This window comes from Diospyros lotus, chromosome 1, assembly GCF_014633365.1.
Source record: "Diospyros lotus cultivar Yz01 chromosome 1, ASM1463336v1, whole genome shotgun sequence".
Taxonomy (NCBI): domain Eukaryota; kingdom Viridiplantae; phylum Streptophyta; class Magnoliopsida; order Ericales; family Ebenaceae; genus Diospyros; species Diospyros lotus.
In genome coordinates this window covers 16,911,933-17,200,290 of record NC_068338.1, presented here as the reverse complement: position 1 = coordinate 17,200,290, position 288,358 = coordinate 16,911,933, and the positions used below count along the sequence as shown (strand labels likewise).

At 36.9% G+C, this 288,358-nt stretch overlaps 4 protein-coding genes, 1 non-coding gene and 2 pseudogenes across 9 annotated transcripts; 3 read left to right on the top strand and 4 right to left on the bottom strand.

Moving 5' to 3' along the window:
- Positions 1–4,744: 4,744 nt before the first annotated feature.
- LOC127796398 (G-type lectin S-receptor-like serine/threonine-protein kinase LECRK3) lies at positions 4,745–7,238 on the bottom strand. The gene has a single exon (XM_052328529.1). It carries the CDS (start codon positions 7,221–7,223, stop codon positions 4,863–4,865), a length of 2,361 nt encoding a protein of 786 aa, XP_052184489.1. The 5' UTR covers positions 7,224–7,238; the 3' UTR covers positions 4,745–4,862.
- A 6,418-nt stretch (positions 7,239–13,656) lies between these two features.
- LOC127808255 (indole-3-acetaldehyde oxidase-like) lies at positions 13,657–60,310 on the bottom strand (annotated as a pseudogene).
- A 36,519-nt stretch (positions 60,311–96,829) lies between these two features.
- On the top strand, positions 96,830–96,910 carry TRNAL-AAG (transfer RNA leucine (anticodon AAG)). The gene has a single exon. It is a non-coding gene; the product is annotated as a tRNA-Leu (tRNA).
- An 83-nt stretch (positions 96,911–96,993) lies between these two features.
- LOC127788129 (uncharacterized) lies at positions 96,994–108,873 on the top strand. The gene is made up of 8 exons (XM_052316242.1): positions 96,994–97,244; positions 97,330–97,399; positions 97,506–97,611; positions 98,697–98,795; positions 98,883–99,017; positions 99,098–100,349; positions 107,633–107,978; positions 108,386–108,873. Exons 1-6 carry the CDS (start codon positions 97,100–97,102, stop codon positions 100,325–100,327), a joined length of 1,785 nt encoding a protein of 594 aa, XP_052172202.1. The 5' UTR covers positions 96,994–97,099; the 3' UTR covers positions 100,328–100,349; positions 107,633–107,978; positions 108,386–108,873.
- A 17,497-nt stretch (positions 108,874–126,370) lies between these two features.
- LOC127805992 (uncharacterized) lies at positions 126,371–127,418 on the top strand (annotated as a pseudogene).
- An 805-nt stretch (positions 127,419–128,223) lies between these two features.
- On the bottom strand, positions 128,224–129,578 carry LOC127805949 (uncharacterized). The gene is made up of 2 exons (XM_052342841.1): positions 129,266–129,578; positions 128,224–129,218 (listed from the first exon to the last, which is right to left on the bottom strand). The coding sequence occupies exons 1-2, from the start codon at positions 129,576–129,578 to the stop codon at positions 128,224–128,226; spliced, it is 1,308 nt and encodes a 435-aa protein (XP_052198801.1).
- A 4,267-nt stretch (positions 129,579–133,845) lies between these two features.
- On the bottom strand, positions 133,846–242,081 carry LOC127810284 (structural maintenance of chromosomes protein 3). 5 transcript variants are annotated; one of them, XM_052349671.1, is made up of 32 exons: positions 241,919–242,081; positions 241,206–241,316; positions 240,647–240,728; positions 240,447–240,522; positions 229,904–229,945; positions 224,372–224,410; positions 224,182–224,249; positions 223,943–224,014; positions 215,305–215,384; positions 215,111–215,189; positions 214,742–214,859; positions 214,491–214,666; positions 211,476–211,721; positions 211,256–211,377; positions 204,012–204,156; positions 190,245–190,417; positions 190,052–190,151; positions 186,474–186,610; positions 186,134–186,335; positions 172,801–172,888; positions 172,564–172,713; positions 161,194–161,345; positions 160,917–161,108; positions 160,621–160,804; positions 160,452–160,522; positions 160,222–160,373; positions 158,966–159,134; positions 158,718–158,864; positions 143,253–143,348; positions 142,540–142,714; positions 134,408–134,599; positions 133,846–134,099 (listed from the first exon to the last, which is right to left on the bottom strand). In XM_052349671.1, the coding sequence occupies exons 3-31, from the start codon at positions 240,659–240,661 to the stop codon at positions 134,409–134,411; spliced, it is 3,657 nt and encodes a 1,218-aa protein (XP_052205631.1). In that variant the 5' UTR covers positions 240,662–240,728; positions 241,206–241,316; positions 241,919–242,081; the 3' UTR covers positions 133,846–134,099; position 134,408. The 5 variants fall into 5 exon arrangements, with proteins under 5 accessions (XP_052205631.1, XP_052205637.1, XP_052205645.1 ...); XM_052349677.1 differs by lacking the exon at positions 241,919–242,081 and adding an exon at positions 241,447–241,465; XM_052349685.1 differs by lacking the exon at positions 229,904–229,945.
- Positions 242,082–288,358: the final 46,277 nt, after the last annotated feature.

Here is a 288,358-nt window from a genome sequence, read left to right as displayed (position 1 = left end):
GTTGTCCATTCTTTCTTATGGTTGATCTATGAGCACGAATGCAAGTAAATGCATACTGACACCAATTAAATGAATTCACAAAAAATATATGATGGAAAAAAAATAGTTATTAAATCTATAATACTCCTCAAATGGTGAATCAAGATTTATCCTTAAATAGCATATCTCAAAATTATTTCTGTGTTATAATTTATATCTTGAATGTGGTAAATGTTATGAAGTAAGATATGTTGAATTATTTGATGATGGTAAAATATCCGGTATGGGTAAATGGTGTTGAAAGTACGAATATTAAGGAAACGAGAATTTAAATGCATGTGGTTGGCAAAAACATACATGATGTGTACATGTGCATGTTTTATATATATATATATATAACTTACGCACCTATTATTTTGAGCGGAGAGAAAGAATACCCTAGAGCACCTAGCGTGGCACGAGGTGGTCATAGCCCAGCAGGTTGGCTCCATATTTATTTGTGAGATTCTATTGAAATGATGCACTTTTGCACGTGTTGATTGATAGCTTGAGAGCCTGCGAGATTTGATACTGATATTGAAATTTATGCACATTTGGTGTCATGATGTATTTAAATTTGAATTGATAAATTCATAAATTATGAATCTTATACATAACTGTGGAGTCCTTGATTATTCTTCTTGGTGTCATCATGTTCTTGAATCCTATACATTGTTCATTGTTTCTCGAACTTGTTGAGCCTTATGGCTCACTTGATCTTCTTTATCATTCCAGGTAAATGAAGCGTTGTTATTAGGGGCAAATCTAGTAGGATTAAGGCCCAGGTATAGTGGTGTACGGAGACGCGTCCTAACTTGAAGATCCTTAGTAGTATTTTGGAGAGGCTTGTAATGAAATGAGTTTTATTTTATTAATTCACACTAGAGCCTCTATTTATTTTGTATGGCCTTCGAGTCTAGACTTATGAGGTATTGGAAATGTAATTGAACCTTAATTTAGTTTCCACTGTTAGTAATGAAATGAGTTGTTTGTTTTAATATGGTTTGTTCTATATCATCACTGTGACGACATCCTTTTGAATATCCTATGCTAGAGGGAATATTCAGAAGTGGGCCTTACAGAAACGGCTTAAAAGAGAAGTTAGAAGGTTCTCGTGGCAAAGTAGAGTTAAAAGGATAGCCTTTTTTGCATCTGTTTATCATATTTAGGCTATTCGAAATCGAGTTGTATTTGAAAATTTGAAGCCCTGTGTTGAGACCATTATTTATAGGATAAAAACATTGTATACAGAGCTATGTTTACTTTGTATCCTTATGTTTTAGTCCAGTATGAATTTCTCGCTTTGGGTCAATAGCTTTGTAACATCCCGTATCGAGCAATAAGAATGACCGGAACAACTTACTCTGATGGACCTACGCGAACTTCCGAAGAAGGTCACCCATCCTTGGATTACCCCAAGTCAAGCACGCTTAACTTGGGAGTTCTTTGCCAACATTCAGCCCAAAAGGTTTCCAGCTGGTGTTGTTTCCTTATTTACTTATTCTCGATATATACTACACTTCTCTAGGCTCTTGGGGTATTATATTCTCCCCCCCTTGAGCACATGACGTGCTCGTCATTCGACCTTACAACTGATCTCAGACCTTCTCCCCTTTGGAGGTTGCCATCCTAGAAGCCTGCCAGGAGCCACTCCTTGATCAGGCCTCGCACCCCGGAGCCACTCCCCGCCCTCATTGGACCGTCTTCTCCAAGGGTCGGCTCTGATACCACCTATAACATCCCGTATCAAGCGATAAGAATGACCAGAACAACTTACCCTGATAGACCTACGTGAACTTTCCAAAAGGGTCACTCATCCTTGGATTACCCCAAGTCAAGCACGCTTAACTTGGGAGTTCTTTGCCAACATTCAGCCCAAAAGGTATCCAGCTGGTGTTGTTTCCTTCCTTACTTATGCTTGATATATACTACATTTCTTTAGGCTCTTGGAGTATTACAAGCTTTGTTATCTTTTGCTTGTCTCGAGTATGCCTGGTGATTTTCTGTACATTTTGATCAATATACATATTTACATTTCAGTAAAAAAGAAAAATAGGGGCGGGCAGCCTTGCTGCGGCCTCTTTTTGGCCGCAAAGCCCACTCGAAAACAAAGTCTCTCGCGGGCCCCAATGATTAGCGCGCCAGCACCTATCCTCGATGACCCCACGGGGCCCGAAGACCCGCGTAGTCCTAAAGTCTTCCACCTGACCAGAAGACCTTGTTGCACGCCCAACGCACATGTCCTATTACTCCTATGCTCGCCTCAACCATGCCCCAGCGCACTTACTACCATTCCACGCGTGCCCCAGCACTGCCAGCCACACCCACGCATAGTCAAAGCGTACCCTCTTGCCGCACACCCTTCGATCAATGTGCCTGCATGCCTCCTCATGCCATATTGCGTGCCTTGCCATACCCTGCACCGTGCCACGAGCTCTTCCTTCACAAGTACCTATGAATGACCCTCTCGGGCATCCGCATAAGCTCTTGGTCAAGTCTTTGGTGACTTTCCAAGTTACCTAAATACCCCTAAGATCTCACCCCTTGTTGGCTCATGGCAATAAGGTCAGCTGACAAAGGCTCTCATTCCTCCCATGATCCTTCCTGTGTGGGTTTCTCACCTAGGTCCTCCATGCATGCCAAACCCTAGGACCACTAAGTGTAGAAGAAAAGTCATGTGCTCCTTGCATCCAATTGTCACTTGCTGACCATGTGTCCCAATCATGATTGACCTTTACAAATACCTATTGCCCCTTGGGCAACACATTTAAACCAAACAATCTCTCTCCTTACCTTTCTATATCACTTACTTAAAGAGTTCACTTACATAGTTCACTCATATTGCTCACCCGTGCACCTCCTCACAGTGCACCCACAGACCTTATCTGTGTCATAGACTCGAGTACACTACATCACACTACATCTCTATTTCTTCGGGACCTACACTAACTTAGGTACACTACAAAAAAATTAAATCAACATTTGTGGCGATTTTTCAAAATCGCCACAAAATTCATTAAAAATTTGAATTTTACTTAAGAAAATAATTTAAAGTTAAATTAATAAAAAATATAAAATCTTAAAAAGAAATTTAAAATTTTATTTAAAAAATATAAAGAAATTTAATAAAATTTTAATATATACAATTTTAATAATTTTAAAATATATATATAAAATCTTCTTCTTATTTTTTAATCAATTATTTTATTTAATTTAACTCAATTAATTTATTTTTAATTTATTCCTTTATTTTTTTAAAAATAATCAATTAATTAATATTGTTTTAATTTGTATTAAAAATAAAAATATAATTCTGAAAAATAGTGGTTGGATTAGTATATAATTTATATACGCGGATATATAACAAGGAAGCTTCGTCGATCAGATGATTTTGCGTGTGCACACGTGTAGGGGAGGTCCTGACTTCAAAATTAGGGGAGATCTCGAATTTAATTTCCAGCATCGTCACGTGGCACGTAGGGGCCAGGCATGCGCACGAGCCTGCGTGAGGGCGCGGGTGGCTAGGTGAGCGGCCTGGACGCCCACGTTTGCGCAGGGGCTTGAAATTAAAATTTATTTATTTTTTAATTTTTGGGGCAATTCTAAAATAGCCGTTAAATATTTTAAAAACCATCGTTAAATCACTTATTTTGTGGTGGTTACTCCAGCGATTGCTAAAAATCGTCGCTAAATGTTTCGCGATGCCTAATTTAGAGGCGATTTTCAAAATCGCAGCTAAATGCTGATTTTTTTGTAGTAGTATAGGAGGACCCGCGTGGAAGAAATACTCCCGTGCCTTTTGATTGTTTTCTATCTTGTAGACTCTTTTGAAGATTAATATGTGGACTCTACAAGCACCTTCCGGAGCCCTATCCGAGGCATCCCTGTCTCTCCGATGCTCATCCTTCCTACTCCTCTAGTGTCCCATCTTTCTACTCTCCCAAACAACAAGTTGAGTCCCCGACTGTCGATCTTTTTTGGTGCTTACTTCATCTTCCTTATCACTTGGCCCTATCGACTATTTGTTGAGGTTTTTGAACAAATAAATTTAATTATTATATCCTTGCAATAACAAGTCTATTTATTGAATTTTAATAAATTATGCTTCGGTCCTATTTGGTAAAATTATCACTAAACTTCCTTTTAGGTCTAATTTCAATCAATGTATTAAAATTGATCAATTATGTATTTTAACTAATTTCGAGTTTGAATAACTTTTAATCCACTCAACATTTTCCATTGAACTTGGGCTCCACGACTTCATCTTAACCTCATCTACAAAGTCTAATATTGTGTTTGACCCAATTTAATTTAGTTTGTTGGAATTTTGTGCTGAAAGATGGTGTTCCTTAACTTGGTAAAAATAGTCTATTTATGCAATTTTAATAAATTACAGTTAGGTTCTATTTAGTAAAATTATCACTGAACCTCCTTTTAGCTCTAATTTCAATCAATTTAAAAATATTTATTAATATCCAAAAATTCTTAAAATTTTCAAATATTACATTTGTACTCAAAGGTGTTCCTCTGTCAAGGATTTCACCCAAACTATTACTCATCAAGCCCATATGAACTTGTGTGACATGTCATTTTAATCGCGTGACAATCCTTTATTAATCCACAACTTTCCCCCACATCACACATTTTACTTGATGAGTCCAGGTATTTCAATACCATTCTCATCCTAATCTCAAAACAATTAATTCATGAACAAATACAATCTACCTTAAATCTTGTAAACAATCATTGACCAATTTATTTCCTCAATTACGACAAGGAACATTACAATTAATAAGGGTCAAAAAACAACAACTTAGATAATATGGTGGTAATTGGAGTTCATATTAGATTGTACTCAAAAAGGAAGTAGGACTTGGAGGTGTAGGGATGTCCACAGTCCCTTCAAGCATTAACACAACTTTCTTCATTGAAGGACGCAGTGACGGTTCATCCTGTATGCACCAAAGCCCTACTTTGACTATTCTCTCCAGTTTTCTCTTGTCAATCTCTTCATCACCAATCAGTTTTCTCAACTCCCCGGCCTCAAAACAATCGTACACCCATTCCTCAAGCACCGCCTCTTCCTCCGGGAGGCTCCAATCTAAGCAACTTCGACAACATATGATCTCTAACAACACAACTCCGAAGCTATAGACATCTGCTTTGACTGTCACGGGGAGTTTTCGGTGCCACTCTGGTGCCACATACCCCTTTGTCCCTCTTATCCCGGTAAAGGTTTTAGTTTGGTCTGGCTTCAAAAGCTTTGCCAATCCAAAGTCGCTGATTCTAGCGATCATGTTCTCGTCCATGAGTATGTTATGAGGCTTTATGTCACAATGGATTATTTGTGTCTCGCACTCTTCGTGGAGGTAGAGGATGCCTCTGGCAATGTCAAGAGCAATCCCAATCCTTTCGTCCCAATTTAGCTGGGTTCTAGCTGTGAAGAGAAGATTTGCAAGTGATCCATTGATCATATAGTCATACACAAGAAGCCTATTTGCTCCTTCAATGCAATAACCAATCAGACGAACAAGGTTCCGGTGATGAGTTCTTCCAATCACCTTGACCTCCGTATGAAATTCTCGTTCACTCTCCGTTAGCATTTTCTCTAGTTTCTTCACAGCCACAACCTTTTGGGTGTACGGAATGATCCCTTTGAAAACCGTTGCTGAAGATCCTCTACCAAGCTCATGCTTGAATCCATTCGTAATCTGCTCCATTTCAGAGAAAGTAAAAGCCCGTAGACACACATCTTCACCCAATTCATAATTCGCTTTCTCAGAGATCATTCTATATGCCCAAATGCGGTTTCTGTAAACAACAACTCCAGAAATTATAACCACCACCAAGGCAAGCCCAACAAGCGAAACACCAGTGATTAGAATGCCCACCCTCGTCTCTTTCTTGTTTTCATTCTTACGATCTTTACTGGGGATCATTGGTTGATCAGATATGCCCACCTTGACGTAAGTAGCAGTGTAGCTATCTCCCAACGATCTTCTCCCGTACTTCAAAGGAAGTCTTAGCTTTCTGCACTTGCCGTTGTCAAACACGGTGGCTTCGCAGTTACAGTCCTTAAGGCAGGCTTCTTTACACTCTTCCTTTGTCACTGACGATAGCTCCAAGTAGGAAACATCGTCTTCTCCCCACCTGACATTCTCCACAATCTTCATATCATTCTCAGTGCTCCAATGCTCGTCTTTGCAGCTTTGCGCAATAAAATTCCTCACACACCCAGAAGTGCCATTGCGCGGGTCAACAAAATCGAATCCTGGAAGGCAACTACAGGTGGCTATGTCGTCATCTAGGACACAAAATCCATTTAGACCGCAGACACCCTTCGGAGCACACTTATCAGTTGTAGACTGCGCCAGAACTGACCAGTTACCGTTCCCCTCCAAGCTGTGTGAATACACTCTGAAGATGCCATCTGAATCAAGTCTCATCATGAAAATCGTATCTTCCCTCGAAGGTTCTCCTTTGGTTATGTTTCTTAGGACGATACTTGAGTTGAACAAATAGAGGCGGCCACTATTGTCGAGATTCAGAGTGACCTGATCCCCTGTTCCATATGTCCCCGATGCCCAGTATGCGAATGGGGCCGTGTCTGGAGTATTAACTGGGTACTGGACAAGATGGCCGTCACTTTGCATCTTGAGCCTGAAAATCCCCGACGCGTGATCAGTTTCCGAAGCGGCGGAGACCAGTTCTTGGTTTGCTGACAGGGTCTGACCGGGTAGAATTGTGTCAGTTGGGTGCCCAAAACTCTGCCAGACTATCTCCATATCGGAGTTATAGAGCACAAAATTGCCGGTGTCGAGTATGGAAGCCGAAGCAATGTTCTGCCAAGCGTCATCAATGGGGATGCTCTGCCCTTGCGGGGACTGCAGTATGAGCCCGCCATCAGCAGTGAGCTGAAGGGTGAGATTGGTGGTAGCCGGTAGCGGATTATCCCTGTTTGCAGTCCACACCACCGTCTTGTCCGGAATTCCGGCCACAAAGACTCCGACAGCATAGCCGCCGTTGCCTTGGGGGTAGAATCCGAAGGCATAGAGACCTGAGGAGGATAGCCACGAGGAGGAGCTGCCGGTGGGCGTGAGAGAAGAGCCTCTTGTTATATTGCCAGCTCCTCCTCCTCTTGTTTGAGCGGCTGCTACGTTCCATATCGCAGAGACAATGAGAAAGATGAAGGTGGGCGCAGCCATGGAAGTTTTTGCAAGCTTTTCGAGAGGAATAAATAGAAACATCTCACACCCCAAGAATTGACCGTCAACTCATGGCCAAGTCTCTGGCTGTTTGCCAACAATTTCTCAGAAAATTCTCTCTCCCTCCCCCTCTCTCTCTCTTTGTCTCCACACAAAAATCAGCGCTGTCTCTGTGCTGTCCCTATAGAAATTTCTTTCTAAAATGTAGAATAAAGAGTAAAAATAGAACAAGAATTTAGAGATTGTAATTAAGAATGCTTACTTAAAGAGAAATTTTCTTCTATTTAAAATAATTTAAAAATAATTATTTGTTTAGAATTAGATATCTTTGTTAAATAGTGCCTAAGAATAATTATAATAAATAAATTTAATTAAAGAAATTAATTTATTCCTAACATTGCCATCATAAGATTTAGGAGAAAGTATATATAAAAATTTTAATCTTATTAAGTGGTTTAAGTCTAAATAAAATTAATTTGTCCTCGAATCTATACAGAAGACCACTCTCCGCCCTCTTCTTTTATTGAGCCGAGGCTAAACAGAATACAAAAGCTAGATGTTATCTAGTTAATGGGACCATTGATGTCAGGTGCTACAAATATTGCATTGATGGTATTAAGTTTGAATAATAATAATATTATTATAAACACAATTGATCTCTTTTTTTTTTTTTTTTGCTCGTTAAGTAAAAACATATTTTACGTAACCATTTAAAAAAAAAAATGATTTCTACATTAATTAAGGGAATTAATCAATTGAGAAGTGACATTTGGACATGCTACCACTTCTTATCATTGAATTTGATTTATTGTGGGTTAAAACTTTTGTGTCTAGAAAAGTGACTTAAGAAGGCTAAAGAGTGAAGGAGGAAATTTTCTTTAACAAAGTAGTCCTTGGGAGATTCTCTTGGAGGCCTGCCTATCTCAAGTAGCCTTCTAGAGGCTCTCTTGTGGGTCTTTCCTGGATACAACCCAAGAGACCCTCCCAAAGTCTAAGGTGTGAATCATAATACTAGACAGAGAATGCATTAAATAATCTTTGAAATTTTTGCATGTAAATCCATAAACCCTTGCTTCTACCGTTTAATAGTCTCAATCTCTATAAATAAATAATAATCTTTTTAATTGAGATATATAAATATTTTTACACAAACTACTTGAATATTTTTCTATTTTTTGAATGAGTCTAACTTAATTATTAAAGCGCTCGTGTAAATAACACCATGCCCCCCTAAGTGTCTTTTGTTTTATAAGTCTCCCGAACAGTATTAAATACTCAAGATAAACACTCTCTCGTAATTATAAGTTTATTATCGTATATTAACAACACTACAAATTTTAGGTAGAATATGATGCTTTAATTAATATAAGAATTTGCAAAGATAATTTAGTTACATAAGGGTTTATATAGGAAAATTAAATTCCAATGTAATCTTTTTGCAAAGAAATTCAAAAACAATATGATTGTAGAAATTTTCTAACTACAAATTAAAGCCTTGACCCAAGAGTATTGATTGTAGAAATATAAGTCATGGAGTAGGAAGACCGCCTACCTTTGATACTTTTCCGTACATGATGGTGCATTTGGTCTTATTAATCAGTAAAGTCCTTCAATGATTTATTTTAAATTTTTATTATTTTTAATATATTTATTAAATTTATTTAATGATCTTTTAAAAAAGATATCACGTGATTTCTTATTTGACATTTTTCATATATGCTTATATTTTTTCTCTCAAGATAAATATATCTTGGACCTTACAGATAAGAAAAAATAAAACATATGTCCTTTAATGCATTCTAACAAATTTAACAAACGATTTGGTAAAAATTTTAGAATATTTTTAAATTTTATTTTAATCATATTTCATATCTTGATTTAGAAAATATTCGAATTTTATCTTGATACAAGTTTATCTTATTCATTTTAACAAATATTACCTTAAAACATAGAGAATTACAGATAACTATTCGTGATAAAGAAAAATCTTTTCAAATTTAGCTTAGATTACATAAAGTCTTCTTAAATGATTTGAGAAAAATCTTCTCAAATATAGCCTAGCTTAATTAATAACAATGACTGAGACCAAATTGCAGCGGAGGGAGGAACTCTCCTTCAAGGTAAACATTACCAATAAGAACTATTCCATTCACTTTTCTATTGTTTTATGACTAATTTAGAATGGGTTTTGTGGCAAATCTCGAAGCTGTTATTATGATTCCTTTTTTGCCAAATCTATTTATTTGGTTTCTAGGTTGCCAATAATCTAATTAATTATCATGTTTCTTAATAAATATATTGGTGATCAATTTCATGTATGATCTATTATTTAATACTCAGACTTAAGGATCGAATGAGTTCAATAAGCAACAAAACATACATGAAAGAACACACCATGTTGCCCACTGGGGCATAACCCAGTGATTAAGGGCGAGCACGAGTTACTTTCAAAGAGGTTTTGGACTATAGACTGCTATATAACTAGCTGTAGGTCCCGTATTCGAATATTGGTCTTGGATTCCGTGATTTAACCCCTTGTAAAAATCTTGAGGCTAAATTGCAGGGACTCCCGAAATAAGAGATTTCACATTTTGCTCCCAAAGAACACACCATGCTTAGAAAGTTGCATACCTTGTGTGGTTGTCATGTACGTTACCTTTTGCAACTAAAGATGGATAACTAGTAAGGTTGGCAAATAGCTATGTCGTGATGATGAGGCCAACCTCTTTGCGATAAAGATAACTTAATCTTGATGGGTTGTGGGGGTTTTGACATGTTGCCCACGTATGTTACTTGACGTGAACATGTAAGGGGGGTGTATGGCGTACACCGCCCCTCCTCTGAGTTTGTCCGTGTTGGGCAAATATGATTAAGGCAACATAACATTTTATTGAGCTGCGATAGATTCTTACTTATCACTATTCCGCTTGTGATTGTACTTACATGGAATTGTTAATAGTATATAATCTTTTATTACTTATAATTTCTTTTATCTTTGAATGCAAATTTCTCCTAAATATGTTATCATTAAATATTTGTGGGTAAATATCATATATTATAAATAATTTGTTATTAGTGTGGGTAATTTTTTTATAAGTTCTTATCAGTTTAATTTTGTGTTTACTTCATTTTCTATTAAAAAAGCAAAAAGTAAATGTTACTTCTACTTGAAATATTTAAAGATAAAAATGATATTGCCTAAAGACATTGTTTATTTTATTATATAAATAAATATATAAAAATATTTTATATTGACCAAAATATCATCCCAACAAAACAAAAACAAAATAAAAATGGCTGGCCAATTGGTAAAGATAGGATTGTTGAAGAGGCCATAGCTTGTTTGTCCTTAAAGATTGGATTGATAAAGGGATTGACCAATTGACAAAGATAAGTTTTAGTGTCACCTTGACCCTCCTTGATGCAAGAGAAAATCACACAAGTATTATAATACTTGTTGCCTAAGGGGCAAGGTTTCGTTCTTCCCTCAATCTCTAGGAGATGAGGCATTGCTTTGGTAAAAACATTAAGATCGTGATAATTAGTATCAGAGTAGTGCTCTATGGTAGTATGAAAATGTGCTTAAGGCAATCTTAGACAAGCAACTATTAATCAAGCATTGCTAGTGGATACGCAAAAGCATATAGAAGTCATGGGACGCGTTGGAAATTGGAAGCACTTCTCGTTGAGCCCTTCAAGATGGAATAGGCAAAGGTTGCCCTACATAAACCAGCCAGGGAGCTTGGCTAGGCAATAAAGATGGTCGAGGTCACATGCAACAAGGATGTAGTGAGTTTAAGCGAGAGAAGTATGTGTGTAAGTACATGTGATTGTCATAATGTCTAATTGCAAGTTATAATATTCATTACTCAAAGAACAATGTTGGCTCCACCCCCCTCTCCCAGGCCCTTAAGAGGTGGGACACCATAGGGGAGCAAAACGCTAAGGTTGTGATAGTGAGGAATATAATTCATCTATTTTTCTATATATTTTCTATTATGACAATTTTGAAACAAAAAAGTAATAACATTTTTCAAAAGAAATAAACTTTATTTAATTTCTATTTTTATATAAAATTTCTTTAAAAGTCAACAAGGTTATTTCTTTATTGCATCTTAAAATTGAAGAATCTAAAAGATAATTTTAGCTAATTAGAATGAAAAATATTCCCTAGAAAAAAAAAGAAAAGTCTTCCATCAAGTTTATTTAATTATGAAGCTAAAAGAATTAGTTTCAAAATTGTGTATGAAAAAAAGATAACTGAGGAAATAAAAAGAAAAAAGCTAACAAAAGTAAAGGAGAAATAATGAACACCCTTATCTAGTTCGACTCTTACTTCTCTCTCTTTTTCAAATCCCTTTCTTTATATCAACCCGTCCCTACCATTTTTTATAACTCTTCTCTTATCATGTATTCTTTGTAACTAATCAATTGATTTTTTGCCTTTAATTCACAATTTTACCAATCACACCAATTGGTCTGATCTCGCTCTTATTAGGTTATTGTGATTTGATTCTTTTTTTCTTTTTAATAAATTTGAATGACTTTTATGTTGTTTATTACTTTAAGGTTAAGTTGACAGATAGGGTGAGCTCGAGCTTAATACCCTGCCCCCAATCACATAAATATTGCAATTCCAAGCATCATAATTCATACTAACAAATTTAATTTCTTAAGAAAGATTGAAAATCTTATAGCAAAATCTCATTTTAACTAAGCTTTATAGTTTGCTAAATGAATCTTATGTCACCATTATGTTCCACTATCAATTATTAATGTTATAACACTCATGTTTCTTGTTTATTTTTCTAAATAAAGAGGAACTCAAACTCCACTCGTGAATTTTTATTCACAATGAGTCTCAAGGCAAATGAAAGATGAGAAATTATATTACGTAATTGATAAATAATGTAAAACTCATCGAGTCAAACAAAACTAAAACTTATACAATTCACTTTTTCTCAGTGAAATTATCCAAATATTAGACACAATATTTGACCTTGACATCTCAAGTCTCCACCTAGAGAATGGCTCCTATTGAGTTGCCACTTTAGGTTGTAGAACTTCTTGAATCATCACTATTAATTACATTTATAAACAATAAAAATTCACCAAAATAACTCATAATTATATAAATATGAATGGCATATCATTCTACTACAACAAATTTTATTTTTAGAGACATTTTTCTATTCAATGTGTTAAAAATATTTTAAAGGCACTAAAAATTTAGATTGGATGCATGTTCAAAAATTGCTTTTATATATTACTTGTCTCTATAATATAATTATTATTTTTTTAGAGGCATTAAATTTTTTTTTTTTTGCTCTAAAACTTTACATCAGATGCATGCTAGAAATTTATTTCATTATCTGCCTTTAAAATATAAGACTGTGTTCTCTTTATTTTTTAATTTTTAGTTTTGAATTTATTTTTAATTTTATATTTTAATAATTTATTTTTTAAAAATTAAAAACGTGTTCTCTTTGTCATTTTAAAAAATTATTTCTCAAAACAGAAAATTAAAAAAAGTGTTCTTTTTGAAATTTTGAAAATATTTTTTTAATAATATTTTATTTAATAAATTTGATTATTCAGTAAATTAAAAATATTTAATGTTAATATATTATTAAAAATATATATATTTTAAAGTTAATGAATTTTATAATTTTTCTTATTATAATAATAAAATATAAATAAATAAATAAATGTGTTTTGAGTTTAAGATTTATTTTTTATGAAAACACTCAAAATAATTTTTTATTATTTTAAATTTTTTTTATAATTTTTTTTTCAAAAATATATTTTTAAAAACAGTAAAGAGAATACGTTTTTATTATTTTAAAAAATTAAAAATAACTTAAAAATAGTAAAAAAAACGCAAGCTAATTATTTGAGACACTTAATTATTTTTTCCTTTATAACAAATTCTTTAGAGAGAATTTTCTCCAATCACATTTTCAATTTGCCTTAAAAATGGGCATTTAAAAGCATAAATTAACCTAATGTAATAACCTAGAGGTAGGTGTTAATGTTGGCGATCTCAAGATCATAATTTTAAGTCTCAAAATCCCAACACTCTCCCATTAAAGTGACATAATCTTAAGATTTATATTTTACTGTTACTAGACCAGTATGCCCTATTGCCTCGTAAGGCATTTAGAGCAAAAAATACTCTTTAGAGGCAAAATTTAAATGGTTCAAAAAATAAAATTTTTAAGTAATATTTGTTAATCAAGATATAAACGGAAAAAAGTAAAATATAAAAAACATTATGGACAAAAGTATTTTTCATTATACTTGTTAAATTTATCTAAAAAGAGTCATGTGATTTCTTATCTTGAATTTTTCAGATAAATTTATCTCCTCCCCTTTGAATAAGTTATCTTGAACTTTACAGATAAATTATTTTGATACAACCTTATCTTACTCATTTTAACAAACGTTACCTTAACATAAAGTTCACAATTCACCAACTACAAGCCTATAACTAATGTAACGAAAGACATATACACATTAAAACGAAACTAATACAATAAATGCAAGCAGAAGAAGAAAGGTTCCCTGCTTACAACATATGTATATATATATCTCAAAGGAAAATAATTAATAGCAATTAGTGTATGGGAAGTTAATTTTTGGAGGTAGCTGAGAGCAAGTTTTTCAAGAAGCATTCCACATTGTCCAGTCCACAAAGTTGCTTCACAACTGGCATGGTAGCTGGGACCTCTAGCTGGAATATTGTGGAATAATGAGAGCTATCTAAACCTTTCCAAGAAGCAAGCTGTTCTCTTGCTTCTTTAATGGCTGCCCTGGTCGCACAGTGAACTGAAGTTGCAAGAAGCAAAGGCGGCTCCCCGGAAGCTGCAAATAGCAAAACAAATACATACATACATACATACATACATATATATATATATATATAGAGAGAGAGAGAGAGGGAGAGGGAGAGATGTAAGAATTATCTTGTGGTCCACATGATAATTAAGGAATATTTTATCAGATATGTTTAAATTTAGTTTAAAAGATATATACAACTCTTGATAAACTTTGATAAGAGGCTACATCTATAATTGTAAATAGGGGTTTGGTCCTCTCAATGCCACACACAGAGCAAAACAAATTACAGTTCTATTTTTCATCCATCATCAAAGTTGGGGTTAGAAGATAGAAATCAAATCCGGCTATTTTCTTCATCAACTGACAGTCTCTTTTATGGCTTTAAGTTCCAATGGATCAAGGTACACTTTCTTTGTGAAATACATGAAGTTTCTAAGATTTATGGGCATAATGTTTTATTCTTTGTTGTTATCTTTACAAGCAATATGATAGCTTACAAGATATCCAATGCCACATGAAAAAGGTTAAGTAATAGTTAGGTGGGTTCGGAGCTGTTACAATATGACTGTATTAGAGCTGTATTGTGAACCACAGGGGCTGCCTTCATTGAATGCATGGTATTTAACATTAAATGTGTGAAATGAATAACATTTGCAGCGTGTCATGTCTTGCTAGAATGTACTCTCATGCATTGCATTTTAACATTCTATACCATGCAAGGGATGGGGAATGCATTTGACCAGACGATAAATAAGAGAGGAATATATGCACAATGCAAGTATGTATTTTGGAGCATGCTGTGTATATTACCTAAATGTGGATGTACCAACTTAATCATAAGACATGAAATATGATGAGATTATGTCTAGTGAATGCTTTACTTTATTCTCTCGTGTAGACTTAGTAAAAGGGTTGAAAGCATGAATATGCAAAGCAGGCAAGGGGAACTATCGCCTAAAGGGCGACTATAGGTAAAATCATCGATCAATTGTTAACTAGTCAATCGACTATAAGAAAACAAAAACTAAGGGAGATTAGTTGTTAAGGAATGATAGAAGATTGATGATTGATTGTCTAGAGCTAAAAGTTTGAATAATAAGAATCGACTGATCACATCAATTGAATAATAAGAACCGACCGATCGCATTGATTAATGGCCATGAGGAATTAAAATGAGGAAAACCGCACTTGCAAAGTGGAGGTCCCACACCAAAAAGATAGAGGGTAAGTCCTTCTAACCAAAAATACAACACAACACGTCACAAGCCAAGGGAGGAAAAAAAAAAAAAAACTTGGCATACCCTATGATGGAGATGTGAGATAAGTACCAAAATGTACAAAACATGAGCATAACTAAGACAGTTATGTTAAGAAAGATTTGTGACCATATAAGAAAAGACAAAATAAGAAATAAGATAATACATAATATGGTTCGAATGTCACATGTTGAAGATAAACTATGGGAGACACAATTAATACGGCTCAAACATGTAAGAAAATGACCAATAAAGGCACTTGTGAGACAAATAAATGAAATAAAGGAATTTTGTAGCAAAAGAAGTAGAGAATGAGTATAGAAAACCTAGTGCAAAACCTTACAAAGGATATAGATATGAATAAAGATAATTGACGGTCTAAAATTCATGCAACTGACTTCACCTAATGAGACTAAGGCATGCGATTACTGTTGTTATAGTAGGTTTGTTGATATCCTATATAAATATTTCATAATGTTTTCTGAAGTGGCCTTGGATTGACTATTGAATTGATAAAAAGAAATGAGATTTGTCTTATGTTTGAGAATCATTCAATGTTTGGGGTTTAAGATTTATTCTTAACATCATATTAATGACTTAAACCATCTAATATCATATTCTAGAATAAACTAAATTGAAGCTCTGACAAAGCCTATAGCTATACCCTGCATCATTCTACTCCACTTAATAATCTCATCAATGGTGGCCAACTTGCCCCAACGCTCCCATTTAAATCTTCTAAGATTGGTGATCTTGTTCTCATTTATCATTGTATAAAGTTGTTCCAAAAATAAAATGGAAATTAATATGCAATTGAATTGCAAAGCTTCTTGTCCATGCCTTCTCAGACTTAACCTTGGAGAAAAATACTACCATCTCAAGAAATACGTTGGCCTAAGTGATAATAAATTTCTAGAATACCAAACCTAAAAAGTAATCTAGTTGAATTTAATTTTAAGTAAAAACTAATGAGTTTCAGAATTGCAATTCTTTTCTAAAGGTCATTATAAATGAGTAACCACAAGCCTTTTTAGCGATAATTTGGACAATAATTCATTTTTTAGTAAATTAATACCAACTGAAATGAGTTAAGAAGCAGAGGGTGGGGGTGGGGGTGGGGGTCAGTTCAATTAACTGAAAAAAGAAAAGGTCTACTTCCAATCTGATGTCCATTTTGTGACTAATCTCATATGCGACTTAAAATTAATATGTCAAGTTGGGAGTTATTTGACGTATTTTCTAAATCCATCTTCTCCCTCGTTCGAATAAAAGCCCTACCCATGGTTGTTACCTTTACATCAGTACCTCTGATACCATCTTCTACCTGTTTTCCTCCTTATCCTTATTCCCATCCTCTCTCCTCTCTTCAAACCCTAGCCTTGTTGCGATTTGCGGTTCCTGAATCCTATGTTTGGATAGGGGGTATGGAGAGGGAAGGGAGACCTTTTCCTTTCTTTGGATGGAAAAGGGGAACGAGATCATTGCAAAAAGGGGAGCTCCTCTCCTTCCTGATTTGGTCGAGTTCATTGCAAAAAGGGGAACGAGAGCTTCCAACTTCCCTTCTTTGAGAGCCAAAGGCATCAGAAGGACCCTCGGGAGCGCCTTTGAGGGTAGGAGGGTCTAACATAGGTACATCCGATGTTAGGGCCAAAGATTCAAGGTGGGGAAGCTTGGACGAAGTACCTGTTTCAGACCTCTTTATTTTAAGGTGTCTTCGTGACGAGTTAGGAGCTGGTGGAGGAAGGAGGCTAGGATCTTGCACGCTGGATGGAGGCCTTGGTAACTAGCTAGGAGCTACTGGCGGATGAGCCTATAGGTCTTGCTCACTAGGCAGGCATGAACTCCTACCATGTCGCTTGAGTGTTTATTCCCTGAATAGATTCATGTCTGCAAAACAAGAGATTAAAGTACAAGTCAGCCACTGATATTGGTAAATATAAAGCAATCTCTACGATACTGAGGTTCTACCCTCAAAGGAAGAACGCTCAGGAAAGACCATAGTCCTTAAAAAATTCCCCTCTTCCTCTTCCTCTTCCTCCTCCTCGGGGCCCTCGTCCTCTTCCTCGCTACCCTCTTCCTCCTCAACTCGACAAGTGTCCTCGGGTATAGCTAATGGTGACACAAAAGCGAGATTGGAGGGCCCGGGCATGTCCTCGAGCCGAATGCCCCACCCTGCAACTACGATATTTTTTGGGGTAAGTAGGTCGAGCAAGGTACACATGTCAAGAGCACATAATCTTTCAATTACTCGGCGATAAACAGCCTAGGAAATCCTGACGTCATCAAGCTTCTCTGACCAGATGCCCGGCTCGTTATCCCAACACCAATGAAGCAATGCTTTCCAATTGGGAGAAGGCTCGATCACAATCCATTAGAACTCGAAATCCACCTTATTTTGAATTTTTTTGAAGAAGGGGGGTAGACTTACAATTCTTTGAAGTGTAAAGAAGACTCCCCTTCATTCGACCCTTCTCAACCTATAAATGCAGCCGAACAATTCGACAAAAGGAGGTACATGGATCATATGGCAAAGAATAGTAAAGCCAATCAACTGAACCTAACCATTAGGATGAAGCTACGCTGGAATGATACAATGATAATCCAGCCATTCCGTGTCAAAACTAAATAAGGGAAAACGAAGACCCACTCTTAGAGAAGCCAAAGTAGACCCCAAAACCATGTCCCCCTACCAGGGTAGTACTTGTCTCCTTAGGCGTAGGGATCCTAATATGGTGGTCAATGGGAATTTGGAAATGGGACTAGATCCCGGCTAGTTCCCTCTCCTTCACCGAAGATCACCGTCCAAGGGATATGTATACACTGGGAGCAAGAGGCGGGGGGGGGGATAGCCTTCTTAAAATGGCCCATGACAAACGCTCAAATCTCAAAACAAAAAGAAATAATGTAAAGGTAAGGCTAATGAAGAGACCCATGGATGAGGGTCACACAAAGGTGAGGCTGGCGAAAAGACCCATGGATGAGGGTCACAAAAAGGAGAAGCTGACAAAGAGACCCATGGATGAGGGTCACGCAACAGTGAGACCAACGAATACACCCATGGATGAGGGTCACCCGGGGTGAAATCGCTAGCAACAATTATGGACGAGAGTCACTCGAGGGTGAATATACCTAAGAGTCCCTATGGATGAAGGTCTCTCGGGGGGCGACACAAGACCATGGATGAGGAGTTATACCATGCGAAAATCTAGAGTGCCGAGGTACTTTGAGAGGAGTTATACCATGCAAAAATCTAGAGTGCCGAGGTACTTTGAGAGGATTCTTACGGGAGAGTGGTTGGCGCAATGGTCAAATGAAGGGCCAAGGCTTCCTTTTTATAGTGGCCCCTAGGAGACATTGTGTAAAAGATAACTACGAGAGACGTGAAGACGGAGGAGATAGATATAGAAAAATTCTCTCAAAATGAAAATGGCCTCTTGAAAGTAGAGTAACAACGTGAGAGAAATACTCTTCCTCTCGAGACACCCGATAGAAAGAGTAGAGAGCAATTGTTATGCCTGACAAAATATCAAAGGAATGTGGAGAAGAATCAGAAAATAGTCAAGAGGGAGAAGTGCCATGTGGCGGCCCGAGGATGCGCTGCATGGCAAGCCAGCCATGGGTGATTAGGTCGAGTCACCCGGGGGGCTGCCACCCTCGAGTGGGGGTCACTCAGGAGTGGCAGAAGGCTACACCCCCAAGTGCCACTCGGCAAGCCCAAGGAGCAATCCCCTCGGCACGCCTAATAGCGCGCACATGGCAGCCTCGCAGCCCCCTTCCCCATGTAGGCTGCCACCCCCCCCCCCCCCCCCCGCCCCCGCCCCCCCAAAGCCTCATCCCCCGAGTGGTGTCACTCGGGGGTAAGGCACCCTTGAGTGACCGCCACCCAGGGTGCCACGCATTAGCTCCCGCGGCGTACCCGTGCACACATCCCAACGTGCCTGCACGCCTGCGACCTCTCGTGCACAACCTTGTGCGCCCGCACGCCTACGACCCTAAATGCACACACATGTCCACCAACACTCGCCTTCACCCCCACCCACACACACCTCTGAGTAAGGTTGACCCGAAGTATCATAATCACATCTGAGTGCCTACATGTCTGCACTCCCACGCCACCACCTTCGAGAGAATCAATCAAAAACTACCCCCGCGAGACTCGGTTAAAGCCCCTCCAAGATTCTTGCCAAGTAGATCGGGCCACTTGACACATGGTTGCCACTCCCATCGCTATAAATAAGGGGTCTCTTCCCTTCATTTGGTAGGCAATCTCTCACTCTTGTACTTACCTTTTGCCTTCAAGCATTTCACTTCTACGAGGGTCTGACTTAAGCATCAGAGGGTCCACGCGGGGATTCTCACCTACGTCTCTAACCGATTTTCTTTCCAACAGATTATCCATCGCCCGAAGGAGTTATCCATCTCCCGAGTGAGTCATCTATCGCTCGAGTACGCTGCACGTGAGTCATCCATCGCTCGGATACGTCGCACATGAGTAATCCATCACTCGGATAAGCCATACATGAGTCATCAATCGGTAGTTTCCCATCTAAAAAAATTATTGTTGTAACCATGCAACAACAGTGGTATTAGGTCCAGGTTTCTTGGTTCATTTGACTCATAATGAGTTATTGAGTTTTGTTAGAGAAGTGTAGGAAGAATCTCGAATTAGTGGAATACAAAATTAGTGGGAATAATATCACAGTATTTTAGGAAGTTTTATGTTATTATCTTGCCTGTTGTATTCTCTTATAGCTTAGGAATCATTTCCATTTTACAGCATCCTAGATTAGGAAATTAATCATGTATATATATCCTAGAGAATAATGAGATTTGTGTGAGAGCTATTCACCCCAAAACTTGTCTCGTTTCAAGTTTATTACTGAGAAGGCCTATTGTATTGGATTTTCCAATAATTCCAGCACTTCCTAATGAGAGAATAGTGCCTGTAACAATGAAATATGCATACACCTGACAGGTCCACCATGGCTTCTGTTCTGGCTGCATCTTGACGCCTCATGCTCAACCTCTCATTGCCCCTCCCGGGTCTTACAACGAGGCTCCAGAACGATCCGTATGTATGACTACTAATGGAGAAAAGGACACGGACATACCTCAATTTTATACTATAGTTAGTTATATTGTCAATTTGAAGCAATAGGAAATGGATATGCAGACCTTGCTTGGTCAGATTCAAGCTCTAATAGAGGAATTTAAGGAACTCAAGCCAATTACCACCACTATTGTTGAACAACAAACTCAGTGGGATAAGTTTTTTGTGGTCCATACCTTATCAGCTCTTCACCAAATCTTGAGCCTATTCATTGATAGATTTTAACCAGTGAGACTACTCCCTCTATGGATGATATCTTCTCTTGGTTGTTGCAAGTGTCCTCCTCTTTTAATGGTGTCCTCCTCTTTTATTGCCCTTATAGAGTCTATTTCCACTAACCAATCTTCCTTAGCTTCTCAAACTAGTGATAAAGGAAGTCAAGGAGGTAATCGTGGTGGAAGGGGTTGTGGCAATCGCTTACATTGCAATTATTGTAATCACATTGGCCACACCCGCAATTGCTACTACTCATTTCATGGGAAACCTTCCTCCATTGCTAATGTTGTTGAAATTGGCTCTACTAATGGATTTGATTCTACTACTGGCTTATCTAGCGGGCAATCATCTTGAACTATTTCACTTTTTGGTGTTGATTAAAAGGAGTTCTTACATTTTCAAGCATCCAAATAGTCTTCATCTTTATTGTATGTTACCCCTATTGCTCGCACTGGTAATTCCATTGCTTGTACTTCTTAATCTGCCTATCTTGGTCCTCGGATTTTAGATTCTAGTGATTCTGATCATATTTCTAGCAATCTCTTTCCTTTTACTACTACTAACTATAATGGGTCTCTTCCTACTATTACTTATGTCGATGGTTCCCAATCACCATCCAAAGGTCTTGGACATGCACAACCTTTCCCTTGTTACCCCAGCCCTCTATTCTTTTCATTTAATCTCCATTAGTCAGCTTACGCGCACTCTTAATTGTTCTCACGTTTGTTGCTAGCTATGTTCTTGTGAAAGACCAAACTATGGAACAAAAAATTGGTACAGAACGTGAGTTACTCTTCTTTCAACTCCATCATTCGCTCTTGCCACAACCATAGATTCTTCTAATCTTATTCATGGTCACTTGGGATATGCTACTCTCTCTATGCTTCAAAAGATGGTCCTTAGTCTTTTTGGTTTACATTCTTCGAATTGTGAGTTGTGTTAGTTAAGTAAACATACTTGTACTTCTTTTTCTTAGAATCATGTAAATAACAAACCTGAGTCTCCTTATCACTTTACCCATTCTAATGTATGGGGTCTGAGTTGTGTCGGTTTCACTTTAGGTTTCGGTATTTTGTAACTCTTATTGATATTCTCGTTATACTTGGCTTTTTAATGAAAGATTGTTCTGAATTGTTTTCCATCTTTTAGTGTTTTGTGGTGAGATTTGTACCCAATTTGGAGTGCCTTTTCATATGTTGCATGGTGATACGCCAGTGAACATTTTTCTATTACTTTCACTTTTTATGTCTTCCAAGGATATTTTGCATTAGTCTTGTTCTCATACCCAACAACAAAATGGGATTGTTAAATGTAAAAATCACTATTTGAAGTGATGTTGTTCACTTCCTGTTATTTGATTAAACGTATACCTTCCTTCACGCTTCGCAATGCAATTCCTCATTCTATTTTGTTTCCTAATGGCCCTATCTATTCTCTTCCTCCTCATATCTTTGGGTGTACTTGTTTTTTATAGGATCTTACTCATGGACATGATAAGCTTTTTGCTTCATCTCTTAAATGCGTGTTCTCGGGGTACTCCCAACTTCAAAAAGGGTAATGATTTTATTCTCATGATTTACATTGTTGCCTTACTTCTATTGATGTCACTTTCTTTGAAATCACCCCGTTCTTCTCTTCCATCAGCTCTAACTCATCCTCTATTTCTAAGGTATTCCCTATTTTGTTTTGATGTCCTTTTGCCTCCAAATTCTATTGGCTCCTCTGTAGTTACTTGGCTCCACCATTTCAAACTTATTATTGTCATCCTCATTCCCACCTTAAGGATGCACTTGCCCAAGAAGTTATTATTGATTCACCTCCCGTATCATTGACTTCATCTGCTTTGGTTCCACCTGCTTCTACTCCACCCATGGTTGTTCACAAAGGTATTCATTCTGCACATAATCCTCAAACCATTTACAATTTTTTGCCTTATCATTCCTTATCTGTTTCATATTATGCCTTTGTTTCCCCTAATTTCTTTTATGTCTCCTCCTAAGACCACTAATGAGGCTCTTTCTCATCCGAAATGGCTACAAACTATGATTAATGAAATGTCTACTTTGGATTCTTCCAATACTTAGAACCTTATCTAGTTTCCCCCTACTAAGTTGATTGTTTGGCGTCATTTGGTGTATATTGTTAAGGTAGGTCCTGATAGCTAAGTTGATTGGTTGAAAGCTAGCTTGGTCGCCAAAAGTTTACTCAAATTTTTGGCTTGGATTATAGTGATACATTCTCTCCTGTTGCTATGATTTTTTTATATCTAATTGTTTCTCTACTGCCTCTACTCAACATTGGCCTCTTCATCATCTAGACATTAAGAATGTTTTTCTCCATGGTAATTTGCAAAAGTAGATTTATATGGAGCAACCTCATGGCTTTGTTGCTCAAGGGGAGTATGGCTTAATATTTCAATTACATAGGTCACTCTATGTTTTGAAACAGTCTCCATGTGCTTGGTTTGGATAGTTTAGTGCAATTATACAACAATGATCTTAAGCGAGGTAGATCATGTTTGTTTTCTATTTTCATATTTCATCCATCTCTGCATATATTTGATTATCTATGTGGATGACATAATCATCACTAAGGATGACTAAAAAGGTATTGTCCAACTAAAACAACATTTGTTTTGTCACTTTCAAAAGAAGGTGTTAAGTTTTGCAGAGGAAATATGTTTTAGACATCCTTGAAGAAACAATAATGTTGGGTTCCAAACCTGTTGATAATCCTATGGATCCAAATGTCAAACTTCTACCAAGATAAGGGGAGTTATTACCTGGTAGATAATGGAGACTTGTTGGAAAATTGAACTACCTCATAATCACTTAACCTAATATCTCCTTCGCAATAAGTGTTGTCAATCAGTTCGTAGATTTACCATGTAATAGTCATTGGGATTTTGTGATCCAAATTCTCAAATATATAATATATTCTAATAGGGGACATGCTCAAATTATGAGTTATACAAATGTAGATTGGGCAGGTTCTTCCTCAGACAAATGCTCAACTTTTGGATATTGTATTCTTATTGGTGGGATTCTAGTCTCTTAAAAAAGTAAGAAGTAAAGTGTAGTGGCAAGATCAAGTGCAGAAGTTAAACATCGAGCAAGGGCTTTGGGTACCTATGAACTTATACAACTACAGCAACTTCTTAAGGAGTTGAGATTCAGAGAAGTTCTTATGAAAATCATTTGTGATAACCAAGCTGCTTTATGCGTTGTTTCTACTCTAGTCTTTTGGAGAGAACCAAACATATAGAGATTGATTGTTACTTTCTTAGACAAAAATTTCTTGCAGGAGATATAGCTATTGAGTTTGTTAACTCAAATGGTCAGTTAATTGATATATTTACCAAATCCCTTACAGGTTCTAGAGTGAGTTATATTAGTAACATGTGCATGTGACATATATGCTCTAACTTAAGGGGGATTGTTGGAATATAATGTACAGTATAAGGGCATTATGTTAATATGTGTGCACTACCATTCTTGTATTCTTTGACCTAGTATGTATATACATCATTCTCAAGAATGTACAGTTAGATTGACTAACGCCTAGTCTAAAGTTGTCCAAAATGAAAGCACATCATCTAGGGAGACATTAGTATCAATATTTGACAAGAAATTGAAAGAACTTCAAAAAGATACCTTTAGAAGAAAGAACACATTTTTGGTGATGTCCACTGCTTAATACCTCAATGTTGAACCGTTTCGGTATTGTGTCAATAGTTGGGATTTTGTATGTCCATGTGTCATTTGCAACAACCAATCCATCAGAATTTGTGGCATATTCTTCAAGCATAAAAAACCCAATCCCTTGTACAAATGCTCCCTCAATCTATTAGAAGCCATTACACAACTCAATCTATTAGAAGCCACTACACAAAAATTTAAAATTTTCACTTTGCTAATAATGTGATACTAATGCAATAAAGAAAATGCTTAAACCTACAATTAGGAGGAAAAAGAGATAGAGCATTTCTGTATCTTCACATGCAAAACTACCAGTAAAACCCTTTTGGCAACTAATATATAATCAGACTGAATATATGAACTTTTAGATTGGTTAAAAAGTTTTAAGATCACTATCAAAAAAACTGAAAAGTTTCAAGACTGGTTTTGTGTTCAAAATATTATGAGTTAGAGCAACCTGTCCCAAATCCACAGCAGGGTTCAAGCTCCGTCCACAGTCATAAATTATATCTGATTGCAGTATTGTGGTTTCCCCAGTCAAGAGGTCTACTTCTACCTGCAAAACAACAATATCATTTATAATATTCACATTAATATGGTAATATGGCAGGAAGCACAATTTCTACAACAGTAACACATAATGGTGATATATTCAACAAACAAGGAAGCAGCTTCACCTGTCGCTAGAAAGGGGTGGGGTAGGGGGAGCATATAGAAGAGAAAACAGAAGACAAATTCTTTGAACAAAACTTAAGGTAAGAGAAATCCATGTGAGAGATAAACTTAGCTTACCTCACTCACTGCAGCACCATAATTCAAGTATTGCATACAAGTGAAGTCAGCCACATAGTAAGAACTTGCTGACAAATTCACAGATTGCATATATGCCTACACTTAGAAGATCATAAAAAGTTAAGACGGAAAAAAATTTAAATTTATGTATTAAGTGAGGGTGTATATAGCAATGGCAGTTACTTAGGTTTAATTATTATTCTCAATTAACAAACCAGAATCCAGTCAAGAAATTGAGTAAGACATCAAAGTGAAGAATATGGGGAGCTTCTTTAAATCAACGTGGAAAAAATATTTTTCTTGATCATCAATTAAAATTGTTAAGGAATCAACTCTAATACCACTTATTGGGAAAACACTAAATGCAGAAAATAAATTCTGTTCATGCCCACGCAGGATAAAAATAAGAGACAGATTTAACATGGTTCGACAATATGCTTACTGAAACCCACAGGTGAAAGAAAAATAAAGTTCATTACGTGAACACTGGGGTAAAAAAGAGATGGACTCTCACACAACTGCATAAGCCATTACATGCAAACTTACTCCTCTCTAAACAACACCCTAAACTGATGTGCTCCACCACAATCTAATGATCAGATATGTGGCTCTATAAATAGAGCAAAAGGGCAAGTTCTAAATCCAGAACTCACTGAGTTTTGGATTTGGTATACAAACCGTATTGTTATCTATCATACTTTGGGTTGGATTATCTAAATTTGAATTCAAGACAATCACAACAAAATTCTAGTCCAACAAATTAAGTGTGTTACCAAAGTGAAGAAGAAATTGTATCGACTCTCTCACATCAGAAATCTCATAACCTTACAAATATAAAGCCAAAAAATAAAAAACAAATGAAGTTAACCTACCTCCTCCCGCAGTAGATTAGTATCATATCTAATTTTTAGTTGTCTATTTCCCTTCAATCATGATTTCTGCAGATGAAATTAAGTGGATCATAAAATTTTCCCTTTAAACAAAAATCAGCAAGGATGTCTACGTGAGTCCTCTAGACATACAAACATCAATATTTTATTTTTATATGCTAGGTAAACTCACATCCAAGAAGTACGTTGCATGCTATTTACAAACAGATATTGTCATAGTGGATGAGACATAAGAAGGCATAAATAATAAACTTAAATTGTGGAGAAACACCTTAGAATCTAGACGTTTTAAATGGAGTTGGTTGAAAACTGAGCATGTGGATTGTACGTTTAGTAACAATGGATGTGTGGATGATGTTATTAAAAAACTTAGAGATCCAAACAAAAAAAGATCAATTTTAGTATCTTGGACAAGTTGTTCAGAAAAAAGGGGAGATTATATATGGAGAATGTTACTATAGAATCAAGGCATGATGGTTAATCTGGAGAATTTCAGTAAACAATAATCTTGTATTGATTACTATTCAATTGCTGGTGGAATATTTCCTTACAACCATGCTATGATCCTACTGTGATCTTTCCTTCATGTGCTAGTAAATAATATAAAAATAGGATTATATAATCCTATTGTAATCTTTCCTTATAACATTGCTTTAATTTGATGAAGTATATAGTTGTTCCTTTCATCCAACTACAACCTTTCTCTACTATTTTCTCCTCTTTTTTCTTTCTTCAACTCTATGGTCATCATTAGTAATTTGTGATCCACATAATTGATGAGCACCCCTTATTCCTATTTGTCTATCAGTCTATGTCTTTGACAAAGATAATGTTTCTGCAATCATAGTTTACTCACTTCACATTTTAACAAGACTCTAACAACCCTCATCAATGACAAAGAGCAATACTAAACCTATGCCCTTTATTGCATTGTCTAACATGAACAGAGAGAGTGGCATCAGCCTCAAAAGAAGCAAGCTCGATTTGGATAGAAGCACGCCAACCATAAGAACCCCAAAAATTTTCACAATAGTTTCTGATATTTGAAGAAGCTTTCATTCAGATATCATGGTTTGGTGAGATATTCAGCTAGTTAGCATACATACTACTGCCCATACCGAAATAAATGTAATGCAATAGAGCTAACAATGACTTCTTCTACTCTAGTCTAACTCTAATGTGAAGAAGAGAACAAACAGTCCAAAAAGAACTTCAAAGTGGGTATATATACCTGGTCAATCAGGGTCTCCCATTTTACAACACCCATTTGCTCCTGCAACTTGTTTTTGAGGGGCATCAATCTTTCAACCAATGTATTGCAACAAAGTCTAACTGCTTCACAGCTTGATTCTGAGGTAGTGCTTCCAGCAGTCAAACCCCCTTGTATCAAGCTCAAGGAATCTGATTGTATGACCCTTACTTTATACAAGAGATCTTGAGTCCCATCACATTTTACTGAACTGAGAGAAAATGCCGTCATCTGTTTGACCTTTGTCCAAAGACCCTGACCCAGCTCAATCCCTCCAACTTCTACAACAACAGACCCATCTAAAAGAACACTTACTTTCCCCGGGGTTGGTCTTAGTGAAACACCATGCACAATAGGAACTCGAGAAATACCTTTTTTGCGCCATCTATTATACCTGTTGAACTGTTGTACTGTTTCAATTCTTTGGGCAAGGCATGATGACCTTGCTAGTTTATCCCAAATGGAAGGCAAAGTATACTCTAATGGTTCACCTACACTACCCTTATAGAATAGTTTCAGGCTATAAAATGTGTGGAGATTTCTCTTTCTCACAGAATCCACATCCATTGAAAGGATAGATGCCACATGCTCTATTACAGTTTCAGCAATAAAAGATCCCTGTAACTCACCAGGGGCTCGCATTGCTGTTTTAGATGTATGGTTTGTCTTGCATAACTTTATGTCAAAAGACAGAGCTCCCCAATCATATGTTTTTAGTGCATTAAGAATGTTGAGAGGCATTATTGGGCTAATATCTGCACAGATTCCAGCGTTGAGTAATATATCAAGGTGTAAAGCTGTGATCTTCCCATCAGATTTAAACCCAACACTGTATGTTATTTTCATGGGGTGCCTTCCTCCTGCCATTACCATATCTGTCTTCCGATTCATATATATTCGGACAGGGCGGCCTAACTTGTGTGCTGCAAGTGCACATGCTGCAGCAACCTGAAGTACCAATTGTAAAACTCTTGCATCAAGTCTCTAAAAGCAGGATAGAAACAGATTATTGTTCCAAAGTTGTTGGACAAAGCATATTCAGATCAAGAGAGTTGACCTACCTTCTGTGGGAGGGTGAGGGGAAATAAACCACTTCAGATCAAGAATCTCAAAACTATGTTTTCATTACTATGAGAAATCTAAAGTTCAATACCTTGAACGTTTTATTCCAACCAAATATGTCGCACTAACAGAGGAACACATATCAAAAATCACTGTTTCTACAATACATACTGTTACATTTATAAACTTAACCTAAAACTTTTAAGGAAAAATGTTGGGATAAAACAGTGAAAAGTACATAGGTCAAAAAACAATGGTAACCTTTATTTAATGTTAATATGATAATTATAAGTAGAGCACATTATGTTAAAGTAGCATTTGTTAAAATGAGAAAAATAAGGGAGTATCAAGATAAGGCCAGAATACTTTCCGGACCAAGATATGGAATGGTAAAGATAAGGCTGGGAAGCATTCCAAAATTTTTATCAAACTATTTGTTAAATTTTTTAGAATGCACTAAAAAACACGAGTTATTTTTTTCTTATCTGTAAGAACCAACATATGTTTATCTTGAGGGGGAGGGAAGATAAGCATATCTGGAAAAATCAAGATAAGATAATCACGTAACTTCTTTTCTAAGGGTCAACAGATAAGTTTAACAAGCACGTTGGAAAGGACAAACATCTGGAATGCTTCCTATATCTGACATTTTCCACCCATATCTTGATTAACAAACACTACCTAAACAAGAGTTGAGTGAATGTAGCCTTTAACAATTACTTGATTATTTGAAAACAAGTCAAGTTAAATAAGTTTAACATAATAAAACAGGTCCTTCACCCTTAGACATGAAATAGAATATAATGGCCTTATAAAAAATATGGTCATGGATAGAGATGGATGAGGTCTAGAATTCATGTAGCTGAGCCCATCTAGTGGGAACAAGGCTTGTGGTGGTTGTACTGTACGGTAAGTCCTTAAATCTTTTTGTTCAAAAAAGTAAATATTGAAAGTTGATTGTCAAAAAGATGAGGAAAATAGAAGACAATCAACGACTAAAATCTGTAAAAAGCTACAAAGGAAGTTGCAAGATTCCAGCTTCTGTTTTTGTATGAAAAAGCTTTCAGACTCAATCTAATTCTAGTTTCTCAATTTGTGTTTCCCATTTCTAAGAAATCATGGAAAGTACAACATCAGAAAGGAAGAAAGACGGAAAAGGAAGAGAAAAAAAAACATTAATTTCGTCTTTCTTTTTCTTTTTGATTAAGATATCTTCTTCATCTTCCAGCTCAAACAATTACTGGATTATATAATGCATATTCAAAAGATTGTTTCCATGTAAAGGAATTAAAGACCTAGACCTCCTATCATTTCTCCTTACTAAAAACAATTAATAATAATAATTTAATAAACAATGCATCATCCAAAAATCATGCATAATCTTAAATAGTAAGAATGCCAAGTCAAAATGTAACGACCCATTGTTGAACTTGGGTATGATTTTGCATGCCTTGGTGCTAATTTGATCTTGTTATGATTAATGGTTAGAGTATGGTTGTGTTGGATAATGATTAAGTGTGTAATCTAAGTGATTAAGCTAGATTTTGGTGTTGTGTCCGAATGTATGTGAGAATTGTAGTTTAGATATCCGAATATAGGCTAGGGTATTCGAATGAGGGCCTAGGCATTCGGATGTGTGAGTTTTGGGCCTTATTCGGATGGAATATGAAGTATTTGGATGTGCCTCATGGCTGTTGTGTCTTACATTCGGATGGAATATGAAGTATTTGGATGTGCCTCATGGCTGTTGTGTCTTACATTCGGATGGCTTATGAGATATCTGGATGTGCCTTTGGCTTTGAGTCTTGTATCCGGATGGCTAGAGGCATATTCGGATGTCCTCTTTGAGTTTTTGTGAGTGACATCCGGATGTGGGGGGGGAGACATTCGAATGTAGCTTGTGGCATTCGGATATGAGCAAAGGCATTCGGATGTCCCATGTTTCAGGAATTCGATTTCTCCTTGAAGCCCGATTTCGATCTTAATGCAGCCTGAATCTCTCAAAACATGAAAGTTGTAAATCTTTTTCTTATCATTCTATAGCATCTTGAATCATCTCAATTGGAGCTCAGACGAGAGAGTTATGCCCAGATTACGAAACGATGTCAAAACTGTCTAGATTTCCATTTTTCATTCAATGCCTCTCATATTCGGATATATGTCTTACTATCTGGATATCCTTCATAATTCTTTGTCTCTAGCATCCGAATGGCCCCTTCTATATCCAGGTATTACTCACATAAGTTGGCTTAATTTTTGTTTCTTGCATCCAGATGTCTTTTGCCATATTCGGATAGCTCTCACAATCACCAAGCCATTACATCCAGATGTCTTCTCATTGTATCTGGATGTCTTCCACTGTCACCAATTCCAATGCCATTTTCTCAACCCAAACCTCGATTTTTCAAGAGACATGTCGGGGAGCTTTTCCTCCCAGCTTACCACGCATTTTTCCCCCAATTTCCTTTGCTCCTTATATATATATATATATATATATCGAGTGTTGAGAGAAGAGAGAATTATTTACAGAGAGGTGTTCGACCAAGAGACCAAGCAGGGGAAAGAAGAAGAAGAAGAAGCAGAAGATTGGAGCCAAGCTTCTAGGGTTCGATTTCAGGCAAGTTTTATCCCCCTCTCTTGCAAGTTCCTTCTCTTTTCTACTTGATGCAAGCATCGACTCCCTTCGTATTTCCATAGTGTTCAACTGGTGAGAGAGATCTACTCCTTTCTCGTTTGGTTTATTTCCAAAGATCTGCATTTTTTTCATTTGGTTTATTTCCTTATTATGATGTTGAATTACTGGAGGTTGTAGTTGGAGTTTTCAAATAAGCTTGTTATTTGAGGATTTATTTGTTAATTGAGGATTTCTTCAGGGATTTCCTCACTGTGAATTACAGATGACTTTATTCAAGGATTATAGGTTGTTTCTTGCTAAGTTGTCTCCATCTTGGTTAGATCCTTACCAGATGGTGGGTCTCTTTTTGTGAGCTTTGAAGGGCTCGATTTCCCTTCTGTTTATTGTCGAAATGAAGCTAGGATGTTGTGGGTAAGTTCTAGTTGGATATTGCAGTAGCATGTGGTCTCTGTAATTTATTTACAGTATTTTGTCAGTTCAAATGCATGTCGGGGCTTGGGATATGTATTTGGGGGTTCCATATGACTTGTGTGCTTAGCCACGGGCATGCTAAATGGTTTTAATATCTAGGTTAGCTAGTCATGAGCATTGCATCGAATGTGACTTCCTATATGGGCGAGAAAGGCTTGATGCATGGTTTTATGGGGGCTATGTATCACATTTATACTCATTATTCCACTACATTATATTTGTGCATTGCATGGTCCTTGGCGCCAGTTCTAGTATTACAGTTGTACAGTGTCGAGTAATTCGAACTGAGTTTATATACACGAATGTTCTAGCGTGTCGAGACAGGTGTTAGTCACTCCCACTCGAGCGAGCTTCGACTCGAGTTTATGTTCACGGACGTTCTAGCATGCTGAGACAAGAGTTGGTCGCTCCTACCCGAGAGAGCTTTGGCTCGAGTTACAGGTACATCTTGTCTTCAAGGCAGCAGTAGGTTTGTGATATGGACTTGGGTGCCAGTGCATTTTATTTAGGCCCCAAGATCCGGTATGTGCATCTCTTTCTTATGTTATCGGTACCTAGTATTTTTCATATGATTAGTGGCCATGCTTTGCATGAGTTTTGCACTTGAGTACGAGTTATTCTTAACCTCCTTATTCTTGTCAGTTTTTCCTTCTTATATACTTGCTAAGTCTTGTGACTTACTCTTGCTTCCCTTCATTCCAGGTAAAGGCAAAGGCAAAGTTGGGGGTGAGTCTAGTGGTGTCGAACCCACCTAAGTAGATGGTGTACAGGGCAATCCTGGTTGATCCTACCATGGGGACAGAGTTGTATGACAGGGTTGTTGTTTCTTTTGAGTTTTTGGGTTAGCCTATATATATATATATAAACCCTCTAGCCCTATGGGCAGTTGTGTGCTGAGATGCATGCCTAGATTGTGGTTTATGCTTATGTTGTCAGATTCATGATCAGGTATATGTGAACCAAGTATGCATGCATGGCAGGTCTGTCATCCCCTCGGGTTCTTTTTCCTTCGGGGCACATGCTCGGACTCATCGACTTGGCTAGGGTATCTGAGTGGGGGTCCCAAACAAAAGATAGGAAAAAGCAACAAAAAAAAATTGGAAACCTAGGACAGGAAAGGTCTTGAGAACAAATGGTTTCTTTTCATTTGAAAACCAACTTCAAATTGCGATGCAATTTTATTCTTACATGCATAGATTTGGCAGCCTTTCCACCAAAACCTCCACCAACTCTTCTTGTAACCACACGGACATTATGTTCAGGAACACCAAGGCAACTTGCAATTGTAGAGTGGACAAACTCCGGGCACTGAGTAGAACTGTAAACCAGCATGCAATTGTCTTCATCTGGGATAGCAAGTGCAGATTGTGTTTCCATATAGAAATGGTATTGAGACTCAAGTTTGATCTGTGTACCACAAATAAGAAAGTAATTTGATATAAGCACACATTGTGAGAGCTTTTGAATCACTCCAGAAAGTGTCTGAAACATCATAACAACATCAAGTGAACTTGTGAACGAATCACTCCAAAAAACTATCCTGCTAGAAGGAAAAAGATCCAACAAAAAAAAAATTAAAAAAAAAAGAGACAGCTAGCTATTAGTACCTCAGCGGATAGAATCTTTTGATCAGCTTCTTTCATTCCTTTTGAGAAGTCACCAACTTGTGCTGGATAAAGGAAAGGAGGGACCTCAATGAAACTTGACCTCTCAAAAGCCTCTTCAACAGTCAAAATAGGCGGTTCCAAATTTTCAGTATCATAATCAACCCAGGAACTATCTGCTGCCATATCTGCAAGCTTTTGTGTATCTGCAACCTATTGAAACCACTTGATTACTTCATAAAATAGAAAAGAGAAAAATCAGATAATAGAATGATTGAATATATTTTCTTATATACCTATATTTTAATTAACTCTGCCTGTGGATTCTTACAAACTAGTCCCTAGATCGGAGAAAGGAGTATGGTTGCATTAAGCAGTCAGTGTAAAACTTGTTGAATCAACAACACAAATTATGGACAAATAAAATATTGTTGGGGCGTAAATTTTTATGGTGACGCATTGCACCGCTCATGTGTAGTGAAAAATGAGCTAAAGCTACTACATCAACACTTGGATGGAGCTTTAAATTTTGAGGGTTCTCACATTTTCATAGACAAATTCAAGGAAAGAAATTAGTCCAAAATCATAAATTAAGAATTAAATCATGGAATATTGAGACTTTGACTAAATTAAATTAGGAGAAAAATTAATATTATGTGTCTCCAAAAGACAAGACAGGTTGTTGACCAAATTAAATTAGGAGAAAATGTTGACAGACTTTGATATGTATTTTGGAATTTAATGAAGAATTGGGCACATAATGGAGTGAGGATTATTATGGATAAGACTTTAAAGGATGAGGTAGTGGGTGTAAAGAGAATATGAGATAGGATTACTATTGGTAAAGCTGTGTTAAGAGAAGAACCTATGAATATTGTTAGTACATATGTACCACAAGTTGGGTTGAGGAGATAAAGACAAAATTTTGAGAAGATTTAGAGATGTTATACCAAAAAATAGAGGGAAAAAATTATACAAAATGAAACCCAAGAATCAGATGGCAGGGGAGTAAAAGCAAACTACTTCCAAAAGAAATGTGTGGTAGAAGAGATTGGACCCTAGAAGAAGCAAACCACATGTATAAACTGAAAGGGAACTATCATTCAAAATATGACAACCATGGTTCTAGAAGAGTCAAAGGAGAAAGCCCCAAATCAAAAAAAAAGTTTTGGTGATGGAATGAAGAAGAGGCACACTAGAAATTAAAACGAAGAGAGATGGATACAAGATTGTAATAAATACTGTTAGAATTTGAGCAAGAAACACATAATCATCTTATTCCAAGGATAAGTCTTAAAAGCCTCCGATCCTGCGGACCTACCAAAGGCGCTTCAAGAGTCAAGGGCAAGATGGTAACACAACTGGGTTGTGTAACAGCCAGCATGTGCACCAAGGGTAGAATTGGAACTTGGCTGGTTTGTGTAACAAACCAACATGTGCATAACTAGATGCGGTTATGGAGGGAGAATAACAACCTATGAATAGGAAATAGAAGAGAGAGGGAGGGGGAAAAAAATTAAGTAGATGCTACAGGAGAGTTATGGGCCTCTCAAATGCCCATTCTTTTACTTTCTTTTCCTTGTTTACCTTTGTTTCTTGCAATCGGGAGTTGACATACCAGTAGCGAATTCTTTAACTAATCAGAATTATATCTGTTTTCTTGAGATCCTATCAACTTTGGTATCAAAGCATCACCAATCCTAATGGTGAACCTGACTGACCGAGTAGGTGAATTGGAATGGAGGATGGAAGGCATGCAACGGGGTGTTAATGCCATAAGGGGGGAGGTTCAATCGGTGGAGAAGAATGTAGTGAGCTTGCTGGAACAGTTCGCTTGGATGAGAACGAGGTGGGAAGAGCAAGAAAGGGAGAGAAAGAACAAGGAGAAGTTGGGAAGACAGCCTCCGAAATTCATTCAGGATTCTAAGGCGCCGATGGAAATAGGGGTGCAACGAGTGGAAGCAGGGGGTTCCGAGGGGGGTTGGCGGCCAGAGATTCGAGGGCGATGGTTGGAGATGCCCCTTTTTGAAGGCAAAGATCCTGACAGTTGGATATTCCGAGCCGATAGATACTTTGTAGTGAATAGGCTGACTGACGAAGAGAAGATGGACACAGTAGCGTTGTGTTTGGAGGGTGTTGCGCTTTTGTGGTTTCAATGGGAGGAGAAGCGGCGAAGGGTTGGGAATTGGGAGGACTTCAAGTTCTTATTAAGGAGCTGTTTCCAACCCACCCAAGAAGGCTCTATCGAACAGTGATTTCTAGCCCTCCAGCAGAAAGGAACTGTCAAGGAGTACCACCAATGCTTCGAGGCATTAGCATCACCCCTTGAAAACCTACCAGAAACCATGCTAGAGGGGCATTTCATCAATGGATTGCAACCTGATATCAAGGCCGAGTTAAGGGTGTTGAGGCCAAGGGGTTTAGAGCAGATGATGGACTTAGCTCAACATATAGAGGAGCGAAATCAGGTGGTTCGAGGAGGTGCGGGTGGATCAAGGTCGAACAAGGGACAGACCATGCTAAACCTAGCTTTGACTTACCGAGGGGGAATTCTTCCACCCTCATAACAGTTCCAAAAACAAACGACGGTCAGTTCTCCTAATCCCTATCGACCACAGGCCATTAGGAGAGGGAGTAACCCACCCTTCAAGCGGCTAAGCGAGGCTAAGTGGAAGGCAAAAAGGGATAAGTGCATATGCTTTAGGTGCGAAGAGAAGTATACTATAGGCCATAAATGCAGAAACAAGGAGCTGCAAGTGATGATGATATACGATGAAAAGGTAGATGGGGGAGAAACATTGGAAGAGATCGCAAGAGAGTCGGGGCAATGGGGGCAGGTCATTGAGCTCTCCATGAATTCGGTAATTGGATTAACCACACCACAAACTATGAAGCTCAAAGGAGACATAGAGGGGCAGCCGGTAGTGGTACTCATCGACGAAGGAGCCACCCACAATTTCATTGCAACAGATTTGGTGCAGCAGTTGGGTCTACATAGGACAGAAACAGTCGGGTATGGGGTGATCATGGGGACCGGAGTGGCAGTACAAGGGGCAGGAATTTTCAAAGGGGTGAAGCCTACCCTCCAAAATTTGCAAATTGTGGAAGATTTCCTGCCCTTGGAGTTGGGTAGCTCTAATGTAATCCTTGGGATGAAGTAGCTAGCGGTAGTGGGGAAGATGAGTGTGGATTGGAAGGCCTTAACTATGAAGTTTCAAGTTGGGGGATTGGCCGTGACCTTGCAAGGAGACCCCAGTTTGAGCAAAAGCTTGGTATCCTTGAAAGCTATGATGAAGGTCTTTAAGGAGAATGGAGAAGGAATGTTGCTAGAACTAGGAATGCTAGCAACAAAATTCAATGAATGTCAGGTAGAAGTTCCGTTGTTCTTAAAAGAGGTATTGGCTAAGTTTGAGGGGGTGTTCACAACACCGGAGGGGCTTCCCCCTTCTAGAAAAAAAGATCATGCAATCAATCTACTTCCAAGCACTGTATCAATCAGTGTGTGGCCCTATTGTTACCCTTACCTACAAAAAAATCAGATCGAGAAAATAGTACGAGAAATGTTAGCCGCCAAGATTATACAACTGAGTTCTAGCCCTTTTTCTAGTCCGATTTTGCTTGTCATGAAGAAGGATGGGGGTGGCATTTTTGCGTGGACTATAGGGTTTTGAACAAGGTGACAGTGCCCAACAAGTTTCCAATTCCGGTGATCGAGGAGCTGCTGGATGAGCTTCATGGGGCCACGGTTTTTTCCAAACTCGATCTTAAGTCTGGCTATCATCAGATTCGAGTCAAGGCTGAGGATGTTCCGAAGACTGCCTTCAGGACGCATGAAGGCCATTATGAGTTTCTCGTTATGCCATTCGGATCAACAAATGCGCCAGCCACATTTTAGTCATTGATGAATGACATTTTCAGGGAGCAATTGAGGCGTTTTGTGTCAGTATTTTTTTATGATATACTGGTTTTTAGCAGGGATTTTGAACAACATACACAACATTTATGTTGTGTTCTGAGAGTGCTGGCAAATAACCAGTTGTTTGCGAATAGGAAGAAGTGCTTGTTTGGACAGCTAGAAATTGAATATTTGGGCCACATCATATCACAGCAAGGGGTTTCAGCTGATTGTAGCAAGGTACAAGCTATGTTAGATTGGCTCATTCCTACCACGTTGAAGGAATTGCGAGGTTTTCTCGGGCTCATGGGGTATTATAAGCGATTTGTTAAGGACTATGGCAAGTTGGCATGGCCTCTCATGGAGTGACTACGAAAAAACAATTTTTTCTAGGATGAGACAGCCGAGCAAGCTTTCCAACGGCTCAAGGCTGCAATGGTGTCGCTACCCGTTTTAGCTTTGTCGGATTTGGCAAGCCATTTGCGGTTGAAACGGATGCATCGGGACAAGGTATGGGGGCAGTTTTAATGCAAGATCATAGACCTATTGCTTATTTCAGTCATGCTTTTAATCAATTAGGGAGAAGGAAATCGGTTTATGAACGAGAATTGATGGCCATTGTGTTTGCGATGCAAAAATGAAGACATTACTTGTTAGGAAGGAAGTTTGTGGTTCAAACTAATTAGAAGAGTCTCAAATTTCTAATGGAGCAAAGGTTGGTGAGTCCAAAATATCATAAATGGATGGTGAAATTAATGGGATTTCAGTTTGAGATACAATATCGCCCCGGATTGGAAAATAAGGCAACAAATGGCCTGTCCCGCATCAGCCACTCTCCTATTAGCCTTAACAGTTCCTAAGGTGCTCCAGCTTGATCAATTGGCTCGTGAAGTAAAAAACGATGAGAGGCTGCAAAGGGTTGTCAGGGATCTCCAACTTGATCCTTCCTCCAGACCCAATTTCCAATTGGTAGACAGCCACCTCCTTTACAAGGGTCAGTTGTACCTACCAAGGTGCTCTACTACTACATGAGGGACACGATGGAAGTGTGGGAGGACACTCGGGATTTTTGAAAACTTACAAGAGGATTGCAACTAATGTTCATTGGCCAGGAATGAAGTGTGGCATCCACCAGTATGTGAGTAATTGTGTTGTTTGCCAGCAAAACAAATTTCTAGCCCTAAAGCTAGGAGGGCTCTTGCAACCCCTTCCTATCCCAAATCAAATTTGGGATGACATTGCTATGGACTTCATTGAGGGCTTACCAAGGTCAGGCAAAATGGACTCTATTTTGGTGGTGGTGAATAGACTTAGTAAGTATAGACATTTTATTGGACTTAAGTATCCTTTTACAGCAGGAGAGGTGGTAGGGGTTTTTATCAAAGAAGTTGTGAGGCTTGATGGTCTACCACGATCCATCGTATCAGATAGGGACAAGATTTTCATAAACAGATTTTGGGAGGAATTGTTTCGCCTCTAAGGCACCAAGCTCCACCATAGCACAGCTTACCACCCACAAACGGATGGCCAAACGGAGGTGCTTAATAGGACCTTGGAAGCATACCTATGCTGTTTTGCTTCCTCCAAACCTAAAGCTTGGTACATGTGGTTGTCTTGGGTTGAACTATGGTATAACACTTCATACCACACAATTTCGAGAATAACCCCATTCCAAGCAGTGTATAGGTGAGAACCACCCGCAATATTGCGGGCTGAAAGGGGATCCACTCCTGTTTCGGTGGTTGAGCAACAATTGATCGAAAGAGATCACATTTTGGAGGAACTTAAGGCACAACTATTAAGAGCCCAGGCAGTAATGAAGAAGGAGGCAAATATGAAAAGAAGAGAGATGAAGTACAAGGTAGGGGACTTAGTCTACTTGAAACTAAGGCCTTATCGCAGAAAAACATTGGTTGCCCGTTCAAATGAGAAATTGGCTCCTAGATTCTATGGTCCATTTGTAATTGAAAAGGAGATAAGGCCTGTAGCCTACAAGTTAACGCTACCATCACATTGCAACATTCATCCCGTCTTCCATGTGTCCCAACTACGTGAAGCCAAGGGGGCATTGAAAGCCACTATGGAGATTCCCAGTCAACTAAGAGTAGAATTGGAGATGTTGGTCGAGCCAGAGGCAATGTTGGGAGTCCGACCAGGAACAAGAAGTAATTTACGTGGATTGAATGTTCTAATTCAATGGAAGGGGTTACCGCCATTGGAAGCTACTTGGGAGCCCTATAGCCTAATTCAACAGCAATTTCTCACTTTCCACCTTGAGGACAAGGTGAAAGTTGGGGAGGGGAGTAATGATAGGCCTCCGGTGCTGCGGACCTACCAAAGGCACTTCAAGAGTCAAGGGCAAGATGGTAACACAACTGGGTTGCGTAATAGCCAGCATGTGCACCAAGGGTAGAATTGGAACTTTGTTGGTTTATGTAACAAACCAGCATGTGCATAACCAGATGCGGTTATGGAGGGAGAATAACAACCTATAAATAGGGAATCGAAAAGAGAGGGAGGGAAAAAAAAATTGAGTAGATGCTACAGGAGAGTTATGGGCCTCTCGAATGCCCATTCTTTTACTTTCTTTTCCTTGTTTACCTTTGTTTCTTGTAATCGGGAGTTGACATACCAGTAGCGAATTCTTTAACTAATCGGAATTCTATCTGTTTTCTTGAGATCCTATCAAAGTCTCAATATATACCGTTTTTGGAGAGTCAACAAACACTTCCCTAAAAATAGGACACTAACTTAACCACCTAATCTGAAACTTTTAAAATTAGAGATAAGAGGATAGAGATAAGAGAATAAGTCTATAATGGATCAGCTTTGACTGCAACCTCCTATTTAAAGATAATGTAAATAAAATAATGTATGTGTATTCTACTAAAAGTGTATAATACAAGAGAATATATATATACAAATATTTTAAGCTAATTATACTAATACCCTTTACTTATCTTATTTAACACTCTCCCTCAAGCTGGAGCATATATATTGATCATGCCCAGCTTGGCACAAATTTAATTCACACAAGAACCTCTAAGTGACTTGGTGAGCAAATCAACCAACTAATCGTTAGAACCCACATATATTGTAACTACATCCCTAGAGAGCACACTTTCTCTAACAAAGTGACAATCAATTTCAATATGCTTAGTTCTCTCATGAAACACAGGATTAGAAGCAAATGCATTATAACCTGATTGTCACAAATCAATTGCATAGACTTAACCTGCGTAACGCCTAACTCCTCAATTAATTGTTTTAGCCACATTAGTTCACATGTTGTTACGACCATTGCCATATATTCAGCTTTTGCACTGGACTTGGTAACATTCTTACTTTTCCAAGAGACCAGGTTTCCACCCACAAATACATAGTATCCAAATGTGGATCAACTATTACTAGGTGATCCTACCCAATCAACATTCGTACATCCCACAATTTGACTATGTCCATGATTCTGATACAATACACCCTGATCGGGGGCTGCCTTAATATACTAAAGAATACGAATAACTGCATCCGAGTGACTGTTACAAGGTGAATCCAAGAACTGATTTACCACACTCACAGCAAATCATATATTAGGACGTGTGACTATGAGGTAATTAAGTTTACCAACTAGTCGAGGTAGCACCTAGGGTTAGAAAAAGGCTCCCCCTGTCCCGATAACAATCTGATATTCAGATCCATAAAGGTATTTGTTGGCTTACATCCAAGCAACCATGTCTCCTCTAGCATATCCAAGACATACTTTCTTTCAAAAATATAGATGTTTTGCTTTAACCAAGCTACCTCAATACCCAAAAAGTATTTCAAGGAACTTAGATTCTTAGTCTGAAACTATTTGTGAAGATGTGCCTTTAATTCAATGATACCAATATCATCATCCCTTGTAAGTATTATATCATCAACATATACCACTAGAAGAATGTGGCGACCAAACTGAGAGTGATAAAAAATAGAACGATCAGCTTCACTACGAGTAAACCCGAACTCAAGAATAGCTGGATTGAATCAACCAACCCAAGCTCGAGGATATATACAATGGCTATACAATGGCACTTCTCCTTGGATATATATATATATATATATTCTAAGTACCTTGGATGTGATCAATGAGCTCAGTTATTACTAGGGCAAGGGTGGGCTTAAAGAAATTCCTTGATTTAATCCAATTATAGGTGGAAAAGGCTCAGTACTCCTCCATATATTTTGACACATGTTTTTATCCTTATTTATTTATTTCTATAACTTTTCATTAGATGACTTAGCAAGTATATCACTTCCATTGTGGACCTACCAAGCATGAAACCAAATTGGTTTTTGAATCTTTGGATTTCTCTTCTTAATCTTTGCTCAATCACAGCTCATTCGCTTGAATTTTCTGCAATTTTCCCAACTTTGAACATCTTTTTTTTTCTTGTAAATAGGCACTAAAATGCTCTTTCTCTATTTGTTTGACATCCCTTTGATTTAAAGATCATGTCAAATAATTTCGTTAATCAAATAATTCCTTCTTCTCCTATGCATTTCCTTTAATATCCAAGAATTTAAGGGATTTTGAATATTGAAAAAATTAAGGTCAAATTTATTGGAATTAGACTTGAAAAGGGGGTTTAGCGATAATTCAAAAACTTATGGGCCTTCGGAGGAATCTAGGAAAGGCAAAATGTAAATTCATGAAAGGATGGGCCTAAGTGTAATTTATGGAAAAAAAAATAAATAGGTCAAATATCACTAAGTTCAGATGCTAACTTTGGGCACAAAATTTGAGCAAACTGAATCAAATTAGGTCGAGCCCCATATGGGGCTTCGTAGACAGCATAAAAACAAACTTGTATGACCCAATGTTATTGGAAATTGACAAACAAATTAAAAGTTATTCGAGCCCTTATTGAAAAACATGACGGATTGATGGGTAGTCAATTTTGGACATATGTAAACTCTGATAGGGGTTGGACTGATATTAACGAAAGGTGGGCATCGAAGTAAACATAACCGAGAACACAACGGTGACTTCGAATTTCAATATTAACAGTCAAATCAAAAATAATTTGGGCTTGACAAATTACGAGACTTGATAAACAATTTAGGAAGACAACATTGGACTCAAATTTTGGGCAAATGAGTATGAAACGGGGTGAACCGCTTGATAGGCCTTACAGACGGCATATAGAAGGGAAAAATGGTAGGGTTTTCTTATGGCAGCAATTTAAATTGCAAAACAAGGACCAAATTGAAAAGAAGAACTAACCTCAAATCTCGTATTAATGTTGATGATTCCCGTGAGTCTCCTCTTCCTCCTTTACTTTGCTACTTTCCTTCCTTCTTTGAAACCACCAAGAACCTCTCTCAGCTCTCGCTCAAACTGCTCTTGGATTTGTGAGAATTTGACTTGTTAAGGCATATTTATAGCTCTTTGAGTTATCAGATTCCTCATCAGATTTGGATTGAATCCTTTTAAATTAATCTCACTCCATCTTGAATTCTAATTCCATTCTCTGGTTATCCTCATTGAATTTTCCCTTCTTCTTTATTTATCAAGAAATACTAAGTTTATCTATAATCAACTTCTAGGTTTAATCATAATCTTGTACAGATACAATATCCTACTTTATCTAAATCTCTAATTGATCTTAACTAATTATCCTAATCTTAAATTTCATTCATCTTTATCTATTTCTTTAATTCCTAAAATTTTGGGTGTTACACTATCTTTCCTTCATCACCACCTTATTTACTAATGCTGGTTGGTTTTTGTCTTCTATTTTGTCTTCTACACAATTTCACCGGGCTAAAATTCCTTGTTTTTCTTTCTCTTTCTTTAGCTAGTATATATATATATATATATATCTTAGTCCATATGTTGTATCAAGTTATTAGTATAAATTTTTATAAGCTTTTGACTTTGTTTCAGCTATTGCCCATTTTGATTAATTTTTGCCAAAAAATCTGGCTACAACATCTTCCTTTTGGTCATCCATCTTTAGTGTTCTTAGATTAATATTTCCTTTATTGTTCAAAGGATTAGTTGAGAGGATTTTCATTGTGATATATGTGAACTTGCAAAGCATAAAAGAGCATCCCTTCCAGTTAACATGAAAAAGAATTCTTCTCCATTTGCTTTTATTCATGTTAACTAGAATTTTTTTGTATCAGATGATGTTACATTTGTTGAATAAGATCATTACTTTGCTCAGCCTTCTCTTAAGAGAAAGTGTAGTATCCCGCATTGAGCGATAAGAAGGATCGAAACAACTTATCCTGATAGGCCTACGCGAACTTTCAAGGAGGTCACTCATCCTTGAGCTTCCCTAACTCAAGCACGCTTAACCTAGGAGTTCTTTGCCTACATTCAGCCCAAAAGGTATCCAGCTAGTGTTGTTTCTTTCCTTACTTATCATCGATATATACTATCCTTCTTTAGGTTCTTGGGTATTACAGGAAGACTCCATTATCCAAAGATAAGGACACAAATTTCTTTCTTCTTAAGTTTCCAGTCTTTTCAATTCCCTCTGTTCCACTCTCTCAACCCAAGTCTAGTAGTTCAACTGATCAATCCCAAATAGAAGAACTAATGTAGGAAAAACTTGCTCAAGAGCCTACCGCATCCACTGCAAGTATACTCAAGAAGAAAGTACCAATTGCTCTTCTTGCACCTATCAACTATCAAACTCTACTCCTAGTCTTGACATTGGTCATAGTGAGGTAATTACTCCTCTTATCTCTCTAAATGAGAATCAGAATGAACATGTTGTTGAACCATCTAATTCAAGTGGTAGTGATGTTCCTATTGCGAATGTAAAGGAACTCGAGCATACATGAAGCACCCTTTGCACTTATTTATGTCTTACAAGAATTTGTCCCATAGCCATAAAGCCCTACTTACCAACATAAATTCCATTTCAATACCAAAAACTGTATCTAAGGCATTAAGTGATGAGAATTGGAAAAATGCTATAAAGGTGGAGATGCAGGCACTTGAAAAAAACAAAACATGGGACTTGGTGAGCTTGCCTAAAGGAAAAAAACTAGTGGGACGTAGATAGGCATTTATAGTTAAATATAAACCAGATTGGTCATTGGAAAGATATAAAGCAAGGTTAGTTGCTAAGGGCTATACTCAAACTTATGGTGTATAATATCTTGAAACTTTTGCTCCAATTGCAAAAATGAACACTATAAGAGTATTGTTGTTATTAGCAGCTAATCTTGATTGGAAATTGCAGCAACTTACATGGTGACCTAGAGGAAGAGATCTATATGGAGATTCCACTTGAGTTATGTGTAGGAGAGGGTGTTATATCTAGATTGAAGAAGACATTATATGGCTTGAAGCAATGTCCAACAGCATGGTTTGGAAGATTTACCAAAGCTATGCTCAGTTTGGGATACAAACAAAGTTAAGGTGGTCATACTCCATTTATAAGACACTCTATTTTAGAAAAAATAACTATTTTGTTAGTCTATGTGGATGACATCATAATGACAGGGGACGACTTGGAAGGGATGGAAAGTCTAAAGAAATGTTTAATAAAGGAGTTTGAGATTAAGGAGTTAGGCAAGCTAAAGTATTTTTTAGGTATTGAAGTGGCACATTCTCAGCAAGGGATTTTCATATCTCAACAAAAATACATCTTATATCTACTAACAGATACAAGTAAGCTAGGGTGCAGACCTGTTGAAACTCCTATTGAACCCAATCATCGGCTTGGTGATAACCTAGAAATTGCAGTAACAAATAAGAGCCTCTACCAAAGGTTTGTTGGGAGACTTATCTATTTATCATAAACCAGGCCAGACATAGCATTTGTTGTTGGTGTTGTCAGCCAATTTATGCATAATCCTAAAGAGGTACATCTGAAAGTAGTTCAAAAATTCTACAATACTTAAAGGGTACACCAGACAGGGGAATCTTGTTCAAAAGGGGACAAGAGCTAACTCTTGAAGCTTATACTAATTTTGACCATCTTGGGTCAATAATTGATAGAAGGTTAACATCTGGATACTGCACATTCTTAGGAGGAAATATTGTGACTTGGAGGAGTAAGAAGCAAAGTGTTGTAATACGGTCCAATGCAAAGGCTGAATTTAGGTCAATGACTCTCAGAATTTGCGAGTTATTGTGGTTAGAAATAATTTTAAAAGACTTGAAAGTCAGGTGGAAGGCTCCGACAAAGCTCTACTGTAATAATAAGTCAACCGTTAATATTGCACACAATCGAGTGCAACATGACCGCTCCAAACATGTAGAAGTTGATAGACATTTTATAAAAGAAGAAATTGTTAGTGGTCTAATTTTCACTCCGTTTGTGACTATATGAAACCAACTTGCAGATTTACTCATAAAAGGACTTCCTAGTGCTGTTTTTCAGAAGATAACTAACAAACTAGGAATGGAAGATATCCATTCACTAGCTTGAGGGGGAGTGATGAAAGATAAGCAATTTATCTTATTCTATCCGATCTTCTTATCTTATCTGTTAAATAAGATAAGTAAGGGGTATAGTGTAATTAGCTTAAAATACTTGTATATATATATGTATATATTCTCTTGTATTATACACATTTTTTTATTTACATGGTATTAGAGCAAGGTTACAAACCCTAACCCTAGATCTAGCCACTACTACTTACGCACGCCATTATCGCCGGTCACTTAGTCGACAACCACCGTCAACCCTGCCCTCATCACCAATTGCCATTGACGCCATTGCCGCCGACCACCATTGCAGCTCTTGCTTCGTGTTGCAATCATCTCTGGTGCCTTTGGTTCTTACGCGGCTATCACCGACCGCCACGACCATCGTAAACTGCCCCCAGCCAACGCTATTTGCGTGACCAACAGCTCTCGCATCCCTTCACCGGTTGCCTACGCTATTTGCCTCTGCTTCTCGTCTGGGCCAACCATTGTCGACCCATCTTACTCCGACTTCACCTCCGTTGCCTTTGCTAGTCATCGGCGACCATCGCCTTTCCTTTCCTCGCCATCGTTGCTTCCAGCCCTTCTAGCGTTTCCCTTCAAGTTTCTACCATTAACAGTCATTCCAAGCACCCAGATCTAGTTTGACCCACTTGACCCAGATTCGCTTGCTCCAAATTTGACCTACTCCAGATTCGATCAGCCAGAACAGCAGGCTGTTCTTTCTGTATCATGTCTTCATCTACAACACACTCTTTATCCACAAGTCTCTCCACCACGTCCACACTTGTAACCATTCCCCATTTTTTGGGCACACCAATTATTACCACGAAGAAGTTGAATGGACAAAATTATTTCGCATGGTCATCTGCAATTGAAATTTGGTTTCTTGGACATGGCCTTGAGGATCATTTATTGAAAACCATTTCAACTATTCCTAAGGGAGATCAACCTCTTTGGCGAAAGGTGGATGCACAGTTACTAAGTTTGTTGTGGCAGACTATTGAGCTAACCTTGATGCCTATATTTCAACCTCTTCGTGAGTGTAATGCTCTGTGGACTCGAGCTCGTGAGCTGTATATGAATGACATCACTCATATTTATGATGTGATTGGTGCTTTGTTCAATCTACGACAGACTGATTTAGATATAACCACATATTTGGGTAAGCTCCAAGCTTCCATTACTGATTTTAACAAGTTGATGCCCTTTGATACAGATATTAAGAAACAACAGCAGCAGCGTGATCAAATGTTTATTGTCATAAGTCTTCAGGGGATTTAACCGGAACTTGAATCACTTAAGACACAGATTCTCGGCAGTGCCTCTCTACCTTCTTTGACGGAGGTATTTGCCAGGTTACTTAGAGCTTCTTCTATTACTACTGATCATAGCACGTCTACACCTAGAGATCACTCAACCCTTGTTACTACCCAGCCTGATGGTGGTCATAGTGGTGGTAGGTGTCCACGGCCCCAGTGCTCCTATTGTAATCGTCTTGGTCACACTCGAGAGACTTGCTATCGCTTACATGGTCGCCCACCTCAAGCAGCCAATATTGCTAACATAGGTGTTGGTGCTTTAGAGGGTCAGGCATCTATTGTACCCAATGATTCCTCATCAGTGACTATCTCCGAGGGGGAATATGCTCAGTTCCTGATAGCGCAACAAGCCACTTCACCTGTCACATCCCTTGCTCACATTGGTAACCTTACTGCTTGCTTTACTAAGTCCTTATCTTCTCTTGGCCCATGGATCTTTGACTCCAATGCCATTAATCACATGTTTGGTAATCGTTCTCTCCTATCTCATATTCAAACTTTAAAGTCAAACCTCATGTTATATTGGCTGATTGCTCTCATGCCTCAGTCATGGGTATCGGCACCGTATCACCCCTTCCTACATTACCATTGTCATCTGTTTTACATTTACCACAGTGTTCCTTTAATTTATTTTCTATTAGTTAACTCACTCGTAGTCTTAATTTTTCTATAACCTTTTTATCTAATTTTGTTCTTATTTGGGATTGGAGGACTAGACAGACGATTGGCACGGGGTTTGAGTCTCATAGCCTCTACTATATGTCTTCCCCTGCTTCATCAGTGGCATGCACGATGACTACTTCCCCATTACAGGTCCATGGTCAATTGGGGCACCCATCTCTACCCAATCTCAAGAAGATAGTTCCTAGTCTCTCCAGTATTTCTTCCTTAGAGTGTGAGTCTTGTCAACTTAGGAAACATAGTTGTAGTTCTTTTCCGAGTAGAGTCAATGAGCATGTTAGTTCTCCTTTTTTAGTGGTCCATTCGGATGTATGGGGTCCTAGTAGTGTTAGTTCAAAAGAAGGTTTTTGTTATTTTGTAACATTTATTGATGATTTTTCACGAACTACATGGCTATATTTAATGAAAACGCATTCAAAATTGTTTTTTGTCTCCACTACATTTTGTGTTGAAATTAGAACTCAGTTTAATGTGCCTATTCGTGTTCTCCATAGTGATAATGCTCTTGAATATTTGTCCTCGCCATTTAAATCCTATATGGCATCCAATAGGATTCTTCACTAAACTTCGTGTCCTAGAACCCCACAACAAAATGGAGTGGTTGAACAAAAGAATCGTCATTTAATTGAGATCGCCCGCACGCTACTTCTGCATATGCATGTTCCGATTCAATACTGGGATGATGTTGTCTTAACTACATGTTACTTAATTAATCGAATGCCATCTTCTGTCCTTAATGACCAGATTCCTCATTCTGTTCTTTTTCCTCAAGTTGACTTATATTCTCTTCCTCCTCATATCTTTGGGCGTACTTGTTTTGTTCACCATCTTACACCAGGTCGTGATAAGCTATCCGCTTGTTCCATCAAATGTGTTTTTCTGGGTTATTCATGCCTTCAGAAGGGGTATCGTTGCTACTCTCCTCAATTAGCTCGCTATTTTGTTTCAGCGGATGTTACCTTCTTTGAGTTTTCTCCTTATTTTCCCTATTCGCTTGAGGTCTCCGAGTCCGTGTCTACTGGCTTACCTTTGCCTATTTCTTTTCTTGACCTTTCATCTTCTCCTTCTCCACCACCCTCTGCCTCTTGCCTTGAGCATCCCAATCTTTAGGTCTATCAGCGGCATCCTTGACCTATGGCCCAACCAGTAGAGCCTATCGTCGCTCATCTGAGGGAGCCATCCACTGACTCATCCTCTGTGACCATTAGTTCCTCCTCCTCTGGTCTGTTACCCTCCATTTCTAATCTTGACTTACCTATTGCTCTTCGTAAAGGTACTCATCATTACACCACTCTCCATCCTATTTCACATTTTGTTAGTTATAATTCTTTGTCTCCTGGATATTCTTCTTTTGTTTCTTCTTTATCTTCTATTTCTCTTCCTAAATCTGTTACCGAAGCTCTTTCCCATTTGGGATGGTGGGCTGTTATGGTTGAAGAAATGTCTGCCTTACATTCCACTGGGACTTGGGACTTGGGACTTGGTACCTTTTCCCAAGGGTATGTCTACTGTTAGTTGTTGCTAGGTTTACACTGTTAAAGTTGGTCCTGACGACTAAATTGATAGCCCTAAGGCTCGCCTTGTTGCCAAAGGATACGCTCAGGTTTTTTGCCTTGATTATGGCATACATTTTCTCCTATTGCTAAGATCTCCTTTGTTCGCCTTTTTCTTATCCCTTGTTGCCATGTTTCACTGGCCTCTTCATCAACTGGACATAAAAAATGCCTTCCTTCATGGCAATTTACAAGAATAAGTGTATATGAAGTAACCTCTTGGCTTTGTTGCTTAGGAGGAGTCTGGGCTAGTGTGTCACGTTCGAAAATCCTTATACGACTTAAAACAGTCTCCTCGAGCTTGGTTTGATTGATTCAGTTCAACTGTTCTTGAGTTTTGGTTAACTCGTAGTGAAGTTGATCATTTTTTTTTTATCGTTCTTAGTCTGGCCGCCACATTCTTCTAATGGTATATGTTGATGATATAATACTTACAGGGGATGATGATGTTGGTATCACTGAATTGAAGGCACATCTTCACCAACAGTTTCAGACTAAGGATCTGGATTCCTTGAAATACTTTTTGGGTATTGAGGTAGCTTGGTCAATGCAAGGCATCTATATTTCTCAAAGAAAGTATGCCTTGGATATGCTAGAGGAGACAGGGTTGCTTGGATGTAAGCCAACAGATACCCTTATGGATCCGAATATCAAACTGTTACCGAGATAGGGGGAGCCACTTTCTAACCCTGAGCACTACCATCGACTAGTTAGTGAACTTAACTACCTCACACTCACATATCCTGATATTTGATTTGCTGTGAGTGTGGTAAGTCAGTTCTTGGATTCACCTTGTAACAGTCACTGGGATGCAGTGATTCATATTCTTTAGTATATTAAGGCAACCCCCGGTCGGGGTGTATTGTATCAGAATTATGGACATAGTCAGATTGTGGGATATATGAATGCTGATTGGGCAGAATCACCTAGTTATAGGTGATCCACATCTGGATATTATGTATTTGTGGGTGGAAACCTGGTCTCTTAGAAAAGTAAGAAACAAATTGTTGTCGCCAAGTCTAGTACAGAAGCTGAATATAGGGTAATAGTCGTAACAACATGTGAACTAATGTGGCTAAAACAATTAATTGAGGAGTTAGGCATTACGCAGGTCAAGTCTATGCAATTAATTTGTGACAATCAAGCTATAATGCATATTGCTTCTAATCCTATGTTTCATGAGAGAACTAAGCATATTGAAATTAATTGTCACTTTATTAGAGAAAATGTGCTCTCTAGGGATGTAGTTACAACATATGTGGGTTCCAACAATCAGTTGGCTGATTTGCTCACCAAGTCACTTAGAGGTTCTAGTGTGAATTACATTTATACCAAGCTAGGCATAATCAATATATATGCTCCAGCTTGAAGGAGAATGTTAAATAAGATAAGTAAGTGGTATTAGTATAATTAGCTTAAAATACTTGTATATATATTCTCTTGTATTATACACTTTTGGTAGAATACACATTATTTTATTTATAGCATCTAATGAAAAGTTATAGAGATAAATAAATGGGGAGCAGAAACACGTGTCAAGAAATATGGAAGAGATACTGAGACTTTTCCACCTATAATTGGATTGCATCAAGGAATTTCTTTAAGCCCACCCTTACTTGCCGTAATAACTAAGCTCATTGATCACATCCAAGGTACTTAGAATATATATATATATATCCAAGGAAAGGTGCCATTGTATATGTTATTTGTAGATGGCATAGTGTTAGTGGATGAGACAAAAGACATCATAATGGAGGAACATTTAGAATCTAATGGTGTTAAGAAGGTTAAAATTAAACTAAATATATGGAATATGAGTTAAATAAAAGTATAAGTGTGGATAATATTATGGTAAAACCATAAAAATTGATGATAAAGTCATACCGAGAAAAGATGAATTCAGATATTTTGAAGCAATCATCCAAAAGATAGAGAGATTAATGCATATGTTACCCAATAAAATTAAAGTAGGATGGTTAAAAAATGCATTTCGCATTTTAAGTGTTAGTAAAATTTTGATTAAACCTAAAAGAAAAAATTTATTAAACATCTATAAAATCAGCCTTGTTTCTGGTATATAATGCTGGGTAGTGAAGAAATCGATTCTAAGGCTGGAATCGAGTGCTTAATTAACCATAACAAAGGGGAATAAATATACAAGTCTTCTACCTGAAGTTGGAATCTACTCTATGTACAATATATCTGATAAATTTAAATATAAACTAGCTATCTCTAGATAAACTAAATCAGCTTTGTTATCTTATCTCCTAAATACTTAGTATTCTTATCTATGCATCAATCGGTCTTCAAATCTTCTTATCTTATCTTTAATCTCGGTCTATCAACTTTAATTCTCCATTATCTCCACATTCCCCCTCAAGCTATGCTGAATATGTTGTTCAGGCCAAGCTTGCAACTCAATTCGTCAAATATTCTTCTTGGCAAGGCTTTAGTGAGAATATCTGCCACTTGGTCGATAGTAGGAGTATAGTTTAGCTTGAAAACTCTTTCTTCCAATTTTTCTTTGATAAAATGTCTGTTAATCTCCACATGTTTCGTCCGGTTGTGATGAACTGGATTTTTAACAATACTGATGGCCGATTGGTTATCACATAACATCTATACTGGCTCGGTCATATTTACTTGTAATTCTTGTAGTAGTCTTCTCAACCATATTCCTTCACAAAATCCATGTGCCAAAGCTCTAAATTCAGCCTCCACACTACTTCTGGAAACAACTGATTGCTTCTTGCTGCACCAAGTAACTACATTTCCCCATACAAATAAGCAATACCCAGAAGTTGATCTTCTGTCCAGGATTGATCCAACCCAATCTGCGTCACTGTAGACTTTGATTCCTCGGTTTTCTGTTTTTCTGAACATTAATCCCTTGTCAGGAGTTAATTTCAAATACCTTAGGATCTGATAAACTGCTTCCAAGTGCTTTTCTTTGGAGTCATTCATAAATTAGCTTACAATGCTTACAGAGAAACCAATATCAAGTCTAGTGTGAGATAAGTATATGAGCTTCCCCACTAGTCTTTGGTATCTCCCTTTGTCAACTGGAGTACTTTCTTTGCCAACATCAAGCTTTGTCATAGATTCCATAGGAGTCTTTGCTGGTTTGCAAGTTAACATTCCTATTTCATCAAAGAGATCCAGAATAAACTTCATTTGGGAGACTGAAATTCCTTCTTTGGATCTTGCCATTTCCATGCCTAAAAAATATCTTAGACCCCCAAGATCTTTGATCTCAAATTCCCTTGCAAGTATCTTTTTGAGGCTTTGGATTTCAATAATATCATCCCCTGTAACAATGATATCATCAACATATACAATAAGAATGGATATTTTACCTTTTGAGGAGTGCTTGATAAATAGAGTGTGGTCGATTTGGCATTGGTTATATCGATGCTTCTTGACTGCCCTTATAAATCTCTCAAACCAGGCTCTTGGGGATTGTTGCCCATATAATGATCTCTTTAGCTTGCATACCTTGTTTCTTGTTTGGTCAGTCTCAAATCCATGAGGGATTTCCATGTAAACTTCCTCTTCTAGATTTTCATTTAGAAAGGCATTTTTCACATCTAACTAATATAAAGGCCAGTCCAAATTTACTGCCAAGGACAATAGGACCCTGATAGTATTTAGCTTTGCCACTGGGGCAAATGTCTCTTGGTAATCAATACCATAGGATTGGGTGAAGCCTTTTGCAACTAACCGGGCCTTGAATCTGTCAATCTTTCCATCCTCCCTGTATTTTACTGTAAAGACTTATTTGCAGCCCACTGGGCTTTTTCCAAGAGGCAAATCAGTGATATCCCATGTCTCATTTTTCTCCAAAGTCCTGATTTCCTCAAGAACAGCCTCTTTAACATTGTTAGGAACCTGCACTTTGTTCAAATTAGAAACAAATCCACTGAATTTTGGTGAGAGCCCTGTGTAAGAGATATAGTTTTGTATGGGATGTTGTGTACATGATCTTACACCCTTTCTCAAGGCAATAGGCCAATGTAAATCCTCATCATCAATAGGCACAATATCAGTATTCTCACCAATCATTTTCTTTCCTTCTTCTACCGGAAGAATCAGTTCAGCCTCTTGGACAGTCCCAGAACATGTTAGGGCCTCATTCTCCTTAGAACGGGGTTGTCTTCTAGAGTAAACTTGAAGTTCGGTGATAGAGTTAGGAGGTTCCTTGGTAGGAGGGGCAGAATGGTCGTTAGAGCAGAGAAGGTTGAGAGGTAGGTTCAGGGAGCTGCTCACATTGCTGGCTATCAGTAGAAACTTCCCAAAACTGATATTCTGAAGAGGAATTTTGAGTATTCTCCCCCTGAATATTAGTTTTGGGGTAATAGGGCTGATGTTCAAAAAATGTGACATCCATGGAAATAAAGAATTTTTGAAGCAAGGGAGAGTAGCATTTATAGCCTTTTTGATGAGGAGAGTAGCCAAGGAAAATGCACTTGAGTGACTAAGGCTCAAGCTTGCTTCTTAGATGGTTATGTATATGAACAAATGCACAACAACCAAAAATTTTGAGAGGAACATGGGATAGAATCCGAGAGTGAGGAAAGAGATTGAGTAGAATTTGGCTAGGTGCTTGATATTTTTAGGATGCGTGAGAGCATTCTATTGATTAGATAGACAGCCTCACCCCAAAATTTGGAAGGGACATTAGTAGAGAACAATAACGATCTTGCTACTTCTAATAGGTGTCGATTCTTTCGTTTAGCAACCCCATTTTGTTGAGGGGTATCAACACATGAGCTTTGATGTATAGTGCCTTGTTGAGATAGGTAATGACCAAGAATAGTATTGAAGTATTCTTTGCCATTATCTGTTCTCAAAATCTGAATTTTGGTATGAAATTGCCTTTGCACCATTGAATGAAAGGTTTGGAAAATGGAACCAGCTTTGGATTTGTCTTTCATAAGGAATACCCATGTAAGCTGAGTATGATCATCAATAAAGGATATGAACCAACGTACCCCAGTAATGTTTCTAACCCTAGAAGGCCCCCACACATCACCATGAATCAGGGAGAAAGGTGAAGATGGAGTATAGGGTTGGCTAGGATAAGTGCTTCGTAAATGTTTAGAGAATTGGCAGATTTCATATTGTAGAATATGGGAATCTTTATTCTCAAATAAGGCGGGAAACAATTTACGAAGATAAACAAAATTAGGATGGCCTAATCTAGAGTGCCATAACATGATAGCACTATTATTGTTGGACTGAGATAAACAAACTGATGGTTTAAAAAAGGAATAATTGCTGGACTGAACAAGTTTACTCCTGGAATGAGGAGTTCCTTTAAGTGTGTAGAGGCCGGAACATGTTTTAGCACTGCCAATCGTTTTCCCCGAACTCCGGTCCTGAAATTTACATGAATTTTATGAGAATTTAACCACATAATCACAGTCAATAGCTAATTTGCTTACTGATATCAAATTCCAATCTAGACTTGGCACTAAAAGAACTGATTTTAATATCAGATTTCCAAAAATTTCCACTGAACCTATTCCAGCAACCTTTGGCTGTGAACCATCTGCTATCCTCACCATCCAATCTTGCTTGCAAGGTTGAAAATTAGTTAGTATATCAATTTCTCCAGTCATATGATCCGAAGCCCCTGAATCAACAAGCCATACAGCAGGAAATTCACTTTTTGCAGTCAAAACATGTAGAGATTTACCTTTAAGAGCTATAGAACCGGATGCCAAGTTAGAGGCCTGAGAGATTTGGGTTTTCCCAAACATATTTTGGAGCCATTCCATCTGTTCTTTACTGAACAGATTTGGTGATAAGGCTGCTACGGTTTCCTCTGTTGAAGCTAGTGCCCCTCTACTCCTTTTTTCATAGGCTGGCTTCCAGTCAGGAGGCTTTCCATGAATTTCCCAGCAAGTGTCCTTAGCGTGTCCATTCTTCCGGCAATGCTCACACCATGACCGGTTCTTCTTTTGTTTAAATTGAACTTGCTGGTTGATGCAGGTGACCAGAGCTGATTGTTCCAGAGTTGGACTTGTTGATTTGAGCATGACTTTCATATGGCTCTCCTCCCTTAGGACTTCAGCAAAAGCCTCTCTAAGGTTTGGTAGGGGCTTTGTTCCAAGGATCCTTCCACGTACTCCATCTAGGTTCTTGTTTAGACCTATAAGAAATTTGTACGGCCTCTTCTTTTCTACAATCTGTTTGTATGTGGATGCATCCTTTGTACACTTCCATTGAATAGTATCACACTTATCCAATTGAAGCCAATATTTGTTTAGAGAGTTAAAATAATGAGTAACATGGGAATCACCCTGCCTAAGGTCATCTAACATGTTCTCAATTTCAAATAACTCTGAGGTGTTTTCAGCGTGTGAGTAGACTTCCTTAGCCGCCTCCCAAATCTCTTGTGCGGAATTATAAAGCAGAAAATTCTCACCGATTTCGTTGGTCATTGAGTTGATGAGCCAAGACATCACCATGTTATTTTATGTCTTCCAAAGCCTGTAACCTGGCTCTTCTTCTCTCGATTTGGTTGTAGCGCCGGTTAGGTAGTCATCTTTTCCCTTGCCACAGATAAACATCAATATTGATTGTGACCACTGAAGGTAGTTCTGACCATTGAGCTTGTGCCCCATGATTGTGAACATGCTGTTATTATCAGTGGTTACAGCATTGGTATTTGAATAGGGGATGATCTCTGTGGACTTGCCTACATCGGTGGACTTGCTGCCAACACCAGCCATCTTGATAGGAGATTCTGGTGTCTACTGGTCAAAGAAAGAGATTGGTGGCTAGTAGTTTGGTCGCTAAGGGTTCAGCAGTGCCGAGAACCTGACAGCGTCGTTATAGGGTGTGATAACAGGAGGAAAATAACTCCTACTCTGATACCATGAAGAAATCGATTCTGAGGCTGGAATCGAGTGCTTAATTAACCATAACAAAGGGGAATAAATATACAAGTCTTCTACCTGAAGTTGGAGTCTACTCTATGTACAACATATCTAATAACTTTAAATATAAACTAGCTATCTCTAGATAAACTAAATTAGCTTTGTTATCTTATCTCCTAAATACTTGGTATTCTTATCTATGCATCAATCGGTCTTCAAATCTTTTTATCTTATCTTTAATCTTGGTTTATCAACTTTAATTCTCCATTATCTCCACAGGTAGTATAAATCACCAACATGTGTAAATTATAAGTTAATGGAGATGAGAATATTAAGATAGATGTGTGTCCATACAAGAAAGATAAAATTATAAATGAGGTTATTCATAACAAGGTTGGAATGGCTTCTATCGAAGAAAAGATGCGTCATATACGATTGAGATGATTATGTGAGAAGAAGACCAATAAAGGCCCTCGTAAGGAAAGCAAATGTAATGGATGTTGGAAATCAGGAAATTCAAAATGCAGCCTCACTTATAATCTGTATTTTCTGTATGGCTTACACAAAATGACAAGTACAAAGCTTCATATAGATACCTAACAAAATCCATTGAACTAATCTTCACAGTAAATGAACTAAATGAAGATGCATGAATTGCTAAATACCATGGACCTTCCAAATACATGAATTGAAGAATGCATGAACTACAAAAATACTTGTATCGTAATTAATGTGGAAGCATAAATCTTAATCAAGTTTCTTTCTTAACAATGAAGCAAGTATCTAGCGAGAGGAAGACCAAGAAAAACTTGGAGGGAGACACCAAGGCATGGTATGAGTTATAAAGGCCTTATAGAAAATAAGCCCATGTATACAATGACTAGTGAACTAGAATTAATGTTGCCCACCCCCCCATAGTTGGATAAAACCTTGATAAGTATATATGGTATTTACCTCCATTTTAGTATATAAACTTATGGAAATAGCTTGCCCAAATACATTTTCATGTAAGAAACAACTGAAGCATGTAATTACCACAAATGCAAGGGCTTGGCCAGCACACTTTGTAACATCATCAGCAAATAAAGGTTCAGTACCAAACCTGGTCTTAGAACCTATATTTTTCCCACCTTTTGGGATATCTCTGAAAGAAATAACCCTTGCTCCATCTTTTAGGTACTTTGATTTAATTTCAACTCTCTTTACCCATGCCAAAGGCTTTGTGCTATAGATGAATGCACCATGAAGGCAATTTGTTGGTGAAGGAATATCATCGACATAGACAGCTTCACCTATACATTTAACCAATAAAATTAACAGTAGGATCAAATGTTGTTTTGTTCAAAGGTTTATGAACTGATCAACTAGTAATGGAAGCCAATAAACATAGCAAATCTAACCAAACACACACACAAAGAAAAAGGTAAAGACATAAAAGATTGAAAAGCTATATCAGTAATAAATATTAAGACTTCATATAAGTCTTATAATCAGGAAAAAACAGACAATGAGAAATGGAAAGGAAGGAGGAAACATATAATGATCTTGATTATGATAGATTCATTAAACTGCCTGTTGTGTGGCACACCTACAATATAAGAGTAAATTAATGGAGAGAAGTTAATTTTAAAAACACATTTCAACTAAGAGGTGCTAACAGTTAATGTCATCAGATATGTTAGCTACCACAAATGTCACCAACTGCAGGTGCTAATTGGAATTTGCAAGTAAGTGTCGCAATATAATTTTGACCAGCAAAAACAAAAAAATTTGGAAGCCATTTTGACATTGAAAGGAAAATGCCAAAACAACATAACTAACCAGATGCTTGCATGGCAGAACCAACTTTTGTAATTGGTTCACCCACTGGATGGTATTTTTGGTTCAATTCCACCACCTGTTTTGCAGATAAGGGAAATACTGGATTTTTTATATGATCAAACAACTCCTGATTATTTCTTATATTGGAAGCCCTTTGTAAGAAAGTATCATCACATCCATCAACCAGGCCATCAGAAAATTCATCACAAGCATCAATGAACGGACAAAGGAACTTGAAGAGAAAACTAGCAGCCAGGCTTGACCTGTAAGCAGCACTCGGAGTACCAACTTCAGGCACAACTGTGGCTCCAAGCAATTTAATAGCTCATAAAGAACACCAACATTCAATAGCTTTCCAGCTAAGAATTCCTCAACCTTTGTTGCCCTTATTGCATGTTTACTTTCATAAGCACCAAAAGCCAATTGAATAGAGTCTATAATAACTCCACTAGAAGTTCTACAAGGAGTAACTTCAGCCAAGAAAGCAGCATTTAAATAGGGCAATGCATTCCCCAGGGGTCGTGGTGCAGCACGATAGGTTTCAAATAGTAACTTTGCATCATTTTTTGAGGAAGCATCTCTAGTTGGTTCCCAACAAGGAATATATACGCTCCTAAGCACACTAGTGGAATCTAAAGGAGGTCTTCTCAGAAACTCTTCCAGTGTGACCCTTTCATGTTTGAGATATGTCATTATATTCACTTCTGACCCCGCAGCAAGAAGTATCGTAGCAATATCTGATGGAAAATGATTTCGTTGTGCCATCACCAAATTTCCCCCAACACTAGCAGAGTTACGAATGAACCCGGACGCAATCCTCTCCATATGATCACCAATTTTTTGGAACACCACCTCCCCATGTGAAGGAAACTCAATTTTGTTTTCTTCCTTCAATGCTAATATAGCCTTAGAGATTGTCACAGTTGCTCCAATTTCAATCCCTGTCTGATCCCTTCTAATCATTGAGAGATCAGGGATATACCTCAAGTTAATGTATTTGTCATAGTGGTCTATTTCCTTGTAATAACCAGAGCCTGTGTTACCAACAACTAGCTTGACCCGTGCACCACTTTCAGCTAGATTAGATTTCAACATACTTGTAAGTTCCTTAACACTTGTAGGACTATACCAAGAATCTTTTCTAGAAATAAAGGGCATTGAAGACTTAATTTCATTTTTCAAGAACTCAGGAAATGTACATATCTGATCTCTAGGGTTATAAAATGGTAACTTGGCTGCTTTGACTTCTTTACTATCTCCCTTCTTCCAAAATGAATTGAATCCCAAATCTTCCATGTCAACATCAGCTGCAAAGCTTTTGCAGGCATCAGCAATTGGTCGATACCCAGTACATCGACAGAGATTTCCTGCAATGGCCTTTTCAGCCTCTGAAACTGTCAGCTTGGAGAATCCTGGGGGAGGCTCTGCCCGTCGTGTTTTCTCAGCATTCGTAAGAGCCGAGAAGAGTGAAATGCACATTCCAGGTGTACAAAAGCCACATTGAGAAGCATGGAACCCAGCAAACCTTTGATGGATCGGGTGAAGCCCATTCTTAGTATTGCCAAGACCTTCAGAGGTAGTAATTGAACACCTATCTATACTGTAGAGAAGTGTAAGACACGAACTTACTGTAAAATTTTCAACTTCGTCACTCACAGGGTTATACTTTGACAGTAGAACAACACAAGCACCACAACCACCTGCGACAATCAAAGTTTGAAGAAAGAGAATCAGCAAAATGGATACGCAGGAAGCTTCTAGTGTTGAAGTCAAACCTACAAACCCTTTTAAACACTGAACAACTGAGAGAAAATAGAATAACCAGAAGAATTACTTTCACCTGCTCTTGGTTAATTGCCACAAAATTGAAAAGAGGGTAAGAGTAAATTTTAAGCATCCAAACAAATACACCCTGCCGTTTTTGATTGTCCAAAGTATCAAATCCAGCTAAACTCTGTACTGAATTGTTACGTTTTTGACACTTTTCTAAATGAATCATTACGTTTGGAACGAACTTACACAAACAGGGGTAAGTTTTCCATTTCTTTTTCCAGAAATCAAACGCAAAAGAGAACTAAGCAAATAAGTAAAGCATCACGTATGCTTCCATGCATAGACCAAAACTCCGTAAATTACATTACATTCCAAAACAGGAAAGAAAAAGCAAATTAATCCATATATATAACCCTCTAAATTCCCCCTTAATGCAAACAGCCAAAGCAGAAGAAAGAAAACCAGGCTCCATTTTCCAACTCGCATAATAGAAAGAAAGAAAAACCCATCAATCCATTCGACCAAAAATCAATGAAAAGAGAAAAATCCAAATTCCAATCCATCAATAATCCCCAGCAATACACACACACACACACACACACACACTACATATATATATATATATATATATATAGAGAGAGAGAGAGAGAGAGACCTTCTCCACAGCCGAGCTTGACACTCTTGAAGCGAGTTTGGGAACGCAAGAATTGAACCAATGTAGTAGAAGGGTCGATGGTGGAGAGCTCGAATCTCTCTCCATTTACTGAAAATACCAGAGTTGCCATATCCAAAACAAGAAAGCCTCAACAGAAGAAGAAACCAAAGCAATGAGAATGTCATAGGAATCTTAAAAAGACAGGCACTATATGTCTTATTTGGTGTGGTGGGGTCTTCATCATTGTCTGCTACCACATGCATTTTCAAGTTCTTTCGACTTAGATTCTTGAGCAATCGGGTGATGATTTCTCACAACCCACGACAGATAATGACTGAAAATATAATAAGAACCACACGAATGGAATCTAAATTAAGTAAACGAAGTGAGATGTTGGATCCCTCACAAAAGAATTTAAACAGTTTGATTATCTTCTCCCTCGGGATTATGATCTTGAAACAACACGTGATCAATCTGTGCAAAGAGTGTGGTGTGTGGTGACCATCTCGGAAAATGAAAAGTTTATATATAGTTAGTTGACTAAATTATCAATAAACTTTATATTAAAATACAAAAATGTGAACTTTAATTTATAATTAAAAATTCACTAAATTTCATTATTATTGTCAATTATGGATAAAAAAGATTAATGAAATACAGACATTTTTATATTTTAGTACAAGATTCACTGAATTTTTTAAATTTTTGTGTAAAATTTAATGATCATTTGTATTATTTATCTATCCATGTTATTAGTCACATCAACATCCCGTTAATCTCTTTTAATAACAATTAACGATAGTTATGAAATTGTATATTAAATTTATATTTAGTAAATTTTTAATTATAAATTAAAATTCAATAACATTTTTGTACCTTAGTGTAAAATTCAAAGACCATTTATGTTATTCAATTATATTTAACTACTTAACTAACTATTTAAAGTGGTAAAATCAATGATAAAAAAAAAGTTAAAAATATATCCTTTTTAATATTAAAGTATAATAAGTCGTTCATCTAATATTTATGATTTTTTTTATAAAAAAAAAAACTTAAGTAATCTCACAGTACAAGAAGTTAAAGAAAATATTTTACTATATTATTACTGTTATTTACAAACCTTTAGTACTTATTTTAACAATCTTAACCTTTTTTTTCAAATATATTGTAAAAAGTAAAAAAAAAAATAATGTGCTCGAAATTGACAAACATGGCACATGTCCATGTTTCCCAAGCTAGGCCTCGATCACTATGTGTTAGACTCAACTTCATTGCTTACAGGGCCAAGCTCAATCTTATGCAACGTTCGCCACTCAAGTCAAGCTCGTCTCAAAAAATTGGTTGGGCCAAGCTCGTCCTTGAGACCCTTGGGCTAGCCTTAGCCTCTAGCCTTGTACCGTTGACAACCTAGCCAAAGTCCAACAATTAGATAATCCTACTAAGAATTTATGAAAGTGATAGTGATTAAAGACTCGCCTTAATTATAAGGATTTTTTTTTTCACAATAAACCTGAAATAAAATCAATCTTAGCTATGTTTCCATCCTATAATTAAGACATAAGTCAAATTTTAACGCCCTATTTTTTCAAATACACAATGATATCAAATATAAACTAACATCACTTACGGGCATTATAGAAACCCTTGCCAACGGAAGTACTGAATCAAACCTAAAAATTTAATCAAAGCTAAAAAAATGAGTTTCCACTCACTTTTCTTTACAAGTACAAAAAACATATATGACTTTCAACAAACTCCAAAAGACACACACATCACTATGATACAACTGCAACACGTGCCCAAACAATAAACCTTTATCATGGCAGGTTCCCCAAATAATGTTCAAAATGTATCAATCGAGATATGTCCATAATGGTTTTGACGTACATCTTTTAAACATAAGTGTTACGACCATCATTAACGCAAGAACGACTATAAAGCACCCACACACACTTCTTACAACCTTGAGTACCCTAATGATCTAGTCATGAAGTTTCAAGAATTACACCTTGGTCCCAAACTTTTCAAGTAATTGCACTAAGACCCCTTACAACTTGGTCCCGGGGGATATTTTTTAATTGCATTTTAGCCCCTGAAGAAAGAATAAATTACACTAATACCCCAAGATTTTAGGTAAATTATACTTTTATCCGAACTTCAATATTTACGATTTTGCCCTTGGTTCAGAAACTGAACTTTTGTCTCAAAACTTCTATAATTCCTTAAAATGACCTATTTCCTCAAATATTAGAACCTAATAATCTCATGTATTACATCATATTTGATTTTTAAAATCTGAGATCAAAGTTGATATTCTCTACTAAAACATTAAAGAGTGGTAGTAATCACCAGCAATAAGATATTTTTTTTCAAATTTAGCCAAGATCTATTGTAACGCCCCGCTTTTCCAAGCGTTAAATAACTTAGGAATTTCGATAATATTTTTTTTTCAATATAAATCATTTCCCGACAATCTCGTTTTACCTTCCAACATACTAAACAGGAATCAATGAGCCAAGACAGGTAATCATCTAAAATCGAAACCTGATATGATACAGAATCGTAATCCACTTTAATCATAAAATAAGAATTCATACCATTACATTTTTAAATACTTAATTACATGGAGACTCATCATCAAGAGATAACAACTAAGTACCTCAATCGATACAATCTAAAGATACCTCAAAAATACATTAAACCATAACAATTATACATGATCATCAATATAATAATATATCCTGACTCATCATGAGGAAGTAAATACAGGGACAACTCGCCAAACTCATTGGCCACGTCATCACGTGCCGTTACGTCTCAATCATCTCCCTGCCATATCTGCAAGTCCTAACTAGAACGTGGAATGTTCCAGGGGCATAACCCATTAGAAGATAAAACTTCTAGTGAGGGTTTAAAAACATGATACGTGAATGCAAGATGCAAATATATGAACAAACATTTGTTCTAGTGTAACTTCTCAGACCCAGCCCGGCACGGAACCCTAGGCAAAATCCCAAACCTCTGCAAGATAAGCCTAACGTTGTTCCATCAATTGCCCTTGGGGAATTACGGCTACACTTTGAGGGTGACATCCTATTCCCATGCACAAATATTTATATGACAATAATATCGTGTCATGCAATTATCACGACTTTCCATGCAATATGACAAAATGAATATTGCATTCATGAGTAGCATACATATATAACAATCATATCATGAATATAAATTCTTGTGAGAAAATCACTCACATAATCATGTTTAGGATAAAATTACTCACCTTTGCCTAAAAGGTCAAGACACCTCGAAAAGCATGCACCGCCTCGATATGCGTGCCCGACCTCAATTTTCGTGCCAACTCTCAAAAGTTGCACCGATCACGTCATCTCAATCACCTCAATCATGGAAAACATATTTAATCATTAAATATCTCAATATTCCCCTTTTCTCCTATTTTTCTTTATTTTCTTTCATTTTTTCTTCTAAAAATTCTAATAAATACCATCGAGACTATTTTCTCAAATCTAATTCCACAAAAATTCATAATAGACTATCAACTTCAAGGGAAAAATACTGAACTTACCCGGATGTTGTATTTTCACGCAAAACGAGACTCTTTGGTGCAAAAACTAAGGCATCGGGAACCCGAACTTCAAAACTTTTTGCACAGACCCCCGTAAAATAATTTTCCAAATTTTCTAAAATTTTTTGCACATTTTTCCAAGCACACACACGCCCTCACGCACTGGCGCTTGGGCTGCTTATGTTGAGCAGTGCGTGTGGCCCACGAGCCGGTCATCTTCTCCGGCGCCGGCCATCACCGGCGATGAAATCGACCATACAGCCTTGAAGCCCTATTCAAATCGATCCATATGGCATGCTTTGATGCTCGAAAGGAGACTTAGAGGTGCTCCGACCGGCCGTTTACAGGCTCGGCCTTGCCGCTTGCTTTGATTTTTCGATCAGGCCTTGAAAACCCATCAAACGGCCACCAAAATGCTTAAAAATTTCCAGAAATCATCTACTCCTCATGGGCAACAAAAGCCCCTTATTTTGGTTGCTTAATTCGTTCAAAAACGACCTCGATTTGAAGCCAATTTCCTCATCAGATTCGGCCATTGCGAAACCCCTATTTATAGTCGTTTCCGAGCCTTCAAAAGCTGGAGCTCGATCTACCCAAGTCCCACAAAGCCTCTACCTCCCTCAAATAGCCCCAAAACCCACCGAAAACACTTCATTTTTGCCGTTTTAGTGGCCAAACTTTCGGCCACTTTTGGCCAAAAGTTGGCCCGATTTTGACACCATTTTGGCCACTTCTTGGCTAAAAGACTTGTCTTGGCCTTGCCCCGAGGCCCCCCAGCCACTTCCTCGTGTCTCCCATGGCTGATTTCGGCGATTGGAAGGTTGGTCGGCCATGGATGCTTTGGAGGTTTTCTTGAAATTGCACTTTGGCCCCTCAACTTTGGTTTTCTCACTTTGACCCACTTTCACATAGCCCCTCAACTTTACATAATTTCATTTAAGTTCTTCAAGTTCTAAAACATCAATTTGACCCCCGAAGTTTCCAATAAATTATCGTTTTGACCTCCCTCTGGTAATTTCAGAAAACTACACTTAGGCCCGAATCTCCGTTTTGGCCTTAAACCCTTTCGTTTCTTCCTGAAACCACTAAAGGGTTGTTCCTTATGAAAAACCGAACCCCCTCAAGCTTTCGTTGACTTCCCGAAAATCGTCTATAACAATTCCATATTGTAGCCTAATTGGTAGCTGCATTTTAGCTATACCAAAAATCGTTCTCGATCCGATTTCCTTCGGTACCATAAATCCTATCTCGGGGTGCTTGTTAATGCCACATCATTTTCCTTTGGCATCTCGGCTCCAGGACACTCCTGGCAGTTGATTCGGTCATCTATACAGCAATAAATTTTCGTTATACCCTTCATTTATCCTTAAATTCCATTTTTGCCCCCAAGATAATTTACCTTTGAGTCCTTTAGAATTTCTAGGGTATTACATCTATTATTAATTGATGTCAATCATCGAGATCTAATCCTAAGGAAGGATTTGCTTGAAACATATCGCATTTAATGAATTTTAATGACTATAAATTTCAAATTTAGACAGATATTACTCAAGTACAAATCTGTATTTAATCGACTAAGATTGATTTTTACTCAATTATATAAGTTTTGTAATCGACTATTTATATAGCTCACTCGAGTATAAACTACATTTTACACTATTAAATTTTTGACACAGAAAATTTCAATGTATACTCAATTGTAAAGCTTTATTTACTCAAGTACTGTGGCACCCCGAGATGCCACCGTAACCCATGGTTACAACCATAGCCACTGATTGAATTTAAAGGTCGGTTATACCTCTACAGGTTTGGGCACCTTGAGTGGGATCCAACTTTCATTACCTTCGCTCGCTAAGAACTTGAGTCCCAAAATAAAAAATAAAAAAAAATTGCGGAGGGTACCTGAATCTCGATCGGGCAACACTCTTGAAATTTCAAAGCTGTTTCAGAGGCATGATAAGATCATAGGAGCAAAGTTACATAAAACCAATTATTTTCCAACAAATAGTCAAAATCCCAACATTATGCTTAGTACTCGCTCACATCACTCAACTTATTATAAACCAACAATACAACCGTATAACCCATATTTCAAACGACAAAATAAACAATTATACAAAATCTCAACCAATGGTAATTAGGCTGCTAGGAAAAAGATATCGTCTTGGCCTAACATGGCCTTTATTTGCGTCCAATGGTGATGCATCCACCACCACCGCCTTTCCTTTACTAAGTCTTGGGCTATCTATAAGATTAGCTATTGGGGGTAAGTCCTAAGACTCAATAAAGGAAACATGTAAATGTCAACTCATAGTTCATGACAAACATAGAAAAATATGAAATGAATCATACATGTAAGCCCATCTACCTCATCCATCCCGAACTCTTGGTGGCTTCATATGATTTTTTCCTAGACCCTAATACAAGCTCTATTTTGTCTCCAAAATCCATAACCTTATGCCTAGGCACTCCCATGACATCATATGCAAGTTATGATAATGCAATTTGCACAACAAATATATTAACCTTTACCAAACTCATTTTTGGCTTATTATAATCTCCTTAGATGATCCTTAAATCTCTCACAGCAACAAAATTTTTTTCTCCAAAAATGCTGTCACAAATCCTTGAAAAAATTTTAAGAAAACCTTCACCAATAATGCTCTAATTCTTCAATGCTTCAAGCTCTCTCACCTCCAACTTTTCTAATTTTTTAGTCTTCTTTCTCTTTTTATACTCACATCTTTCTTCTTTTTCTTAATTTTCTCATTAAAACATGAGTCAAGCCATACCCTACCTCCATAATTTCCTCTTCCATGTTTTACACTCTAATTTCCTCCTCCATGTTTTCCTCTCCATGTTTTATACCACCCATGCCCACTCAAAATTTTAAGTTTCACACTCAAGGAAAAATATAGAGTAATCCCTCAAAATATCAAGAATTATAATTTAGGGATTTTTGTAATATATAAGCTTAATTTGATTAGACTTTTGGGCTAGGCCTATTTGGTCAATTTGGGCCTAATTCTTTATGAAATAGGCAGATCTAATAACTCTTAAAAAAGCCCCTTAATTCATCTACAAATCAGCCAATTTGGAGAAAATTGAATGAAAAATTTGTAAGTAATGCTGGTTTTTTTAACAATTTTGACCTTCTGTTACTCCAACAATCATAACTTTCTGTAGAAAATTCGGATTTATGCATCGTTTGAAGCGTAAAATAGTAAGGATATAGAGCTTTCACATATATATTTTTTTATAATTTTTAGAAATTTCAATTGGTCCATTTTTTTATTTTTAATCGGACCTTTGAGCAGCGAAAATTCATAATTTTTACTCTTATCTCACTTTTCCTTAAAATCCTGTTAACATGATAAATTACATAAAATTAATATAAAAAATATATAAAATCATGATAATTAAGCATAACATTAAGTAAGAATAATATAGAAAATATGTAGGAAATATTAGCACATCAATCAACACACACCCCTTACCTATTCTCGAGGCATCCGTAAACAACTCATACTCTCTAGAACTTATAGGTATAGCCAATATTGGAGCTGTAAGGCCCACTTCCAAATATTTCTGCTTAGCATAAGTTATTCGAAAGAATGTCATTACAAAGATGATATAGAACAAAACTGAACTCAAATAACAACTCATTTCATTTATAGCAGTGAAAATTTAAATAAGATTTAATTACATTTTCAAAATCTCATGACTCTAAGCTCAATGGCCATACAAAATAATAAGAGGCTCAAATTTCAATAATATAACAAATTCTCATCCCTATAATCCTCTCCAAATCACTAACTAGGATCTTTGAAGTTAGGACGCGTCTCCGTACACCATTATCCCTTGGTTACAGTCCTACTGGACTCGCCCTCAATAACAATCTTTCATTTATCTGAAATGACAAAGAAGATCAAGTGAGCCACAAGGCTTAGGAAGTTCGAGAAACAATGAACAATATATAGGATCCAACAACACGATGACACCAAGAAGAATAATCAATGACTCCACAATTATATACGAGATTCATAATTCATGAATTTATCAATTTAACTTAATTTATCATGTCACCATGAATCACTATGTAAATATACATAAAATTCCAACATCATTATCATTTCTCACAGGCTCACAAGCCATCGATCAATACATGCAAGAGTGCATCATTTCATTATCAATATCAATTTTCCCGGCTCACAAGCCATAAATCGATGCATGCAAAAGTGCATAAGTTCCATAAAACCTCACAATAAATATGGAGCCAACCTGTCGGGCTATGACCACCTCATTTCCCGCCAGGTGCTCTAGGGTACGCTTTCCTTCTGCACAAAATAATAGGTGCCCAAAGATAAATAATACAAAGTATCATAACATGCACATGTTAAACGTGTACGGAACATATCATGCATTCATTTCCACATATATATAGATATCACGAAATTTCATCTCACAAATTTTTGCCATACTTATACAAATAATTTCTGCCCATCCCACAATACTGGGTAGCTTTTCACTCACATCAAGTATGCACACGCTACAGTAATTTATTCAATAATTCATTAAATCAATTACTAAGATTTACAATTTGCTCGGTGTGTAACAAGTATTCACATATATATATAATATATATTTATACAAATACTTTGAGTTATTAAAATTTAGGACATCACTGGCCATATAAGATATTTTCTATTATAATTATATATATATATGAATATGTGGGTAAGGATAAGGTGCAAAGCAGGGCATTCAAATGGGCTTTGAATATATCTAAATGGCTTTGAATATATATATAAATGGGCCTTGAATATTTATATAAGTGCACTTCAATAGTTTATATGGGTTTGCTTTGAACATCTAGTGGCTTGGACATGTGTATATATATATATATATATATGGGTTTGATTAGAGCATCCAGTGGCTTGGATGTGAATGTGATTACATATATATATATTTTATTTACTTGAGTGCTTCAATTAATTATATGTATATATATAGGGCTTCCAAATGTGAACTGGGTGTGTGCGTATATATGTATATATATATAAATAAATATAATTAAAGACAAACAAGAAAAAGGCTTCTGTATAAAAAATTCCCCTTTACAATGAGAGGAAATTATTCTATTTTTGAACATAATATAAGCTGATATCATATTTTCTCTTGGGTTTTAATGCCCTCACTTTCTCTCTTTACCAGTGCGCATATATATATATATATATATAGACAAGTGGGTTGGACAGAGACAAAGAGAAATGAAGCTTCCAGTGAGAAACTACACTGCCATGCATGGAAGTATATACATATGTGTTTATATAAGTGGTTGGGTTGGCTAGAACAAGAGGAACAACCTAGCGGTGGTGTGCGCATATTTATATAGGTGTATATATATATAGGTAGCTAAAATCGGTACAAGGCATTCGAATGGGGCTGTGCGTGTATGTATATATATGTATATGTATATATATTAGTGGTTCGAATAGGGTATGGGGGTATTCGGCTGAAACAGAGAGGGAGAGGGAGAGTTTTTCCCAACTTCTCTGCTACGAATATATACAATGTATATATGTATATATAAATAAGTGGGTGGCCGAATAGAAGCAAGGCATTGGAATGGTGAATGTAACAAAGTGTGTACGTATATATATATATATATATAAATGGGTCAAGTGGCTAACTGAAACAAGAGGCATCCTAATAGAGGTATGCGTGTATGGATATAAGTGGGTCACTCGGCTGGGCCATGAATGGAGGCTGCTCGTATATGTATATATATAGATATACAAGTGGGTCACTCAGCTGGGCAACAATGGTTGTTCGCATATATGTATATATGTATATAGGTGCATTTTGTTCAGAACAGGACAAGATGGAGCTGGGCCATGCTCATATCTACTATATACATATATATATATATATATATAACATTTACTTACCTCATGGAAGAACAGACTCCTGTAAGAAATAAAAGTAGGCCATTCTAGAAATAAACTTAGGAGTAAATCAAACCCCATTTCGATACATCAAGGGACAACAAGATGCTTAGGAGAAATTTCAAAAGAAAACAATGATGCTATAACAAGAGGAAGAAGAAGAAGAATTTACTCATAGAGGCAGGGAAATGGATATATCTATATATATATATATATGTGTGTGTACATTTACAGTCGTCCAAGCAACGAACAATCGCTCAAGATGAGATAAAATATACAGAGATTATAGAATGTGAATGAGAAGGCAAAAAGAACTTGCTTGAGGTTGACTAAGCCTTCTCCTTGTTGAGCTTCAATGGCAGAGAAAGATATACAGATGAGATAATACCACAAGGAGGAGAAGAGAAAGTATAAATGGAACACAAGGAGGTGAGGAAAAATGAGCAATCGAACAGTAGGGAGGCAAAAAGGGATTAGGCACTTGCACTGAAATGGAAACATACACAGTATGTGTAAGAAAAGGGTGGCTGCGGCACCAGGTCTGCACACTAGCCTTACTCAATTGCCCCTACCTTTTTTTTCTGATAACAGACCAGTTTTTTAGGGCATTTTTGGTATTTGACACATATCCTTATTTTAAATTTTTCTTTTTCTTATTCATATAAAAATTTAAATTCCTTTACCATTGGGCCCAAGCCCAACCCAACAACTATATAGCCCACCTGATAAACCCATGGACTCATTAACTAATTAACTGAAGCCCATTTCATTATTTCCAGTTCTATTAAAAATTATACCCATATACTTATATTCTCGATTACATGAACCACAAAATAAAATTATATGAATCTAAAATTATTGCTATGCCATCAAAGAGATTTACCATCAAGTATTAAAATACTTAGATCCATATTTAAAATGCCATTAAATTAACGTTAAGTATTAAAACATCTAGGCTCACTTTAGGGTCGTTACAGGAGCAGACGTTAATTGGCATTTAAGTTCTTGAAAACTTCTTTCACAAAGGTCATTCTAAACAAACTTGACCCCTTTCTGAGTTAGTTGAGTCAAAAGGAGCAGCGATGCTTGAAAATTCTTCAACAAACTTACGATAATACTCTACAAACCCGAGGAAATTCCTTATCTGGGGAGTCACGTAGCTTCTTTCGAAAGTTAGATAGAGCCATGGTGAATGATGGTTGGTTGTCTTGCTATCCTGATAGTAAGGTTTCTTCCAAACTTTTGGTATTTCTGACCATAGTCCGATGGTGGTTAACTTCCAATAGTGCGATGAGTGGTGGGGGCCATTTTTGGTTTCTTAACCACCTTGTGGATCACCCTTTGTTCTTAGACAAAGTGGTTGCGAGTTGGGATATGTGGGTTAATAGGTTTCCTATGTTCTAATTGGTGAGTAAGCTCAAGGCGGTGAGGAATGCTATGAAGCTAAAATGGGTCCATACTTATTGTGTTAAAGATAGATGTTTTTGGTTGCTTCCAATGTTGTATGCATGCCCTTGGTATTAGAGAAAGTTGCTTTCTCTTCGATGTTTGGTTAGATCCTATTTTGGTTGGCGAATTGGGAATGGTCGGAATGTATTCCTTTGGCATCATCAGTGGCATTCCCTTTGAGTGCTCATAGATAGTTTTTCTCACCAATTGTCCCATCAATTAGGCATTTTTAGTTTGGCTAGAGTTTCAGATATTATCTCAAATGGTTCATGGGTTTGGCCTGAGATGGGCCCATTCCCGTCTTTAGACCTTATTCAGGACCATATGCCTACCCTTCTTAGGATCGAGCGGCGTGATGAGCTTTGTTGGCTCCATGTCTCGAATGGGGTTTTCTCTATCTGTTTTGCCTATTAAGGTCTTTTGGTGCAACGACCCCGCATTCCATGGCATCGTCTAGTTTGGTCCCAATATGGTATTCCAACCCATATGTTCATTTTTTAGTTGGCGGTTTAGGAAAGTTTGTTTACTCTTAATCGTATTGTCTTGTACTTGTCTTTTCCAAATAGATGTTTCCTTTGCAGGGTGAAGGCAGAGAAGCCCAACCACTTGTTTTTCGATTGCCCTTTTTCTTGTCAAGTGTTGCAACACTTCTGTAGATCGAAAAAATTTGGTTGGCCCTAGCGTTATTGGAAGACTAGTGTGTCTTGGGCGGTGGCTAGATGGAGAGGGAAGAGTTCTTGGCAGGTGGCTAACCGACTGACTCTTCATGTATTAGTGTATTTTATTTCGAAATAGCACAAAAACAAATACTTCCGTGATCAAGAGAGGTATGCGTCACAATTGGTGCATCAACTTCAGTGTGATGTATGGGCTCATCTAGCTACTATTCTCTTCCAACCATCTCTTCAGAGTAGTGCTTTAGGTCATTTCTAGTGACTCCTAGCTAACCAGTCCTCTATTTTCCATTGATTAGTCCAGGTCTATTGTGGGTTGCTCGTGGCCGATTTTTCCTTTGTCTTTTGAGCTTTTTTGATGATTGCTTTATGTCATTTTTGGCGTTTCTCGATGACCCTTTGGTTTCTTGCTCTGCTTTGTCGACTCCTGGAGTTGGTGTTATTCTCCTTATAGTCTTCTTTTGGGTCTTGTTGGTTCTCCAGTCTGTTTCGTTGCCTATGAATGCCTTTTGATTAGTGTTTTTATTTTGTATATATTTTCTATTGGGCTAAATCATAAGGCATTTGTATTTGGGTGCTTGTGTTTTTTTTTTTTTTTTTTTGATGATTTTCTTTTGGTCTGAGGTATGCCTTGACTTTCAGTTATAAACGCTTTGGTGTGGTTTATTTATATATTTTCTTATTTATGAAAAAAAAATGTGCTACGAAATTCTTAAAAGGTCAATGTTTTAAAACCACTCTAGTGATTATATAAACAACAAAATTTAATAGGAACTTAATTTGGAAAGACTTTCATATTTATCGTGACATTATGTATTAATATTTTATATTATGTATACAAGATATTAATATAAAATATTTAAATATATATATATAAATAACATAAAGGACCCTAAGACTTAGTTAGGCATATATATATATATATAACCACATCTCAGTGGTTGTTTCATCATCAGCAACAGTAGGAGCAACGGCAAAGCCATTGAAGTGGCTTTGACGGATCCATCCTTTCATGCTTAGTCATACCAGGGTTCTTCTATAGGGATAGACAACTTCATTAAAGGGTTTATAGAAGCTAGATCTCTCGATATTTTGACTGTCAAAATATCGCGAGATTTTGGTTAGGTTAGAAGCGCATTTGCACATATCCCACTGAAACAAATAGAAAGAGAAAAATTCTTGAGAGCCAGAGAGAGCTTACTGACGACAATCGAGATTGAGCCGAGACGTTTTCTTTGTTGATCAAGACCTTCCTTCGGCGAGAGACCTTCATTCGGCCCTCGATCGAGACCGACCATCGTCATCGAGATCGACCTTCGCAATCGAGATCGATCTTTCGCGATCAAGACCTTTCTTCGGTCTCATCGTCGTTCTTCCTCATCGATCTCAGAGCAAGGTAAGCTAGACTTCCTTTTTTTCATATTTTAATCCTCCAGTTGGTTTCTTCCTTCTCGTGTTGCTTAACTATTCCAATGACCATCTTTGCCCCAATGTTAACTTACTGTTATAATTTCTACACTTGCTTGTTAGTGGTATAGAGTGTAAGTAAAGAAAGAAATGTTTAGTTTGTCAAGGGTTGTACTCGATACTACTTAAACTAACTAGAGGCTTCTATTCTGTTGGCTCTAACGCTTATATGATTGAATGTGGAATTGCCTTGTTTTGGATTCTTCTCACAGTACTAAAATTTTTCAATCTTGCCTGTTTTAGGACCTTTGGTTCTGAAGAAGATTTATTCTAGAACCAAGATGATTTGTAATGGATATATATTCTTTCAAGTTGAAGGACCAATATGATTTGTTGTTGATTTTATTTAGATCTAAAAGGTCTGCTTGCAAAAAAGAGGAAAAAACACTGTAAGAATTTTGGTAATCATTATTTGGTTCTTAAGTACCTTTAGCATCATGTGCAATTGTTACTATTTATCCTATAATTCCCAAGAGCTTGAGAAACTTTAGGTTTTTGAGACTTGATGTTTGTGCGTTAAAATTATTGTCTTCAAGCTTACCTGGTCAAGTCTTTGTTGCTTGTTAGTTCGTTCATGAACTTATCATGAGTTGCATCAATTATTCCTTTGAGGTTGAGAGGAGAAGAAAATAAAAACCAATTTTGTTTGTGGTTTAGTTCTTGCTAGAATGGATAAGGAATAATTTCATTCATTTGATTGTATTAGTCTTTAATCTTTACAATTATAGTTGTGTTTTTATAATTTGCCCTTGATTATATCAATGATTTAGCATTATTACAATAGAATATGGCTTAATATAACTAATTCTGATTATTAGTTAAACAACCAGTCCCAAGATTATTGAAGTAGTTGAAAGAATTAAAATTATTCCAGCTTGAACTGCCACTGGGGAAATTCTGTATTGTTTTGTAAATTATTGGAATAGTTTTTAAACCCAATTCCAACTTGACAAATCCCAAGTAGAAAAGATCATGCATTAATAGTATTGAAGTTTGACATGGTCTGATAACTATAGATATATATATATATAGACTTTAATAGACTTCAAACTAAATAATTAATGTCGTAAGTTTTAAAATTTGGTTTCATGATGTAAGTTTTTGAATTAGGGAAATTAAATTCTTAATTTAAAATTCAATAGGCTGGTGAATTTTTTTCTTAGTTCAATTTTTGTATGTTGTAGAAGAGAATGTAGTAGTTTCTGACAATGAGATTGAGATTGAAGTAGGGGCTGATAATGAATACACATCAAAGGCCAGTGAGATCGTGTCTACGGTAGGGATGAAGTTTAAGGACCACAACGAGATTTATGAATTTTACAAAACATATGCTTATACTATGGGTTTCCCTGTCAGAAAAGGAATTCAAAAAAGGGTGATGATGGGTCGTTGAAATATGTGACATTTGCTTGTAGTCGAGAAGATTAGAGAAGTTGTGAAACAAGTAGCTCTTTGAAGCCTACACCAACCATTAAAACAGGGTGTTTAGCTAGGCTTACAGCTGCAACAAATGTGACAGGAATATGGTGTGTTACTAGAGTAATTTTGGAGCATAATCAGAAAACAAGTCCTTCAAAATCTAGGTTGTATCGATGTAATTGACAATTGAGTGAACAAGTGAAACGAAAGCTTGAAGTAAACGACCTACCTGGTATTCCAATGCACAAAAGTCACAACTCAGTTATCATTGAAACAGGTGGATATGAGAATCTATCATTTGTTGAACAGGACTGTAGAAACTATATTGATAGGGTTAGGTGATTAAGACTTGGGGAGGGAGATGCAGTTGCTATACAAGCTACTTTTAAAAAATGCAATCACAATGTCTTGGTTTTTACTTTAGTCTGGATTTGGATGATGAGTCCGACTGAAGAATGTGTTTTGGGCCGATAATAGGTATCGGCAGACATATAAGGAATTCAGTGATATTGTCACATTCGATACCACATACTTGACGAATAAGTATGACATGCCGTGTGCCCTTTTTGCTGGTGTGAATCATCACCGATAGTCGATGTTTTTTGGATGTGGTTTAGTATCCAATGAGGATATCGAGACATGTTAGATCATATGTGCCCACGAGTATATCTTTATGTGTTTTTTTTCGACATTCGAAATAAGTATTGATGTGTATTAATTTATTTTTGAGCAATTGTTCGATGATCGTAAAGATGTTATAAATCGAGTACTTAAGTTGTTAAGTACAGAAAGATTCTATTTATAATGTGATCTAAATTTGTTATCCACGACTAGTGAATAAATTGCAAACACTTTATTCTGATAAGGTTATTTTAATTTTACTGAAAGTTTATCTTTGGCTTTCGCAGTAAAATTAAGAGTATATTTTAGATATATTGGACTGAACCAAGTTGAATTTAATTTGCGACAATGACCACGTGAAATTAAATTCTTTTTTAACATATTGTACACGAGACCTTAATCCTGAGTAAATAATGGACTTTGATTATTAACTTGAACTTCTTTGAAGTATTAATGAGTGCGATTAAAATTATTAATCAATACCTCGATACTTTGGGAATTAAAGTGAAGTAACGAGGAACATATATTTACAATACGGAATCTGTCACCTGTATAAGGTACGATCATTAACTCAAGGGATTTTTCGATAGACAATTAAATCTGAGCTCAGTAATTTGATGGTTCTAGTCAAATTATTATTGTGATATGATCACGATCAATTGTCGGATCGAAATGGGACTTGTGGAATTATAAATATTTTGAAAGAGCTCTCTGGTCATTTTAGCTCAATTTCAAATATTCCAAATGATTGACGGGGCTCATGTGTAGGATCATTTTGTTAGAGGATAAAATTATTGTTATTACTTCAATAATTTTCATTGACTTGAGAGTGCAATTTCGTTCTTTTAGTGGAATAGAAAAAAATTAATAAATTAATTTTGACTAGTCAAGAGTTGACTGGGTCAAAATTAAATTATTGGAGCTTAAGTCAATTGAGTCTGATCAGGTCCTTCTAGTGGCTTCAAAATAAGAATTGGATTTAAATTATAAAGTTATAATTTAAAAGGGATTACACTGAAATTATCAGATATTTTTGGATAAATTGCTTGATCATTGGCAATACCATAAATGACTGCAATGTATCTAGACAAATATCATGACTAAATACGTTCCAATCTGCTAAGATTGGAAGATATGTATTAGGTGGTTGATATGAGTGATTTTGGGGTAGGAAAAAGGAAGTCTTCCTTTTTCTTCCTAAATTCATATATTTGATTTGTCCAACTTATTTTGGAAAATATGATTTTCGAAAATTGGTATTTACTACCTTCTTATATCTTGTGCCCACACACAAAATGGAGAGTAGTGATAATAAGAAAAGTGTAGAGATTCTCTTGGAATTCTTGAAGAACACTGGAGAAGACTTGGAGGTCTAAAGGAGTTCTCAAAGGAAGGAATCTTGATCATGGAATTGATAGAATTGAACTGATATGGCACACACCAAGAGGGGGGTGAATTGGTATAATTAAAAAAACATTCTTTTGAGAAGTAAAAATATTTTGGTATGGTAAACAAAATGAAATCTTATCAATGAATAAGCAAAGTCAATAGAGCAGGGATGCAAACATAAAAGAGAAAAGATGAAGAGCAGTGAAGACAAGATTTATAGTGGTTCAGCCTTCCAAGCTTAGTCCACTACCTTAACTATCCACTAAAGATTTTAAAACAATTTCACTATCAAACCCCCTACTCAATATGAGCAGGTCCTCTAGTCCTTGACTAGGCAGAGTTACAACCTCCCAATTTAATGGGCCCTCTAGCTACTGCTCGGGAAAAATACAGAAGATGAAGTAAAGATTCTAAGAGTACAACTTTTAGTTACAAGCTCTCTCTCTAAATGAATGATCGAGGCTTAAAAGAATAGAACAGTAAGATATCAAAGCCTCTTAAATGAAAATACAGAGAGAAAAAGTTAAAAGCTCGATGTAACAGTGAAGGCACAATCCTTCAAGATATTCAATGTGTTTCGGCAGCCTTCAATGCATCTTCAACCACCTATTTATAGTTGATGGTGGATATGTTCAAAATTTGGACCGTTGTGGGTGGTTGGGCGAGCATTTAATATGCCAAAAACTAGCCGTTATAAGTTTTTGTGAAACACATAGTCGACAGAGAAAATAGGTTAGTCGACTATTTTATCAAATAAAACCAAACATAGTCGACAGACACAAAGTGATAGTCGACTATTTCTAACACAAAAATCCCATAGTCGACAGATACATATGCACAGTCGACTATTATAAAAATGTGAAGAGAATTTTGAATTTTATGAACAAAAATAGTCGACAGATGAAAAGCCATAGTCGACTATCCTTATATGATAGTCGACAGATTCAAAAATAGTCGACAGATCCCTTAAATAGTCGACAGATCAAATCAGCATAGTCGACTATTCTTATGCATAGTCGACTATCCTTATAACATAGTCGACTATTTTGAGGCATCGTCAACAGCATTAAACCACATAGTCGACTATCCTTTTGAAAACATTGAAAACTTAATAAATCCTCATTTTGATCTTTTGAAAGCAAGTTGAGATTATCAAAAGATATATATTTTTAAATGAACCACACTCAACTATACTTAAAAATTTCTTCCATAGGATTTTATACCTTGCTCAAAATTCACATATTAAAAAGTTATTTTCTCATTCATATAATCCATATATTAGAGATTGATTTTCATATAGTCATTATCAAAACCATTTTATTACTAAGAGTAAAATATCAATCTCCCCCTTTTTGATGATGACAAAACAATTATGAAAATCAATGCACTCATTTTATCTCCCCCTTTTTGTCAATATCAAATAAAATGAAGACTCCCCCTTTTTGAAACACACTGAGACTCCCCCTTAAACCAAGCTGCACATAGTTAATTCAACTAAACCATTCAGCCGGATTGAAACATACAGTAATAAGAGTAAAATGTCAATATTAAAACATTCATTCATAAAGTGATGTTTGAGTTCAACAGACCATATAGCAAAAACAACTGGAAAAGCTGCCAAACTAAGCATATATAAGGCAAAAGTAAAGTGGAATGTATGATGAGGGCATCATCTAAACATCTGGAGAGATGGATGAAGGAGAAGACTGGGCTGATGAAGGAGAGGCAACTGATGGAATGGATGGAGATGCAGCAGGTGGAGGAAACTGAGAGGATAGCATTTGAATAAGTTGCCCCATCTGAGACGATAGATCTTCTTACTGCTGATGAAGACTCTGTAGATCTATCCTGACTTCTTCTCTGAATTCTTGCAGACTGGCTTCAACTCTAGATATATCTAATTTGAGATCTGCCATACCTTGAACCACTAGGTCTTCATGAGATGAAGATGGTCCTTCTGATCTTCTCTTCTTTCTAGGAGTTTCAGGTTTGTCAGCTTTAACCCATTCACCATCTTTATTTGCATAGCCAATTCTAATGGGTGTCTTGTCATTTATGTATTGAGAGAGACTGAGATATACTTTTCTAGCACTGTCCATGTTCCCAACCAGACTATCCAGTAAAACACTGACTGTCATACCATAGGGAAGTGACCTAGTTTTGGTGGAAAAGGAGTCTATCATCAGATTTATCATTAGTAAACACAGATTTGGCCTTCTCTTAGCCTTAATGCATTGGAGTAGCCATAAGTCAAGTCTTGTAACAAGAGAGAAACTTACATTTCTAGGGTAGATCATCTGACAACAAATAAGATGAAGAATCCGAGTGTTTAAGTCCATACTTGATGTGTCAGTGATTTTAGTTATAAGAGAGTCATCTCCTATGACTTCTTTACTGGCCTACACAAAATCTTGAGTCCAAGAGGCATACTCCTCTCCATCTAAAGGAATTCTAAACTGCTCGTGGATTAACATCAAGGTGATTTCCATATGAGATTCTCCAATGTTAGTCTTAAACTTTTTATCCGACTTTTTCTGTGATAGGTATTGTCAGCATTGGAATAAAAAGCCCTAATCGCATCTTCATAAATGCATCTATGAATTGTTAAAAATTCCCACCAACTAAAGTCCTTAAACGTTTGAATGTATGGAAAACCAATGGTTTCTAGAAATGATAAATCCAAATAACGACCGTCAAGGACTTCTCGGGACTCAAAATGAATGGAATACCTTTCTTGTTGTTCCTCAAAATTAAAAGGCTGAAGTTGAGGCCTCGGTTGAGATGGAGGATGGCTTGAAGAACCCGATACCTTCTCTTTTCCTTTTCTTTTTCCCTTGTCCGAGTTCTTGGTACGCGCCATTGAGGAGAAAAATCAACTTGAGATAGAGAGAGCAAGAGAGGTCTCGGAATATGACCGAGAAAACGATTATCGGATATAGCCAAGTAGAAGCGGTTGATTTTTAGAGCTTTGGCACTTAAAGAGAAAGAGATAAACGATCGGAAATGCCAAGAAGAGAAGGAGGTCGACACTTACAAAGAGATAAGGAGAGAGCAAATCGGCCACAATGAAGAACTTAGGGTTTTAAGAAACCCGATTAGTCACCCGATCTTTAAATAGACAGTCCCCAATAGTCGACAGACTTGAAGAGCATAGTCGACTATATAAAAGAAAATAGGAGGAATAATCGACAGACGCAATGTTGCTGTCGACTATGTTTGACACAGAAGAAGGACATAATCGACTAAAGGCTTAGAAGTGGTCGACAGATAGATGATGTTGTTGACTATCCTTGTAAATACTTAACTCTTTAGTCAACAAAAGATATGAATTATGTCGACTATACTTGTAAAAAAATTGATTATCATAGATGTGCCCAATTATCACTTATAAATTTTGGCCCGAAAGCATTCTGTCAATAAATTATTTCATTTATTTGACAGATTGAAAGTTTGGCCTTATCAAATATATACATAAATAAGATTCAAAAATGCAAATATCACATATATACTCAAGTTATAATTAACCCCAGTTCACTCCTAAAATATTCAAACTTTTCTCTATCAAGGGGTTTTGTAAAGATGTCTGCTACTTGATGATTTGTATCTATGAATTCAAGACTTCTCCTTTTTGAACATGGTCTCTAATGAAGTGATGTTTTACTTCTATATGTTTAGTTCTTGCATGAAACACTGGATTTTTTGTTAAAGCTATAGCACTAGTATTATCACATTTTATTGGGATGTTTTGAAGTCTTATGCCATAGTCTTCTACTTGGTATTTCATCCACAATATTTGAGCACAACAATTTACAGCTGCTACATACTCAGCCTCAGTAGATGATAGAGCCACTATATTTTGCTTTCTACTTGACCAAGATACCAAACAATTTCCTAAGAATTGACATGAACCACTTGTACTTTTTCTATCTATTTTACATCCATCATAATCTGCATCAGTGTATGCTATTAAATCAAAAATATTTGATTTTTCATAAAATATTTCTAGATTTGCAGTTCCTTTTAGGTATCTCAAGGTTCTTTTAACTGCTTTCAAGTGAGATTCTTTGGGATTGGATTGGAACCTAGCACATAAGCACACATTAAACATAATATCAGGTCTATTGGCTGTTAGATATAATAAAGAGCCAATCATGCTTCTATAAAGCTTGTTGTCTACAGCCTTGCCTAATTCATCTTTATCTAGGCTTTGAGAACTACTCATAGGTGTAGCCATAGGTTTACAATCTTGAACATCAAATCTTTTGAGAAGATCTCTTATGTATTTTTGTTGAGAAATATATATACCTTCTTCTTCTTTTTTTATTTGCAATCCTAGAAAGTACTTAAGTTCACTCATCATACTCATCTCAAATTCTCCTTGCATAAGATTTGCAAATTGATCACATAGAGATTTATTTGTAGATCCAAAAATGATATCATCTACATATATTTGAACTAATAAGATGTCTTTATCATGGCTTCTTATAAATAAGGTTGTATCTATTTGGCCTCTTTTAAATCTTTTTTCTAAGAGAAACTTACTAAGTCTCTCATACCATGCTCTAGGGGCTTGTTTTAGACCATATAAAGCTTTAGACAACTTGAACACATGATCTTCATACTTGTGATTTTCAAAGCCAAGGGGTTGTTCTACATAGACTTCTTCATTAATATACCCATTTAAGAAAGCACTCTTAACATCCATTTGATATAACTTGAAGTTTTTGTAACAAGAAAATGCTAACAACATTCTTATGGCTTCTAACCTAGCAACAGGGGCATAGGTTTCATCATAGTCAATACCTTCTTCTTGGCTATAACCTTGAGCCACTAGCCTTGCTTTATTTCTAGTTACAACTCCATTTTCATCCATCTTATTTCTAAATACCCATTTTGTGCCTATAATAGGATAATCTTTTGGTCTTAGCACTAATTTCCAAACTTCATTTCTTTCAAATTGATTTAATTCTTCTTGCATGGCTATAATCCAATTTTCATCTTCAAGAGCTTCCTTGATATTTTTGGGTTCAACTTGAGATAGGAAGGCAGCATATTGGCATTCATTTCTAATGGAAGATCTAGTTATAATGCCTTTAGATGGATCTCCTATGATTTCATTCTTTTTGACATATTTCCTTTCTCTTGGAAATGTTGGTTCTTTTTCTACTTGCTGCTCTTGTTCTTCTTCAAACGGATCATTTTCTTGAGAATTAGATTCATTTTGTCTTATTGAAAGCCTTTCAAAATTTTGGGTTACATCATTTTCACTATCTTCTCTAGGTTTTGGAACCCCAATGCTTATGTTATCGACTATTACTTGAATTGTTTCCTCTACTACTAAGATTCTTTTGTTGAATACCCTATAACCTTTAATTTGAGACGAATATCCTAAAAATATACCTTCATCACTTTTAGCATCAAACTTACCTAGTGATTCTTTTCCATTATTGAGAATATAGCAAGTACTACCAAAAACATGGAAATGACTTATATTAGGCTTTCTTCCTTTAAATAACTCATATGGAGTCTTTTTCAATAATGGTCTCATTGAAACTCTATTAAGAATATGGCAGGCAGTATGCACAGCTTCTGCCCAAAAGTATTTAGGAAGATTTTTATTACAAAGCATTGTTTTAGCCATTTCTTGTAAGGATCTATTCTTTCTTTCTACTACACCATTTTGTTGGGGAGTCCTAGCACAAGAGAAGTTATGATCTATTCCATTTTCTTCACAAAACAGTTTGAAAGATTCATTTTCAAATTCTCCTTCATGATCACTTCTTATTTTTGAAATACAAAATCATTTTTCTCTTTGAATTCTTTTACTAAATATTTCAAATGACTTAAAGGTTTCATTTTTAGATGCAAGAAAGATAACCCATGTGAATCTAGAATAATCATCTACTATTACCAAAACATATTGTTTACCTCCTAAGCTTAGAGTTCTCATTGGACCAAACAAGTCTAAGTGAAGTAGTGTTAGAGGTCTAGATGTTGATACTTCATTTATTGGTTTGAATGAAATACTGATTTGCTTGCCTTTCATGCAAGTGCCACAAATGTGATCTCTTTCAAATTTAAGTTTAGGCAATCCAATAACAAGATCATGTTTTACTAACTTGTTTATTAGGTTCATACTAGCATACCCTAACCTACTATGCCATAACCAGGAATTTTGAGATGAGTTTGCAACTAAACAGTTTTCCATTCTTGGTGATTCTAGAAATGTGAGATAGATGTTTCCTATTCTATTTCCTGTTAATTTTATTTTTTTTGTCTTAGAGCATACAACTTTACAAGAATTAGCATCAAAACAAACTTCATAACTCAAATCACACAATTGACTAATACTGATCAGATTATGTTTAAGTCCATCAACAAGAAATACATTTTCTAATGTAATGTTTTCAAAAGAAATAGAGCCCATACCTATGATCTTACCTTGAGAGTTGTCACCATAGAAAACTTTACCTCCTTCATTGAAAACGATGTTGCTGAGAAGGTCTTGATCTCCTGTCATGTGCCTTGAGCACCCACTGTCAAGGAACCACTTGCTCCTTGAATCATTCGAAACCAATGCAGCCTACACAAGAAATTATTCACGTTGTTCCCTTTGGTACCCATATCATCTTGGGTTCATTCTTGTTAGAAGATACTACATCCTTAGGAACCCAAACTTGTTTGAATTTTTGAGGAAAATTTCGTATGAAGCATTTGTTGACTGAGTGACCATCTTTTCCACAATAGTGACAGTTAATACCTCTTTTTGAAAACTTTGGTTTGAAAGATGATTTTCTTTGAATAAATTTTTGGTTTGATGCTTTAACAAACACTATTTTACTAGAGCTTGCTTGGAATGGATCAAATCCAATTCCTTATTTATTTCCAAAATTTCTTTGAGCTCCAGGTATCATTTCTAGTTTATTTTTACTTTCAACTAATTTTTCTAAAGATTCCTTCATGTCTTTATTTTCTTTCAAGAGATTTTCCTTTTCAGTACTTAGACTGTCTCTTTCATTTTCCAACATTCCTATTTTGTTTTTCAGATCATTTACCTTATTTTCTAAAGAATTTAATTCTCTTTTTAAAACACTATTTTTCTCATTCATATGCTCACATTCACCTAGCAAATCATTGAATGCATCATGAAGTTCTTCAAATGTAAATTCAGAAATTGAATTAAGGTGCTGAGAGTTTACCTTGTCTTCAATATTGGCCATAAAACAAATGTTGGCAATTTCTTCATCTTGTGATTCATCACTTGATGAGAGCTCTTCTTCACCCCATGCAGCTAGAGCCTTCTTCTTCATTTTTCTTTCCTTGCGATCCATCTTTTTCAGTTGAAGGCAGTCACTTCTAATGTGACCTAGCTTCTTACATTCAAAGCATCGAAGCTCATTAGTTGGATTAGACTCTTTTTAATCTTTTTCTTTCCGAAATGTTCTCCTTTGATTAAACCTACCTTTCTTCATAAATTTTCTAAATTTCCTAGCTAATAGTGCAAAATCATCATCTTCACTTTGAGAGTTTTTATTTTCATCCTCAATTTTAAATGCTACATTTTTGTTTTTCTTGGAATCATTAACGTCATTTCTTTTCATCATTATTTCATGTGTCATTAAAGAACCTAACAAGTTGTCAAATGGAAGTGTATCTAAGTCTTTAGCTTCTGTTATGGCAGTGACTTTAGATTCCCACGATCTAGGTAAACTTCTTAAAATTTTTCTAACTCTTTCTCCATTTGTAAATGTCTTACCTAAGGCCTCTAAAGTAGTAACAATGTCATTGAATCTAGTGTACATATCTTTTATGGATTCGTCATCTTTCATAGAAAATAATTCATAATCATGGACAAGAAGATTGATTTTCATTTCTTTTACCTGATTTGTTCCTTCATGTGTTACCTTTAATTTGTCCCAAATTTCCTTAGCTGTTTTGCATGTTGACACTCTGTTGAATTCCTCTGAGCTTAGTGCACAGATAAGAGTATTCATGGCTTTAACATTTATCTCCATATCTCTTCTTTCTTTTGGTGTCTAGGTCTCAATTTTCTCCATGTCAGCTAACTTGATGTCCTTATAAACAGCTTGCATTAAACTTGAGTCCTACATCAAATAAATCTGCATTCTTGTCTTCCAGTAATTATAGTTAGTTCCATCAAAGAATAGGGGACGAGTGGTGCTTAGACCCTCGGATTGGGAAGATGATGCAAAATGAGCCATATGATAAGATCTTTTTCCCTAGGTTGTTAGACCGATAGAAACAAGGGAACCTTTCTCTGATACCAATTGATAGAATTGAACTGATATGGCACACACCAAGAGAGGGGTGAATTGGTATAATTAAAAAAATATTCTTTTGAGAAGTAAAAATATTTTGGTATGGTAAACAAAATGAAATCTTATCAATGAATAAGCAAAGTTAATAGAGTAAGGATGCAAACATAAAAGAGAAAAGATGAAGAGCAATGAAGACAAGATTTATAGTGGTTCAGCCTTCCAAGCTTAGTCCACTACCTTAACTATCCACTAAAGATTTTAAAACAATTTCACTATCAAACCCCCTACTCAATATGAGCAGGTCCTCTAGTCCTTGACTAGGCAGAGTTACAACCTCCCAATTTAATGGGCCCTCTAGCTACTGCTAGGAAAAATACAGAAGATGAAGTAGAGATTCTAAGAGTACAACTCTTAGTTACAAGCTCTCTCTTTAAATGAATGATCGAGGCTTAAAAGAATAGAATAGTAAGATATCAAAGCCTCTTAAATGAAAATACAGAGAGAAAAAGTTAAAAGCTCAATGTAACAGTGAAGGCACAATCGTTCAAGATATTCAATGTGTTTTGGCAGCCTTCAATGCATCTTCAACCACCTATTTATAGTTGATGGTGGATATGTTCAAAATTTGGACCGTTGTGGGTGGTTGGGCGAGCATTTAATACGCCAAAAACTAGCCGTTATAAGTTTTTGTGAAACACATAGTCGACAGAGAAAATAGGTTAGTCGACTATTTTATCAAATAAAACCAAACATAGTCGACAGACACAAAGTGATAGTCGACTATTTCTAACACAAAAATCCTATAGTCGACAGATACATATGCACAGTCGACTATTGTAAAAATGTGAAGAGAATTTTGAATTTTATGAATAAAAATAGTCGACAGATTCAAAAATAGTCGACAGATCCCTTAAATAGTCGACAGATCAAATCAGCATAGTCGACTATCCTTATGCATAGTCGACTATCCTTATAACATAGTCGACTATTTTGAGGCATAGTCAACAGCATTAAACCACATAGTCGACTATCCTTTTGAAAACATTGAAAACTTAATAAATCCTCATTTTGATCTTTTGAAAGCAAGTTGAGATTATCAAAAGATATATATTTTTAAATGAACCACACTCAACTATACTTAAAAATTTCTTCCATAGGATTTTATACCTTGCTTCAAAATTCACATATTAAAAAGCTATTTTCGCATTCATATAATCTATATATTAGAGATTGATTTTTATATAGTCATTATCAAAACCATTTTATTACTAAGAGTAAAATATCAGGAATTGCTAGTGAGAATTAAAGCACGCTACAAGGGTAACCACCTAATCTCCTTCGTGTTTTATTTCTAGTAAATAATTGTTTTAGTTTCTAATTAACATAGAAAAGTGAACGATTCCTAATCATTTTTTTATCGTACGAAAAATTGATTTTCGTTACGAGGAATTACGATTCCAACAAGACATTCGTTTGGTTGTTTATGACTTGGCTTGAGTGCATGGAGGGTCAGACGCCTCTTGGTATAATAACTGATCAGGATAGGGCTATGCAAAATGCCATTCAAATTGTTTTCCCGAACACAAGACATAGTTGCTTGAAAATTTTAGAGGCCACCCTTCTAAGGGTTTAATACTCTCGGTTGTGCATGAAGTGGTCTATGAATCGTAATGTCTGAAAGAATTTGAACGGGGTTGGAGTTCATAGATTGATATGTACACATTGAGCGGGAGTGGATACCTTGTTTTTTGAGAACAAGTTTTTGGCTGGGATGTTAATAACACAACGGAGTGAGAGTGCGAATGCGTTTTTTGATGGATATGTCAACTCGAAAACCTCGTTGAAGCTATTCGTTGAACAGTATGAGCGGGCCTTGAGGAGCAAAGTTGAAAAGGAATTCCAAGCAGATTTTAAGTCATTTTCACATATGGTACCATGAGCAACTAGGTATTATATGGAGAAACAGTTCCAAGAGGTTTACACAATCTCAAAATTCAAAGAATTTTAAGAAGAGCTAACTGGAAAAGTGTATTGTGATATTATCTCTACCGATCTGACTTGTCTTGGAACTAGGTATGAAGTCAAAGAAGATATCATATTTAACGAAACAAGAAAGAGAAATATTTTTACAGTTATGTTTGAGGGAGAGAAGTGTCGCATTGTTTGCAGCTGTTACTTGTTCAAGTTTCGAGGGATACTTTACAGACATGCTATTTCAGTATTGATCCGAAACAATGTGGAATTGATTCTTAAGAGTTATATCTTGAGGAGATGGAGGAAAGATACGTGTAGAGAATACACAAGGGTCAAGATTAATTACAATGGTTGGGTTAGCACTCTTTAGCAGGTAAAATACGATAAATTACAAAGTTTATTTGCCAAGGTTGCAAATTTAGTAGTGGATGATGATGAACGCACCCGCAAGGTAATGGAGTTTCTCGAAAATCAAATGAACAATACGAGCATATCGAGACGAACAAGTTGTGGCAGTAATCTCCTTTCCCAAGGTAGTGTTCAAATCACATCTGATTGTGGTAAAGTTGTAAGGACATCATCTGATCCCATTTTGGATCCGCATTGCGCGAAAACAAAGGGAGCTCCTAGAAAACTTCATAAAAAATGGCCATTGGAAATGAGTACCAATAAATGGAAGGCATGTTTACAACTCTATTTTAGTTATCTATTGTCTACTAGTAGTATCAAATGTTCGCATATAATTAGTGATACTGTTTTTCTACACATGTCACTTTGAAGGCGAGCCAAAGGAAAGCGCCTAATGGAAAATAATGCACAAGCAGCTCAAGCCGTAATACAAGCAATGCAAGAAGCAGTAAATCCTGTGTTGACCCAACTTACTTATCGGCAAACACAACAATTGATGGTGCATGCTTCTTATATCCTATACTTTAATTTTTAAATCTTTTTCATTTCTTGTAATTAAACTAAAATTTCTTATCCTATTTGTAGGTGGGGTCGAATTATCAACCTAGGAATGCAGCGTATAGAGTGAATTGGGTTCTGACTTATGAAATGGGTCAACCATTTATGCCAACCTATGTGCCACATCAACGTCCCTAGGAAGACGAGGTGGGTATAAAGCTGATGAACCCCAAATTGTTCAAATAGAGGTTGCCTTGAAGAGGAAGTGAAGCGGTTTGTGCCTTAATCATATTTATTGTTTTTGCTCTTGCATTATGCTTAAGATTGCTTGAATAAGTTGATGATTCCTAGGTTGCTTAGTAACATTTTACTAATTTTTGTATTATGTTGGATATGTTACTCATTTTTTTGCTTACTTAGTAATTTGATGATTGTTAGAATGATTAATGATAATCAAATCCAAATCCTTGTCAATCTTAATGGTGTAACCAAGGTATTTCCTTCTATACTTAACTTTTGACTACCTATAATTATTATTTTAGGTATTAGGTTTTATATCTTATGAACATTTTTGTATTCTTTCTTTTTGAAGTTTGTTTGATATGTTATTAGTTTTTTGGCAGTCTTAGTAAGTTGATGATTCCTTAAATAACAAAAGATTTCCCATAAATAACTGAGAATGCTGGGGAATTAGCTTATTCGGGATAAGTGCCAGGTGATGATGGAAGATCAGGTAAGTTAAAACTATTATAGGCTTCGGCCCAAGATTGATAGATTAAAGAGAGGTCCAAATCCACTAATTGGTGGCCCGATAAAAAGATGACCCAAGTAAGTTTATCTTGTTTTTTAGGAAAGCAAGCTTGACCCAGCTACTCAAACAAGAACCAAGCCTTGGGACTGATTCTTGGTTTCACCTTAGTGGGTCTTGGACCGATTGATCTAAGCCTTGAAGCCCCACCTTTGTCTCCCCCATCGCCGATGATTCATTAGAGAGCAACAAGGAGTATTGTTTTGGTTTTGCTTCAATTTCTTGTTTCGTTATTTATTCACTGTTATGTGCAATTTTGTTTATGATGAACTCATTGATGATGATGTTTCAATTTTGAGTCTAGAGAGACCTTGTGATCCACGAAAGGAAATGAGGAGGTCATACTTTGTCATTTGCTATCCCAAGACAATTATGTGGATAGCATAGCAGTATGGTAAAAGTAGTGAATAGATTCAGTAACATCTCCATATGAAGGCATTGAACTAATCGAAAATTGGTGGAATAGTTTTTTTTTTTTTTTTTTTTTGTGGGCTGGAAAATAGGTACCTCCGGGCACACCTGTAGTGAATGCACTGGTGAAATAGTAGGTGATGCTCGAGAACATACTAAGGGCTTGTGTGGGGCTAGCTCCGAAAAACAACATGATTTTGGAATACAAGTGAAGCATTGTTGTTTAGGAGGAAGAATTAATAGCCAGTTGCAGATAACCCCAACTGTTTTTATTTTACATTCTTTTGTTTTTAATTGGTATGAGAAATGTGTTAATGGTGTTATGAATATGTAAGGTAGAAGAGTAGTACTATTGCAAAGGGCTAATTAGAATGCCTCCCATGAATGATTTGGGCTTTCTATTGTATTTTGGATTATAATGGACATCAATTGGCACCTGCTTGCTGTTTTCCTACTCTTTAAAATGTAATATTTAACTCTTTTAAAAGATGAACAGGATTGATGTTTTTGATGCTTCATTATTGAATGTGTCAACAGATTTAACTCCTTTAAAAATGTGTCAATAGATTTTCTTGTTCCTTGGTTTATGATGCTTCATTATTGAATCTTATGCACTTTAAGTGTCATTTGGCAATATAGTCTTGTTCATTGAAGATGAATTTTTGTGATGTAAAGACTATTTTTGTGCGAATTATATTTTTATTTTATGTACTGCAAGCTGTGTCCGGTGCTAGAGTGAGATATGGAGCTAAAATGTACAGCATCAAGTTTCAAAAATAAAAATACAAATGGAAAATAGTCATGTCACTTTCTTATATTAGTTAGTACTTAACGTAAATGTACAACGTGACAAAGGCCATTTTTAATTTAACAACACATGTTAACATCATTTTATTATTTTCAGTAGATTAGAGGTTTGACAAGCTCAAGAGGGTGCATTTCCTTTTCCCTTGCGAATTGTTAAATTGAGAGATATCTCCACATCTTCCTCTTCAGAAATGCGAGCAAGACGTTGAACTAAGCGAGTCAGCTCTTCTTCAACTTCTTATGTGGTAGATGATTTGGCCGAAACACCACCACTTGATTCACTTTCGTCATACACCCCTCCACTTATTTGTCTTCCAAAAGTATCGATTTTCTTTTGAGGGCATTCGTTAGTCCACTTGAAATATATGCAATCAGCACTGCAACAAAAGAACATGTGTCATTTGTTCACCGTATTTTTCTCTACCTCCATCCACTTCACAAACCCCCGTCCACATGAAGGGTAATGTCGCTTTGTGGGACATTTCGACAAATTGTGACCAGGACGTCTACAATTATGATAGATTCCTCTATTCTTTCCCTTCATTATCAAATTTTGCAATGTCTACAATCACAAACAAATAATATTTCAATAGTCTAATATAAATTACTAACATAAAATTAGATAATAACACAAGTACTTCGCTTTTTAAAATGTTTCAACCAAAACTATGATTTCAAATTAATGTAGCTTAATTTATGCATATCAACCTATCCTAACTTGAAAGCTCATCAATGCTTGGATGGGTAAGCAATATAAGGAGAGATTTTAACCATGAACCATGGGTCAATCAAAAGCAACTGGCATATTGCTCCCATTGTGTTTACACACACACGCGCACGAACGCACCATTATTATGAAATTAAGAATATGTTTCTCAAATTGTTTCCTAAATGTGGGCACTAGCAATCATGGCTGAATTCACAGTGATATCATATCATAAGGCTAATGTCACATAATTAGAGTAAATATGTATATTGTTTTTGCTGAAGTCATCCCTTTTTGTTTAGAAAATGATACAGAAACAATCCAATATGATTCTATAAAGAAAAATATTTATGTAATTATGACCCACTCACATGATTTTGTTTTTGTTTTTGATGTGTAAATATTCTCATGTCAAATTATTTCATATGTGTATTTTGTATACTTTTGCTGTTTAATGCTTATTTTTATTATTAATTTCCTAACAAGAGGAGGAGGTGGTGGGGAAAAACCAATAGACATTCAACCAATAATAATAATAATAATAATAAAACTTCTCATTCCGCTATCATCTTTCTTACCTTTATTTTTATGCATGAATAAGAGAATACTCACATATGAGAGATATATAACAAATTGTGCCACTAGTAGGTTATATTTTTGCTGCTAATAATTAGATCCAAAGAATGGAATTAAGCAGCACAAAGCTTGATAAAAGGATATCCAAGATGAGACCCTTCACTTAGCAAAAATTGAGTCATTTTTGTACATAATGTTACTCAAAAAGACAATTCCACATCTCGAACTAGTAACATTCTAGTAAAAAAAAAAAAAGCAACATAAACCTTGGTTCTTAATTTAATTTTAGTTCAACTGAATGAAATATCAAATTAAGAAGAAAAAACAATAGCATTTGATTTTAGAAGACAAAGCTAACAACAGTAATAGTAAAATGAAAATTAAATGTTTGAAAAGGCTACCTCTTCAGGTAGGTGCGACTTGCCAGCGGGTGGGGGGCTTCAAAGACCGTTGGCCGACAGTGAGGAATGCAGTGGCTAGCAGGTGGGGGTGACGATAGTCGCAATCGACGGTGGCCCCAGATGGTTGTGGGGTTCATTTTGGGAATTTGGGGATTTGTAGGTTGCTGTTGGGCGGTGCGATTGGGGGCGGTGGCGGGTTTCTCTCTCAATGGTGGCGATGGTCGTGACGAGTGACGTTATGTGACGTGTTGGAGAGGAAAGACGCCACTGCTGGTATTCCGGTGTTCTCGTTGACAGAGTTGAGAGAGACGACCGTTGTTGGTGTTCCGGTGTTCTCGAGAACAATCCTTCAGCCGAGAATGCTGACGAGGACAATGAAGAGTTTAAGAAGAAAATGATTCGACGATCGAGGACGGCGATGAGACGATGGAGAAAGGATGAGGAAGTCTCGGGCAAGAATTGAAAGGATGAGGAAGTATCGGGCGAGCTTTCAGTGGTTTCAATGGTTTGACTGAAATATTCATGAGTTGTGAGTGGTAGTTTTTTCAAATTACTTTTCTTCTATAAACCTGTTGATAAGGCCTTTCTGGCCCTCAAGAATTTTTCGTCATACCATGGCCTACACGTGGCAGAATCCCACTTCACTAATCATTTTAGATGTTAACTAAGTTTTTGTGCGTAATATGCACAATTTAATTTTAATAATTATTATTACTTAAATACTACAATAATTTTATTTAATTAAAAACGTTATCGTTAAGTGACATGAGTTTGTAAAAAAAATAATCTGAGAACGTGGAGAGATCCCCCACAAACACTTCGATATTTAAGTCAAACACCGAAGATTATAAAAATTATATTGAAATCACTATTAAAGACGTCTCTTTTCAGTAATAAGTGTCTGTTTATTTATAGAAGAATATGAAATAATTTTAATTAATTTAAAATTAGTATTATTGCAGATAATGATTACTTATAGTCTAGTTGAGATTAATATTCTTACAAACAACGTTTACCCCAATTTTTCTTAATTTGGATGTGATTAGAATTGTTATGAATGACGCTTATCTCTTGTGAATGACGTTTATCTTGTTATTTTTTGGGGATGAAATTTCTCATGAATAATTATTTATCTTTTTGAAAAAATTTTAAATGTTGGAATTATCTAATTTGCGCGTTTGTGTGACACCTCTTACGTGGGAAATTTTTGCCTTTTAGACTAAAAATATTATTGTAGACTTTTGGGATTTTTTGTCTTTTAATGAGTTTATGTCCATAACACAATAATAAGTAAATATAATATTGATTAGAGAGAAAGTTAGGAGTTAATTAGTGGGTAACCTCAACAAATATTGAGATGGAATTTGATAAATAAAATGAAAATTTATAACAAATCAAACTTATTTTCATACAAAGAAAATTAAGAAATAAATAAGAAAATATTATTGTTAATATAATATTGTTTTGATTCAATGGCAAGAGTCTGAGTCGTTCTTTAACAACAGGTCTTTCCTTTGTCTTTGGCATACTTATTTTTATGCTCCAAGAAAGGGCATTGGCCTGTTGTGATTGACATTTTCGTGACTTTGTCGAGGGACAATATCACAACGAATGGGGAGGTGCCCTTTCAATTTGGGATGGATCAACATTGTCTCCACACTATGGCTTCATTTAGCATTTGGTGTTTGATTATTATATATTATGTTAATATAAATATATAATATATTAATACAGAAAAAGCGATTACCTATAAAGGTGAGAAAAATTTGTGTTTGTCAAAAGATTTTAGGGCTTGAAGGTAGACATGGCCAAAATTGAATCGGACCGGCGGTTCGAACCGGAACCGGACCCGGAACCGGCCGAACCGGAACCTGAACCGGAACCGGACCGAACCGGCGAAATTCGGTCCGGTTCCGGTTCAAGGTTCCGGAGAACCGGAACCGGCCGTGCCCCCCCTCCCCCGTGGCCCCCCCCTGCGGCCGTCCCCCCCCTCCCCCGTGGCCCCCCCCCCGTGCGGCCGTGCACCCCCCCTCCCCCCCTCCCCCAACAGTCCAATTTTGGACCGTTGCCCCCCCCCCCAACGGTCCAAAATTGGACCGTTGGCTGCCACCCCCAGCCAACTTTTTTTTTTTTTTTTTAAATTTTATAATTCCTATCTATATATACCCCTCCCTCCCCCACTCATTTTTCACACTTTCTCTCTCTCTCTCTCTCTCTCTCTCAAGTCTCAAGCTATTATTCTCTCAATTTTGTCTCTCATTTAATATTTTAATTTCAATTTCTTCAATCTTCTCATTTTGTTATTTATCAATTTATTCAATTATATTGTTAATTATTTATTACTTGTTACTATATTATTTTATCATTATTATATTTTTTTATTATCATACTTTTTTCAAAAAAATGGCAAGTGAAGGTAGAAATGTTGAAAATGTTGAGTTTGAAGCTCAAAATTTTCAAACACAAGAGAGTGAAACTCAACAAAAGGGAGGTGGAAAAATTTCTACTTCTGATATTTTTAATATTCATTTCAAGAAAACACCAAAAGGAGATGGTAAATTTGATGTATCTTGTAATTATTGTAATCAGGTATACAAATTCAAGCAAGGAGGTGGATATGGTACTTTCGCCCGACATTTGCAAACAAAGCACCCGCTCAAGGTTGGATTGAGCCGCGATCAAACACAAATATCTAGGTTTGCTACCTCTTCAAACTCTCCTCAATTATTTCATTATAATGAAGCTAATTGTAGGTCTGGTTTAGCTGAAATTGTAGCAATTGATCATTTATCTTTTAGTTTTGGTGAAAAATTAGGTTTTACTCGATTTTGTCAAAACTTTGTTAATCCTAGTTTTAAATCAATTCCTAGAAATACTTTGAAAAGGAATTTGTTAAAATTGTTTAAAAACTCAAAAATTGAATTGATAACATATTTTCAAAACAATAATATTAATGTTTCTATTTGTAGTGATATTTGGAGTGATCATTGGCAAACTCATTCATATATGGGTATTACTTGTCATTGGGTTGATGAAAATTATGTTTTACAAAAAAGAATTCTTGCGTATCGATGTTTTGATGAAAGTCATAATGCTGAAAATATTTGTAGATTAATTCAACAAATTTTACAAGAATATAGATTAGTTAATAGAATTTTTTCAATTTCTTTTGATAATGCATCGGCTAATACTACTTCTATTAATGAATTGAAAAGAATTTGCCAACCAAATTTTGGTGGAAGATTTTTTCATGTTAGATGTGCATGTCATGTTTTAAATTTATGTGTTCAAGATGGTATTAAGTCACTTAATTCTTATTTAGATCCAATTAGAAATGTTATTTCTTATATTTGGGTACACCCTCGAACTGCAAAAGCATGGGCACATTTTTGCACCTCCAATGGTCAAACCCCAAAACGTTTTTCAAAAGATGTCCCTACTCGTTGGAACTCAACTTTTAAATTACTTAATCAATCTTTTGAATATAAAGATTTATTGTGTTCTTTTGCAGCAAATTATATTCCACAATATCCTATTTTTCCAACTATGTGGAATGTTTGTAGTTCAATTTTGAATATTTTACGAATTTTTAATGATGCTACTCATACACTTAGTAGTGTTTATAAACCAACTTCACATCAATTTTTAATAGAAGCAATGAATGTGGCCGGTGTATTAATGGAAGGAATTAATGTTGAAGAAATTTGTCATGCTGTTTTAGAAATGAGAGAAAAATGGTTACGTTATTATCAATTTATTCTTGAAATTTTTCTTGTTACTATGGTATTTGATCCTAGGTGTAAATTTGATGGTTTAATTGAGTGTTTGTCTAACTATTATTCGTTGTTAGGATTAGAAAATAATGAAGAAATTGATGTGAATATTATAATTTCTAAGGTTAGAACTTTATGCAATCAATTATATGAAGCATATGTTATTGCTCCTAGTAGTGAAGAATCATTTCCATCCATGGCTCCGCATTCCTCTTCCTCCCAACCAATGAAATGGGGTCATAAATTTTTAGATCAAAGAAGGAAAAAACCTAGATCGAGCTCACATTCAGAGCTCGAAACTTATCTAACCACAGTTTTTGAGTTTGGTGATGATACAGGTTTAAATTTTGAAATTTTGGAGTGGTGGAAAAGGCACAAGGAGACATTTCCAACTCTTGCAATTATTGCAAGTCAACTTCTTGCAGTTCCAGCTTCAACTGTAGCCGTTGAACAAACATTCAGTAGTGGAGGCAACATTTTGGACGAAAGAAGATCAAGATTGGCTCCAGAATCATTGGAAGCTCAAGTTTGCCTCGATGATTGGGAAAGAGCTAACATGCGACGTCAAGAAGAACTTATCCATTCATCATCATCTGACGAATGGGTTAATGATGGTTCAACAACGGCGACTTCCGACTCCAATGAAGATGCGTAGGATCCAAGTCCATATTTTATTTTTTTCACATTTGTAAAAATTAATTACTTGTATTACATTTTTGTTGTAATTATTTTTTAATGAAATTAAGTCTAATTCTATTTTTTATTTTTTATTTTTCACATTTGTAAAAATTAATTACTTGTATTACATACTTGTTTAGTTGTTTTAATTATTTTTAATGAAATTATTACTTATATTTCTTCAATTTTTAGTAGTGTTTTTTTATTAAAAATATGGTTGAGAATATTTATATTTACAATTACATTTAACAATTAAAAATCGAAACCAAACCGAACCGAACAACGGAACAAGGACCAAAATTGAATACAACAATATTTAAAAAAAATTAAAAAAATTCGGTTTGAACCGGAACCGGAACCGTTGACCGAACCGGCTCAAACCGTTGACCGAACCGGTCCAAACCGTTAACCGAACTGGCACGAACCGGAACCGGAACCGAACCGTCCCAAACCGCCCTTGGGCGGTTCGGTTCAGGTTCAAAGATTTCTTGAACCGGAACCGGCGGTTCATGAACCGGAACCGGCGGTTCATGAACCGTGGCCATGTCTACTTGAATGTCACTTGTGGGGTCCCCTTTGAGTTGTGGGCTGAATGGGCTGTGTTTGGTCCGTGGCATTGAGAAGCAACTATCAAACTAGGAAAATATTATTGGTACACTTTTGTGTATACCTTGGGCTACATAAAAGTGTACCAATGACAAAAAAATTTCTCATGAGGCGCATGTGAGATGATGGATATTTTGGTCATAATATTCCCTTATATAGTCCAAGATGTATAAAAGTGATGTACATTTAGCATGATTTATCAAACTATTTAAAGGTCACTGGTACATAAACATATGAAGTGTGTTGTAAAACCTTTATAACTAGTAATATGAGATGTGAAAGGTGCTTGCTGTGTTGAGATGGCCGAGTTGGTCTAAGGCGCCAGATTAAGGTTCTGGTCCGAAAGGGCGTGGGTTCAAATCCCACTCTCAACAGGGAGTTTTTGTGTTTTTATTTTTTGCTTTATATACCAATCTGACGGACAATGTTTCGCTTACGATCATCGGACGGCTAATAAGGCATCAGTCCATTATCCCGCGGTTTTCTTCATCCCTTCTCGGACTGATTTCGTTTGAAAGCGCCCAAACCTAGCGATCGGAAGCAGCTGATTCGACGGACCAGAAATGGCTCAGGCGGCGAGGCTCAGCCTGAGAATGCACAAGGAGCTCAAGCTCCTTCTCACCGACCCGCCTCCGGGCGCCCTCTTTCCTCTTCTCTCCGCCGACTCCGATCTCTCTTCCGCCGCATCTTTCTCCGCCATTGACGCCCGTAAGTTGCCTTTTTCATTCAACGTTCGGAATTACAATGTTTTCTTATTTTTGTTTCTTTTTTGGTTCTGTTTTCATGAAATCAGAGATTGAAGGTCCCGAAGGAACTGTTTATGCGAAGGGGATTTTCAAGATTAAGATTCAGATACCCGAAAGGTGTGGTTTGGAAGTGCTTTATATTCGAGAATCGTTTATGTTTTGTCGATTTTTGCTTTATTTGGGTGACAAGTTAAGTGGACTTTGGAGGTGGTGGTGGTTGTAGGTACCCCTTTCAGCCTCCAATTGTGACCTTTGCAACACCAATCTATCACCCGAATATCGACTCTGGAGGCCGGATTTGTCTCGACATTCTCAACCTTCCTCCTAAGGTGCATTTTTGAGAAACTTCGGGTTCGATGCTGTGGTTTTGATTACTGTTGTTAGTATTTTTGATTAGATTAGAGGTTACAGTAGCTTTAGGAACGTATTCCCTTCTGTCTGATTTCACAATATTCTTGATTTTCTCCCAGACTCATGATGAATTCATTGTTTGGGATTGTTTATAATAATGTATGAACACATATATTTTAGTAGCCGGCGGGGGGCGTGGGCAACGTACTTGCTTAGCTAGAGAGAATTCTCTGAATTTTGTTCACTGAAGCCTTCCATTAGTGAGATGTCCAAAGCTATTCTCTTATTTTGACAGGCCATTATTAGTTTCTTTAGAATGCATTTCCTTCCATGGGATTGTGGGCAATTTTTGATTCTCTTCAAATTCATACAACTTTATTCCTAGCTCCATGTCCTTTTGAAATTGCACTTGAACATTTTATTTAACAAATATCATGTCAATGCTTCATGCACTGCTGGAGAGGATTAATAGAGTTTCGTTCATGAAGCTTTGCGTAAGTGAGATCCCCTGAGTAAATTTTGGCATAGCTGGGCTATCTGAAATAGCAAGGAATCACCAAAACCACTAGTGAAATATTCATAGAATGACAATGAAAACTTATGCCGTGGAGTATACACCCAGCTGAAGATGAACCAAACTGTGAGCATGGTCAACTACCAAAAACTTTTTTACTTTTCTATCCGATAAAAATTTGAACACTTTGATTTGACTTTGCTGCCCAGAAATTGCCAAAGTTGCCTAATTTGAGATCAGGGAGTTAGATTACAAATTTTTAACCATCAGTTCATCTGAAAACGCAAATTGCTAAGAAAAAAGAGTAATTTTATTGTTTATATTATTATTTTTTACTCTCGGTACAAGAGGCCACTGGCCAGCCTTCACGAGTGATTGCTGTGCAGCCTCCCTTGGTTTAGACTGCTAAATATGAGAGTTTGAGAGGAAAAACGTTTTAACCAATCAGCAGTGTAGTTATTTTCTTACATATTTCATGGGCAACTATGTTATTTTTTTTTGCCTTTTCATTGGTCATCTATGACAACGGTCAAATTCCAATCCAAGCAGGGTGCATGGCAACCATCTTTGAACATTTCGACTGTGTTGATGAGCATTGGATTGTTACTTAGTGAACCAAACCCTGAAGATGGCCTAATGTGTGAAGCAGTAAGTCTGCATGGATTAAATTGTTGGAGTAATTAGCTGACCATCAAAGACCTCTCTGATTCTGTGCTTGTTTGTATTAATGTGCAGAGCAGGGAGTACAAATATAACAGACAGGCCTTTGATCAGAAGGCACGATCAATGACAGAGAAATATGCCAGGGCTGGAGTAAGTGGGCATGATAGTACTGGTGAATGCTTTCAAGCTCGATCAGATGAAAGGATGGTACGTATTAGCTCTTATTTGTTGGGATCTAACTTAATTTATGATACTTTTTACTTTAAATTGGTAGTAATTTACTGCAGATGGAAACTAATGGGTCGGATCCCATGAAGACTGAACTTGATGAGTGCTCTCTAAGTCATAAAAAGCTATATGGGATCAACCGAAAGTTGTCCTTGGAGTCTTCTGGGTTATTTCGTGAGAAGGAACCAGAAGAAAGAGTCAGTGGAGCACCTATTCATCATCTAGGGCACAACCGAAAAGAAGATAAAAGGCCAGAAGAAGAGTCCAAACTGAGCTTGGATGAGTACTTTCAGAATCATGAGAACCGAAGGTGGACAAAACGGAAATTATCACTTGAATCCTTGGGTCCTCTGGAGACAAGATATGATGCTGAGGAGAATTTGGTGCCTACCCACCAGACATCCTTGTTTAACTACCCGGATATTGTCATGACGCCTACGGAGTGCTCTAGAGTCTCGGCTGATAGTCACCACAATGAGAAACAACCTCGTCATGATGGTGATAGTAAATCAATAAATGATAATGTGAATAGTAGTTGGTCTTCAAGCTGGAATGGCCAGAGTCTTTCACTAAAATCTGGTAAGTCCGTCCAAATAAGTGATAATATTAAAGTGAAACTACATTCCATGCCTCAACTATTCACTTCCCAGTCCAATGCTACTGTCTCAAATGGGACCTACCTACAACCTATGACTAGCCACACTCAAGAACAACCCAAAAGAGATTGGACTCACAGAACCGGGTCTGAGTTCAACAATAATGCAAAATGCAAGAAGCAAGGTCTGACAGGCAAGAAGTTGTCTTGTGGGCTTTTAGGCGCTTCCCAAGGTCAAGAAAATGATAAAAAAGAAAATGTGGCTCCAACCCCCAATAGACTTTCTTCAGAATCAACCACGTTACCGTTGACACCACAGGTTGGCGAGCATTATGGTGATGTGACAAATGATTGTAGCACGAAGGCTAGTAAGAACAATGGCGGGATTGCTGACAAGCTTCCACCCTATTCTCCAAGTTATTTGCTAGGGAGCAATAACTGCACTGTTTGTCCAAACCCTGATTCCCTGCCTGCAATGAATGATTGCAAAATTGACGAAAATCAGCAGCTTATGCGATATGATGATGAGAAATTTGCCAGAGTGATCAAAGAACAGGAGGCAAGGCCACCATTATCTGAAGCTGTGATTGTTTTGGACAGTGAGGATAGTGATGAAGAAAACGATGGATGTTTAAGGTCTAGATTGATGCTTGGGCGTAAACGCTTTCCAGGGAAGTGGAAAGCCAGAGCTTGAAAGTCAAAAATCCCCAGTTCAGGTTTGTTTTCGTTTCTGCTGTGCATTAGTTTTGGTTTTGAAAATGTTTTAAAACCGGTATACCCTTGCATGAATCCACCAAGAGTTGGCTTTTTGGCCTTAGGCCCCCGTTATCCCCTTTCACACATGTAAAGAAGTCTGCATAATAGCAATGGTAGAACAAATCAGGAAATCATAAATGTTAATACTAAACCAACAGTAACATATCTCACATATATTTCAAAAAGAAAAGGAATGCTAATTTTTGTTTACATAACTCTTGTCTGTTTCTACTCACACTTGAAAGCTATAGTTTTGCCATTTCAGATTAAGATTGATAGAGATGTTCAAAGAGCTAACCCATCGCTGGAGAAAGCCTAAAGAGAAAAAGAAAGAAACAATTATTCTCTCTCTCTCTCTTCCCCCTTGATTAGCCGAGGACATCAGGATATGTAGAGTTGTAAGTGTACTAAAATCCCTAATTAGCATTGGGTATTGGAACCCTTCATTCTCCAATACTTTCTTGAGCTCTGGAAAGTGAGTGTGCAAAGTGGAAGAACAAAATAGAAAGGCTTTGATAATGTGAAAAGACAAAAGGAAGAAATAACAAAATATAATATTATTTTTTAATTAAAATGGAGAAATTTCAGCAACACATATAGTTTGCTGGGTGAAATTTTTTGAATTGTTTGATAGGGTAGTTACATTAATTACTAGTGTATCCTTACATGTTTGTTTGTATGAATGTCATCTAATAATATTTTATTTTTAAGTAGAATTTTTTATTTAAAGTCTTGTATATATGATTGATCTTGTATTGTTAAATTCATAAATTTATATGGTTGAGAAACAAACTAAATTAAAAAAATATTAAAAATAGCACTCTTACAATTTGAACCCTAACTTTATCACCTATCATTAATCACTACCTTAGTTTTAAAAATAGGACTGCGGTGATAATGTGAAATTTGTCCTATTTCGTTGTGAACGCTAATAAATTTATTCATAAAGTGTATTTAATTCTTTGAAATAGTTATTATTAGGGTAAATTTAATGCATCATGTCTGAGATTTTGTAAATTGTATTGAGTATTCTCATTTTAAATATATTATTGACTTCTTTTAACTTTATATATTGCATAACACTAAATCCCTTGTTACTTAACTAATATTAACTTTTTTTTTTTAAATTTCAAAAAATGTCCCTATTCTCCCCATACACCATAATTATACACAAATTAAAAAAAAAAGAATATTGGGATGGTCAGTGGCCATAGTTGCCCCTGACTACCTCTATGTCGGAACAAGAAAATAAACAAACAACAGCAACATATCCAGTATTTATCCCACTATGTAGGGTCGGCTACATGAATTTTAGACTTCTATGTATTTCTGTCTTTTGTCATACACTTCATATCAAACTTTAGGTCCATACACTTCATATCAAACTTTAATGTTTCTCCCAAAGTCTTCTTGGGTCTGCCTCTATCTCTTTTTTTTTTTACTAATTGAGAGAGAGAAAAAAAGATGGGGTTTTTGTAAGAATTATCTTGTAACTCACATGATAATTAATAGAAAATATCTCATTTGATAAATTAGTAACATTTATTTGGTATATTACAATATAGTTGACATAAATATTTTATCAGATATAATGACGTTTATTTGATGAAATAATCAAATCAAATATCAGATATAATGGTGTTAATCTGATGAGATAATCAAAGGATTTAATAAGATAATTAATTACTTTAAAATTTTATTTGGTTTAAAAGATGTGGATAACTCCTAAAGAGCCTTGATGAGAGACTACTTCTATTATTATAAGTAGGATTTGGTCTTTCCTTACCCAACACAGAAAAACAATTACAGTTATATTTTATATCCATCATCATGATTGAGGTTAAGGGGGAGAGATCAAATTTTGGTGTTTTCGTCTTCGATTGACAATTCTTTTTACGGCTTAATTTCTGATGGATCCAGGTATGCGTTTATTACGTGATTTACATGAGTTTTTAGTTTCATGGGCATGACGTGTAATTGTTTGTTATTATTGTACAAGTAATATTATAGCTTATAGTTTCTCCCTATTGCTCTAGGTTTTGATCGGAGTCCAAAGAAACAAAGATAGAGAAGGAGAAAGATAGATAAAGAGGGGGGGGGGGGGGGGGGGGGGTTCTCCTTCTTGTTGAATTGATGATAGAGAGAAACCCCATCACTTGAAACCTATAAAGAGAGATATGTACACAAAAAAGGAATATAAAAGGAAAGATAAACATAGAGAGAGATAGATGGGTATCTTTCTTATCGCCAATCGTGGACAATTGGAACCCACCTGATATGAGTTTCAATTGAAACCCAAATTAGAGATACAAAGACAAGAGAGAGATAGACAAATACATATATATTTATATATATATATATCTATATCACCATTATCATTGTTGTCGATGGCCTTACCAAAAACCCTCTTTGGCTTTCACGATGTCTATTCAACAATAACTTTAATTGTCATCAAACAAGGAAGAGAGAAAGCAATGATAGGGGGGAGATGAGAGGAGAAGTCAAAGTGAAAGTAGAGTACAAAGGAAACTACTAGTCTGTTTGCTAGAGCAAATTTCTTAGAAAGGATGGCAAAAGGGGGGAGAGAGAGTGCTTGGGTTAGTATAAGCACGGGAAGGCAAGATGACATTTTTAAAAAATAAATGAATAATCAATATAATTTAATCAAATCTTAAGGATGGTGTGTGAAATTTACTCTTTCTATTATTATTTGACCAAAAAACAAAAAGAAAGGAAATAAAATTAAATGACTAATACACATCACGCAAGTTGTTTGATCTTAACCAATAAATATCTGCACTTACAAATTAAAGTATGATTTCATTTGCAATCTCATTGGATGATTCAAATGGCCAACCAACCTCTAAGCACTATATTTGGGTCCATTGGTCTTTGGGCTTCAAGTGTCAGTCATTTCTAAAGTTAAAAGGCAAGTGTCAAAAAATTCAACTATTAGCCATTTTAATTCCAACAGAAAAGACTTTGATCATCATGCAATAGATTTTGATACTGAGCAATTCCACCAGTCAGAATTTAGAGATTTTGTATTCATGATATCTATCCTTCCTCATGCAAAGGTCGTGCAAGATATCGTGACTACGACGAAATCTAACTGTCCCATTGAACCTCCTCTCAACAACTTGAATTAGGTTTCTACCAACTAAGTGATTTAGGTAATCTTGCCCCACATCCTCAACCACCCTTACTCCACTGCCATTTATAAATCCTTTAGCTTCCCATAAATTGATTAGTTTGAATGCGGAAATTTCGTGATCCTCTGGAAATAGACCAAAGTATAAAAAACATGGTTTCAACATTGAAGGTAAATCCTTGTAGCTCAAAGCAAAGATTTTTGAACATTGGTTTTCATCTTTACCTATACTCTCTAATACCCCTTTCCATGCATGTATGCTTCTCCGTCTTGATAACAAGAAGCCTGCTAGAACTACTATTGCAAGCGGCACATTGCCACATCTCTTTAGTATTTTCTCACCAATGTTTTCCAATTGTGATGGATCGCCATCTTCATCATTGTCTTGTGGGGCAGCCATAACCATTTTGAATAATAGCTCTCTACTCTTTTCTTTGTCTAAGGGTTGCAATTCATATAAAAAAATTTTGCCCACCAATTTGTACACATGTATCTTTCCATCGGGAAGTGATGATTATTCTACTGTCATTCATGGAATTAACAGGAATGCCATTTTTTAAAGCATCCCATGGTTCAATCTATCATATATCATCAATTACTATTGATACCTTTTTAGGCTTAAAATGCAAAAAAAATACCCTTCAAGTCCTGTTTGCTCTCCTCCTCCGTCAAGCCAACTCACCTTGCTATATCATGTAAAAGTTCATTTGGGTTTGGTTGTCGAGGGACATAAATCCAAGCTGAATGTTGAAATCTTTGTCGAATAGAATTATATACCTTTCTAGCCAGTGTTGTCTTGCCTAGACTGGCCATGCCTGTAATTGAGATCACACGATGCTCTGAATCTTGATCCGACACTTTGGCCACCAATTCCTTAATGTGTTTTTCCATACCAACAACATTTTCTTCGTCAATGTGAGGAAAAGTTCTTCTTGGATCCCATCCCTATTTTCCAGGACAACCACTTGCATCTAGGACTTGATAAGTCTCTCTCCGGCATTTCATATCCACTGCCCTTCGTTTTATTTCTTCAATCTCCACTACAAATGTAACATCTCGAAATTTGAGATAATTGGCAATTTTTAATTTCGGCATTTGAAGTGATTTGATGATTTAAGTAAAATAATTAATTTATGGGTTTTAAGGTAATTTATCAAGTTATGTGAGGTTTTATGGAGATTAATATTAAGTTTGATATGTTTTTAGGATTAAAAATAATTATTTGAGGATATTATTGGATTTGGGAAAATTTTAAAGAAAATAAGTATTTTATGGTGATTTGAAAAAAAAAAAAAAAGGTGAAATTTAGAGCAGCTAGGCCAGGCGCGCACGCGGCCGAGGGTGCCCACGTGTCCAGCACTGATTTTCCTCAAAAAAAAAAAAGGGGGGGGGGGGGGAATTTTCTCCCACGGCCTTCCCTTCCCCTTGGCTTATAAATAGGCCATTTCATTGAGTGAAATGGAGGATTTTAGGGGGGTAGTTTTGGGGAGAAATTATGGAAAAATTTTGGAGAATTAAGGGAAATTCTGTGTGTAAGGTTGGGCTGTGGCATAGCAACCCCGGTATGCGGCAAGAATTAAGAAGATATTTAAGACAAGTTCTTTTCCTAGTTTTTGCAAGTTCTTCTTCCTCTTGTCAATTAAGAAGCAAGGTCTCAGTTTTTATTAATATGCAAGTTCAGTTCATCACTCTTCTCTAGTGCATGTTTTTAAGTTCTATGAAGGCAAGTTCTTCTTCCTCTTTGTTCCATCTACGAGGCAAGATCTCAGTTTTCTTATTAAAATGCAAGCTCTTAGTCCCTGATCTTTTAAATTGCAAGTTCTTCTCCTATTTTACAAGTCAGTTCCTCTTTTCTCAAGTTATGTTTTAAATTGCAAGTTCTATTTTCTAACTCTTGTCATTGCAAGATCCTACCACTTAATTTCTAAATTCCATGATATTTTCCTATTTTACAAGTTATTTTCCCTTTTCCAGTAAATTATTCAATGATTTACATTTATACCTATTGAATCTCAAATAGGGTTTGTATCACCCTATCTTTCTTTGGGAATGATGCTTTATTGTGGACATGCAAGGGTTTGATGTTGTCTTGCATAAATGTTGTCCCATTTTGTATCTTGCTTCATTAATTTCATGTCAGTTATATATGAGAAGCTATTATGAATATGCATGTTATTCTATGATTTACATTTATACCTATTGAATCTCAAATAGGGTTTGTATCACCCTATCTTTTCTTGGGAATGATGCTTTATTGTGGACATGCAAGAGTTTGATGTTGTCTTGCATGAATGTTGTCCCATTGTGCATATTGTTTCATTAATTGCATGCCAATTATGTATGAGAAGCTATTATAAATATGCATGCTATGAGGATGCATGAAGCATGTGCATGAAAATGGTTTTTAAATGAATGTGTAAAGGCCTCATGATGCGCGCAGCGGCCAAGTCCGCAGGATATATCCACAGAGAAAATGTTGAGCTCAAAGTTGGACTTCGGTCCTAAGTTTATGTTATGGACTTCGATCCCAAGGTTTCGGACTTCGGTCCCATGTTTATAGTTCTAAAAAGTATTGCATATGAGCATGGATGCATGTATCATCATTTTATCATGTGAAAGTACCCTAAATGGCATTCATGTCTCTTTTGCTTCTTGATACTCATAACTCTTATGCTCGCTTTCTTCTAGTTATACTTGCTGGGCCTTGTGGCTCATGTTTGCTTGCATCATTCCAAGTAAGGGTAAGGTTAAAGTAGAGAGCGAGCCAAATGAGTCAGGATCCTTGGGGTAGCAGTGTGTACAAAGCCGTCTCAATCAAAGGTCCCTGGGGGTGTTTGTGTTGTGTAATATTAAATTATGCTTGTTTATGTTTTAGATTGTACCCCGAGGGGATATGATGGGATTATGGACCCTGATGTGGTGTGTAATATTAAGTTGTTCTTGTTTATGCGAGCATGTGAACACTTTTGTGTTAGTTTATGAGTAAGAATGTATGAGTGTGGCTTCCGTTGTCAATGTCAAGAAGGATGTGTAATGTTTTAATAGGTTTTGGCATTTATGTCATCTTGTTGTGGGTCCCTGGTTAGGGGCGCCTACAACAAAGTCACAAACAGTTTTGGCTTTCAAAAACCAACCAAGACACCCCTTCCAGTCATTCCTTCTAAGTGGTGATAGCTTAGGGAAGTACGTTTCCATGATATCCTGCAAATCATAAGCAACATCCCAAATGCTCCTGATGAAGTCAGCCAATCCTCTGCTTTCTGACTCTACTGCATCAGCATCTTCCAAGAAAGATTGAAAACAACTCATCTCATCTCCGATCCAATGTTTTCTTTCAACTCAGACAAACGTGAGCCTTCTTTTGCTATTAGATTACCTGCTATAACAGCAAGTTTTTGGACAACTGAAATAAGCATGCCTTCCATGTTAGATTTCCCGGCAGCAACAACCTTCAATCGGCCTGAAGAAGAAAGAAAGTGTAGTATCGGAAATAGGGAGAACAACTTCCAAGAAGCCACCAGCAAGTTCCCAGAATTTTTAACAAAGCCCAGAAGACCCAAGACTTCATTTTTATCAACTCAATCTTCACTTTAGCAACGTTGACAGCTGCCAATGGCATATGCAAGTGAATCGATGCCTTGCGTAGGAACAGCCCACCTGAATTTTTCCATAAAGGCAACATTGCAAGTGAATCGATGCCTTGCGTAGGAACAGCCCACCTGAATTTTTCCATAAAGGCAACATTGCAAGTGAATCGATGCCTTGCATAGGAACAGCTGCCAATGGCATATGCCATCTTTTTTTCTTGAAGCGTATTAGCTTGTTGTTTGTATTTGTTCCATGCTTCTTAATTAAACTGGCTTCTAGATGTGTTGAGAGATGATCCACGACTTCATATTGGAAGAAAACCAATTTTGGGATTTGTAATCAATTTTGTATAGAGTGATGTGGTTTAGAAATTAGAAACACCCTATTGAGCACCAGCAGATAAATTTCATTTCAATACGTGACATCTACATTTAGATTCTTGGACAGGGAACTTCACATGTACTGACTCTGTTGTGTTTTTATTGAATTTGTGTTGTCTGACAGGTGGAAGCACAGGGACCGCTTATTGTTTTCATCCAACGGTTTGCTCATCAATCTATTCTCCTCTGATTGTTGTAGCGACAATTACAGGTGCTTTGTTGCTTGCGAGAGGGTACATCACCTACTCAGTAATTTGGGGTTCTGGTTACAGTGTTTCTTCTAGATGTGTGGCTTCAATTAACAAGTGATGGATAGAGGGTTGCATCTGCAGCAGCTGGATAAAATCACTTCTGACAACAAACTTGTCCGTTGCTACTTCTAAGATTGCTGTTATGATCTATCTGTTGATCAAACTCATAGCCAGATGGATATTAGCTTCTGATCAGTTTAGGCACTCTTCTCCAACCAGGTTGTATATCTATCTATGACTGATAAAATCAACTCTGCCTTTTCATATGTCTATACAACCTGTTTTATTCTCTTCTTCTCATGTCTCTTTTTAAATAAAATGTTTACCTTTTGATTTATGCATTCAAAAAAGCCAAGTAAATTCTACTCAAATTTCTTACAGTTTGTGTCATTTTTTATTGATATTCTCTGTGATTTAAATTTAACATTTGGGGCTCTCTGTGTGTGTGTTTCAATTAACCCCTTCCGTTAATTTGGAGTTTAACATTATCAACAAACTTGTTGAAATAGTATTGTTTTTAGTAAATGTTAAATGCTAAATTTAAGTGGTATGGGTCTCTGTAAAACTAAATTTAAACCTATGTAAAATGAAACTTTGACCAATCATTTTGTGGCTGGGTGTTAAAGGCAAGCTTCTTACTAGGGACAGACTGCACTTCTTGGGCATGGATAGAAGATGTGGCCTTTGTGGTTTGTTTGAGGAGTCATCCCAGCATCTGTTCTTTCATTGTCCAGTTAGTGCAGAGACTTGGGATTGTATTAGGGGCTGCTTTGGCATTCTAAGATCGATGACTTCGCTGGCTAGTGGGTATAAATGCATTAAAAAGGAGGCTCGTGAGTCTTCATGGCTTAACAAGGCCAAGAGAATCGCTTTCGCTTATGCTGTTTACCACTTGTGGACAGCAAGGAACCCTCATATTTTTTAAAGTGAAGCTCCATCTGTGGAGTCTATTATTTTCAGGGTCAAAATAAATGTATAGCGAGTTATCTTTTCTTTGTATCCATGTGTTTTATCCCATTTTGAGTCCCTAGCTATGGGTCTTTAGATGTTTCATGTCTTTGTTGCGCCTGTCCAGTGTATTTGTACAGTACTTTGATCATTTATATATATTTACCATTTGATAAAAAAAAAAAAACTTAAACCAAAATCACATAACATTTGACCAAATGAAAGGGATTAATTCAGTTTGGTTCAACGGATTGGACTAAATTACACACCCTTGTTTTCAATTTTTTTAAGAAAAAATTGTTTCACTTATTTTACACTTACTATTAAGACAAATAAATACATTTTCGTCACAATTTTTTTAATATATATTAATATTTAACTACTGCTGATTAAACCAATGTTTTAATTCATTAATACGAATAATATCCTAGTTGTGATTTATCAATTCTATTAACAAATTTTTTTAATATTTAAGTTTTGATAACTGGTTAATATTGTTATTCTTGATAAAGAAAAATACATGAATTATTACATTATAATAAATCACTATATAAAATTATAGGACGTTCTTGGTGGTGTAATAAATTTTAAAAATGTAAATACCTTGAATAAAACGACATTTATAGACTTTTTTTCAATATATAAATCAAATGATAAATCCTTTATTTCATAATAGATACAAGCAGAGAAGTGCATTACAAACATTTGAAAAGGCATACAGTTGATTTTGCCACAAATAGATGTGTAAAGGGCTGCTTTACAATGGCTGGAATTAAGCAAAGCTCCAGCACAAGTGAGGCATATCCTACTTCAAGCCTAATACTCTGGAATCAAGTGATGTGTTTCTCTTGGCACATCCAGAAACCAACATAGTTAAAAACAATGTGTAAACAAGCCAAAACAACAAACCAATAAAACTTCAAAAAATAAACATGACCACAAAACAAAAGAGGGGAAAAAAGGAGTACGCCAATGAAACAGGATATAATTTTACTGACATCCTCCACCACTAGTTATGGTTGAGTGAATATCTGATTTTACCTGAAACCCTTGTTCTTGGATTGTAGTGAACTAGGGTAAAGTCTTTGAGTTTTGGCAGCCCTTCGAACTCTACGCACACCTTCCCCAAAGGAAGCAATTCAAATTTGAATACTTGGAGCGGAGAAAAGTTATTAATTTCCCCAGAGCAAGCTATCTCTCCCCCAATGTAGGAAAAAGGCTAGGGAGTTTCTAAGACTCACAATTAAGTCTATGTTCAGGTAAATAAACTCAAGGATATGTGAGGTATGTGGCAGTTTATCAGGTTATGGAAAATCAACAATCCACATACAAATCCACTGTTGATAATAATTTATCAAATACACCATTTAAGCTCCATTTTCTATACCTCATTGATAAACAAAATATAAATGCAATTCTTGTAGCCTTTGTGGTACGGGGCTCGCATCTCACAATAGCTCAAAGATATTCTTAGTTGTATAATACTCTCAATGTTCTAAACTATCAAATTAGTGTAACCAATTGCGTAAAAACTAAAATTGTTGGAGAAAAGATGTGAAGTTGGGTGCCATGATTGTTTCGGACAGTGAGGATAGTGAAACAAAAAGTAGCAGGTCTTTAAGGTCTAGATTGTTGCTTGTGCAGATACACTTCCAGGGAATAGGGAAGCCAGAAGTTGGAAGTCAAAAATTCCAAATTCAGGCATCAGTGCTCTTTTGACCTCTAAATAGGAGAATGATTTGTAGATAGAAACTTTGTTGGGATATTGATCATCAGAACATGGAGAAAATGTTCAAACAGGACAGTTAAAAGTTTAAGCTAGGCTTGTGAATGTCTTGCCAATCCATGCTCCAAGAAAGCATTCTCTTCCCTGCAGGTATCATCAGCAAAGTGGAAGTGGACATGGCGAAAGCTTGCCAATCCAGAATCAAGCCTCCCCAAGAAGGTGCTGGCGGTGCCAGTGGCTGCAACGACAGAGCTTGCGGCGGCGGCAGCATAGACGATTTTGTGTATATCTGCAACCGAATTTACGACAAAGAAGCTGGTCGGCCAAGCAAGTGAGAAAATATTGAGTGCAACCAACCAGATATGACACTACCTCATTATACTGGCATGGCATTATGGTTTAGTTATATCTTTTTGCGTGTATAATGTTAGGTGGCCTTCTACAAAAATAAACTAGACTTCTTCACCACCAAGGAAGTAGACTAGACCGGCGAATTTGATTATTGGAGAACTTCTCTGTTTTGGTATGGTAATGCTATTAAGTGGCTGTTTAGTCAAAGAAATCCTTAATAGAAGTGTTACGAATGAGCAATGAGTGGCATTGCATATTGTCCTTAATAGGGTTTTGAGAGTGTGGAGCACTGTAGACAAACCCAGAGGAGGCTGCTGCATCCAGCCCCTATTTGGAATCTACAACTCCTCCTCCATCAAAAACATTCTACATATGCAACCATGATACCATAACATCTAATATAACCACTCTAAATTTGGATACAGTGCATGGGATGTCTTCATCAATCATCATCTCCAGCCTCTTCGTGCACCTCTCCTTCATGGAAAACTAAGGATGCCAAGCAAGGTGAATAGTGGAGGAGGACAACAGGGTTTGTTTGGTTAGAGTTGCTTTTCGGTTGCAGGACAATAGGCTCTGCCCTTGCAAATCCTGTTTTGTCAGAGTCCAGATCAATTGATCATAAGAAGATGTATTATCTACTCAAACCAGCTATATAGAAATCACAATTGTAACGCACAATGACCTTTTTGGTTAACCCCTATTTCAATGCTTACAAGTTTCTCTTAGCCTTGTGGACTTGATTTATAAAATTTGGACTGTTTAGGTGGTGACTGCATTTATATATTCAAATTTGACATAGTGACCGCAATCAGGTTATGCCCCTGAAGGTTCAACGCGATATTAACAGTAGACATGGTAAGAAATTAACTAATAAAATAGCAGAAACAGAACACGGATTAACGTACAAAAGAAAGTAATGGAACAGTTTATTCCAATTCAATAAAAGAAAATTGAGTGTGACCTATTTTTGTAAAGCGTCTAATCTCTATCGTTCTTTTAAAATCATAAGAATTAGAACTGAGATTTCTTATGAACTTAGCAAATTTGTGGTATGTTTTTTAGTCAATTACATTGACCATTCTTGAGGTTTAGCAAATTTTAAAGAGTACCCGTCACATTTTGAAAGACCTCTCCCATTGATTAAAAAATTCGGGTAAAATGATATTAGAAAACATAGATACAAACATTTAAAGTTACACCAATGCACTATAAACTTTATTAAGAGCTCAAATTCACTAGAAAAGAGATGGAAATATTTAGGAGAGCAATAACAAGAATATTTGAGGGGGTATAGCTCTGTTCCAAACAATACAAGCTTTACGCTCATGCTGTATGAGATTAGAAGATTGTTGAATAATGATTCAAAGTTGCTGATTTAGTGGGTTGATTGAGTCAAAATTCTATTTACTGATTTAGTGTGTTGAGATAATTTCATTGTTTTTAAATTTAAGTCCAATAGTAAATTCTATTTTCTTGTTATTCAGTTGAAATGTATTGCCTATTTAAAGATATGGTGATGTGAATAAAAATAATGAGGTTACAGCCTTTACATTCATGTTTTTTTTCTTTCTATAGCTTTTGTTCGTTAACTTCATAGCTACCAATGTCTCTAAAATTCCAAGAGTGGTATCAGAGCATTCAATGATCTTAAGGGGCCTGTGAGAGAGAACCCATCAACGCTTTCTTTATTTCTATAGCTTCCACCAACACATCATCTCTTTCACCACCAGTTTTTTATGAGAAAATTATCAAGTATGGGCTGTCAAAATGAAAGCTCATTTGAGAGGTCTTAGTTTATGGCAGTGGATCGAAAGTGAAAGGGAGATACATCTACTTGGCAACAATCCTACGCTCAATCAAATCAGAGCTCATGAAGAAGCAAAAGCTAAAGCTCCGAGGACTTTATCTCAATTATACGCTACTGTCTCTGAATCAATTTTCTCAAGAATCATGGCTTGTGAAACGGCTAAGGAAGCATGGGATGTATTGAAAGAGCTATATCAAGGGAATGCTAGAACGAAGAGAATACAAGTGTTGAATCTCAAAAGAAATTTTGAGATTCTTAGAATGAATGAAAATGATATAATCCAAGAGTTCTCTGAAAAACTAATGATGGTGGTAAATAAAATTAGACTTATGGGAGAAGAGCTACCTGACTGCAGGATCGTAGAGAAAGTCTTGATAAGCCTATCTGAGAGGTTTGAGGCAAAAATCTCCTCCCTTGAAGATTCAAGGGACATTAGCCAAATTACATTGGCAGAATTAATCGGAGTCTTGCAAGCTCAGGAGCAAAGAAAGATTATGAGAAATGAAGAAAGGAAAAAGACGGTGGAGGGAGCTTATCTTGCCAAGAGTTCATCGTCAAAGAAGAAAGGAAAAATTTTAGAATGTGAACTGATGATACTGGACCGATCACCGAGGTCTGTCTCGAACCGAGTACCTGCAGGGGCGGGGCTGTAATCCCCCGGGAGAACTTCGACGCTCAAGTCAGTAGAAGAAATATGCCCAAAATGGAAAATGAACTAGGAGTCAGATGATCCGTACCTGTAGAAGTCGATATCTATTTAAAGATGGGGTAAAGCACACATTGAAGAGATAAGATAAGTCTTGAACCGGACGTTGGAGAGAATCTCGGTTGACTGGGTCAACCTCGTTCAAAATCAAATATGAGATGAATGATGAAGATATAGGTGACACGTGGCACTTATTGGGGCAGGCACGTGGCGGCACCACATTGGAGATCTCCAAGGGTAGTATAGTATTTTTGCTCTTAGTAAAATATTCCCTCATCACTTGCCCCCCCAACTCCTTGAGCTGCGAGGGAGAGGAGCTCGGGCAGCTGAAGGAGTAGTCTTCTCAGTTTTCCTGAAAAAAGAGATTTTACAAAAAAAATAAATGAATAAGATTAAAGAGCTCTATTATTGGTTTTGTTGGCTCGCTTCCCAACTAAACATCCCATCCCCACTCCCCATGGCCCTCCAAGAATTCTATAAAAAGGGGGGTGGGGATGGTCCCCTCCTCACAAACACTATTGGAGTGAAAACATACTTGGGGTGAAGCAAAAAGGTAAGAGATCTCTCATCTTCCTTTTTTTTTTAATATGGTTTCTCATTTGTGTGGCCGAGACCAGAGGTCTCAGCCACGTTTGGAGCAGGCCGCGCGGCTTACCCGCGCGGGCGGGCCGAGGCCGCGCTGGCCGAGCCCTCGCGCCTCGGCCGCGCGAGGGCTGAGGCCGCGCCGGCCGAGTCCTCGCGCCTCGGCCGCGAGAGGGACTTCCTACCCTTTTTTTTTTTTTTTTTTTTTTTGCGCAGGATTCTCACAGAGCTTGAGAGACTCTTATGATTGAAACTTAATTTAACTTGATCAATTTATACTAAAATCCTAAAGTATTATATCATTTTAACTTACACTTGTGTATATATATGTAATCCATGAAGAGATTATAATTTTCAAACTATTGTTGTCTGAATACAATAATAATATTTAGATGTCGAGGAATCATTTTCAAGCTATCAGGAGTTTGTAAGAAAGAAAATGATTAAGAGACATAAGACATTTTCTATGCAAACCCTCTGATACTTAAGTCAAATTCTTAAAAATATTGAAGGATTTTTAAGACTTTTGAATTAGTATTAGTAGTATACGTTTTCTGAATATGAGCTCATCTATTTATAGAGGAGTTTTGAGGTTTGTGATAAATATTCTTGATAGTTTGATAGCAATTAGGATTTGGACTCTTGCAGATAAACCTTATCATTTGTGAGATTTTTTAAGAGATTTTCAAAATTATATTGTTTGCATTTCTTCATTGGGAATACCTCGAGAAAGGTCTCCAAGAAGTCTCCTGGTTCCTCCTTTTGCTTTCCTTTGCGACAACCTTTTCAGGAGACTCCTAAGTCTTCAATAAACCTCTAGGTCTTTTAAGCCTTATTTTGACAACCTTTTTGCCCCTTTGGGTTTTTATTTTCTTAGGTTTTGGACTTTTGTTTGGTGGATCTTGGTTCATGACACATTAAATATTTTCCACTCTTTCCTAAATTGCACAAAAACGGAAATGAAAAACAAATACAATATAAAACAAAAACGTGGAAGTGATATTTTCAAAAGAGAAGGAAATAGAAATGCATTGGAAATGAGTAAATAAAAAAAAATATTAGGCCTTCTCGTAAATATAATTTTTAATATAGAACATTATAAAAAAATTATTCAATCAAACATAAAGATAAATTCCATCATTCATTCAAGCAAACATAAATACAAGTTGCTTTTATCTCTAATGTAGTCCCAAGATGGCAGAGACAGAATTGTTTGTCTCTAACATGATCGCAGAACAAAAACACGTTTATAAATCAAAAACATGTTTTCAATATAATAAGACAACCCCAAAACGCTTCTCAAATTATGGAAATGACCCAAAAATGCTTTTTTGATGTTTCTTGAAAAGGTGTAAGAAACGCCAAAACAACACCCTTTTGAGGTTTCTATGCATAAGTGGCTTTTTCCTTTGTATTTTTGACAGGGAAAAGTAGCTTTTGTTGTAGGATTTCTTTATTGAGTTAGGGTTCGTTCCCCATTCAATCTTTACCTTCAATGGACCTTTGTTTTCTATAGCCCGATGATTTAGTAGAAATTCATGACCCCTATTTGTGTTAGAGTTTGTGAAGTTGTAAAGAGAAAACAAAGCCAAAAAATAAATGATAGCTTTTGTAGAAGTTTATCAAAGAGTTGGTGAGCACAAATAAATTAATTTGCAAAAATCTTGCTCTACATCTTATTTAACAATTCAAAATGCCTTTAAATAGACATTACAAAAGATACGTGACTAACAGAAGAACCGATTATTATGACTCAACCAAAGTTGCCTTTTGGCTCAACTAGAAATAGAAAAATAAGGAACCATATCCCAACTAAATAGAAAAAATATGAAAGTTTACAACTAATAAAAGACTAGGTCAACAGCAGTTGAATCAATTTTCAACAATCCCCATTGATTCCAACTTACAAACACTAAGCTGAGACCTAAAGTAAACATGATTTCCATGAGGGAGTCATTTTGTGAAAATGTCGGCCACTTGCTCATTTGTATTGCAGTACTTCAAAATGACTAGTCCTTCTGCTACAAGATGATGTTTTACTCTTATGTTTAGTTTTGATAATGAAAAATATCAAATGATTTTATACTCTAACTCAAAGTATATGATTTGAAAACAAAAATCAATTTCAAGTGCTTTGTTAAAATAAAAATCAAATTATCTATAATTTTATATAGATTGAGATTTACACAAACAAGTATTTAGATTTAAAAGAATCTCCTAAATGATTTTTACAAATTGGCTTTAAATCATTGGATAAATTAAGTAAAAATTTTCCAAAGACAAAAGACCATCTTTATGTTCTTGATAGATTGATATTTTATCTTTGATATACTTTAGATGATAAAAATCAATTGTATCTTGATGATGAAATTATTTTATCTATGGTTATTATCTTAGTGCTCTAAAATTCTTTTATATGATTCATTAAGCACCAAAATTAATTTCATCATACAATTAAATATTGATGACAATTGAAATATAATATTTCTATTTGATCAAAATTGTTGAATGAAAATTAAATCTAATGCCAAAATATCCCGTGATAAATTTCTTATTGCATTTTGGAATATTGTATTTTTAATTGATAAAATATGTTTTAAATTAAAAGAAATCATTCCTTGTAATTCCATGAAACTGTCAACAATTTGACAAGCATTTGTCAATAGTTTATATGCAACTGTCGACAGACAGAATATTTTTTCATCAAACTGTTGACAATTTTATCTCATTTGTCAATAGATCTGTTCGCATAATGCCTTCAACGGCTATTTTTTCAAATCCCAACGGCTCCAAACGGCTATATTTCTATTGAACCTTGTGGGACACCTATAAATACACATCAAGAATGATCTAGAGAAGGCAAATGAGTGGGAATAAAGTGAAGTGAGCTTACAAATTATTTACATCTTCTCAAATTGTATTTGTGCTTTGATAATTTTCTCTCAAATGCTTTGATCTTAATTTGTATTTTATCATTCAAGCCTTTTGTTTTATTTGAGAGATTTTTGTAACTAAGAGATTCATCTCTTAGATTTCTCTCTCTAGTAAACATTGCTTATATTTCCTAGCTTGTGTAGCTAGAAGGCCTACTTGTATAAGTAGGAGGTTGTAATTCATAGTCTTAGACTAGAGGATCTACTTGGTTTAAGTAGAGGTTTTAGTGGATTGAGTTTAAAATCCTTAGTGAGGAGTTAAGGTAGTAGATTAGGGTTGGTTTAAGCTAAACCACTATAAATCCTTGTGTTCATCTCTTGTTTATGCTTTTTGTTTATTTATTATTTCAAGCATTTCAATAATTCTCACTTGCATTATATTCTTATTTGTTTTGAAAAAGATTTTAAGTTTTCAAGCTAATTTTTAAATAACCCAATTCACCCCCCTCTTGGGTCGGTGCCATACCATTTCAAACCTATCACAAGATCTCAAATGAAATGAACATGAATGCCTATATGCTTTGTTTTGCTATGAAAAGCTGGATTCTTGGTCATAGCTATTGCAGATTTATTGTCACAATAAATCTCGACTACTCCTTTTAGCTTTTGATTAAGCTCTGCAAGTACCCTTTGTAACCATATAGCTTGACACGCTGATGAAGTTACAACTATACACTCAACTTCTAAAGATGACAATGTTGTTGTTGCTTGTTTCTTTTGAACTCCAGGAGATGGCACCTGATCCAAGACTAAAAGTATATCTTGAAGTGCTATTTCTATCATCCAAACACCCTGCCCAATCACTATCAATGAATTAGGTCAACTTGAAATCTAAAACATGATCATACCACAATCCAAATTCAAGTGTTCTAGCTATGAAACACAAGACTCTCTTTGCTGCTCCAAGATGATGCTTTGAGGGAGAGTGCATAAACTTGGAAATTACTCCAACTAAAAAAGCTATATCTGATTGAGTATGAGTTAAATATATCAGACCTCCCACTAAGTTTTTTAAATATCTTGCATTTGTTGGTTTAGTACCATTTTCAAGCTGCAATTTCTCATTCACATTCATAAGGGTGGCTATAACTTTTCAATTGAGCATGTTAAATCTCTTTAGAAGATCAGTTGCATATTTCTTTTGTGAAACAATTATCCTGTCTTTAGCTTGTTTCACCTCCCGTCCAAGGAAATAATGCAATAGACCTAAATCAGACATCTCAAATTTTTTCTTCATACAAACTCTAAACTCATCAATAAGAGAAGAAGACGAGCTCATATATATTATATCATCAACATATAGGCAAACAATGAGAAGATTATTACCACTTTTCTTCAAATAAAGCGTGGGCTCATTTTTACTTCTCTCAAAGCCATTTTCGTGGAAATAAGAGTCTATTTTACTATACTATGCCTATGGAGCTTGCTTTAGGCCGTAGAAAGCTTTCTTTAGCCTATATATTTTTTGTTCTTTACCACGAAGAATAAAACCTTCCAATTGATTGACATAAACTTCTTCTTTCAGGTCCCTATTCAAGAAGGTAGACTTGACATCGAATTGGTAAACAAGCCATCGCAATTGTGCAGTTAAGGCTAGAAGTGTTCTTATCGTTTCAAACCGTGCCACTGGAGAGAAAGTGTCATCATAGTCGACACCTTGCTATTGCGAATATCCCTTTGCCACAAGTCAAGCCTTGTGTTTTTTAATTTCTCCATTTGAATTGTACTTTGTTTTAAACACCCATTTGACTTTGATGGTATTTTTCCCTTCAAGAAGCTCAACCAGTTCCAATGTCTCATTTTTCTGTATTGATTCAATCTCATCTTTCATAGCACTTTGCCATTCTTCTTTGTCTACTGCTTCTTCAAAGCTTGTAGGATTAGATACAAACAAGACTTGTGTGGTCTCATAAGTATCTCTTAATGATCTTAATTTTCTTGGAGGAGTTTCATTTGATGATGCTTGAAAAGGAGAAGAATTTCTATTACTTGATGAAGTGGAGGATGGTGAAGAAGAAGATGATGAGCTCGGGGACCTTGTGGGAGTTTGATCAACTGGTGGAGCTTTACTTCCCATTGCAATTTCAATCTGTGTAGCTTCATTATTTCCACCCCAATTCCAACGTGCATCTTCATTAAACACAACATTCCTACTTATAATCACTTTGCCATTAATAGGGTTATATAACCTCTATGCTTTGGATTGATAGCAATAACCAACAAAAATACATTTGACAGATTTTTCATCAAGTTTGTTACGATTATGAAAATCTACCAAAGCATAGGAAATAGAACCAAAATTTTTTAAATGGCTTACCCAGGGTCTTCTACCATTCCAAGGTTCATATGGTGTTTGATTCAAAACATTATTTGTAGGTAATAGATTCAACAAATAGACTATCGTGGCAACTATTTCTACCCAAAACACATATTTCCATCTCTCCAACTGTACGATTCTTTCATTTCACAACCCCATTTTGCTTTGGAGTGTATGGTGCTATCAATTCTTTATGCATGCCATGCTCCTCACAAAATTTATTAAAGTCATGAAATACAAACTCACCTCCCCTATTAGTTCACAATTCCTTTATACTTCTTCCATTTTGCTTTTCAACAAAAGTTTTGAATACCTAGCTCATGCGGCTATAATCATCTGTAAAGAACAAGAAATATCGACTTCCCACCAAATGATTTTGTTTTCATCAACCCACACAGGTCAACATGAACAAGCTCAAGACAAGTAGATGCTCTTTTAGACTTCCCTATAGCAAATGGTTTTCTACTTTGTTTCCCATAAATGCACCTTTCACACATATCTAGAGGTTCAATTTTAGGCAACCCAAAAACCATATTTTTTTGACTCAAAAGCTTCAACCTCTTGACATTTAGATTCCCATAACATAAATGCCATGCCACAATCTAGATTCTTTATTTTCCTTGACAACAAGAGCATGACTTTCTATACTAGAAATTTCAAGAGAAATAACTTATTTCTAGTCATACAAACATCAGCTATTATTTGACTTGATTTTTTTTTTTTTATCTCTAATCACACATGAACCATCATCAACTAATAGAGAATAACCATTGTCAATAAGTTGCAAGGCCGGCTCAAGGGGTTGGGAGGTCCTAGGCCATTATTAATTTAGGGGCCCTTTAAAAAATAATAAAAAAATTCTTTTGTTTTTATTTTTTTATAATTATTTCTCTCTTTCTCTCTCTTTTTTCAATTGTCAATTAAAAGTAAAAAAGTTTTGGACAACAACCTCCTTTTTGGGTAGTAGGTAGGGTTGACTTTTGAAAACTTTTTGGGCCCCTCATTTTTTGGGGCTCTAGGCATAGGTCTTAGTGGCCTTCCCTTTGAACCGGCCTTGATAAGTTGCCCAACACTTAACAGATTTTGTAACAGACTTGAAATAAAATAGATATTATAAAGAAGCTTTATTTTACCGTGATTGTTATTTATTGCCACAGTACCTTTGCCTTCAACCTACATCTGTCTATAGTCTCCAAGTCTCACTTTCAACTTGTATTATTCATCAAGCTCCATGAACAGCTTGACTTCTTCCTTCTTTTCTTCTTTTTCTGCATAGCTTGCTTGTTTTTCCCTTTTCTAGCATTCAACCTTTACATGCCCATACTTTTTACAATAATGGCATTGAATACCACTTTTGTTGCCTTTCTGCTTGTAATCAAATTGCCTATGTTCACCTCGCTCAATACTTCATCCTCTACCTTTACCTGGACCACCTCTACCACGATATTCTCCTCTTCCACATCCTCCGTTTGCTGTATCTTTTGACTCATCATTGTGGTTAGATGACTCCTCCTTCACATGGAATGCTTTCTCTTCATGTTTCTCAGTTGACTTGTTTAGTCTTGCATCATGAGCTTGCAAATAACCCATTAGTTCATCAAATGAGAAGTTAGACAGATTTTTTGACTTCTCAATGGCAACAACTACATGATCAAATTTTGGAGTTAGACTCCTCAATACTTTTGCAACTACGGTTGCATCCGAAATTTCCTCTCCATAGAATTTCATTTGGTTGACAATGGCAGATACTCTAAAAAGGAAATCTTGTATTGATTCCCCACTTTTCATATTTAAAGTCTCAAAATCACGGCGAAGAGATTGAAGTTTCATAATGATTACCTTTGTGGAGCCTTGAAACACCTTCTGCAATATTGTCCAAGCCTTGTAATTGTTGCTGCAATTTTTGAGAAGACAGTCTCATGCATTACTTGTTGAATGAAAAATAGCGGCTTGGAATCTTTTTTCTTGTTTTCTTTCAATTGACATTCGTCTTTGTCCTTGACATCGTACCCACTCTCTACTAAATCCCAAAGGTCCTGAGATTTGAATAGAGTCTTCATTTTGATGCTCCAAAGTTCTTAACTTTCACCTTTGAAGACAGGAATCAATGATTGAAAAATGCTCACAACATTGCTGTTTGCTGCCATGCTTGTTGCTACGCTCAGTGCTTGAAGGGACCTAACTCTGATACCGCACTGTTAGAGTTTGTGAAGCAATAAAGAGAAAACAGAGCCAAAAAATGAATGACAACTCTTGTAAAAGTTTTATCAAACAGTTGGTGAGCACCAATAAGATAGTTTGCAGAAATCTTGCTCTACATCTTATTTAGCAATTCAAAGTGCCTTTAAATAGACATTACAAAAGATACGTGACTAACAGAAGAATCGATTATTAAGACAACCAAAGTTGCTTTTTGACTAAACTAAAAATAGAAAAATAAGGAACCATTTCCCAACTAAATAAAAAAAATAAGAAATTTTACAACTAATAAAAGAACAAGTCAGCAACAGTTGAATCAGTTTTCAACAGTTTATATTAGGTAAGATTTCAGACTATGGTCCCTAGATCGTTTTTTAACATTTTCTCACTTTTGATGGTAGGCTTATCCTAGATCATTCTCTTGTTTTTGCGTTTTCGGTTTTAGTCCATTGTCACGCTTTTCATACTTCTTGTTCTAGGTTTGTATTTTTTTCCTCATGGCACATTAGTAACAAGCATTTGTTTTTTCACGATTTACTTGTCTTGACAGGTCTTCGATATCCTAGACTATTCTCATACTTTTTGCTTTTTCAATTTTATGTTGGTCTCAATCATTTTGCACTTTGATTTTTGGACAGTTCTCATGCTTTTTCACTTCGATTTTTGGACCGTGCTCATGCTTTTACGCTTTGATTTTTGGCAGATGATGGACTCTAGATGATTTTCACGCTTTTGTGTTTTTTTTTTTTTTTCTATATCACGCTTTTTGCGCTTTTGATAATGGTTATTCTATATTATTCTTAAGGATTTATCATTTTTTGTGCTTATTGAGTCCATAATCGGTCGCTGACTAGGAGTGTACACGGTTCGGTCTGGCCGATTTTGAGTTAAGAAAATTCGCTGAACCGCACATGCAGTTTGCACCTATAAGCAAATCGACTGGTCTGACTTGGTGAAGAGAAATCGCACCGAATCGCACCGCAGATTGCGGTGTGATTTGGTTTCCGCAGTTTGTTGAAAATGCAACAACTCTCAATTCACCATCACCAAACTTCCACACTCGCTCATCGACTAAGATTTACTCCAACTAATAAAACCTTCGAACCCATCTTATTTTAGTCAGGATATTGCAATACCTTGATCGAAATGGCGTCATGAGCTGGTCTGGTGCAGCAGGTGGTGGGGGTCGGTTCATCGCAAGCTTTGTCGCTCTCGCTTCGATCGGTGTTTGGGTGCGACGGGTGGGTCAAGTCCACGTGCGTGGTAGCGACAGCCGACGGGAGGATGGGTCAATTCGTCGCAAGCTTTGTCGCTCTCGCCTCGATCGATGTCTGGGTGCGGCGGATAAGTCAGGGCCAGGTGCGTGGTAGCGACGGTCGGTGAGGACATGGGTCTGTCGGTGAGAGACCTGGTGCGACAAGGGGTGCGTCGCCGTCACCGACGCCAACAGAGGAAGAAGGGGAGAGACGAAGAGGGGGAGAGATAAGTGATTTGGGGATTTAGGGTTATTGGTTAAACACCCCCCTTCCCCGTCGCGTTTCTCATTTTATAATTTTTATTTTATATTATATATATTTTAATATAATTAAAAGATAATCAGGCTGTTCGGTTTCAAACCGCCAACCTTCAAACCACGAAATCGCGGTTTGGAGGTTTTTCAAATCGCACCGAACCGCATGAACCACCTTTTTAAAAAAATCGTGCGGTCCGATTTAGTGTGGGCAGTTTTTGCAGTTCACTGATTTTTTTGAACACCCCTAGCCGCGACAGCTAATTCTATATCATTCCTATGAATTTATCACTTTTGGTGCTTTTTATACTTTTGGTTCTAGGTTGTATTTGTTTTTCTACATAACAAGTTATGTCACAAGCATTTGAAACATAAATTGTTCAAAACTTTATGGTTTACTTGTCTTGACATTTACTATGCTTGCTTTGAAGAGAGAACTTGTTTTGTCGAAGGATTTTTGTGTAAACCATTTGTTGGATATCCATGTGTGTCCATTGCAAGTCAAGCGATACTTAGACATTTTAGCGAGTCTTCGACATCCTAAACTATTCTCACATTTTTTGCACATTCCATTTTATACTAGTCTTGTGTTTTTTGCGCCTTGATATTTAGATAATTCTCACGCTTCTGCACTTCGATTTTTTTGTTAATGATAGATTTAAAATCATTCTCTCGCTTTTACATTTTTTATTTTATTTTGATATCATGCGTTTTGCGCCTCTAATACTAGGTTATTCTATATCATTCTTACGCATTTATCACTTTCGATGCTTTCTGAATCCAGGATCGGCGACGGCAACAAAGTAAAAAAACCCAAGGCAGCCGATCAATGTGTGAGCGAAGGACCTGATGAGCCGGATGACTCTAGCCGAGAAGATGGTTCAGATGGATAGGGTGGCGGCAGCGCCAGAAATCATGAAGAACTACTCCATTAATTGGCAACTTGCTCAGCGGCGGAGGAAGCATGACGCGACTGAAGGCCTCGCCGGAGAAGGGAATCAGCATGGTGAATGAGTTCCTGGAAGGGTCTCCCTCCAGCAGGCTTTGGATTTCTATGATCTATGGAATGGATGCGGTTCATGGTCACAACAATATCTACAAGGCCATGAATATTTCACCATAATGTTGGCCTGGGAGCAACCATGCAAGTATATATCCTGTTTTGATTTTATAATAAATTAGTTATTATATTTTAATTTTTATCCTTATATTTGTGTCAAATTCTATTAACGAAAATTAATGTAATATACTTTAATATAAACTTTAAAATTATTTAATTATAGAGTTTACGTTCATTTTAGCACCAAATACGTTAAAATTGATTATTTGAGAAGCAAAAATGGAGAAAAAAAGTACATGAACCAATTAGTCCAGAATCTTAGGGAGATCTAATTTATCTTTGAATTATAAAAGTAAATTAGTTTTTAATTTATCATTGAATCTGGAAGCAAGGTAATATTTAAAAAAAATTAATTTTCTTGTTCTTTTCAATAAAATTTTCAAATATACTATTCTTTGAATTTTGTTATTTTTTTCTAAATAAATATTGTTTTTATTGAACTTTTTGAACCATATATTTGTGCTTTTAATTAAAAGTTAGAATTTTCTTGTTTTCTTCTTGACTTAATGATTATATTTTCTCACTTTTTTTCTTTATTTTTTCCTTTTAAGACATCAATTGGGGCCACTTTCCTCCATTAAAGGGTAAGTTTGGTAATTTTATTTTTAGGAAAAAACTCTTTGCAATACCCTTTGAGTTTAATGGAATATTGCAATTTCTCCCTCATTGTTAATTAATCTGTTAAATATTAAGAATGACTAAACTATCCTTATATTTAAGCACTTTTTTTTTTATTTTTTATTTTACATTTATTTTCTCAAATCCCTTATCTATTTCTCTTTCCCTTCAAATGACTCTAACAATGGCAATAGTGATGGTAGTATTAAGTATTTCGCCCTCACAGACATAGCACGGATGGTTCACAGGGTAGAAAATTACACCCAAGAATGTAGGTTCGAGTCATAGCAGCCGCAGTGTGAGAGTTTCATCCTCTCGTGGGATGGCTTTTTGTGGGCACTATGCACTATACCTCTTACTCTGGGAATCGTCGTATTCTGTGATTAACCCCTTTCACGTGCGTGGGATAATGTGTGAGGCCCTTAAAATGAAGAATTTCACCTTTAAATAAAAATGCACCCAAGTATTTCTCTCAATTTCTCTCTCCCTCTTGTCTTATTCTTCTTCTTGTCAGAACCCAAATTAGGTTCTTCTTTGTTTTTTGGGTTTGAACCCAAATTGGGTTCTGGTGGAACCCTTATCCTTCTGTCCTTTTCTTCTTCTTGTGTTGGAACCTAGATTGGGTTATCTTTATGTTATGGGTAGGACGAACCCAAATTTAAGTTCTATCAAACCCTTTTCTTTTCTCTCTATGTGTTCTATATTTGATGAAACCCAAATTTTAGTTCCATCATACCATTTTTCTTCTTCTTCTTCTTCTTCTATTTTTCTCTTTATTCATTGCTTGAATTCATCACACACTGGTAATGAACCTATCTAGATTTATTGTGCAATTTGCTGTGATGAACCCAGATGGGTTCATTGCACACCTAAGGAAACCCACTGGGTCCATCGCTGGCTTTGGCAAAAAAACCCAGTGGGTTCCGTCCGGTGTTGGTTGCTTTCCTTAATTTTAATTTTAAATTTTTTTATTTTTCAATCAGAGAAGAGAGAAGAGAAATTTTTTCATTTTATTTATTTATTTAACAGCAAGGGTGGTTATTGCTATTTTTCAAATGTCAGGATATTTCTTGTAATTTCACCAAACCTTAGGGGGTGTTATTTATAATTTATTCTTATTTTTAATTAATTTATAATAATAGAATTGTGTATATAATTGTTTAACATTAATTAGAGTATCATAGCCATTTTTTTGGTATATAAATTTATTTTTTTGACTGAAAAATAATGTGAGAAATTTACTCTGAAATAAAGTGAGATGGGCTCTTGAAAATCAATTAAAATGGTTAATTCTTTTTAAAATGATAAGTTAATATCTTGACTTATGTAACACGATTATAATATTCAATCATCATATAAAAACATGATACATTTACATAAATTGTATAGGAAAGATTTTCCAATTAAGAATAATGATACGGCCGGAATATTTTTGTAATTATAAATCAGTTTGATTGGGTGTATTCCCCCCTCCCCCACATAAGTATGGTTATTAATTAATTAGTTATATAAATTTTGTATTTATATGTCTCATTACTTTGAATATATAGATAGTGGAGCAATAGTAACTGATGCAATGCCCACATACAACAGCAACAGGTTTGCACAGATCCAATGAGAAATTCCCGTTCCTTAATTATGTTGGTGGAAACTAATAAGTCATTAACCTCAATCTTCTCAACTTAATTCTAACTGTCCAAAGAGTAGAAGTGTTCATACAAATATAGGAACACACACACACACACACACACACATATATATTATATGCATCTGTTTTCTTATTTAAAAATTATGGAAACTTTGGCTGTTTGGGATGTCTCTGAACTTGGTATCCAAATTCCAAAACTAAGGGACAAAGTGGCAGCCTGTGCAGAAGAACACTTTGTGGGAGATGGTGGCACAACAAAAGGGATCATTGAGCACAACACGGTGACTGATTGGCATGGTTTGCTTAGCATCCACATGCCTGCAGCTTACTATAACTCTTTTATCATTAAGGGTGTCTTATTCAAGTTGGAATGGAGTTAAGATGCACGCTAATCGCGATCTTGTCACGGGTTTCTCAAGAACACCCTCGAGCTTAAGCTATCATCCCTGCCTAGCTATAAACTGTCACTAGCTAACTTCCAAGTTTAATTCTGACGAATCCTCTCTATGTAGCAGGAAGTGTGTATAATTTACTTGTGAAAACTGAAAATTCATTTTCCGGGGTGTTGTCATCTCTGATTGGCAAGGAGTCACCACGCCTAAGGGTGAAAACTACAAATACTCAGTTCAAAGCTGGGATTCAAGCAGGCATGACATGGTCAGTCACTAAGTGCATGCAGGATAGATGTGATGTTTTGATTAACATATCTAACACCATTGGCCTGCCCTTTTCCTCTTTGGCTTGTGCAGATCGTAGTCCCTTACAATCACACTGAATTCATCGACATCTTGACGTCTTTGGTGAACAAAAATGTTACCCCAATGAGTTGCATTGACGACGCAGTCAGAAGGATACTGAGGGTCAAGTTCAGCATGGGCCTCTTTGAGAACCACCTCTTGGAAGATTTCAGCATGGTTCATCAACTTGGAAGCCAATTTAGTACTAAGCCACATGGTTGTATATTGCCCTTGGTACGCAGCAGGTAAAGCATTGATGTTGTCCATTGAATTAATACAGGCTCGCAGGGACTTGGAAACAGAAGTTGTAGGGAAGTCCCTTGTGCTCTTGAAGAATGGGAACCATGCAGATGATCCCTTGCTTCCTCTGCCCAAAAAGACTTCCAGGATCCTAGTTGCTGGAACCCATGCTAATGATTTGGGCTATCAGTGTGGTGGTTGGACCATTGATTAGCAAGGAGTTAGTGGCAACAACCAAATAAATTCACCCTTTTAACTTTTACCTTTATTTATTGTGGCATCCTCAACTTTGTTTGATTCCAATTTGCACCCCTAAACCAACCAATATGGCATAAATTCACCCCTTAACTTTCATCTTTTATTATTGTGGTACCCTCAATTTTACTTGCTTCCAATTGTACCCTTGAACCAATCAATTTTATGTCATATGAGCACTTGATTAGTTTTGGAGCTGCAATTGATAATCATGCACTACTAATAACTTGAGATCCTTTGTCTTGAGATTTGAATCGACTTAACAATTTATTATTGTTGAAATATAAAAAATAGAAAAAGGTATTGCAATCGACTTAACAATTTATTATTGTTGAAATATAAAAAATAGAAGAAGGTATTGCAGAAGCAATGGTAAAATCTCAATGTTATGTTAGACAAAGAGATAGAAAAAAGAAAAATGTGAGAAGAAGAAAACCAGAATTTGGAGAAAAAATAACTTCTTCTGAATGAAATGAAAACTTACATTAAAACTCATACATCTACAAAGGATAGAAATGAAGTCCTATTTATATAGGACTTGAATACATAGCATTAACCAAATAAAATTGAAAAGCTATAAATAAAACTTTAAATGTAGGATGTTTTGCATTCCAAAATGAATTCCAAACTTCAGTTTGCATTCTAAAAATAAATGTCAAACTTCAGTTACAAATGGAAAATATAATAGAAAATATAATAATGGAGACATAAATGAAAAAATAGAAAATTAAACAAACTTTAATTAAAGAAAAATATCACAAATCTCAACACTCCTCCTTGAGATTTTTCTTTGTCAAACCCAACTTGTTGCGTAAAAATTCAAATTGACCACACGGTAAAGCTTTTGTGATGATGTCAGCAAGCTGAAATTCTGAATTGCAATGAGTGAGCTTGATCTTGCCTTCTTTCTCTGCTTCCCTCAACAAATGAAACTTGACTTTAATGTGTTTTGTTTTACCATGTTGTACCGGATTGGAGGCTATAGCAATAGCAGATTTGTTATCAGAAAACAATTCTGTAGGCTCATTTTGTTCATATCCTAAATCACTAAGCAATTTGCGAAGCCATATTGCTTGATTTGCAGCACCTGCTGCTGAAATATATTCAACTTCAACGATGGATTGAACCACAACTTCCTGCTTCTTTGAGTTCCAAGAGAAAACCCCAGTGCCAAGAGAAAAAATATAACTAGAACTGCTTTTAGAATAATCAACACAACTAGCCCAATCACTATCAGCATATCCAATCAATTTCAAGTCACCAATGGACTCAAACCAAATTCCAAAATCAAGAGAATTCATATATCTTGAGAGCATACTTGCAGCAAACATTAAATCCGGCTTGGATGCCGTCAAATATAGCAAACTTCCTACCAAACTTCTAAAACTTGTAGGATTGGAGAGTTTCTCACCATTCAAAAAGAATGCATTATCAACCATATTGACCCTTGCTATCTCCACTCCTTGTGGGTCATAAATAGTACAAATACCATCTTTGAAAATCACAGAAAATTTGCTATGCATCAACTGAGCAATACTAAGCAAGTTTTGAGATAATCTCAGAACAAATAAAACATTAGAGATTTTCTTTTCACCTTGCTTAGTATGCATGATGACATTACCTTTACCTTCAGCTAGTATCGTCTCTCCATGTCCAAGGACCACCTTTGTCCTTATAGAATTGTCAATCTGGCTAAAAAGACTAATATTTTTAGCCATGTGGGTTGTGCAGCCGCTGTCAATAAGCCATGAATTTATATCTGTTTCAACAACATGAGAAGCCATAAACAAGAAAACAGTTTCTTACTTTTGATCATCTGCATGATTAGCTTGCTGTGGGGGCTGTTGGGATGATTGGTTTTGCTTGGCACGACAAAACTTTTCAGTATGACCATTTTTATCACAATAATCACAATGGTAGAATTGCTTGTTTTTGTACTAGCAATTTTCCTCAACATGATTGGTCTTTTTGCAGAAACGGCAAGGAGGAAATTTTCCCCTCCTTGATACTCCTTCTTTTCCCTTGCTCCCCTGATCTTCGATTGCCTTACTATCATCCCTTGCAACAGATTTCTTGCCTTTGAATTTGGCATTAAAGGCACCTTCAACATGATCTTCATTACGGATTGCATCCCTTTGCTCTTGGGCTTGTAATTTGCTGATTAACTCAGCTATAGAGAGAGTAGTCAAGTCACAAGACTCCTCTATGGCTGAGAGTAGTCAAGTCAAAGAAGCCTAAGGCTTTATCTTGTATTCATGCTGCTTTATCAGATCCTATTTTTGCAAGGATTATTGATTGTGACACAGCCAAGAAAGCTTGGGATAAGTTGAAAGAGGAGTTTGAATGAAGCACAGGGGTGAAGGCTGTTAAATTAATAACTCTCAAAAGAGAGTTTGAGATGCTGAAGATGAAGGATTCAGACACTGTGAAGGAGTACACTACCAAAGTGATGACTATTGTGAACCAAATCAGATTAGCTGGTGAAGATTTTCCAGATCAAAGGGTTGTGGAAAATCTTCACCAGCTAATCTGATTTGGTTCACAATAGTCATCACTTTGGTAGTGTACTCCTTCACAGTGTCTGAATCCTTCATCTTCAGCATCTCAAACTCTCTTTTGAGAGTTATTAATTTAACAGCCTTCACCCCTGTGCTTCCTTCAAACTCCTCTTTCAACTTATCCCAAGCTTTCTTGGCTGTGTCACAATCAATAATCCTTGCAAAAATAGGATCTGATAAAGCAGCATGAATACAAGATAAAGCCTTAGGCTTCTTTGACTTCTCCTCCTCATGTTGTCTTATTTGATTCAAGGTTGGATTTGCTCCCAATGGTGGAGGATCAGCATCATTCAAAATAGATGCCCAAAGGCCAAGTGCTTTGAGATAGGATTGCATTTTAACAACCCAAAATTGGTAGTTGTCACCATTAAATTGTGGAGGGGTGGAAACACCAAAATTAGAAAACATGCTGTAAAGTATAAAACTGGAATTCTCTTCTCTCAAACAAAATCACAGCTCTTTAGGCTCTGATACCACTGTTGAAATATAAAAAATAGAAGAAGGTATTGCAGAAGCAATGGTAAAATCTCAATGTTATGTTAGACAAAGAGATAGAAAAAAGAAAAATGTGAGAAGAAGAAAACCAGAATTTGGAGAAAAAATAACTTCTTCTTAATGAAATGAAAGCTTACATTAAAACTCACATCTACAAAGGATAGAAATGAAGTCCTATTTATATAGGACTTGAATACATAGCATTAACCAAATAAAACTGAAAAGCTATAAATAAACTTTAAATGTAGGATGTTTTGCATTCCAAAATGAATGCCAAACTTCAGTTTGCATTCCAAAAATGAATATCAAACTTCAGTTACAAATGGAAAATATAATAGAAAATATAATAATGGAGACATAAATGAAAAAACAGAAAATTAAACCAACTTTAATTAAATAAAAATATCACAAATCTCAACAATTATCAATGTTAATGGGAACATAATTCAAACTTTTGATACCATCTTCGTTCCGGTTTTGAAGCTTCGCAATCTAATTCAGTTAAATAATACTACTTCTGCTTTTGCTCCATCTTGCAACGAAGATGACGATGGCAATCAATATGCTGTGATTGGACTGGAAATTGGGTTGAGGATTTGCCCGATTCTACTGGTTTTAGTGGGTGGATTGGTATTACAAAAAGATTTTGTTTAAAAAGAAATAAAAGGAAAAAGAGAAATTAGATTTACCTCTTCTTTTGGTTTTGAATTTTTTAATACAAATAAAATACACATCATCAACATTAATAACCCATTACTCTCTACAAAGTAAGTGCATATCACGCGTTGTGAGCTATGCTAGCCAATAGTATGAGTAATGTTATTTATTTAGACGTGACACCAAGGGCGGATTTAAACGTGAGCAAAAATTAAAATTTTAAGATAAAAGCCTAGTCCAAATCCAGTTCAGCCCACCCCCAACCCAACCTAGCCCACCCTAAAATGCTGGATCCGCCCCTGCTTTTCATTGGATAATTAAAAGGTGTCATCTAGACTGGAGATCATCTCTAATCTAGATGAATAGCATTATTCTAACCGTATATATGGCATGAAATTGGCTTAGCTCAGGGTGCAATTGAGATCAAGCAAAGTTGAGGGTGGCACAATAATAGAAGGTTAAATTTGAGGAATGAATTTATGCTATATTAATTAGTTTAGGAGTATAACTAGAACCAAACAAAATTGAGTGTGCGACAATTAAAAAAAAAATAAAAGTGAGTTTGAGGGGTGAATTTATGCACATGTCCTCAAACAAGCTCTAAATATAATCATGATATATTTGTCTAAATTCATCTAGTGAGATCATCACGATACTCTCGACATGTTTTATTTATTGAACCATCATTATCATGTGTGTGTTAATTAGTGGACAGGAACCACCATATTTGAATGCTAGCTATTTTAATTAGTTGTGGTTGACCAAAGTACAGAAATTGTGTGACATAGGGTTTGTTAAGGTCCAGCAACTTGTCGTATGCAATCGTCCCCCCATATAATGAAACTGCTGGAGACAACTTGAAGTTGGCGATTCCAGAGCCAGCTTCAAATTATTATTACAATAGTTGTGGGATAACTTTTCTTTTACTTTTACTTTGTGTCATTCCCTTTTGTATATACAATATATTCATCTCTTGTTAACTGATCACTAGAAATAATTTGACACAAATATATTCATCTTTTGTTATCAATGACATATTTGTAATGTTATATTTGTTTCTAAGTTTGTGATTCACTTGGTCTCAATGTTCATGCTTCTTGTCACTACTTGTGGTCAATAATGTTTTGGCTGCATTATTATTACATCCTTCTTAACCTAATTGGATCCACCTATAAATTATTTTCTTTGATTTAAAGATTGATATTGATTTAAGGTTGGGTGGTTGGGGGTACTTCATAACTTATTTTCATCCTTAATTTTATCCAAAATCCATTTGAACTAACAACATTTCTAATTGTATTACAACATTATACTAATCACTTTTTATTTATTTATTATTATATTTAACTGACTAATAAATCTCCAAAGATTATCCATGACTAACAAGCTAAATTGAATGGTTAACTGACATTACTATTTTTTTTTGTGTTTTATTCGAAAGACTAAAAACTCTCTACTTCAACAAACCTTTTTTTCATAATTGTTCATAAATTCCACTAATTTTATGTTTTAAGTTGATGCAGAACTAGTAATTTGTTAAATAATAATTTCATAATAGCAACTTCGTAATTTTTCATCATTCTCCCTTAGTTTAGAACGAAACAAAAGCATTTTTTCAAATTTTGATTTTTAACCATAAAATAACCAAAATCTTGTGTTTAGGGTTTTTAATTTTTCACTTACATACAATGTTTGTAATAAAAGATAACGAATTAAGAAATTTCATAAATCGCTCGTCAAGTTTGCTTAAATTACACCGACTATTTTTATGTTGTAGCACATACCTACCAATAATTAAGGAGAGTTTAAAAACTTTCAAAATACTCATTGCTCTTATTTTCTTCTAAAATCACACAAAAAAAGCTATCAAACATTAAGAAGAAATTATAAAATAGCATGATTGCCGATGATCAATGATGAATTTCTTCCCCAAAGCCAACCCTTGCTTAGAGAGAGAGAGTTGTAGAAACATCCATGATTGCCACCAATTAAGAGTTCTCTAAAAACCCTAATCAATCATGATAAGGGCTTGCTTCTCTAGAAATCCTCGATGCAATTGCAAATGACTCCCCCAAAAAAAAGAAAAAAAAGAAAAGAAAGGAAAGGGAGATGAAGTGTGGGAGAGGAGAGAGAGAGAGAGAGGAGCAGAGAGAAAAGGTAAAAAACAATTTAAATATAGAAGCAAAATCATCAATTTACTCAATGCAGGAAAATAAGTGAATGATACTTTTAAAAGTACAAGGGTGGTGATTGGTGTAACTTGAACAAACAAACTTTAATGAGAGTAATGTTTGAAATTTACTCTAATGAACTTAATGATCACATTAACTACAGCCTATCTAGATTTATGAGATAGAAGAAACACATTAAATTAAAAAAATCAAGTGAAACCATTCATTGCAGTATCATCTTGCCAAGAATGAGAGTTTTCAGATAAAATTTTTTTTGAAAAAAAACCAACAATATTCGCATAACCGCATTTGGGCAAGTGCTTGATCAAAACAATAAACGTTCTTGACAAGCGCGTTTATTGTTTAAAAAAAAAAAATTAAGCTCAGTAACAATAATAAATCGATAATTATTTTCAACCCAATATTGTTTGAAATGATTTGTCCTGTTAAACTTGAGCAACAGGGTATAATTTATTAGAGAGAGAGAGAGAGAGAGAGAGAGAGAGAGATTTAATCGATTTTTGATGTTATATTGATCCCATCTGCTCCAGACAATAATCATGATCCATCACAACTGTCTACAGTCTACTTATGTTCAAAGAAAGAAAATACAACATGAAATGCATCATATTGGACCAGCCTATAAAGATTAAGAGATACCAAGGAAAATGAAGTTCAACCGATTCAAGCATCTAAACAATGCCTCCCCAGGATTTGTACAGCATGGGATATAAGCTTCCTATCAGTCCAAGGCCTTCACTGCACCACAAGAAAATGCAAGTTTAAGAGCTAGAAGTATGTAACATATTCATAATTAAGAGCAAAACATGGTGAATTTACATCAATAACCAACATAGTAGCCAACCCAAAGTGAGATTTAAGGCTCGATATGATGTTGCAACCAACTTGTTGGTTATATAAGAACACGAGGGAAGGGTCAAATATTGAACCAGTTCACTGCTACAGTCTTCTTAAGAGTGATATCTCATATCGTTATGTTCAAATCTCTAACTGAATGGAAAACAATGAATAATATAGTGAAATAGACAAATCCAAGGTGCTACTACCTCACTCGGCATTGTGAGACTGATCGTGCTCAATAAAGTCCAGAGCTTCTTCTTTGGTGACAACATCAACATGGCTTACCCTGTTTTTGTGTGTTACCCCATATATCTTGTCTGCAACTTTCACAAGCTCTGGCCTGAATGTTGTAGTGATGAACTGTGTATTTGCCATGTCTGCCATTCGACGAATCATATCTAAAAAGAAAAGGTTACGGTTCTACAACCAGTATATGGAAAGGGACAAATGATAAATTGTTTGTATACAAATATATGTATTTCACCATGACCAGAAGACACATCTCTATGTAAAGAACCATAACAAAAAATGGCATGACCGCCACTTTCTTGTCGCACTCTGCCCATGTATACCACACGCCAAATAACATCTTATAAGTGATTCGTGATATATGACAACATTATCCATAATTTAGAAAGCAATGATACTTCCATAAGAATAGAAAACAAAATGAAGGACCTGTCAGACAAGTCTGCTCACACAGAATGTGTAGAATCAAACTAATTGAAGACATTTGTTAACATATATTTTCTTAGAAAAACATGACCAAAATAAACATGAAAATGATGGGTGTCAGTTGACGTACAAAACCCAGAGTGAACCAAGAAGCAGCATTCTATTAAAAAAGTATGTAACTCGCATCTAGACCACAATATTGCAGATAGAACTAGGATACTGCCAATGGGAAGCAAAATAAATTACTTGTATCCATTTTTATATGGACATAGAAACATTTATTTTCCTGACTTTCTCTTTTCCTTCCACAAATTCTAGTTCCAAATGTAAAGTAAAGGAGTAATACTCAACACAGCTACACCTTTTCTCAACTAACTGGGTGGACATTTTCCTCATGGACCATGCTATAGGTACATCATTGTGTACACCTTAGGCTACACAATGCATCACATATGACAAAAATACCCCTCATGCCTCATCGGCTTGTGTCACTGCACCTCATTGCCTTGGCTGAGGGATATTTTAGTCATTCATCTCACCGTCTCACGCCGTCTCACCACCTCACGCTGCCTCACCTCACTGCCTTGGGTGAGGGGCATTTTAGATATTTTAGCATCATTGTGACGAAAAAGTTACTACTTCTATGGAAACAACCTCTTTGGACAAAAAGAAGAGAGACAACAAGAAGGCTGCATGCAATACGACCCTCACTCAACAATTGTAAAGCGGGGAGTTTCATGCATTGGGGATACCCTTTGGTCATAAACCACACGAAGCATATTTCCTTATATCTATTGGTCATATCAACACCAGTATTTCCATCCTTATGTTGAGTAGGGTCTAGGATGCAAAACTGCTTGATTTAGCTACTTATCCCATGCTAACTACCCCTTTCAATTCTATTTTGGTTTTATCAAGACTGTATTTCAAACATTCAGCTCTAGGTTTACTCGTTTTAATAACTCACGCTTCTTTCTAAGCTTCCTCTTCAATTTTCTGATCTATCATTTCCCCTTTTATTCATCAACGAAAACAGTATTGAAAGGACTAATATGAATAACGATAATATTAATATCCATACAAACATCAAAAGCCAAATTTATGCGGGCAAATTAAAGACTGAGCTTCTTATGGCCAATATACTTTAAAAAGGGCCAAATAAGCCATTGTACTTTAAGAGTTGAGGCCAAATTGGCCATAATACTTTAAAAAGGCACCCTACAACTATGTGAGGTTCTTCGGATCTGAATTTGAGGTTCGATTTGGGTGTTTGCGACTATGTGGGGTTATTTTCATTGGGAAAAGAGTTAATATTGTTAATAGAATTAAAATGTTATTGGACAGCGTTAAGAAAACATCTACTATAATGGCTAACATGGTCCTGGTTCTAAAAGTGTAGCAGCTTATTTGGCACTTTGTAATTCTATTGTTAATAGAATTAAAATGCTATTGGACAGCTTTAAGAAAACATCTACTATAATGGCTAACATGGCCCTGGTTCTAAAAGTGTAGTAGCTTATTTGGCACTTTGTAATGTACAGTGCAAATTTGGCACTTTACCCTTTAACTTAATATATGTGTGTGTGAATATAACATATCTAACTTATGAAAATTAATAAAAGATGATTTCTATAAATTCATGTATCTTTTCTTGGAATATATCATTGCTTTTTAGGTAGGGGAATTAACTCCTCTTTTCTAAAAATGAAACTTTGATCCTCAACAAGAGTTATGCTTGTTGAAAGTGTTGTGGGTTTAATCCTCAATAGGATTTCCCTACCCAACAACAAATTCTCAGCAGGTCCACGCCTTCATTCACTAAGTTAAAACATACCCGCATACACCACTGTGTGAATAAGTAGGCAAAGAACTCCATTGCAACATGACCTTTGTGGATTCAAACCAGGATGTTAGATGTGGAACAACACTTGATGTCGTGAATCAAGAAGAAAAATCAAGAATTGCCATAAATCAAGGAAGTAAGATTTGCCACAAATCAAGGAAGGAAAATTTGCCACAAATCAAGGAATAGCTGTAAATTAGCATGTAATTAGCAGTCAACGATTAGCTGTCAATTAGCATGTAATTAGCAGTCAATTAAGCATGTAATTAGATGTAATTAGCTATAATTTAGGCCTTATTTATTATATTGCTTATTATAAATTTCAATATAGGGAAACAAGACCTAACATAGAGTTCTACTCCTAAAAGAAGGGCTTACTCTCTTTTATATCTTGTTCAACATCTCTCTTTTTTGTCTTGTTCAACATGGTATCAAAGCTTTAGGGAACTCTTTGTAGGCAACCGTCCTCCGGCCTTCATTGCCGATTATCCTCCTAACCTCTAGCCTTCATTGCTGCAACCGCACCTACTAATCCGTAGCTCTTTCTTAGTCTTTCTTTAGCCTTGTTTCTCCGTTCAATCAAGATGTCTACTCAAACTAGTGAGATTAGCTCTTGTGATACAAGAGAAACAACAGCACCCCCAGGGATCCTACCTTTTGGAGAATTGCAATAGATTCATGTAGCCTACAGATTGGACGGAAAAAATTACCTCAAATGGTCTCAACTTATTTGAACCGTTTTAAAAGGAAAAAGGAAACATAAGTCACATCACGAGGATCGAACCAACGAAGGAAAATCCAGCCTATGTAGCATGCGATGAAGTTGATTCCATGATCATTGCATGGCTGTGGAGTTTCATGGCACCTGAAATAAGTGACACTTGTATGTTTCTACCCACAACCAAGGAAGTTTGGGTGTCTATTCAACAAACCTATTCGAAAGTTAATGATGCAGCCCAGATTTATGAATTTAAGACAAAAATCACTGCTGTAAAACAAGAAAACAAGTCTGTCACAAAATATGCCAATCTCCTAAAAGGACTTTGGCAAGAAATAGATCACTATCAGGTTACTGAGATGAAAAACAGTGATGATGCAGCTACACTGAAAACCTTTATAAAGAAAGACAAAACTTATGATTTTCTAGCAGGACTTAATGGGGCAAAAGAATAGAAAGAATTCAACTAGAAGGAGATTGAAAGGTTGAGGCAAACCATCTATCTTAGATAACTACTCCTTGATACATTCAGGTAAACCTCCTATTTCTTATGCTTTAAATGCCTTTGATACTTATTGTCTAGATTCTTGGGTCATTGATTCTGGCACCACTGATCATATGACTCTTTTCTCTCAATCCTTTCACTCATATGCTCTCTATTCTAGCCATAGAAAAATAGCTAGTGCTGATGGTTCATTAATCACAGTAGTTGGCATAGGAGAAATTACAATCAGCCCTACTCTCACTCTTAAAAATGTATTTCATGTGCCTAAATTGTCCACCAATCTCCTTTTAGTATCTAAATTGTCTTCTGATGTCAACTGCAAAGTTATTTTTCTACCTTCTTGTTGCTTATTTCAAAACCAAGTCTTAGGATTGATGATTGGACATGCTAAGGAACGGGATAGATTATACTACCTTGACAAATCTGAGAAACAAACTGCTCCCAAATGGAACCAGCCCCTAACCTACCTCTCAGAACAGTTTCAGCCCCACAAGGACACTATTTGGCTACATCATTACAGGCTAGGATATCCTGCTTTCTCCACATTCAAGATTATGTTCCCTTCTTTGTTTACAAATCTAGATATTAGCAAATTTCATTGTGGCATTTGTGAATTTGCCAAGCACAAGTGTGCTGCTTTTCCTCCTAGTAATAACAGAAGCCCTTTTCCTTTTGATTTAATTCATAGTGATATTTGGGATCCATCAACTATTCCAAATATTTCTAGTGCACGTTGGTTTGTCACATTCATTGATGTACACAGGTTACATGGATCTTTCTCCTTAAATCTAAATATGAAGTGAGTGACATCCTCCAAAATTTTTTCTCTATGATCCAAACTCAATTCGGGGTTCAAATCAAATGGTTAGGTCTGATAATGCCTGGGATTATTTTAACTAGACTCTTTCCACCTATTTCCATCAAAGCGGTATTATTCATGAGTCTTCTTCTGTTTATACCCCATAACAAAATGGCCTTGCAGAAAGAAACAACGGTCACCTTCTAGATACCGCTAGGGCCTTGTTGTTTCACCATAATATGCCTGAACACTTTTGAGGGGAAGCAGTCCTTACAACAACTTACATCATCAATCGCCTGCCATCCCGCATGTTAAATTTTCAAACTCCAACGGCCATGTTATCTCACTTCTATCCGGGTCTTTCTTCCACATCTCCGCTCAGTCTTAAGAGTCTTTGGATGTATTTCTTTTGTTCATGTTCACAACCATAATAGAGGGAAATTGGATCCTCGAGCAGGTAAATGCGTCTTTGTGGGCTATCCTTCTAACCAGAAAAAATACAAATGCCATTCCCCCTCCCACTAAAAGGTTTCTAATCACTGTCGATGTTACCTTAATTAAGCATGAATCTTATTTTTCTCAACCTTACCTTAATTAAGCATGAATCCTATTTTTCTCAACCTACCCATAGCCCTAAGGAAAGGAACCCGAGAGTGTACAAAATATCCTTTATATCCATTATCTCATTTTTTATCCTTTCAAAGGTGCTCTCCAACTCATAAAAGCTTTCTTGCAAACATTCATACAATATCCATTCCTACCACATTATTAGAGGCTTTAAAGTGTAAAAAGTGGAAGAATGCTATGAGTGTTGAAATGCAGGCCCTAGAGAAGAACAATACTTGGGAAATTGTGGATTTGCCAAAAGAAAGAAATCGGCAGGCTGCAAATGGATTTTCACAGTCAAATATAAAGCAGATAGGTCACTTGAAAGGTACAAAACTTAATTGGTAGCTAAGGGATGATACACCCAAACATATAGAATTGACTATCAGGAAACTTTTACTTCGGTAGCCAAAATGAACATGGTAAGAAATTTTTTTTTCCATAACAACTATTTTTTATTAGCCTTAACAACAATTCGATGTGAAGAATGCTTTCTTACACAAAGACCTTGAGGAGGAGATCTACATGGATATACTTCCAAGATTCAGTAAAAACAGACATGGAACTAAAGTCTGCAAACTCAAGAAGACACTATATCGCCTGAAATAGTCACTTAGAACTTGGTTTAAGAGACTTTCCAAGGTGATGCAAACCATGGGGTATAAACTAAGCCAAGGGGACCACACTTTATTCCTAAAACACTCAAGTTCAGGTTTAGTTACAGTCCTTATTGTCTATATTGATGATATTATAGTGACAAGAACGATGAAAAGGAGACACAGAACTTGGGGAGATGTTTGGTTATGGAATTTGAAATCAAGGAACTAGGGAATTTAAAATATTTCCTAGGTATTGAAGTGGCACGATCCAGGCATGGGATATTCATATCTCAACACAAGTATGTTCTTGACATTTTGAGGGGGACATGGAAATTTCCTTGTTAATCAGCGAGCATCTTGATTGATACTGATTGATACTAATCACAAACTAGGAGAAGCAGAGGGAGACAAGGATACTGACAAGGAAGCCTATCAAAGATTAGTTGGCAAGTTGATTTATCTATGTCACACAAGGTCGGACATAATGTGCAGTGAGCATAGTAAGTCAGTTTATGCACAAACCCAAGGAGCTTCACCTACAAGCAGTCCATAGAATTCTGAACTACCTTAAAGGTACCCTCGAAAAGGGAATTTTGTTCAAAAAGGGAGCTAAACTTACCCTGGAGGCCTATACCGATGTAGATTATGCAAGTTCAATGGTTGATGGGAGGTCTATCACAGGGTATTGCACTTTCTTGGGAGGAAATCTAGTTACTTAGATGAATAAAAAGCAGAAAGCAGACTGTTATGGCTAGGTCGAGTGTAGAATTGGAATTTTGGGCAATGGCACAAGATATATGTGAGTTGCTATGGTTGAAAATTATTGTTGAAGACTTGAGACTCAAGTGGGACAGCCCTATGAAACTCTATTGTGATAATAAGTCTGCTATCAGCATTGCACACAATCCTGTACAGCATGACCGAACAAAACACATTGAGCTTGATCGACATTTTATTAAAGAAAAACTGTACAGAGAGCTTATTTGTACTCCCTATATACCAAGTGAATCTCAACTAACTGATGTTCTAACCAAGGGACTCCTTAGTCCTGTCTTCCACAAGATTATAGCCAAACTGGGAATGGACAATGTCTATTCACCAACTTGAGAGAGAGTGTCGTGAATCAAGGTAGAAAAATAAAGAAGAATTGCCATAAATCAAGGAAGGAAGATTTGCCACAAATCAAGAAATAGCTGTCAATTAGCAGTCAATTAAGCATGTAATTAGATGTAATTAACTATAATTTATGCCTTAATTTTAGCCTTAATTATTGTACTGCTTACTATAAATTTCAATAGAGGGAGACAAGACCTAACATAGAGTTCTATTCCTAAAAGAAGGGTTTACTCTCTTTTCTATCTTGTTCAACACTTGAACCTCTATTTGGCCCCACCATGTCTATAAATTCTGTATACTGAATAAATAAGTCCAACAAACAGGAGTCCATCATGTAATCTTTTACACCATATAAAACAACTAACGGAGTGGCACAAGGAAAATAAGGAAAAACTGAAAACTATATAACCAGAAATTATATTAGAAGAAGCTAAAAAGATGAGAAAGCATAAACAGAAGCTGCAAAACTATACTAACAGCAACTATATCAATAGAAACATAAATTAGGACTTTTTACGCTACCATAAACACCTTTCTTTGGACCCAAAATACCAAATCTTTCTTAACTGTTATGGTACTGTTTAGATATCCAAAGTGCATTTACATTTGTTCCCAAATCCAGAGGAGGTAATCAGCCAATAAGAAAAGCCTGAGCCATGATCCAGATGGAGAAACAGTTTGCGTGTTGAAACATAAATTCACGCAGATGCTCTGTTCATGAAAGAAATGGAAACACATAATCATAATGTGGAACACAAAGGCTAGGACCACTAGTCACAAGTACTGCCATCAAATGGAGGGCTAGTATATGCTAGTGTTACACCAGAAAATAGTAACTAATTCTCAAATTTCCTAGTTCTAATTCCTTTTCTTAGTAGTACAAGTGAAGAAATACAGTTTGCTTGCTTGCCACCAGGGCATGTATATAGTTAGTTCAGTTCACTATTTTACCGATTAAATTGTGATAATGCTTAATTTTGTTATTGGTGTGCTTGATTTTATTAATAAGAAATTTTAGTTGGGTCCCATCTTTTTTCTTTTTATAAAAAGATGCACCAGAAAATAGCAAAGATACTCTTGAAAAAATGGGAGCCAGGGAGAAGGCACACAAACTCCGGCATGTACAAATATCCCAATATGTGTAACAAATGCTTGTTGCATGAAATAACATGCATGGAGATACATACATTATCATAGCATAATATATTTAGAAATAGGAGGAAGAAATCCAGGGTGTTCTGGCTCACTAACTACAGGGTGTTATCCAAAATGAAGATGCCTGGGGATAAGTGGTGGCCACCTTCAAACATAGCAGTGCAGGAAGGGTCAATAATATTTAGGATGAAGTGACTTATTACTCCATTAGGATTAACTAAAAAGAAGTTGCAGCATACATAGACAGACATCAAAAGATTGTGAGCGCTCACGCACGTGTGTGTGTGAGAGAGAGAGAGAACAATGTAAAAAAGTAGGATACTTCCGACAGCAGTTCTGTACTGAGGATCAAGTGCTGCATCTATCTCATCAAAAAGATAAAAGGGTGCAGGATCACATCGCTGTATGGCAAAGATCAGTGCCAATGCCACCACAGTTTTCTGGCCCCCAGACAACTGCTTCATAGATTGTGTCTCTCCTTGACCCGTAAAGGAAACCTATGAAACAAAGGCCAACCAAGAATATTGAATAGGACTGATTTTCAGAATCAGATTAGTACTTTCAAATGAGTCATGTCATTTAAAAACAAGGTCCTCTTGGTTGTTTGAATTAAGCATGCCACTGGAATTAAGTAATTCTGAACTTCTCATTTTTTTATAATTTAAGATTTGTAAAGCCATCAGAAGAATGCTTTATCAATCCATTTGATTAGCTGGCAATATGTAACAAAAGAAATTAGTAGACAAACTTTCACAAGCAAAACAAAATTTGGGGGTTCAGGAGCTAATCTATTTGTGCAACCAAACACATGAAATAACCAATTCATAAATGAAACAGTTCAAAATCAGTTGGTTAAGAATTTAGGGGGATTGCCCAATGCAACGTGAGACAGATCAAAAAGTTTGAGAGAGAGAGAGAGAGGGAGGGAGGGAGAATTGATCAATTAAGAATCCATTTAGGAGTTTTACTTGTGAAACCAGATGAGTATATTTTTCTCTTAACAATAATGCATATAATTCTAAAATGGTTACATGCCTTCACTTTGACACCAATGTATTTCTCAACCCTTCCCTCCATGTCAGCTGCACGAGGCACATCTTCATCCTGATCATCATCACCATGGTCCCCATCCTATAAATTATAGGCAAAAACCATTCAAAAACTAGATTTAAGCCATCAAAAGATATTCAATTTCAAAGAAAAATTTCACAAAAAAAATATTGCACAAAATTCAAAAAATAAAATAAAAATTAAATAATCATTGATATAACCATGCAGGAAACCAAAAACTTCATGGTTGAATATACAGGTTTGAGCATCACAATGATCATTATGGGTTCAAGCAAGTAGATAATGATGGTGAATTAATAGTGTCAAGAAGACCAAAAAACCGATCTTATTAATCTCAATGAAATGCCAAGACATATATACACATACGCCTATCCTGAATAGGCAAGATCCTAAGGCTAATTAGGAAGGATTCTTAATTAATAGTTGCCTAATCTAGCTTAGAAAATATTTACATAAAAGAAACAAATCATACAGCTACTGATACAATCGAGTCAGTCTAGAATACAAAGAATATATGGTACAAACACTATTAGGAAACCAATCATAATTCAGGAATCTCCATATTAGGAAAGCATGGAACCTTCGGCCTTCTAACACTCCCCCTCAAGATAGAGCGTGTATATCATGCATGCCCATCTTCCTCAAGAACCTATAATACACATTACCCGGGAGACTCTTAGTCAAGATATCTACCAACTGCTCTCCTATAGGAACAAAAGGTGTGCAGATCAAGCCACTCTCTAGTTTTTCTTTAATAATGATTCTCAACAAGAAAAACTGTTCATGGTCCTCACTTTATTCGGTCCCAAGCTTGAGTTCGAGTCTGTCAGCCATCAAATCTTGATTGGGTCCACTAACCCTATTATGAAAGATACATACAAAAGATTGCTTAATATGGCTGACAGTTCTTTCTCTACTGGTGCTTTTGCAGGTACCCCTCTCGAGGCCTCTACTCTTGTGTCTAAGACTTCAGGCGATAATCAGGGTCGGTTAGATGCCATTCTCGCCCTCAGTGCAACTTTTGCAAGGGGCATGAGGAAGACAAGTGTTGTAAGAAGAATGGTAGACCAATTGCCCCTCCTGGATCTTAGAAATCCAGGGCGGCTCACATTGCACAGAGTGACCCTAGTCCAGTATTGGGCCCTTCGACAGTAACCCTGCTTGCTACTAACTACAAGGCTTCCTTGAAATTCCAGGTGTCAACAATCTACTAGTAATCCCATGTCTTGTGATACTCAAAGCCTTCTATTGGGCCTTGGATGTTGGACACTGACGCCACCGATCACATGTGTGGTAATAAAGATCTTTTCTCTACACTTACCTTTTCTGAACATTTACCAACAACCACTCTTGCAGATGGCACCAAAACACCAGTTAAAGGGATAGGAAAAACCTCTCCTACCTTCTCTCTCTTTAAATTCTGTCTTTTATGTCCCATGTAGTCCTTTTGTTGAAGAGAATGTAACATTGAGATAGTATTGGCTTGCTGTTTGCTTTCTATTTTATGTTGTTGTCATGTTATTATTAGTGTGAGGCGGTAAGTTGCATATATAAGCAGCTTATGTTAGTTGTTTGTTATTCATTCATTCACTTAATAAGATTCCAATGCATCAGTTTTCTCTCTCTCCTTTGTTTCTCGAATTCTTAAGCCCTAGGGTTTCCAAGTTACACCTTTTAATTTGCTTTCTTTTAGTCAACTTACTAGAGAACTAGACTGTTCAATAACCTTTACTTCCACTTCTGTTTGTGTGCAGGATTGGGGTACGGGACGGATGATTGACGTCTAGTGTGAGTCACGAGGCCACTATCATCTTGTTGTGCCTAGTTCGCCGGTAGCTTGCACCAGTGTGGCTTACCTAGACCTTTTCCAATCTCGTCTCGGTCATCCCAACCTCTCCAAACTGAAGAAATTAACTCCTAATTTATCGTCATTATCCACTTTTAATTGTGAGTTATGTTAGCGTGATAAACACGCCCGTAGTTCTTTTTTTAGTCGCATCAATAATAGGGCCGAGGCTCCCTTTTCCCTTGTGCACTCTAATGTATGGGGGCCCAGTTGAGTCAACTCTACTCTAGGTTTTCATATTTCGTTACTTTTATTGATGATTTTCTCGTTACACTTGGTTGTTTCTCATGAAGAGTTGATCCGAATTGTTTTCTATCTTTCAAACATTTACTGCTGAAATAAACACATAGTTTGGAGTTTTTATACGTACTTGACATAGTGATAATGCCCATGAGTACTTTTTCTCTCAATTTACTACTTTCATGGCTACTAATGGCATCTTGCATTAATCTTTCTATCCTTAACACACCTCAATAAATTGGTGTTGTTGAGAGTAAAAATCGTCATCTCATTGAAACTGCACAAACATTACTTTTACATGCCAATCTTCCCACCAAATTTTGGGGAGATGTTTTTGTTGTATGTTATCTGATAAATCGCATGCCATCTTCGGTGTTACAGGAAAAAATTCCTTATTCTCTTTTATTCCCTACACAACCACTTTATTTTGTTCCCCTTCGTGTATTTGAATGTATCTATTTTGTGCATTCTTTTTTACCTAGACAAGATAAACTTGCTACAAAATCTCTCAAGTGTATCTTCCTCGGCTACTCCTATTGGAGATCACGTGACATGACTAACTGGTCTTTAGTTAGTCTTTTCTATGTTTAGTATTTCTGTTAGCTTTCTGTTAAGTTTGCTGGTTATATATTAAGCGTTTGCTTTATGCGGTTGATCTTGTATTAGAGACTGGCTGATTATATATATCAGCATAGTCCTCATTTTCTATATCTTGGATTGAGTTGAACCGCTATCTTATGTTTGTTGATGTCATCTTCTTTGAACAACAATCTTTATTCTCGATTGCTCAGCCCGATTCACAAAGTCTTGACTAGGCATTGCCTATTCTTTTTTCTTCTCTTTCGCTGCCCTCTTTGGGTCCGTCTGTCTCCTCCTTTGAGGACCCCCCACTACTATCATCAAGTCCACATTCTACGAATCCTCCACTTCTTACATATCATCGTCGTCCTCATCTCGCTGCTGGCGCCAGCATTCCTCCAAAATAGGACTCTACTGACTCACTCTCTCCGTTAATGGTTCCTCCTACCATGAATCCTAAGCCAAATAGCCTTCCTGTTGCTCTCTGCAAAGGTACAAGGTCTACTCGTAATCCACACCCTCTAGAAGAAAGGAAAGCAGTACCTGCATTAGAATTAACACATAGGTTCATGATGCTCCTCCTTTTTCTATCTGTCCAAGCATCTGTCATAATGGAGCACCCAGTTCGTGCCCACTCTTCTTCATGTTTCTTCAATAACTCTTTTATTCTGTCAACTTCTCCCTTTGATAGCGGTTCCTTCAATTGGTATTGATTGAGAGGTTTGAAGCCCGGCCCAAATTGACCAACCGCCTCAACAAACAATTTGAAGCTATCATTGTCAATAGCATTGAAAGGTATACCAGCTTCATACACCCATCTAGCATAATATTCACGAACAGACTGTGTTCTCTCTTTAAATAGTGCTTCACTAATAGTTTGTTGGCTTTGGGTCATTCTCGCACTCAAACAAGTTTCAGGGCTGATGGAGCTAGCAAACTTATCCATAGGGCCAAGAGTACGGGACGTTTTTCTGCTACCTAACTCTTGTAATTCATCTTCATCATCCCCTTCCACTCTTTCAGAAATATTAACAGTTGATCTCATCAAATCTTCCTCCTCCTCCTTATTTTTCCTCTTATTCTTTGCCTCGGCAATAACATTCTTACATTTGGCTTGATCAGTCGGAGAAGATTTTGGACATGCAGAAACATTTCTAGAAATGTGGCCAATGTGTTCTTTTACTCTGTAAACACCTCCAGACATAATTTTACCACACAACTTACATTTAATTTTATCCATATTTTTCAGATCAATTAACATTCCATACTCCCATCTGACATCATTTGACTTCCTTTTAAGAATTGAGGAGGCCTCGGACAATGCTCTCGTACTTCCAGTCCTATCCGAATCATTCATTTCACTTCCTGTTTTCTTTTTTTTCCCTGAGTATTGAATAATTGACATTGCAATTTAATTAAAAGTCATCTAATGAAATCAACAACTGTTGCAGCAACGAAGCAGCAAGCAGCAGCAACTTGCTACTTGCTGAAGCAAGCAATATGCAAGCGAGCAACGAGTTTGGATACATACCGCAACAACGCTAGCTTGCGTTGGCGGAGGAAGATGGATAGTTGGATACATACCGCAGCAAGATGCGATCGGCGACGAGAGAGAACGACCAACAAGTGAGGTCGGCGGCAACGAGAGAGCAGGACCAAGAGAAGAGATCGATGGTGGCGGCGAACGACCAAGAGGAGATCGAAGGCGAGAGAGAGAGAGAGGAGCTGCGATGAACACAACCAGAGAGAAAGGGAAAGGGGAAATAGAGAACGGGAGGGGAAAATAAGGTCGGCCCAGGACGCGCACAACCTAGGTGGCCCAGGTCGTGCGGGACCTAGGCGACCGCCCAAGCAGTTAGGCGGCGTGACGGCCTGATTAGTCGGGCATGGCGCATAGGGCTGCCGAGTAGCCCTAAATCGCCGCAGTCGGTGGCTGCTCAGCGCCTAGGCGGCCGCCTAGGCTGAATTTTCAAACACTGGTTACAGAGTTTGTTAACTCCAATGATTAACTTGCAGATGTCTTCACCAAGTTTTTAAAGGGTCCTCAAATAGAACATATTTGTAACAAGCTTGGTGTATATGATATCAATGCTCCAGCTTGAGGGGGAGTATTAGAATTATTAGTATAATTGAACATATTTTATGTGTGTTTTATTTGTAATTATTAGGCCATGTAATTAAAGCCCATTATGTCTATTATAAATAGCAAGCTAGGAGAGGTTAATCTTTAGGTTTTTTCTTCCCAAATCATTCTCACACTAATCACAAGAAAAACCTTATGAAATCTAATAAAATTTCGATTAACAAACCTGGGTGCAAAATCCCGGTAAGACAATCATTACTTCAATTGCAATTATCAGATTCTCTCTTGTATGGCTCTAATACCATGAAGAATCTTCGACATAAGAGAGATACAAAAAAAGTGTACAAATTGCAGATTTGGTAAAGTGATTTCGCTCAATCGGATGTGATTTTCAACTAAATGAGCACAAATTGCAGAGCTGGAATTCTCTCAATCACTCTTCTGAACTTGACTAGCATAATCTGCTTTGCTCTTCGATAGAACCAACGTAGAGCTAAGACCTTTTATGTCCATCATTGTTTTTAACTTAAAGGGCCGTCTCATTGCATGAAGCTTTTTTATTTTTTTCTTGTTGCAATGACTTTCCACGACTCAAACCCATGACCTTTCAATTACAAAGGAGCAATCTTATCATTGGTACCAAGGCTCGCCCTCGTCTTCCACACATATTCATGTCTTTTGTTGGTGGTGGTGGGGAAGGGGAGGGGGTTGTAGGGATTATTTGACCTTCCTAATCCACCACACCATTCCTCCCACAAAACCCAAATACACAATATCGTTAATCACCATGTGTGAGAGGAGAGATTATCTACAACAGACAAAGCTTATTGGTGGTGGGCTGGATGGCATCAATTTGAATGTGTGCGCGAGCATGTGTGTGTGTGTGTGTGCGTGTGAGAGAGAGAGAGAGAGACAGATGGTGCCTTGACACAATGGACAACAAATAACACACTAAAACAACTAAAATCACACCTTTTCAGACCTAGAACAACAAAGCAACAACTTCTTGCTAGCCTCTCATGCTTATGGCAGCAGTGGTGAGGTCGAATCCTCAAAACTCAAGTCTCCAAATCTTCAGAACCCTAGCTGGTTTGGAGCCAAAACACTCTGCAAAGATTTCTATCTTCAAAATGCTAAACTGGCTAAGAAGCTCTCTATTTATACCAACCCTCAAGCTTCCAAGAGATGCCAACTCCTATCTCTTCAAGCTTCCAACTTAAGCTAACTCCCAATTTGCAAATAACTCCCCTACAAGTCACTAATCTTTTAGGAAGCTTGACAAAACGCTTGTTCTTACATAAATACACCCCAAAATTACAGAAAAGAACCCCCAAACTTACACCAAAAAACAACATATCTAGCCTTTATCCCACTATGTGGGGTCGGCTACATGAATTCTAGACTTCCATGTATTTCTATCTTTTGTCATATATTCATTTAGATTCATACACTTCATATCAAACTTTAATGTCACTCCCAAAGTCTTCTTGGATCTACCTCTACCTCTTTTTTTGACTAATTGTTCCATTTCATCAACTCTCCTCGTAGGAGCGTCTCTTGGTCTCTTTCTCACATGGCCAAACCATCTTAGTCTAGTCTCTCTCATCTTCTCCTCAATTGGCACTACTCCTACCTTATTACGAATAACCTCATTTCTAATTTTATCTTTTCTTGTATGGTCGCATATCCATCTTAGCATCCTCATCTCTGCTACACTCGTCTTTTGCTCATGCTGGTATTTGACTGCCTAACATTTTGAGTCATACAACAAGACTGGTCTTATAGCTGTCTTATAGAATTTTCCTTGCAATTTTAATGAGATTTTACCATCACATAACACCCCCGATGCATTTCTCCATTTTAGCCAACCTGCCTTAATTCTATGCGTGATATCCTTGTGAATTTCTCCCACTTTTTGAATCATTGATCCCAAATATCGAAAATGGTATTTTCTTTGTAAGATTTGATCTTCCAATTTTATTATAACATCATCCACTCTTGCATTCTTACTAAATTTACATTCCATATATTATGTTTTCCTTCTACTTAATTTAAATCCCTTAAATTCTAAATTGTTTCTTCACAACTCAAGCTTAGTGTCCACTTCTTCTTTTGTTTCATCCACCAACACCATTTGCAAATAACATACACAATGGCACCTCTATCTGAATGTGTTTAGTGAGTCTATCCATTACTAAAGCAAATAAGTATGGACTTAGTGCAAAACCTTGATGCAGTTCCTTTGTAATTTTAAACGGTTCAGTATCCCCTTCGCATATTCTGACCATTGTCTCTGTACCGTGATACAAGTCCTTAAGGGCTTGTATATAGGCTATTTAGACTTCTTTCTTCTCTAAAACCCTCCATAATACTTCTCTAGGGACCCTATCATAGGCCTTTTCTAAATCTATAAACACCATATGTAGGTCCTTTTGATGATCCCGATACCTTTCCATTAGGCACCTCAGTAGGTATATAACTTCCATTGTTGACCAAGCAGGCATGAAACCAAACTGATTTTCCGAGACATCTATTTCTTTTCTGAACTTCTGCTCTATTACTCTCTCCCAGAGTTTCATAGTATGGCTCATTAACTTAATTCCTTTGTAATTTTCACAGTTTTGAACATCTCGTTTGTTTTTGTATATAGGGACCAAAGTACTCTTCCTCCACTACCCCCCAAAACTAAAAATTACCAAACTACCCCTAATGCCCAATTAAAAAAAAAAATTAAAACTTATGCACAAGTCTTGCCTCCTTAGAAAGGACTCACCATTAAGCAAGTTGTCAACTTGTGATGCAAATAGGGACAACAAAAATAGCACAAACACAACAAGAATGTAGTATTGAAACAATGGACAACAAATAATACACTTAAATAACTGAGATTACATCTCTTCAGTCCTAGAACAACCGAGTAGCAACAGCTTCTTGCTAGCCTCTTGCGCCTCGGGTAGTGGTGGAGGGATTGGTAGGCATTGCATGGCCGACGACTCAAAATCCAAGCCTCCAAATCTTCAAAACCTTGGTTGGCTTGGAGTTGAACTCCATGCAGAGGCTTCTGTCTTCAAAATGCTGAAAAAGTCCCTAAAGTGGCTTGGGAGACCCTTTATATATACCAAACCTCAACCTTCCAAGGGAAGCCAACTTCTATCTCTTCAAGCTTCCAAGAGAAGCCAACTCCCATTTTGCAAATAACTCCCCCTAAAAGTCACTAATCTTTAGGAACCACAACAAAATACTTGATCTTACAAAAAAGACATCCTAAAATTAACTTACACCAAAATATACCCCCCCCCCCCCACCCCCCACCCCCAAAAAAAAAGGCTAAAATTACCAAAATACCCCTACCCAATTAGAGAAAACACATGAAATTAAAAACTATGTACAGGTTTGCATCATTCCACCCTTCTTAGAAAGAACTCGCCATCAAGCGAGTTGTCAACTTGGCTGCCTAGCACATTTCAGGGTCAAATTTCATAAAATCCTCTCGCTAATCCATGAATTTTCATAATTAGGTTTTCCTGCCCATCTTACCAGAAATCTAAAATAATTTCCAGCTCTAGTCTTCACCTCCTGCACATGTCTAACAGCTTAGATCCTTCCTGCTTTGCTAGAAGTCACCTGAGGTGGACTCTTACACTTGACATCCTGTAATTCCACTTGCAGATTGCCATAGAAAGGATACAAATCTGCCACAATAAAGATTGATGATATATCAAGGTCTTGAGGGAGTTCAACCCCATAGGCATTTTCACCAAACTTGCATAGAATTTTGCATGGCACAATCTTTTTACTCTTTAACTTGTGATAGGTACCTGCTGGAAATATTTCTTTCCAAAGGAAAACCATGACCCATTCACCCACTTGATACTCCTTATACCTTCTATGTTGATCAGCTGATCCCTTGCAATGTTGGTTCACATTTTCAAGCCTTTTCCTAACTTCTTCTTGCACCTATTTCAAATTCTCAGCATAAGCAACTGCATCATCACTAACCGTATGCTGATTGGAGACATCCATGAGATCAACAATCTGATTGGGATTTGTTCCATATACCACTTGGAAAGGACTCTTCCCAGTAGATCTGTTAAAAGTGCTGTTATAAGCAAATTCAGCCTGTGGTAAAATTAGATCCCACTGTTGGATGGTGTCTTTTACAAGGCAACGCAAAAAATTCCCCAAGCTCCTGTTTACTACTTCAGTTTGCCCATCTGTTTGTGGGTGATAAGCACTACTGTATTGCAATTTTGTTGCCAATACTTTCCACAATGTCCTCCAAAAATGGCTAAGAAACTTTGTGTCTTGATCAGAGGTGATAGTTTTTGGCACCCTGTGCAATCTAACTACTTCCCTAAAAAAATATTTTGCCAGGTGAGTTGCATCAAAAGTCTTCTTACAAGCAATAAAATGGGCCATCTTTGAGAATCAATCCACCACGACCAAGATGGAATCAACACCCCTAGCAGTCCGCAATAAACCTAATACAAAGTTCATGCTTATGTCAATCCATGGGGCCGTAGGGACTGGTAAAGGAGTGTAAAGATCTGTATTTTGATGCTGCCCCTTTGAAACTTGACAGGTGCAACAATGAGTGACATACTTGTATACATCCTGATGCATGGAAGGCTAAGAGTACCTTTTAGCCACTCAATTCATAAGTATCATGAAGGTACTAGGTGCATTAGACAATCCAAAAGGCATTACTAACCACTCGTAGAGTCCTTCCTTGGTCTTAAAAGCTGTTTTCCATTCATCTCTAGGCCTTATTCTGATTTGGTGATAGCCGCTCTTCAAGTCAATCTTGGAATAAACACGATATCCAGCTAGCGCGTCAAGCATATCATCCAATTTTGGAATGGAAAACTTGTATTTAACGGTTATTTTATTGATACCCCTACTATAAACACACATTCTCCAACTCCCATCTTTCTTAGGGGTGAGTAAAGCTAGTACGACACAAGGACTTAGACTCTCTTGTATGAACCCTTTCCTAAGAAGTTATGTAACCTGCCTTTGAAGTTCTTTGTGCTCCTTTGGACTCATGATAATGAGGTACATTAAAAAAGGTGGCACCCAGCATAGGACCAATGTGGTGTTGTATGTCCCTAATTGAAGGGAGTCCATCGGGTAGCTCATCCGGCATCACATCTCTATACTCTTCAAGAATTTCTCTTATGTCACTTGGAATATCTAATTGCAGATTTTCTTCCTTTTGAAGAACATATAGCAACCCGGTTTCCTTGATTTTGCCAATAAAATCCCCTCTATTTACAAGTGCAATAGAGCAGCCCTTCTCTTTATCATTCTTCACTGGTTTCAGCACAAGCTTCTTCTTCTTCTCACAATCTTTGACGAAAAATGAATAAGTGTTCTTCACACCATCATGAATCGTGACCCGGCCATATTGCCAGGGTCGGCCGAGTAAGAATTGGCAAGCATCCATGGGAACCACATCACAATAAACTAATTCTTTGAAGGAACCAATTGAAAAATTGACAAGGCATCTTAATGAGACAATTACCTCATTTCCTCTGTTGAACCAAAGAATCCGATATGATTGTGGATGTCGTTCAGTCTTCAATTTCAATTTATCCACCATTTCTTGAGAGACTAAATTCTCATTGCTCCCATTATCAATTATCAAATTGTGTAGCTTTCCACCAGCTGTACATTTAGTTCGGAAAATGTTCTTCCTTAGCCAATTACCGCTGCTAATCGAAGGGGAAAGCCATGACCTCTGGATGACTAAGGCCTCGCCAAGTGTGTCCCCCACAATTCCTTCCTCTGCAATTCATTTTCGGCTTCTGGTTGGGGCTCCTGATCCTCAAAACTAGCAAAATTTTCTTCTGGATCAGCTTCTTCGGCTTCAACAAGATTAACTCTATTATCTCTTTTCGGGCACTCATTAGATTTATGTCCAAGTTCAAAGCATCTATAGCATTTAATATTATTAGGCTGTACTGAGGATGTCTTTCCACTATTATAATTGTTGGGTTGATTGGAATGCATAGTTGCAGCTATTCCCTTTACCTCAGCGCCCACTCCCAACTTACTAGTTGAGGCACCATTGGTATGACCAGTTACCAGTTTTCAAGGATTGTTTTGTGCAAGTTGCGCTTCAACTTTGAGTGCAAGTTGATAGGCATCACTCACTTTATAAGGCTGCTGCAGACTTACTTGATCTTGAATGGCCATTTTGAGCCCGTTCACATAACGACTCACCCTTTGTACTTCAGTTTCAGCAAGGTTACACCTTAGTGACAGCCTATGAAACTCTTTTGGGTATACTTTCACTGACTTTATGAGCCTATGAAACTCTTTGAGCAAACATTGTATCAAAGGGTTCAGAACTTAAGCTGAGTATACTTTCACGCTGTCTTAAGTTCTGAACCCTCTGATACAATGTTTGCTCATAATCTTGAGGTAAAAACTGAGCCTACAGCTTCTCTTTCATCTTCTTCCATCTTCAAACTTTTCCTTTTCCTCTATTCTCACGATCATTTTGATAATGTTTGCACCAAGTAGACGCTGGTCCTCGAAGCTTTGCTCCCATATGCTTCACTTTCCTCTCTTCAGGCTCTTTCCACTCAAAATAACTTTCAATGCTGTCCACCCAATCCAAACATTCTTCAGCTTCCATATCACCATCAAATTCTGAAATATGCACTTGGCACCACTCTCTTTGGAACTTTGTAAAGCACGCACAATGCGATCATCCCATCTTTGAGGCCTTTCATTTCGCTGCACACGCCTTTTATTACCAAGTCTTTCTCCATCACTCAAACTATCATTTTCAGCCTCAGATAGCTTATTAATTCCATTCCTTGCTCCCCCGACATGATCAGATTCTTCATCACTGGCATTTCTCTGATTTTGAAAATTCATAGCCAGTGTAAGGTTTCTAAATTGTTCCTGCAGTTCTTCAAACAACTCAACGGTGACATATCTACCTTTAGGGCCTCTATTTCCTCTTCTCCCTCTTGCAGCCATTAACTCTCAAGATCAACTTGCTCTGATACCAATTTGATGCAAATAGAGATAGCAAAAACACAAACACAACAAGGATGTAGTGTTGAAACAATGGACAGTAAATAACACAATTAAATAACTGAGATCACACCTCTTCAGTCCTAGAACAGCCGAATAGCAGCAGTTTCTTGCTAGCCTCTCGCACATATGGCAGCAGTTGAGGGATTGGTAGGCGATGCAGGGTCGACTCCTCAAAACCCAAGCCTCCAAATCTTCAAAACCCTAGCTGGTTTGGGGATGAACTCCCTGCAGAGGCTTCTGTCTTCAATATGCTGAAAAAGTCCCCAAAGTGGCTGCGTGACCCTTTATTTATACCAAACCTCAACGTACTTATGTATGTACTTTTGGTGGGATGGGAAGACCAATGAAGATCGACCAATTAGAGGCTAAAGGGTGAGAGAAGATAAGGCATTATGTATGTACTTTTGGTAGAATGTTTTGTAGAACTTATACGCCTAGGTACTTAGTTGAATATGTGATACAATATATTTTGGAAATTATACTACTCTATCTCTTATTAGTAAGTTTGGTTAAAGGCTGCAATTAGAAACCAATAGAATAAGAGGAGACACCCTGAAACTGATGGGCAAACCGAAAGGGTGAACCAGTGTCTAGAGGCCTATTTGAGATGTATGTGCTTCGCAAAACCAAAAAGCTAGAATAGATGGCCGTCATTGGCAAAATGGTGGTTCAACTCCAGCTACCATATTGCTATAAAGAGGGTCCCTTTTGAGGCATTGTTTGGATATAACCCTCCCCTCATACTGGCTGTGATCGACTATCCAAATTCTATGGCTGCAGTGGAGCAGTATTTGCAGCATAGACAGGAGGTCTTAACACTGCTTAAGGAGTTAGCTACAGCCCAAATCCGAATGAAGCAATTTTCTGATAGGAGAAGTGAGAGGGCATTTAATGTTGGGGATATGGTATATTTGAAGTGAAAAGGTTTCAACGGCACTCTTTTTTCACTAATCTTGCATCTAAAATGAGCCCTAAGTACTTTGGGCCGTTTCCAACAACGGCCAAAGTGGGAAAAGTGGCTTACAGGCTGTAGTTGCTAGCTGGGGTGAATACTCATCCGATATTTCATGTGTCTCTACTAAAGAAATCGGTGGAACCTAATGCAGCCACCAGTCCTAACCTCCCACCTGTAGATGAAAATCTTGCAGTGGAAGAACAGCCTCTGGCTATTTTGGATAAAAGGGTAATATCAAGATACACTGCCCCGTACTCAAGTCCTAGTGCAGTGGACACACTTCCATCCAGACCATACCACCTTGAAGTATTTGCTAGACTTGCTGAACCAGTTCCCAAGGGCAGAGTCCAATTGTTATAATTTCTTGGGGACAAGAAATTTTTCAAGGGAAGGGGATTATCACAACCCCAGGGGTATCCTAGTCATTACGCTATTGATACATAAGCTGTGTTGTACCCTTCAATTAGTGTTGTAGTCGATTATACCTTTTCAGTTAGATATTACAACTGAAAGGAAGAGCCTATAAATAGGCTAGGGGTAGAGGATGGGAATTATGTTGAAAGTAATACAAATTCTTTCCCTCTCTTTTCTCTCCCTGAATTCTCCCTCTTTCTTTCAAATTCTCCCTCCCTTTCTATTCTCTTTCCCGGTTCTTCTATAACTCCAGAAATTATCCAAGTCCCAGCCCCGAGACACATATTTACTAAACTTACATTCAATATATTCTATTGCCTAAATAACTCAAAACCCTCAGATTTACGAACACTCAAGCTTGGTATTCATGCCTTCTACTGTCTCATCTAGCAACACAATATCATCTAGAAATAGCATACGTCAAGGCACCTCTTCCTGGATATGTTTAATGAATTCATCCATTACTTGGACAAATAGGTCAGGGCTTAAAGCAGATCCCTGATGTAATCAAATTGCAGTTGGAAAAGCCTCAATATCTCTTCCACATGTTTGGACATCTGTTTATGCTCCATGATACATGTATTTAGTAGCCTATATATAAGCAATTCAGACTTCTTTCTTCTTGAAAACCCTCCATAAAACTTCTCTAGGAACTTTGTCACAAGCCTGTTCTAGATTTAAAATTGCCATAAGTAAATCTACACCTTTTCGTTAGGAGACTCAACAAGTATATAGCTTCTATTATATGGCTACCATACATGAAAAGATTGGTTCTGAAACACTTTATCTAGAGTCTTTTAGCAAGCTCTCTTAGTTTTGATTTTCTCTTATACCTCTCTTCATTTCATCATTATGATTCTTTTTTATTGGGGGCTTTCCCTTTGGCTCTTGAACTGCTTTTGTTGATTAGAAGATTAATCTATAAACTGACTTCTAAATAAAACTAGAAGATTAATCTCTAATAACTGCAAGAAGTTGCAGAAGTACTTTAACACTCTTGTAGTGGTTAGAGAAAAGGCAAACAAAGGAGAATTAACTTCCTATTGTGAAGTAAATCCTAATAACACATTATCAGAGAGATATAGCATCCATACGACTGAAAAAAAGATAGGGTGTCAAGTTCATCTTTCCTCAAAATGTTAACCCTTGCAGAAAAAAAGATGAAGCTTAAGTGCAATTCTTAGTTTCAACTAATAAGCTAGCCAAGCTCTCTTTCTATCCTGTGTATCTAGTCTCCTCTGCTCTAACCATTCTTAAATAAAACCTAAAGCATATTCATTTACTCATCTTATCCATACAAGCTAGGCATCTTGGCCCGTGAAAAGCACAACGATTGCACAGGATTTTTTGGATTAACCACATATACAATAATCAACATACTTTCACTTTTGTGCACAATAATTTAAATTAACATTTCTTCTAATTTTGGAAAAGAATAGTCTAATTAGGCGATTCTTGAGTGTGATTATACTTCTCTACAACATTTGTCAACATCAATTCTGAACTGTTGGCCAACAAATTCAGACATGTAACTAATTCAAATATGTTCTGTTTAGCATTTTAAAACACTAAATAATGAAAAAAAATCAAGTGTTGTGCGAATAAAACTAATAGTGAGACTCCATTACATGTCACAATATCAACTTATAAGCTCTTCTGGCCTTCTACAAGTTGTCATGTCACACTTGACTTAAGCTTCACATAAGCAAACCCCAACAAGCTGACACTTAACTAGGCTTCTTCTTGTTTCTTTTCTTTTTTGGGCATACTAGTTAGGGAATCCTGTACACAGCCCTTATCCACAGAAGCATGATCCCTAGATATATAGTGAGTTGGGGTAAACTACTTCCATAGCAACCAATAACTGGCTTCAGGAACCCCGAGATATTGCTAATGTCATAGGTGTAACTACAAGGGCGCTATTGACCCCTCTCTTCCCTTTTTTTATTTTCCTTTTCTGAAAGGGGCTGTTTTGAGGGAATTTGAGTAAGGGAAATAAGAAAAGCCAGAAAAGACTTTCAACTGAAATCCACAAGCCCTGGCTCCACACTGGCCCCTCCAAAGTTCCAAAATGGAAAGAAGGTAAAAAAGCACTATTCAGCAGCAATTGAAATGCAGCAAACTTTCTTTGAGTATCAGATGCTCTAATTAATCTGTATCCTAGTTTTAAACAAAAGCTGATAAGATTGGCTGAAAAAGAGATGCAAAAGGTATAAAGAAACACATTATATATTCCCACAATAAAATAAACCACTGTACCTTCTTCTTCATCATAACCAAAAACCCATGGCCGCCTTGCACAAGCTCAGAAAATACTTCTCGGAAATGCTTAGCCACACCTTTAAACGTGCGCTCTATTGACTCATCCTTTCTTTGATCCAAAACAGATATAAGTTCTTTAATTTTCTGCCAAAATCGATTTGCAATCAAGCTGAACGGATCAGAACCACCTTAATTTTCCACCAATAACCATATTTATCTGAACAATTGAAATTCAGTTCAAATACCTCATCACCTGCATCCAGTTCAGCTTGCCTGTTCTGGAGTTCTTCTCGCTGTTCTGTGAAGTTTACATATTGATCGAGGGCTTTTTTGTTTACATGGCTGAACTGTTGTAGCTGCTCATTGCACTTGTGAAGCATTTTTTGCAATTCTTTTATGCTCCTCCTTTTGTATCTGTAATTCGCCAAGACAGATAGAACCAAGAATTGATTAAAAGTGAATATAATTGGTAGAATACAAAGTGGCTCAATCTTCTCTAAATCTATTAAAATGATACGTCACTGAAACAAAGAACACAGGCCAACTGATTGCTGCATACACTGACCTATACCTACAGGTTTATTAATTTCTCAAAGGACCCAACTTCTATTTGCAATTTGGGACGGAAATATCTAGTTCATTGTTGTCTTCAATAAAAGATCTTTTTTCCCCATGTTAATAAAAAGATTTTTCATATCCCATACAATTCAACCAATATAAATTTACTCATATATCATCTACATCTGTTGAAAGAGTAAATAAGTGCCGAAGCCTTGGAAGCATCAAATTTCATCCAATAAACACAGGAAAATATTATTCTAGAAGAAAGGATGGTTCCCAAACCATTATACATACTGTACAAGAGTTTTTGGTTTTTACTAATCCATTGAAGGCTGCTCTTAATCAGGTCCATCAAGCAACAAATCAGGGGAGAAGCTTTTAGCTAGGCACAGAACTAGGATTTCTGTGGCCTCCTTACAAATGGGTACACACTCCATTACAAAGAAATGGTAGCCACTTTTTTGGGGCAATGCATTAAGTAACAAAGATGTTAAATTTCATCTGCTTGATCCTTGTATATGTTCCTCTATTCTATAATAAATCCTTCTGCACAGTCAAGTATACAATATGATGCTTAAGGATTTGATTGTAAAAAATTGCAAAAGCTAGAATCAAAAAGAGTCTAGGCCACTGCACATCTAATAACTAATTTTTATACATATTCAGTCATGGATTGTATACTACTGCTGATAGAGTGATGCCTACCGAGCGGGCAGGTATCCTATTTAACTAGGTACATTTCACTGGCATGAACTGGAGGTTGCATCACACAAAACAGAAAGGCTTAGTGTGACAGAAATATACATATGAGCAGTGGACCATGGTTAATATATCAAAAATCAGGAAATATAGATTCATTTATATCCAAAAAATAGATCAAATCATACAAATCCATGTGATTGGAAACATCACAATAACATATTTCAGGAAAGAGTAATACATTTCAAAAGCATCTGATGACAGTGGACCCAATTCCCTGATTTTCTTCGAGTACTCTTCTTGCTTGGCAAGCAGAATATTTCTTTTACTCAAAAGTTGTTCCAGTTCTTTAGCTTCGTCCTGAAGGGTTCTCTGGTAATTCTCTTCCAGTGTCTGCATTCTCGACAAATCATTTTAGAACTGGGAACAAAACCTAAGAAGTCCAAATCAAAGTATATTTAGTAGAACTACCTTCAACTTATTCTTTTCATCTTTGATCCTCCTAAGTTGTTTTGTATAGTCATCAATATTATCACATATTCCTGTGTAAAGGAGAAAAAGTTAATGACAAAAAAGACTGACAAGTATATCAAATTTGAATCTCCTATGAATATTGTGCAGGAAAGGCCAAATTACTCACTCTTGAGCTGCTGTGTTAAATCGTCAACAAGCAGCCTTGCATCTTTGAGTTCCAGGTTCTTCACTTCAGCTTCAGTGACCAACTGGTCAGTTTCTCCAGACAATTTTACTGCCTCAAGCTCTTGCTTTCGCCTTACAAGGTTAGTCGATAGATTAGTCTCAAGCTCTGCTTTTCTGGTTTCAGTCTGCCAATAAAGGATACAAATGAGAACAAAGATGACCATGCCTTTTTTTTTTAATTTGTACATGTAAAGCCTACACTAGCTCTTTATATATTAAAAAGAATTAATTATAAACCTCTATGCGATTTGCTCTGCAAGCAATGAGCTTCTCTTTCAATTCAGTTATTTCAGGATTCAATCGAGAGAGTAAATCTTTTTCCTCTGAGGTCAAGTGATCAACAAGCTCTGTACCCATTTCATCTTGTTTCATTGCAATATTAGCTTTAAGCTGACCAATTTGAGTCTCTACATTTGCAAGCAACTTTTCCTGCCATATGTATGAGGAATCAAAGCAATTAGAAGAGACAAATTACAAATATTAATACAAAGCAGCAGTTTTTATTCCAAATTACCTTTTTCTCAAGACCCTTAGAAAGAGATTCCTTTTGCTTTTTGGCATTAGCAATATCCTGCTTAAGCTGTTCGAGCTCAGATTTGTCATGAGCTAGTTTGGCATCATTTTTTTGCTGCTCAGCAACAAGTTCTGTAATTCTCTGGTCTATCTGTGGGAATTGTTAAGTTAAAGCAGGAGGGGAAAAAGTCTGTATGTGGGAACTTCTGGCCAGGAAAAAAAAGTGGTCTCATTCTGGAGAACGTGAAAGAGCACAAAAATGTAATCAGTAACAAGCTTATATTAATTGACTTTGTTTGTCTTCAAGAAAATCAACTTCTCACCACATTTTCAAGAACAAGATATCCTAATCGAATATAACAGATGAACTGCGATGACCAATATATATACTGTTCGTCTCATATACTATAAATTTCATTCAGGTAAAGCCATACAATATAGAAATCAAAACAATCGAGCAAGTTCTCATCCCAACTTGCTGGTCACATTAATCCATGTTCTCTGTGGGTACATGTCAAGACCTAGTCTTGAACCTAGGGTTTTCAGGATAGAAATGAGAAGGAAGAATGAAAGAAAATAACAGAGAGAAATTAGGGAGAAAACAGAGAAGACTTGAGAGAGAAATGAGAAACTGAATTCAATTCTAGATTGATTCTCCAAACAGGTTGGTTAGCTTTATGTATAGCTAACCAATCAACGGTTACAAATTAGTTACCAGTTGTAATTGATCCTTTGCAGAAATAATCTGCTACAATTGATATACAAAATACTACTCTACAGCCTACTTTAGCCATATGAGCTTGGACATTGTCCCCTCCCCTGAAAATTTTCTTGCCCTCAAGAAAAGTAAAGAAACTGAGCAGCACGGGAAATTGATTGAGCAAATCTGGCAAATATTCCAAAGTATTATAGCCCGGGTGTAGAAGGGACCATTGAACCAATACTTATGTAAGAGGAAGATTGTTCTTGTAGATCACTCTCTTATCCAAAATGGCCAAAGGTTCCACCTTAAAAACCCAAGGTATAATTAGAGGAGGTAAAGTAGGACTGGAAGTAGCAGTAGATCCAATGGCTTTTGTTAGAATAATGTATATATATTGTAGTTTAGCTATTGTACTGCATTAGTATTGACTGTACTACACTTGTATTGCACAGCCTATGGCCCATTAGTATCAATAAGTGATAACAAAAAATATTCACCCTTAGGGTTTTTCTCTAATTTATCATGGTATTAGGGCCAAAACCCTAGAGTCCTACTGTGTTTCTCTCTCCAGTAGTATCCATGCCCTATTCTCTCTCACTTCCTGCACCTGTCTGGGCTTGTTCACCCACTTCCCAGTGTGGTTTGAGAAATTCAACCACACCATCATGTTCAGAAAAGTTCGATCGCCTTGACCCCGGAAGCTCATTGTAGGAATTGCCGCCACACGCCACCTTTTCCGCTGTCGCTCCCTTTATAAACTAAAACAATCTCCACGATCTTGGCTTGGGCGATTTAGTGCCATTGTTCAGGAGTTTGGAATGATTTGCAGTGAGGCAAACCATTTTGTTTTCTTTCGCCATTCATCACATGGCAAATGCATCTATCTTGTTGTGTACGCAGAAGATATTGCCATCACCATAAGTGATCAAGATGGTATTCTGCAATTAAAGAAGCATCTCTTTAATCATTTACAAAGTAAAGATTCTGTTATATTTTTTGTGAAACACCAAATGAGGCCCAAAGGTTGGGGCCATTTGGCAACCGTGGGCTGCCCATTTGGGCGCCCACTGGAAGGCCATTTGGTAGCCACCATTGGCCCAGCCCAAGCCCTTTGGCTTTCGGCTTTTGTCGCGTAGCCTGCAGCTGTTTCTCTTGCACGATTTCATCCGAGCCGTTGCTACTTCCTTTATCTCGTGCCATCTCAGCCGTCCAGTTGCATTATTTATCACTCGCCTCGAGATTGATGATTTGATTGGGAAAGATGAAAGAAAATAGGGGTTTGGCCGAGAGTTGTCATTTAGGGTTTTTACTCTCTCTCTCTCTGTGTAAATCTCTGTACAGTTTTCGTCTTCCTCTTGTCCATATGTGTTCTCTGGTTTTTGATTCTAGGTAAGCTCCTAATCTATTAGTGATTCTGAGCATTTTGTATATAGAACCAAGGTTGTTTTTGTTTTGATCTCGTTGTAATTGGATTGAGTATATATAGTGGAGTGAGCTCTTCTCACCGGAGCTCAAGTGGACGTAGCCCCTATTTGGGGTGAACCACTATAAATTATGTGCCTCTTGATTCGTTTATGCTTTTAATATCTGTAGAGTTATGTTTATACTCTCGGCCAGTTTTAGTTGTTATCATCAGTGTTTGATTTTGATTGTTTAACGAGATTTGCTATCTCTGTTTATTCGTAACAGATTCCAACAAACTTAAGTATTTCCTTGGTATTGAGGTAGCTCAATCTAATAATGGTGCTGTCATCTTGCAAATAAAATATGCTTTAGATATTCCTGAAGAAACGGGTATTTTAGATTATAGAGCTATTGATACACCCATAGACCCAAATGTTAAACTCTTACCAGGATAGGGGTAGCCTTTAGCAAATCCTAGAAGATATTGAAGATTTGTTGGAAAGCTAAACTATCTCGCTATCACTCGGCTAGATATTTCTTTTGTTGTGAGTGTAGTTAGCCAGTTCTTGCAATCTTCATGTGACAGCCATTGGGGATATATCAAAGGAGTACCAGGCTAGGGATTGTTGTATGAAAATAAGGGGTATACTCAGGTAATTGGGTATTCTAATGCAAACTGGGCAGGGTCTTCTTTAGATAGACGCTCTAATTCAGGGTATTGTATTCTTATTGGCGGCAATTTGGTATCCTGAAATAGGAAGAAGCAAGATGTTGCTGACAAGTCAAATGTAGAAGCTAAATATCATGCTATGGCTCTGGCAATGTGTGAACTTATATGGTTGAGGTAATTACAGTATGGAGAGGTGGTGCAAATGAAGTTAATTTGTGATAATCTAGTAGCGTTCTATATCGCCTCTAATCAAGTTTTTCATGAGGACTAAACACATTGAAATTGATTCACTTTATAAGAGAGAAGAATTTGCCCGGATGTATTGCAACCAATTTTGTCAACTCAGCTGACCAACTGACAGATATCTTTACTAAGTCTGCTGAGAATGTTTAATCCTGAGATACACCAAATCTCTCCCACAGCAAACTGCATTTCACTCCTCTTTCTGTCTGCATACTGCTTCATTCGATTTTGAGAAGTGGTTAGCTCTCGTTTAATGAGTTTCAATAACTCCTAGAGAGTCTATAAATAGGTATCCACAACTGCAACTGAAGAGGAAGTATCCACAGTGGCAGGTATTAGAGGAGGTTTAAAAACAAATAGGGCCTTAAATGGGGACATTTTCAATGAGTTGTGGTAACTAGAATTATACCACCATTGAGCTAAGGCATTTATGCCAACTCTTTGGTTTCAAGAAGCAAAAACACCTCAAGTAAACCTCCACACATTGATTTACCCTTTCTATTTGCCCATCCATTTCAAGATGATAGGCTCTACACATATGTAGCTGGTGTCCAAACTTTTAAACAAATCCTGCCAGAATATACTAGTAAAAATTTTATCCCTATCAAACATGATAAAGAGTGGAATTCCATGCGATTTCACCATTGAATCCAGAGAAGGTCTGGCTACTTCTTGAGCACTAAAAGGATGAGAAAGACTCAAGAAGTGAGCAAATTTTGTGAGTCTGTCCATCACTACTAGAATTACATACTTCCCTTCTGATTTTGGCAGTCTTTCTATGAAGTCCATAGAAAGACAAGTCCAAACCTGTTCTGGAATTTTCAGCAGCTGTAATAAACCAGGTGCAGCCACATTTTCATGTCCAAACCTGTTCTGGAATTTTCAGAGGCTGTAATAAACTGGGTGCAGCCACATTTTCATGTCCAAAACTGTACAGGAATTTTCAGCGGCTGTAATAAACCAGGTGCAGCCACATTTTCATGTTTGCGGCGTTGACAAAGATCACAGGCTAACACATAGTCAATCACAGTCTCTTTCAGTTTAGGTCAATAAAATAACTGTTTCACCTAATAGTATGTGGATGTGAACTATGTAAAGACTGTAATATTTGAGTCCTGAGCTGATCATGATCTCCTACCACAAGTCTTCCCCGAAACCAAAGTAATCCATTACTCAAGAGTATAACCTGGCTTGCTAGTTGGACTGATAGAAAGCTGGATTAAAAGATCTTGAACCCAAGGAATACACTCATAACTAGCAGTAACTTCTTGTAGCCAGTCTGGAATTGCTTTAAGTAATGGCAGCACTATAACCATCCTCATGGGCGGATGTAGGGGGGGGGGCTGGCACGGGCTGAAGCCCGTGCCAGCCCCAGCTAAACAGCAGTAATATATATATATATGTAAAAGTCCAAGCAAAACCCCAACTGAATATTAATATAGCCCAGTGCCAGAACTCCTCCTACATCCGCCCCTGACCATCCTCAAACTTCCTGGACAATGCAGCAACAGCCAAATTTTCTTTTCCTTGGCAATACTGTATAATATAGTCTGGGCCCAGCAACTTTGACATCCCTTTCCACTGTAACTGTGTATGAAGTCATGTTAAAGGAGAAATTTAAGGCTCTCATGATCAATCCTAATTATGAACTGACTCCCTTCCAAATAATGACGCCATTTCTCCACAACTACCAAAACTGCTATCAATTCCTTATCATAAACACTGAGTCCCAAATGTTTTGGCACTAAGGCCTGACTAAGAAAGGCTAATGGTTTCACTTCCTGTATCAAAACCACCCCTATTCCTTTACCACTTGCATCAGTTTCAAGAACAAAAGGCTTTGCAAAATCTTGCAAAGCCAAAACTGAGCTTGTGTCATAACCTTTTATAATTCAATAAAGGTTGTCTCTACTTGAGAATTCTAGTGAAATCTATCTTCCTTAAGCTGCTCAGTTAAAGGTTTACTTATAAGCACATAATGCTTAATAAATCGTCTATAGTAACCAGTCAGTCCCAAAAACCCACGTAAATACTTGACTGTAGTTGGTTTAGGCTATTCCACCATAGCTGCAATCTTCTTTGGGTTTGTACTCACACCTTCACCTGAGATAATATGTCTCAAATACTACACATGATTCTTAGCAAAAGTACATTTAGTCTTCTTAACATACAATTGATTGAACTAAAGGACTTTAAATATAGTCCTACGGTGGTCAAGGTGCTAGTCAAAGGATTTACTATACACTAGGATATCATCAAAAAACACATGATGCGGTCACCAATCAAGACCCAGCCCAAAGTCGACCCGACCAAATCGGAACAGTATCACCGGAATACTAGTACCAAAACAATATTTTAATACGTAATATGTTTTAGAATTCTACTTGATTTAGGATTCTACTTCATATGAAGTATTAGAATTCATATGTTTTAGAATTCTACTTGATTTAACAACCAGCCTCGTGACAGTGATCTGGGGTTGCCCGCAGTTTGGAGAGCAATTAAAGAACAAGGGGAAATAACTCGTACAATGGAGCAACAATTGGAGCGAATCCGCAACCAATTGGGCGTTTTGCAACGAGTTAAGGATAATTGGAACCGGACTAATGGCGTGAATCAAGCCGGCTATGTTAAACCGGGAATACCAGCCATTAATCCTGTCCTCATTAATCCTAGAAGACTAATGATGGATGATAGCAACGATAAAAAAGATCTTGGTCGTATGATAGCCAACCCTAGTGGTAAAGGGGTTAGGAGGAATGCGCAACAACACAACCATTGGGGAAGCAATGAGTATAAACGAAAGAATGGCTTTTCGATGAGTTTGGAGCTTGATCTTGAACATTATGTTATCCCAGCAACCACAACGTTTGCAAACTCAGGTCTGATTTATGCTGCTAACATGACAGAAAGTCAAGGTTATTGACTCATACTGGGGTATTTTCTAGTCCCGAAGGCTCAAGCATTGTTTCGCAATCCAAAGATGATGGTATTTCTTCTAATCGGCTTGCGACTGTAAAGGAGATGGAGGCCATGGTAGCAGATCCTTCCACAATTTATTCAGGCTCTGGCATGGTTGAATTGAAGGCAATAGGAACATATTCACCTTTGCAATTGCAAAAGCAAGATGGTCACAGAGGTTTCTTTGTGAATAAGGGTGTTGGATCTCCCAGGCTAGTTAACTCGAGTAGCGCAACTGCTTTCGATATTAATCTGAAATTAGATTCTAAAACTAAGAATGTTGTAGTAGCTACCATTATAGTTGATCAAGTGCTTAAACCAAAGGAGAATTCAAGCGTCAATATTTTAAGTGATGGAAAGACTGCTGGTAGTCGAGGAATAAGTCTTTATTTGAAACAGATGCAAAAGAATGCTTCTCCAGACAAGAAAAATCTACAGATGAATTCGGAAGCTGTTAAGGAGTCAAAATCAAGAAAGCTTATGAAATGAGATGGACCTGTGATAAGATCTACCAAATTAGAGAAGTGCTCAAAATGGAATGTTCAACGTCCTCAATCTAACAGTAATAATACAATGGAGGAAGATGGCAACAAACATGGTGATGGTTGGACCCATGCCAACGAAGATAAGGCTAAGAGAGGGAGGAATGTCTTTGCTCATGTTCTCTTAGCAGAAAAGTTAAAGCAGTTCAAGAAGATGTCAAGCAAAAGTTGCACAAATAAGAAGTACAAGGCGACAACTGACAAGCATAAGAAGCACAAGATATTTGAGGTTGGAGATGAAGTCATGATATTCTTGAAAAATGAACGGATTCCAGCAGGAAAGCAGAACAAGCTCAAACCAAATAAGTATGGTCCTTACAAGATTACAAAAAAGATCAACGATAGTCCTTATGTTGTGGATTTGCCTAATCATATGGATATTTCCAGCTAATCTTTCTTTGTACTTGTTGGACGTGGATTTGTCCTATCCAGATCAAAATTCGAGGTCGAATTTTTTCTCAAGTGGAGGTGAATGATGCGGTCACCAATCAAAACCCAGCCCAAGGCCGACCCGATCAAACCGGAACAATATCACTAGAATAGTAGCGCCAGAACAATATTTTAATACTTCATAAGTTTTAGAATTCTACTTGATTTAGGATTCTACTTCATATTTCTACTTGGTTTAGGATTCTACTTCATATTTATTTAGGATTTATTTCTATTAGGATTCTAGTTGGATTTTGTTTACAAATATTAGATGGATTTGGATAAGCCAAATACTATAAATATGCCTAGGATTTAGAATTTGTAATCAAGTTTTTCTCAATCAAATTTCAACAGCCTATTTGGATTTTCTTAGCAAAACAGTCTTGTTTTTGCGTCTTCTTGAAAGCCAAGCTTCGGCCATTAAAGTTTGTTCTTTCAAGGGTTTATTTTGGTGTGTTTTTTTCACACGCGCTACACGCTGCATCAACACAAGTACAAAATTTCTCAAATATGGACTGAAGACAAGGTTCATAAGAGCTTGAAAAGTGGAAAAGGCATTGATTAAACCAAAGGGCATTACTTTAAACTCCTAAAGACCTAGGTGGGTTCAAATTGTAGTTTTAGGAATGTCTTCAAATTTCATTTTGATTTGATGATATCTTACCCTTAGGTCACACTTGGTAAAAATGGTTGCTCCCTTTAATTCATCAAGAAAGTTGTTAGGAACCCGAGCCTGATTGTAATTCTTTTGATGAGAGAATTGAAAGAGAGGGAGAAATAGAGTTGAAAAAGGGGGAAGAATTGGATTGATTAAGAGGGAGAACTGAGAACTGAGAAGGAGAAAAAAGAATTTAGACAGGCAGTGGGGAGAAATAGAAAGATCCAAGAGAGACAGAGAGAATTAATTTTCAATTAATCAGAACCTAAAAAACATACAAGAGTGGTACAGCCTTACATAGAGGCTATTCCACTACTTTAACAAAGCAGTTTCCACTTTCCTCCACTAGAGTAACTGTTCCTAAACACTACATAACTGTCACTAATCTATAAATAACTAACTAATACAATTTGTAGAAATAAAAATAAAATATAACTAGCCTAAATCATGACAAAGGTCTTCTATAATTGGTATTGGAAACTTGTGTTTGATGGTAATAGCATTTAATTGTTGGTAGTCAATACAAAATCGTCAAGTACCATCTTTCTTTTGGACAAGGACTAGGGATGCAAATGGGCTATGGCTAGGTTGGATGATGGAAATGGTAAGCATTTCTTTGACCAATTTTTCAATTTCAATTTTCTGAATTGGAGGATATCTTAGGAATGAATATTAATGGGTTCAACATTTGGCTTAAGGGGTATGGCATGGTCATAGTCGCTGTGGGGGTAAGGTTTTAGGCTCTACAAATAAGTCCTCAAATCCATATTAACATAAGATGTCAGCAGTGTCCACTGCTCTAGATAATCAGCCTCATTTAACTCTTCTGTCTCCAAAACATATATGGAAAACATTTTAGCCACTTGAATCATTTTAGTCTTAAAAAATTTCTGTAATTTTTTTCCAGAAATTAACTTGCAGGCTCCCATATCAAGGCTGCCTATTAGAGTCAATCTTTCCCATCCTTCTCAAAAGTAAACTCCAGCTTGTTAAAGTCAAATATTATTGGATTGACTGTTCTCATCTAGTCCACCCCAAAATTATATCACAACGACACAACTTCAATAGTCGTAGATCAGTAATAAATTCTTGTCCTTGCATCTCCCAATAAAAATCAACACATCTGGATTTACCATACATCTTACTTCCATTTGCCACAGTAACTGATAAAGGAAATGTACTCTTCAATTTGTAATGTAAATCCTTGGCAGTATTTTCATTCAGAAAGCTGTAAATACTGCCACCATCAATCAGCACCGTTAATTTTCTACTTCCTACTTTTCCTTCAAACTTTATGATCTTATTAGTAGAACATCCTTTTAGGGCATCTAATGAAATTTCTCCATCTTCATCTTCGAGGAAATTTTTATCAGTCACTTCAATTTCTTCAGTAATTTCCTCCTCTTCTTCATTTCAGCCTTCTAGTTGCAGCAACTGTTTTTTACACTGATGGCCCAGAATAAATTTCTCCACATTTATAACATAATCCAGATTGTCTCCTCTGTTCTAAATTGGAAGTTTTTTCTGCATTCAGTTGGTAAGGATTTGAGGAAGTTTGAAATTGGGAAATCTTTGGAAAAGAATTTGTCTTATTCATTTCAGAATTAACATTTCTGGAAAAGGTTGAAGTCTGGCTAGGGCTAGGCTCAATTCCCTCAAATGGAACTCTATGTTTCTTGAATAGAGCTTCCACAGTCAATTCCTGTAGTTTTGCCTTTTCTGTTGCCTGCTAAACTGTTGCAGATTGCAGCATCTTAACTGTTGGCTTCAACTCATCACTTAGGCCGCCAATGAAGCTAGATACAAAATAAGCTTCAGATGAGGTAGGATTAGTAATGACCATTAAAGACTTTAGCTCCTCAAATTTTGTCCAATATTCAAGAACCGATCCAACCTACTTCAATTTATTAAATTCCTCTATAACATTAGTCATTCTTATCCCCAATCCTTTCACAGAATTCTTCCACAAAATCTTTCCATATGCATTCAACCCTAAGTCTTTCCCAGCCTTGATACAAGGCATCAGTAGTATCATTCAGATAAGCTGAAGCTAGATTGACTTTCTGGAATTTTGGTATATTATAAAACTGAAAGAACTTTGGGCATCTCTTTATCAAACAGAGGAATTTCTAATTTTGGCATAGGGACATTGTTGTGAACATATGGATTACTAGAGAAATTATTCTCCAATCTCTTATCAACCATCTGATCTGTCAAACTATCTCTCACAGATGTTTTCAATCTCTTAACACATGCAATCTAGATAGCAAGGTTGGGACCATTACCTTCTAGAATTGGATTATCATTCTCCTTCAGTGGGAAGTCCACCGGCAAGGTGATTTGCAAAAGTCTCAAAAACATCTGCAGGAAGCCATTGAGTCTTTTAGCCAATCCATCCATCTAAGCATCCACTACTTGTTCTCCAATGATTGAATGCCTTCATGATGCTTTCTCGATCCAACTTCCAAGGCTTCCATTCGAGTTTGTGGGTTATTCACCAACAAATTAACTTGGTTAACCTGCATCTCCAATTGCTTCATACAAGTTTCATTTACCATCTACAATCAATCCAAGCTATCTAGCTAGCAGTCCAAGAACCGACTGCTCTGATACCACAATTGTCAAGACTGAGTCTTGAACCTAGTGTTTTCAGGATAGAAATGAAAAGGAAGAATGGAAGAAAGAAACAGAGAGAGAATAGAGAGAAATTAGGGAGAAAATAGAGGGGAGAATTGAGAGAGAAATGAGAAACTGAATTCAATTCTTGATTGATTCTCCAAACAGGTTGGTTAGCTTTATATATAGCTTAGCAACCAACAGTTACAAATAAGTTACTGGTTGTAACTGATCCTTTGCAGAAATAATCTGCTACAATTGACATACAAAATACAACTCTACAGTCTACTTTAGCCCCACCCCACGAGCTGGACAGTAACCACTTATCCACATAGAACCATCCGAATATCTTAAAGCCATTCATTGCCCACAGCTCAGATCCTAAGCAGTGAGAAAATTGTATATATATCACCATTAAACCTAGGGTCAAGAAGCTAGAGGATAGGAACAAAATAAGTCCTTGTTCACAAATATTGAGACATCTAAATAGGTGAAAACTAGAATCAAGAAAACTGAACATACAACTGAAGATAAGCTTGCAAATAGATAAGTCATGAAGAATCATAAATAACTGGCACATAGAGACAACCATGAAGTATCAGATACTTGCTAATTCCATTTACAACTAGATGGCAAGTCCACAAAGGTTAACTAAATAAACCCATAATAGAAGACTCCACTAAGTCTTTCTCCCATCCTAGAAAGGATGAAGATAACTTGATGGAGACCCCAAAATAAAACACAAGAATAAACCTGTTTAATCAAATCAATATCATTAATCAATGTCAATAATCAAAAGCTACCTTCAATTACAATCTAAAAGACTATTTATAGACAACTATAGATAAAAATCTACTCTAATTAGGATTCCTCAATCCAATCTAATTAGGATTCTACCAACTAAAGGAGAAAAAAAAGATATAAAAAAAGGAAGTAAATTAAAAATAGTAAACAAAAAGAAATAGAATAATAAAACAATACTAGTTCATATTTCAACACCTAGACTATTGTTTCCCAAAATACATGCTCCTCTGATCTTCATCAGAACTACAGTGAAATTTGAATATACCAATTAAAATATGAAAAGAAAATTGATGAACAATATAAAACTTCTGAGTAACAAGAAAACAAAAATTGGAGGATATCTTGAAGCTTTAATCTAACTTTCTCGAGTTCATCTTCCGTTGTGTTAATGGATTTCATATTCTGCCTTATCACGTTCATAAACTTCAGTTTTGAACGCCTACAATCATAAAATCCCCCTGTCATTCCACCTTTCTTGCTAACTTGATCACCTGCAGGAGGAACCAGGTAAGCTTGCAAGAACACCAAAAATGCAGAATAAAGCAGCAAAAGGAAAATAATATGAAATTGCCCACAACCTTCCAAAGTAATACAGTCCAAACCATTAGTACGAGCAACCTTCGTGGCCACATCTAGATTTCGACATACTACTGTTCTAGCGAACACCTAGCAAAACAAGAAGCATTCAACAAAGTGGTGAAGGAAAAAACTTCCAAAGGGAAAAACCATTAAACAGAGTGCTGCAAATATTACATAAGAATACCAGTAGACATAATTCAATGATGCCAAAAGTATAAGGGAAAAACTAAATGTCAAACAATAGTTAAACTACAATAACACTAAAAAATACCAGGATCAGTGACACTCAAAACAAAAAAAATAATAATGCAATACACCAACCAATCACTTCTGAAGGGAATGCCAAGCAAAACTATTCCAGTATTCCTACAATCTCCATCTGCTGGCTACTAGGTACAATAGCTACCTGTATACGCACTGAAAGATCCTAATGCATGTGATAACCTCCCTGCTTTGACATACATAGCCCATAACTACAGCGACAACAAGTCTTAATCCCACGAGGTGGGGTCAGCTACATGAGTTCTAGACCTCCATGGATCCTATCTATGATCATGTCCTCTGTAAGGCAATTAAGTCTAAGAGTTTCCCCCCATGCCTTCTTTGGTCTTCCTCTACCTTTCTTGCAACACATTTCCTCCGTTTCATCTATTCACCTCACGGGATCTTCTATTGGGCTTCTTCTTACATGCCTAAACCATCTTAATCATTATTCTTGCATCTTCCATAGGCCCCACTCTAGCCTTATTACATATGCCATTATTTCTTATTTTGTCTTTTCTTACATGACGCTATTAGAGTATATCGCGACACTGCCTCAGATTCTCTCAACTCAAATAGCTCACCCTAGGCACTCCCACACCCGAGAACACAATTAATATTTGGAACATACAAGAGAATAATAGAAACAACAAGAACACACAAGGATTTATCCTAGTTCAGTCTCAAAATGAGACCTACGTCCAGACTGCTAGAGCACCTCCAATCCACTATCTTGATAACCCTTTAGGATGATTACAACGAGAGCCTTAATTCTACCCAACCCATATACCCTGAAAGCTTAGCAAAATTCTGAGATTACAAAGCTATACCCAGCCTTTCTCTACTTCTCTCACTCAATCCCAAACACAAGATAGAAACTGAAAGCTAACCCTTCTCGGAATGAGGCGCACACTAATGATCCCTCTACCTAGGGCTGGCAATTTTAGACACGACACGACACGGAGTTAAGCGGGTTAGGGTTGGAGTTAATCGGGTTCGGGTCATAAACGGGTTGACCCGTTTATGACACGATTATTTTCGTGTCTTAGGCGGGTCAACCCGTCTAACCCGTTTAGACACGAAATGACACGTTTAATTAAAAGTGTTAACGGGTTGACCCGAACACGTTAACACGATTATATACGAAATGACACGTTTAATTAAAAGGGTTAGTGGGTTGATATGAACACGTTAACACGATTATACATGAAATAAAACGTTTAAAACTAAATAACACGTTTAACAGGTAACACAACATGAACCGTTTAAATTAAACGGGTTAAACAGATTAACAGGTGACACGACACGACACGTTTAGTTAAACGGGTTAAACAGGTCGTGTCGTGTTTACACGTTTAATAAACGCGTCGTGTTCGGGTTTAAGGAATTTGACACGATTATTAAATGGGTCGCGTTCGGGTTAGCCTGATACGTGTTATACGTGTGTCTCGACACGACACGATTACGACCCGCCAACACGAATTGCCACCCCTACCTCTACCCCTATCCCACGATCCCTATTTATAAGCCATAGGGCCGTGATTTACAAGGAAATAACTAAATGACCGATTGATCGGAAATAACCAACTTAACCGGTCAATCATCCTTCTAGAAGAATTACGACAAAAAAATACAAATGTTGTAAAACAATGTTCCTGATTACATATCTATCATAATCTAATACAAATGACACAACAAACGCAAATCCACAATAATATTCTCATCTTAACTACACTCATAGTCTGCACATGTTGGGACTTAACTGCTAACACTTTGAGTTGTACAACATAGATGGTCTTATAACCGTTTGATAAAATTTTCCCTTTAGCCTTAAAGGAATTCTACTATCGAATAAAATGTTGGATGCACTTCATTTTAATCAATCCTGCCTTCCAAGACATCAAAACTAATCCTTTTTTGGAATAACTTGATCCTCAAGTCTCAAAATAATATTTATCCATATTCCTAATTTTACTAAAATCACATTCCACATACTCAATCTTCGACCTACTTAATTTAAAACCTTATATTGTAATTAAGTTTATTATTGTAATACCCCAAGAGCCCAGAGAAGGGTAGTATATATCGAGAATAAGTAAGAAAAGAAATAACATCAGTTTGATATCTTTTGGACTGAATATAGGCAAAGAACTTTTGGGTTAAGCGTACTTGAACTGGGGAAGCTCAAGGATGGGTGACCCCTGGGAAGTTCGCGTAAGTCCATTAAGGAAAGTTGTTTCGGTCCTTTCTATCGCTCGATGCGGGATGTTACAGGTGGTATCAAAGCCGACCCTTGGTGAAGGCAGTCCGATGAGGGCGGGGAGTGGAGCCGGGTGCAAGGACCTGAACAAGAAGCGACTCCTGACAGGCTTCTAGGATGGTAGCCTGCAAAGGGGAGAAGAACTGGTACCAGTTGTAAGGTCGCATGACGAGAACGTCATGTGCTCAAGGGGGAGAGAATGTAATATATCAAGAATAAGTAAGGAAGGAAACAATATCATCTGAACACCTTTTGGGCTGAATGTAAACAAAGAACTCCCGAGTTAAGCATGCTTCAACTGGGGAAACTTAAGGATGGATGACACCTGGGAAGTTCGCATAAGCCCATCAGGGTAAGTTATTCCGGTCCTTCTTATTGCTCGATGCGGGATGTTACAATTATTCACACCTTTTTGTCTCATCCATCAAGACAATATCATCTACAAATAATACACAGCAAGGAACTTCTTCTAGAATGTGCTTTATGAGCTTATCCATCACAAGAGCAAAGAGTTAAGGGCTTATTGTAGATTGTTGGTGTAATACATTTGCAATTGGGGAAGACGTAGTATCTCATCCACAAAGTCCTAACACACCTTTCTACTTGATGACACAAGTCCTTAATAACTTGTATATGACAATCCAAACATTTCTTCTTCAACCTGCTCCATAAGACTTTTCTATGGTCTTTATCATAGGCTTTTCCAAGCCTATAACACCATATATAAATCTTTTTATTTCATTTTGAACCTTTCCATTAAGCGTCTCAGCAAGTACATAGCTTTCATTATTAATCTACTAGGCATAAACCCAACTAGTTTTCTAGAGACTTTAGTTTCTCTCCTTAACCTTTGCTTAATTACCCTCTCCTACAGTTTAACAATGGCTCATTAGCTCGATCCTTCCTAATTTTCACAACTTTACACGTCCTTTATTTCTATAAATAGGCACTAAAATGCCTATTCTTCCCTCATCCAATATCCTTCTTTTATTAAAGGATGAGATTAGATAAGTTTGTTAACTAAAAGATGCCCTCTTCTCCCATACATTTCCATGATTCTATTGAGGTAATGACTGTTATACTTATCTTCATCCTTTATTAAAATAAAAATTTTAAATATTATATTAAAAATATACTAGCCCATATCCTAAACATTTTTTTTTTTTTTTTTTTGCGGGGGGGGGGGGGGGGGGGGGGTGCAAAACATTGCAACATTACTCCAACAGATAATATAAAAAATTAAAAATGATCAAAGTAGAGACACTCTAGATAACTCAAATAGTTAACCCACAAGCCAAATAATAGGGTTGTTAGTGATGTTGTCATATCCCATGAAAAAAGACCAATGTTTTAAAAACTGGACTATGATATCAAACAGGAAAGGAGAAAAGAACAAGTGCTAATGGACAGAAAGGGTCCAACTAGATTTCAAAACAATCAATTAAATATAAAAATTAATTACAACTTAGATCTAAAAAATAAAAACACACAATGTAATAGACTTAAATATATATTACAGATTTAAACAAATTAACAATATCAATTAAAAATGTGTATATATCCAATTGCAATTCTCAAGAAGCCAAACCACTCTTGCTTGCTCAAGAATCGTTCCACTTTCAGTCAGTCCCCCCCCACCCCACCCAACCCACATTTTCTCAGTTCTCATGTCACATCACATAAATTCACTTATTCTCAATTAGAAATTTGAGTCAAAGCTAGTTCGTGAACAATAAAAGCTTTTCTGCAAAATTGTCTCCTTCCTCAATCATTAACCCTTTCGAGAAAGATCAAAGTTTTTTCATGTTGCACATGACCCAAGACCTGTTTATGCTTTATCTTTTCTTATTATTCTTTTTTGTTATTCTTCTTCTCCATTAACCAGATATGGGTTTCCTGAACCTAGATTTCAGTTTCTCACTATAGGCCAGTTCGTTCCTTTTTTCCTCCTTTAGTCAACTCTAGGTTCGACAAACCCAGATGTAGGTTTGGTCCAAGTTTGCTGCCACTCTTACTTTCCTTTTACTTCTTTTTTTCTTCTCTGATCCTAATCTAGTTAGCTACGTCATCCTTCTCTATGTTGAAGAGAATGTGACGTTCAGTTAGCATTTTATTATGTTTTGCTTCTGTTTCATTATGTTTTATTTTATGTCACTGTTGCATTAGTTTGTATTTGAGGCGGTAGCTTTTTCTTTTGGTTATAAAGCTGTATATATATACGGCTTATGTAATGTATTCAGGTGTCTAATATTTGATTGAGAATAAAACTTCATCACTTACGTTTTTCTCTCTCTAGCCTCGATCTCTAATTCTCTATGCCCTAGGGTTTATCTTTTACATGGTATGAGAGCCAATAGCCTGCTAATGGCGTCTATTCACAAGAATCATTCCTTCTCTACCTCTACTCCTATTCGATCTACATCAAATGTTTCGTCTATGTCTCAATTTGATTTCACAGTGGTATCTAAAGCCTTCAGTTTCATTCCTCTGAAACTCGATTCGAAGAACTATATTTTTGAGAAGGCTCAGATCTTAGCCACAGTCCGAGCCTTCGACCTCGTGTCGTTCTTGAACTAATCTTCTCCTCCTCCAAAATACATAACTGACTCCACGAGTGATAATTCAACAGTGAGTTCTGAGGTGAATCCAGAATATGTGAGCTGGTTTCGATCTGATCAGTTGCTTCTAGGATGGCTCTTCTCTACAATTACTGAAGAAGTGCTGGCGCAGGTGATTTAATGTGAATCATCTACCGAGGTATGGCTCTATCTTGAAAAATTATATGCTAGACAAACTATTGCCAAGTCCTTTCAGTTAAAACAGCAACTGAAGGTATGTTAAAAATGAGAGTTTGTCAATTAATGACTATGTCTTGAAAATTAAGACTATAAGTCATTCTCTAGCCGCTATAGGAGAGCCTTTAAGTGATAATGAATTGCTTCTTGCTATTCTAAACGGTCTAGATCAAGATTATGATACTGTGGTGAGCTTAATAACATATCAGATGGACGATATAGATCTGGAGAAGGTTCAATATTTGTTGCTTATGCATGAACAAAGATTGGCTGCTAAGAATGTGCCTCAACTGTCTCTACAATTTGAGTCGATGTCATCTAATATGAATGTTAATGTGGCTTCACATCAAAGTAATGGAAATTTTGGTTATAGTCAAGGCAGATATACGCAACGAGGAGAAAGTTCAGGATTTGGAGGAGGTAGAGGTCGAAGCAGGTCTTCAAATAGAAAATTCTATCGTCAGTTATGTGGCAAACCAAGGCATTATGTGGATAAGTGCTATTACTGGTTTGACCACAATTTTACTAGAGTGAACAATCAAACTACTAGAAATTTTACTGGTGGTAGACCTACTGGAAACTTTAATACTGGAAATCAATTTGATTCAGGTGCTTACATGGCAACCTTTAGTGATTCTAATGGAGCCTACACTAATGAGAATGGATCAGTGACAGGCTCACAATTTCATAGATCTCCAGATCAGTTTATTCCTTCACAATCCTCTCAGTTTGTTTCTCCTCAATCCTGTCTTTCTGATCCAGCCTAGTTTGTAGACTCAGGAGCCACAAATTATATTACTTCGAGCCTAAATAATTTGTCACTTCACTCACCTTATCATGGTGGAGACAAAGTCACTATAGGCAATGGTAAGCAGTTGCCAATTACTCATGTTGGTTCAGGCATGTTAAATACTACTTCAAATTCATTTCTTTGTATCCCTACTGTTCTTCATGTTCCTAGTATACATAAAAATCTTCTCAGTGTTTCTCAACTCACTAGAGATCATAATGTGGTAGTTGAATTTCATTCTAATGTTTGTTTTATTAAGGACAACGGATCCGAGACAGTTCTTCTATGGGGACATCTTAAGGATGGACTATATCAACTAGTTCCAGCATCTTGTTTCGCCGCAACCAGCACTCTAGCCCACCCCCTAGAGCCATTTTCAGTTCCTTCAGCTGTTACTTCATCTAATTCGTGCAATACTATCAGAACATGTAAAGGACAGTATTCATTTGTTAATAGACTGTCAAAAGATGTTTGTGTAGCTCAAAACACTAGTAGTTGTGCCAAGATTGGCACAATAGATTGGGTCATCCTTCTTTGAATGTACTACAAAAAGTATTGAATAAAATTGGAATTTCTTGTTCATCTTCCAGTTTGTCTTTTTGTGATTCTTGCAAAATAGATAAATTGCATCAACTTCCTTTTGCTTCTCATGAGATTACTGTTGTTCGTCCCTTATAGCTTGTGTATTCTGATCTCTGGGGACAAGCACCTATGTTGTCTATGGAAGGTTTTCAATATTACATCATTTTTGTTGATGCTTATACTAGATACACCTGGTTATATCCTTTAAAACTCAAATAAGATGTCTTGTCAGTGTTTAGTACCTTTCATAAACTGGCAGAAAATCAATTTCAAACCAAACTTCAAGTCTTGCAAACAGATAATTGGGGGGGGGGGGGGATATCGTGCCTGTCTACCCTATCTTCATAACAATGGTATTCATCCTAGGTTTACATGCCCTCACACTCATCAACAAAATGGGATTGCTGAAAGAAAGCATAGGCATATAGCTGAAATGGGATTGACCTTATTAGCTCACGCTAAAATGCCTCTAAAGTTTTGGGTAAAAGCTTTTCTTACTGTCGTTCATGTGATCAATCTTCTACCTTCCACCTCTATTCAATCTCAGGTTCCTTTTGAATTGTTATATCAAAAACCTCCTAACTACCATCTGCTCAAGCCCTTTGGTTGTGCATGTTTTCCCTTGCTCCGACCTTATAACAAACATAAATTTGAGTTTCACTCAACCAAGTGTATCTTTATTGGATATAGTTCCATTCAAGCTGGTTACAAATGTCTACATCTAGTCGCATCTACACTACTCGGCATGTTCAGTTTAATGAATAAGACTTTCCTTATTTGACTATCTTTTCTTCGTCTCCTGAGACTGCTAAATTGTCTACAAATTTCAAGTTTCGAAGTCCTACTACAGAGTTTCTTCATCCTATTGTTTCTTCTTCTGATCAGTGCCCCGTAGTTGCTCCTTCTCCGCGTCTAGTTCTGAATACATCAGACAATTTGCCTTCTGCCACCACACCACCTTCTTTGTCTTCTGCACCTCCTGCACCTCCTGCACCTTCTGCTCCACCTATCTCAAAGATTTCCAAAGCTAAAGCTCCTCCAGCCCCATCAGTTAACCCTATGCTTACTCGGTTTAAGTCCAGACAACTTGTTCACAACTCTCCTCATGCTTTAGTGAGCTCACTTGAGCGAACATCTGTTAGTGAGGCTCTTTTAGACTCACGATGGGTTAAAACCATGGAAGATGAATACAATGCATTACAAAAGAATCACACTTAGGAGTTGGTTCCCTACACTGCTGATATGAATCTGGTTGGAAGCAAATGGATTTTCCGAGTAAAGTTTAAACCTGATGGGTCTGTTTTAAAGTATAAAGCTAGGCTAGTTGCCAAAGGTTTTCTACAAAATCCACATATCGACTATGTTGAAACATTTAGTCCAGTGATTAAGGCACCCACAATTCGGGTTTTGTTTTCTCTAGCTGTGCCTTTTGGCTGGAAAATTCAACAAGTGGATGTGAACAATGCATTTTTGAATGATGATTTAGCTGAGACAGTGCATATGGCACAATCGGCAGGGTTTGTGAATGTTTCAAAACCCACTCATGTTTGCCGTTTCATAAAGTCTTTATATGGATTGAAACAAGCTCCTCGAGCTTGGTATAACAAGCTGAAAGAAGCCTTAATTAGCTGGGGTTTTGTTCGACCAGTTCCAGATGCTTCTCTGTTCATAAAGCGAACAGCTGATTATGTGTTGTTTGTGCTTGTATATGTAGACAATATACTTCTTACTGGCTCTAGTTCTACTACTCTTCAGGCTTGTATTCATGATCTTGACTGTCAATTTGCCTTGAAAACTCTAGGAGCTGTCAACTATTTCTTAGGGTTTGAAGCCTACAGGAATACAGGTGGTCTTTATCTTACTCAAACTAAATATGTTGTGGATTTATTAAAGAAGGTTGGTATGGAGGACTGTAAGCCATGTGACACTCCTATGAATGCTGGACTTTCATTAACGGATGAAGGAGAAGACCTTCTTAATCCAACTCTCTATCAAACTATTATAGGCTCACTACAATACTTGACATATACAAGACCTGATATTGCCTTTGCTGTTAATAAGTTGAGTCAGTTTTCCTCCAAACCTAAGAGTCAACACTGGTTGGCTTGCAAGAGATTGCTTCGATATATAAAGGGGGCAGCTGGTCTTGGTTTGTTTTTCTCATCCACAATTGGAAATTTGGGTCTAACCGTTTTTACCGATGCTGATCATGCTGGGTGTAAAGTCACTAGAAGGAGTACTAGTAGGTTTTGTGTGTATCTTGGTCAAAACCTTATTGTTTGGGGCTCTAAAAAGCAATCAATCGTTGCCCGATCTGTAGGGGAAGCTGAGTATAGATCTGTTGCTTTGGGTGTGATGGAACTTCTATGGCTTAAATCTTTGTTTGTGGAGTTGGGTTATCCGAATGTTACCACTCCAGTTCTCTGGTGTGAGAATTTAGCATCCAAAAGCATGGCTGAGAATCCTGTTTTTCACTCAAGAACGAAACATGTTGGTGTTGATGTGCATTTTGTTAGGGAAAAGGTTGAAAATGGTGAAGTAGAAATTCGCTATGTCCCTACATCTGAACAGGTAGCTGATATTCTAACCAAGAGTTTACCTACAGACAAATTTCAGATGTTATGCAGCAAACTCAAGGCTTGCTTGGTCCCCTGTTAGTACTGGTGAACAAAGGTGTACAGCAATGACAGTATTTCACAGAAATTTTTATCTTAAAGAGCCGCTAAAGGAGCTTGGTTTGAAGGGGAGTGCTGAAGAGAATGAGACGTTTAGATAGCATTTTATTATGTTTTTCTTCTGTTTCATTCTGTTTTATGTTACTGTTGCGTTAGTTTGTATTTGAGGCAGTAGCTCTTTCTTTCGGTTATAAAGCTGTATATATATACAGCTTATGTAATGTATTCAGGTGTCTGATTTTTGATTGAGAATAAAACTTCATCACTTACATTTTTCTCTCTCTAGCCTCGATCTCTAATTCTCTATGCCCTAGGGTTCATCTTTTACACTCTACCTCTTCCTTGTCATCCTCTTTTTGCTTGATTGAGCTAGTTCACCCAATTTTTTGTTGAACCAATTGATTCACCAATTCATTGACCAATTTTCTCCACCATCCAAGCTGGGTCAGTAGCTGATTGCCAGTTAATCATCTCCAATCAGCCAGTCCATTTGATTTCCAAAATAGTGAAAGAAACACTGAAGCTGCAGCTGCAATGATCAATCTATGCTTTAAAGTTGGTTTATGCTCGATTTTGGTAGAAGCATCAAAGTGTAATTGGATTTACTTTTGGAAAAAAAAAAATTCAAGAGAAAGGAAAAGTGGGACTTGACAACTCTTATTATTGTTGGTATAACTCTTTAATATGAAATGGATTAGCTTATTTTTGTTTGTGGCATTGGAAAGATGACTTAAGTTCACTATGATATTCAATATGGATCAGCCTTAGTACTAACCTAAAAGATGATGAATTACTTAAAAAAATAAAAGAAGAAGAACAAAAAGGGAAGGAACAAAGAATGAATAGTCAATTGAAGGGAAGAAGTTGCAAGTTTGAGTTCAACTAAAGAAGCACGATCGCAGACATGGGACATGCACACAACACAACACAAGCAAGCCAACATGGTATTTTTCAAAAAAACAAAAATTAGTGTAAGATATGACTCATAAAATAATAATAATGGGTAAATTATACTTGGCACCTTGAGTTAGGTTCAAATACAGGGAGGACTCGCTTTTTGAAATTACACCAACTACCCCTACCATTCAAAAGTTATATCAGATTGCCCCCTAAGGTAGATTTACATTCCAATAGGTCTTCTGAAGATTTATAAAATTATACAGACTTCTTAACAATTTTTTGACTGGCAGGAGGCGAGTGTAATTTCCAAAATGTGAGGGATTCACACCATAATTTAGTGGAACCTCAGTAATGCTGGGTGTAATTTACCAAATAGTAATTACATATTTAACACATGCATAAAAATAGCTTACATTCATAATAGGAAATAAATATACTTAAAAAATATCTTAAAATTATCATAGATAACTCTTCTTCTCTACTTCCAATGAATTTAGATTTGGTAACAGGGTTCCCTTAACCCAAGCCAACATCTGGGTTCACCCAACCTAGATCAACACTTGTGTAACACCCGTATGGGATCCCAAAAGGCTGCCTTTAGTAGACAAAATTAAAATCTGGAATGAACCAGTGCCATTAAACATGGCAGTTTTTAGGTGAGGATAACTAGCACAGATAGGCTTTCAATAATCACAGCAAACAAGGTCAGAGAGTGGGTGAAGAATGAAAGGTAGAAAGATCTGAGAAGGGGAGTTCTGGCAGCTGTAATAGTCAGGAGAACATCGAAAGAGGAGGAGGAGCTCACCAAGGCTTTCGGTGACACAAACAGAGGTAAGAATCATTAGTTCTTCTATTTGTTTCAAATTTTTGCAGTTAGCCAAAAACCATAAGAGGTTTTCCCAGTCAGTGCAATAGTCAATGACCATCATGTAACCACTATTTGGTCTTCTGTTGGGCAAGTGATAAGTAACAGTGAAGAGACTAATCCCTAAATTTGTTGGTCTAACCGAACCATTTACACAAGAGGCTATTAGTTTAACCCATTGATGCAATGTTAAAACCCAACTATCCAAATGAAGACCTGATAAAATTTAGGGTCAAATTTGACCCAATCAACTAACTGGTCAACCCAATTTAAGGGAAAATTATGTATTTCACTTGGAGCATATAGGTTTCTAGTATTTTCTTTCTAAACCCTCACGTTTCTGAAAATAACAAAAAAGGTCCTCAAAAGCTTCTAAAAATCACAGAAATGCCCCCAAAGTTTCAAAAATTATGAAGCAGCCATGAAGTTTCAAAAATGATAGAAAAGCCCCTTAAACTTTTGGGAATGACAGAAAGGCCCTTAATATGTGTCTAGGTTAGCATTTCCAATAACTAGAATGGTAATTGACATGGACCTATAACAATGATTAAGGTTAAGGAGAGGACCAGCTGAGTGGTTGTCCTGTGGTATGTTTGTTTTGAAATGTCATTCTCATACAAGATCGTGAAACTTTTTGACATGATATTAAATGCTCTCAATTGTTATTTGAAATATGTGGCATGATCAATAGTGCAAACAAATCAAGAACAAAAATTGAATATGATGATTCCACTGGCATGATCAATTGTAGCATGTAATTAGGTGATGGGATGGGATCACTGTGATAAAAGGTTGGACATGATGATTCCACTGGATACCTGTGGGATAGGACGTAGGTACATCCTGTAGGCCCATTATACATTGCAGAATAACAGGCTATACAGAAACACATTTGAACTGATTACGGTGCCTGTGATCGATTTACTCACTGATCTGATTAATGGTTGCTTGTGTCAAACTGTCAATCGTGTTTTATACACTGAAATGGTTAATTGCCACACTGTTATTGCTACACCATGTGACATGATTTAAATTGTTGCATTGGAAATATTTTGGAAACATGTTTTCATTGTACACACATGAAATGCAATATTTTTGGATACTGTAGCCCTCGCTTCACCTAACATTTTTAAGGTGATCAACAAGATGCCTACAAATGGAATCAGATCGGGGGATTGTCGATGGACTCTCTAGGACCATCTTGTTTCCTTTATTTAAAATTTATGTAATGATGAGACTTTGAAGTTCATATACATCATGTTGGCTTCTTTTTTTAATGATTGAGGAGTTAAATGAATGATAGGCTGCGTTCCTTAAGTTTTGGCTTGAGGTCCAGGGTCAATCAAACTACCTATGAGGGAGGGTGTGACAATTTGGGTTCAACAAACCTGGACTAAATATGGATTTGCGAAGAACCAAATCAAGGTTCATGACCAAGATTTGGTGTAGCTGAAGAGAGGAAAAAAAAGAAAGGGATAAACAAACAAAGAAAGGAGGTTGAGCTGCCAAAGGAAAATGAGCACAGCAGACTCGCTGTAGTGTGAGGAGAAAAGAGTATGAAAGGTAGGAGAAAAAATCCAATTGTGGAGAAGCTTAGCAGAAAAGAAATCAAAAACAACTTAAAATTTTTTGGTGTGTTCTTTTTTGTTTAAAAAAATTGACTTTCTATTGAAATGAAACAATCAACTAAACACCATTTTCTGTTTCTATTTCCAGAATTTTTGAAAATGAAAACAGAAAGCTAAAAACAAAATGGATTTAAAATGGCCCCTAAGTAATAGAATAAATAGTGTTCCAAGTGTGTTATACAATTTCCTCTGCAGATAATTCCTGAAGAGTCTACATGGGATTCTTTTTCACCCCTCTCATCGTCCAGCACAAGAGAATGAAAGGTGAAAAGGAAAAATAAAACAGAGAGTGAGGGATAAAGTGACTATTTGTGGCTGCAAAATAGTCAAGCAACTTCACTATTACATGCTAATTCTTTTCCAGCCTTCTAATACCTAAGAAGAATGGTAAAAGCCATCTACATTTTCATGCAACCACAAGTTGAAATGTCAACATTACACTTCAAACACTTGCTGATGCAGGTCTTCATCTATAACTAAGACCAATTAATTAACTTCAACCCTTGAATCTGAACCTAGGTAAACAGTATAAACACAGCAGTTTATTCAACAGTAACAAAATCCAACACAACTCACCTGGGCAAATGCTGGCTTATAAACAGTAGCGTGGTGTACTTTATTTAGAAGAGGTGTCACATCTTTACTATCAGGATATTTAACATTTGGGGCCTTCACTCTGTTCAGTGGTATAAATGTTACTCGTCCGCCTTTCAATGCATTAAGGTGTCTAATTATCTGGGTAGATATCTCATCCGTTTCTACCACCACATGAAACAAGCTGTAAAAGTAAACAACTATGATTACACGCTACTTCATAACTAGAAAGGAGAGCAAACTCTAACAGCAAGCAAGAAAATTTGGCTCTCTATAATGTCATGCTGGTTTTAGATAAAAGACCAATAAGACTTCGTCTGACCTGTTTCCAGCAGTAACTTCAACTGCAGTGAAAAGTTTCTCCTCACAATCAAGCAACTCAATAATTGGACCAAAAACCCCAGGAATATTATACTCTCTGCATATCCTCTTCACTGAATTCAATCCTCTCCTAATATCCTGCAAATTGAACATAAAGATCCACCATTGAACTAACCCAGAATAAAACAAAAACATTATATTTAACACCACTATTAGCATTAATCCTATTTGTCATCCATACTAGCAGGTATTGAAAGAAATCATGATCAGTTAACCAGATAAAAGAGATGCAAAACTCTGGGATCAGTATAGTTTTATGACTCAACTCTTAACTACCAAAAGAGAAAATATTCCAGACCCTGTTATCCCAACTTCTTTAAATGCAAAGGAAAGCAGAACATATTACATAGTGACTTGGTGCACCCAATGCAAAAGAAAAAATAAATAATTAATTGATGGACCCTTTGATCATGTTTAAGCTGGGTAGACAAAAATTTTAATCTGAAGCCTGGCTAGGGCAAGGTCAGTCCTAACAGTGCTCTAAGTTTCAAACCATTGGTCTGGGGTAGAACAAATAAAGCCACCCATAGTAGACCAACCATAAGACCTTTCTGCAAATGTGAATTGTTCAATACCCTCCTCCACACCCACACAAAAGAAAGAGGAATAATATTAATGATAAATCAGGCACATAAAAATGCTATGAAACTCAATGAAACGTTCATTAATATCCTTCAGGTCAATAACTCTAGCCTCTCTTCCACTAAGTAACCTCTTTAGAAGAAGACAACACTAGAAGAAATGACAGACCTCTGAAACTTTCTAAAACACCCATTTTGTAAGGGGAGACCATTTGTGCTATCTCACCTGCCTTGGAAGATTCAAAGATGACATCAAACTCATTGTCAACCAACTTTGAAATTACATGTTTTCTCTCCAATCCTAACATGATTTAACTGGAGTGACGAAAATAAATTTGGAATTTGAATTGAACAAATCACAGGGAAATAAATTTAACTCAATCAGGATCATTAGATGGGTTCATTTTATTTTTCAACCACAAAAAATTGTATCAAGGGACAGAGGATAAAGTCCTTGTATTGTCCTAAAGAACTTCCATGAAATTGGCAGAGCATTACAGCTTCCCGCATAAATGCATGAAAAGCCACAATTGTCCTGGCAACTCCAAAGGATCTATTCACACTAATGGAAAAGAAATATTGCATGCACCTAGCAATGTAAAGCTAATAATTGAAAACTTAGTGGAAAACCCTTAAACATAACAAAGCATATAATGACTTCGCAATATGGCTGTGGATAGAGAATTTAGGTAGCCAACTGCACCCATTAGGATTAAGTCTTGTGATTGTGTATGTGTGTGTTTTCTTTTTTTGGGTACTCAAAGACACAAAGGACCTACCTATCAGGCCCAAGAGCCAGGGATGCCATCTTCAGCAAGTCCCTTGACAACTTCTTCTGCTTTTCATTAAGCCCTTTGAATTGTATGTGTCACAACCCCAGGGGTAAATTTGACTTTTGGGCAATAGTGCATAAGCCACTTGTACTAGTTAGTTGCTGCTACACGAGTTGTACCCTTTCGGTTATGCTTTTAAGCTAAAGGGAAGAGCCTATAAAAGGCTACAATGTATGAGGATGGGAATAATGTTGAGTAATAACAGAAATACTTTCCCTCACTAATTCTCTTTCCCTCTCATTTCTCCCTCCACTCTATTCTCTTTCTCGGTTTCTCTATAATCAATAATTGCTCAAGCCTTATCTCTAGGGCTTCACACTTTGGTATCAAAGCCTGCAATCCCTGACAAACAAATTGTGTCTGGTGCAGACTAAAGGTGTTGATCAGATCACCGTGAATTGCAATAAGTGGTCTAGATCATGGATCTCCACCGATTGGAAGGTGAAGTGAGCCATGGTGCTAAGGCATAGTCAATGCATAGGACGAAACTATGACAGAAGGAATAAGGTTGAAGCAATTGGAATCAAGGATGAAGGCTCTAGAGCTTGGAATCACTCAAATTCATGGGTGGTCACCCACAGTGGGGAGGATGTGGCTACGATCAGAGAGAGCGTGCGTAAGGATCTGACGACCACATAGGAAAGTGTGCAGCGAGAATTGGTGAGACACCAGGAGATGATGGAGCAATATGGCCAAAGGATTAACAGCATGTTCAATATGTTGCCATCCCTCCCTCAGTTCCGATTACCTCCGGACTTTCCTCACTGAGCAGTATCCGATCCGAACAGGGCCGGTTAGGGCATCCTCCCTAGGCCACAAGGAGTGACAGAGACAAAGGAGATGTCAGACATGGAGCCAGGAGTTAAAGTAAGGGAATTAACCCATCACACACCAATTGCAAGGTTGGAGATACCTTTGTTTGATAGATCAAAGTCAAGGTGGCGGATCCGCCGATGTAAGTGATTTTTTCAATTTTACAATGTAGCTGAAAATCAAAGGATTACCTTAGCAACAGCCTATTTGAATGATACGACTGATTCTTGGTACCAAAGGAGGACCAGATCTAAGGGAACTGAAACTGGGTGGATTGATTTTGCTAAGGAACTATGTAAATGTTTTGGAGAAAAGAATATGGCAGATCTGATTGAAGAATTTAACAAGCTGAAGCAGGAGGGATTGGTGACCGACTATTGAGAGAAGTTTGAGGAGCTAGGAACCCTAATATGGAGCTCCCAACCATCCTCACAAAACAATATTTTGTGTATAGCTTTATCAACGGCCTCAAGGATGAACTGAGGTTCATGGTCAAGATGATGATGCCTGTTACGGTGAGACGAGCGACAGAGAAAGCAAGATTATAGGAGTTAACCTTGGAAGCCATCTTTAAGAAGAACAAGGTCTTACCAAGACCTAGACCTACTTCTAGCCAACCTATAGGAGAAAACTCTCAGGTAACCGTGGCAAGGATGGCCCCAGGCCTACATAAGGTGAACCCCAATGCTATTACAATCAAGAGCACCACTATAGAATAGAGGAGACACCAGGGGCTATGTTACAAGTGGGGAGATCGCTATAACCCTGGCCACTAGTGCAAAAGACAGTATGTTTCATTAATATCAATTATTTTAAATATAGCCATATTATGCTCAACTAAACCCAAGAAGAATTTCTCCCCAAAATTTGAAAGTCAAATTCATTAGCTAATATTCCCTAGTCCTTACAGCTCACGTCATATTCTCATCTAGAGGAAAAGAAAAAGAAGAAAAGAAAAGACACTAGCATTCCTCCTTATCACTTCAACTACATTTCAATTGAACTTCCTCATCTTTTTTCCTCTTTTTCCAGACATCACGCAAATCAAATTACTTCAGCACTTTAGTTGGTATAACATCCAAAGACTGCCATCTCAAACCAAATCCCTTCAATCGAGCTCAAATTAATCAAAATTATCATTGTAATGAATTAATCAACTAGTCATGCATGCAGCACCTGAAAGCATAATGAAAGGCATCCAATCTAGGCAAGGATACTATCATGGTTTAACTAGGGATCTGAGACAATGATGTGTTGGGCATGCAAATATAATACAAGAAGAAGTCACTCACACCCGGAGTAGCATGATCTAGGCTCTTCTCCGCCTTTACAACTTCTGTCTTTAGCTGATCAATCTCGCCAGAAAGTTCACTTTCTTTACCCCACAAGGACCTAAACAAATAAATCATTTCAGAACAATGAATGTTCTAATTGATTACAAGCTACATTAATTTTCAGAAAAAACCAATGAAAAAGTAGCAATACTTCCTCTCTTCCTGCAGCATGTCCCTTTGTGACTTGTACTGATTGAAGCCACCACGATACTGAGATATAAGGGATTCTAAGTTCGTCATTTCAGTTTTACGTCGCTCGATATAGGCATCCTGCTCTTGCATACCCGCATTAAGCTGCTGAATTTCAGCCTTAATTTTTCCTTCCTAAAACAATCAAAGGGAAAAACAAGTTATATGTAGTGAAGTGGAAAAATAGCAAAAAAAATAGGCATGCATCAGAGAAGGGAAAGAATAAAGATACACAACCAGGTAAAAGAATGGCAAAGTCAGCCAACCAAATTTTAAAATCATGTGTTTATATCATGAAAGGCTGTCTCAGACAATAAGCTAGCTATAGAGGAGTGTGATCAGTGCAGCTAAAATGTTGACAATAACAGAGGGATTAAAAGAGTGGATTAAATCTTTTTCACGAATGAAGAGGTTCTAATACTCAATCTTTTAGGTTTGAGTTTAAATCTTTACCTGTTATCAAATAGAGTGGATTAAAGACCTTTCAAGTTTTAATGAGGAAGAGGTCTTAAAAGGCCCATGTGAGCTCGACAAAATAAAGCCACTAAGACTGAATGGTTTTTCTGTGGCTTTTTCCAGGATTGTTGAGAACAAATTAGAAATAATGTTACAGAGATTTTAATATATAAATTGAGTTGCTTTGAAAAGAGTTTGAAAGCTATATTTCACATTCCTTAATATATAAATTGAGTTGCTTTGGAAAGAGTTTGAATGCTATATTTCACATTCATTCCTACGCTTGGCGGTTCTTGTGATATTAAGAATTTAGGCAAATTACTCTTATTTATAGATCTAGGAGAATCAAAGGGAAAAGTTCAAAATCAAAAAGAGTCATGGTGGTGGAATGAAGATGTACAAGAGAAAATTCAAACTGAGAGAGCTTGCCATGAGATTTTACATAAATGCCATCAATAAAGAAAAAATGGTATAGTTTGGCAAAAAAGGGAGGGGGGGAAAAAAGCTTTAAAACAGTGAAGCAAAGTCAAAATTTTATGAAAATCTATACCAATGAGTTGATAGAAAAGAAGGAGAAATAGATATATGCAAACAAGCTAAAGCAATAGAAAGAAAACAAGGGATTTGAGCCAAGTGAAATGCATAAAGACAAAAACCAAAAAATTCTAGTAAAGAGCAAGTGATCAGGGAGAATGGAAATAGTAATTTTTTAAGTTATTCAACTAAGGCAGAGAACAAGTGTTATGTTGGGGCATCTTACTACTCTAAAGAAGATGGGAATTACACTTTCTATATATGTATATGCCCAAAAGGGGAGCATGCATTGAAAAGGATGAAAGATCTTAAAAGCAATTGGATCAGATAATATAATAATAGAAGCATGGCAATGCACGAGAGAAGAGGGCTTTTTTGACTAACAAAATAATTTAAGGCGATCCTCATATCAAAAAGCATGTCGAACAAGTGGAGAAAGAGCACTTTTGTACGCATTCACAAGAATAAAGGAGATGTTAAAAAATGTGGAAATGATAAAGGAATCAAGCTAATGAGCCACATTATGAAACTTTTGAAGAGAGTAATTGAGCAAAGATTAAGAAGAGAACCCAAGGTGACAAAACCAATTTAGTTTCCTGCTTTTGGTTAACAACGGAAGCTATATACTTGTTATTGTCAAGACACCTAATGGAAAAATATAGACAAAAACAAAAGGGTTTACATGTGGTGTTTATAGATTTAGAAAAAAGATGAAGTCTTATGGAGGGTTCTAAAGAAAAAAGGAGTCTAGATTGCATATATATAAGTTATTAAAGATGGGGAGGAAATACTGAGGCCTTTTCAGTTAAAACTGAATTACATCAAGGATCTACTTTAAGCCCTTACCTATTTTCCTGGTAATAGATGAACTCATTAAACATATCTAGGCAAAGGTGCGCCTTGGTGTTTGGTATATGTAGATGGCATCATATTGGCAGATGAAACAAAATAAGGCGTAAATATTAACCTTGAGATATGGAGGAACACTTTCAAATCAAGAGGTTTTAATTTAAAAATATATTGAATGTAAGTACAATAAAAAAAAAAATAACTATGCATGATACCAAGGCATAGCAAGAAAACATTAACTTAAGTTACTGTCATGAACCTAAGAGGATTAAAAGGGTAATATCGTGATAGAGATATAATAAAGGGGTAGTATTGTAATAGGCTTATATTAGTTTGTTAGAAGATATTTGGTTGTTTGTTAGGAGCACATGGGTGCTGTTAGAAATTAGTTAAGGGCTACCTATGCCTATAAAAAAGCTATTGTAAGAGGAGATGATTATGCTTGAATTAAATGAATGAAATTTGATTCTCTCTCTACAATTTCTCTACAATCTCCCTCTCATTTTCTCTCTACTTCCCTCCCTCATTTTCCTCCACATTCTTTCCCATTTCTGTCCATTTCTTCCTCTCAAATATTATGTTCTTGATTCTATTCATCAACTCCTTTCGATTGTCATTCCAACCCTAGGCTAAACCCTAGGTTCATGACAAATGGTATTAGAGCATCGTTCCTCGGCAGTTTTTCTTGTTGATTAATTTCCGACGGAATGGACCGCTACTGTCCAATGCAAGCAAGATTGGTTATCGGACTTTGAAGACGACTTCGAAAACCAGAAGCAGCGGTGGAATTAATCGAACAATTGAGTCGTTCAATGACAGTGGGTATGAACGTTAGGTGGAGCAAACTAAATTCAAGGAATTCAATTCCAGTTAGTCCGAAAGAGGAGTGGCTCTCGACTTGAAAAATTCGAAAGTGTTGTTCGATCAATGAAAGGCGACCTCGATTGTGGAAGAAAAGCGGAAGGTTAAACTATTGAATTCCAGAGCAGCAGGTTGATTCACTGCTATATTTTCCGAGTCGCTGCAGTTGTGATTCCGATCTGAAGGCGAATCTGATTGGGGCTCAGCGGTGTGCTACTCATTTGGATCGGAAGAGCCCATCATCAATCAGTACAGATGAGCGTTTGCGATTGGAGTGGGTCGATAGGCGAGCATACTTGAAGCATCACAAACAAATAACGCTCGCGATTGGTGAGGGAATCCGTCAAATGCGTTCCCGTAAGCTCGTGGCCTGCAGTTACGCATCGTTTGGCGAATTCAAGTAGCAGTGTCGAAGGCGAGTCGGGTTGCTTAAGGCGAGGACAAGACTCACTTCAAAGGCGATTCCTAGAGATCTGGCACAATTCCAATATTCTGGTGCGTTTGGCGTTCGAGACCGAGAAACAACCAGGAGATTTTTGGTTGAATCTCGGAATCGAATCTGGAGTGTCTCAATACAGTGGGTGTGATGATTTGGACTCAGCAGTGGACGTAGCGATTGAACTAGTAGTGAATCCTGGAGATTTTGGAATCAAAAAAACAATTGCAAATTGTGCTGTGAGCCCTGGACGGTGATTGGGCAGTAGCTGTTCTTTGGCTGCGATTTTGATTTGAGTTGAAGACAGGGAAATCAGTTTCCATAGTTAAAATCCAAGTTGAGAAGGCTTGAAAGCGACTTGGCCTGGTTGGTCTGATGGTGTTTTCGGCAACTCCGGTGAATTGATTGAGCTTGGGCTGATAGCTAAGGCTGAACTTGGAAGTGCGAAGCAGATTCCAGTGAGCTCCGGCAATTCCGACAGATCCAAGTTGAAGGCAGGGGCAAACAATTTCAGTGATTAGAAGTTCAATTACTAATAGCAGCGAATCAGTGAAAAGCGGTATGTATAGAACCCCTATCCCTTGGTCTTCCAAGTGTCATGTCCGTGAGATGTCGACCATGGGAAGTAGGGTACACATGAAACAAATGGGGTTTCAATTGCAGCCAAATGATGCTGCATTTTCAGTGGGTAATTTTCATGCAAGAGAGCAGCCTCAATTGCAGCGAAACAGTGCTGCATTTTCAGTGGAATGTCCTACTCATGAAGCTATAGGAGGCAGTGCATACATGAAGCAGAATGCTTCATTGTTAGTAGGAATAGAGCCTCAATGGCCGACAAAGAAGGCTGCATTTTTAGTTGACCAGCAACATCAAACATGGGGAAAGGATTTTGAGAAGGAGATCAGCCAAGTTGACAAGGAAACAAGGAGTGTGATACATGAAGAGTGCAAGGAATTCGGTCGAATGTTCCGCTAGAAGCTGCAAGAATTTGCGATGATACTTATTAAGAAGTATCATTACAACTTTCCAGCGAAATACTTTGATGACTATCATGGAAGTTTTAACAAAGAGGAATTCCTTAAAGTGAAGCAGTCGAAGAAGGACAGCCTTACTGAAGGTAAATCCTTGGTGTACTCTAGTTACCCGCAAGTAAAAGTATTTCCACTGGAGGAGGCCCCTACTGAAGATATGAAAGGGTCTAAACATACTACTCCCTTGATCTTGACTATGGAGAAGGCTGAGGAGTACATGGAAGAATAGATTGGGGAGGAGAAAGTGGAGGATAACACTCAATCAATGGACAGTCTCTCAAGCACTACCACTAGTGCTAAGACTCCTAATGCCATTGATCTCCTGAAACAGTAAAATAAGGAGTCTAAAGAGAAGGAACAAAGAATTGCACCGGGCACCTTGCTTGGAACATCCCACATGTATGTCATTGGCACGGGCACGCAAGACAAAGCAAAGTTAACATTGCAGCCCGAAGAGTTGGAGGATGGGGTTGTAGGATTGACAGCGCATATGGAGCAATGGAGGACGTAGAAGGATAAAGCGAAACAAGATGAGAGGAAAAACGGGAAGGACTTCTTTGTTGAAGGGACCGAGACCTTTGATGTTTTGCTCATTCATGTTTCCATTGGTGTGGCAGCAAGCCATAATGCTGTTGTTGCTGAGGAGAAAGAAAAGTGAAAAACAAGATAAGAAGGAAAAGCGAAGAAGAAACCACTGGGTGAAGATGGGCATTGGATAAAGAAGCAACGCTTAGGTGGTAATAAGTTTCTTGAGAACAATAAACATTTCAAGGGGGGGAAATTGTCATGTCCCTAAGAGGATTAAAAGGGTAATATTGTGATAGAGATATAATAAAGGAGTAGTATTGTAATAGGCTTATATTACTTTGTTAGAAGATATTTGGTTGTTTGTTAGGAGCACATGGGTGCTGTTAGAAATTAGTTAAAGGGCTACCTATGCCTATAAAAAGGCCATTGTAAGAGGAGATGATTATGCTTGAATTAAATGAATGAAATCTGATTCTCTTTCTACAATTTCTCTACAATCTCCCTCTCATTTTCTCTCTACTTCCCTCCCTCAATTTTCTCTACATTCTTTCCCATTTCTATCCATTTCTTCCTCTCAAATATTTTGTTCTTGATTCTATTCATCAGCTCCTTTCGATTGTCATTCCAACCCTAGGTTCATGACAGATACCTTGAATCAATCATCCAAAAAATTGGTTAATTAGCATGTTACACAAAGAATGAACATTGTATGATTAAAATGGAAAAGCACATCCAACATTTTTTGCAATAGTAAGATACCATTAAAGATAAAAGCAAAATTTTGGAAGGCAATTGTAAGACCAGCTTTGTGCATAGCACAAAATGTTGGGTAGTAAAGCATCAACATAAACAAAATATGAGTGCAATGAAGACAAGGTAGTCAGGGGCAAGAGGCGCCATTAAGGCTCTATGAAGCTTATATTGCCTGAGGTGCTAGACGATAAAAAAGCGTTGGTCGGATCAAGCCAAGGCACTAAATTTAAAATAATAATAATAATAATAATAATAATAATAAATAGATTAATATGAAAAAGATAACAAGACAATATAATATATAACATTAACACACAAATATAAGTTATATAACAAATGTTCAATATTCATATAAAAAATAAGCAACATTAAATACTTGTAGGAAAGTAAACAAACATACAATATAATATAAATATTCACACAAAAAATATAAGTTACATAATTTATATCAAGTTATATATAATACTAACATACAAATAATATTATTTATGAAGTTATAAGTTAAACTATTACAGGCTTACAACTATAGCAAACATATATAACTCTTTTGTTGCAAATATTAACAGAGTATTGACTAAAAGTCTAGAACAAAAAATATATATCATAGAACAAAGCAATGGCTGTCGAGCAACAATAAAAACTAACTAAGAAATAGTGCAACAGTGACTAAACAACAACATCAACAGCATACAACACAAGGAATCAGGTGTGTCTTCTTTTCTTTGTTTTTTTCATTTTACTCTTCCTATTACACTGAGAGACCCTTCACGTTCCTTCCACAGACGACCCTTCACTTTCCTTCAATTTTTCAGTTGATTTTGATTCATTACAACCTAGCCAAGCATTTGTGGTGCTTGACGCCTTAGCAAAGCCACTTGCCTAGGTGGCCCCTAAGTGAAGGAGCCTCACCTAGCAATAGGCAAGGCACTTCCCCAGAGCCTTGTGTCGTCCCAGAGCCTAGGTGAGCCAAGTGCCCACTTTAGATTACACTAACTGAAGGTGACGATGTTAAGACAGATGTCCAACTATACAAGAAAAGATAAAACATAATAAGGTCGAAGTGGTTCTTGTTAAAAATAAGATGCATGAGACATAATTAAAATGGTTTGTTCATATGAGAAGAAGACCAATAGAGGCTTTTGTGAGGAGAGTGGATAAAAAAGAACATCTAGCAATAGAGGGAGAGACAATTAGGTATTATATGAATTACAAGGGGATTACAAAAGATAAGGCCATACATAGATATGATTGTCGAGCTATAATTCATATAGCCAAACCCACATAGTGGGATAAAGGCATGATATGTTGTACTCTTATTGATAGTGAAGGCAAGCCTTTATAGCAATAATAAGGTTGTTCTTTCGTGATTGAAAGTTCACAAGTTTTGAGTCAAGGAACCAGCCTCTTTGCAAAACAAGGATAAGTTACATATAAAAACAACCTTCTCTCCCAACCATCACAAAGTAGAGTGCCTCATGCATAGGGGACAATCTTTTGCTCTTATTAGTAGTGTTCATTAATTAATTACTAACATGGTCTCCTTGAGAACTAAACCTATTTTTGGTGGCATTTGTCTTCCCAAAATGTCTTTGTGAGGGGTTACAGATACCACTAACATAGCTAATGAGTGCAGTGAAACTAGAATAAAGAGTTATGTCCCCAATCTTGTGTGTACGGGTGTCATGCATAAGGCACCTATGATGTACCTAATAACTAAGGGGAATATATTTCCAGGTAGTGTAGGAATGGGCAGATGAAAAATCATTCTTCTAAAATGAAATTAGAGAGTTGAAATATTTTGAAAACTGTAACTTTGGAAAGTGGAGGCCCTTTTGGCACCAAATACTAGCCACAATCAGTATAAAATTACTGATTTCATTCAGTGTAAAGGCATATAAGAAATTAATCAAAAAAGCTTCTGATTTCCCTCTCAATCTCTCTTTTCTCTCACTCAGATTTCCCTCCTGTCTCTCTGTCTTCCTTTCCCCTCTAGAATTCTTCTCATTTCCCTCTAATTTCTTAATCGGATTCTTACCAAATCAGTGAGAACTTCCTATCAGATCCAAGGATTTGACATTTTGGTATCAGAGCAAGTCCTAGGAGCAATCTCGCAAGAATCTTCCCTCCCAATGGAAGAAGACACCAGAATGAAGCAAATGGAGTTGCAACTGCAGCAGGTGGCTGCAACAATAGAAGAACTGCAGGATCAGATGGGATCCATGGAGGGAGCCATAGAATCAAGGGTGGAAAAGAAGCTAGACAGTGTAGTTGAAAGGTTGAACAACGATATTGAAAGCCAAATGAGGGAACAAAATAACCAAATGTGGGAACAAATGTAGCAGTTCATGCTAATGTTTGCAAGGCAAAACCTAAGTCTCTCTCCCAAATTCCTTCCTAGGGAGAGAAGTGGGACAGTTCTGGGGCCTACTGGGACTTCTGAAACTGAAGAAGAACTAGCTGGCAGGGAAGGAGACAAGGGGTGCAGACTGACTAATTCCAACCGTGTATGCCCCTACCTAAAATGGAAATCCCAGTATTTGATGAACAAAAACCTAGGTGGTGGGTGAGAAGGTGCGAAAGAATGTTTAGTGTGTGCAACATTTCGGAACAATAGAGGGTCACATTGGCCTCTGCTTATGTTAATGACGTGGGAGACGCCTGGTTTCGAAGTTGGATTCGAGATAGAGACGATTGTCAATGAACAGAATTTGCAGAAAACTTATGCAAAAGATTCGAAGACAGAGGTTTGATAGATGTTGTCGAAGAATTTAACAAGCTGAAACAGGAAGAATCAGTGTGGGGGTATCAATCAAAGTTTGAGAAATTAAAATCACTTATGTTGAAGTTGAACCTTAACCCTCATCCAACTGAAGCATACTTCGTCCCAAACTTCATCAGCGGCTTGAGCAAAGAACTGAGGGCCACGGTCAAAATGTTGAGGGCAAGAACTGTAAAGGAAGCAGCAGCAAAAGCTAGGTTACAGGAAATGACAGTCGAGGCCTTAATAAAGAAACAATGACTGCAAGTAAAAGGGACAAGTTCAAGGGCCTTCCAGCAAGGAAACAAGGGATATGGCGAGGAAATCAAATTCAGCCTGGAGTCAAAGGGGTTGACAGCAACATCCACTAATAATCCAACTCAAGCACAAGGAAGAAGCAAGGACTATGGAACAAAGGAGGCAAGCAAGGCAGTGTTTCCGTTGTGGAGACAAAAACACTCCTGGGCATCAATGTAGAAAGCAACTACTTTGGCTAGAAGGAGAAGTAGTAGTAGAAGAGGAATAGGAGTCAATGGTTAACCCTACACTCGGATAGCAATGCATGGGAATACTTGTCGAACTTGCCCCAACAGTTTCCTCAAACAACCCAACTTCTCTACATTTCTAGAGGACAAGAAAATTTTTTAAGGGGGGCGGGGGGACTGTCATGCATGTACCTAATAACTAAGGGGAATATATTTCCAGGTAGTAGGAATGAATAGATGAAAGATCATTCTTCTAGAATGAAGTTAGAGAGTTGAAATATTTTGAAAGCTGTAACTTTGGAAAGTGAAGGCCCTTGGCCCTTTGGAGCTGATTGCATTTAGTGTAAAGGCATAGAAGAAATTAATCAAAAAAGCTTCTAATTTCCCTCTCAATCTCTCTTCTCTCTCTCGGATTTCCCTCCTATCTCTCTGTCTTCCTTCCCCTCCGAATTTCTTCCCTCTAATTTCTTAATTGGATTCTCACCAAACCAGTGAGAACTTCCTGTCAGATCCAAGGATCTGACAGCACCCTGCTTTTCTCTAGTCATATTTTTTAGGAGAGACTTGTATTTATATCGATCTTGAATGTAAGATTGATATAAAAATAAGCCTATGACCAAGTTAATTACGATTTCCTTCTCCATATATCTTGGATACTATGGGTTTAGGCATGAGATGGAGAAGCTAGATTTGCTTTTTCATTTCATCAATTAAATTTTCTGCACTATTAAATGGCACTTCTGATGGTTCTTTTCTCTATTCTAGAGCTTTGAGATAGGGCAACCCCATTTATCCTTTTATTTTTATCCTTTTTATGGAAGCTTAAGTTTAATGGTGTGTAGATTTGACAAGGCTAGTTGTTTTCCTTTTCAATTTAATATTGGCCTATTTCTCATTTTGTTTTGTGAATGCCACCCTTACTTTCTATGGTGAGGATCTTAGACTGTTTGGCATTGCTGTGAATCTTTTTCTTTTTTTTTTTAAATAAGGTAGAATTTTATTAATGCAAATAATATTATTAACTGCCGTCCACGGCCTTCTCCTTTTTTTCGGATTTCTGGCTGCAGCTTCCAGGTGTTATGATCATGATAGGGAACTGGTTGGGTCGTGTGGGGGGTAACATGTCCAGTCCCTTCATATTGTGACTAAACTCAGACACCTGAAAATTCTGCTTAAAGAATGGCACAAATAGAATGTGGGAAATCTTGATATGGCAACTTAAGGTTTGAAGCTGTATTGGATGATAAGGATAAGGAAATTGAGCAGGGATCAGAATCTTCAGCAGTTATGGAAAGTAGAAGATTTTTAAGGATGATCCTAGTTCTTGCTGTGTATGAATAAGAGGAGAAGAAAATGTAGTATTGTTTTTAGTAGTCAACAGTTTTATTCTCAGTTCTCTGTAAGACTAGTTAGCTCTGTTCTGTTATAACAAACAGCAGTTGCTTAGTTTGTTACTGCCAGCTGTCAGAAACAGTTGGTTTGTTAGAATTTCTGTTTAGTATATAAACTCAACAAACCTCATTATAGTGTTGAAAAGAAGAATAATAATCCAATCTTATTCATTCTCAAAGAATAACACAGCATATATACACGCCTATCAGTCGTATAGGCAGTTTCCTAAACCTAATTAGGAAGATTCCTAATTAGAGAGTTTCCCAAATTAACTTAGGAAATATGTACAGAAAAGGAAAGATCTTACAACTGTAAAATACAATGAAAAATATGAGCAAATCAGAAAAAGATAATCAGCAATACACAATACAAATGATAATATGAAAGAATCTACTCGTTTTCTAACATATATCATTTTGAGATCTCATTTCAGAATTCAAGAATACAATTTTCTTTCAGTTTTCTCTCAATTTTCTTTTTCCTCATTCTTTCTCAAAGGTTCTTACAGGGGGAACTTGTGAGGATGTCTAAATTAAAGGAATCACACTGGGGGCAGTATTCTAGGATAAAATGGATCAAGGAAGGTGATCAGAACACAAAATTCTTTCACATTTCTGCTTCGTCAAGAAACAAATGGAATTATATTGGGGCTTTTCATAAAGGTTATTCCTTATTGACTGAACCAGATCTAAATAAGAAAAGCAATGTGACTTCCCTTCCAAGAGCATTATTGAAAAAGGCGGGGGGATAGGCCTTCCGCGGCAAGGCAACATTTTTGGACGTAGCAGTTGATTTGATCCACTTTCACACGGAAGATCTGGATTTGGCTTCAGAAGGGTTTCGGTTTAGCTTCTAATTCTTCAGCTTTGGTTGTGGTTGTGGGATCCATATTATGGTCTTGTTTTGAATACTTTTGGCAGTGTTATTGGTTTTGTTGTCTGGGTAGTTTATTGGTTATAATGCTGTGAAATTTTTATTGTCATGAGAATCACTCATGTAAAAAAACGCTTCTATAAGAATCACTTTCAAGGAAAAACAGTTTAGTTTAGTGTTTAGTAAAATTATTTGAAAAATGCTTTCAATGTTGTTATGTGTGTTTGGTTATTGACTAAAAGTGTAATTTTAACAATAAAATTACCTGAAATGATACCGACAAAAAGTATTTATGTAGTTAATACTATTTGATATTGGGATCAACAGAAGGACCTACATATGGTGTTTATAGATCTAGAAAAGACCTATGATAGGGTCCCAAGATAAGTATTATGGAGGGTTTTAGAGAAGAAATGAGTCCAAATAGCCTATATACAAGCCCTTAAGGACATGTATCACGGTGCAAAGACAAGGGTCAGAACATGCGGAGGGGATACTGAATCGTTTAAAATTACAATGGGACTGCATCAAAGTTCTGCACTAAGTCCATACTTATTTGCTTTAGTAATGGATGGACTCACTAAACACATTCAGACAGAGGTGCCATGGTGTATACTATTTGCAAATGACATAGTGTTGGTGGGTGAAACAAAAGAAGGAGTGAACACTAAGCTTGAGTTGTGGAGAAACAATTTAGAATTCAAGGGATTTAAATTAAGTAGAAAGAAAATAGAATATATGAAATGTAAATTTAGTAAGAATGCAAGAGTGGAGGATGTTATAATAAAATTAGAAGACCAAATCTTACAAAAAAAAGACCATTTTCGATATTTGGGATCAGTGATTCAAAAAGACAAAGAAATTCACGAGGATGTCACACATAGAATTAAGGCAGGTTGGCTAAAATGAATAAATGCATTGGGGGTGTTATGTGATGGTAAAATCCCATTAAAACTGAAAGGAAAATTCTATAGAACAACTATAAGACCAATCTTGTTGTATGGCTCAGAATATTGGGCAGTCAAATACCAACATGAGCAAAAGACGAGCGTAGCGGAGATGATATTAAGATGGATGCACGGCCATACAAGAAAAGATAAAATTAGAAATGAGGTTATTCGTAATAAGGTAGGAGTAGTGCCAATCGAGGAGAATATGAGAGAGATTAGACTAAGATGGTTTGGCCATGTGAGAAAGAGACCAAAAGACGCTCCTATGAGGAGAGTTGATGAAATGGAATAATTAGTCAAAAAAAAAGGTAGAGGCAGACCTAATAAGACTTTGGGAGAGACATTAAACTTTAATATGAAGTGTATGGACCTAAATGAAGATATGACAAAAGACAAAAATACATGAAAGTCTAGAATTCATGTAGCCGACCCCACATAGTGGGATAAAGGTTGGATATGTTGTTTTGTTTAATTCTACTTTTGCTTTATAGCAGGAGCTCCAAAATTTTGCTTCTGCTTCACAGCAAAATATAAAGTGCTTTCTCAATTTTGGTGAAACACCACAAAAATCTGAAATAAGCGCTTTGTTCCCTGCCATCCACGAAAAAAAAAAAAAAGAAGGTTTTTGTATTCTCACCATAAGGCCAAACAAACCCTAAGAATCTTGAAATGTGCATTTTGTGCTTCGACACTATGTAGTTTGCATATTAATTTATATAAGAGTTAGATTATCCCAATGGGTGTTGTGGATAATATTGAACCTTTCTTTTGGTCGTAATGTTGGGTCCTTTCACTTGATACATTGGGACTTCCTTAGGTGCAAAGTTTAAATACTAGTTAGCATGGAATGATGTAGTTGAAAGATGTGAAACAAGTCTTATGCCCTTGAGAAAAACAGTGTCTACTAAGGGTGGTACGCTCACTCTAATTAAGGGTCTCTTTATAATTAAGGGTCTCTTTATGCATTCCTGTGTATGCGATATCTCTTTTTTAATGGCTGGCGTTTGTTATTAAGAGGCTTGAGAAACTTTGAAGGGATTTGCACTTTTCCCCCATGAGAGAGAGAGAGAGAGGGGGGGGGGGGGTGATGTCTAATGGCCCTACTTGGAAAGTAGCTTTTGAGTGGCCGACACTTTGGAGGATAGCTGTTTTACATAAGCTTGGTCATTCTGAAGGTAATCGGGCTACTTGGTTTTCTTTAGGGCCTTTTAGGTTTTGTTCAGAAGTTTCTAAAGCATTCTGAGAATTTGGAATATTTTTTGTTTTTCTTTTAGATTGTTCTGGTGAGAAGACCAAATTTTGATTGGACAACTAATACACTCATAGACCACTAAGTGATTCTTTCCTGACCTGTTTAAACCTAGCGAATGACTGCTGTGAAGTTTTGTGTGTATTTGCATTTCGGTCCCAAAGGTTGTGTTTTGTCCCCAAAATTTCAGGAGACCCTTCACAATTAAGAGGTTGCCTCCATGACACCATTTTTTGGGTTACTTCAGCATATACAAGTGCCCATGTATTTGATTGGCACCAAGCCAAAAAGGACAAAAGACAAACAGAAAAAGCTCTCAGCCTATTGTATCATCAAGGGCTAACTGTTTTTAGGACATTCATCCAATATCAACTCTCCACCAAGCAAACTAAATGTGAATCCCCATTATACTATCCCTGGAGTGTATCTGGCCATAAAGACGTTTTAGACATGGTAAGACCACACCAATGGAATTAGGCATTAGATTTCAAGTCAGAACTCGTTCATATCAATTTCCTTTTGTAGCCATTTGTCACGAATGGCTTTATTAGCAAACTGAGTAGCACACAGTTACCTGCATTAGATTTGAAGTCAGAACTCGTTCGTATTCATCAATTTCCTTTTGTAGCCATTTGTCACGAGCGGCTTTATTAGCAAACTGAGTAGCACGACCTTGTTTTTGATAAAGAATGCTGAGCTTCTTTTCACGATCCATTATTCTGTTACAAACAACAATATCAGCAATAATATATCATGTAAGCAATACAGAGAAACATTGTCAAAGGCAGCCTTATGAACACGGCATCAGACAAATACAAAAGCAAACACCAAGGTGCAGAAAATGAATGCCTTTATGTCCCCTTTACAACTCCTCATAAAAAACTAGAAAGCACTAAGAGCTTGTTTATTAAAGATTTGCAGACAGAAATGTAAAATCCAGGCAATTCATGATGAAGGGAAATCATATAAAATGGAAGGACTAAGGAGATACTCCACCATTTCAAAATTCAGTTTTTGGATGAGTTTATTAAAATTCAACTACTAGATGTTTGCCATAGTGAGAAAATAGGATTTTCTTTGATTGTTGATTAATTGAATTGTGTTAGTGCCTGTTTGGCTGTGCTGTCATGAAGGAAGAAAAGCATTTTTTTTATTGTAAAAGTGCTTTTGTCTAATTTTTGTACTGTTTAGCCAAAATTTAAAAGTGCTTTTAAAGACCACAAAAGCAATTTTCCTGTTGTATAGTAGAAGCAAGAATTTGGAGCTTCTGCTGTATGCCAAAAGCAGAAGCAACGATCTGACTGGCTTTTTAATCAGCAATCAAGAATATGGGATCAGATTAGAACTTTCAGGCTGTCCTTGGTTTTACCCATGTTTTATGGGCGAATTTTAATGAGGTAATTAACCCTGAGGAGAGAAGTATGGGCACAGGTCTCACTCGTGGAATGATCATTAATTGAATGCCTTTAGCAGGAATAAAGTTCACTTGGGGCAACCAACTATGTGCAAGCAGACTAGACAGGTGCTTTATCTCATCCGACTGGCTTTTGGCATTTCCTCAGTCTGATGGGGACTGCCTATGGGTCTATCAGATCACTGTCCCATCTTCCTTGATTCTGAAAAGGTTAATTGGGGATATTGCCCCTTCAGGTTTTCTGATTACTAGCAGAAAGTTCCAGGTTTTTCTGACATAGTGGAAGGTGCCTTCTGGATCCTAATTCTGGTGCTTTCTCCATAGGAATAACCAAACTAAAGTTTCTGAGGAGCTTGCCACGGAATTGGAATAAAGCTAGAACAGGCAACATTTTTTCTTCTTTAGAAGCAGTGGAAAAAGAGATGGATGAGATTGATAGGCTATTTGAATCTGGACAATAATCATCTTCCTTGAAATCTAGAAAGTCTTTTTCTTCAGAGTGAGATGGCTGGATTGTCTATACTGGTTGAATCAAACTGGAGGCAACAGTCCAGGATCTAGTGGCTTCTAGAAGGGATAGGAACACTTAGTTTTTCCATATCATTGTCGTGGTTAGGAAAAGAAGAGATTATATTGGGGCTCTGCAGGTTAGGAATCAGTTGTGTCGGGACCCACAGATTATTAAACATTTTGCTGTTGACTGACTTTCTAATCACTTCAAGAAGGACGCTTGTTAGGCTGTGTTGATTGCCTTCATTTCAAAAAACTGACAAATGAATCAGTTTTGGTCTTGGACAATCCCTTCTCGTATGAGGAGGAGGTAAAGGCAGCAATTTGGGACTGCAACGGGCGGAAGGCTCCAGGTCCAGATGGATTCAACTTTAACTTTTTCAAATGTTTCTGGAATGTTCTGTAACAGGATATCATTAATTTTTTTCAACCACTTTCATACGCATGAGAAGTTGCCTACAGCAGTAAAGAACTCTTATCTCACTTTAATACAAAGAAAGATAATCCTGTAGGCTTGGGGGACTGTAGACCCATAAGCTTGGTGTGATGTTTGCAGAAAATAAACTCCAAGATTCTGCCCTCTAGGTTGTCTAAGGTTATCTATGAGGCTATTGATGAAGCTCAAACTGTGTTTGTAAAAGGAAGACAATTCTTGATGGTATTCTTAAAGCTAATGAGTTAATTGACCTTATTAAAAAAAGGAGGGAAGAGACTCTTCTTCTAAAGCTGGATTTTGAAAAAGCTTTTGATAATGTGGACTGGGAATATCTTTTTACTGTCAAGACAGCTATGGGGTTTGGTGAAAAATGGGTAAAGTGGATTTCTCAATGTGTCGTCAATCAGTCCATCACTGTCCTTAATGGAGCAATTGCGGGAAGTTTTAAATTGGAAAAGGTATTTGAGATCTAATTTCTCCTGTTCTGTTTATTGTTGCTGTGGAAAGCTTGTCCAGGTTTTTTCATAAAGGTGTGTCTACGGAGTTCCAAAGAGGGAGTATTGGGAATGGTGGTTTGCAGGTTTCTTAAGTGCAATTTGCAGATGACTCTTTGATCTTCATTCCAGCTGACCTGGTTTATCTGGTCAACCTCATGAAGATTCTGACCTGTTTTGAGCTTGCTTCAGGACTAAAAATTAATTTCTGTAAAAGTGCTGTTTATGGCCTTAATGAAGAGGATGTTTGGATTTCTAATGATGCTGATCTTTTTAAATGTAGAGTGGGCTCTTTCCTGCTCTCCCACCTAGGCTTACCGTTAGGCTCAAGCCCCAGGAAATTATCTACGTGGGATAAATTGATTAGCAAGATAAAGCTTAGGCTTTCCATGTGGAAATCTATGCATTTATCACTCGCAGGCAGGCTGGTATTGGTAAAGGAGTTTTATCTAACCTTCCAATTTGAAACAGAAAAAAGAAAAGTCGAAAATGAAGAGAGAACTCACTGAAATATTACTGAATGAAATTCAACCTCAATCACAAACACAACCGAGAGGCTAGATTATATACTAGCCTTAACCGCCTCTTACACACCTTATACATCAGCATTTAAATAGACTTAATCCTCTACATCTACAAATACAAACTAACAGTACAACCAACCAATAACAGCATAAGAGATTACACAAGAGTATTGTATAGCAATAACAACTATATTATGTCAACACAATCTCTCCCACACAATTTACACTCTCTCTGTTTGTTCAAGATTCAATTACACAGATTAAAGAGGGGATTCTTGTGGTCTGGCATCAATGACTCTAGGAAGAATGTCACTAGTAAAATGGGAGTTAGTTGAGAAGTCCAAAAAACTTGGTGGTAAAAAATAAGTCTTTGTTGATGAAATGGATTTGGATACTCTTAAATGAAAAGGGTCATCTTTGGAAATCAGTTATAAAAACCAAATACAGCCTGGCCTCCCCTAAGTTGTCGAAGCAGGAAATAAAAACTGGTATAGTACTATCAGGTGGGATATCCTTTCTAGTCACCTCTCTTGCCTCTTCCCTAGAAGTTGCAGAGGGCATGCAGATGTCAGTTGAGAAAGGTGATTTGGTTAGATTCTGGGAAGATACATGGGCTGGGCGTATCCCTTTAAAGAAAGATTCCCAAGACTTTTTTTTTCTTTTTTTGGATAAGAATAAGGTTATGTATGTTTTGCATCGAGTATAGAAGGTCTAAAAGAATTGAAAAGAGCCCTGATTGGTCCCTTGCGACAGTTAGTCAGTTAGCTGTTTGTCAAACAGTAACTTGTACTTTAGGGGTATTTTAGGTATTGGCATATCTTTTATATTTCCTTGATGTATCCGCCTCAGATATCTATAAATAGAGGGCAGGGGCAGTCACTTGAGACATCATTCATTCATTCATTCTCTGATTGTATACGAGTGCAGTGAGAATGAGAGAAGAAGACTAGAACAGTTAGTTCTTTGTAATCTCTACTGAGAATTGTACTCATGAGCGAGAGAGAGAGAGAGAGGGACTCTGTGTACTGATTTCTGATATTATAGTGGATTGTTCTCGGGATTGCAAGAGGCTGGATGTAGGATGGCTCACAGCAATCTGAACCAGGATATATCTTTGTCTTCTTGTGTGGTTTGCGTATTCTTGCCTTATCTTTTCAATTACGTTCTTGTTTTATTTCTGTTGTGGGTTTAATCCGTGCATGTGTGAGTGTGTTTTGGTCTTTGATCGGGGACTGCCAGTGCTCCCAATCTTGCAGGTTATTGAAAGCCTGGGTGAATGGATTAGCTCTTCTTGGTCTCAGCACCTGTCTTGGTCAAGATCTCTATTTTCTTGAGAAGATCAGTTGCGAGGTAATCTTTTAAGTTTTATTAATCAGTTTCTGTTTTCTGGACCTGAAAATGATAAGCTCATTTGGTCTTTCAATGAGGAAATGGTTTTTTCCACAAAATCCTGCTATGAGCAGTTGGAAATTCAAGTATGTGGAAATACATCTTTGCAGGATCATATGCTTTCAAAAGTTGGGTAAGGTGGCTTCCCTAAAGTTGAACTTTTGGTTTGGTTGGCCCTGTGTGATAATTGAAAACAAAGGATGCTTTGGGGAGAAAAGGAATTTTATCTGGGAATGATTTACCGTGCCCTCTCTGTGGTGAAGAAAGGTAAACTACTTGTCATTTATTTCTTCCTTGTAAATTTTCATGGGCTTTTTGGTGTGAAATGTTTAGCTGGTGGGCCATCATTATTGGACCAGACCTAATTTGAGCAGTGGCCTCTCTTTGTGGTTGGCAAATCTCAAAGGAAGTTCTGGTTTATGATTTTATATAGCAGTCTATGGACAATTTGGTTAGAAAGAAATTGTGTCGTATTTGAAGGAGCTGATAATTCTGAGGATTTCTTCAGCCCCGCTAAAGTAATTTGTGTTGACAGGCTCTCACGCCCTCGGTTAGATTATCCATTTTTCTTCGTCTGTTCACTCCCTGATCGCTTATCTGATAGGGTTGTATTTTTTTCATCTTTTGGGATGTTCTGTTCTGGGGTGAATGTGCTGTTTCAGGGATCTGTTTTTTATGTTTTCTTGTAGCTTTTCTTCTTATAAATAAATCACTGCCTTTCTATATATATAAAGAAAATGCAGAAGCAAAAAACTTAAATTATTAATGGATAAAATTAACCTCCATGAACATTTAAATTTACAACCATTGTCCATCCTATATGTTCACTATATTCTAAAAAAAATTATGTTATGTATATATATACACATATAAATTTAAATACATAAATCTAAATAAAATGTATAGTGGCGGCAGCGGCTGCCACAACAAAACCCCCATGGCTGGGGGTTCCTAATCCCTAGTGATAGGGGCAGAAGAATCTTCTTTGTAGTTTCTGTTACCCCCATCACTAGCAATCCCCTAGCAATGAGGATTTTGCCCCCATGGCTGGGGGTTGAAACCCCCGGCATGGAATTTCACAGTGACTACTGGCATCATTTACACAGCTGCTGCTGCTCTTTTTTTTATTTTTTTAAATGTGTGTATATATATATGTATGTGTATATATATGACCTAAGATATATTTTTTAGTGCAAAAAAATATAATAAGTTTTCATAATTTAAAATAATGTTTAATAATAAAACTTCTAAAAAATATTGAAAGCATTTTTATTTCAAATAACTATAAAAGCTTTTGTGGCATCAATTTTTGGTAATTTCATTGTTAAAAGTACTTTTTTTTATTGGCTAACCAAGCACATAACAATATTAAAAGTGTTTTCAAATGATTTGGCCAAACCCTAAACTAATTTTTATAAAAAGTGATTCTTGTAAAAGTGCCTTCTCAAGAAAAGTGATTTTTATGACAACAGAAATTTCACAGCAATACCAAACAGAGCCTTAGTGTCAGAAGGAGGACATATATACTGATTCAGTGTACTAAGACACCCTCAATGCAGATTTACCATATTCCCATTGACTGATCTCAACTTTTACAGAATCAGTCCCCTTACTGGACAAGAATAAGTGGAGCTCAGCATGGTTGTCAAAGGTGCAAGGTGCACCGAGGCACAAAGAGTACTTGGGACCTAGGCATGACACACAAGGCGAGGTGCAGGCTTCATGCATGCAAGGTGCGCGCGCGCACGCGCACACACATATATATAAAAAATATATACAATAGATATATAGTATTGTTTTTTATTTAAAACTATAGAGAAAATACTCATAGAAAAAAAGGAACAGAAAAGAAATAGGAAAGAAGCAGAAAAATTAGTTGAAATATAAACCAATTAATTCAAACAGGAAAAAGAAGTAAATTCAATACTTGCATATTTTAAATTTAATAATTAATAATTAATTAAATTAAACAACAACAATATCTAGCTTTTATCCCACTATGTGGGGTCGGCTATATGAATTCTAGACTTCTATGTGGGTTACGCCCCAACAGATAGTTTGTCTAGAATTTATATTTGGATTCGACTAGATTTTACGCTGACTGTTGGCTACCTAACGCAACCCTCCTCCTTTATCCAGGCTTGGGACCGGTAGTGGATAACATTTCCTGACGGAATAATGATGAAATGAAGTTTCAACACTATCTTCATATGGAGAAGTTTCATGAGATGGTGGTGAATGAAGATAATTGATATAATTGTGTTCCATCACTTAGTTGACATGGTGAAACCAACAAGTATAATATGGAAACACAACTATTAATAATTAATTAAATTAGTTGAAAACAAAAGAGACAGAAAGAAAAAAAAAAAGAAGAAATCGAAACAGAAAAACACAACACGGAAAGTCAGAAACGCAGCACTGCACACTGGGAAAAAAAAAATCAAAGTAGAACAACACATAACAACAGAAAAAATAGAACTATAAATTTGCACCCCCCCCAAAAAAAAAAAAAAAAAATACCAAAGATCATCACCAAAGGACCAGCCAAGGTGCCAACAATAAGATCAACTATAAATGTTACCCTAGGATCTAGTTATCCACAGTTATTACTTTTAACCTAATAATATTAGCGGTTTTTGGATGACTAACGGCATTGAATCCTACCCTACAAGGTTAGGTTCATCAATATAGATATTTGCCACCATAGGCCTTACTAAGAACACCACGTTGAAATTTTCAGAACATTGATCAAGAAGATAGAGAGGAGGATTTCCTTAATCTACCAAAGGAGGCCCTTAAAGGCCAATGATGACACAAATCAACCCAAGAAAGCATAGCAATAATAGTGTGAGATGGGTCAATTTTCTCATTTTCTCTTGCTCAATTTTGGAGGGTAACTATAACGAACTTCAAAAAGACAAAGGGATGGAAGCATTATATTTAACTTGATCATTTTATGTAAAAAGAAACTCACAATATGGAATAACTTTATAATTGCTTTGTATATATAAACAACTCATATGCTAGCAAAGCACTATATAAGCATACCCTCTTGTTATCTCCTCTTCCTCCCTGACTTGATTGTTGTACAATGGTTTAATTTTATTAAGCTCTTCTGTTGAGTCCTGAATCTCTTTCTGCAGAATCTCAAGCTGTTTCACTGCATCTTCCTAAAGCAAGAAAAAAATATCATTACAAACTTTTCTTCACCACCCTTACAATTCCCAAAGCAGAAAGCTTTTTCAACTGAAATGTACATCAAAATTACCTTGGCTCTGACATTTCCAGAGATTTTCTCTTGTAGATCTTTGACATCAAGCTCAAGTTGTGCATGCTTCTTAATAGCCTCTGTTCGCTGCTGCTCTATTGCATCTTTCTCTTTGTTTAAACTTTGAACTTCTTTTGTCAAATCCTTAAATGTCTTGTCTAACTCCTTGGATTTTTCATGGGAATCCAAGACACTGTTATACATCTTGGTTGATGTCTCAGAAACCTTGTTTCGAGCTTCTTCAACCTGCAATATTGAACTATTACATTCAGGGACCAAACAATTAGCATAACAGAACATGAATAAAAAGTTCAGTTAACATTAAGAATTTGAACAAATAATGCATCTAGTTGGGGGGAAAGAAAACAAATGCATCTGCCATATATTATCATACTGACCCTAGAACAGCAATACAAAATTTAGAACAACTGCCAAGAAAGCAGCAGTACAAGCAACTTCCTTCTTTTTCCCAAACCACATGTCAACCATAAAAGTTTATGATGACCATTTGAACCTTATCTATAGCCATATCAGAACATTTCCATTTGAAAATTATGTTATTAATTCTTTCCATTTCCATTACAAAATAGCAACAATGCAAGAAAAAAGGCATATATGATGGAGGACATTGGAAGCAATCTCTAAAGAATTTTAGTAAGTGTCTTAAAATTGGTTCTAAGGTCCAAGCATTGATATGGATGCTTTTATGAAGAAAAGCCTCCTAGAAGTTTTGTGTAGTTTTGATAATGTTTCCTTAGGTCATTTTGGGTAACTCAAATTATATTAGGATTTTAATTATAGTCTTTTCCTAATCTTATTATTAAAAATTTTAGATTTTATTTTCTTAATAGGAAAAAGGAAGGATTCCCATTTTGTTTAGTTTCCTAATAGGTAAAGGAAGGATTTCTGAATCATTATGTAGGCAAAGGAATTCCTAATCCTAGTAAGAATAGAGTTACTAGAACTCTATCTCCTTTTTTCATTAGTGAGTGAACAAATTTCAGTTGTGAATCTTGTGATGCTTTCTTTGAATTGTGTGTTGAATTCTAACCCGAGGTGTGATGCCTAGGAGATATTTCCTTCTCTCTAATCTTTCAACTTCATCTTCTTATCTTTGTAACTCTACTTTCAGCCATATTCTCAGCCATCAAATCTCATCTTTTTAGCCATGCTTTACTTCTAAATTGCCCCCAATCTATTGCATATCAAAACCCTAGCCGTTTCTACAATTTTCCCTAGCATTATAACCCTCATAAGCCTCCACGCAGTCAAGATAAGTAGGACTCCAGATCTGTCCTGCACCAATATAGTTAATAGTATCTTTCATTTCCACTAAAATTTAGCAACTATACAATGCAAATGCATAACTGCGTCCAACCCAACACTTCCAGCAAAAATACCGGATTCTCACAGTATCAAAAGGTCAGGTCAGAGAGCAAGCAAGTTGATTTCAATTATCTTACATATGAAAAACACATATATCTTATCGCATAGACAATTAAGATCAGAGAAAAAACAAACAAGAAAGCAAAAGATACAAGTTGTGCACCTTCAAACTCCCATCAGGTTTCAGCTAACAAGCAGGTAGAGACTAAACTAACGAACACTACACTTCTTAGCACTCAACAAGTTATAGAAAAATAAGAACAGGAACAGAAGAAGTTAAGAGGCTAAAAATAATGAAGATGTGTTCACTTACCTTGGGCACTAGGCATTCTACACTTGTAACCATTCATCAACAAATTATAGACAAACAAGAACAGTAAAAGAATGAATAAAAGATAACAGTATTATCGGTAATGTTTTGATTCAAAAGAAAACTATACCAAATGTAAAACATTTTATCCATGGGCAATTTATAAATACCTCTACAACTACCCTGGTCATTTCAGAAGATTTTCTGACTCTAATTTGTGAGTAGATGTATATATATATATATATATATTGAGAGAGAGAGAGAGAGAGTATATTAGAAGTTCAAAGATAATAGGTTTCTAAACCTAAACACCTTCCATTGTTCAAATACATCATCCAATTTTTGTGTGTACAGGACTACCTACTTTAAATTGGATCACAGCATAATTTCATGGCATCATGTGTTTCAATGCATTACTAAATTGAATGACTTCTCATCTTGTATTAGTTATCACATGCAAAAAGCAAAGAGCTCGAAGCTGCAATGAGACAGAAGAGGAGACCAGATGTATTGCTAGATTGTCTTCTCTCAAAGCACACAACCCCCCCCCCCCCCCCTTTTTTTTTTCTAGCTGCCCTATGAAGATTATTATCATGCATGACTTATATGAGACTTGCATATAACAACGCCAAGAATTAATTGTTAGCTTTTGAAGATACAAATAACCTTAACCTTTATAAGGAGAAGATCAAAAGTTCTGTCCAAAAATTTCATTTTATTAAGTAACAGAAAATATTTCACAAAGAAATAATTTAATGGAATACCTTGCAAGTACATAAACCTTTATTAAAGGCCATTCCTAAAAAGAAAAAGAAATTCCAAGTAACAATATGATAGCCTTATGAGAAAACCTCATTAAGGATTAAAAAAATAAAAATAAATAAAAAAGAAGAAAACCAAACAAACAAAGTAGCTAACAGAAAATGAAAAATTTTAAGGAGAGAAGTTTGGAGTTATGGGAAAGATGAAAAGAAAACCACAGAAGAAAAGAATAAACAGAAACCAACAAAGTATCCTTACAAACCTCTAGAATTGATTCAAAATAACATAAATTCAGGATTGAATTATTCAATTTGGTGAAGTCCCAAGAAGTCAAATCATATTGTTTGTGCAAGACCTCCATGTGCCAAAACAAAATGAGTGCCTGATAATCAATGGTTAACTGCCTTTCTAAACCAATATCTATTTCATACTCACAAGCCTATATGATAACAAATAATAAATGGGAAAATAAAACATTCAGCAAATTTATGTGTTTGGTAGCAAAGCTTTTCTTAAAAAGCTAAATTCCATGGTAGCAAACATCATATGTATCTGACCTCCATCAGTTTCTGTCGAGCATCATTAATTTCTTTGTCATAAATGGTATATTCTAGGGATTTTCTCTGCCTGTCAAGCTGCTGATATTTTTTGAGTTCTTCTCTTTCTTCATCCAACTCCTTTAACCTCTCATCCAAATACTGAACAACTTGAATTATCTGCTTCCGCTTGTTACCTGATCAATAGAAATTGATTATTGTAACAAGCTAAACCACAATACACAAAAAGCAAACAATCATTATTGACTTGCCAGTATCTTGCATAATTTTCAAACTCTCTCGACGTCTTTCCTCATAAACTCGTGTGCCACCGATTTCTTTCAGTAGATCAAGCCGTTCAGAGTCTTTCATCAATGTTAATGATGCTATCTATGGATCATTCACAAGTGGCAAACAAGTTAACAAAAAATGCATGTACGACGATTTTTTATAAATATATAAGGTAAAGTGGTAAACTAAAGAATGATTGGTTTTCTTTTTTTTTTTTTTTTTGGCAGCTTTCTTGCTGGTTAAAAAGCATGATATTCAAGTTGATTAAGTAATGATAAAAGAGATTCTATTAATGTGAATCAGGATACTTTAGAAGATCAACAACCAAAAAAAACAAAAAAAAAACATACTTTCCCTTGCTGCACAACATAGTAAGGATTGGAGCGAGAGAACCCGGCACTCTCCAGTAAATTCATAACTTCTGTTTTCCTGCCAAAATCCCCAATTTTGCATTAACTAACTACAAATAACTAAAGGAGAACTTGGTGAAGAAAAGCATGAAAAAGTGAATAAATAATTCATAAAGCAGCACCCTAATACTCACGTAATGTGTTTTCCATCTAAGAAGTACTCATCCTTTTTAAGACCAATTGTTCTCCGCAAGCGCACTTCCTCCTTTTCAACCTATAAGTGTTCAGAACAAAGTCAAAATTTGAGATGCATATATATATATATATGGAGAGAGAGAGAGAGAGAGAGAGGAGAGGAGAGGAGGCGGGAGTCAAACACCACCGTGACATGAGTAACCCAACACCAGGTTGGAAAATGACAATCATTTTGACCAAATAACATAAAAGATATTTTAAAATAATGAAGAAGCTTTTCAAGATAACTAGTCAAAAAGCCATGCAAGGTACAGACACATTTTAACAATTTGAGATATACATAAGAAGTGATATAAATGTTATATAAATAGAAGTTTCATCACTGATAGAAAGAAATAAAGAATAAGACTTGAGAAAATAGTTTTAATTCCTTATACAAGGTATTAAATTAGTACATACATAATGGAGGACATGTGAAGCAACCTTTAAAGACATACAGAATATCTCAAAACTGGTTCTAAGAGGCAAACATGAATTTGGGATGTTTTGGAAGTTTATGCATCGAGGATATTTTGTAATCTTGCACAATGTTTCCTAAGTCTTTTTTGGTAACTCTAATTATCTGTGAGTTTTATTTATAGTGTCTAGGTTTTATATGCAGTCTTTTCCAAGTATTATCATTAATAGTTTTAGATTTTGTTTAGTTTCCTAATAGGAAAAGGATTTCCTAATCCTAGTAGGAATAGCATTACTAGAACTCTATAAATACAATTGTAATCTCTCTTTAGTCTTTACCATTAGTGAATGAATAATTACTGCAGCTTTCTAAAGCATATTATGTTTTCTATGAACGTGCAATGCCTATGGAAACCTAGGTGTGATGGCTAGGAAAAGGATTTCAAATTGTGATTTTCATAACCTTAGTTTCAGATCGGTTTTCAGCCTCCAAAATCCATCTTTTCAGCTTTCTTTAATCTCTGATTGGCCCCAACCCATTGCATATCAAAACCCTATCCTTTTTTCTACAATTTTACATAGCCTTCTAACTCTAATTAAGCCTCCAATCAGTCAATACTCGCAGAGTCCAGATCTGTCCTACATCAAAAAATCTATATAGCAAAGCTGAATTAGTAAGCTGTTATTCTAAGAAAAATAATAAAAGATAACTCATGTGCATGCTTGGTAAACAAACAATTAGCGAAAATTCAGCATTTAACATGGTTAGATGGTTAAAAAAGTTGAAAGAAGACACAAGAAATTATCAATTGAACAAATAATATCAACTGACAAAAGCTAAGATACAAAAGGTACAATAGAAATAATTAATATGTTTGGCATAACATGTGGAAGCATCTAAAGTTTTGTGATAGTATTGTTTGCTGTTGCTGTTTTTGTTTCTTATATTTTCTACTATTGTTTGCTGTTTTGCTGTATTAGTTATTGTTGAGGCGGTGCCTCTTTCACGTGTAATGAGCCGCCTATTTAAGCAGCTCTTATGTTCTTTCTCTAAGGTTAAGTATTCATTTTTCTCTGCAATTGAATTCACAACTTCTCTCGTTATTTCTTCTCTCTTGTTTTGTTTCTGTCATCTCTTTGTGCCCTAGGGTTTCCGTTACATGATATCAGAGCCATTGCTCTAACCTAATGACCTCAAATCACACTCTCGGCTCCTCCTCCTTATCAACCGCTTCTCAATCTGAATTTTCTGTGGTTGCCAAAGCTTTCAATTTCATTCCGATCAAACTTGACTCCAGTAACTACATCTTCTGGAAAGCTCAAATTATCACCACAGTTCGAGCTTTTGATCTAGTGTCTTTCCTCAATAAAACGTCTCCTTCGGCAAAATTTCTGCTCAATTCAAAAGGAGGAGAAGCGGCAGTCAATCTGGAGTATTTGAGCTAGATCCAATCTGATCGACTCCTATTGGGATGGCTCTTCTTCACCATCGATAAAGAAGTGCTTGCACAGGTGATTCATTGTGAATCATCTGTCAAGGTATGGATCTCTTTAGAAAACTTATGTTCTCGTCAGACAACAGCAAAATCATTTCAGTTGAAACAACAACTAAGATCAATAAAGAAGGATTCACTCTCTATAATTGACTATATACTAAAGATTAAGACGATAGGACATGCTTTAGCAGCCATAGGAGAACCGTTGAATGACAAAGACATATTGCTTGCCATACTTAAGCAATAGGACATTCTTGTTTTAGCTTCTTTGTCTCGTTTGTCTGAATGCTGTAAATCTACCAACTCTAAAATATCAACTTTGCAGTCCCTATCTTGTCGTGCCACATCTCTGAATAAAAACACAGTAACAAATAAAACCGTGTGTGATCAATGGAATGCCAAATTGGGACATCCTTCTTTTTCTAAACTGAAAATGGTCTGATACTGTTTTGCCTAAAGTAATTAAATGCTGGATTTATTGAAGAAATAAAGATGATTTGGCAGCAGTTAGTTAATAGGACATAAATGTAACTAATTGTTTTATTAAGGGTAGTTTTGACTTTTATAAAGTTAGTTATTTTCCCTTAGATATTTCCGCCTCCCTTAGTCTATAAATAGAAGGGTGCGGAGGCCAGTTTTCATCATCATTCATTCATATCTTTTATTCCTTGGGTTCGGATACAATGAGAGGCGAGATTAAGAGCTGTGTGATTCTAGTTCTTGTTGTCTTCATTAGAGTATTGTATTCGAGAGGCAAGGTGGAGTGAAAGAGGGATATTCTTGTACTGGTTTCTGATTTCTTTCTAGTGGATTGATTGCTTCTTGGATTGCTGGATGTAGTGCCATGTAAATGGCATGAACCAGGGTATATCTTGTGTGCTGCAATCTGGTTTGGTTTCTCTACTTTTAATTCTGGTTTTATTTTCTATTTTCAGTATTCAATATTGGTTTGCATTCGGTGAGGTTCTTTAGTGATTCTTGAGAGATCATAGTCTCGGTTTTAACATGGTCTTGAATAAAATTCATATTCCTTGTTCTAATTCATCTCTTTCTTTTTGTGAATCATGCAAACTTGGAAAACTGCATCAGCTTCCTTTCACTAGTGAAATTACAGCCAAGAAACCTTTACAATTAGTTTATTCAGATCTCTGGGGTCCAACTCCTAATGCATCTACTTAAGGCTATAGATACTACATCATCTTTGTAGATGCTTATACCATTGAAACTAAAGTCTGATGCTCTTTCTACTTTTATTGACTTTCACAAATTTGTTGAATTACAATATCACTCTAAAATAAAGGCTCTACAATCAGATACTGGAGCGGAATTTCAGGCCTTCTTGCCATATCTTAAATGTCATGGCATTCAACCTCGTTTGATTAGTCCTCATACTCATCGGCAAAACAGGGTTGCTGAGAGGAAGCATAGGTATATTGCCGAAATGGGTCTAAAAGTTCATGCTCGTATGCCTTTAAAATTCTGGGGTAGAAGCTTTTCAAACAGCTGTTTATACAATTAACCTTTTACCAGCTTCTCCACCAAAATTTGCCTCTCCTTTTGAACTTCATTATCACAAACAACCCAATTATCTATCCCTTCAACCCTTTGGGTGTGCTTTTTTTCCTTGCCTTAGACCCTACAACAAACACAAGTTTGTTTTTCATTCCACCAAATGTGCGTTCATTGGAAATAGTCATGTGCAAGCTGGTTAGAGATGTTTACATCCCACAGGTCAAGTCTATGTTTCCAGACATACAGTTTAATCCTTCTGAATTTTCTTTTCCTACCCTATTTCCATCTCTTCACAGTCTGTTCCTCCTCCTTGCAATCTTCCCAGTTCATTTCTTCATTCCTTTTCTTCTTCTAATCCTCGAGTAGTACAATCTTCTACTCCTTTAGTCTGGATATCTACTGTGCAGCCACAAAGTTCTCCTTCATTTCCTACTTTATCTAGGCCACAACCTAAGCAACCTCAGCAGCATCCTCTTTCCTTCTGTTCATCCTATGATCACTTATTCCAAATCTAAACAACTTCTAACCTCTTCACCTCATGCTCTGGTGAGTACTATGGAACCTAGCTCAATTAGTGATGCTTTCTTGGATCTAGGTGGGTTAAGGCTATGCTAGCATAATGGAACATCGGAGAATGTTCCTTTTTCTCCTAATATGAATTTGGTTGGTTGTAAGTAGGCATGAATTTGGTTGGTTGTAAGTAGGCGTGTTAAGTATAACCCAGTGTTGTTAAAGGCGCGCCTAGGCGCAAGGCCCCTCAAGGCTCAGCCATCTCGCCTTGCCATGCCCAGGCGAGGCGAGATCCAGCCAGGCGCGCCTAGGCCCTTCAGGCGCACATCCATCGGGCGTAACTAATTTTTCAACATGTTTTATTTTTTAAACATTCTTCATGCCCAGGCGAGGCGAGATCCAGCCAGGCGCGCCTAGGCCCTTCAGGCGCACATCCATCGGGCGTAACTGATTTTTCAGCATGTTTTATTTTTTAAACATTCTTCTTCTTCTTCCGCTGCTGCTAAACTATTTCTTCCAGCCAGGCGCGCCTAGGCCCTTCAGGCGCACATCCATCAGGCGCAACTGATTTTTCAGCATGTTTTATTTTTTAAACATTCTTCTTCTTCTTCCGCTGCTGCTAAACTTCTTCTTCTTCTTCTTCAACCTAAGCAACCTCAGCAGCATCCTCTTTCCTTCTGTTCATCCTATGATCACTCATTCCAAATCTAAACAACTTCTGACCTCTTCACCTCATGCTCTGGTGAGTACTATGGAACCTAGCTCAATTAGTGATGCTTTCTTGGATCTAGGTGGGTTAAGGCTATGCTAGCATAATGGAACATCGGAGAATGTTCCTTTTTCTCCTAATATGAATTTGGTTGGTTGTAAGTAGGCGTGTTAAGTATAACCCAGTGTTGTTAAAGGCGCGCCTAGGCGCAAGGCCCCTCAAGGCTCAGCCATCTCGCCTTACCATACCCAGGCGTGCCTAGGCCCTTCAGGCGCACATCCATCAGGCGCAACTGATTTTTCAGCATGTTTTATTTTTTAAACATTCTTCTTCTTCTTCCGCTGCTGCTAAACTATTTCTTCTTCTTCTTCTTCCGCTGCTGCTAAACTATTTCATCAGGCGCAACTGATTTTTCAGCATGTTTTATTTTTTAAACATTCTTCTTCTTCTTCTGCTGCTTCTTCTTCTTACTACGCTGCTACTACTGCTAGCCTACTTCTTTTTCTTCTTCTTCTTTTGCTCTGCTTCTTCTTCTTCTTTCTTACGCTGCTGCTACTTCTTCTTCTTCTTCTTCTTCTTCTTCTTCTTCTTCTTTAGTTCTTTTTTTTTTTTAATTTTTATTTGTTGATGCCTGCTGCTGCTTCTTCTTGAAGTATGTTTATGTCATGAAGTATGTTTATGTCATGAAGTATGTTTATGTTGTGATTTATTTAATATATGTTGAATTCTTGAATTTTTTGATAACATAAATGTTGATATGTGATTAGGATCTATTTTATGACTTATTATTTAATTAAGAAGTATATTTTTCTTTCTTCTTAGTCAGCATGCGCCTTGCACCTGCTAGGCGCGCCCCTCGCCTTGCGCCTCAGGTTCCAGGACCCTTTGCGCCTTAGTGCGCCTTGGGCCTTTAATAACACTAGTATAACCCAGATAAGTCAGTTCTGAAGTATAAAGCTCAGTTAGTAGTTAAGGGTTTTCATCAAAATCCTAGTACAGACTATGCTGAAACTTTCAGTCCAATGGTTTAGGCACATACTATATGTGTTCTCCTTTCATTAGCTGTGACTTTTGGCTAAGATATTCAACAAGATGATGTGAAATGCCTTTCTTAATGAAGATTTGCCCTTGATTATAATGATACATTTTCCTCTGTTGCTAAGATCTCCTTTGTTCGCCTTTTTTTGTCCCTTGCTGCTATGTTTCACTAGCCTTTTCATCAACTAGACATCAAAAATGCCTTCCTTCATGGCGATTTATAGGAAGAGATGTATATGGAGCAACCTCCTGGCTTTGTTGCTCAAGGGGAGTCTAGGCTGGTGTGTCGCCTTCGAAAATCCTTATATAGCTTAAAACAATCTCCTCGAGCTTGGTTTGGTCAATTCAATTCAGCTGTTCTTGAGTTCGGGTTAACTTATAGTGAAACTAATCATTTTGTTTTTTATCGCTCTCAATCTGGCCGTCATATTCTTCTAGTATATGTTGATGATCTAGTACTTACAGGGGATGACGATGTTGGTATGGCTGCATTGAAGGCACATCTTCACCAACAATTTCTGACTAAGGATCTGGGTTCCTTAAAATATTTTTTAGGTATTGAGGTAGCTCAGTCAAAGCAAGCAATCTATATTTCTCAAAGAAAGTATGCCTTGGATATGCTAGAGGAGGCAGGGTTGCTTGGATGTAAGCCAACAGATACCCTTATGGATCCGAATATCAAATTGTTACCGAGATAGGGGGGCCACTCTCTAACCTTGGGCGCTATCGTTGACTGGTTGGGAAACTTAACTACCTCACAATTACATGTCCTGATATTTCATTTGTTGAGTGTGGTAAGTCAATTCCTGGATTCACCTTGTAAAACTCACTAGGATGCAGTGTTTCGTATTCTTCGGTATATTAAGACTGCCCACGGTCGAGGTTTATTGTATCAGAATCATGGACATAGTCAGATTGTGAGATATACAGATGCTGATTGGGCAGGATTACCTAGTGACAGGCGATCCACATCTAGATATTGTGTATTTGTGGGTGGAAACCTAATATCTTGGAAGAGTAAGAAACAAACTGTTGTATCCAGATCCAGTGCAGAAACGGAATATAGGGCAATGGTTGTAACATGTGAACTACTACTGTGGCTAAAACAACTAATTAAGGAGCTAAGAGTTATACAGGTTGAGTCTATGCAAGATTTATGATAATCAGGCTGGAATACATATTGCTTCATATGTTTCATGAGAGAACCAAGCACATTGAAATTAATTATCAATTTGTTAGAGAGAAGGTGCTCTCCGGGAATGTAGTTACAACGTATGTGGGTTCCAACGATCAATTGGTTGATTTACTCATATGAATTACATTTGTACCAAGTTAGGCATGCTCAATAAATATACTCAAGTTTGAAGGGGAGTGTTAAATAAGATAAGTAAGAGGGTATTAGTGTAAATAGTTCTAGAATTCTTGTATATATACTCACTTGTATTACAGTCTTAATCAAGTGAACACATTATTTTCTTCTCGCAGGAGCCTTGACATGGTGATCCTTGGAGTCTACATTTTATTTGTCTAGGAAAAACTAAAGTAGCAAAACGTAAGGGAAGACAAGACAAAGCTTAGAAGGAGAAGGAGAGCAAGAAAAAAGAGGAGAAGAATAAATCAGATTGTTATGGCTGGAATTGGATGAAGAACAGGGTCAACAGCTGTAAAGAATTGTTTGAAGGGGTGAAGATTGTCACAACCCAAGGAATCCCCAAGGATATAATAGTCATTCAAATTATATGTTTCTCATTTTGATTGTATTTTCTGTTATAGCTATTAGCATATTCAGTTGTAAGCCTATAAATAAGCTGGAGTAGTTAGAGGATGGAAGCTTTTGAATGATAACTGAATTCCATTTCCCTCTCCCAGTTCTCCTAGCTCTTCCTCAGCTTTCTCTCTTCTCCCTCAATTCTTTCTGTTTTGTTCTTTCTCTCCCTCCCTTTCTGCTCTTTCTTTCCCAAGCTCTTACCAATTTACTTCCTAAACCGTAGCCAAACCCTAGGGTCGTAACACTTATCTTCTAAAAATTTATTATAACCCATGTCATGCCTAAGAATTTCCCACCTTTATTTGTCTTCCCTCTACCACTTTTGTTACAAACTTCTTCAATTCCATCCATAAAAATATTTTTCATTCTTTGGTGTAAAACAATTTCTTGATAAAAATATTTTTCATCTTTTTTGTCAACCAAACACTAGATAATGAGAAAAGTGTTTTCCTGGAAAACACTTTACAGCCAACCAAACAGAGTCCAAGATAAAATCCAAAATGCCCAATCACATGGAACTGCTATCTCATGAGCCCTAGTCATCATGACTGCAGCACATAGCCTATAGGAACATAACACCTATAAAGGTGAAAAACAAAAGCAGAAGCAATAATAAAGTGAACCATGAAGTGGTGCAAGCTTGTCTAAGATGATATTTTCAGCATGTTAATGTAGATCCTCACACTTATTATCCAAGAACTTAATGAAGCATTACTTTTCCAATGAATCCAATTATCAGCCAGCTTGCAAAAGCGTAATACAAAGAATTGACTTTACCAGAGAGGAACTTATGCCATAGCACAGGTCACATTCTACATAACTGGTTTAACAGAATTAGATTAGTTCACAAAACCAAAATGTTTGATCACATGCAAAAGAAGGTCCAAAATTTAGAAAATATAACTAACACATACTGCTAACCAATTATTGTTGAAGAAAACTCCATACTGTTATTTCTTGCTGAAAGAAGAAGACTCCATATAAAAAATACAAGAACAATGAACGATGCATAAGTTGCTAGATGCATTATTATAATCTGTTGAATCAACCATAAACTTCTTAGACCCACGTATTAGCCAAAAAGCAACAAACTTCATGTGGAACTTCAAAAATATGCACAAATAAAAAGATCATAACAAAAGTTATACCGGAATGCGATTGTCAGAATTGTCAAAGACTATCTCCACAAAAGCGGATAGCACCTGGTGGCCAGCACCTTCCTGAATGATGTTAATTACAAAACATTGGCATCAATAATCAGAGAACTATGATTTTCTGTAGCTTTTCTTCTTATAAATAAATTGTTGCCTTTCTATCCAAAAAAAAATAAAAAATCAGAACTGCAAACGATGATTACTAAAAGACTTGATATAAACACAGAACATACATGGAGTAATGCATGCCTATCTTCACTGCGCAAATTTTGGAAGAGATCACTTATCACAAACCGAATTGCTGTAGATGAACGAAATACCAGATAAAAATATATCAGTTAACAATGATAATACTGACAATATATATTAATCTCAATGAAGCTACACACACAGCCAAAATGTGACAATACCAAGTATGCTTACCATGGAAAAAGTTTGATTTGCCAGATCCATTGGCACCAACTGCAAAACAAACCATAATAAGTTATTCTAAAAGAAGCAAGTGCACAAATAACACATATTAATTGATGAAAAACATTTATCCAAGTCATCTGAATTAATTCATTTATTGAATAGCAGGAAGCTAAGTTGACATATAGATGGTGAAATTCCAACAGGTCAGACATTGATGCACTTGATATCATTTAAGAAGCAGAGAGAGAGAGAAACTGAATTCTATATTCAGCTTGTTGTAACCAACTAAACTGCATAAGTCTCCTGCTTTTATGTAAAGCGTACTATGTGCGGAACTAACTATTCTTTGACACTACCCCTCATGCATATCATAAATTCAGCAATATATTCTGCTCTGACAGCCTCATAAATTCAGCAGTATATTCATGAACAGTCCGCTAACCTTGTTGACATCTTTGATATTGCTAAAACAAAATTTGATCATAATCAGGACGAATAAACTCTCTTTCTAGTAATTGCTTCATTCGGAACCAGATTCGGATTGGAGGTCTACCTCTCTTTCCCTTCAGTTCTGCTTTCTATTCCACCAGACGGAAGCACCCCCTTTTAATTGGCACGCCACCAGTTTTACTCTCCCATCTTCATGTATTTCCATATATTCAAAGAACCGATCAATTTCAGCAATCCAGTCTAGGAATTCTTAGATATTTTGGACACCACTGATGTATGGAATGTCTATCTTCAACTTGAACTCATCTCTGTCCTCGTAAGCATTTCACCGGTGACCTCGATTGTATTGATTATTCCTGTGATAATTTCTCACAAGTTCCTCCAGGTATTCATCTTCAATATCATCTTCATAGGCAGGCTGCCTTCATTGATTTGCAAGACCAGATCTACTGAAACGACCACCGCGCACATGGGCAACTTCATCTCCTACAGGGAACGCCTCATTTTCTTGGTCTATGATGGCACTTAAGGCTAAGGCATCCAGGCAATCTGCCATCTCTTCGAAATGCCACTTTAGGCACTAGAATCAGATATCCATCCTATTCTCCATGGCCCTCAATGCCACCTTAGGATTTGAGGCCTCAGTTCCCCGATCACTGCCAAGGGAACCATCGCTGCCAATGTTGTCATCACCAGCAAATAGACTGGGCGAGCTTGCTTGCTCTGATACCAACTGACGCAATGTAAGACGTGAGTTTAACCAGATTCACATTGAAACTGAGGGAAAAAATGAATTTAGGAGAAGAAATATGATATTATTTAAAAGCTGCTCTCTAAACTTAGAACAAGAATATTTATAGGCTAATAATCCTAAGCCTTAATCAATCAGGAAAGGGGAGTCCTAGTTGAATCAGGAAAAGAAAAACAAAAAATGAAACTGAATCAAGAAAAGTAGACAAATCCTGATTGAAATAGGAAACGTAAAAAAACCTAATTGAAGTAGAGAAATGAAATCCTAATTGCAGTAGAAAACTTAAAGGCTGAAAGGCTCATCTGGCCTCTGCTTTCTTCAACCCAAACAATGGAACAGACTTCACTCAACGATGGTAGATTTTCTTTCCCAACGATTCGAACTCGAACTGGGTCAAACTTTGAGTTTAACCCTACTAGAAACTCAAATACTCGATCTCTTTTGATGAATTCCTTCAAAACTTGGGCAACCTTGCTATCTTTAATTTTCAGATTTTCATAGTGGTCAAGTTCTAAACACAGACCACTCATTGTATTGTAATATTCAATCACAGAAAGACTTGTCTTCTTTTGTAGACAAGATTTTGGTTTTGATCTCAAACATCAAAGCCAAATCCTGTGGAGTATGTTTTCCAAACAGTTTCCCATACCTCCTTGGCAGTTGATAGGAACATGCAATTGTGACTGATTTCGGGCTGCATGGAATTCCACAGCCAAGACATGATTGCAGAGTCGTCCTCACCCCATCCTGTAAATCTGGGATCTTCTTGTTGTGGACCAGTGTAAAAGAGAAATAATTTCTGTTTATTTTACAGTTACTGTAAATTCTTGTTAGAATACTACTTGTGTGCCACTTGTCTGCTGCAAGTTGAGCAACATCCATCCTACAAAATAGATGGAAGAAATTATCTGCAATGGTGTCAAGGGATGAGAACCTTCTTGAAGGGAAAAGGAAAACTCAGTCATCTTAACAGATAACGAAGTGGCTCCAAATGGAGTACCAATGTTAGAGTTAGGCGAAGTTGTACTACGGTTGCTAGTTGCTGAAACCAAAGACATGTCTTGTCAGTTGGGTCAAACAACAAGATACGAATAGAAGTGTTGGGAGGTCTTCTGGCTATCAAGGCCGAGAAAGAACCGGAAAGATGGAAAAATGCCAGTAATGAAGGCCTGGCAGCGACACAAATAAAGAAGATAAATTGCACAGCAGAATCACAACAATGAATGCTCTGATACCATGTGGAAACTGTAATGATTTTCATATATTTATGGTAGGGTCAATCACAATTTATATACAAGAGAAGAATTACAAAATAGGGAAGAATAAAAATAGAAAACTATGAAATAGGAAGCAGAACAATTAGAATCAAATCTGTATAAGATTCAACCCATAATTATAGGAATAATCCCACAATCATGGGAAGAAAGATGATTGATTGATTGATATGGATTGATTGATCAATATGATTTCCAACATAGTTAAATAGATCTTAGTGATAATTTTAACTTAAAGTGGTTTAATAAACTTTATTTTTGGGACTAATAGCAGTAAAAAGCCAAACCTTATCGTGTTTTTGCAATTTAATCCAAACGTTTCAACTTTGGCAATTAACACCCGATTTGGTCAATTGGTTGCAATTTTATCCACGACCCGAATCCGATTCGGGAGCCGTGTGTGCCCGTTGACATGGAATGCCACTCGACATTTTAAAACATTTTGTGTGGGTCCCACGTTGACACACGTGGAAAAAAATAAAATAATATGTTAAATATATATATATGTTAAATATATATATATATATATAGAGAGAGAGAGAGAAGGCGCGAGCAAGGGATGGAGCAACGACGACAAAAGAGGAACCCAGCTTCCAGATTCGGACTCCAAATTGACCAAATATCTCACATCAAGTTCAAAGCCCAGCTTCCAGCTTCCGAATATCTCCAAATTGACGAAAGAGGAACCTAGCTTCCGATCATTCCTCAAATTGATCGAATATCTCACCTCAAGTTTGGAGCGAAGATGGAAAGAAGATGCAAAATCGAACCGGGCAAGCGGCACTGAACCCAGTTTCCAAATCAGCCTCCATCGCCGCACCAACTTCTAGATTGGTCTCCATCGCCGCCTCCAGCTTTGTCATCGTTGCCATCGTTGTCGTCGTCGCCCCATCCCCTGCCCACGCCTTCTCTCTCTCTCTCTCTCTCTCTCTGTGTATATATATTTAACATATACATATATATTTATGTAGCATATCATTTTTTTTCACGTGTGTCAATGTAAGGCCCAATCAAAATGTTTTAAAACGCTAGGTGGCATGCCATGTCAACGAGCTCACATGCCTCTCAAATCGAATTCAGGTCGTGGATAAAATTGCAATCAATCGACCAAATCGAGAATTAATTGCCAAAATTGAAACGTTTGGATTAGATTGCAACAACGCGATAAGGTTCGGTTTTTTGTTGCTATTAGCCCTTATTTTTGACATAAGGTTTAGGACTTAAGTGGTATCTAGGCCTTTTTGAGAAAGTTCAAGGACTGATCTGGCAAAAATAAAAGTTAAGGGTGTGTCCGAGACGAATACCAAAGTCAATTTACTTAACATTGCTAGCAAAGGAAAGGGTCTCGTGGCTAAGTTTAAACAATTTAGGGACTGACTAAGGGAATTTTTCAAGAGGTGTCATAGGCCAAATGACCAAAGTTTGGAGAGTGTATGGTTAATTTACCCTTTAAAGAAATAAGGTCCAAGTGCAATTTATTGAAGTTGCATAAATAGGTCGCTTTCTCTAAGTTAAGGAGCCAATACTAAGCACAAAATTTGATCAAACTGAATCAAATTGGGTCGAGCCCAACACTAGGCATCATAGACAAGACTACGATGAACCCATGGGACATAACTTCTTCAAAAATTGTCAAGCGGATTAAAGTTATTTCAGTCCTAAGTTAGTTGAAACAATGATGAGTTGGTTGGGTACCCTACTTTGAACTCAAATAAAATCTAAAAAAGCTTAGCTTAAGATAAATCGAAAAAAGGGTGTTGAAGTAGGCAAAATCGATAATGTGATGGTACTTCCCAATTACATTATTGACCGTTAGATTGAAAGTGATCAAGCTTGGACTATGCAAAAAAACTGCCCACCTAGGTTGCACAGAAATAGAAACAAGAAACGTTTCCAATACGAAACGGAAATGGGAAAACGACATTTTTCAAAAAAGCAGGAAATGGAAACGTTGGGATAAAGAATAAATAAAAAATATTGGGTCTTTTTGTAAATATAATTTTTAATATAGAAAATTATAAAAAAAAATACTTATTCAATTTAAAAATAAACATAAATTCCTTCTAAAATGTATTCAACAAACATAAACATAAAGTCCATAATGCATTCAAACAAACATAAACATAAACATAAAATCCATAATGCATTCAAACAAACATAAATTATCACAATACAACACAATTAAATTATCACAATGAAAGCAAAAGCATTAGCTTACAAACAGGAATCATCGAATCAGAGACAAGCAATCGACAACGGGATAGAGCAATTGAAAGCGAGATAAAGCAATTGACGACGACACCGAGCACGGAGTTGTGGATCAATTCCAATTGGACAAAAACGAAGGCATCGAACATGGAAACCTCGATTCATATCACTTATGCAACACCGAGCAATCAAGCAATCGACGGTGAGGGGGAACCAAGCAATTGGAGTTGGAAACGTGACGTCGCAAGCAACCGAACACTGAGCAATCGAGAAATCGAAGTTGTGAATCAATAGCGGCACCAACACCGAGCAACTAGTCTGCAGAGGGATCAACGATAAAGGGACGGTCAAAGAGTCTAACTAGCCGGCAGGGGGAATGACAATAAAGGGACGGTCAGAGAGTTGAGAGGAACTAGGGCTAGGGCGTGAGAAATGATAATATATATGTTGATTAATTCCATCTCTAACCAGCATTCATCGCTAGAAACACGTTTCCAAATTGAAAACTCTTTTTCGATATTTTGAGCTTATTACGAAACAGGCCCGAAACCATTTTTGGGCGTTTTTGAAGTTTCCGAAACAGGAAACATTTCGATATCTCCAAGTCGTTTCCGTGCATCAGTGCTGCCCCACAATGAACAGTTTAAGGAAGCCACTTTGAGCACAAATTTCAAACAAATGACATCGAATTGGATCGAACTGTTTTACAACCCTCAAAAAGGGCATGGAAGGGAACAAGTCAATGTGTTCGGTACCAAGCCAAAGGTTGACGACATAACCCAAATGAAATTGAAGAAATCACTAACTAACCCATTGGGCAATGCAAGGATCGATCAAATCTGAGCTTCAATCACTTACATTTGACCACAACCAGCTGGACATCAAGAATGATGAAGAAATCTGAAAAAAAAATAGTGAATAATTCAACGAAATCGAGCTAAAAATGACACAAAAAAAAAATTAGGTAGGAACCAAGCTGATACATGCATATATGGAAATCAGATTTGAGGGACGCAGTGATGATGGGAAGATGCAACTAGGCAGCAAGCAAACGAGATAGCTATTGGTAGAGGTGATGATGGAGTCGTCAAGCAGTAACAAGACAGTGGCATTAATTTGGGTAGTATATGTAGTATATCATTAGAAATGAGTGGTAGGCAGTAATCACCTTGGAATGATGTGGGTTCAAATTGATAAATGAGTTTATCATCCCACTGGTCATAAGGTCGCAAGTAGTTGTTCATCAATCATACGCTCAAACATATACATCAACAAAAAATGAATTTGGAAGTATTACTAAGTGGTCCATCACTTAACTTGGCATATTCAAAGTACCAAGCAGCTCGAGTGCATCAAAAGGGAAAAAGATTATCTTCATTGTTTTTTGTACTTTGAACAATTTCCACTACAGTTGGTTAGGTTTCATTTTATTTTGTCTGAACTTGATCAAGAGATGTAATGACTTGGTTATTTAGTTGGATGTTCAATTTTCAAAATTGTACCTCGATTAGGTTGATTATAAACAGCTTTCCATGGTTAGACTCTAAAAATCTATCACTTCATTTAAATGGTTGAATTAAGGGAGATATGAGGATTTCACAAAAAAATAAAATAAAAAATATTTTTTTGCATGAGTGCATTTAAAAAAGTCCCAAATTTTTTGACAATAGCGCTCTAGAAAAGCAGGACGTTACAAGCAAATCAACACTGAGGAGATAGCTTCAGTCCATACAATGATTTTTGAAGATGACAAACCAACCTAGACTCCCCCTAAGCAACAAACCGAGGAGGTGCTCCATGCTCCTGATGTCTAGCTAGTAAAGTAGCCACTAACTAATGGCAACACTAGAAAGAAAGAGATGAGTTGAAGCAATCTTCATAACTACAGTGAATGTATCTGAAACACCTGAATTTTGGGAAAAAACAAATCCAAAAGGAAATAGGATATCTAAAGCCATTGTAAATTAGAAAACTTTAATCATGGTTTCAAAGAAATCACGGTTTCAAAGAGATTGGCAATTTAGTTCTAATTCTAAATGGAGATTGAGATAAGAGTGATTATCATAGTTGTGGAGAGATGTAGATGAGGTTCAAATTCTAAATTGAGGATAAACTAGATTTCAGAAATTAAGCCTTGTGCAAATTGTGATAAATTAGATGATACATATCTAAATATATAGATATATTATTGGAAGAGAATTTGAGAATGATTAGGATTGACTCTAAGAGATAATTGAGAGAGAAATCCTGAACAGATATGGATATTATCTAAATATGATTGAAAACGATAAGGATTAGGATTAATTAAGAAATTGGAAATCAATTCCTTATTGAAGATGGATTAGCAAAGATGTAGATTTTGAGGATACATTAGAAGAAAAACCTATGAATTATCTTATTAGAATTTGGGATTATGATTAATTGGAGAATTGGAAACAAAAGGATAAATTGAATCCAAAATCAAATAGGAATTGGATAAATCCTAAGAGGCTTATAAATACAAGCTTAGAGAACAATAAAACCATCAAACTTAGCTATGAGCGTCAATGAGAAGCAAAGCAGCTAGATAGTTGTGGATTTTCTCTACAAATGGGTCAGGTATGGTTATCTCTACTATATTCCATTTTGAAAATTTCTTCCCACGAAAGTTAAAAATTATTTTTTACATAATATATGTTCTCAATTTTGTTACTTGATACATATGCTTGAACTGTTGATTTAAAAACAAATTCAGAACAAGGATTTATCAAATCATTTTGATTCCAATTTAGGCTTTTGATATGTGAAATTTACCCTAAGTCCAATTTAGGCAAACTTCAAGGGTGGTATGCGAAATTTACCCAATTTATATATGTATTTCACAAATTAGACTTTTTGATTTTCAAGTTCTTGTACATTACACTACAACCCCAAATTCTAGTTTCTAATAATTCACAAGAACTTTCGTTTTCTTTTCTTCTTTTGTATTAACCCCTTAATTTATATGGTTCATGGACAACCTCAATAATAACTTGGACCCTGATATTACTAATTAACCATTTCTCCCATTCCTTCTATATCACAAGCAATTCATCAAAAGGCAATATAAATCAGATCAGCAATCTACTTTTTTATAAGATGCTTCAAAATTTGTACAAAAGGACAGGGTGCTCCAATCTAGGATGACAATGATAAGTCTAATAAGGGTGCCTTGACACAACAAACGAGAAGTCCAAAGAAAAAGGCATAGGAGATGAGAAAGAAGGAATGGGAAGTACATCATCAAGATGATGAATTAGAGGAAGCATAGAAATGGGAGTAGACTCGAATGTAATATCAAAGGAAAGAAAATAAAATTCAAGATAAGGAAAATAGCGCTTGTACTCCTTTTGCACACGTGAATGACACAGAAAAACACTTGATGGAACAAGGGAAAAATAAAAAAAAGAAATGAGGAATACCACCATCAAGGACAGTAGTAAGCATACAATTAATCAAAAAAATGACATGAGGACAACAATATCCCAAAATTGAAGGGGTGCATGCACATGCAACAAAAGAGTGCGAGGAGTTTCATGAGCCACGTGAATAATATCCCGAGAAGATAGAAAGGCTTGGAAATCAATAGAGACATACACTTTAGCATTATCACTACAAAGTATAAACAAAGAACAATTAAATCATGTAGTGATCTCATTACAAAATATAGTAAAGAGAGAGAATAATTATGAGCAGTTTTTCATTAAGTAGAGCCAAGTACAATCATCAATGAAAGTGACAAACTGAGAAAAACCCTATTTTGAATTGACTCTACTAGGATCCCATATATCTAAACAAACAAAGGCAAAGGAGTATCAGCTTGTTCATTGACCTAATTAGGAAAGGGCGTGTCAATGCCTCACGCTCTAAAGAGGTTAAAGATGGCAGGGCAGGAATCATTTTCTGTAGTAAAGACAAATGGGGATGGACCAAGACAACAAAGTATATGAAGATGTTACATCTTTATAATAGCACAATCTACTGGAAAGGGTAGTAATGCAAGGTGACAAAGACTCTCACACTCCCATCCGGTGCTAATCATTCGTCCAATACTCCAATCCTATAAAATAGCAAATCCGAATCAAAGATACAGCGACACTTAAGGATAAGGTAAGACAACTAATAGAAATCAAATTACAAGCACAATCAAGAATTTACAAAATAAAAGTAAGAGAAAAAGAATAGAGTGGACTCGCTCTACCTATCTCTATGGAAGTGCTTTTAAATCCATCAACCACAATAATAGGAGGGAGAGAAGTAGATGAGTCAATATGAGAATATTACTATAAATATGGTATGAAGCAGCAGAATCAAAAATTTGAGGATTGAGTGAAGGGTCAGAAATACAAGTAATAGGGTTACTAGGCAGTGATGTTATAGAATGAGAGCCCTGGGCAATGGAAGCTACAAGACTTGATGCTTACTGGGTAGCTTGGAACTAATGAAACTCTACCAACTCCTCATCTAAAATAATACAAATCGCAAGTTTCTCTGAAAGAGAAAGAATAGGCTTGGGCACCAGTATCCCAAACAATGAAGGAATAGTAATTGTCAAAGCTACAAATGTCACCTTCGACCTAGACATTGTTGGTCATAGTTGAAAGGCAACTCTAATCCAATAGCAAGCTTCAAAATTATGAGTTGTAATCTCCAGACTTTAACCACTGATTATGACTCGATTACATAGCACAATCATAATCAAGTTGGCACGATCAAAATAGGGCATCTATATTTCGCAAAGAAAGTATGCTTTGTATGTGCTAAGAAAGATGGGGATGTTTAGATGCAAACCAGTAGATACCCCAATGAATCTGACTATCAAATTGTTACTGGGATAGGGGAACCTATTTCTAACCTTGGGCGCTATCATTGGTTGGTTGGCAACTTAACTACCTCACAATCACTCATCTTGATATCTTATTCGTTGTGAGTACATTATGCCAATTTCTAGATTCATCCTACAATAGTCACTAGGATGTAGTGATTCATATCCTTCAGTATATTAATTATTAAAGGTGCCTCTGGTCAAGGTGTGTTTGTTGAATGAGGAAGAGAAATTCAAAGTTTGAAGAGGCTCAAAAGATGGGATAATGACAAGACTTTAAAGTCTTGTAGATTAGATGTTGTAAACTTGTATTTTAAAGTTTGATTAGCTTTTATAATTTAAGAGATAGGATATCCTAAAATTTAGAATATAGCATATCTTATCTCATCTCCTACTTTATAGGAGAACAGATAAGAATAAATTGTTGTATTTAATCCCTTTCTTGTTTCTAGTCGAATTAATCAAGCAAGAATTCACTGCTGGTTTCAGTGTTATATTGAGATCATGGTGCCATGTACCTAGGGTTTGGATGGGAAATCAGAAGAATCCCAGGGGTTCAGGATCAATAGCAGAATGATTAGAAGGGGAATTGGACAGAAATGGGGGAGATAATAGATAGAAATGAGGGGGAGTGCAAATCGGAACAGAAAAGGGAGAGAATAGAGAGAGAGAGAGCAGAGGGAAACAGAAGGGGGAGATTGAGAGAAAATTTAGAGAGGAAAATCAAAGAGTTTCATTCATCAATTCAAACATACTTACCCTCCTACAACAAAGGCTTATTTATAGCCTTCACAGCCCTTGCACCCATGTGTAATACAACTGTTTGGCCTCAACCCATGCACCCATGTGCAGTACAACTATAATCCTAACAACAATGACTTATTCATAGCCTCATAGCCCCTGCACCCATGTGCAATACAACTGTTTGGCCAGCACACCTTGCACCCGTGTGCAGTACAACTGTAATCCCAACAAATTGTAAAATATTTCCTAACAACTATTATATCCCTATTATAATATTGCCCCTCTATTGCTCCTAGGGTCATGACACATGGGCATAGCCAGATTGTGAGATGTACAAATGTTGATTAGGTAGGTAGGATCTCTTAGTGATAGATGATCCACATTTGGATATTTTTTAATTGTTGGTGACAACTTAGTCTCTTGGAAAAGTAAACATAGTGTGGTTATCTAGTCCAATGAAGAGGCCAAATATAGGGCAATAGCCCTAACAACATGTGAGTCAATGTGAAACAATTACTTGAGGAGTGTTAGGAGGCATTCATATCGAGTATATGCAGTTAATCAGGTTGCAATGTATATTATTTTTAATCCACCTTATTACTTCTTACTTGTCCCCCTCATTTCTTGCAAGTATTTAATAAGCTACGAATAGTTCATCTATCCCTAACCCTCTTATACCCCTATCAGGGGTATTTGTGATAAGGTAACTAAAATTCATGAAAATAAGTTGCTCAACCAAATAGGAAGCATTAAAATATTAACATCACAATGATTCAGGCATATATAAGCCAATTGTTAAGTATTGCTTGGTTATGTTTTAGAGCTCTCTACTATTTACAAACACTAACTAAAAGAAAAAGTAGAAATTTGTGAAATACATTTGTTAGATTTATATTTATGTCATGGCTTATGTCATGACTCACTTAGTATTAGTATAAATAGGTACACAATGTATTTGTTTATTGAGGAATTTATTTCCTCCAACTAAGGTTTGACTCTCTCAAGTTCTCTAATTCAACATGGTATCAAAGCCACCATACAAACACTAGTTGTCTCCACCTCCGGCATGAGTCCTCTCCTTCTAGCAACAGCTGCCTTCTCTCTCAACCTACAACCGCCGTCTGCCTCAGCTTCGGCGTGCGTCCCTTGCAAATCCCGCCACTTCCACCTCCGACTGTCGATCAACAGATCTGCCTTTGGCCACTACTGTCACCGAACACTGCCACCAACCGTCATCATCATCGACCACACCACCACCATCGGTCAGTTTGCCTCTAGTCCGCTCTTCCCCAGTCGCCATCGCCGATCGCAACCACTTCTCGAATCTAAGAGATCTCGCATACACCACTGTTGGACCTTTCTCATATCTCGTCATGTAGCTGTCCGATTCTCAAATATGGTCTGTCGCATTGCAAATCTCATCATTTTCGCCTTGCACTGTCGCCGTCCGCAACTATCCTACCTAGATCTATTGCCTCCACCTCACCCTTCCATCGCAATTGTGCTACGGCCGCTACTGCCTCCAAATCCGACCGCAACTCATTACCCACATCCGATCGCGCCACTCTCATCGCCCAGATCCACTCCTGTCGCCGCCAGTTGTTTCCCAGCTCCGATCGCCGCTGCCTCCAAATCCAGTCGTGACTCGTTACCCAGATCCAATCGCGCCTCTCTCATCACCCAGATTCACTTTCGTCGCCGCTGTTGTCTCCCAGCTCCAACCGCAACTCGTTTACCTAGATCCAGCCGCACCTCTCTACTACGCTCAGATCCAGCCATGCTAACTCCTGCCCAGATTCGACCATGTTGAATTAGAGAACTTGAGAGAGTCAAACTCTAGTTGGAGGAAATAAATTCCTCAACAAACAAATACATTGTATACTTATTTATACTAATACTAAGTGAATCATGACATAAGCATGACATAAATATAAACCTAAAACTCCCCCTCAAACTGAATCATATATATGTTCCAAACTTGTTACAAATGTAATTTATTCGAGGGCACGGGGAAGTGTTGCTTTAGAAGACGATCGTTTTGGGTCACTTTCACAGAGGTGGCCGATGATTGGAGGCTACGAAGGCTATGACTGGAGACAGATCTTGGCGACCGCAATGATGATGGCAAATTGGCAATGCAGCAGCGATGTAAGATCTGTGTGATGCACAAAATCTAGAGAAGAGGCCATGAGATCTAAGACGCGTTGGAAGAAGAAATAGGCGCAAGATCTGAAGGCACGCCAATCTGAGAGTCGCACTGGAAGGAGACTACATCTGAGAAACCAACCATGAGATCTAATAGGCAAGTGCGAGATCTGAGACGGGAGTGGTCGGATCTGGACGGGAACGTTTGGATCTAGAAGGGAGCAGCTGGATATGGAGAAATGACAGCCGAATCTGAGAGATGATGGCTAGATCTAAGGTCTAACAGCCAGATCTAATCGGGTCTGAGGGATTGACAACCAAATCTAATGGATTGACGGCCGAATCTAAGAAAAGCTGGCTGGAGGGACAACAATCGAAGAGGCAAATCTGGCAAGAAACCGATGAGGCAGATCCGAGGAGAGACCTAGACAATAGGGATGTCAAAAGGGTCGGGTTATGGCCCGGCCTGTCACTGTTCAAACAGGCCTAGCCAAAGAATTTGGGCCTACGGCCCGGCCTGTCTAAGGCCCCAGCCCAGCCCGTGGCCCACTGGGCCCGGCCCGTTGGGACCTTATGTTATTCCCAACGTTCCTTACTCATTTATTTTTTTAACTATGTTATTTTTTATTAATTATTGATATTGAATGCTAAAAAGTTTACATTTCGCAATATATAAATAATAACCATCAATATATTTAAAATTTTTAAGCTAAATTTTTTATATATTTAAATTATAAATAAATATTCTCCTTTTTATATGTGCATTATTTTTCATATCAATTCACAAGAAAATTTACAAGGCATATAGAATTTTGAAATATAAAATGATGAAATCATATTTAAAACTTAAGATAGAAAATTGTTTAAAAAGAAAAAAATTGATTTTTATATATGCATTATTTTGATATTTATATATGTATAATTTTTTTAAAAAATTATTTAAAAAAAGAAAAAAGGGTTGGGCCCGATAGGCCAGACTTACCAGGGCCAGGCCCACCGAGCCCGGCCCTTTTGACATCTCTAAAACAACAGATCTAGGCAGAGAGGCAAATCCGACGAGAGACCGTGAGAGACCGAGGAAAGAATGAGGAGGCAGATCCAGTGAGATCTAAAACAACAGATCGACGAAGATGGTGTCGGCGGGAGAAGGCAGTGGAAGCAGGTGGCAGCGACAGAAGTCGCAGACACAGATCTGGGTAGGAGCTAGCACGGTTGGATCTGGGCAAGAGCTAGCATGGCCGAATCTGAGCCTAGTAGAGGCGCACAGTCAGATCTAGGTAAACGAGACGCAATCGGATCTGAAGACAGTAATGGTCGGAGCTAGGTGACAACTACAACGACAAGAGTGGATCTGGGGGATGAGAGAGGTGCGGCTGGAACTAGGTAACGAGTTGTGGCCAAATTTGGAGGCATCGGCGGCCATAGCTGGGTGACAACAGCAGCGACGAGAGAGGATTTGGGCGATGAGAGAGGCATGGCCGAATCTAGGTAATGAGTTGCGGTCGAATCTGGAGGCAGAGATGGCGGCGGCCAGAGCACAACCACAATGGAAGGGTGAGGTGGAGGTGGATCTGTCTCTTCGATCTCTCGTCGGATCTGCCTCCTCGACTATTGTCCCTCCAGCCATCATTTCTCAAATTCGACCATCAAACCGTCAGATCTGGCCGTCAATCCCTCAGACCTGGTCAAATATGGCTGTCAGACCTCATATCTAGCCATCATCTCTCAAATCCAGCTAACAATTCTCCAGATCCAGCCGCTCCCGTACAGATTCAGCCACTCCCATCTCAAATCTCACGCCTGCTTATCATATCTCATGGTTGATTTCTCATATCTTGTGTCCTTCCAGCGCGGCTCTCAGATTGGCATGCCTTTAGATCTTGCGCATATTTCTTCTTCCAAATGCATGTCTCGAATCTCGCAGCCTCTTCTTCAGATTTTGTGCATCGCACAGATCTCGCATCATAGTTGCATTGCCAATCTACCATAATTGTTGTTGTCGCCAAAATCTACCTCCAATCATTGCCTATGTAGCCTCCAATCGCTGGCCACCTCTATGACCTAAAACGGTCGTCTCCTACAGCAACACCTCCACGCACCCTCGAATAAATTACATTTGTAACAAGCTTGAAACATATATATGTTTTAGCTTGAGAGGGAGTGTTAGATTTATATTTATTCCATGCTTATGTCATGACTCACTTAGTATTAGTATAAATAGGTGTATAGTGTATTTGTTTGTTAAGGAATTTATTTCCTCCAACTAGGATTTGGCTCTCTCAAGTTCTCTAATTCAACAATATTTATTAGTATATTGCTAATAATGTATCATGTTTCTATGTTACACAAGTTGGTTTCAAAATATCAACCATGTGATGGAACTTGATCATATTATTTATCTTCATTGTTCATTCAACACCATCTCATGAAACCTTCCAATATGAAGATGGTGTTAGAACTTTATCTCATAATTTCCTTGGAAGAGGGTTGAGCTAGGAAGGGTATTTGGAGTAAAATTTTGCCACGTTATTCTTTTGAATGGATTTGTATTGTCGATGCAATTTGTAAAAGTAAATTGACATTATGAATGCCATGCCACCAACACTAGCTTGGTTAAGGTAGGGTGCAGTTAGATGAATTAGTATGTTGATAATCATTCATAAAAACTTAAAGCAATCCCAGAAACATGAAAAGAAAATATTTTTTTTGCTTAAAAAATACCATAAAAAGAAGACTCAAAGATGGAGCAAACCCTGCACAATCTTTTCGCTTTTCTTGATTAAGAAAAATATCAAAAAAGTTATAAGCTAAGAATGTGTAAACCTAGTACAAGTAGAGATCTATTGACATTTATAACTCATTCAAAAACTGAGTAAAAGAAGACATATCAAGAAAAAATAAAAGAAATACAATTAAAACAAAAGAAAAACAACTGAGCAAAAGAAGAAAGTGAAAAGGGAGTTGCTATACAAAGGATAACTCCAACCTAGCAACACCATGTCACCCACTGAACACTGAAGGACCAAAAAAAAAAGAAACAGCGAAAAAAGGACAAATAAGGTATAGCTTTCAACATGATTCCACGAGTTCCATCTGGCTGGACTTATTTTCAATAAATAGACTTATGCCAACCTTTATATATTTCTGTTTTAAAATTTGAAGTATTGTTGCCTATCAATTCATCAGATATTCATCTGTAAAAATTATATAGTTTATCCCAAACCAACTGGGTAAAACATACCTAAGATCTTAGAAAGAAAAATAAAAAAGAAAACAGAAATCTATCATCAAAGGTAAAAGCAATCTTAATTATTTCACATCTTTTCCAAATTCTTTGTATTTCAATATTATCATAATGAAGAGCGATGTTGAATTTCCAAGAAACAAATATGCACTCATTCTTTAAATGTACCAAATCCTTTCAAAGTTAAAGTCTTCAAGGCTTACATAATTTTAGAAGACACGAAATCAAAGCGATTCAAATTATAGACAGACAAGAAAGAGCATGAACATTGAAAAAATCAAATTAATCTGCCTCTCACAATATAGAAGTTGGAAACATGGGATAAAAGAACAAAGAAACTCAAATCTCCTTACTGCTTTGACCATCATAAGCATACAAGCATGAGATGAAAATTTTAAAAGTATTACATGGAACAACATCATTACCAACACAATTAACTTTTGGACTGAAATGCTCAGTGGCAACTTGTTCTCTATAGCTCTTAAATCCCTCGATAATAACCTGAATTCAGATTTCCATAACAAATTAAAAGGCATGAGCCAAATGCATGAACAAATTAAGGATAAACCGTAAAGGGGCAAGCAGAGAAATATAACTAAGACTCCAGCTGTGGGTTACCCATTACCTGCTTTATATGCATTTTCAAGATGCCAGTTTATCCTGCTTTTGCAGAAGAATTACTGTGAAAGAGCGTAACTGAATATAATCTGGTGAAAAAATCCAGTGAATAAGGTAAACCAATTAGACTGCAGCAACAATTATATATTGCTGAGAAAGTAATAGAGCAAACAATCCAAAATGCATGATTAACACAATAGCTATAATTCCAATTCATTTTATACCATTGAAGTTAGAATGTTTTAATCAGCTGACCCTAAGTTATGGCAAACATGGATAATCCAGTTAACAACCAGTACTACAGTAGGCATAGTAACGTATAAAATATAATTAAATATATAGAATAGTAAGAAGAAAAAAAGAAAGAAAATAAATTTCAATAAGCCTGCGTTCAGCTAAACATGGAGAAGAAAATTTGAACAAAAGAAAGAAGATAAGCTCTTCTGCAAAGATGTATCCACGTAGAAGAGGGATGCTCCATCATAACAGGACTTAGATCAGAGTCTCTATAAAGGATTCAGAGCGAGAGAGAGAAAGAGGGAGAGACGGAGGGAGGGAAAGCAAACCAAAGGAGTTTCGGCCACAGCGGGTTTCAATCCAACAGTGGTAGGGCTTCAACACTTTTCCTCTAGCTTCAATTTTGATGTACCATTCCATCCATTGAGCAGTAGGAATCCCTGAAAACAGAAAATTTCAAAGCATGTCCCATCGATTTTCAAGGAAGAACAGAAAACCCTATTCAGTTCATTTCCATCGCCAAAACCTCAGTGATTATTGAATTTCGGGTTTCAATCAAGATGAACCCACCAGTTTCGCTCAACCCGATTGAATAAGCCACAAGCCACCGCTACCCGATTACCCTTCAAAAATTGCATGCAACTCCAGTTTACAAGCCCCGACCAGACTTCTCAACACATTCATACAGTACGTGCTATTCGAAACCAATTACCCAAAAGGAGGAAAAAGAAATCAAAAATTCATAAAACAAAAAACTAAACAAGTCTACCCTTTGTTGTTCCCAAGTTAAAGCATTCATTATTTATCTGTCAATGTCCCCCAACCGTAGAAATCAAAAAAGAAGCACAAAAACTAAATTCACAGCAAGTGCGTCTACCAAAGAATAGAAACCTACTACCTCTCTCGATTTTGAAGTGAAGTGTTGGAACAGGCAGAGAGCAGAACTAGAATTGCTTGAACAGTTAAATTACGCATCAATTTACAATGAATTAACTGTAGCAGCACACAAGCCACAGAGAGAGAGAGAGAGAGAGAGAGAGACCTGGGATGCGTCAAAGAAGTGGGTTTCAAAGCCAAGCCCTAGGTCTACGTTTCTCTTTCTCTGCTTCAAATGCGCGCCAGAAACTGAAACCAACGAGTCATCGACGAAAGAAATCGAAAGGGGAGTTTAGTTTGGGGCAAAACAGAACAAAACAATTCGAGGCGACCTTTGTCAGGGGCAAAACCGACATTTACGCTACTTTCGCCCCCCGGGGGGGGGGGGGGCGCAAAACAAGAATTCAGTTTCAGTGAGTGACTGAGTAAATCTGCTAAGATGTCATCTCTCCATTGGTGGAATATATATTTTTATTAATTATTAATATTATATTTACTTTTTCATTAAACAAATACAAAGTCAAGATTGTCCATGTTTTTTTTTTTTGGTCCATTTTTTATTTTCAACAAATACAAAGAAGTGTGTAAAAATTACTCAACGATGATCGTGTGGCAATGAATATTATTTCCCTTCATGGCAAACAAAAGGTAATTCGTTAATTTGCCTCAACACATGAGAAATGAGTAAGAATTTAAAATACAAATGTAGAAATAAAATCATATTTCTTCTCTGAAAATGATTATTTTTTTAGATAAGCACATTATTTCTTGCCAAAAAATAGCCTTTAGTTTTTTTTTTTTCAAGAAGTAATATTCCTTCTAGTTAAAAATGTGTTATTGAATCCTTTCTAAAAACGTGTTATGCAATATTCAAATTATAAACTGTTCGATTTTTGCGCATAAACTACTTTATTATCTGATATTGAAAATTAGAAAATGTGTATCAGCAATAACCAATGTTGTGTGTTACTTTTTAGCAAAATGAACATAACTCTTGCAATTCCCACTTTTTATTTTTTGTGTACTCACACATTTCCTGATTTGTAATTATGTAGATAAATTCATGTGTGTGTAAAATATATCCTGTTCCATTTGAAATATTACTTCATTTTTAACATAGCCGCAACAACCCTTTTCTAAGATAACCACATTGTTCAGTCCTATTTCATATCATCTAATTTGATCAAATATGTAAATATTGTATCTGGTGTAACGACTCGTTAATAGGTCTAGGATATGTGATATTTTATGTTGTATTTCTATTTGAATATTGGGTATGATAAAATTTCAATAGTATAAATTTTAAGAGTGAGAATGAGTTCATGGACTTATATTATGAATGGACCTAGATGAAATTTGGATTATTGGGTCAGTGTGTTGGTGTCACGACCTGATTTCTAATAAGTCATGATCGACACTAACCCCTAGGCCCAACGGCCCCACCGTGGATTAGTAAACCTCATCTCTAGCTTGATTTGCTATAAGCATTAATAATACCGACAAAATATAGAGACATGAATTAAAACGCTATATCAACTTCCCACAAAAATCTCGATATCTCATATACAACAGCTACAAAAAAAAAAGTTCTACTGTCATAATTACATATACAACCCCATATTGCAGGCTTTTGGCACAAGTGTGTAACACAAAAATAATGTACAAAAGAGTAGACTCGACAGTGCGTATGCGTCTCCACGGAGCATCTATATCAAATCAGGAATCAAAAGAAATATGACATCATACCAGAAGATCTGATGGTCCACTATTCAAAAGAAGAATCTCTTGAAAATATATATTTTTTAAAAGAAAATGGTGAATCTTGTGAACTTGCAAGTATAAGGTATGTCATGTCCACTAGGAGAGTATGCAATAAAAATGCTAGGATAAACATCATGAATACAATAACATAATAGTAATATGAATAACGAGAATATGTACCATAAGTTTAATTAATTTGAGGTTCAAAGGAAAACATAATGTAGGAAAAATAGTTGCCTAGAGACAACCCCCATAAGTTGCTCACCTAACCACTTAAGTCTCATATACTTTTTATATAAGATGTATGCACTGAATCTGATAATACACTAGTAGAAATTGGCTTAACGCCTATACCCACATGCACACAAGTACATATACTGGCACATACATCATCATCACACTATAATACCATCATATCCCATATGATAGTAGTGCTGAAACATACTATCCTTGTCTCTCATGGCTTTGGCATGACAAGCTTCACAGTACCATTATCTTTTCCTGTTGTGAGTCACCAAGGAATCTACTAAATAGTCCTTTAATAATAATGCAAATGATACCCTATTTTATGCACAAGTCATAATCATTTATTATTTCATGTGATACCTAAAATACACCATATCATTCAATATTTCACATTCTCAAGACAACAAATCAATTATGGTATTTTTCTGGTTATGTTTATCCTAGTAGGATGAAAATATTTCATGCAATTTAGAAACATTTAAAAGTGTTTTTCTGTGATTCGCATATAAAAATCATATACAAGTTATGCATGGAATAATATATATACATGCATAAAATAATGTAAACATAACATATCTTGTCTACTCGCTTGGGAATGAATGACTCAAGTCCGAGCCTGAGGAGAAGATCAAACAAAATCCTGAGAATCCAAATATTCTCAATCTTATCGGGCTACCTCGATATACGTGCCTTACCTCGAGATACATGCATCTTCTCGATTTGCGTACTAATCTTAAAATTCGCACAAGTCACTTCAATTTAAGCCTCAAAACACTCTAATAATCACATTTATTTAAATAAGCATAAAAACTTATTTTTCTATAATTTCTTGCATTGTTTTTATTTTTCTCTCTATTTCTTCCTATTTTTCCTCAATAAATCCAAACTAAATATTCTGCAAATATTTTCTCAAATATTTATCTATAACAATTCATAAAATAATATTTCTAAATTTCTGAAATTTTCTAAGAAATTTTACTCACCTTGACTTAGCCTCTCAGGCTTTCTCGATATGCGTATCCTGATCCCGAAATACATGCCCGATCAATTTTCTGTCTTCGAGCATGCTCCTCAACCCCCAAATTAATTTTGAGAATTTCTTGAATTTTTATCAATTTTTTCCTATTTTTCTTCTATTTTTTTTCTTTTTCTTTTCTTGTCTTGTCTTGTCTTCTCCTCATCTTCTTCCACCGTGCAGCCATTGCTCACCCACGCACCAACACTGTCGACCACCGCCCTTGGCTCCATCGGCTACTATCGTGGCTAGCCCCGCCATCACCGGCCGCTCCCCGACCATCGCGCGACCGCACTGCGCCACCCAGATCGCCGTGAGCCCGCTGCCAGCTACTACTATGGCCGCACGAACAGCAGCTACGCGCGACCGCCACCTGCTGCTGATCACCGCGACCACCATCGATGCCTTCGGCCGCTAAAAGCCACCGCTCCTCGCTGCTACAGCCACCACCGTTGGTTGCCTCCCCCGCGAGTTGCTTCCTCGACAGCCATGGTAGCCATTTCCAACCACTAATGGCCGCACGCCGCTGTTGCTTCAGGCCTCTACAACCGGCCATCTCCCTTTCTCGATCTCTCTTCTGACCTCTCGAGCTCTCGACCAAGCTCTCTCAACCTCCATTTTCAAATCTCAAATCTGAAGAGAAAACTAGGGTAGCTATTCATGCGTGTATATATATATGTGTGTATAAATTACATATTTACCCATACCAATTCTCCTTAATTGCACTTAGGTGTTTTGATAATTGCACCAGAATTTTGATAATAGCTCTTGGACCCTCCAAGGCCTTAAAATAATTGCCCTCAAGCCACATAATATATTGATTTATCAAAATTAATAACCGGCATTTACTCGATAAATACCGATTTCGTCCATACGCCCTCACGAGACCCTTGTTTCATCCTGAAACCACCACAAGGTTGATCGTGACAAAAAATTAAAGCCCCCTTAAGGTTTCGATGACTTGCCAGAAGTCTTCTACGATAATTTGGTTTTTCAACCTAAATGATAGCTGTACTGAAAATCGTCTCAATTCTAATTTTTTTTAATACCATAAATCCTATCTCAGAATGCTCATCAAGACCATATCATTTTCCATAGACATTTGCACTCCGGGGCAATCCTTGTAGTCGATTCGGTACTGATAACTGTAAGAAATTATACTTAAGCCCCTAATCTTTTAATAATTTCACCTATGGCCTACTTTAAAATTACTCTTAAGCCCTTTTGAAAATCTGAGATATTACAGTTGGGCCGTGGAAAGAGCCACATCATGGGCTAAGCCCAATTGAGGAATGAGATTTGAATTTTAAAGAAAATCATAATAAATTAAAATGACCAACAAATGTCAATACTACCATTGGTCTTCCTTTGACTGTCATTAGAGGAGAGGGGCAATCAGGTCATTTTCGACCAATTTGCAGGTGCAGACCTTTATCTCTGTTGCATTTCCCCCTTCGTGCTTCATATGTCAACGACGACCTTAGTTTCTTTCTTTTCGTTCACCTTCTTTTACGTATTTATCTTCTCATTCTTCAACTTCTTATTCCTATATTTCTCATTTCTTCTGGCTTCTCGTATCTATATTTCATCTTGGTCTATAGAAGCTTCAGGAATAGAGGTGATTCCTCTGCATAGCAAATTCATCAAGCAAGTTCCCTTGCACCGTCTTTTATCTCCGTGCAAGCTATCTTATATTTTCTTTCTACTGATATGAGTCTGTTTTTGTTCTTATCATTTTGGCTTACTGTGTTTACCTTCTGATGGCGTTGTCTGTGGCTTCCACTAGTTGAGTCATTTTGTGCAATGTTTTGTATCTATTTGTGGGTCTCATTGTGGTCTCAAATGGGGTTTGTTTTCACCCCAAGCTTCCTTTAGTGAATGGCATTTTATTGGCCTAGATGTAGATACGAAGCCTTGTCCACTTATGTATTTGTTTGAGTTTAGTCGTGTACCATAGCCGAATGTTCAGCATAAACATCCGAATACACCCAAACCATATCCAGATGCAAGACACAAAACACACTAGGGTCCATTCAAATAGCCCACATCTGAATGTGCCATGAGCCATCCGAATGCATCTCTTGCAACCCTATATGCCACATCTGAATGTGCCATAAGCCATCCAAATGCATCTCTCGCAAACCTATAGGTCACATTCGAATGCCATTAAGCTCATCCGAATGCATCTCTCACAAATCTATATATCACATTTGAATGGCATTGAGCCCATCTGAATGTATCTCTCACAAACCTATATGTCATATTCGAATGCCATTGAGCCCATCCGAATGCCACTCACAAAAACATATATGCCATATCCGAATGCCATTAATCCATTCGAATATTCAGATATCTCACAAACCTATATGTCATATCCGAATGCCATTAAGCCCATCCGAATGCCACTCACAAAAACATATATGCCATATCTGAATGCCATTGAGCCCATTCGAATGCCACTCACAGAAATCCATATGCCATATCCAAATGTCATAAAGCCATTCGAATGTCACACCCTCAAATATATATATATGTTATATCTGAATGCCATTGAGCCCATTTAAATACCACACACAAAATTTTATGCCACATTCGAATACCATGTAATCTCACAATATATATATTACATCCAAATGCCATATTCAAGTACCTTGTGCTACATTGTTGACCCCCTGTGATCAAATCAATACAACTCTATTAATGGGCTAACATGAGTAATATGAGCATTGAAGTAAATGGAGACTCAATTATAAAGTTGTGCTTGCTAGTAATGGTTTGTTATCAACATGTGAGTTTAAATCCTATGAATCTATATATATATATATATGTGTGTGTGTGTGTGCAATGTGTCCATGGTATTAGTTTTGGAAACCTAGCATTTTGTGCATAAGTCACATGACGACGTTTTGATGCATCGTATTATTATAAGTTTAGCATGCCTACTATTTTGCGCGAAGAAAAAAGGTGCCCTAGGAGCGCCTGGTGCGGGTCAAGGTGGCCATAGCCCGATAGGTAGTGCTCACTATTATCTGTGTTGAATTGTTAACATGATGCGTTTTGCATACCTTGCATGACGGCTTACGAGCCTATGAGATTTGTGAGATCTTCACTTACGATGTATGCACACAAGATGGATATACACACTTGCATGATTATACATGGTGGCATGAATGACAATTTTGATTGATAAGTTCATGAGATGTGATCCCTTGATATATATATATATATCTGTATTAATATTTGAATTGTTGTCACTCTATTTCGTTGTCGCCATAATTTCGCAATCCTATAAATTGTTTCTTGTACTTGAACTTGCTGAGCCTTCTGACTCACTTGATCTTCTTATGTCATTCCAAGTAGGGGCAAAGCAATTATTTGGAGTGAGTCTAATGGGACTGCAACTCGAGGGTAGTGGTGTACAGAGGCGCCCTTAACTTGAAGATCCTAGATAGTGATTTGGTGAGGCTTGATTCGATAAGATTTTATTTTGTTCATTTACATTAGAGCCTCATAATAGTTTTGTACGGCCATAGAGCCAAGATTTGTCAAACTTGATTTTGTAAAAAAAAGTTATGGAAATTCCACTGCGATAATTGAAATTAGATTGTGAGTATCTATGTGATGTCTTGTTCTATATCATTCCTTGTGATGACATTCTTTCGAATGTCCTATGCTAAAGGGTATATTCGGGAGTGGGCTACTACATTTGGTCTTGAAATGGCTCATTTGTTTAAAATGCTGAAGTCTGTGGATTCTACTCAAGCAAACTAGGCAATCAAAGTACGTGTGGTGCGCAAGTGGGATCTGCTAAGGGTCGAAGATAAGTCTTAGAGTAACTCTATGGAAATGGTCTTAATAGACTGTGAGGTAAGTTTTTTTTTTTTTTTGTTCACTGTTATGTGCGTAAAAAAATTGAATGGATAACAATCACAGCTATTCGATCTTTTTACGTCCCATTTAATTTTAAATCCTCTTCATTGATAGTGTTCATTTGTTCATATGTTTGGTTCTATCTAGTGAACTTATTATTGTAGCCACTTTTTAAATCGTAAATCAACCTACAAGTGTTAATGTTAATATTAATAAATGTCAAAGTAAAATATTAGTGTCAAACCATATATATATATCAGACAGCCTTGATATCTGTGAATTTTTTAGTGTTGTGCATACATGCCAACTATATACTAGTTGAAATTATTCACTACAAAAAATCCTGCGTTTAGTGATAGAAAATTCCGTCACTAAACCTTAAAAATCCATCGCTAAATAGTGTAGTGATGGATTTAGCGACGGATCAATTTTCGTCGCTAAACTTAGCGTTGCTAAAATTTAGCGATAGGTTTTGCGATGGGCCAATTTTTTGCAAAAGGAATAAGCAATGGGCAGCCCCCGTCACTAATTAGCGATGGAAACTCCCGTCACTAACAGCCCTGTCGCTAATCAATTCAATTCCGTCACTGAATTTAGCCCTGGCTGCAAAATGGCCAGTCCCTACACGCTCGCCAGCCCTTCCTCTGCTCATCACGTGGCCGCGCTGGTATTATTTCCTAGTAATAATCCCTCAATTGCCTGCCCCATGAATCGAACCCCGAACCTCTTAGGAGAAAGTAATGCGCGTGAACCAATTGATCTGGAAGCCTCATTGATTATTAATTTGCATAAAATATATTTATAGTATTTTCTTCTAAACTTTCCAATATTAAATTTATACTCCAAAATTTTCTAAACTTATTTAATGAATATTAATTTTAATATTTATTAATTTTATTTCATTGCTAATTCAAAAAGAAGTTTATAAATTATTATATTAGCAACGAAAAATTTTATTCTTATTTTGAAGTTAATTGGAATTTTTATAAATTTTACATTTAACTATGAAAATTATGTGGGGAAGCTCATTGTTTAAAATTTTTTAAACTAATTAATTAATTTTTTTTGAATTAAATTAATTAAATAAGTTAATTCATAAATTTAAAATAAAAAAAGAGATAAATTATAAAGATATATTATTCAATTATGTACTTTTACGCTCTTTTTGTAAAGTCACTTAAATTTTTTGTTATTTAATTACACTTCTTTATTTGTAGTTTTAAGTTAATTTAATTTTTATATCTTTATTTTTTAATCAATTTAATGCATTTACTTTGTTGTAATCAAAGATAAATGTAATAAAAAAACTAAAAATTAAAAACAAATACAAGTACATAGATGTAATTAAAATAATAAAAAAATTAAATTGTTACAGAAAAAAATAAAGTATATTCAATTAAATTGAGTCAAAAATATAAATTTAGTTGCTAAAATGTGAAATTAAAGTATGAATTTTACATTAAATATAAATTATGGATTTTTTTAATTTAAGTATATTTTATTTATTTTTTTTCTTTTTAGTGACGAGTCAGCTCGTCACTAAAATTTAAATTTTAAATTTTTTTATTTAGTGACAGGTTACTCGGTCACTAAAATTTAAATTTATTTTTTTTCTTTTTAGCGATATGTTCGTCCTGTAGATAAAATTTAATTTTTAATTTTTTTTTAGCGATGGGTTTTTTCCGTCACTAAAATTTAAAATTTAATTTATTTTTTAGCTACGGGTTAGCCCATCGCTAAAATTTAATTTTTTTTTTATGCGACAGGTTTGTCTCGTTGCTAAAATTTAAAATTTTTTTTCTCTATTTAGCGACGAGTTTATTTCGTTGCTAAAATTTGAATTTTTTTTTTCTTTTAAGCGACGAGTTCGTCCCATCGCTAAAATTTAATTTTTTTTCTTTTAGCGACGAGTTAGCCCGTCGCTAAAATTTAAATTTTATTTTTAGCGACGAGTTCATCCCGTCGCTAAAATTTAAATTTTAAAATTTATTTTTTATTTAGCGACTGGGTTTCCGTCGCTAAATTTTGTGACGGGTCTTCCGTCGCTAATTAGTGACAGAATAATTTTGTCACTAAAACTTATTTTTCATGTAATGATTATTATTATAGTAATAATTTTTTGTTCCTCTTATTGGCAGAATGTGTGCTTATTATATCTTTGTTAGTTTTTGCAGTTGTTATGTAGTTTTTGTTCAATTATCTAAATCGTTATTATTATTATTTTATTAAGATTTACATAGCAAGTTGCACACATTTAAGTTAGCATTATTAATATGTATTATTATTTTGGATATGTATTCATTAATTTTTTTGAATAAATCCTTATGTAGTTTTTGATCTACTATTTATATTGATATTATTTTTTTTTCTCCTACTATTTAGATTGCTATATACACAAATATCATGTATATCAATTAGGATTTTTTTAGACTGTAATTAAATACAATATTTTTTTTACTATTTTTTTCATAGTATTTATTATTATTTTCAATATTTATTCATTAAGTTTTTTGAAGCACTCCTTATGTAGTTTTTGATCTACTATTTAAATTGATATTATTATTTTTTTCCCCTACTTTTTATAATGCTATATAGACAAATGTCATGGTGAAAACAAATGTCATTATTTTTTTTCCCTACTTTTACTATTCAAATTGATATTATTATTTTTTCTCCTACTGTTTACAATGCTATATACACAAATGTCATGAATTAAGATTATTTAAGGAGTTAAATTGAATTAAGATGTTAACATAAATAACTCTAGTAACGTTTGGGAAAACTTGACTAAACTAACAACCCGTATAACTTATACAAACCACACAAAAATAAGGTAAAAAAATGAAGTGTTAAAAAAAATATTGTATATCGATAAATGCATGGGAATGAGAAACGTGGTGACTGCTACAAGGGGCGAAAAAATTGAGAATTTAAGAACGAATGAAGATTGAGCCGTCTTACCTCGAAGTTGCAAGAGTGATTGAAAAACGATGGTTCTTGTCAAATGCCATAATGTTATTCAACAAGCATTAAGGTCACAACATCTGTCTTTCCTTGATCAATCCAGCAAGTTCAAGGTAAAATGTTTCAATCTCGATTCGTCCTTTGATTCTTGGGTTTTTCATCCCTTATAGCACTCACCATATCTCTCACTCCGTTATAAAGAGATATTTAAATTACTTTTTTTTCGTAATCAATAAATTTTTTTAGTATTTTAGGAGATGTCTTCACAAAATATTTTGTTTAATACTATTTAATCAGAAATTTTGTATAATATCTATAGTACCCCAAATCAAAATAAGTAATATATTAAAATATTTCATATTTCGTGATCTTAGAAGAGTCAAGTTTAAGGATCAAGAAGACAATTTAATTATTTTAAACAGACAAATCAATGGAAGGGAGTACCCCAAAACGATATATCTAAGAAAATGGATATGGGATTGACGAGTATTTCGAGATGAGATTCATGACACTGAAAGCAATAAGAGTAGAAACAGTTTTTGATATAGCTAAAATACAATATAAAAATTTGAATGATTGTAAGGGACTTTCGGAGAGTTATTAGGACTCTGAGGGGATTTCGATTTTATGTAAGGATCAACCCTAAAATGGTTTTAGGATGAAACAAAGGTCCTATGAGAGCGCGGAGACAAAATCGTACTTATCGAGTAACTTGAAATTATTAATTTTGAATTTTAAGTGTCTCAATAATTATTAATTTAATGTTTAAGATGTAGTAGTAATTAAAGAAATACCTAAATGTGATTTTTTGTAGATGATTTTCATATTAATATTGTATATTATATAGATATAATATATTATATATAAATAATATATTGATAACAGTGGGCATGAATTAAGGGATGAGAATCTATTGGTGCACATTGAAAGATATTGCAAGCACAGAGATTGAATTTGGAGTGGAAGGCAAGCATAATATAATATATACTTGGGGCCCAAGTTTAAGATAACTGTAAATAGGCTTGGACGCAAGGGGTAGTAGGCTGGGAAGGAAGAAGAAGAGAATTTTGAGAGGAATTGAGGGAGAAGGAGGAGGTAGCCAGTATCGAAGGAAGGGAGAGATTTGGAGAAAATCAGAGAGTTTTTAAAATTATAGTGTCTAAAATACTCTAGGTAAGTGTTTAAAATTATTGAAAGTGTTTTATATCTAGTTTATGAATTTTTTCATAGATAGATTATATACTTTACGTGGTTAGATTTAATTATTTTGAAATCGTAATCTTATTATTTTCTATGAAATGTTTTATTTTATAATGGGAGTGCGAAAAGGATAAGAATCAATCGTTTAAAGACATGTTCTTAACCATCTTCTCACGTTCTTTAATCCCTATGTAAGTTCCCGTTGTTTTCTATATTTTATTCTCTCCCTTACCATGATTCGGTTCCACGCATTAATTATTTAAATATGCATGATGACAATTTTATAATATGTGAGTTGTTGTTGAGCCTATGGATGATGGGCTTACACTAACTATGTGACTCTGGGTAATATTTATTTCTAATCGTCACGAGGCTTTATAACGCTCTTATTTTTTTGGGAATGATGCCGAATTGATGTGAGGCTAGGTTCTTAGAGAGTCGGGAAGACTTGGTGTGGTCATGGCAATACTGATGTGTTCATATAGTTGTCTTATAGGGTTGTGGCAGTCAACTGACCAGCCTTCGTCTAATCTTTAATATTATAAAATATGTTGGACTAGTCAATAATGTGAGTAACGACATGCGGTATCCCTAATCTCGAATGTGTGGTAGTACAAATATTTACCCATATGAGGGAACCATACTGTACGATAGAAACATGTCAAATATCAATATGTTGACTTGTGAATATGGGGCTAATGCCTTATGCCATAAATGTGTTGGGAACATACAAATATGGGTTCAATGACGTGATTTGCATAACGTGGAATATGTGGATTTTTGCCTTGAACGACCTGAATAAATATCTCATAACAACTGTGTAAAGACCTTTGCATATACATGATGGTGTGAGTTGCATATGATCATGCATGACATTGTATATATGATTATCAAGTGAGGTTTATGATGGATTTGTGTCCCCTCGGCCTCTGAGCGAGGGCACTGCTATTGCTGTGTTGGTGACGTCTGAACATGTTAGGCTTGTGCTGTTATGCCAAAGTGGGTGACGTATGGTTGATGAGTATTATGGATTATGATATTGCATATGATATTGTTGAATATATTGACAGGTGTGAGCTTAAGGGCTATTTGTATTTTATCAAGCATGTGTATATGTTGTATTAGGATATGAAATCTCTCATGAGGGTACATGGTGTAAAAGGCAATGTGAATGTGAACGTGCATGACAATGCACGGTATACAATATGAACTCGGCCTGAATGGCCATTTGCATAATTATAAATGCGTGTCATACAAACTTGTGTAACCTAACATAAGCATATAATGTAAAACATAATGAATATATGTAATAACTTGTGACATGACGTGGGAAGCTTGTTATGGCTAGTCATGGTGATTCATTTATGATACGATTTCCTATAATGCCCCTTTATTTATGACATCCTTGCTGAGCCTTGTGGCTCACTTTGTTTTTAACATCATTTCAGGTTAAGAAATGAAAAATTCGAGGTCGATTTTAGTGCTATCAAATCTTTTGCCGATAGTTGTGTATGGGGGCTCTCTCGACTGAAAAGATCCTTGGAGGTGAGTGTGGACATGGGCTCAGATGTGACGTTTTGTTAAAGTTGATTAGTTGATGCTATGATGTGTATGTGAAAGCCCTTATAATGTGTGATTTTAATTAATTTGCTTCTACTATTGTAAATAAATATTTAGGTGAAAATTTAGGTCATTACAATATCAATATTCCTATATTATTTATTTAGAAGTTAATGATTTTATTCTATATATGGCATGCTTTTCACTATGGAAGAGGCATGCATCTGCTAATATATATACATAGATTTGATTTGAATTTTTTTTGTAACTTTATAGTTGACGTATTAACATTATTATTCATATTAGTTTTAAAAAATTAATATTTATAATGTCTAATGTTATTATTTAAATATTTAACAAATAATTTTTATTTTACAAATATCTTATAAAACTTAAATTGTTGAGTAATCTTAAAAAAATAATGTTCGAAATTTTGTATAATATCAATATTCTTATATTATTTATTTAGAAGCTAATGATTTGATTTGGAAATTTTTTATAAGTTTATAGTTGAATTTTTTTAGAATCTTTCCAAAATTGGTTAACGTATTAACATTATTGTTCATATTAGTTTTAAAAAATTAATATTTAAAATTTCTAATGTTGTTATTTAAATATTTAACTAATAATTTTTATTTTTATTTTATGAATATTTTATAAATCTTAAATTGTTGAATATTTTTAAATAAATATTGTTCAAAATCAGGTATAATATCAATATTTTTATATTATTTATTTAGAAGCTAATGATTTTATTCTATATATGGCACACTTTTTACTGCAAAATAGGCGCCTGCCAATATATATACCTAGATTTAATTTGGAATTTTTTTATAAGGTTTTAGTTGATTTTTTTTTAGAATCTTTCTAAAATTGGTTAACATAGTAACATTATTATTCATATTAGTTTTAACAATTAATATTTGAAATTTCTGTTGTTATTATTTAAATTCTGTTGTTATTATTTAAATTAAAATGGGATGTCATTTAAAGGTAGACATTATTTTTTTTGGGATGATTTAATTTTTTATTAGTTTAGTTTTTAATGTGACCTTCACATTTTCTACCAGCCACACATTTTGGGATAATTAGCTGGGAGGAGTTTCTATGCAGTTACATTAATTATTCACTATCTACCTCCTCTTAACATATTGTAGAAGATAACTTCAGTCAATAATCTTCCTCATAATACGAGTTAATTGGGCTCAGGAGCGGATCCAGAAATCTATATAAGGGGAGGCTAAATTTTTTTTTTTGAGATATAAAATTACACATCGTAAATTTTGGGGTGGACTGAATTTTTTTTTGACTAAATTATTAGTAAAATTTATTATTTTTATATTAAAAATTATTTTTTAATAATAATAACTAATTTTTAATATTAAAAAAATATTTTTAATTGTGAGCTACCCAGGGCAGCTCACGCATGGATCTACCCCTGGTTGGGCTTCTCCTCTATCTTTCTTGCATCTATTTTTTTTTTTTGTTCTACCAGAATTTCTATCGCCCATATTTGTTACCAAAAACCTTACTAACACAAGTTGGGCTTCTCCTCTATCATTCTTGCATCTATTTTTTTTTTTTCTTCTAGCAGAATTTTTATCTCCCATATTTGTTACCAAAAACCTTACTATCTCAGCAGAACGTACCAATAGACAACGATCAAAGAACATGGATGGGGGAGTAGGCAAGCGACATAAGATAAAGGCAGTCGGGCTGGGTAAATGATTTTTGATTGAATGCTTTCCTTACTGGTTCTTTTGTGTTTATATTATTTTTTCAGTTCTTTACATTGTTCTTTTCATTAAGCCTATCCATAACAATACTGTCTTATTAGAAAAGTTACTACTCATTGCAAAAATTGTTACATTCTTTTATGAAGTCTTTTATCAAAATACAATTCTATAGGGTCAGAGAATGCTTATTCACTGATTTGAAAATGCTTCATTATATTTTCGATAATTTTAATCCTTAAATGCATACAATGTATTTTTTTATATTACTTTTTTCCCTGCTATTTACGTGGCAAGTTACACATTGTTCCTTCTTGACCAAATAGGGGGGCGATCGGAGGTAGGGCGCGGGCTCCAGCGATGAGTCCGTCCGGGGGGCGGCTGGCACCTGCAAGCACTCTGACGATCAAGTGAGTAAAAAAGTAAGATGATGCAATGTATCAGTAGGTCAGATGTGAGAACATACCTTGGCTCTGGAGAAAGCTGATTGATATAGGAGGAGGAGATGTCCTCCTGCATGCATGAGACATGCGATTACAGGTGATGGACTAGCTATCTGGCGTCGGTGGAGATTCCCAGGTGGTAGCATGGAGGTGACGGGACCCTCATTAATTTAGATGGGATCTGCCATTAATGAGGATGAGATCTGAGACGGTTGCGTGGATATACAGTGGGTTTGCAATGATGCCGTGGCAGGCTGACGCTAGGCCAAAACTAGGTCCAGAAGGGAGATCAGATTGGGCCTGGACGGTCCACAGCCCCCCAGGTCAGATGTTCGAGTAACGAGCATTCGAACTAGAAAATGGGAGCTTAGGCAATTTTTGCTGTGCTCGACAGTTTTGGAGAGTCGAATTAGGTGGGACCAAGGTGGTCGGTTGAGCCGATTTTGTTTTTACTGGGGTGATGACTTTGTGTCGTTTTGAGGTTGGCCCTGGACCAGTTTTGGACAGTTTTACGCTTCGGTTTGCCACGCGTGACCCCGAGATTTGAGGGTGCTTTCCTAGAAGGTGAGGGTGGTATTTGGGCAATAACTGGCAATCCCTCAGATGTGTGGCAAGTGGCATCTTGGTGGTGGATGATTTGTGGGATGCGTTGTAGGTATTTTTCGATGGTCCTCATAAGGATTCCCCATTTGGGCCAGAGTCTCCTTACTTTCCTGGGTGTAGAGAGAAAGAGGGAAAGTCGTGAGGGTTTTAGCGAACTTTACCTATGGCGGCCTACCCAATCGCTATTTACGCTTGTGAGTTTTGTAGGGTGAATGGCTTTAGCATTCGATAGGAAAGACATTAGGGAAGAGATGGACATGCTTCGCAAGGAAGGAGGTAGGGCTGCGTTAGGCTTTGTTTCGATAAAGAAAGTGGCTGGGAAGCATGTCCAAATAAAGGCCCACCGTGGGCGCCAGATGTTCTTTCCTGACCAAATAAGGGGATGATCGGAGGCCGGGCGCGGGCTTGGGTGACGGGTCTGTCCGGGGGATGACTGGCACCTCCAAGCACTCCGACGGTCGAGTGAGTAAGAGAGTAAGATAAGGCAATGTATTAGTAGGTTAGATGCGAGAACATACCTTGGCTTTTAAGAGAGCTTGTTGATATAGGAGGAGGAGATGTCCTCCTGCATGCATGAGACGTGCGCTTGCAAGTGATGGGACTGGTTATCCAATGCTGGTGGAGGTTCCCAGGTGGTAGCATGGCGGCGACGAGACCCTCATTAATGTGGATGAGATCCGCCATTAATGAGGATGAGATCTGAGATGGTTGTGAGGATATCCAGTGGGTTTGCAATGATGTTATGGTAGGCTAGCGTTAGGCCAAAGCTGGGTCCAAAAGCGAGATTAGATTGGGCCGAGGCCGAGCCGAGATTGGGGCTGAGAGAAGGGCCGAGATTGGGCCTGGACGGTCCACACATATTTAAGTTAAGATTATCAGTATTATTTTCTATTTGTGTCTCACCAAATCTGACTATGTGATTTCTGCTATATTTCTAAGTAATTGTGTTTATAATTATGAACGTGTGCATTAGTATTGTGCACTCTTTATTTTGTTTTCACAGTTTTTTTGATATGTATTCATTAATTTTTAATTTTTTTGAAGCACTCTTTATGTTTTTTTTTTAAATTGTTTTTGTAGTTAGTAGATAAAATATCATGTTTTATGGTTTTTTATATTGCTACTATTCTAACATTTATCATAGAAGCAGAATAATGTGATTAACGTAGAGGAAAACATGAATGAAACATCGAATATATATATTTTTTTATTTTGCTTCCCAACCGTCTCATTAATTCTTATCTATAACCTCTTTTGTTTCTATTTTTTTATGTTAGCTGGACGAAATTATGAAAATTGTGTCTTCAAAACAGTTCAATTTGGTAAGAGGGTCTTACTTGTTAGTGTGATAAGTATTGTGATATCTTCCCATTTTTGCAAGAATACAACCGAAAGAATTTACCCATTTAGTCTCTCAATTTTCCTATAGAAAATTGGAGGAATAGCCATTCAAAAACAAACTCCATTGAATGTTTAGGAGAAATTAACGGAACGACAAGTTGTTCTAGGAGAACTTTGACGATTAACTCAAACAAATTGTCAAGGACACCTTTAACTGTTATTACAGATGGTGATGATGATCTGTGAGACCAACCACCATGCGTCGCCTCAACAAATGTGCCTCAGGAGTGGAAGCTTTGGACTTAGGTAATTCCTAGCCTCGGATCTGTGGGAATGTAGTAATGATGTGAATCAGGTTACCAAAGCCTCACAAGATCTGTTGAGCATTAATGGAGGCCCAATATCTGTTAAGCATTAATGGAGGCCTAATATCTGTTGAGCATTTATGGAGGCCCAATAACAAGATTTGGGGCTGATAGAGTGATTGGTTGATTGATTGACAAGATTGCAAGATTTGGGGTTGATTGATTGATTGACAAGATTGCAAGATTTGGAGTTGATTGATTGATTGGTTGATTGATTGACAAGATTGCAAGATTTGGGGGATGATTGATTGATAAGATCCATGCACATAAAAATGAATGGTTGAATATTTGACCAGTTCCCTTATTTCCTACTTTGTTTTTAATTTTTTTTTATTTTAGATAATTCTTGTTTCTTTATTATCAGATTATGTTTTTTCCTTCTTGTAATCAATTCCTACTATGCCTAGGATTTGATTTATTTTCTTCTAGTTTAGGATTGGTGATCGGCTATATAAGCCAATGTAACTTGAGAGGAATTCAGTTTTTGGACAATATTATTAGTGGGAGTTTTCTCTTTGGTTCTTCAACGAACAACTTTGAACTTATCAAGATTTTTTCTTGTGGTGTTCATCATTGACTTATCACTCACAACTCTTCTCATCTATCTTGAGTGTGGCGTCAACCCTACCTTTTTATACCTTTGGTTCTTATCTCTTTATAGATAACGGGTAAAGGTCCTTTGTTTTCTTTATTGTGAATCTGTTTTAGAATGATCCTTGGCAAAGGAACCTTTTTTGATTGTCGGGTCTTACCTTCCTTCGTGGGGTTCACATCATGTAGCTTGCAAGACAATGGAGTAACGGGGCTGGTCAGGTTAGGGTTCCTTGGTCTAGCTGGGTAGGCTAGTATCCCATAGTCAGGTTGGGATTCCTTGGTCAGGCTAAGATTTCCTCTGGTCAGGCTGAGATTTCCCCTAGTCAGGCTGGGATCCCTTGGTCAAGCTAAGACCGACCACTACACGCTGCCTTGATGAATAAATCTCGGGAGTAGAAGCTTCGGACTTGGCAATATCGGATCTCGGGAATGTAACCTGCAAGACAACGAAGTAGTAGGGCTAGGGTCCCTCGGGGTAGATTCCGACGCTCAAGTCAGTAGAGTAAATGCAGATAGTAGAAAATGTAAGAGCTGGAGAGCATGTCATACCTGGTGAGAACCCCTATTTTTTATAAGCAGGTCCGTTATGGGGTACCCGAGATAAAACCCCCGATGGGCGGGCACGACTCCCGAGGACCCTGGTCAAGCTGGAACGGGTCTTGTGGTTCGGTCCAGATTTCTCAGACTCCGCTTCGAATTGTGGACTTGCCACGTCTCAGTCTCTCGGGCGATCCACGTGGCGATCGAGACTACTAGTGCGTAGGGGTATTCTTGTAATTTAGGTAGTGCCACATCACTTGCCCCCTACTCCTTGAGCCAAGCTGAAAATTATGTTGGGTCGAGAAATAGCTTAATTTCTGATGTTATTTGACTGTAGGTTTTCCCCGAGATGCACATGAGTATTTTTAATTATGAGATTAATGCTTGACAGCGTCATTTATTATCTTAAAATTATAAGGGATGTTTCTTTATATATACATATTTTTTATTTTATTATTTTTTTTAAACTCTTTCAGGGTAGAGGTTTGCCATGGCCGAGCGTGAACATGGCTGAGGTTCGCACTCGGCCTTGGTCGAGGCTTGGCCAAGCTTAGCCAGGCCAGTCTCAGCCATGGGCTAGGTTAGCCATGGCCAAGGCTTGGCCAGGATCGGCTTGGTCGAGGTCGGCCATGGCCGATCCCCTCTTGGGCGACTATGTTTGGCTTGGCCGAACTCCCTGGGGCGGCCAGGATGGCCTGGCCGCTTGGCCATGGCCAATCCCCCTTGGGGAGGGTCGGCCTAGCCGAGCTCTTTGGGGCTTTTGCCCTCATTTTTTAATATATGTGATGTGGCACCAACTGAAATTACTAGAATACCCCTACGCGCTGATAGTCTCACCTGCCACGTGGATCACCTGAGAGACCGACATGTGGCCAGTCAACACTCTGGAGCGGAGCCCGAGAAATCCAGACCGAACCGCAAGACCCGTTCCAACTTGATCGGGACTCTCGGGAGTCGTGCCCACTCATCTAGGATACCCCAAAACGGGTTCGTCTATAAAAGACAAGGACTCTCGCCAGGTATACCCAAGCTCTACAGCTCTCTCATTTACTACTATTCGCTTTTACTCTACTGATTTGAGCGTCGGAGTCCACCCCGGGGGATCCAAGCCCCGGCCTTCCATTGTCTTGCAGGTTCTACACCCGAGGTCCGACATCCCCAAGTCCGAGGTTCCATTCCTGAGGTCCAGTCGCAGAGGTGGCACATGGTGGTCGGTCCCAAAAACCATCATCATTTGGCGTCCACCGTGGGGCCGACGTCCATACTCGCTAGCCTCTTCATTCCCTACCTCGCGCTTCGGACTTCAACTCCTCGCCTTGGACCTCGGTCTTTCCACGAGTGTCAAACGACTTTCGCTCCTTGTCATAACTAAGTACATGGCTCCCCGAAGAGACGTGACTCTTAGCCAGGTCGGAGCCAATCTAGAAGCCCCGCCACAAGGAGAGAATCCACCACCTCCAGCCAATCCAATGCCGGAGGACCGACTCACCAGGTTGGAAAATTAGGTCCAACAGCTAACTGAGTTGTTGACTGGTTATTTACACCAGACTGAACAGCATCGTTCGCATGTGCCCTCTCAGCGGGCGGAGATCAGTCACCTCCTCCTGCTCGGGAGCCTCGTCAATCCCGCCAGACGGGTCAGGAAATCCACTCATCTGAGGCAATAGGATCCACTTCTGCCCCCTCATGAGAAAGAGGGACTTGGCAGGAGAGACGATTGCGTTTCCTAGAGAAGCAAGTCCAGGAACTCAAGAAGAGAAAGGAAGAGCTGCTCCACCTCGGCTCTAACCAACCCTTGAGTAAGGGCATCATGGCAGAGGTTCCACCGGAAAGGTTTCGTATCCCCTCCATCAAGCTCTATGACGGAAGCACAGATCCCTATGACCACGTCGAGCTTTTCTTCTCTCACATGCTAGTGTAATCGGGGTCGGACGCGATGTGGTGCCGGGCATTTTTAGCTCCTTTGGGAGGACATGCCCGGACTTGGTACTCTTGCCTTCCCCATCGTTCCATCAACCGCTGGGAAGAGGTGAAGACCTGTTTCTTAGCCCACTACGCTCCCTTGAAGCGCCACCGAAAGTCTTCCATGGCTCTGGTGAACATCAAGTAGAACCAGGGTGAATCCCTAAGGGATTTCGTGGCTAGGTTCAACGAAGAGGCGTTAAGTATCGATGAGTTTGACCAGCGAATCGCAATGGTGGCACTTCAAAATGGCTTGAGAGCTGGGTCATTTGCTCAGTCCTTGGCCAAGACTCCGCCTCGTACTTTCACAGAGGCCCTAGCCCGGGCTAATAAGTACATCAACGCTGAAGAAGTGATGAAGGTGAAGCGGGCGGAACAACCTGACAGGAAGGAAAGAGAAAAGGAGAAGAAAAAGCCAGTAGCAGAGCAGAAGACAGACTATCGCCCCTCCCGAGCTCCAGATCGCCCAGGCCTCGGGGGAACAAGTGGAAGCCCGGTGAATTACACTCCCCTCAATGTGAGTCCAGCAGAGATTCTCCTGGCATTGGAGGATAAGAATTATTTACGGCGTCCTCCCCCGCTGAAGTCTCCACCCAACACTCGAAGCAAAAAGAAGTATTGTCGTTTTCACCGCGACCACGACCATGATACTGAGGACTGCATCCAACTGAAAGAAGAAATACAAGAGCTTATCAACCGAGGATACCTCCGGGATTTCGTGGGTCGATGAGGTAAGAGCTCGGGCAGGGTAGAATCCAAGCCGGAGCATCGAGGGAGGTCTCCAACTCGAGATCGCTTTCGAGAGCAAAGTCGAACACCGCCCTGGAGAGAAGGAAAGTAGCCTGCCGAGGAGGGGGGGACAGAAGTTTATCTTGTACACGCTGGCGGCAGGGACAGTTCCAGGGTCCCACTCAATTGCTCCCAAGAGCACGGTAAGGAAGGGGTGGTCATCACTTTCTCTGAGGAGGATCTTCCGAGTTATCCCAACTATTCGGACCCTCTGGTGATCACTGCTCAAGTGGGAGATGAGGCGAATCCTCGTGGATCCAGGTAGCTCTTCAGAGATTCTCTACAAGAGGGCATTCCTAGGGATGGGGTTCATGCTCGATCAACTGAGGCCAGTCCGTGTCCCATTTGTGGGTTTTGATGGAATGGTGATCCATTCTGAAGGTTTGATCTGGTTGCCCCTAACGGTCGGTAGTGGTCCTCATAAATCTCGGGTGACGTTGGATTTTTTGGTGGCAGATGTGCCCTCGGCGTACAATATGATCCTTGGTAGGTCTGGGCTTAGTGCTCTGAGAGCAGTACCGAGTACGTATCACATGGTGTTGAAATTCCCTACTTCAGGAGGGATTGGCAAGGTAAGAGGAGACCAGCGGCAGGCTAGGGAATGCTACGTGGCCTCCTTGAGTGCCACTATGGCCAAGGGGTTAGAGTTAGACTCAGGACCGAATTAGGAGGCGGTCCCTCAAGCTGGTCAGGGCCAGATGGAGACGGAACAAGTGAGAGACCCAAGTATAGGAGCAGGTCAAAGGTCAGTAAGGGAGGAGGGACAGTATTCCACTGCCCCTCCCACTGTGGTTACTAGTTTCATCTTGGAAGGTCCGGAAGAGCCCAAGACTTCAGAGCCGGTGGATGAGCTCGAGGAAGTCCCACTGGGGGATGAGCTCGATCGGACAATGCGAATCAGTGCCAAGTTACAGGAGCCCTTGAGGTCCGAGATCCTTTCACTCCTACGCCGATATCAAGATGTGTTTGCATGGTCTACCCTGGATATGCCGGGGATAGACCCAGCGATTATGACACATCGCTTGGGGCTCTACCCGGATTGTGTGCCGGTAAGACAAAGGAAAAGGAAGTTTGCCTCGGAACGGGCTAAAGCTATAGAGGCAGAGGTGGAAAAGCTTATGGAGGCTAATCATATTCGGGAAGTCAACTACCCAGAGTGGTTAGCCAATGTGGTTCTTGTCTCCAAGGGATCTGGAAAATGGAGGCTTTGTATTGATTTAAAAGATCTTAACAAGGCTTGCCCGAAAGACAGTTACCCTCTGCCCAGGATTGATGCGTTGATTGACGGAACAGCGGGGTGTCAGCTAATGAGTTTCCTGGATGCATTCTAGGGGTACCACCAAATCCCACTACACCCTGAAGATCAGGAAAAGACCGCCTTCATCATGGATAAGGCTACCTATTGTTACCGAGTTATGCCCTTTGGGCTGAAGAACGCTGGAGCTACATATCAGAGGTTGGTCAACAAACTGTTCAAAGCTCAACTCGGTCGAAACATGGAAGCTTACGTGGATGACATGTTAGTCAAGAGTCTATTGGCTGAACAGCATCCGGAGGACTTGGAGGAGTGCCTCACAACCTTATGCCAGTATCAAATGAAGCTCAACCCGGCCAAGTGTGCCTTCGGGGTTACAGGTGGTAAATTCTTGGGATTCATGGTGCATTATCGGGGAATTGAGGCTAACCCCTCGAAGATAAAGGCCATACTCGAGATGCCTCCCCCTCGAAGTATCAAGGAGGTGCAGAGGCTAACCGGGAGGATAGCAGCACTAGGGAGGTTCTTGTCAAGATCTGCGGAAAGACAATTGCCATTCTTTAAGGCCTTGACTCAAGTCCAGAATTTTGCATGGACAGAGGAATGCCAGGAGGCATTTGAGCAGCTGAAACAGTGTCTAGTCTCCCCCCCAGTCTTGGCTAAACCACAGTCGGGAGAGTCACTATATATTTATCTGGCTGCCTCGGATGATGCTGTTAGTTCGGTTTTGGTACGGGAGGAGGATAAAATTCAAAAGCCGGTCTATTATGTGAGCAAAAGGTTGGCCGGAGCTGAGATTCGTTACACTCCAACAGAAAAGTTGGCCTATGCCCTAGTCATCTCCGCTCGAAAGTTGAGGCCTTATTTTGAGGCATACCACATTATCGTCCTATCAAGTCAGCCGCTGAGGCATGTGCTGGGAAAGCCGGACTTGTCAGGGAGGATGCTCAAATGGGCAGTGGAGATGAGTGCTTTCGACATCGACTATCGACCTCGGCCAGCCATCAAGGCGCAGGCTCTTGCCGACTTCATCGTGGACGGTACCCTACCAGAGGAAGCAAACGAAGAGATTCCCTAGACTTGGTCTCTCTCTGTGGATGGCAGCTCCAGTGTCGGAGGCAGTGGCGCTGGATTACTACTCTAGGGCCCCGATGGCCAGGCTTGGCCGTATGCCTTCTACTTCGAGTTCAATGCCTCTAACAATGAGGCCGAGTATGAAGCGCTCATTGCCGGGCTCAGACTAGCGGAATAGATGGGAGTCAGGGATCTGGAGGTATATTCTGACTCGAATTTAATTGAGCAGCAGGTCACAGGGGAGTTCGAGGCCCGAGAGGACACCATGACCCAATACTTGGCGATAGGCAAGGGTCTTATGGCATGATTTCGGACTGTGAAAATCAATCATGTCCCACGGGCACAGAATGCGGTGGCGGATGCTCTCTCGAGGGTAGCTGCTTCTTGCTTCCCTAGGGATTCCCGAGCTGTCTACATGGAGTCGTTGCCCCAGAGGAGCATAGAGACTGAGGCAGAGCAACTTTGCGTGGAAGGGGTTGAAAGTTGGATGGATCCCATCGTAGCACATCTGACCAAGGGATGGCTACCAGAGGAGGAACAAGAAAGTCGAAAACTCAAGCGCCAGGCTGCCAAGTTTCTACTAGGTTGGGTCAGACCTTTATAAGAAATCCTTCACTCAGCCGCTGCTGAAGTGCGTGGGGCCGGTCGAGGCCAACTGCATCCTAAGGGAAATCCACGAAGGGATTTGCGGCAGTCACATCGGAGCTCACTCTCTTTCCCAGAAGGCCCTTCGGCAGGGGTATTACTGGCCGACAATGATGAGCGACGCCGGGCATTTGGTCTAGACTTGTGAGAGATGCCAAAAACCTCCAACCTGGTTCACACCCCGGCAGCTGAACTCACCCACCTGGCTTCGCCTTGTCCGTTTGCCAGGTGGGGAGTCGATATCCTTGGGCCTTTTCTGCTAGCGACTGGATAGAACAAGTACTTGATAACAGCCATCGATTACTTCACTAAGTGGGTGGAGGCTGAGCCTGTGGCGACTATTACAGGCCGGAGGGTAAAACAATTCCTTTGGAAATCCATCGTCTGCCGGTTTGGTATTCCAAGGGTGCTAATAACTGACAATGGCACCCAATTCGAGGACCGATCGGTGCAAGAATGATGCCGTGAGTTGGGGATTAAGTAGCATTTTACCTCGGTCGCCCATCCTCAAGCTAATGGGCAGGTAGAGCTGACAAACATGACCATTCTGCAATGACTCCGAGCTCGGGTTGAGAAGGCGGATGGTCGATGGGTAGATGAACTCCCCCGTATACTATGGTCTTATCGAACCACGCCGCGAACGGCTATAGGAGAATGCCCTTTCACACTGTGTTATGGCTCGGAGGCTCTCATCCCTGTCGAGATTGGGGTGAGGAGCTACCGAGTGGTGCATTTCGATCCTGAGATTAACGAGTAAGGGCTAAGGTGCAACTTGGATTTGATGGATGAGCTTCGAGACCTGGCCCGAATTCGACAAGCCGCATATAACCGGCACATTGCTAGGTACTACAATCGACGAGTCCACGCTAGGAGCTTCATGCCAGGAGATCTTGTACTACGTCGGTTCGACGTGAGTCATCCTCGGGACATGAATAAACTAACTCCGAGTTGGGAAGGACCGTACTAGGTGGTGGAATCCCTGAGTCCGGGGGCATATCGACTAGAAGACATGGAAGGCAAGCCCCTGAAGCATACTTGGAATGTGCAAAACTTAAGGAGGTTTTATCAATAAGCAAGGGAATTCCTCGAATCTCTTTGTACTCTTTTTCTTTACGACTAATGGCAAGGCTTCGTATTCTCTTCATCTAATAGCAATTGTACAAAGGATTATATTTCATCGAAGAAAAATCCAAGGGTCACGAGCCCTAGGCCGTCCTCATAAGTGGACTAAAGGCCACGAAAAAACTCTAGCCAACACCCTCATTCGCGTGGGAGTGGCTAAAATCCAAGGGTCACGAGCCCTAGGCTGTCCTCAAAAGTGGACTAAGGGCCACGGAAAAAGTCTAGCCAACACCCTCATTCGCGTGGGAGTGGCTAAAATCCAAGGGTCATGAGCCCTAGGCCGTCCTCAAAAGTGGACTAAGGGCCACGAAAAAACTCTAGCCAACACCCTCCTTCGCGTGGGAGTGGCTAAAATCCAAGGGTCACGAGCCTAGGCCGTCCTCAAAAGTAGACTAAGGGCCACGAAAAAACTCTAGCCAACACCATCCTTTGCGTGGGAGTGGCTAAAATCCAAGGGTCACGAGCCCTAGGCCGTTCTCAAAAGTGGACTAAGGGCCATGGAAAAACTCTGGCTAACACCCTCCTTCGCGTGGGAGTGACTAAAATCCAAGGGTCACGAGCCCTAGGCTGTCCTCAAAGGTGGACTGATGGCCACGAAAAGATTCATTCATGGGTCACGAGCCCTCGGTTGTCCCCCAAGGGTGGACTAATGGCCAAGAAAAAATTACAACACAGCACCCTCCTAATTGTTGACTTAGGGAGAACCAAGGGTCAAATTCACCCTCGTCAACTATGGAAGGGATCGAGGTTCAACTAGTCTCAGCCTATATGTTCACAAGCAAAAGATGAACAGTCAAAATGAAACGGCATTGTATAAAAGCGAGATGGTCCAATACATGATAATAGAGGAAGTACAAAAGGCCCTAGCTAGAAAAAGAAGAAAAGCTCAAGCATCAGGAGGTGCATCATCATCGTCGGCCATCTTCGAGTCCTCCATCCCAGCCACAATCTCCGCAACAGACCGAACATTGGACATGTCCAAGTCTGGATGAGCTCGTAATACCTCTGTCTCATGAGCTTGGAATCCCTTTGTCCAAGCGTGCTGCAGGTTCTTCTGGAGGAACTCCTCTACCTCAGGAAGCTTGATGGGCTCGGCATACTTACGCTTGTATTGGCGAATGACTGAGTTCGCCCGGATAGCTTGGAGCTCGTCCGAGATAGCTCTGCCTCTAGCTCTTGAATACGTAGGTCTGAAGCCTGCCGCTGGGAGGACAACTCATCCAAGTTCTTCCTGTGGCTCTCTAGTAACTCGTCCCTCTCCTGCAGCTGGGTGTCTAGCTCCAAGGTCTTCTTGGAAGCTTGAGAAAAACGTCCAGAAAAGTCCGAAACGAGTGTGACCACCTGTAATGGGCAAGACAAGTAAGGACAACATAGATGAGACTGGAGGATGTCGGTAAAGTATAGGTGATTACCTGGGCCAAATACTTGCATAATATGGCTGCTATGGCCTCCGAGGACTGCTCGACCAACACCTGACGATCGACGGGAGTGGCGAAGTGGTGAATCATACGTCTTGCCACCTGAGTGTTCCGGCTAAGGTCGCTTGCCTTCACTCCCCAATCAGGAACATGGTCTGGACTGTGGGGGGGAGACTCTGGGGCTGGCATGAGCTCTCTCGAAGAATGGGAAGTCCTCTTCCTCTTAGCACGACTAGGCTCTCCTTCCTTAGCAGGAGGAGCATTCAAGGCAGCCTTTCCCCTCGTAAGAGCTGGGGTGCCCTCGTCCTTCGTGGGTCTCCGTTTACTCTTCCCCCAGATGAAAGCTGTGCTCACCATCTCAGCTGCAAATGCGAAAACAAGATATTAAGGGCAAGAAAAGCAAGTTAGAAAAGTATAAAAATAGTGGGAAAATGACTACCCAAAGTGACATCAGGCTCGAAGCAAGTGTGAGTGGATAAACCCCCCAAGTACAAGGTGCGATCACATATCAGGACGCGAGCGCTGATAGAGTTCAGCTCCCTCAAGATCTGAATATTATGAAGCTCGTCCTGCATGATCTTGCGACTACGGACCTTTGAGGGCTGGAAAGCCCACTCAACTGGCACCCCGAAGCTGACCCCCTCGTCTTTCAGGCCAGCAAAGAAAAATCTACTCTTCCACCGTTTCACCGACGTGGGATTATCAACTATGAACTAACGCTGGTTGAGGGGGGAAAAGGCGAATCGAGGTTCAGTTTTGCTAATGGAAATTGCCTTGAACATTTTAAAGAAGAGTTGAGCAGTGGGCTCAATGTCCCGAGCTCGACAGCAAAGAACGAAGGTAGATAGGCACGTCCAGCCATTAGGAGTCAACTGAGATGGGCATAACCCCACGATAGCGAACACCTCAACTACAGGAGCCGCGAGGGGGAACCTAAGGCCAGTAGCCAAGGCCTACTCGTAGACGGTGATACAACCATGGGGGGCCTGGTGAGCTTTCAGACCTCGGGGTTCACTATACCAATACTCATCATGAATGAGGTGGTATTTTCGGAGGAAGATAAACAACTCTCTCTCAGTTATGGTAGAATGGTCCGTGGTTAGATCCTTGGGTAAGCTTCTTAAGTGGGGATCACTACTCACATGAGATTCTGAGGTGGGATGAAGTGAAACTCTGTCAGGCCTCCTAAGTTTCCTGGGCCTACGAAGGGGGCCATGGGAGGGGCTGGATAACTCGATGTGTGATTCCTCACTACTAGAGCTGGTACTAGAGTTTTCTGAATCAGAGGAAGAAGAGGAAGAAGACATGCTAAAAAACGAGCAGAAGTAGTTAAGAGAAGGTCACTGACCAGGAGAGTAAAGGCCGAGGTTAGGAAAGAACAACCACGACTGGGCTTGAGCCTCAGAGAGCTCAGTAGGCGCGATGTAGCTTGGGAAAATCTCGAGTCACACCTGCGAAAAAGAAGAGCCAAGGAAACGGGTTAGTCAAGTTAAGCCTTGTTTTAAAGATCGTTTTGTTATTATTAACAAAGGAAAAGCCCAAGGGTGGGCCATGGCTGACCCAAGGAATAAAAAATAATAATAAATAATTAAAAAAAAGGGACAAAAGTCCCAAGGGTCGGCTATGGCCGACCCAAGGATGCCCATATATCTATGTAGGTATATATATATATATATATATTAGATTAAAAAAAAAATGCAGAGAAGAAGAAAGGGAGGTCGGCCATGGCTGACCTCGGCCAAGCCGAGCCCAGCGCTCGGCCATGGCCGAGGCGGCCTGGCCAGGCCGTCTTCGCCTGGACGAGGGAGAAATTATTTAAAAAAAAAAAAAAAACAAAGAGGAAGCAAAAGACAAAAAATAATTAGATAACAAATAAGGAAAAATAAAAGCAAAGGAGAATGTGAAAGACTAACCTCAAGGAGATGAATGCTTGAAATAATAATTGTGGGGTGGGGCCTTAGGGCTTATATAGAGGGGAACCAAGGGGAGAAAAAATTCAAAATGACAATGTTTCCCTCCAAACGAATTCTTCCCTCCAACCAAAACTCATCCCTATAATTTCAGGGTAGTAAATAAGGTTTTTGAGCACTAATCTCAACTTTAAAAATACTCTCGTGCGTCTTGGGAAAAATCAACAGTCAAGTAACCTACTCCTCGACCCAGCATGATTTTCAGCTCGACTCAAGGAGTGGGGGGCAAGTGATGTGGCACCAACTGAAATTACTAGAATACCCCCACGCGCTGATAGTCTCACCTGCCACGTGGATCACCTGAGAGACCGACATGTGGCCAGTCAACACTCTAGAGCGGAGCCCAAGAAATCCGGGCCGAACCGCAAGACCCGTTCCAACTTGACCGGGACTCTCGGGAGTCGTGCCCACTCATCTCGGATACCCCAAAACGGGTTTGCCTATAAAAGACAAGGACTCTCACCAGGTATATCCAAGCTCTACAGCTCTCTCATTTACTACTACTCGCATTTGCTCTACTGATTTGAGCGTCGGAGTCCACCCCGGGGGATCCAAGCCTCGGCCCTCCATTGTCTTGCAGGTTCTACACCCGAGGTCCGACATCCCCAAGTTCGAGGTTCCATTCCCGAGGTCCAGTCGCAGAGGTGGCACGTGGTGGTCGGTCTCAAAAACCATCATCAATATGTGTATATATATATATATTTATATGTTGAGGTCGACCCCTTGGGGCTAGGGCTCCTGCCTTACTGATCCACATGGCGATCGAGACTACCAGTGCGTAGGGTATTCTCGTAATTTAGGTAATAGCACATCAAATGGTAATGGCCTATTATTACTATAAAGCTTAATTTTTATTTTGAAAAAAATAATGTTTACGGAAACTATAATTTAATGTTTTAACAGTTTCACAAAGTCAACGTATTGGTTTTTCCATTGGTGATGCACCGGTTATATTATCGGATAATTTTCAATGCTAAGAAAGTAATGGCACGTGTAGAACTTTGAGCACACTTTCTTTCGATAAGCATAAGATAACCAAGGGAAGTTGTGTTGCGTCTTCACCATCGATGAGGTCATTGTCCACGGACAATGGTTTTTTGACTCCACAGTTGCAAGAACATGCAATTTTTACCAAAGGTGAGATATATTGTTCATTTTATATAAATAAATTTTCCACCATCTCAATGACAGTTTGAGACTTGCATATTAAAAAATTATCGATGTCTTGCTATATCTTTTACCTACAGGATTAAACAATTATCCTAATTCTGGAATGCAAGTTCCGATTTTCAAAGAAATTGTAGATAAAGGTAACAATTCCGGTGCTAAAGTCCATATAATGGCAACCCCATATTTTGTAGTAATTCTATTTTTTTATTTTCTTTAGGTGATATGTTGAATTTTCAGTGGTTTCCAATACAGGTGAAATCTTTTACCGTCAACTTAGGTTTTTCCCTAAATTTCCCTTTAATTAGATATATCATTAAATATTTTAGTGTTATTTGTCATGAATGATAATATATTATCACTTGTGTGCAATCATGTTTGGCATTAGATGATAGACTTGAATTAAATATACGAATATGAACTTATTTTGTTGGTCCTATTATTTAAAAAATCTCAAAATATTACTGCATAATCAATGATCGTTTATAATTGAATAGCATTACTTTTTTATTTATGGTATTTTTCATTGGGAATTCTGACATCTATAATGATTTTTGAATTACCGCATAAAGATTGAATAACAATAATAAATTCTATACAATATTTAATTAAAAGTGATTATTGATGTTTAATTTTTTTTATATAATGTACATGTGGCTGTATTATAGCACTAATTTTTTTAGGTGCCAAAGTTTGACTAGAAAACCAAGTAGGTTGCCAATTTGATCAATTTGAGTAGAAAATAGTAGTCCAAACAATAATTTATGATTTTCTTAAATTTTCACTTATGGACCCATTTGTATATATGAAAATGAAAATTATTTCGATAAAAATATGAACAAATAGGTTCTTTGAATTACTTACCTCATGTGATTGAAGTATATTGAAGATTTGCACACTTCTCGCCATGAGTGTCATTCTTGTTTTCAAATTAAGACAACAATTAGTATCAAACAATGAAGATTCTATATATATTAAAATAACTGTCTAGACAAAAGGGCTTAAATATATAGGCATGTTTAGAATGTGAATGAATTTGTGAGAGATCGATTATCTCGTGAGTTTCTGCAAACATTTTATTTACAACATTAATCTGGCATACAATGTTTTTGTAAACATTTTATTTACAACATTAATATGTTCATCTGGGGAAGAAATAAAAAAAAAAATCTCTTAGTTTTGAAATAAATGAGTCTTTGATAGAGTTTGATTCAAAATCAAGAGTTAATTCAAAAGAGTAATGAACCCTGTTTACATGAGAGAAACTTAAAAAGAAAAAAAAAAATCCTTTTTATGTCTAGTATAGTAGACAAATCATTTTTACAAAAGATATATGTAAAAATGTAGAAATACGTAGATCTGAGTAAAATAAATAAATGATGTGCAGATCTAATAGACGGTGCTAAGGAAATGGCCGCTGTGTTTAGTTTTCTCCACAGTCAGGTAAGTACAGTCCATTTAAACACATCAAACCAATGAATGATAAAATATAGACGATGAGCAAAAATTCAGAAGCAATAAATATAAAAAACTTACACTGCAGGTGATTTGTTGAGGTAGATTTTTTGTTTGAAAATAAGAGTTTATTCAAAGGAGCAATGAAATCCATAGATTTGAGAGTAACAAAAAAAAAAAAAAAAAAAATCAACCATTGTTTTATAATGGATAAATTATTTTCAAAAAAGATATATGCAAAATTTGATAAAGACGTAGATCTGACCAAAAAAAAAAAAAAAAAAAACAAACAAATAAACTTACAGAGCAATCAATTCATGTAGGCTATTTTATTTGTTCGAATGCGTGCTTGATCCATATCATTCATTGCTTCCCAAGCATGATCTATGGCATTTTTAGAAAATCCCTTTTTCTCCTCTTCTCTTCGCTGTTTTTTTACCATTTTCTCCACTTTCCATCAATAGAAATTTGCAAAATCCATATATTCGTAAGATAAATTGTGCCTAGTATTATCTTTCATTTTTTTTTTCTCTCACTCTCTTTGTTTTTGGATCTAAGAGATAGATCGATGATGGTGGTTTCTCCAATAGAAGTCGATGGTTTGAGGGGAAGGCAGTGCGGTGCATAGATTATTAAGTTCTTTTAGGGTTTGATTTGTGTACAAAACCTAGACGCTTCTCCTTTAGCTTTGATTTGTTGGGCTGGCCTAATGTGTTTTGTGGATTGTGAATTGGGCCTCAAATATGTAGGCCGTTTTCACTCTATTTTTTTAATTATTAATAAGATACATATACCATTATATTATTTTCACTGATTAATTAGAACATTTATGTAGTAATTGTTATATTGTTTAGAGTGTTCAACATTTTATTCTTAAATTTACATATAGTACAACATATTCATATATTTAAATTCAAATATTTTTTTATAACTCACTAAACTTGTTCTTTCGTTTTTTTCCTTTTCTATTTACAATGTTTAACGATACGCATATAATTTCCCATCTAAATTTACTTGCCAATTTTATATATTTTTGAAAAATTTAGAAAAAAAATCTACATCCCAATTCAGCAAGAATATCAAAATTAAATGATGTGCAAACCTTGGTAATTGAACGCTTTAACTTAATTTTTACCCAATTGTTTTTAAGTAATATGAAGAGCCTATCTTTCTAATTTACAATTTTTTTCTTCTTAAGATTGACAGTAATAAAAAAGTTTAATTTAGTTAAATAATATTACTTGCTATTGGATATGCTAAAAATTATCTTAATATTTTACTTAATACATATAGTAAGATGGAGGATAGGCGCAAATTTCTCAAATAATGATTTCTGCCTAAATTATCATCGATTGATATTGTAATACATACAATAGTAAGTAGAGGAAAAACTAATTTTATATTAAAAGATAATAATCAATAATTCGTTATGCATTAAAAATAGTATTATGTATCAATTTCAAGATGTTGTTAAGGTGTATGTAAATTAATGTTTTTATTAAATTTAATATTTTGCGCATTTATTATGTTAACGTATAATAAGCGTTATCTACACAAGGAAAATAATATATTGATATTAAAGTAATACTATACAAAATCATTTAAATTTAATTTATTTTTATAATATGATCAATTTTATTTACTTTTATTTAATTATTAGGTCAACGTATAATCTAATAATATAATATTTTCTTTAAAATTAAATTTTTATATGTAGTTAATCTTTTACTAATAATATTAAATGATTACCGATAATGCATCACTAACATGGTTTTTAATTAATTAAAATTTTATTAGGTATAACACATTTGGTTTAATTCTGGAATAAGTCATTTCATCCTTACATATATGCACTTACTTCATATGGGTACATTGAAGAATTAATGGTGTGAAAACATTTAATCAATTATACATTACTTCTGTTTAAAGATATAAAAATTACAATGTCATTGTATTTCATTGTATTATTTTTTTACATATTCTTACCAAGGGAATTTTTGGGTTCTTCGTTAGCGAAATTATGCAGGTCACTATAATGTTTTCAAACTTAGTTAGTGTTGTCACATTTTTTTTGTCTATATGGATAACGAAATTTTGTTCAACATGCATTGTAATTTGCATTTGCTACATAATAAATACATCCAACTTTAAGGATCTATATAATAGAATTTGAATACGATATGTTGATACTTTACACAAGTTTGAAATGACTTTCCTAACCATTTATGTTGTATTCTCTTACTAATTTTTTGACTGTAGTGTATTGCGATTTTTCATAACTCAAAAACATGTTTTGTTTTTGATTTGGCATAATACGTTGACATTAGTGATGCATCACACACATACATAACAAGATTGATGAGATAAATATGTATTACGATTGCAGATATATTTCCCATTCGAAGCTACTTGGAGAGTATTTGGATTTGACATTCACTGTAGAGATCCACCAGCTGAGAGGTTGTCATTTCATCTTTTTAATGAGCATAATGTTATTTTTTCAGATTTGGATCCAATAAATGATGTATTAAGTCGTCCTACTGTAAAGCATAGCATGTTTACTGCGTGGATGGATACAAATAAGAAGTACAGTGATGTGAAGGATCTCACGTACGCAGAATTCCCAACAAGATTTGTTTGGAAGCAAGGTCAACGAGAATGACAATCTAGACAACGTGGTTTCTCAATAGGTCGAGTATTTTATGTTCCTCCAGGTTGTGGGGAAATGTGTTACTTGAGAACTCTGTTGAATATTGTATGGGGTCCTACGAGTTATGAAGAAATTAAATGTGTGAACGGTGTTCAATATTCTTCATTTCGGGATGCTTGCTATGCACGTGGTTTACTTGACAATGATAATAGTACATAGATGACATAGTTAAAGCAAGTCATTGGGGTTTTGCACATTTGTTAAGAAATCTATTCACAACTCTCTTGGTGTCAGAATCTTTGGCAAGATTTGAATATGTATGGCAACAATGTTGGCAGTTTCTTTCAGACGATATTCTGTATAGGCAAAGAATAATTTTGAACCACTAAGGTAAAATGTCATCATATTTATTTTAGGGTTTTGGTGTGCACGTTTTTTTAAAAAGTTTTTAACCCATGATAATTTCTTTTTTCATTTGTTTTTGGTAATAAATAGGTTCGGAGTTGAGTGAGGAAGAAACTGAAAACTATGCTCTCATGGAGATTGAGAAGATATTGAGGAGCATTGGAAGAAGTTTTCGTGATTTTCCATCAATACCCTTTTTCCTTGTATTGTTGATGCATTGCTCGTTGAAAATAGGCTAATTCAGGATGAGCTTTGGTATGACAAGAAAGTTTTGGCAGAAGATCACAAGATTTTTGTGCAAAAATTGACGGATGAACAAAGAAATATTTATGAAACTGTACGTAATGTGTTCTGTAGAAGTTGATAAGGGAGATGTATTCTTTGTGTATGGCTGTGGAGGGACCGAAAAAACGTTTGTTTGGAAAACTTTATTAGCTGGATTATAATCAAAGGGAGAAATAGTATTGAATGTGGCATCCAATGATATAACATCTCTTCTTTTGCCAGGCAGTAGGACAACACGTTCTAGGTTTGCAATTCTTCTTAATCCCAACGAAGATTCAACGTGCAATATCAAATAAGGGAGTCCACTCGCAGAGTTGATAGCAAAGTCAAAGCTCATAATATGGGACAGAGCACCTATGATGAACCGATACTACTTTGAGGCACTTGACAAAAGTATGAGGGATATTTAAGGTTCACCAATCCACTGAGGTAGGATCAACCTTTTTGAGGAAAAATAGTGGTGTTCGGTATAGATTTTAGACAGATTCTGTCAGTTATCCCAAAAGGGAGTAGACAAGACATTGTTCTTGCAACTATCAATTCGTCATATCTATGAAAACACTACAGGGTATTGAATTTAACAAAGAACATGAGGATACAAGGTATTGATTCTGATGATCAGTCAATGGAATTGAATTTTTTTTCCAATTGGAATATGAAAATTGGTGATGGAACACTAGATGATAGAAACGATGATCATGCATATATCGAAATACCAAATGATATTCTAATAAATAGGTTCGATAATTTGCTTGAAGCAATTGTGGAGAGTACATTTCCTTGCTTCTCAGACCATGTTGCTTCAAGGAAGGGCCATACTAGTGCCAACGCTTAATGTCATCAAATCCATTAACGAGTATATGGTTTCTCTAAAACAAACTGAAAGAAAGACCTATTTAAGTTCAGATACGACTTGTAGGTCAGATACGAACGTTGATTTATTTGGAGATCTTCATTTACCAGAATTTTTGAACAGTATTACGTGTTATGGGGTGCCAAATCATGAGTTGAATTTGAGAGTTGGAATTTCAATGATTTTGTTGAGAAATATTGATCATTCCGTAGGGTTGTGCAACGGGACAAGACTTATTGTCACAAGACTTGGAAACCATGTTCTAGAGGGTAAAATTCTATTGGGAAATAATGCAGGACACAAGGTCTTCATTCCAAGGATATCATTGACTCCATCGGATTCAAGATTGCCATTTAGGTTTCAGAGAAGACAATTTCCTTTGATTGTATCATACATTATAACCATCAACAAAAGTTAGGGGCAATCATTATCGCATGTAAGATTTTATTTGAAAAAACTAATACTCAATCATGGTCAGCTATACGTAACTGTATCAAGAGTTACAAGTCAAAATGGTTTAAAGATACTAATATGTGATAAGGAAGGAGAACAAATAAACTCAATCACAAATGATGTATTCAAAGAAGTTTTCTATAATTTTTAATATTTAATATTATTATAATTTTCATTTCTTATGATATTTACAATCTAACAAAACTAAATTGTGGTGTTTCCAATATTTATTGAAAGTTCATATATTTTTTATGTCTCCGTTTGTGAATCTATTTTTCGTGCATCGCACAGGTGAAGAACTAGTTGTTTATAATATAATAAAGAGTATAATATAAAGTGGTTATAGATAGCCCTACTAGACAACAATTAAGAACAGTTATCCTAGGTTATTTCGAGAAAATTAGCTTCATCCCCCTAAGATTGCCTCCCTAAAATTTAGGAGAATGAGTTTATTTCAAACTTATTGAGATTACGATTAATTGTTAGATTGTAAGAAGTCCATGATCATGACTTTATCCGTTAATTTTAGAAGAAAATCCTAGTTGAATTAGGTAATTTAGTCTTAAGTAGGATTAGTTTGCCCTTGAGTCTGTAGAATACCCCATTTATGGATCGAGCCAAGCCCAGATAAATCTTTGAGGTCATAGATATCTTGACTATTTGAGGTTGAAGGTAGCCTAGTATTGTAGTTTGAGGCCAAGAATGGCCCACCACAATAGTCCAAGGTCATGGGTGGCCTAGCATCTGAGGCTAAGGTGATGGTATAAAGAATTTTTTTTTTTTTTTTTTGCACATTAGATGTGTGCAATGGAATGAATATATATATGCCATACATGTAGTTTGGGTATTTAAGCAACACGTATCATCATATGAATATAAATACACACATATATGTTATCCAATGTAGATAGATATAGAAACAATTTATGTACTAAGACCAATCCACCTCACAATGTGGTGGTTTTAGTCAGTCCACACTTAGTACGGTGTCTGATACTATTCTGGTTTTCCCTTCCTGAGCTAGACACAGGGGTTGCTGTATCACCTGTACTTGCGTCTCAAATTTTCTTTCGCTTAACCTTCACGTGTATTAATTTCATTGCGACATAAAATACAATTGAAGTAGAAGATAAAGAAGAAGCTACGTGCAAGTAGTAAAACTACTTCTGCAATTTAATTTCTGCCCGAAATTAGCCATTGCCAACACTTGCAGCCCCTCCCAATTTTGTGCCATGTGGCACTCAATTGGCACCGAAAGTTAACTTTTACCATAGGAAAGTCAACTATTCAGGCCAACAAGTCAACGCTTGACCCCCCAATCCTTGAGGTGCTTTAGGCATAAGACGTGGTTACCAAACATGACATTATATGGTATGTGATTTTCTAGGTTCACAACTGGCTAGCAATCAGATAGTATCGAAACCCCTTTTGGCATCGACCAACCCTTTGGCTCATCACCGGAATCTCTTCATATCCTGATAACAATATAAGAGTTCCTGAATAACGTTTAGATGCGGTTCAGGACAACATAAGTGGTAGTGAAGTTTCACTTTAAGTGAACTTATTACAGCTGACGATTACCGTGTGCTATAATCCTTCCATCACCTAATGTCCTGACTGAATGAATGTAACGCCTCGCTTTTTCAGGCACATTATAAATAGGGACAATTCTGGGACAATAATTTTTTTTTTCAAACACCAAAGTTAAATCACATCATTCCTAGAATCCATCCTAGAATTCTCATTCATTTTTCTCAAAAGAGAATCACTATACACATCAAATGCGGAAGCAAAGATCGAAACCTGATATCTTAACATTAATCATAAATAAATTCTTACATCTCCAACATTCCTCAAAACGTTCAGAATCTAAAGTAGCAGAACTTAAATACAGGGGCTACGTAACATACATTTCATTCTTCATGCACTCTGCTAAGTGCCATTTCATGCATCATTTATCCTCGAACCTGGTACAATCTCCATCTGGAACGTTTGAATATTTTAGGGGCAAAACCCAAGTTAGATGATGAATTATCTAAGTAAGGGTACATAATGCTATGTCATGTGTATGCAATGTCTTTCCTCGTAGGTGTCAACTGCACCCCTCATGCTACCTATCATTTTTGCGGCCACCTCTTTCGAAATCGGGGTGTATAGGTGCACCCTTGGTAAAGCAGCGGTGCCAGTTCGTACTCCCTACGGCAGCAAATGCACGTGATCAATGATATCAACGTGTATTTATGCATTTCATAGTCATGTCATGTATGCAGTCTATGTGATGGATACATATCAGGGTATGTCAATACGATGAAAACATTCCCGAGGATCGGGTTTCTTAAACATAAATCACTTACAACCAAACATTTTCCGTAAAACTAACTTTAATTGGGAAGTACTACTTACCTTCTCAAGCTTATTAAGCTACCTCGATATTCTTGCCTGTCTCGAAATACGTGCATCGCCTAGATTTGCGTGCCAACCTCAAAATTTACACAAGTCACTTCAACTTAAGCCTCAAATCATCCTAATCACCATAATTATTTAAATAAACATTAAAACCTATTTTTTCATAATTTCTTTAATTTTCTCTCTATTTCTTCCTATTTTTCCTCAATAAATCCAAACTAAATATTTCTAAAATATTTTACTACGAAAATTCATAATATAATATTTCTGAATTTTTAGAATTTTCTAGAAAATTTTACTTCCCTTAACTTAACTTCCTCGGCTTCCTCGATATGCGTGCCATATTCCCGAAACGCGTGCCCGGGCCGTTTTCTCACCCAAAATCTTCGGAATAACCATAAAACTCTATTTCCTATTTTTCAATTTTTTTTCCACATTTCCACTATTTTTTTCTTCCATTTTCTTTTTCTTTTCTTTTTCTTCTCCTTCTTCTTCCCACCTCGCCTGCTCCTGCAACTCTCATTTTTCTCTTTTTTTTTTCATTCTTTCTTCTTCTTCTTCTCTTCTTCTTCCTTTTCTTCCCTTCCTTCTTCCTCTTCCTTTTTGCGCGAACAGCCCCTGCCATGTGTGCACAACGCTAGTTGCCGCTGCCTGCTCGGTCCTCCCGCTGCGTGCTGCCGCCTCCTTTGCTGCTCGCGGGTGCCTCCGCAGGCCTCCTCGGACACCACCGCGACCCTAGATAGGCCGCCTCCGCTCGCTGGAAGCTAGCCACGTTCGCTACTGGCTGTGGCTGGCTACTTCATAGCCGCAACAACTTGCGGCCATAGCTGCCGCTTGCTGTTACGGCTTGCTTCGGCCTTCCTCAAGGCTGCCTTTGGCCACCAGCAGTTCCCTCTAGATCTCTCGATCTCACAAGCTCTTTCTGCCTCTCTCTCTCGGCCATTGGCTTGCCTGAGCTGGCTGCCTTCATCTTCCATTTTCTTGCTTCTTTTACTTCCCTCAATCTCTCTATTCTTAGTTTATTTATAAGCTCACACCATAATCCTCACGCCTGCCTCAGCCATTCTCTATTGTGTGTAAAATCTTCCAAATCATGGATTGCTTGGGATTTGAAGTTGCAGGATATGGGAGAACGTTGCAGAGGGTATGGGGTTTGAGTGGCATGGCTATTGCGTGCCTGAGTACGCATATATATATAATTATATAATTATATATTGTATTATAAAAATATATATTTAAATTCTTTTTTTAACCCTAAATTTATTGAAATAATTTTCTAATTGTAATAATATCCTCAAACACTGAATTAATTGGCATTATGATACCGAAAACACAAAATTAATAACTCAAAACTTAGTAAAAAAGGATAATTCACCTCAGTGTCCTCACTGGGCTATTGTTTCATCCCGAAACCACTGAAGGGTTGCTCGTTACGCAAAATCGGAGCCCCCTTAGGGTTCCGTTCATTTTTCGGGAGCCTCCTACAACGATTCGATTTTGCAGCCTAAATGGCAACTGTATTTTAACTGTACCGAAAACTGTTCCCGATCAGATTTCTTTCGATACCATAAATTCTATCTTGGAACGCTCATTGAGACTATATCATTTTCCTTAGATAATTTTACTTCGAGACATTCCATGCAGTTGATTCGGTACTTATAACTACTATCAAACTAATTTTTCGGTATTCTAAACTCATCGAAATTATGTGGCAACTTTATACGAACATGGGGTATTACAATGAAAGTCATGGAGTGATAAACTCAATAACTATGTGTCTGACCTCACCAATATGACTAGATGACACTTTAGGAAACTCCTTTCCTGATATTTGATTTGCCCTGGTCAAGAACTGTCTTGTCACATTGATAGTAAATCGCACTGGACGTTTACTCCATCAATTACTGACGAGGGTGATGGATCCTATTCCCAACACTTGTCTTCATATACCAGTAGTACGAAACCACATAGATGAGTATCTCTACATCCCAATTGGATATTTCGGCTCATTGGCAAATCCTGCATATCAATATACAAAACAACCGTGTTGATTAAAGTTCGAGGATCAACACACTATTGCAGCTTGATAACAATACCATTATCCACCATGCCATGTGATCTGTCATCGACATCACATTATGCTGGTTGTTCCCCAATTGTTGGTCCCTTAGGGTATGACCACTCAAGAAGGGGTTGAATTGAGTGATTAATTTTTTTCTCAATTTTAATAAATATTATTGATTAATGATTTTATTAGAGAATATATATTTGATAAATATAATAGATTATATTTGAGATTAATAATTAAATGCAAGCCACAGTATATAACAAGAATAAATAAAATGAGGCATAAGACAATTTATGGTAATTTGATGTTTCCATACACATCTAATCCACTCTCCCAAGATTTAACCAGTCTTGGGGTTTTACTAAACCAATTTCACCAAGATTTTCACACTAGTTTACATTGATTGCAATGGGTTCTAGGCAACCACTACACTAAGGTTTCCACCCTAACTTATCCCGAAAACTATATTCACTTAGATTTTAATAGTTCTAGGAAACCTATACAATTCTCGATGATAATTTAAATGTTTACAAATAATTTGTCCACACTTGAACACAAATAAGTAATTAAAAACAAATTATACAAGGCAAACGAAATATAAATAAAGTAAATAAATTTATAACCACAAATGGAGATGTTTGGATTTGTCTTAGAAAACTTGGAGAACTTTTCTCCACTTGCCTTGTGGCTCTTCGGTGGATGTGCAATAATGCTTCGAGAGCCTCGAATTGTTTGGATGTTTTCCTTGAGAACGTTTTAGAGCTTTCGGGTGTTTTAGATATGTAGTAAAAGCACTTAATTATCTTCAAAATGAGTTTGAGATGTATTTATAGGTATTTTAGACACTATTCCAAAGTAAAAAAAAATGATCGTTATGGCGAAAATCGACTTTCGTTTAAATCAGCAACGATAAAAAATATGATCATTTGATTCGATAGACAACTTTTCAAATGGCGAGAGTTGACTTTCTGTCTCATCGAGAGTTGACTTTCTAGACTCCAAGAGTTGACTTTCTGGCTCACCAAGGGTCGACTTTTAGGATATCAAGAGTCGACTTTTTGCTCCGGTTTTTGAAAAAATATTTTTTTATGTATATTAAATTTCTTGAAAAATAATTTTAATGAAAAATAATATTTTTGCTAATACATATATTGTGAACAAATATTTTATAAATTAATCAAAAATAATTCGGTACTATAATTAGTATATTTAAGGAAAATACTCTTTTTTAATCGTCAACAATACTATAATTTGTATATTGAAAATACTATTTTTATTAATCATCAAAACTTAATTAATACGAACAAGTTGGCTCAATACTAACAACCACCCATAGGTCTATTAACAATATCTCATGTCACGTGGCGTGTGACACACCACCCTTCTATCAGTATCCCATACTGAATGAGACAGTAATTCCTGTGCTAGTCCATACTCGACTAATTAGAATCCCTATCCAAAGAATCTCAGGGCTAGGAATAGTTTAAAACATTCTCTTACCAAAGAATCCCGTCACACAGTCTTTAACACCTCGAGAATAATATTCTCATACAAAATATCTAGGGATTCATTTATGTGTTAAACTAGAGAGCTCATGAATGAAGAAGCTTACCTTTTATAAATATATACAAAGATACAATGAATGTGACCAGTTACACACCTACTAAATATCTAAATCTAACATTAAGACACACAACATTAACATAAAGGTGGTTTCACACATGTCAGCTGAATAAGATCTTGGGTGTTATCATAAGTTCTCCATTTCTTTAGTTCAATATAATTGAAGTGAGGAAGTAAAAGTATTGTCATTCTCCTCTCTTAAATTATGAGGTTGAATGTGATTTGTAAATGTGAGGTGGCTTGCAATTATTAAGGTCGAGGGGTAAGTTGCAAGCATTAAGGCCAAAGGGGCTCATGTTTGCAGTTAGAGTGGTTAAATGCTCACTAGTCAGTTATCAAGCACTTTTAAGGGTAACTTTTTAAATGGTTTTTTGGTTGGATTAATTATTGTTTGATGATTTTGAGTCATCCAAAAGTAAAACAAAACACTCAGGAGGATAAAATAATAGGTTATGTAGGCGCCCCTAACTAGGGACCCACAACAAGATGACATAAATGCCAAATCTCATTAAAACATTACACTTCCTCCTTGACAACGGAAGCCACACTCATACATTCTTACTCATAGACAAACACAATAGTGTTCACATGCTCGCATAAACAAGAGCAACTCAATATTACACACCGTAACAGGGTCCATAAACCCACTATATCCCCTCAGGGTAAAATCTAAAACGTAAACAAGCATAATTTAATATTACACAACACAAAACACCTCCAGGGATCTTTGAATGAGATAGCTCTGTACACACGGCTACCCCATGGATCCTGACTCACTTGGCTCGCCCTTTACTTTAGTCTTACCCTTACCTGGAATGATGCAAGCAAACATGAGCCACATGGCCCATTAAATATAACTGGAAGAAAGCGAGCATAAGAGTCATGGTATCAAGAAGCAAAAGAGACATGAATGCCATTTAGGGTACTTTCACATGATAAAATGATGATACATGCATCCATGCTCATATGCAATACTTTTTAGAACTATAAACATGGGACCAAAGTCCAAAACCTTGGGGCCGAAATCCAACTTTGAGTTTAACACTTTCTTTGCGGATATATCCTGTGAACTCATCAGCTGCGCGCATCTTGAGGCCTTTACATATTTTGTTAAAAACCATTTTCTTGCATATGCTTCATGCATTATCATAACATGCATATTCGCAGTAACTTCTCATATATAACTGGCATGCAATTAACAAAGTAAGAAGGCAACATTCATGCAAAACAACATCAAACCCTTGCAAGTCCACAATAAAGCATGATTCCCAAGAAAATATAGGGTGATACAAAACCCTATTGGAGACTCAATAAGTATAAATGTAAATCGTGGGATAATTTACTAGCAAAGAGGAAATAACTTGTAAAATAGGAAATAACTTACAATTTTTGAAAATCAAGAAGTAGGATCTTGCATTAACAAGAGATAAATATGGAACTTGCAATTTAAAACATAAACTTGAGGAAAGATGAATTTAACTTGTAAAGCAGGAGAAGAACTTGCAAAATAGTAATCGAATTTGCCTTGGATATTTCTTCTTTAATCTCTACTGCGAATCAAGTTTGCTTATGTCACAGCCCAGACTTACATGGTAAGAATTTCCCTTAATTTCACCAAAATTTTCCCTAATTTGCCCAAAACTTTCCCCCCAAATCTCCCAAATTTCTCACAAAATTCATCTATTTCTCTTAAGCATTAATGGCCTATTTAGGCCAAGGGGAAGGGACAATGCAGGGGTTACGTGGGGGCAAAGGGCATTAAAAAATCTAGTGGAAAAGCATGTTTGGACACTTGGCAAAGGGCTGGAAAGCCACTTGGCAGTAGCCAGCAGCTGTTGGCGCGCAGCAGGGCCGCGCAGGGGCCCTGCGTGGCGTGCATAGGCCATCCTGCTGATTTTTTTTTTTTTTTTCAAAAAAGAACAACTTTAATTGCTTGGCCGCGAGTTTGATCACGTGACCTCTCCCTCCTCCTTGACACTTCCAACCATCTCGTCTACAACCCTCATTGGATAAAAATCCTTGTCATTTATTTTTAAGGTGGCATCCAGTTTCGAAAATTATCCTTTTTAACTCCAATAACTTTCAAAAATTAATCTCGATTAATTTATTTATTCTTTCCAAAAATACTTTCAAACCCAATTAATTATCGATTTCCTCAAAATAATATAAACTATTATTTTTCCTTAAATCCCCAAATATTCCATAACGACCTCAATAATTTCGAATAATTACCAAACCTCTTGATAAATTTTAATTTTTCTCCAATTAATTTCTCACACCCAAATTCACATTAATACATAAATAAACGGGTCGTTACAGGTTAACACTTGGTTGAATGGAATTTTGGATCAATTAATTAGCAAAATGAAGGTTATTTAAACCAATAGACTAATGTGGCAAGGTAAAAAATAATGAATTGATTAAACCATAAGCCACTAAAGCCAACCATGGAGTTGACTAGGTAAAATAATGAATTGGTTACATCAAAAGCTAAGTGTTTTATTCCATAAAAATAATGGATCAACCATTATTGCCACAGTAGTCCAAGGTTGATGGTAGCCTAGTACAGGAATCCTACACCAAAGGTGGCTTCTCGTTGGTAGTCCAAGGTCGAAGATGGCCTGACATGGCATGAGAGATCAGTGAGCGTGAGTTAACTTTATCTTCGTACAATCTTATTCTAAGAATTTAAGATATTTCACTTAGATCTTTGTGAAAAATTAGTTAGATATTCACATTTTCGCAATGTTAACTTTATCTTCGTACAATCTTATTCTAAGAATTTAAGACGTTTCACTTAGTTCCTTTGTGAAAAATTGGTTAGATATTCACTTTTTTGCAATGTCATTCCTAATTATCAAAACATTATTAACATAAAGAAGGAAAAAGGTAAATGCATCACCTGACGTGTATTTTGATAAACACATTCTTTATCTAAAATTGGAATAAAGTCATATAATTTAATAGTTTCTTCAAATTGAATATTCCAACTTGTAGAAGATTATTTGGAGGAATAAATGAATTTCTTAAGGTTACATACTTTGTTTTCTTAGACTTGGTTTATTAATCATTTTGATTGATCCAACTGTGATTCTTCTCCTAAGAAAAGGTGAGCAAGATTATTTAATTTTTCATATAAATATAGAAAATATAAAACTTAATAAATATTTTTTTGTAATTGAAAATTATATTTTCTATATTTATAACACATATTATGTAATTGGAATATGTTTTTTATAATTATGATATATTTTTTTTTGCAAAGAAAAAAGTGTTTTTGTTTGATAAAGTTTATATACATTTATTAAAGATATATTTTTGTAAATAAAATAGACTCTTGTAATTTAAAAATATATTATCTCTAATTTTAGTATATTTTAATATATTTCTAATTTAGAATTAGACTTTCAATACATTCTTTTATAAATATATATATATATATAATTACACGCATTAAATTAAAGCTTTGAGCCATATTAGTATTATTATATACATACAAGTAAATGAATAAAAATTTTAAAATAAAGATTGCCCAGATTATTATCATTGATAGATGCATTTAACTTTTTACTTCTTTTCAGACAAAATTTAAATGAAGATAAAATTCAATATTAAATGAATTATAATTTAAAAATCATGAATTTAAATATTATTGATAGAATTTATTTTTACTTTTAAAATAAAATAAAATAAAGAGTATTTTAAAATTTAACTTAAAAACACCAAATTATATATATATATATATATATATGCGTATATAATATAATAGCATGGATATAACTTAGAATGAATGAATGGGTAAACTTCACTTAGTCACGTTATCATAATTCTTAATGGTAAAATTATGAGATTTTTAGCTATATTCTTTAAAATATCAAAAATACTATGTTCTGCAATTAAAGTATATAATAATTCAAGCAGAGCAGCGCCGCGGCTAATGTAATTCCCTCTCCAAATAATAATATGACCCAATTGCATGCATTCTTTCCTTCTATATAATAACATATCCACACAAAAATAATTATTAATGAAAGAAGAATAGTAGACTGTTGGTTATGAAGCACCAACGGACAATCAACAACATCGTTAGATTTAGTTGAATGAATGGCCACGTGTGGCATTCGCAGGCTACCAAGTGCCACTTGTTGGATGACAACACATGGCAACCATCAGCTGCTCCTTGATGACGCCCGATTACTTTTCTCGCATGATTGAATTCATTGCCTGTTTTTCATTTTTGTTAGAATAATCATCGTGCTTGCACGATTTGATCTCAGCCCTTCATCCATGTTTTATGAGGCGTGATCCCAACCATCCATCATTGCTTTTAATCTTGCATCTCGAGATGTGAACAGTCAGACGAAAGAAACGATAAGAAAGAAAAGAAAATGGGGGAAGAAAGATCAGGCTGAGGGCCTTCCTCTCCGGGTTAGGATTTCTGGTTTGCTTCTTTGTAAATGCTCTATATAGTTTCTTTATTCGATAGATTTTACCTTTAATTTGTATCGTGTGATTATTGGACATTTTTATTTCACGAACCATTGTTTGTACATAATTCTTATCTTTGTACAGTGAGCTCTTCTCACTAGAGCTCAATGTGAATATAGCCTCATTTTGAGATGAACTACAATAAAATCGTCGCCTACTTTCGTTCTTTGTTTCCTTTCATTTCTGTTTTGTGTATGAATGTTTATATTTCCTATTTTGGTTATCGTATTCAAGGTTAATTGTTCTTTGTGAATACCCTAAGGTCTTGTTGTCTAATCTCAAC

Bases quoted from the DNA above. Each gene is read 5' to 3' on its own strand.
- LOC127796398 (XM_052328529.1), bottom strand. From the start codon at position 7,223: ATGGCTGCGCCCACCTTCATCTTTCTCATTGTCTCTGCGATATGGAAC.
- LOC127788129 (XM_052316242.1), top strand. From the start codon at position 97,100: ATGGCTCAGGCGGCGAGGCTCAGCCTGAGAATGCACAAGGAGCTCAAG. The intron at 97,245-97,329 runs GTAAGTTGCCTT...TCATGAAATCAG, and splicing joins TTTCTCCGCCATTGACGCCC to AGATTGAAGGTCCCGAAGGA. The intron at 98,796-98,882 runs GTAAGTCTGCAT...ATTAATGTGCAG, and splicing joins ATGGCCTAATGTGTGAAGCA to AGCAGGGAGTACAAATATAA.
- LOC127805949 (XM_052342841.1), bottom strand. From the start codon at position 129,578: ATGAAGATCATGTTGAAGGTGCCTTTAATGCCAAATTCAAAGGCAAGA. The intron at 129,219-129,265 runs GTAAGAAACTGT...TTGTTGAAACAG, and splicing joins AATCATGCAGATGATCAAAA to ATATAAATTCATGGCTTATT.
- LOC127810284 (XM_052349671.1), bottom strand. The intron at 186,336-186,473 runs GTCAGACGAAGT...TTACTTTTACAG, and splicing joins GAAGTTACTGCTGGAAACAG to CTTGTTTCATGTGGTGGTAG. The intron at 143,349-158,717 runs GTACAGTGGTTT...TATAATTTATAG, and splicing joins TGGTTATGATGAAGAAGAAG to GATGGGGACCATGGTGATGA.